The sequence below is a fragment of the Pongo pygmaeus genome, chromosome 15, assembly GCF_028885625.2.
Source record: "Pongo pygmaeus isolate AG05252 chromosome 15, NHGRI_mPonPyg2-v2.0_pri, whole genome shotgun sequence".
NCBI classification, from domain to species: Eukaryota; Metazoa; Chordata; class Mammalia; order Primates; family Hominidae; genus Pongo; species Pongo pygmaeus.
The window spans coordinates 33,407,453-33,676,931 of NC_072388.2; the positions used below are offsets into that span (position 1 = coordinate 33,407,453).

At 41.8% G+C, this 269,479-nt stretch overlaps 3 protein-coding genes and 2 pseudogenes across 23 annotated transcripts; 3 read left to right on the plus strand and 2 right to left on the minus strand.

The window, feature by feature from the left end:
- Nucleotides 1-1,827: 1,827 nt before the first annotated feature.
- PPP2R3C (protein phosphatase 2 regulatory subunit B''gamma) lies at nt 1,828-38,504 on the minus strand. 2 transcript variants are annotated; one of them, XM_054447932.2, is made up of 13 exons: nt 38,309-38,504; nt 33,004-33,131; nt 26,907-27,011; nt 26,199-26,311; nt 24,488-24,585; nt 23,633-23,703; nt 15,677-15,809; nt 13,130-13,185; nt 12,979-13,054; nt 11,461-11,597; nt 7,456-7,593; nt 4,329-4,388; nt 1,828-2,134 (listed from the first exon to the last, which is right to left on the minus strand). In XM_054447932.2, exons 1-13 carry the CDS (start codon nt 38,364-38,366, stop codon nt 1,946-1,948), a joined length of 1,362 nt encoding a protein of 453 aa, XP_054303907.1. In that variant the 5' UTR covers nt 38,367-38,504; the 3' UTR covers nt 1,828-1,945. The 2 variants fall into 2 exon arrangements, with proteins under 2 accessions (XP_054303907.1, XP_054303908.1); XM_054447933.2 differs by lacking the exon at nt 33,004-33,131 and having other exon boundaries at nt 38,309-38,442.
- On the plus strand, nt 38,201-180,171 carry PRORP (protein only RNase P catalytic subunit). 18 transcript variants are annotated; one of them, XM_054447927.2, is made up of 8 exons: nt 38,201-38,459; nt 39,357-40,634; nt 43,149-43,196; nt 43,901-44,033; nt 92,616-92,723; nt 172,850-172,998; nt 176,525-176,720; nt 179,539-180,171. In XM_054447927.2, the coding sequence occupies exons 2-8, from the start codon at nt 39,649-39,651 to the stop codon at nt 179,668-179,670; spliced, it is 1,752 nt and encodes a 583-aa protein (XP_054303902.1). In that variant the 5' UTR covers nt 38,201-38,459; nt 39,357-39,648; the 3' UTR covers nt 179,671-180,171. The 18 variants fall into 18 exon arrangements, with proteins under 18 accessions (XP_054303902.1, XP_063507615.1, XP_063507614.1 ...); XM_054447922.2 differs by lacking the exon at nt 38,201-38,459 and adding an exon at nt 38,678-38,897; XM_054447923.2 differs by lacking the exon at nt 38,201-38,459 and adding an exon at nt 38,698-38,907.
- On the minus strand, nt 72,463-73,666 carry LOC129012297 (septin-7-like; annotated as a pseudogene).
- On the plus strand, nt 168,573-169,171 carry LOC129013167 (large ribosomal subunit protein uL6-like; annotated as a pseudogene).
- Nucleotides 180,172-184,673: 4,502 nt separating the features above from the next.
- Nucleotides 184,674-223,853, plus strand: PSMA6 (proteasome 20S subunit alpha 6). 3 transcript variants are annotated; one of them, XM_054447935.2, is made up of 7 exons: nt 184,674-184,835; nt 214,222-214,316; nt 215,146-215,227; nt 217,108-217,263; nt 219,237-219,415; nt 220,737-220,831; nt 223,627-223,853. In XM_054447935.2, the coding sequence occupies exons 1-7, from the start codon at nt 184,817-184,819 to the stop codon at nt 223,682-223,684; spliced, it is 684 nt and encodes a 227-aa protein (XP_054303910.1). In that variant the 5' UTR covers nt 184,674-184,816; the 3' UTR covers nt 223,685-223,853. The 3 variants fall into 3 exon arrangements, with proteins under 3 accessions (XP_054303910.1, XP_054303909.1, XP_063507623.1); XM_054447934.2 differs by lacking the exon at nt 184,674-184,835 and adding an exon at nt 198,587-198,858; XM_063651553.1 differs by lacking the exon at nt 184,674-184,835 and adding an exon at nt 199,089-199,108.
- Nucleotides 223,854-269,479: the final 45,626 nt, after the last annotated feature.

The window sequence follows — 269,479 nt, forward strand, 5'->3', positions numbered from 1 at the left end:
TTGTCCAGGCTGGAGTGCAATAGTGCAATCATGGCTCACTCCAGCCTCGACCTCCTGGGCTTAAGCAGTCCTTCCCTGTCAGCCTCCTAAGGATCTGGGACTACAGGCTCACACCACCAGGCCCAGCTAATGTTTTTTATTTATTTTTTGTAGAGACTTGGTTTTGCCATGTTGTCCAGGCTTGGAATTAACTTTTGTAAAATGTAACTCTGGTATTGGTTAATAAAACTAGACAATTTTTTTTTTTTTTTTTTGAGATGGAGTCTCACTCTGTTGCCCGGCTGGAGTGCAGTGGCTCAATCTCGGCTCACTGCAAGCTCCGCCTCCCGGGTTCACGCCATCCTCCTGCCTCAGCCTCCCGAGTAGCTGGAACTACAGGCATCCTCCACCACGCCCAGCTAATTTTTTGTATTTTTAGTAGAGACGGAGTTTCACTGTGTTAGCCAGGATGGTGTCAATCTCATGAACTCATGATCCGCCCGCCTCAGCCTCCCAAAGTGCTGGGATTACAGGCGTAAGCCACCGCGCCCGGCCAACAAATTTTTTATACCAATGATTTTCATGAAAGTAAAATACTAGTTTGAATACATTTTATTAAAACATCCAATTAAAAGAAAGAACAAGGCTGGGCACAGTGGCTCACGTATCACTGTGAATCATGGTGGCTATAGTCCCAGCACTTTGGGAGGCCGAGGCAGGTGGATCACCTGAGGTCAGGAGTTCGAGACCAGCCTGGCCAACATGGCGAGACCCCATCTCTACTAAAAATACAAAAATTAGCCAGGCATGGTGGTGCACACCTGAAGTCCCAGCTACTCAGGAGGCTGAGGCAGGAGAATTGCTTGAAGCTGGGAGGTGGAGGCTGCAGTGAGCAGAGATCATGCCACTGCACTCCAGCGTGGGCAACAGACGGAAACTGTCTCAAGAGAAAAAAAAAAAACGAAAAACAAAAAGGCTGGGCGCGGTGCCTCACACCTGTAATCCCAGCACTTTGGGAGGCCGAGGCGGGCAGATCACTTGAGGTCAGGAGTTCGAGACCAGCCTGGCCAACATGGTGAAACCCTGTCTCTGCTAAAATACAAAAATTAGCCAGGTGTGTTGGCAGGCGCCTATAATCCCAGCTACTCAGGAGGCCGAGGCAGGAGAATCGCTTGACCCCCCTAAAAAAAAAATCCTAATCCTAACCCAGAAATAAAATGGCTCTACTCTAATGAATGGGAAAGTTTGTCATCTTTGAGATTTTATATAGACACACACACACACACACACGTGTGTATACATATATGCACTGTCACTCAAATATTCACATTCTAAATGACTGTCAGAAATATTCCATGGAGGCCGGGTGCGGTGGCTCACGCCTGTAATCCCAGCACTTTGGGAGGCCGAGGCAGGCGGATCACGAGGTCAGGAGATCGAGACCATCATGGCTAACACGGTGAAACCCCATCTCTACTAAAAATACAAAAAAAAATTAGCCAGGTGTAGTGGCGGGCACCTGTAGTCCCAGCTACTTGGGAGGCTGAGGCAGAAGAATGGCATGAACCCAGGAGGCGGAGCTTGCAGTGAGCCGAGATTGCACCACTGCACTCCAGCCTGGGCGACACAGCCAGACTCCGTCTCAAAAAAAAAAAAAAAAAATTCCATGGAAACTTCATCTCTGAAGATTATACAGATTTAAACTGAACATCATCTACCTACAGCAAATCACACTTCCCATCTTTGAACTAAAAGGAACCAGAACTTACCCCACCTCCTAACAAGCAATATTTGGTTCTATTGCTTCTAAACTATTGCAACCAAAATTCCAGTAACCAAAACATTTGCTGTGTTCTCTAGGCATATCAAGTGTTTTATTTAGACCATTTCTGAGGATTTTGCTTTAAAGGCTTTACATGCAGCATTCAAGTATCTCTTAATATAAGACAGTCTAGTCTTTCAGAGATCATGTATCATCAAGTTCTGCAGAGTTTTCACTGTCATTTGCAACAAGAGCTTCTCTGTTCTCATAAGTCCAGAAGCCATTCAAATCGATTAGAATGGTGGTTACTGTGTCTCCTTGATTACTGTTGATTAAATCCTGAAGAGAGATTTTCAAAGGATCCTTTGGTTTTACCATGTCAAAGATTTCATCCTGCAAGAGAAAAAAAAATAATACAATGAAATTTGATCCACTTAATTTCTGTCACACACAGTGATCCAAAATTCAGGGCTGTTTGCATCCACCGAAGTACAGAGGAATAAAATTGAGGGCTGCCACTTGGGCTTATGTTAATTTTTTGTTCTACTTTTTTTCTTTTCCATTTAACAGGCAGTTTCCTTTTCTCTACCTACAACCACAAAATTTTATTGGATAACTCCTTAGCTATGTGATAGCTATCCTTCGTTTTATAGATGAAGAAACCAAGGCTCAGTGCCTAATCCAGCTACATAGGTAATTAGTGTCAGAACTATCTAATGCAGTGTTCAGGGACTGCATGTTAACTAATTTCTTCCATATTTTTCTGTTGCCTTCTAATTGGTGAAACAAGGTTTTGTCTGTAGTTTTTGTTTTTCTTGTTTTGTTTTGTTTTTGAGATGGAGTCTCGCTCTGTCATCCAGGCTGGAGTGCAGTAGCGCGATCTTGGCTTACTGCAACCTTCGCCTCCTGGGTTCAAGCGATTCTTCTGCCTCAGCCTCCCGAGAAGCTGGGACCACAGGCGCACACCACCACACCCAGCTAATTTTTGTATTTTTAGTAGAGATGGGGGTTTCACCATATTGGCCAGGCTGGTCTCAAACTCCTGATGTTAAGTAAGCTGCCTGCTTTGGCCTCCCAAAGTGCTGGAATTATAGGCGTAAGCCACTGCGCCCAGCCTTGTTTTTTTTTTTTTTTTTTGAGACAGAGTTTCACCCTTGTTGCCCAGGCTGGAGTGCAATGGTGTCATCTCGGCTTATCGCAATCTCTGCCTCCTGGGTTCAAGCGATTCTCCTGCCTCAGCCTCCCAAGTAGCTGGGATTACAGGCATGCACCACCACATCTGGCCAATTTTTGTATTTTCAGTAGAGACGGGGTTTGTCCATATTGGTCAGGCTGGTCTTGGACTCCCGACCTCAGGTGATCCGCCTGCCTTGGCCTCCTCAGCCTGCCTTGGCCTCCCAAAGTGCTGGGATTACAGGCATGAGCCACCGTGCCCAGCCCCCCTTTTTTTTTTTGTGAGATGGAGTGTCCCTCTGTCACCCAGGCTGGAGTGCAGTAGTGCAATCTTGGCTCGCTGCAACCTTCGCCTCCCAGGTTCAAGGCATTCTCCTGCCTCGGCCTCCCAAATAGCTGGGATTACAGCCATGTACCACCACACCCGGCTAACAAGGGTTTGGTTTAATTTTTTTTTGCTAACAGTTCAGCTCAATTAAACATCTAAATGTTTCAGAGATAGTGACAAAGCTTCATTTCCAATATTGATGTCAACATTTTATTAGGATGGGAGAGGGGAGTTCTCTCTGGATATGCATTAGACATCCAAAAAGAAGCTAAATTCTGCTAAAACTTACTGGAACATATAGAAGACTTCCTTCTATATTATGAAGTGTACAACATAGATATTTACAGGGAATTTGTACATGTTTTCTAATCTTTTTGTAGTAAAATTACTACAAAATTTGTAGTAAAATAAAATTTGTAGTAAAATTACTGAAAGTGAACAGGCTCTTTGAGGTAGCATACTAAAACAGTTTCCAAGGTAAAAATTCCGTTTACAGTTGAACAGACTGCCATAGGATATAGACTGTACTGACTGTCTTAATTTTCTTTTTTTTTTTGAGACAGAGTTTCACTCTTGTTGCCCAGGCTGGAGTGCAGTGGCGCAATCTCAGCTCACTGCAACCTCCACCTCCTGGGCTCAAACGATTCTCCTGCCTCAGCCTCCCGAGTAGCCGGGATTACAGGCATGCGCCACCACGCCCAGCTAATTTTTGTATTTTTAGTAGAGACGGGGTTTCACCATGTTGACCAGGCTGGTCTCGAACTCCTGACCTCGGGTTATCTGCCTGCCTCAGCCTCCCAAAGTGCTGGGATTACAAGCGTGAGCCACTGCGCCCGGCCCCCTGACTGTCTTAATTAAAATGAATGAATGCTTCCAGTGAAAACATAATGATGACAGTACTAAAATTATAAACTACATAAATAGTCCAAATGTGGTCTCAGTTCATAATGATGTAAGTATCAGTTCAGAACAAAAAGCAAACACTTGATTCAAATAGTACTTCATTAGTTGCTTTCATTTAAAATTTCATGTAATACAAATGACTCATAATTATCTGGTAATATGTAAATTAAAGGAAAAGATAACCTTGACATCTTGAAATGAAACAGGATCTTGTCCATGGATTTTCATTAGTTCTTGTATGGCCTGTATTTAATAGAAATAAATCTGTAAGTAAAAAATGAAATACACAACATCCCTCTTTTGCCCTTTTGCCCTACAACCCCTTTCTACTTATACTTCCTTTCCTATCAGACTACAAACCTCATCATTCTCTCTCTTGCCAATCTTCTTAGCTTTCTTGACCTTATTCCACATCAGTGAGCAAAACCTAAATTCTCGATTAGTGTATTGACCTTTTTAGACCTATATCTTAACTATTGAGAACTTCAGGAAAAAAAATAAAAAGATTACGGATTGCTGCCTCTACATAGGAATGTTCTCCAACCTCAAACGGGCCCTCAACATGGCCTCACAATTATTCTGTTTGATCTGCTCCTCTCATTTTCCATGAATGTTATTCCTGCCTTCACTATTCTCTTAAGATCCCCAATCTACTGTCTCCCTTCCTACCCTACGCTTTGCTTTCTACGTAATATAAGAAATGGAGGTAGACCTCCCAAAACTCTTCCTTTTTATAAACTTTAACAAAAAAATGAAGAAACTGCTGTCATCCAGTAGGAATACAAAATACTTCAGGTGAGCATTATTCACTGGAAATGTGAAGTTTCAAATTCTTGGTGAATAGTCAACTTTGTTCCCAATGCCTACTCTGTTACCACTAATAATCAGAGTATCCATAAAGGAATCCCTTTGAAGTAGGTAAGAATCTGAGTACACGCTCTGTTAATATAGTAATAGATGGTATGATCGAGAGTGAATCATCCAGGCCCAGCTTTATCACTAGGATACTGATGTCCAAACGCTCTATGAACAGCCCAGGATTATAGGGCTCAGCATTGGACACTTTTTACCTTATCCCATATAACCAAGCCTAAATAAGCTTTGACAAAATGCCTATATGAAATATTTTTTAAATATTTTTAAAATAATTTAATATTCTAAGAGTAGAAAATACTGTAAAGAAATCTTGATGAAAAAGAGTTCAGTGTTTAATTTCAAATACATTTATTTTCTTAAGATTGGATTTTTACTTAATAGGTTTGTCTAAAGTAGGGGCATTCCTATGATGGGTTGGTATTTATTTTCTCAGATGAGCCGCTGATATAAGCCCATATAGCATTCAGTTTTTTTAATTTTTATTTTTAGAGATAGGGTCTTACTCTGTCATTCAGGCCGTAGTGCAGTGGCACAATCATGGCTCACTGCAGCGTTGACCTCCAGGACTCTAGTGATCTTCCCACCTCAGCCTCTCAAGTAGCTGGGACTGCAGGCATGTGCCACCACACCCAGCTAATTTTTAATTTTTTTGTAGAGATGGAGTCTCCCTATGTTGCCCAGGCTGGTTTCCCAACTCCTGGGCTCAAGCAACCCTCCTTCCCTGGCCTCCCAATGTGCTGGGATTAGAAGCATGAGCGACCACGCCTGGCCTAAAAATTATTTTCATGGTTTATTTATTTCAACATAGCAAATAAAAGTATCTACAACTGGCTGGGCACAGCCTCCCCAGTAACCGGGACCACAGGCATGTGACCACTACACCCAGCTAATTTTTTAAATTTTTTGTAGAAGTTGGGGTTTACCTGTGTTGCCCAGGCTGGTCTCAAACTCCTGTGCTCAAGTGAACCTCCTATCTCAGCTTCCCTAAGTACTGGGATTACAGGTGTGAGCTACCATGCCTGGGGTATGATTTTTTAATTTTTTTTTTTTCTTTTTGAGACTCAGTCTTGCTCTGTTACCCAGGCTGGAGTGCAGTGGCGCAATCTCGGCTCACTGCAAGCTCTGCCTCCTGGGTTCGTGCGATTCTCCTGCCTCAGACTCCCGAGTAGCTGGGACTATAGGCGCCCGCCACCATGCCCGGCTAATTTTTTTGTATTTTTAGTAGAGATGGGGTTTCACCATGTTAGTGAGGATGGTCTTGATCTCCTGACCTTGTGATCCGCCCACCCTGGCCTCCCAAAGTGCCGGGATTACAGGCGTGAGCCACCGCAACCCGGCTGATTTTTAAATTTAATAAAAGCATTTACATAACAGATTTCAGAAGGAAATCAAGTTTTTAGTTTTCTTTCCTACTTAAAAAAATATAACTGAGTGAAAGCTGATTTGACTAGATGTAAAATAAAAATGTGTAAATACATGTCAGGGGCTGTACTACCATTGGAAATACAAATATGTGATAAATTCTATACTTGTGATGAAAAGCTTGTAAGATGCTAAGCAGTTCAGAAAAGGTAGCTCCTTTCCACAGAAATTTTTATAGACTTTGGTAGTTGTATTTTTTTTTTTTTTTAAAGATAGAGTCTTGCTCTGCTGCCCAAGCTAGAATGCAGTGACGCGATTTCAGCTCACTGCAACCTCCGCCTCCTGGGTTCAAGTGATTCTCCTGCCTCAGCCTCCCAAGTAGCTGGGATTACAGGCATGTGGACCCACTTATTGGGGAGGCTGAGTGGGAAGACTGCCTGAGCCCAGGAGTTGGAGGTTGCAGTGAGCTATGATCGTGCCACTGCAGCCTGGGCGACACAGCCAGACCCTTTCTCAAAAAAAGAAAAAAATAAATAAAAATCACGAGTTGGGTAAAATGGTTACTAAATATTTAATTTAAACCAAATGATATATCTTTAATTTGCTCTTCTTTTTCTAATTTCCTAAAGTAGATGCTGATTTTAGATCTTTAACGTTCTCCAGTATATGCATTCAATACTATAAATTTCCCTCTAGCCACTGCTTTTGCTGCATCTCACAATTTTTTTTTTTTTTTTAGATGGAGTCTCGCTCTGTCGCCCAGGCTGGAGTGCAGTGGTGCAATCTCGGCTCACTGCAAACTCCGCCTCCCGGGTTCACGCCATTCTCCTGCCTCAGCTTCCCAAATAGCTGGTACTACAGGCACCCACCACCACACCTGGCTAATTTTTTGTATTTTTAGTAGAGACGGGGTTTCACCATGTTAGCAAGGATGGTCTCTATCTCCTGACCTCGTGATCCACCTGCCTCAGCCTCCCAAAGGGCTGGGATTACAGGCGTGAGCCACTGCACCGGCAGCAACCAAATGATATATCTTAAGGAACAATGACTCACTTACGCAAATGAGACTTACCCTAAAAAAATAATTAAGTGAAAAGACATTCAGATATCCTTTGTTCTCAATATCAAGCAGTTTGAAAATATATTGTAGAGCTGCAGGTTCCTTTCTGTTTTCTAATGCAAGGACAAAGTCCAAGTAGGTCTTATAGTCCTACAGAACAGAAAATAATGTTCATTAGAGGCCTTAGTTGAAATTAACTTTCAAGTGAATATCTTATGATTTGAAGCTATTTTGCAATCAAAGGTGGCAAATTTAATTTTTTCCCTAAGTTATGAAATGAGAAATCCATTTATATACTTAATATTGGTTTCTAAGGAATTTTTTTCTTTTTTCTTTGAGACGGAGTTTCACTCTCGTTGCCCAGGCTGGAGTGCAATGGCACAATCTTGGCTCACCACAACCTCCACCTCCCGGGTTCAAGCAATTCTCCTGCCTCAGCCTCCCGAGTAGCTGGGATTACAGGCATGCGCCACCAAGCCTGGCTAATTCTATATTTTTAGTAGAGATGGGGTTTCTCCATGTTGGTCAGGCTGGTCTCGAACTCCCAACCTCAGGTGATCCGCCCGCCTCAGCCTCCCAAAGTGCTGGGATTATAGGCTGAGCCACCGTGCCCAGCCATAGGAATTCTATATACAATCTACACAGGACAGTTTTGAGGACATAGTTCATTTTTATTTATTTTTTTTTTTGAGACGGAGTCTTGCTCTATCGCCCAGGCTGGAGTGCAGTGGCGCAATCTCAGCTCACTGAAACCTCTGCCTCCCAGGTTCAAGTGATTCTCCTGTCTCAGCCTCCCAAGTAGCTGGGAATACAGGTGCACAACACTATGCCCAGCTAATTTTTATATTTTTAGTAGTGACAGGATTTTCCATGTTACCCAAGCTGGTCTCAGACTCCTGACCTCAAGTGACCCGCCTGCCCCGGCCTCCCAAAGTGCTGGGATTATAGGCATGCACCACTGTGCCCAGCCCTAACTTCATTTTTTTATGAGAGACTTGCTGTGTTAAACTATAATTTTCTTTCATTATTCTTGTTTTTGAGACAGGGTCTCACTTTATCAACCAGGCTGGAGTGCAGTGGTACGATCATAGTTCACTGCAACCTTGATCTCCTAGGCTCAAGCAATCTTCCCACTACAGCCTCCGAGGTAGCTGAGGACTACAGGTGCATGCCATCACACTTGGCTAATTTTTTAAATTCTTTGTAGAGATGGGGTTTTCCTGTATTACCCATGCTAGTCTCAAACTCCTGGGCTCAAGCAATCATCTGGCCTCGGCCTCCCAAAGTGCTGGGACTAGAGGGATGAACTACTGCATCCTGCTTCAAACTTTTGAAACAGATAAGACAGTGACTAAGCTATAAACTTATAACTTCATTTCAGTGCAGTTATTTTGAAAAAAAAATTTTTTGTCTGGAATGAACAGAACAGTATACTTTTTTTTTTTTTTTTTTTTTTGAGATGGAGTTTCGCTCTTGTTGTCCAGGCTGGAGTGCAATGGCGCGATCTCGGCTCACCACAACCTCTGCCTCCCAGGTTCAAGTCATTCTCCTGCCGCAGCCTCCTGAGTATCTGGGATTACAGGCATGCACCACCACGCCCGGCTAATTTTGTATTTTTAGTAGAGAAGCGGTTTCTCCAAGTTGGTCAGGCTGGTCTCAAAACTCCCGACCTCAGGTGATCCACCCACCTCGGCCTCCCAAAATGCTGGGATTACAGGTGTGAGCCACCGTGCCCAGTCTCAGAATAGTATACTTAAATTGCTATTTTAAAATATTGTTTAAAATTTTTAATTCAGATTTCCAATAAGAAGCTGTCTTGAGATTGCCAGACATTTTACAGTGAGCTGACACTGTTCTCATCCATAAAAAGGCAAAATGGAAAGGCCAGAAAGACATGAAGGGAACAGAAAGCCTTCCCTATAAAAACAGGATACGCACTTTGGGAGGCTGAGGCGGGCAGATCAGAAGGTCAAGAGATCAAGACCATCCTGGCTAACACGGTGAAACCCCGTCTCTACTAAAAATACAAAAAGAAATTAGCCGGGTGTAGTGGCGGGCGCCTGTAGTCCCAGCTACTTGGGAGGCTGAGGCAGGAGAATGGTGTCAAGCCGGGAGGCAGAGCTTGCAGTGAGCCGAGATCGCGCCACTGCACTCCAGCCTGGGCGACAGAGCGAGACTCTGTCTAAAACAAAAACAACAAAACAAAACAAAAAAACAGGATACTCATAGATTTTTTTTTAATGGTAAAAAGTAGTGAAGTAATTGGGAGGTTCTCACTTAGATAAAAATTTTATATTCTTAGAAAAGTTCCTTTCTGCATAAATAGCACTAAAGAGTTAAAGAATGCAGATTGTGATCTGACTTCATCCATAGTTGTAGCCTCTGATTTTCTCTATTCATCAGGAATCATTATATTAATAATATAAGCTCCTCACTGTCTATTGTTTACAGCTGTGGGAGTTACAAAGTAAACTCTCTGTGCCTTTTCCCCTCTTTTGTTGTTACTAATGGTGTTGTTTAGCAAACTGCTATTGAAGCTAAATGATAAAATGTAAGACCCCCATTCTCATGACAATATGACTATTTTTTAAGTATAACTGGTTTGGGAAATTTATCAGATTCTTTTTTTTTTTTTGAGACGGAGTCTCACTCAGTTGCCCAGGCTGGAGTGCAGTGGTGCCATCTCGGCTTACTGCAAGCTCCGCCTCCCGGGTTCACACCATTACACCATTCTCCTGCCTCAGCCTCTGGAGTAGCTGGGACTACAGGTGCCCATCACCACGCCCAGCTAATTTTTTGTATTTTTAGTAGAGACGGGGTTTCACCGTGTTAGCCAGGATGGTCTCGATCTCCTGACCTCGTGATCCACCCGCCTCGGCCTCCCAAAGTTATCAGATTCTTAACCCATGTTTTTAGCAGCAAAAATGGTGATTTTAAAATGCTGTTTAGAATTTTCCTTCTCAAGTATTTTGCATTGTCATAATAAAAAGACAAGCACATGTTATCTTCAGCTGTTCATATAGCCACTTCTAGAGACTAATACAACCTGATTCTCAGAATTAAATCATGGCATATATGTTACTACATTTGACCTGGTAATTTAATGACAGAACTATCTAAATGAAAATAGCCAGAATAATTTACTAATGTTTCAGCTTTTAAGAGACATGGTCTCACTCCACTGCCCAGACTGGAGTGCAGTGGCCTCATCATAGCTCACTGCAGCCTCAAATTCCTCAGGTCAAGCAATCCTCCTGCCTCAGCCTCCCGAGTAGCTATACTACAGGCACATTCCACCCATGCCCAAGTAATTTTTTTATTTTTTGTAGAGACAGTCTCGCTATATTGCTCAGGATAGTTTTGAACGACTGGCCTTAAGTGGTTCTGTGGCCTTGGCCTCCCAAAGCGCTGGGATTATAACTGTAAGCTACCCAGCCTGGCCTCAGCTTTTTTTTTTTTTTAAACTATAATGCACTACTGTACAATAGGTGCACTGACAATGAAATGAACAAAATAAGCTTTTCTATTTGCTCTGAGGCCATAATGCAGATGTTTTAATTTACGTTAAGACCAAAGACTCTAAATCTCAAGTAATTTATCAGTTTACACATTTTAAAGACACTGTTACACAGTGATATAAATAATGCTGGGCCAAATGTGGTGGCTCACGCCTGTAATCCCAGCACTTTGGGAGGCAGATCACCTGAGGTCAGGAGTTCAAGACCAGCCTGGCCAACCTGGTGAAACCCCATCTCTACTAAAAACACAAAAATTAGCTGGATGCGGTGGCATGCACCCATAATCCCAGCTACTCTGGAGGCTGAGGCAGGAGAATCACTTGAACCTAGGAAGTGGAGGTTGCAGTGAGATGAGATCACACCACTGCACTCTAGCCTAGGCGACAGAGCAAGACTCTGTCTCAAAAAAAAAAGGGGGCTGTATTACATCAAGAAAAGGGTTTGTGGAAACTCTGGGAGCCTAAACTTTTAAAACTTAGCAGCAGATTTAAACTACTACCATTTCTCCATCATAAGTGAGACACTCCTGGAAAACACGGTCTAAGAAGACATTGGTCATGGTAGCTGTTCCATAGCGTGAGAGTTCTTCTTTACTGAGCATGCCATTGTGATCTTTATCAAGATTCAAGTACTGGCCTTGGGAAGAAAAATAATAAAGACACTTATGACCACAATAAAATTTTAATCAGAAGAATAGACTAACAAAAAGTTATTTGTCTTGGTTAATATTTTGATTTTCAAACTATTCATGTTATGATTAGGGTAGTGGCCTATGTGTAATACTATCAGCTACCTTTGCAATCTTGATCAGAAAAACTCTTGGGCTACAAACAGCCAAAGAAAACCCATCATGAAGGCCATAGTCTCTGGGCTGTTTCACTTACATCATTATTTGTTTTCAGTTTGCAGTCTTTTTAAACATTCCTAGGTTTCTAAATTAAATGGAGGTAGAGGCCAACAAAAAGCACTGAAATGCTAGCACTTGAAAGTAGAGATAAGAATGCCAAAAGGAGGCCGGGCACGGTGGCTCACGCTTGTAATCCCAGCACTTTGGGAGGCTGAGGAGGGCAGATCAGAGGTCAGGAGTTCCAGACCAGCCTGGCCAACATAGTAAAACACCGTCTCTACTAAAAAAAAAAAAAAAAAAAAAAAAAAATTAGCCGGGTGTGGTGGCGAGCGCCTGTAATCCCAGGTACTTGGGAGGCTGAGGCAAGGAGAATCGCTTGAACCTGGGAGGTGGAGGCTGCAGTGAGCCGAGATCGTGCCACTGGACTCCAGCCCAGGTAACAGTGCAAGACTCCATCTCCAAAAAAAAAAAAAAAAAAAAAAATGCCAAAGGAGTCGAAAGACCACCCAACAAGATAATGTAGAATAGCTCCATCAGTAGACCCTGGGAACAGCATTTTATCAACACAGCATGACAATAGCTAATGTTCATAATGATGCTCCTGAGTCAACAAGGATCAAATTACATTCTGTTCTATTGAAAAGAAAGTGTATAACTTAAAAAGGGTTCTGCTGTGTGCAGTGCCTCATGCCTATAATCCCAACACTTTGGGAGGTCAGGGCAGGTGGATTGCTTGAGCCCAGGAGTTTGAAACCAGCCTGGGCAACACAGTGAGATCCCATCTCTAAAAAAAAATAAAATAAATTAGCCAGGCATGGCGCCTGTAGTCCCAGTACTGGGATCGGTGGGGTGGAGTGGGGTAGGGGAACTGAGGTGGGAGGACTGAGCCGAGGACTTCAAGGCTGCACTGAGCCATGATCGTGCCACTGCACTCCAGCCAGGGTGACAGAGTGAGACCCTGTCTTCAAAAAGAAAAGGTTGGGGGGAGTCCAAAAAGTTAAAACATTGGTATTTAAACAAGTAAATTTTGGTAATGTAGAATACTAGAGCTTAAGGTAATTAAATACTTTGATCTTAAGGTATATCAGTGTTATGTATAAAACTGTCCTCTGAACACCAATTTCCTGAAGAATGGATAATTCAAATTTTAGCATTATGATAGGAACATACCATAAACTCTTAGGGCAGAAGGAGCAGAAAACCAATTTGTTTCTTGACTCTCCTTGGACAGTTCCTCATCCCTTAGCTAATGGATCACAAAGACATAATTAGAAGATAGCAACTGTCAAGTGATACAATTAAGTAGTTTAAAAACATTTACCTCCAATAAATCATCTAGGAAGCTGCATGCTAAAATATCTTGAATTTTTATCTTTCCTTTAAGAACATAAAGAAACACAATTAATTTCATTTTAAGAAAAGAGCAACTCAATTAATTTAAAAAAAATTTTTTTAACAAGAGTAATCACACGATTGATATTTTAAAGCTTCTAGCTCTTATGCTCCAAAGTCCTTATTAAATATTGCTACAAAAAGGGAAATCTCGGCTGGGCGCGGTGGCTCACTGCATAATTCCAGCACTTTGGGAAGCTGAGGCAGGTGGATCACCTGAGGTCAGGAGTTCCAGACCAGCCTGGCCAACATGGTGAAACCCCATCTCTACTAAAAACACAAAAAATTAGCTGGGTGTGGTGGAGGGCGCCTGTAATCCCAGCTACTGGAGGCTGAGGCAGGAGAATCGCTTGAACCTGGGAGGCAGAGGTTGCAGTGAGCTGAGATCGAGCCATTGTACCACAGCCTAGAGAACAAGAGCAAAACTCCATCCCCACCCTGCAAAAAAAAAAAAAGAGAAATCTACAGGCAACATTTAATAACATCTCTACTTGTATACCTCAACTATATAAATCTAAGTGGTAAATTCTAAAATTATACTGATGTCAGATTTTCAAAAAAGTTGTGATTATAGATATAGTACTGCTGGTACATGAACAGGGACACTGTCTCCATTTATTTTTGGCAGGTTCTGGACTAGAAAGCAATACACAGGTAAACAGGTGTGGTTTAAGAGCAGAGTTTGTTTTCTTTGTCTTGTTCTTTTTTTTTTTTTTTGAGACAGAGTTTCACTCTTGTTGCCCAGGCTGGAGTGCAATGGTGTGATTTCGGCTCACTGCAATCTCTGCCTCCCGGGTTCAAGCGATTCTCCTGCCTCAGCCTCCTAAGTGGCTGGGAATACAGGCACCTGCCACCACGCCTAGCTAATTTTTTCTATTTTTAGTAGAGATGGGGTTTCACTATGTTGGCCAGGCTGGTCTTGAACACCTGACCTCAGATGATTCACCCGTCTCAGCCTCCCAACGTGCTGGGATTACAGGCGTGAGCCACTGCGCCTGGCTGCTGCTGCTTTTTTGTACAGAAGAGGTCTATCTTGCCAGGGCTGGTCTTGAACTCCTAGGCACTAGTGATTTCTCACCTCAGCTTCCCAAAGTGCTGGGATTACAGGTGTGAGCCACCACACCCAGCCCAGATGGGAGTTTGAATGCCACTTTTAAATATGTAACCTAGCTAAGTCTCAGTTGCCTTACACATAAAATGTGGACAATAATGTACCTTCCTTATGGGGTTATGAGATGAAAATGAATGAATCCATGTAAAATGCTTAGCATACTATATAAGTCAAAACATGTGATATTATTTTGTAAAATTTGAAAGGGAAAAAGTATATATGTGTGTACTTATAGTAGAGGAGTTCAAAAAACACTGTCAGCTACCATATGCTGTGATTGGATTCATAACTAGATTTTTTTTTTTTTTTTGGACACAAGGTCTGGCTCTGTTGCCCAGACTGAAGTGCAGTGGCCCGATCTTGGCTCACTGCAACCTCTGCCTCCTGGTTTCAAGTGATCCACTTCAGCAGCTTCCCAAGTAGCTGGGACTACAGGCGCGCGCCACTATGCCTGGCTAGTTTTTTTTTTTTTTTTTTTTTTTTTGAGACGGAATTTCACTCTTGTTGCCCAGGCTGGAATGCAATAGCGCGATCTTGGCTCACCTCTGCCTCCCGGGTTCAAGCGATTCTCCTGCCTCAGCCTCTCGAGTAGCTGGGATTACAGGTGTGAGCCACCGTGTCCAGCCAATTTTTGTAATTTTTTTTTTTGTAGAGAAAAAGTTTCGCCATGTTGCCCAGGCTGATCTTGAACTCCTGAGCTCAAGTGGTCCACCCAACTCAGCCCCCCAGAGTGCTGAAATTACAGGCGTGAACCACTATGCCAGGCCCACAGCTGAATTTTCAAGGACAGAAGGACAATCAGGCACTTTGATTTGGACCTTCTCTGTCCTTTCCTCTGCTCCAGTTACATGTAGTTAAGTCTGGGCAGGTTTGAACAGTTAATTAAACATACTGTTAATGAGGCCATATTTACCAATCCAATCCTTATAGAGAATGAGAAAAATATGCATCACTGGCTAAATGGCTCTCATATTTCCAAATACATATTTTTCATCAAAAAGAGAACAATTCTGCAGTATGTCACACAGCAGAGACAGCAAATTATATGCGAATAACTGGCTTCCTAGAACTGGAAGGAGGTATTTATGACTGACTACCCAGTTCATACTTCTTCACTGTTAGATGACGTCCCCCTGTCTGTCACACAGCAGGTTATAGTCAGTGCAAGTAAATCATAAAATATCTTCAGATAAACATAACCAAAGTACTGCTACTGTTTTTTCTACCTTTTTATCTCCTTGAAATTCACCAAATTTTTAATGGCAGTGACAGGAAAATCAATGATATTTTTCAAGAGTTTAGTTATTGAGATTTAGATATAATAATATCCTCATAATATCTAAGTTAGATAAGATTTTCTTTTACCTGTTCTTAAAGGATCTAAAAAGAAGAAGAACTTCCTAACTGCTGTACAAACATAAAAGGAGTAGAAAGATTTTTCCAGACCATCTAATTGTGGCAACGTAGGGATAAGTTCCAATATGTAGTTTTCTAAATCCTGAAAATAAAACAAAATAAAGTGTTAAATGTCCAATTTTGATTCATTAGATATTAGAATATAATTTCATTACTAAAAATTATTCAGCATTAATACTATATTGATAAAGAAATTCATGACTATTTTAGTGGTAGAACTATTTTACATTAAATTTTGTTTCTACTAATTTAAGTTTTAACATTTTTGAAAAGTAGTAAATTCTACATAGTTCCAAATTCAAAGGGAACAAAGATATTGATTAAAAAGCCTCTCACCTATTTCTTCTCCCCAGAGGTTAAGTAACCTGTATTATCAACTTCTGATGCAGCTTCCCAAAGGTAACAGATGCAAATATGAACCAATACATACATATTTCTTTCCCTCTTTTTTTTTTTTTGAGAGGGAGTCTTGCTCTGTCACTCAGGCTGGAGTGCAGTGGTGTGATCTCAGCTCACTGCAACCTCCGCCTCCCAAGTTCAAGCGATTCTCCTGCCACAGCCTCCTGAGTAGCTGGGACTACAGGCGTGCACCACCATGCCCAGCTAATTTTTGTATTTTTAGTAGAAACGGGGTTTCACCATGTTGGCCAGGATGGTCTCGATCTTTTGACCTCATGATCCAGCCACCTCTACCTCCCAAAGTGCTGGGACTACAGGTGTGAGGCACCGCACCCGGCCTTTCCCTCTTTTTACACAAAGGATGTATCAACATACCATGAAAACTGCTTTTGTCATTCCGTAATATATTTTACAGTTATTCCATACTGACTCTCAAAGAGCTTCCACTCTTTGAGAATAAATAGCTATATGTTATATCATTGTATAGATGTGCCATATTTAATTAACTAGGCCTCTATTGGGACATTTAGTTTTTTCCTAATATTTTGCTACACAAAAAATAATACCATAAGGGCTAAGCTAATTATTCATTCATAGATATTATGGAAGAATATAGAATACAATTTCTGTAAGTGGACGTGCTGGGTTGTAGCATATGCACATGTAAAATTTTGATAGACACTGGGAAACTTCCATCTCCCCACAAACGCCATGTGAATTTTATACTCCCACCAACATTTGTCAGACACTGCATGACAGATATTGCTATAAGCTAGAACTACATGCTCAAGGTAGTTCACATTTTCAATACTGGATCTCAATGTATTCCTTCTTTTTGAGGCAGGGTCTCACTCTGTCACACAGGCTGCTGGAGTGCAGCAGCATGATCTCGGCTCACTGAAACCTCTACCTCCCAGGCTCAAGTGATCCTTCCACCTCAGCCTCCTGAATAGCTGGGACCACAGAGATGCACCACCACACCCAGTTAATTTTTTGTATTTTGGTAGAGATGGGGATTCACCATGTTGCCCAGGCTGGTCTCGAACTCTTGAGCTCAAGCTATCTGCCCACCTTGGCCTCCCAGTGTTGGAATTACAGGTGTGAGCCACTGTGCCTGGTTATTATTCCTTTTTTAAAAATTTTTTAAATCACCAAAATGTCATGAATATATTCCTTTTTTTTCGAGATGGACTCTTGCTCTGTCGCCCAGGCTGGAGTGCAGTGACGAAATCTCGGCTTACTGCAACCTCCGCCTCCCGGGTTCAAGCGATTCTCCTGCCTCAGCCTCTTGAGTAGCTGGGACTACAGTTGCGTGCCACCATGCCTGGCTAATTTTTTGTATTTTTAGTAGAGACAAGGTTTCACCGTGTTAGCCAGGATGGTCTCGATCTCCTGACCTCGCGATCTGCCCACCTTGGCCTCCCAAAGTGCTGGGATTACAGGCGTGAGCCACCACGCCCAGCCAAATATACTCCTTTTAATGACATAAATCTTTGCAAAGCTAGGTTTTGATGGTTCCTGTGGTAAAGTACCACACAAAAATTAGTCAACAGGAAATGACGAGGGCAAGTGTCCAGTCTAATTCCCAGGTTTAAGTAGTTGTACACATCCCATTAATAACTGTACTTAAGAATGAAATAAAAATATCTTCTTTCAGCTTAAGTGTATTATTTATTCAAATGGCTAATAAGCTTAATGAATACTCATTAAATTGTTTAGAATTAACTAGTTAATAAGTGAAACTTTTAGGGATTTCTTTTGGCTCAGAAGCACTGTGAAAAAATTACTCAAACACTAAAGGTGTCAATTCAAACTTTCTGATCTTTGCTAATTTGATAGGTGAAAAATGGCAACTTAGTGTAGATTTATCTGGCATTTCTCTTATGTGAAGTTAGTTGTTTCTTATGATTAAGCATTTGAATTTTACTTTTTATACATTAACTATATCTTTGTCCAGTTTTCTATTGGGTTAATGGCTTTCTTCTTGATTTCTGGGAGCTTTTTATATATTAGGGTAATTGGCCATTTCTGACTGTTTCAGATATTTCCCCCAGTTTGTTGTTTTCTTTTTACTTTAACATGGGCTTTGCCCTATAGATCTTTAACAATTTAGCTGAATTTATTGTTTTCTAGACTTCTGGGTTTTGTCATACTTAGAAAGGCTTTCCCTATTACAGGATTATAAATTTAAAAGCCTCCCATGGTTTCTTTCTCTTTTTTTTTTTTTTTTTTTTTGAGACAGAGTCACAGTCCAGTCCAGGCTGGAGTGCAGTGGCGCAATCTCAGCTCACTGAAACCTCCACCTCTTGGGTTCATGCGATTCTTGTGTCTCAGCCTGAGTAGCTGGGATTACAGGCACGTACCACCACGCCTGGCTAATTTTTGTATTTTTAGTCAGAGGGGGTTTCGCCATGTTGGCCAGGCTGGTCTCGAACTCCTGACCTCAAGTGATCCGCCTGCCTTGGCCTCCCAAAGTGCTGGAATTACAGGCGTGAGCCACTGTGCCCTCCCATGGTTTCTTATACTTATTTTAACAATGTTATTTTTGCTTTAACCATTTCAAATATCAAATTTCTGGTAGATCTGAGATACTTTTAAGTTTATAGGACAACTGGCATCTCAAACTTCAAGTGTCCAAAATGGGGCTCTCTTGTCATCTCCAACCTTGGTCCTCACCTGCTTTTCCTCTATTCCAACAGTTACTCAAAATAAAAATGTAAGACTTGTCTTTGGCTTCTCTTTTTCTTCATCAATGCCTTCAAACTCCTTACCCTGAACATCCAATCTAGCAGCAATTTGTGTTTTTTCTGGGAAGGAGGGGAGTCCAAAATATATATTGAATTAATCTATTTCTGGCTTTCTCTACAGCCACCAATTACCTTAGTCAGGGGCCCATCATCTCACCTGGACTATCACAGTAGGTGCCTAAATATTTTTATCTATTTAGAGACGGAGCCTTGCTCTGTCACCCAAGCTGGAGTGCAGTGGCTCAATCTTGGCTCACTGCAACCTCCATCCCCCGAGTTCAGGTGATTCTCCTGCCTCAGCCTCCAAGTAGCTGGGATTACAGGTGCCTACCCCCATACCCAGCTAATTTTTGTATTTTTAGTGGAGACGGGGTTTCATCATGTTGGCCAGGCTGGTCTTGAACTCCCAACCTCAAGCGATCCACCTGCCTCGGCCTCCCAAAGTTGCTGGGATTACAGGCATGAGCTACCGTGCCTGGCCGTACTTTGAGTTCCTTACATCCTCCATACAGCATCCAGAATGATCTTTTAAAATGTAAATCATATCCTGACAGACTCAGCTTAAAACTTCCAATGGTTTCCCATTAGCCTCAAAATAAATCCAAAGTCCTTACTGTGGCCCAAAAGGCCCTACATGTGGCCCCTGCCTACTTCTCCAACTTCATTTTCTGTTACTATAATCCTTGTTCTAGCCACACTGGCTTCCTTCTGTTCCTAGAACAGGTCCAGGCTTAATTTTGCCTTGGAGACACTGTATTTGCCATTTCCTCTATGCTACATCTTCATAAGGCTGGCTTCTTTCTCATACTTCATGGCTAAAACTCAATCACTATCTCAAAAAGATGCTCCTTCCAGCCTACCTAAAATCGTCTGTCAATCCCAGTCATATTCCTGCCTAGTTTACTGTTTTATTTTCTACATATAACTTGTCACTATTTGATATTATCTGCTTATAATTTAATGTCTGTCTTCCCACTCTGCTAGAAAAAATAGGTCTACAAGGGAACAAAAATTGTACTGTGTCCCTGGAAAGGTTTTAAAGTATAACATTTAGAATGAGCTAACAGATTCCATCTACAGAAATCTGGGCAAGAAAACAAAAAAAAAAGAAAAAAAAGAAATCTGGGCAAACAGATTGTCACAAAGTAAAACATGAGCCCTACAAGCTTAGAATAATACCTGCCCCCAAATAAATGTCTACTAAATGCTTAATAAGATTTAATAAGTGAATAAAACTTTGTATACTCTATTCAGATTATAAATGTTGGTCTGGAAGCCACTGCCTTTCAAATTAGTAAGACACAAAGTCTGGGTTTCAAAAGGCAATGGGCCAAGGATGGAATAAATACTTTGAGAGAAGTGTTTTCTTTCATTGAGAGAAGGGGAAAATTATTCCTTTTTAAAAACAACTATAGAAGTACACTGTTTCTTTTTTCTCCCTTTTGCTCATCTCTCTTTCAATCTTTGTTTCCATCCATGGAAAGAGGCAAGACAAGCAGTAACAGAGGACTGTTTTTATAAATCAATATTGCTGTTTTTATAAATCAAGTGAACTGCTAACAAGAATTCTCAGAGCTAGGGAAGTACTCCAGTTTTGGACCTGACCTCTAAACAAGTACCAGCAGGTGGCTAATTATGTCTTCCTTGCTAGAAAGAGATGGCCAGAAGCAAGAGCCTTTTATTGTCAAGTTGGTCTGAACCTTAAAGAGAATTGTAGTGTGCCCCTGGAAAGGTTTTACAGTATAAATGTTCAGAATGAGCTAACAGATTCTATCTACAGAAATCCAGACAAAACAGAATGCAACAAATTATAGCAGGAACCATACGAACTGTAACAAGAAATTTACATTTCTTTAACTCTTATATCTGAATAATTATTTGATTAATTAACCTAGTTTATATTCATGCCCAACTCCCTTCCCCTCTCCCCTACAACCTTAAAAAAAGCACTGTATATTTGGGGAAAAAGCCTGAGGTGAAAAGTAAGTCCATATAATTTAGATACCCATACTCAGAAGAAGCATAGCCATTTGGACCATGAAGTTATAATTCTCTGTTGATAACTTGGCCTAATTACAGCACTACCTAATAGGAAACAAGCAGCCTCTTGGTAACTGACCTAGCAACCTTAAACCCAGAGGTGGGAATACAGTCACATTCATTTTCTCTCTCATATTTTCTTTTTTCTTTTTCTTTTGAGACATAGTCTTGCTCTGTTGCCCAGGCTGGAGTGCAGTGGCGTGATCTCAGCTTACTGCAACTGCCTCTTGGGTTCAAGCGATTCTCCTGCCTCAGCCACTCTGGTAGCTGGGATTACAGGCATCTGCTACCATGCTCAGCTAATGTTTTTGTATTTTTAATAGAGACAGGGTTTCACCATGTTGGCCAGGCTGGTCTCGAAGTCCTGACATCAAGTGATCCACTCGCCCTGACCTCCCAAAGTGCTGGGATTATAAGCGTGAGCTACCATGTCTGGCTTCTCTTACATTTTCTTAAAAAAAAAAAGTGGGGGGGTGGAATTCTTGGTCCTTTAAAAAATAGTGACACATTTATATCATTCATGAATAATCAAACGTTTTTCAGTGATTTTTAAATGTTAAAATGCTACATTCTTTTTATTTTCCCCTTTAAAAGGCTTTTTTTTTTTTTTTTTTGAGACAGAGTCCGCTCTTGTCACCCAGGCTGGAGTGCAATGGCACGATCTGGGCTCACTGCAACCTCCGCCTCCTGGGTTCAAGCGATTCTCTTGTCTCAGCCTCCTGAGTAGCTGGGATTACAGGTGGCCACCACCATGCCTGGCTAATTTTTGTATTTTTAGTAAAGACGGGGTTTCTCCATGTTGGTCAGGCTCGTCTTGAACTCCTGACCTCATGATCTGCCCGCCTTGGCCTCCCAAAATGCTGGGATTATAGTCATGAGCCACCGCGCCCAGCCAAAAGGCCTTTTTTTTTTTTAAAGTTTGAAGAAAAAGAATCTAAAAAGGAATTTGTATAGTCAATATACATTAAACATTTGTTTAATAACACAGATCATTTGTTAAAAAAAATAAAAATAAAAAACCAAACCCCAAAATGGAAACATCCTGTGTCTCAACAAAAACTATATGGAATCAACACCACCGAGGTCTATGGAAAAAAAAAGAAAAACCTGTTCCCTTTGCTCTGCTGGAAGCTGGAAGGTGCTAGGCCCCTGTGTAGTAGTGCATAGAATTCTAGCTGCTTTCCTCTATTGAGCACAGAGTATACTATGTCTCTATGTGAATATGGACAGTTAGCATTTACCAACATCTCCTTGTTTACTGTCTCTTTTTTTTTTTTGAGACGGAGTCTCGCTCTTTCACCCAGGCTGGAGTGCAGTGGCATGATCTCGGCTCACTGCAAGCTCCGCCTCCTGGGTTCACGCCATTCTCCTGCCTCAGCCTCCCAAGTAGCTGGAACTACAGGTGCCCGCCACCATGCCTGGCTAATTTTTTTTTGTATTTTTAGTAGAGACGTGGTTTCACCGTGTTAGCCAGGATGGTCTCGATCTCCTGACCTCGTGATCTGCCCACCTCGGCCTCCCAAAGTGCTGGGATTACAGGCGTGAGCCACCACGCCCGGCGTCCTTGTCTACTGTCTCTTATTTAAAAAAAGAAAATAAATTTTACAAAATGGGGTTATAGAAGGTTAGCAAAGGGTAGGTTTGAAACGTTTTGATAGTTTAAAGTGAGCATTTTGACACCGTTGCTTTTCCTTTGGCATGTTTAATTGTGATTTTTAAGGGGCATCCTTGCAGTTTAAAATGACACCTTTAAAATAAATTCTCTCTCTCTTTTTTTTTGAGACAGGGTCTCCCTGTGTTGCCCAGGCTGGAGTGCAGTGGTGCAATCTCGGCTCACTGCAACCTCCGCCTCCCAGGTTCAAGCGATTCTCCCACCTCAGCCTCCTGAGTAGCTGGGATTACAGGCATGCACCACCACAGCCCAGCAAATTTTTCTATTTTTAGTAGAGATGGGATTTCATCATATTGGTCAGGCTGGTCTCAAACTCCTGACCTCAGGTGATCCGCCCACGTCAGCCTCCCAAAGTGCTGGGAGTACAGGCCTTGGGAATACAGGCGTGAGCCACTGCACCCAGCCAATACATTTTTTTTTTTTTTTTTGAGACGGAGTTTCACTCTTGTTGACTAGGCTGGAGTGCAATGGCGCTATCTCGGTTCACAGCAACCTCTGCCTCCTGGGTTCAAGCGATTCTCCTGCCTCAGCCTCCCAAGTAGCTGGGATTACAGGTATTTGCCACCAAGCCTGGCTAATTTTGTATTTTTAGTAGAGATGGGGTTTCTCCATGTTGGTCAGGCTGGTCTCGAACTCCCGACCTCAGGTGATCCGCCTGCCTCATCCTCCCAAAGTGCTGGGATTACAGGTGTGAGCTACCGCACCCAGCATAAATTCTCTCTTAATGATGACTTGAACGCTGCTACTCCATGGGGGAATCAGTAGAACCTGTAGGATCTTATTTGGAATTGACATTCTCTTTTGTAATTTTGTTTATTTTAAATTTGTTTTTTGTTTCACTGGAAAGATGATGTTCAATTTTAAAAGTTGAAAGTGTACAAGTTGCTTTGTTACGGTAAAACTAAATATGTACACACAAACACACACAGACAGAAATAAAACAAAGTATTATGAGAATAGCCTGTAATCCCAACACCCAGTGATAACTACAGTTTACATTTTAGTGTCTATAAGAGTTAATATAATATCTATAAGGTTAATACTTACAGATTCCCGAAGGTACCCCTGCCCAGCGACATCATATAAACTGAGTCCTATTCTTGTTTGATGAAGCCAAACTGACAATAAACAAGAAAATGAAAGTCATTCTTAAGATCTATCATTCAGATATGAAAAAGGAGATAAAGAGCCAGATTTGAGACAAGCTAATCTAGTAACTCTAAAAACATTTCTTCTCACCACAAAATTGCTTGAAACAAAAAACCACAGAATGGAAGAGTTCAACAATTCTACCACGACTAAAGCTATAACAACATTGACGCCTTGAAGATACTGTTCTTACCGATTAAACTTGGTACCGATTAAACTTGGTGTTCCACCGAACAGGGACAACTAGTATAAGGTTATGCCTTCAATGAAGCTGCTCTTATTTCTGAGGTTAATTACAGCAACCAATTATTAAAGACTGTATACAATAGGCTTTCACAGATTATTATGGCACTTGTAGGAATCATAAGTTCAAGCTGTTTAATTGATGCTCCTTGAAACTGATATTACAGCTGTGGGTTTTAAACTATCCTTTCAGTCAACTCAACTTGTAATATATTGGTAAAATAAAATTATCAGTAAATTAAAATTATTTCAAATTACCATACATTAAAACTCTTGGTTCAGCTCTTAATATTTCTAGTATACTATTATCTTTAAGACACATGAGGGTTTAAAAAATTTTTGTTTTTTTATGATAATCCAAGTTTATGTAACACATCTTGGTCAAAAGATAAGAAATTCTACTATTCAAACTTAGAGTGATTTCACATGGAAGAAATACTTATAAAAGCACAGACCAAAAACCTACTTGATTCCCAGATAAGGAGTTCAAGCACAGTAAAAATGAATCACCTTTTCTCATGACATAATTAAAGAACTGCATGATGGAAATTCTTCCATATGAATCTGTATGAAGGAGTTTAGCAAAGACTTTTGCTGTGAAAAATTGCCTAAGAAAAGAAAATAAAGATTTAAATGATCTGCCAACATAAAAGAAAATGACTTCTACATAAATTAGCAAACAATGGCATAAATTCATACAATTAAAAATGAAAGAACAATAGAGACTCCTTATAATTCAAAAACTTAAAATATTAAGTCAAACTTTTTTTTTTTTTTTAAAGAAATGGAGATTTGGCCAGGCGCATGGGCTCTTGCCTGTAATCCCAGCACTTTGGGAGGCCGAGGCAGGCACATCACAAGTCAAGAGATCGAGACCATTTTGGCCAACATGGTGAAACCCCGTCTCTAGTAAAAATACAAAAAGTATTTGTATTGGGTATTTATATTGTATTATATTGTATTTATATTGGCCCAGCCAATATTTGAGGCATTTAAAATGCTTAACATATTCTTTTGTTAATACAATAATACTTGGGAGGCTGAGGCAGGAGAATCACTTGAACCCCAGAGGTGGAGGTTGCAGTGAGCCGAGATTGCGCCACTCCACTGCAGCCTAGCAACAGAGCAAGACTCCATCTCAAAAAAAAAAATATATATATATATATATATACATATATATATATAGAAACGGAGATTTGCTCTGTTGCCCTGACTGATCTCGAACTCCTGGCCTCAAGTGATCCACCTGCCTTGGCCTCCCAAAGCACTGGAATTACAAACGTGAGGCACCATGCCTAGCCTAAGTCATAAATGTTTGCATTCTTTTTTTTTAATTAAAAGTTTTTTTTATTTTGCAGAGATGGGCACGTGAGCCACCGTGCCTGGCCTTGCATTCTTTTTTGTTTGCTTTTGTCTGTCTTAAGGCTGAAAGTGTCATAAACTATATTATTTCTTTTTTTTTTTCCTTTTTGAGATGGAGTCTTGCTCTTTCGCCAAGCTGGAGTGCAGTGGCATGATCTCGGCTCACTGCAACCTCTGCCTCCGGGGTTCAAGCGATTCTCCTGCTTCAGCCTCCCGAGTAGCTGGGATTACAGGCACACACCACCACGCCCAGCTAATTTTTCTATTTTTAGTAGAGACGGGGTTTCACCATGTTGGCCAGGATGGTCTTGTTCTCTTGACCTCGTGATCCACCCACCTCGGCCTCCCAAAGTGCTGGGATTACAGGCATGAGTCACCACACCAGGCTATATTATTTATTTTAATAACTTCAAACCAATTTGATTTTTTGACTGTAAATAATTTTATTAAATTTCATTAGTAACTTAAACGGACTCAAATGTCATTCCATTTACTTCATTTAATATTTGAGGATTTGTTTATTTTTTTTTAAAGGTAAGGCCTTGCTCTGTCGCCCAGGCTGGAGTGCAGTGGCTTAATCACAGCTCATCCTCCTGGGCTCAAGCAATTCTCCCACCTCAGCCTCCTGAGTAGCTACAGGTGTATGCCCCCACACCCAGATAATTTTTTTATTTTTAGTAGAGACAAGATCTCCCTAAGTTGCCCAGGCTGGCCTCAAACACCCCAGCTCAAGCAATCCTCTCATCTCAGCCTCCAAAACTGCTGGGATTACAGGTGTGAGCCACTGTGCCCAGCCAATATTTGAGGCATTTAAAATGCTTAACATAACACATTCTTTTGTTAATTATATTATTCTTACTTGCACTTTGCTCCAGCCTTTTCACCAACCTTCAAAAAGTTTTCGTAATTGATCATCGCTTCTTCTCCAATCATAGGTGGTGTCTGGTGTTTGTCCAGCAAAAACCATAAATTCTTAAGAGAATTGTGGAAGTGAAGATGTTGTAAGTTAAAAACAACAAGATTTTAAAATGTAGTTAAATGTGTGCTTTCCACTAAAATGACAGTTTGTTGGCAGAGTCAATATTAAGATGAATCTCATGCCCTATTATCCTTTTGATTACTAACAATAAAAATAACATTTATTGAGTGCCTACTAAGCTTTTGATATACACTGCCTCTTTAATCCACATATCTCTATGATATAGTTAGCTATCCCTACTTTAGAGATGATAATCGAAGCACAGAGATGTTAAGTCCATTGCCTAAAGTCATATAGCAGGGCTGGGATTTGAACCTCTGTAGTCTGACCCTACAGCAGTGGTTCTCAACCTTGGCTGCACATTAGAATCACCTAGGGCCTTAAACAAAAATAATAAACAACACTATGTTTGGGGTATATGACCCATGCAAACTCAGCGGCTGCTTCTGGTGGGAACTGCTGCTTCAGAGCCTATGTAGTACCACTCTGTAGTATGGACTCCATTAGGCAGCAAGAAATCCTGCATGATTTAAGTAGTACAAATGAGAAATGGTTAACATCTAAAGCAACTTTTTGCTTTGTTCTTACCTGTAATTCTTCATTATCTAACAGTTCTCTGCTTTTTCTTTGTAGAAAGACAGCTCTTGATTCCTCTCTTAATTTCTGTAGTAAGACTTCATCTTCAGCAGGCAGCTGAAAATACAATGTAAATTTCTACATGTAAATTTTAGACTACTGGATCCTATAAAATGTATGTGGCCTCATAAAATAACTGTATGCCACCACCTCAAATTATTTCTTGTATCTCACCTTAATTGTGCTTAACATTTGTTTAACAAAAACTGATCCACAGAGAATCGGTGATCAGAAAGGCTGGATCTCTGCCCTGAAAAAGCTATTCTAAAAGCTAGTCTAGTCCAAGTTTCATTTTATTTTCTTAAAGCACTGTGTTTCTATTGTCACCTTAGAATGATACAGAATTGGCTGGGCGTGCTGGCTTCCTTAGAATTATATAGAATTGGCTGGGGGCAGTGGCTCACACCTGTAATCCCAGCACTTTGGGTGGCCGAGGCAGGCAGATCACAAAGTCAAGAGATCAACCATCCTGGCCAACACTGTGAAACCCCGTCTCTACTAAAAATACAAAAATTAGCTGGGCATGGTGGCATGTGCCTGTAGTCCCAGCTACTCAGGAGGCTGAGGCAGGAGAATCGCTTAAACCCAGGAGGCGGAGGTTGCAGTGAGCTGAGATCGTGCCACTACACTCCAGCCTGGTGACAGAGTGAGACTCCATCTAAAAAAAAAAAAAAAAAAAGGATATAGAATTAAATGAGGATTAACTGGAGACTGACAGTTTCAAAACCACCTTTGCAAAATTATAACAGTGACAAAATGATGACAGTGAAAGAGATCTGACCTAACCAACTCCATCTTGTTTTTAACCTCCAATCTGCCCTTGGTCATTCCTGGGCATGGGCCAAGATATTAATAAATTTGGAAGAAATTTAGTTTATGACTTAAATGATAATAGTTCATCCCAAAACTAAACTGCCTTTGTAAAACTAATGAAAGGACACCAGGTCAGGAGGATGAGAAGGACCAGAATTCTGCTAAGATGCAGGCCAGTTAAATGATTAGCAGTTATTATTCTGGAGGTCACAAAAATTTGCAACATCCTCAATTACTCCTGTAAATAACATCACTATTGTAGTACACAGGACTGGCCTTTTGAGATGTCTTTTCAGGCTTTTGCACTTCTGACTACCCAATGGCCCCTCTCAGACCAGCCACTCCTCTGTGGCCCCAACCCAGAAGCAGACTCAGCACACAAGGACCAGGACTGTTTTTCTATATCCCTGTGATTCCATCCCCAACCAATCAGCAGCACCCATTCCCTAGCCCCCTGCCTACTAAACTATCCTTGAAAAACCCTAGCCTCCAACTTTTCAAGAAGGCTGATTTGAGTAATAATAAAACTCCTGTCTCCCATTTACTTGGCTCCATGTATATGAAATTATTTCTCTCTTGCAATTCCCACCTTGATAAACTGGCTCTATCTGGGTAGCAGGCAAGAAGAACCTGTTGGGTGGTTCTTACCTGTAATTCTTCCTGTCCAGCAAAAACCATTTATTCTTCTTGTCTAGCTTTAGGAAAGCATGCCTGTTGAGATTGGATCACCTTTCTTCTTGGAGGCAGTCAAGGCAGTGCCTATTATGTTGGCCTCCCAGGCAAGAGGGTTTGCCAACTGGGGTGATTTCCATGAGCAGAGCTTTAGAATGACTCACTCCAACCTGACTTAGAACAATTTGCTTTATTTCTTCTTTTTTAAATTAATAATACAGGCAGGGTCTTGCTATGTTGCCCAGGTTGGTCTTGAACTCCTGGGCTCAAGCAATCCTCCCACCTTGGCTTCCCAAAGTGCTGGGATTACAGGCATGAGCCACCACACCCAGCCAGAATAATTTACTTTAAAGAGTTCTTCTTTCTTTTCTACATCGTAGCCCCATTGAATTACCTTGGTAAACCTTACGTCAAAACTTGGGGTTATGGTTTTCATCTTTCATTTCCAGGAACTAAGATGCCGTCCCTCCCATCAGAAGGAACAGAGTTAAAGGAGTATAAACCAAAAATAAAATTCTAAGGCCCCCCAACCATCTGAATGGACTTCCTCCTCAGTCAGCGCCCTTAAAATTTAACCTGAGAGACTGTTTCAGGGCATGATGGGAAGTGGGGGTCAAACATGCCTCGTTATACCTCTCTGGCATTAACATCAACACAGACTTTAAGTCTAATAAGAAACATTTTGCAACCTATTCTCTCAAGCCTGCTAGCTAAAAGCTTCATCTGCATGATAAAACCTTGGTCGCTACAGCCTCTTATCTTAACCCAGACATTCCTTTCTGTTTGATCCCAGGTCTTTAGACAAACTCAGCCAAGTGTCAACCAGAAAACATTTGAATTTACCTGTAGCCTGGAAGCCCCGCTTCAAATTGTCCCACCTTTCTGGATCAAACCAATGTATTTCTCAAATGTATTTGATTGATGTCTCATGCCTCCCTAAAATGTATGAAACCAAGCTGCACCCAAACCACCTTTGGCACATGTTCTCAGGATCTCTTGAAGGCTGTGTCACAGGCCATGGTTACTTATATTTGGCTCAGAATAAATCTCTTCAAATATTTTACAGAGTTCGACTCTTCGTCAACAGAAGAAACATTAGGAGGTTGGGATGGGGCTGGAGTTGGGGCTGACTGACATTGTGTTCTAGTGGCTAGTTAACCAGCTAATCAGCCAAGGAGAGAAGTGGTGACTCAAGATAATAAGTGTTTTCTCTGAAGCAGTGGGACCATGGAGAGGAAGAAGAAGGGAAAGGACTTTTTTACAAATCCATAGCTGCAGACAGGAAACCATCTAAGATCTAGAGGTGGCCAAAGAGAGAAGTGACACGAAGAAAGGAAAAAAAGGAGATTCCCTCAGGAACCAGAAAAAGAAGGCAAAGGTTTGGTCCTGGAAGTACAAGAAAGTTCAGTCCTGGGCTCAGGAACAGGGTCACACCATTCCTATCCAAGAGCTGTTAGGAATGAGACAGAGTAGGAATGGGGGCTTGGGTCAGCTCACTCCCACTACGGCACTCTTTCATGCATTTCCACTGATCACAAAACCCACACCACTACCTCACTGACACCATAATGTCCGAACCATGCCTTTTACTCAAAAGAATTCCAGTAACTAGCCTTAAGAGATAACCAAAGTTGTGAAGTGAGTGTCCTATCTGGGGAAGGAATGCTGAACAACTGATTTACAGCCTTGTTGCCTCTAGCCAGACCAGGTGGCCCGCTGCTCAGGATAACCACAGCAACCAGATAATGCTGACCTGCATACCCTACCTGATCTGCTTTGCCCAGCCCAGCCTGCATACCCCACCCTAATATCAATTCCTGATTTTTTTTTAAAAAAGCCCTACCAGCTCTTTTCAGAGAGTCAGGTGCTCTCTCTCCCTTTTGCATTGAGAACCCAAGAACCTATGTTCGATAACAGTAAGATATTATTTAAGAATCCAGGTTAAATGAGATAAAGAATACAAAGGGCTCTGCAGTGCTTAGACACTCAATAAATGTCAATTCCCTTCTCTCTCCCCTCGGCTATCAAAAATATTCAGTTATTTAGCTGCCTCTGTTTAAGGAAAGTGTGAAATGCAAAAAGCAGTAAAGGTATGTATGATGTAATCCCATTTAAAAAAATACACAGATACCCACAGAAATATGTAGAAGGAGTCATACAAAATGTTCTGTTTACATTGTTGGGTGACGTTGTCACGGGAAGAGATCAACTTGTTTAGCCATATTTTTTCCTTTTCTACAATAAATATGGGCTAGGATTACAGGCATATGATTCTTAAAAGGTTGAGAAGTATACAGTATTATAGGAAGGTTTCCAATAAAAAATGTTCAGTTGAAAAAAATTTGCACTTGAAGAAATATTTCAGTATCTGGATAACTCACTTATAAAAATACCTTAATCTGTAAGAACACCAGCTAAATCAATGTTTACTATACTTGCAAATAACGTTGTAATTAATAGAGTTAGAAGGTAATAGGTTCAAGGGACATCCAGCTAAGATTCCAGTTAACTTGTATAGTGGTTACATTTTCCATAATACTGAATAGGTATTTTTTGGTATACTTCACTTTCAGGTATAAATAGCTTTTTATTTTTATTTTTTTTAAATAGACAAAATAGACCTTAAGAAAAAAAAAATAGACCTTTAAAAAAAAAGATGGGGTGGGCCAGCATGGTGGCTCACGCCTGTAATCCCAGCACTTTGGGAGGCCGAGGCGGGTAGATCACCTGAGCTCAGGAGTTTGAGATCAGCCTGGCCAACATGGTGAAACCCGGTCTCTACTAAAAATACAAAAACTAGCTGGGTGTGGTGGCGCACACCTATAATCCCAGCTACTTAGGAGGGCTGAGGCAGGAGAATCGCTTGAACCTGGGAGGCAGAGGTCGCAGTGAGCTGAGATCGTGCCATTGCACTCCAGCCTGGGCAACAGAGTGAGACTCCATCTCAAAAAAAACCAAAAAGATGGGATGTGGGGTGGTCTCACTATGTTGCCCACGCTGGTCTCAAACTCCTGAGCTTAAGAGATTCTCCCTCACGCTCTCAGAGTAGCTGGGACTATAGGCGAATTGCCCTACCATTGCCAGGTTGTAAACAGCTTTTTTTTTTTTCTCTTTTTTTTTTTTTGAGATAGACTCTCGCTCTGCCACCCAGGCTGGAATGCAGTGGCATGATCACAGCTCACTGCAGCCTCAAGCTCCTGAGCTCAAGCGATCCTTCCACCTCAGCCTCCTGAGTAGCGGGGACTACAGGTGCGCACCACCATGCCCGGCTAAGTTTTTTTGGAGAGACGAGATCTCACCAAGTTGCCCAGACTGGTTCTCAAGCTCCTGGCCTCAAGTGATCCTCCTGATCTGATGGCCTCCCAAAGTGATAGGATTATAGGTGTGAGTCACCGCGCCTGGCCAACTTTTTTTTTTTTTTTTTTTGAGACAGGGTCTTTGCCCTATCACCCAGGTGGACTGCAGTGACCCTACCACGAATAGCTTTTCTTGAGGTCTATTTTGTCTATACGTCCCTTCATAGCCATTTTCAGAGTTTTGGCACAAGGAAACAAATAGTCAAGTGAAATTCCTTTTTTGTTCGTTTGTTTGTTTGAGACAGAGTCTTCCTCTGTCACCCAGGCTGGAGTGCAGTGGTGTGATCTGGGCTCACTACAACCTCCACCTCCTGGGTTCAAGTGATTCTCCTGCCTCAGCCTCCCGAATAGCTGGGATTACAGGCACACGCCACCACGCCTGGCTAATTTTTGTATTTTGAGTAGAGACAGGGTTTCACCATGTTGGTCAGGCTGGTCTCGAACTCCTGACCTCATGATCCACCCACCTTGGCCTCCCAAAGTGTTGGGATTACAGGCATGAGCCACCATGCCTGGCCTCAAGTGAAATTCTTTAAGTTTTTCATAATCTATTTTTCGGTTTAGCCTTGAGCAAAATTTTAAAACTTTATAACAAAGTGTTGTATACCTGACAACATAATCCAATAGAATACTTACTACTAATATCTATAATAAAAATTAGAAAGAAAAAGCCCACAGTTTAACAACTTTGTGTTTACATACCCACTTAAATCTAAACTTGGGATTTTATTGGGCTCAAAATGTTTTATAATAGTGATAAGATCAATTACAATAAAATAATAAATATATAAAATTTAAAATATAATTCTCTATTTTTAAAACATAAAATTCTGGTCCTATTTTTAAAACTACTTTTTTCTGGGGGTGGGGGAACAGGGTCTAACTCTGTTGCCCAGGCTGGAGTGCAGTGACACAATCACGGCTCACTGCTGCCTCGACCTCTGGGCTCAAGTAATCCTCCTGCTTCAGCCTCCTGAGAAGCTAGGACTACAGGCATGCATCACCATGTGCAGCTATTTTTAAAAAAATTTTTTTTAGAGATGGGATCTTGCTATATTGCCCTGGCTGGTCTCAAATTCCTGGACTCAAGTGATCCTCCCGCCTCAGCCTCCCAAAGTGTTGGGATTACAGGTATGAGCCACCCTGCCTTGCCAAAAATTATATTTCATTTTTAAACTCTGCAGGACATTTGATTAGACACTACTTACCCTATAATAAAACCGGGGAATGGTCTTATAGAATTCATTTGTGTTTTTTCTACCTCCTTTCCATTCGGAGTAATATTTTGTAAATAAATCCATTTCTTCATCTTTTAATTCTTGTTCACTTTTTTTTTCTGGTAACAAAACAGATTAAGGGGAGCACTTTTAAAATCAAACAGTACTTTTACTCAGGTCATCCTATATATTATATTAATAGTTTAATTAAAATAGTTGCAGTGCCAAAAAGGCCTTCACAATTGTGCTTAGACACTGAGCATATTAACTTTTCTGAAATACCAAGAATCACTACCTTCTACTGAAATGAAGCAGCCTCCTCTACATCTTCAACCATTTCTCAGCATGCTCCCTCTACTGTTTATTACTAAAAGCTAGTCTCTTCCTCAAATCATTACCTCTCCTACAGAACTCTGTAGAGTGCTCCTAATTCATTCAATGAAAAGAATTTACTGAGCACCTATTATGTACAGAGAACGCTGTAGTAGACACAGAATGAGGGGTGAGCAAGACAGCCCCAGCCCCTGACCTCATGGAGTTTCAGCCTCATAATCACTGTTTCTCTACCTAATGTAGAGAAAACAAACAAAAAAACTCATCCTCTGTCTGAAGCTCAAAACTCAGGGCTCTATTACCCTGCAACTCGCCTGCTATTGGCATGTGGCTGTCTCATTCAGCCAATTCCTCCCCACTTATTTGTGGACTATGGTGACTGGTACACAGTGTTCTTCACAAGGTCCTGCAGTCATTTAGGATGAATAAACATTTATGTGGGTGACCATGGGTCCTGCAACTCTAAAGACTTTCACCTCTAGTTCATTCTGCCATTTGGTTCTACGGCAAGATCACAGATTTTACTTGATCCTTTTCTGAAATCTTAAGCTCAAATATACTCTCAGATCATCCTTTCTGGTAATTCAAAACCTCACTGCCATAACATTTCCACTTCAGCCTCACTGAGCTCTTGAATTCTGTGATCTATTTTCTCAAAAATTATTTTACTCTTTCTGGTCTCATTTCCTTCCCAACAAGCCTGTAATTGTTTCCTTGAATTCCTTTTATGACTGCATTTCTGCTGCATCTGTTAATTTCTTTTTTTTTTTCTTTTTGGAGACGGAGCTTCACTCTTGTTGCCCAGGCTGGAGCGCAATGGCACGATCTCAGCTCACGGCAACCTCCGCCTCCCAGGTTCAAGGGATTCTCCTGCCTCAGCCTCCTGAGTGGCTGGGATTACAGGCATGTGCCACCACGCCTGGCTAATTTTGTATTTTTAGTAGAGATGGGGCTTCTCCATGTTGGTCAGGCTGGTCTCGAACTCCTGACTTCAGGTGATCTGCCCACCTCAGCCTCCCAAAGTGCTGGGATTACAGGCATGAGCCACCATGCCTGGCCTATTATGTTAATTTTTAACCTTAGACCAAACCTATAAGTTAATTTCTTTACTATGGCTCAGTGCTGTTGTAGAAAACTGCAAAATTTTTCAAGTAAAGTCAAGACTGACAACTGACCACTGAAGTTAACAATATAGCGGTCACTGATGATTCTTGACAAGCAGGAATTCGAGACGAGTACAGATTTAACCAACAACTGTTTTAACAAATATTGCTATAAGGGGAACAGAAAAATGAGGAATGGCTAGAGGTGGAAATTAAGTCAAGAAAGTTTAAGATGGGAGAAATACCAGCATGTTTATATGCTGATGGGAATGATTAAAAAAAAACTGATGATGCAGGAGAAGGGACAACTGCAAGAGTACATCCTTCAGCAGGCAAAAATGGAATCTACTACAAAGGATAGGATCTAGTACACTGATGAAGGAACCAGACTTAAGCAGGTGCTCTACAACCTATATAATTTACTTATTTTATTATTTCTCTCCACACTAAAGTGTAAGTTCTACAAAGACAGAGATTTTTGTGTGTTCTGCTATAAGCTACAACAGTACTTGGCACAAAACAGGCATGCAATAAATACCTGCTAAAAGAATGCAGTGGGTTCAAGAGTTAAGGGGTCAAGAAAGCACATAAAGTACAAGTACAGGTACCTTCTTTTTTTTTTTTTTTTTTGAGACTGAGTCTCACTCTGTCACCCAGGCTGGAGGGCAAGTGGTGCAATCTTGGCTCACTGCAACCTTCACCTCCTGGGTTCAAGTGATTCTCCTGCCTCAGCCTCCTGAGTAGCTGGGATTACAGACACTTGCCACAATGCCTGGCTAAATTTTGTATTTTTAGTAGACAGAGCGTTTCACCATGTTGGCCAGGCTGGTCTCAATCTCCTGACCTCAGGTGATCCACCCACTTCAGCCTCCCAAAGTGCTGGGATTACAGGCATGAGCCACTGTGCCCAGCCAAGTACAGGTAACTTCTTTGAGAAGTTTTCCTATGAAGAGTGCAGAGAAATGCAGCAGAAGCTGGAGAGGGATGTGGGATCAAATGACTTTTTTTTAATTTTTTTTGAGATGTAGTCTCGTTCTGTCGCCCAGGCTGGAGCGCAGTGGCGTAATAGCTCACCGCAACCTCCGCCTCCTGGGTTCAAGCAATTCTCCTGCTTCAGCCTCCCAAGTAGCTGGGATTACAGGTGTGCACCACTGTGCCCAGCTACTTTTTGTATTTTTAGTAGAGACGGGGTTTCACCATGTTGGCCAGGCTGGTCTTGAACTCCTGACCTCAAGTGATCTGCCTACCTCGGCCTCCCGAAGTGTTGGGATTACAGGTGTGAGCCACAGCGCCCAGCCCAAATGACTTTTTTTTTTTAAGACAGGGTCTGGCGCTTGTCACCCAGGCTGCAGTATAGTGTCATGATCATAGCACACTGCAGCCCCAAACTCCTAGACTGAAACAACCCTCCCTGCTTCAGCCTCTCGTGTAGCTAGGACTACAGTGGTGCACAACCACCGGGGCTAATTTTTCACTTTCTATTTTTGTAGAAACGGTGTTTCACTATGTTGCCCAAGCTGGTCTCAAACTCCTGGCCTCAAGCGATCTTCCCATCTTGGCCTCCCAAAGTGCTGGGGTTACATGAATGAGCCACCGGGCCTCCCAACACCACTCCCCCCAACCACCCACCTTTTAAAAAGATGGGTGATATTAACAGCACATTTGTGCTGGTGAAAATGATCCAGTAGAAGGAAAATCTGATGATGTAGGAAAGAAAGGAAGGAAGTCAGTGAATACAGGGAAAAGAATGCAATCTAGTGGTGGAGTGGAGGGACTCTTAAATAGGAGCATGGACAGTCCTTTTTTTTTTTTTTTTTTTGATACGGAGTCTCCCTCTGTCCCCCAGGCTGGAGTGCAGTGGCGCAATCTCGGCTCACTGCAAGCTCCGCCTCCCGGGGTAACGCCATTCTCCTGCCTCAGCCTCCTGAGTAGCTGGGACTACAGGCACCCGCCACCGCACCCGGCTAATTTTTTGTATTTTTAGTAGAGACGGGGTTTCACCGTGGTCTCAGTCTCCTGACCTCGTGATCCGCCAGCCTCGGCCTCCCAAAGTGCTGGGATTACAGGCTTGAGCCACCGCGCCCGGCATCAGTTCATCATTTTAACAGTGAAGCCAGAGTATATGGGCAACTAACTGTGGGGTTGTGGGGCTGAAAGAAATGTTAAGGGGGACAGGTGAGGTTCTCCTCTGACTGCTTCTCCTTTTTTTTTTGAGACTGAGTGTCGCTCGGTCGCCCAGGCCGGAGTGCAGTGGCACAATCTCGGGCTCACTGCAAGCTCCGCCTCTCGGGTTGAAGGTATTCTCCTGCCTCAACCTCTGGAGTAGCTGGGACTATAGGCGCCCGCCACCACGACCGGCTAATTTTTTCGTATTTTTAGTAGAGACGGGGTTTCACCATGTTAGCCAGGATGGTCTTGATCTGCTGACCTCGTGATCCGCCCGCCTCGGCCTCCCAAAGTGCTGGGATTACAGGACTGAGCGACCGCGCCCGGCCGACTGCTTCTCCTTTCTTAATGAGATATATATTAAAATCCAAGTTCATCAGCTTAAAGAAGCGGGTAGGACAGACTACAGGTGTAGGAGATGAGAAGAATGGAGTGTAAGAGTGTTGCCTGGGTACGGTGGCTCACGTCTGTAATAGCAACACTTTGGGAGGTGGAAGTAGGAAGACTGCCTGAGGCCAGGAATTCGAGACCAGCCCAGGCAACATAGCAAGACCTCATCTCTACTAAAAATAAAAAATTAGCCAGATGTGGTGGCGTGTGCCTGTACTTGTAGCTGCTCAAGAGGCTGGGGTAGGAAGATCACTTGAGCCCAGGAAATCGAGGTTGCAGCGAGACGTCACTGTGCCGCTGCACTCCAGCCTGGGCAACACAGGGAGATACTGTATCAGAAAAAAAAAAAGTGTATTTAGGAAAACACAGATTGGCAGTTTGGGAGATGAAAATTGAATGTAGGAGAATGAACGTCCAGGAAAACACGGTAGACATGACCAAAATACCTTCTTTAGATTAATGGACTTGTATTAAAAGTGAGATAACTCGGCGGGGCGCGGTGGCTCACGTCTGTAATTCCAGCACTTTGGGAGGCCGAGGTGGGTGAATCACAAGGTCAGGAGTTTGAGACCAGCCTGGCCAATATGGTGAAACCCCGTCTGCACTAGAAATACAAAAATTAACCGGCCGTGGTTGCGCGCGCTTATAGTTCCAGCTACTCCAGAGGCTGAGGCAGAAGAACCGCTTGAACCCAGGAGGCAGAGGTTGCAGTGAGCCGAGATGCTGCCACTGCACTCCAGCCAGCCTGGGCGACAGAGCAAGAGACTCCGTCTCAAAAAAAAAAAAAAAAAAAAGGTGAGACAACTCACCAAGGTTCAGTTTTTCTCCAGCCACTTTCAACAGCCCTTAATGCGGGTGTGGAATAGGAAAGATAGATTTAACGAGGTTAGTTAATAAGGAATGTGAAGGAGAAAAATAAAAGGAAAAATGGATTATGAAATATAAAATGGATTAGGAGGGAAGCAAAAAGCGTGACAGTAAAAAGGCGGGAGGACAATTATAGCTCCTGGTGGGGTTGAGGCGTTGTTGGAGCCGGGGTTCTAAGTTATTCTTCACAAGTTTAGATTAAGACCATGGAAGTCAGTGACTAAGGCTAAGTTTTTCGTTCCCCTAGATTCTGCCCCAGGAAAGTACGGGTCAAACCTATCGGGATCCTTAAACCACATTCCACTCCGCCTCCTTTGTCGGGAGGTTTCACAGAAGCGGAAAGGGCGGCTCCCCCTTGCTCCTCCTCCCCACCTCCTCCCTACCTCTAGGAGTTTAGGGCCGGGCCATCCCAACGGGCGGCCCCTCCCAAAACTCACTGTTTGGACAGGTGTTGGGCGTCGCTAGGCGCCGACGAAGAACTTCTTTCCAGTCCATGGCCGACTCCCGCGCAGCAGCTTCTGCATTTGCTGTTTCCTACCTGTTCCACCCCTACCAGCTCAGGCGTCAGCACCGCAAGGCCCCGTAAAGGTTAGGAAGGCCGTCCAACCACCATCTTGAACAAGGGCGGAAGTCTTGGCTAAAGAGGCAAAAACAATTACTGTCACTCCCGCGGAGAATACCGCTACCACGCTGACTCGGGGAAAAACTATGAAAGAGATGGAAAATGATTCTCCTTCAGAGGCGACCCAAGCTCACCAAGCCGGATTTTAAAGGCCACGATAAGCCCGCGTTTTCCTTTATCGTGCGCCTTTGGCGCGTGCGCACCACGTGACCCAGGAGTTCATTGGTTCCGGCTTGAGGGAAGCTCTTTATTTCACAGTTTCTTTTAATTGTTCATTGCGGATATCTGGAAGCCTTCCAGGTCCCCTGAATGTAGTAGACGCTTCAGCAGCCGTCTCTTACCCCTTTTGCCACTAAATGCTTCAAAACTGCCTTTTTTCCTCGCCGCCGGGCCAGGCGGAACGCGTAAGTCCGGGTCAGTCTCGTCCGTCGGCCGGGGCTGGCGCGGTGCTTCGTGGGCACTGTAGTTTCCGCCGCGTTTATGGCCGCGTTAAGCCTGAGTGCCGCTTTGAGTTGTTGAATGAAGTGAACTTCATTTGTTAGCGATCGGTATGCAGTCTAGGCAGCGCCCTTCCTGGACCTCTCTTCCTTTCCTGAGTCTTGGCGCAGCTGACTCGCCACCTCCTCCCTCCCCGTCCCCCCATCGGAGGAGTTTTGCGGTCTGTAGAGAGCTATGCAGGGTGAGGGCCCCTAGACTTCGGCTTTCGCCGCTGTTGGTGGTAGGCTGGAGTTGGGGGCCCCTGGATACGGTTTTGGCTTTACACCCCCTTTCCAGCAAGCTTCCCGTGGGAATCTGTTCCTTTTCAGGACAGCTGTGATCCACGTGAGTAAAACTGGGCGTTCCGTCTTGTGCTTTTTCCTCAGGTTCATGAACTGGAATGTAAGAGGCACCAGAGGATTCCTGCTCTGTCCCCTAGGTTTGCGGCTTGCGACGTTGGACATCCCCGGATTGTTGTTTAATAGAGAAAACTCACCTGCCTTGCTATTAAGTAGCCCCAAAAGCAGAACCTTGATTTGTCTGTAAGGAAGAAACACAAACCTTTTAAAAAGTTGCACTTCGACTCTCCACCGCCGACCCCCAATCTCTTTAATTTTGCTATAGGAGAGGGGTTTTTTCAACATCTCTCTCACTATCTGGTGTTGATCTCACTGCATAATGACTTTCTATTTGTTTGGTATTCGAAGCTTTCCTAAGCTTTGGAAGAGCCCATACCTTGGGCTAGGCCCAGGGCACTCTTACGTCTCTCTCTTTCTGGCAGACAGCTGTGGCATCAGGAACCAACAGAGGTTGTTTTCTCTTAAAACAATGTCTCCACAGAATACCAAAGCAACGGATGTGATTGCCAAGGCCAGATATCTCAGGAAAGATGAGGGCAGTAATAAGCAAGTTTATTCTGTTCCTCATTTTTTTTCAGCTGGAGCAGCTAAGGAGAGATCACAGATAAATTCTCAAAGTGAAGATCATGCCTTGGCACCTGTGAGGAACACTATTCAACTCCCAACGCAACCTTTGAATTCAGAGGAGTGGGATAAACTTAAGGCAGATTTAAAAGAAAACACCAGAAAGACCAGTTTCGAAAGTTGGATCCTTTCACAGATGGCTGGCTATCATAGCTCTGTAGATGTGGCTAAATCTCTGCTGGCCTGGGTAGCAGCAAAAAATAATGGTATTGTAAGTTACGATTTACTGGTCAAGTATTTGTATCTCTGTGTCTTTCATATGCAGACATCTGAAGTTATTGATGTCTTTGAAATTATGAAAGCCAGATATAAGACTTTAGAACCTACAGGTTGCAGTCTTCTCATCCGGGGATTGATCCATTCAGACAGATGGAGAGAAGCATTGTTGCTGTTAGAGGACATCAAAAAAGTTATAACTCCTTCAAAAAAGAACTATAATGACTGTATCCAGGGAGCTCTCCTTCATCAAGATGTAAACACAGCTTGGAATTTGTATCAGGAATTGCTAGGTCATGATATTGTTCCTATGTTGGAAACTTTAAAAGCTTTCTTTGATTTTGGAAAAGACATAAAGGATGATAACTATTCAAATAAACTACTAGATATTCTTTCATATCTAAGAAATAATCAGCTGTATCCAGGGGAATCATTTGCGCACAGTATAAAAACATGGTTTGAGAGGTAATTTTGATTTTTTTATATGTATGTTTTTATTATTTTATTTTATTTTTTTTTTGAGGCAGGGTCTTGCTCTGTTGCCCAGACTGGAGTGCAGTGGTGTGTTCATAGCTCACTGTAACCTCAAACTCCTGGCCTCAAGTGATCCTCTCGCTTCAGTCTCCTGAGTAGCTAAAACCACAGGCATGTGCCACCATACCTGGCTAATTATTTTTAATTTAATAACTTTAAGCCTCAAAGTAGCCATTCTTTTTTGTTGTTAGTTGCTGAGAATCACTCTATTCTGATTATACTATTTTCCATCTCTTAGTAAGATTTATTTTCCCTTTAAGACAAAATTTTCTCTCTTTAAAAAAAGTAACAGCATACATAATTTGTGCTAATCTTTACCCATCACATAAAAGTGAAATTATATAGCACTTTTAATTTTTACATTTTTTTTTCCTTTTGGAAGGATCATTAATTTTGTTTTCTTAGGCATCTAGTATGATGTGAGTACTTAATACTACTTATGGCCAGTGTTCATAGCAAGAAAAGAATATAGCATTTGGCTAGAACTGTCTCTGGCCATATTAGTATTTTCAGAAGTTCCTCTGAAATCTAGCGACTGAGATAATGTGCTTTATTTATTCTGTCTACTCTCTCCCTGTTTTTTTTTTTTTTTTTTTTGAGACGGAGTTTCACTCTTGTTGCCAGGCTAGAGTGCAATGGCGCGATCTCGGCTCACTGCAACCTCTGCCTCCCGGGTTTTCTCCTGCCTCACACTCCCGAGTAGCTGGGATTACAGGCATGTGCCACCATGCCTGGCTAATTTTCTATTTTCTTTTTAGTAGAGACGGGGTTTCTCCACGTTGGTCAGGCAGCTCTCGAACTACCTCAGGTGATCCGCCTGCCTCGGCCTCCCAAAGTGCTGGGATTACAGGTGTGAACCACCGCGCCCGGCCTATTCTGTCTGCTGTCTATAGTTCATCAACTTGGATGATTAGAGTGGACGGGGGGATATTGATCAAGCCTTATACATAAGCATTACAATGGAAAATCTTAACCCTTCCAGGATGTTTTGGACCTTTCTGTCATTTGGCTGCTGTCTCTCTAAAGCTCTCTCCTTTGGTTTGCTTTTGCTTTATTTATGTTACTGGCTACATACCTGTTTATTGCTTTAGTCTTTTTTAAAATTTTTGAAAATTTTTACTTATTTTTTAAAATTAATATTCTTTTTTTAAGAGGTGGGGTCTTGCTGTGTTGACCAGGCTGGGCTCAAACTCCTGGCCTCAAGCGATCAGGTGTGAGCCACCATGCTTAGTCATTATTTCTTCATTAATTTGCTTCCTAAAAATTTGTTCCTTCCCTTTTTTTTTCTTGCCTTTTTTTTTCCTATGTCATGTTTACAGAGCTTTGAAGCAGTAATTATGCTTAATTATCTTAAACTTAACTGAATATCAAGGGAGGAGGAGCCCAGTTGTGAAAATCTTTGAATACCAAGGAGTTTGGATTTTATTCTGTTATCAAGAATGCTGGATTTGGTTGGGTGCTGTGGCTCACGCCTGTAATCTGAGCAGTTTTAGAGACTGAGGTGGGAGGATAGCTTGAGGCCAGGAGTTCGAGACCAGCCTGGGCATGGCGAAACCCTGTCTCTACAAATAATACAAAAATTAGCCTGGCATGGCGGTGTGTGCCGGTAGTCCTAGCTACTTGGGAGGCTGAAGCAAGAGGATCACTTGAATCTAGGGAGTCAATCAAGGCTGCAGGGAGCTGTGATCACGCCATGCACTCCAACCTGGGCGACAGAGCAAGACCTTGTCTCAAAAGAAAAAAATGATGCTGGAATGGAATTTTACAAAGGCAATTGCCAAGTGAGAACAGTAGATAGGAGAGGGATTAAGATGGAAAACAGGGAGATCTGCGTGAGTACAATTTTAGGTTTAGGTGAGAGATGATGAGAATTAAGAACTGAGGAAGGAGAGAAGGCAGTAGAATCATAAGAACTGATGGTAATATCTGGAAGGGGAGGGAGGAAAGGATACATTGATTGAACAAATACATCAATACGTAGTTTTTGAATGCTTCCAAATAGGCTAGGCATTGCGAGTGTTTTATAAAATCTATTATGACATTCTCAGTTTAATTGGGAATACATTACCACACAGTGAAATAACAGTGGTGTGTAAGAGGTAAATTACTCTCAGCAGGAGCAATTTCTGGCAGCTTTATGGAGAAGGTAAGAGTTGAGTTTGGTTTAGAGGTTATGCTACTAAGGTCAGCCGCTTTCGGTAGACTTGAAGATGAGAGTTATTTGTTGGGAGGAGAACCACAGGGAAGAAGGAGATCCAGAGCAGAGTACTAGCAGCTTCTTAACCCCATCCAGGATAGCAGCCACTTTTTAAATTAAACCATTCTGCAGAAGTATCTTGAACTTTTCAGACTTCTTGCTTATAAGAGTTTCCAAATACCACGAATATCTTTCATTTCAGTAGGAATCTAACCTTCTCATGATTTGGTTTTGCAATCTTTTCATAGTGTTCCTGGAAAACAATGGAAAGGACAATTCACCACAGTCCAAAAAAGGTGAAGACCAATGTTTATTTTTAACTTGTTTGATTTTGGTTTAGTAGGTTTTGTTGCTATTGATTGAGAAATATTTAAGAACACCTTAAGGATAGGATAATTACAAGTTTGTAATTAGAGTATCTGAGGAAAAAAACATACTTTGCATACAGAGACTTAGCAGTGCCCAAAATGTTTTTCCTGTGAGTACTGTGAGCCTATATGAAGTCTTAGAGATGTTTTTCCCTAGAGGTTCTGGACCCAGTTGTGTTTTAGGATTTATTTATTTATTGATTTATTTAATTCACCAATATGATATTCCACAGAATAGGAATTACTTTAAAAATGTCATCTGAGCTCGGCGCGGTGGCTCACGCCTGTAATCCCAGTACTTTGGGAGGCCGAGGCAGGCAGGTCACGAGGTCAGGAGATTCGAGACCATCCTGGCCAACATGTTGAAACCAAGTCTCCGCTAAAAATACAAGACCCTGTCTCAAAAAAAAAAATAGTCATCCAAATGGCCAGTCTACTTTTTTGGGTTTTCTGGCACACTAATTTGTGATATTATCAGATTTACAAAAAATTAGATGTATGCGATTATCACAAAGGCTTTAATGTTCTTTTTTATTACCTTTTAATTTCCTCATTGTTCATTTCACAAAATTTTTTCCCCAGAACATTATTTGACATATTTAAATATTATTATTTAACAATTATAATTACAGTGGCCGGTGTTCGGGCTGTGGAAAAACCATAGAGTCTATTCAGCTGAGTCCAGAAGAATATGAATGTCTTAAGGGAAAAATCATGAGGGATGTGATAGATGGAGGTGACCAGTACAGAAAGACAACACCTTGGGTGAGTCTAACAAGTTTTATTCCTTCTTGGATTGCTTGTCTAGAGCAGGGGTTAGCAATTTCTGTAAAATGCCAGATACTAAATAGTTTAGGCTTTGTAGGTCATTGGTCCCTGTTGCAACTTTTCAACTCTGCTGTTGTAGTTAAAACATCCATAGATAATACATAAATGAATAGACATGGCTGTGTTCCAGTAAACCTTTATTCATGAAAACAAGCAGTAGGCTGGATTTGGCCTGCTGACTACAATTGCCAACCTTTTGGAGAGATTGCTTTAGAATTTCATAGAATAATTGGGTTAGACCATCATCTGTTGAAGTCAATCCTATTATATTGGGGCATAATAAGTGCACTTAAACTAAAAAGATGCTTATTCTTTCTGTAAGTGCTTCCAGAAAACTATGTTCAAGTGGACTGCCATGAAAACATTGTAGTTTCTCACAACTTTTCTAGTCAAGAGAGTTTATAGAGTAACTTAAGATTATTTACAGGTTTTCTTAGTATCACATAAACTGATTTGTGTATGTTGAACTATCCTTACGTCTCAGGGATAAATCCCACTTGGTGATGATGAATGATCTTTTTAATGTATTGTTGAATTTGGTATGCTAGTATTTTGTTGAGGATTTTTGCATCAATATTCATCAGAGATATTGGCATGTAGTTTGTTTGTTTGTTTGTTTTGCTATGTCTTTGTCTGGTTTTGGTATCAGGGTAACATTAGCCTCATGGAATGAGTTTGGAAGTCTTCCCTCGTCTATTTTTTGGAATAGTTTGAATAGGATTGGTATTATTCTTTAAATGTTTGATAGAATTGAGCAGTGAAGCCATCAGGTCCTGGGCTTTTCTTTGCTGGGAGACTTTTTGTTATGGCTTCGATCTCGTTGCTTGTTATTGGTCTCTTCAGGTTTTTTATTTCTTCGTGGTTCAGTCTTAATAGATTGAATCTGTCTAGGAATTTGGCCACTTCCTGTAGGTTTTCCAATTTATTAGCATATGGTTGCTCATAGTAGCCACTAATGATCCTTTGAATTTCTGCAGTATTTGTTGTAATGTCTTCTTTTTCATCTCTGATTTTTATTTGGATCTTCTCTCCTTTTTTCTTAGTCTGGCTAAAGGTTTATCAATTTTGTTTAACTTTTCAAAAAACCAACTTTTTGTTTCATGATCTTTTGTATGGTTTTCTTAATTCCAATTTCATGTATTTCTACTCTGATCTTTATTATTTAGTCTCCCCATTTTGGGTTTGGTTTACTCTTGCTTTTCTAGTTCTAGGCCGGGCGCGATGGCTCACGCCTGTAATCCCAGCACTTTGGGAGACCGAGGCCAGTGGATCACCTGAGGTCAGGAGTTCAAGACCAGCCTGACTAACATGGTGAAACCCTGTTTCTACTAAAAACACACACGCACACAAAAATTAGCTGGGCATGGTGGTGCACGCTGGTAATCCTAGCTAACCATGAGGTTGAGGCAGGAGAATCGCTTGAACCCAGGAGGTGGAGGTTGCAGTGAGCCGAGATCACGCCATTGCACTCCAGCTTGGGCAACAAGAGCGAAACTCCGTCTCAAAAAAAAAAAAGATGCATATTTAGGTTGTTTAAGTTTTTCTTCTGTTTTGATATAGGCAGTTATAGCTGCTTTTGTTATATCCCACCATGCCTAGATACATTTAATGTTATTATTGATAAGTAAGGACTTAGTCCTGCCATTTTGTTCTCTGGTTGTTTTGTGGTCTTTTTTTTTCCTTCCTTTCTTCCCTTTAGTGAAGATGATTTTCTCTGGTGATATAATTTAGTTTCTTGCTTTTTATTTTTTGTGTATCTGTTGTATTTTTCTTTTTTTTTTTTTTTTGAGATGGAGTATTGCTCTGTCGCCCAGGCTAGAGTGCAGTGGTGCGATCTTGGCTCGCTGCATCCTCTGCCTTCTGGGTTCAAGAGATTCTCCTGCCTCAGCTTCTTGAGTAACTGGAATTACAGGCGCACACCACCATGCCCAGCAAATTTTTTTTTTTTTTTTGTATTTTTAGTACAGACAGGGTTTCACCATGTTGGACAGGCTGGCCTGGAACTCCTGACCTCATGATCCGCCCTCCTCAGCCTCCCAAAGTGCTGGGATTATAGGCGTAAGCCACCGCGCCAAGCCTTGTATGTTTTTTGATTGGAGGTTACCATGAGGCTCACTAACACTTTCATATAGCCTATTATTTTAAGCTGATAATAATTTAACACTGTATAAACAAACAAGCAAGAAGAAAACTAATAAAAACTCTACACCTTTACTTTGTCTCTCTGCTTTTTAACTTTTTATTGTTTCTATTTATATCTTATTGTACTATCAATGTCTTGAAAAGTTACAGTAGTTATTATTTTTGATTGGTTTATTGTTTAGTCTTTCTTTCTTTTTTTTTTTTTTTGACACGGAGTCTCGCTCTGTTGCCTAGGCTGGGGTGCAGTGGCACAATCTCAGCTCACTGCAACCTCTGCCCCCCGGGTTCAAGCGATTCTTCTGCCTCAGCCTCCCGAGTAGCTGGGACTACAGGTGCCCGCCACCATGCCCGGCTAATTTTTTTGTATTTTTTGGTTGAGACGGGGCTTCACCATGTTAGCCAGGATGGTCTTGATCTCCTGACCTCATGATTTGCCCGCCTCGGCCTCCCAAACTGCTGGGATTACAGGTGTGAGGCACTGCCTCACTAAACTCACTGTTTAGTCTTTCTAAAGATAAGAATAGTTTTAGTTTACACACCATAGTTACAGTGTTATAATATACTGTGTCTTTTTGTGTACTTACTATTAACAGTGAGTTATGTACCCTCAGATGATTTCTTATTGCTCATTAATGTCCTTTTCTTTTTTTTTCATTGAGATGGAGTCTCACTCTGTCACCCAGGTTGGAATGGAGTGGCACGATCTCAGCTCACTGCAACCTCCACCCCCCCCGGGTTCAAGCGATTCTTGAGTCTTACCCTCTCAAGTAGCTAGGATTACAGGCACCCTCCACCAGACCCGTCTAATTTTTGTATTTTTAGTAGAGACAGGGTTTCACCGTGTTGGCCAGGCTGGTTTCGAACTCCCAACCTCACTTTATCCACCTGCGTCAGCCTCCCAAAATGCTGGGATTACAGGTGTGAGCCACTGTACCCGGACTATGTCCTTTTCTTTCTGCCATTTTTTTTTTTTTTTTTTTTTTAATATAGAGACAGGGTCTTACCATGCTGCCCAGGCTGGTCTCAAACTCTTGGGCTCAAGTGATCTTCCCACCTTGGCCTCCCAAAGTGCTAGAATTATAGGCGTGAGTCACCAGAGTAACAGGTCCTTTTCTTCTTCTTCTTCTTTGTGTTTTTTTTTTTGAGGCAGAGTCTTACTCTGTCGCCCAGGCTGGAATGCAATGGCGCGATCCCAGCTTACTGCAACCTCCGCCTCCTGGGTTCAAGTGATTCTCCTGCCTCAGCCTCTGAATAGCTAGGATTATAGGCGTGCACCACCAGACCTGGCTAGTTTTTGTATTTTTAATAGAGACGGGGTTTCACCATGTTGACCAGGTTGGTCTTGAACTCCTGACCTCAGGTGATCCACCCACCTCAGCCTCCCAAAGTGCTGGAATTACAGGCATGAGCCACCACAGCTGGCCATCCTTTTCTTTCTAATTGAAGTACTCCTTAGCATTTCTTGTAGGATAGGTCTGGTGTTGATGAAATCTCTCAGCTTTTGTTTGTCTGGGAAAGTCTTTATTTCTCCTTCATGTCTGAAGGATATTTTCACTGCATATACTATTCTGGGGTAAAAGTGTTTTTCCTTCAGCACTTTAAATATGTCATGCCATTCTTTCCTGGCCTGTAAGGTTTCCACTGAAAAGTCTGCTGCCAGATGTATTTTAGCTCCATTGTATGTTATTTTTTTTTTCTCTAGTTGCTTTTCGGTTCCTTTTTTTTTTTTTTTATTTTTGAGACAGAGTCTTGCTCTGTCACCCAGGCTGGAGAGCAGTGGTGCTATTTCGGCTCACTGCAACCTCCACCTCCTGGGTTCAAGTGATTCTCCTTCTTCAGCCTTCCGAGTAGCTGGGATTACAGGCGTCTGACACCACGCCCAGCTAATTTTTGTATTTTTAGTAGAGACAGGGTTTCACTATGTTGGCCAGGCTGGTCTCGAACTCCTGACCTCAGGTGATTCGCCTGCCTCAGCCTCCCAAAGTGCTGGGATTATAGATAGGCATGAGCCACCACACCTAGCCAATCCTTTCTTTTTTTCTTTTTTTTTTTTTTTTTGAGAAGAAATCTCACTCTTGTCCCCCATGCTGGAGTGCAATGGTGTGATCTTGGCTCACTGCAACCTCCGCCTCCCAGGTTCAAGTGATTCTCCTGCCTCAGCCTCCCGAGTAGCTGGGATTAAAGGCACCTGCCACCACGCCTGGCTAATTTTTGTATTTTTAGTAGCGATGGGGTTTCACCATGTTGGCCAGGCTGGTCTCGAACTCCTGACCTCAGGGGATCCACCCACCTCGGCCTCCCAAAGTGCTGGGATTACAGGCATGAGCCACTGCACCCAGCCCCAATCCTTTCTTTATCTGTTGAAGGTTGGATTATTCAGCTGGGCGTGGTGGCTCACACTTGTAATCCCAGCGCTTTGGGAGGCTGAGGCAGATGGATCAGCTGGGGTCAGGAGTTCGAGACCAGCCTGGCCAACATGGTGAAACCCCGTCTCTACAAAATATATAAAAATTAGCCGGGCATGGTGGCGGGCCTCTGTAATTCCAGTTATGTGGGAGGCTGAGGCAGGAGAATCGTTTGAACCCGGGAAGCGGAGGTTGCGGTGAGCCAAGGCCACACTACTACACACCAGCCTGGGCAACAAGAGCAAATCTCCATCTCAAAAAAATAAAAAACAAGAAAAAAAAGAAAGTTGGATTATTCGTCCAGGCATGGTGGCTCACGCCTGTAATCCCAGCACTTTGGGAGGCCAAGGTGGGTGTGAATCACTTGAGTTTAGGAGTTCAAGACCAGCCTGGCCAACATGGTGAAACCCTGGCTTTACTAAAAATAAAAAAAAATTAGCCGGACATGGTGGTGCATGCCTGTAATCCTACCTACTCGGGAGGCTGAAGCAGGGGAATCATTTGAACCCGTGAAGCGGAGGTTGTAGTGAGCCAAGATTGCGCCACAGTACTCTAGCCTGGGCGACAGACTGAGACTCCAAAAAAAAAAAAAAAAAAAAAAAAGGAAAGAAGGAAAGGAAAGCAAGGCAAAGGAAAGGAAGAAGGAAGGAAAGTAAGTTTGATCATTCAATGCCTTGAGGTAGTGTTTTGTTTTGTTTTGTTTTTGAGATGGAGTCTTGTTCTGTTGCCCAGGCTGGAGTGCAATGCCATGATCTTGGCTCACTGCAACTTCTGCCTCCCAGGTTCAAGCGGTTATCCTGCCTCAGCCTCTTGAGTAGCTGGGATTACAGGTGCACATCACCACGCCTACCTAATTTTTGTGTTTTTAGTAGAGATGGGGTTTCACCATGTTGGCCAGGCTGGTCTCCAACTCCTGACCTCATGATCCGCCCACTTGGCCTCCCAAAGTGATGGGATTACAGGCGTGAGCTACCATGCCCAGCCCTCACTGTGCATTTTCAAATAGCCTGTCTTTGATCTCACTAATTCTTCTGTTTGATCCCTTCTGCTGTTAAAGTACTCTGATGCATTCTTCAGCATGCCAGTTACATTTTTCAGCTTCAGAATTTCTGCTCGATTCTTTTTAATTTTTTTTTCAATCTCTTTGTTAAATTTATCTGGTAGAATTCTGAATTCCTTCTTGGGTTATCTTGAATTTCTTTGAGTTTACTCAATAGAGCTATTTTGAATTCTCTGTCTGAAAGGTCACACATCTGTTTCTCCAGTATTGTTCCCTGCTGCCTTATTTAGTTCATTTTGTGATGTCCTATTTTCCTGGATGGTCTTGATACCATGTCTGGGCATTAAAGAGTTAGGTATTTATTGTAGTCTTTGCAGTCTGGGCTTGTTTGTACCTTTCCTTCCTGAGAAGGCTTTCCAGATACTTAAAAGGACTTGGGTGTTGTGATCTAAGTTGTATCTGCTTTACGGGGCACCCAAAGCCCAGTAATGCTGTGGTAAGAGGTACTGCCTTCATGGTCTTGAACAAGATCAGGGAGAATTCTCTGGATTACTAGGCAGAAGCTCTTGTTCTCTTCCCTTACTTTCTCCTAAACAAACAGAGTCTCTCCCTCTCATTCTGAGCCACCTGGAGCTGAGGATGTAGTCACACAAGTACCCTTGTGGCCACCACCACTAGGACGGTGCTGGGCCAGACCCGAAGCCAGCACAGCACTGGGTCTTGCCCAAGGCCTGCTTAACTACTCCCTGGCTACTGTCTGTGTTCACTCAAGGCCCTGGGGCACTACAATCAGCAGTTGGTAAAGCCAGCCAGGCCTGTGTTCTTCCCTTCAGGGCGACAAGTTCCCCCAGGCCTCAGCAGGTCCAGAAGTGCCATTTGGGAGCCAGGGAGTAGAGTCAAAAATCTTAGAGGTCTACCTGGTGTTCTGTTGTATTGTGCCTGAGCTGGCATTCAAATGATAAGACACAGTTCTTCCCACTCTTCCCTCCCGTTTCCAAAAGCAGAGGAGCCCCACCGTGTGGCCACCGCCACCACCAGCCCACAAGGAGTTCTGCCAGGCTCCCACTGATGTTCTCGTAAGGCCGAAAGGCTCTTCAGTCAACTTGTGGTGCGTGCTGCCTGGTGTGGGACTCACCCTTGGTGCTCTACCCACCTCTGGCTGAGTTGGTACCTGAAGCCAGCAATATCAGAGTCTCACTCAAGGCCTATGATGTACTACCTGGATATTGCTGCTGCTTATTCAGGGCCCAAGGGCTCTTCAGTTAGCAGGTGATGAATCTCCCATGACTGGGTTCTTCCCTTCAAGGCAATGAGTTCCCTTATGGCTCAGTGTGTGTCTAGAAATGTCCAGGAGCTAGGGCCTAGAAAAGGGGGTGTCTCATGACTCTGACCGGTACCCCATCCTGCTGTAGCTGAGCTGGTGTCCAAGATGCAAGACAAAGTCCTCCCCACTCTTCCATCTCCTCTCCTCAAGTAGAAGGAGTGGGTCTGTTTAGGAGACTGTGAGGTGTGCGACCTGGGCTTAGGGGAGGTATGGCACCGGTCCTCCCCTAGCTATCGTCTCAGTAGGTCACATGCCCCTACCAGTCCACTGGCTCTAAGCCCAGTTCACCACTAGGACTCACCTAGGAGTTACAATCCTTGTGGCTTAGACTGCCTTTCAAATTTATTTATGGGCCCGGAGCACTTTGGCCCATGGTGGTGAGGCTTATGGGAACTCCAGTTTCAACCACTGGGATGGGCAGTTTCCCTCTGGCTAGAACTAGTTTAAATGCCCCTTCTGTGGGTGGGTATCAGCTGAGTTTGTTCTATTTTTGCTTTCTGCTATAACAGGGCAGCACTGAGTTCAATGCAGCGTCTCACAATTGCTGCACTCTCCCTCTCCCAAACATTCAGATTCTTTCTCTGCACCACATTGCTGCTGCAGGGGGATGGGAGAGGAATGGCAGTGGTGATTCAAGACTGTTTTTCCTACCTCTTCAGTGCCTCTTTCAGTGATACAAAGTTAAAACCAGGTACTGTGAGTCCTCACCTGATTTTTGGTTCTTTTGAAGGTGCTTTTTTTACATGTGTAGATAGTTGTTAAATTGGTGTCCTTGCAAGGGGACGATCAGTGGAGCCTTTTATTCTGCCTTCTTGCTCCACCCCTTCTCCATTTATGGTACTTTTGTCCTGCAGAGTTGAGTAGATATAAAGGAGAACATGTGGCCTACAGAGCCTAAAATATTTATCATTTGGCCCTTAACAGAAAAAAATTGCTGATCCTTGGTATCAATGAATATCATAAACCTCGGTTGAGGTCAGGAGTGGAGAAGTAATGAGTGTGAAGGAGCAGTGGCATCCAGGAGAGGGCCTCTCTTTTCTCGTTGGTTGGTCCTATAGCATACTATAGGATAATGAGCAGCTATTATTAAGAAACATTGTCATAAGTTCTGGGGAGCCATTAAAGTGTTTTAAGCAGGCCAGGCATAGTGGCTTATGCCTGTAATCCCAGCATTTTGGGTGGCCAAGGCGGCCAGATCATGAAGTCAGGAGTTTGAGACCAGCCTGGGCAATATGGGGAAACCCCGTCTCTACTAAAAATACAAAAATTAGCTGGTCGTGGTGGCGTGCACCTGTAGTCCCAGCTACTAAGGAGGCTGAGGCAGAAGAATCGCTGGAACCTGGGAGGCGGAGGTTGCAGTAAGCTGAGATCATGCCACTGCACTCCAGCCTGGGCGACAGAGCAAGACTCTGTCTCAAAAAAAAAAAAAAAAAAAAGTGTTTTAAGCAAAAGTGTGATGTGTGTATTTTAGAGAGACCTCTCTGGCAGCTGGTTGGAAAAAGGAGTTGAAAAGGATAAGATTGAGGCACTGGAGTTGAGTCACATGGCTGAGTGGTCCAGGTGTGGGATGATGAGGGAAATGAAAGCCAGAATAAGGGTAGAGAAGGACCAGCTCAGCTTTGAGAACATTTTAGGAGATAAAAATTTCACCATTTGGTTTGGCTGCAGTGATGGGAGAAGACAGGATATGTTCAGGTTTTCGGCTTGGGTGATGGGATGAACAAACTCTCACTCCCTAATTCCTTTTCTTTTGTCACCCTGGAAAGATGCCATCTACCAGGAACAGGTATGAGGAGAAGATAATTGAATATCCGACAACGGGTTTTTTGTTTTTTTTGTTTTTTTTTTTTTGAAACAGAGTTTCGCTGTTGTTGCCCAGGCTGGAGTGCAATGGCGCAGTCTCTGCTCACTGCAACCTCCGCCTCTCGGGTTCAAGCAATTCTCCTGTCTCAGCCTCCTGAGTAGCTGGGATTACAGGCATACACCACCACACCCGGCTAATTTTGTATTTTTAGTAGAGACGGAGTTTCTCCATATTGGTGAGGCTGGTCTCGAACTCCCAGCCTCAGGTGATCCACGCACCTCGGCCTCCCAAAGTGCTGGGATTACGGGTGTGAGCCACTGCACCCGGCCCATATTGGGTTTTAATGTCAGCAGAAGATCCAGGACTTGGGTTCCAGCTTACAGGAGAGAGTAATGCTGGAGGTTTGGGGACCATCACATAATAGTAATAGGTTAAATGCGAAGAGTGCCTGAGCTCATCCAGGAAAACAGTGAGAACAGTAGTGGGCTCAATTCACAACTTGGTAGGGGTGGGATGGGGAGCACCAGCATAGGAAGGAAGGTCAGAGAAGAAGTTTCATATATTAGACAGAACAGTCAGAACAAGGCAGAAAGAATCTATTCAGTACAGTGTCACAAATATCAAAACAGAGTGCAATACACTAAAGATTTGTTAAGGTGAGGACTGAAGGGATACATTGGATTTGGCAACTAAGAAATCATTGATGACCTTGGGAAGAACAGTTTCAGTAGTTTAATGGGGGCCAAATTCAGCCAGGTTATAGCAGCTGAGTGAATACACATTGAGTGTAAACTCTAATTTTAAGAAGTTTACATGAAAATTAGAAAGATGATATAGTGGTGGCTAGAGGATGGTGGAGTCAAGGGAGGGTTTAGGGAGATAGGCTTGTGCCTCTTTGAAGGTTGGAGAAAAGGTACCAATAGAGATAAAAAATATTGAGTAAACAGGATATGTAGGAGAGAAAAAGGAATATTGCTGAGCAAAAGTAGCAGGGGTTGCCAAAAAGAGCACAAAGGGGGAGGTTGGAAATGAAGGAAATATCATTTGAGGCTGTAGAAAAGAAAGTGAAGATGGGTGTGGACGATATATTGGTAGAAAGAGGGAACATTGAGAGAAATGTTACCTGCTGTGTTAAGTGGTATACAAGATGAGAGAGATAAGAGTCAACTAGAGTACTAGAGAGAGTGGGGAAGGTTTGGAATGGTTCTTGAGGGGATGTCAAGATGCTAACTCAAGGCAGAAGGATTATGGCAGAGGGTGGGTGGTGAGGTTTGAATCTGTGAATCTGTAGACATTACTCTGAGTGATTGTGTGATATAATATATTTCCAACAGAGCTTGGGTCACCAAGAGCAGAGGTAGTAAGGACAAAGGGTAGCGTTGGTCCAGAGTTTGGGTTTTGTTGGTTAGATGTGGCACATGATAGAGAGCAAGAGAAGGTGCTTCTGACAGAGTAAGTAGTTAACATGGTCTGCATGGGGTCCAGGCCAGATAGGAAAGGGAGAAAGGCCAAAGAGCACTATATGAGAGGATTCAAGGGACTGGTTGTCTCTTCGTGCGTGCACATGTGTGTGTGTGGTTTTGTTTTGGTTGGTTGGTTGTTTTTTTTTTCTCACCATTTGTATTAATTTGCTAAAGCTGCTATTGCAAATACCACAGACCAGGTAGCTTTAACAGCAGAAATTCATTTTCTCACCATTCTGGATTCTAGAAGTCCAAGATCAAGGTGTTGTCAGCTTTGGTTTCTCTTGATCCCTGTCTCTTTGGCTTGCTGATGGCTACCTTCTTGTGGTCTCCTCACATGGCCTTCCTCTGGTGTATTCCTGGTATCATCTTTGTACGTACAAATTTCCTCTTATAAGGACACCAGTCAGATTTGATTAGGGCGCATCCTTATGACCTTATTTTACCTTAATTACCTCTTTAAAGGTCTATCTCCAAATACAGTCATATTCTGAAATACTATGGGTTGAGACTTCAACATATGAATTTGGTGAGTGGACACAAGTCAGTCCATAATACCGTTCATTGTAAATATGTGTTAATAAAACTATATTATATTCAGCATTTTAAATTATTTTGTGTTAGAAACATTAGAAACATCTAGTTGACAAATAGCTGGACCTGCCTTCAATGTTGCTTCTAAAGCTTGCTTATAATTTGAGATTATGAGGTATAAACCAAGGAATAATTATTAAATCCATGTTGAATACTTTTGTCTACTTAAAAAAATTTTGCCAACTGATCTCCATAAACACCTAAAATGAGCATTATAAAAGTTATTTTAGGCTTATATGTTTTCCCCAAATAGTACTATTGTTCAAAACAAAGTAAATTAGATGACAGCCTCTAATGTAGTGGCTTTCAACTGTGGCTGCTGGTTGGAATACTTGGGAAGTGTTTAAAACTGCTACCTGGACCTCAGCCACTGAAGATATTCATTTTTTTTTTTTAGATGGAGTCTCTGTCTGTCGCCCAGGCTGGAGTACAGTGGTGCCATCTGGGCTCACTGCACCCTCCGTCTCCTGGGTTCAAACGAGTCTCCTGCCTCAGCCTCCCGAGTGGCTGGGACTACAGGTGCATACCACCACGCCTGGCTAATTTTTGTATTTTTTGTAGAGACGGGGTTTCACCATGTTGGCTAGGCTGGTGTCGAACTCCTGACCACAAGTGATCTGCCCACCTCAGCCTCCCGAAGTGCTGGGATTACAGGCATGAGCCGCCGTGCCTGGCCAAAGATATTGATTTTTTTATACAAGTCCTTTTGGTTTTATTTTTAAAATTAGAGATAGGGTCTCACTGTGTTGCTCAGGCTGGTCTTGAGCTCCTGGGCTCAAGTGATTCTCCTGCCTTGGCCTCCTAAGGTGCTGAGATTACAGATGTGAGCCACTGTGCCCAGGAATATTTTGATTTTTCAACTATAGTTTTATTGCAGTATATTTGACATACATTAAACAGCATATACTTAAAGTGTACACTTTATGAGTTTTGACATATGTATACACCTGTGGAACTGTCACTGCAATCAAGAAAATGAACATATGGATCACCCCGAAAAGTTTCCTCAGGCCATTTTGTAATGACTCCCTTGCCCTACCATCCCCAGGCAACCGCTCTGGAATCATACAATATATACTTTTTTTTTTGGTCTGATTTGTTTTATTCAGCATAATCATTTTGAGATTTCATCCTTGTTTTGTGTCTCAATCATTCTTTCATTTTTATAATTGAGTAGTATTCCATTGTGTGACTATTTTACAATTTGTACATTTGTTGATGGATCTAGGTTATTTCCAGTTTGGTGCTATTATAAATAAAGCTGATTAGAACAGTCTTGGACAAGTCTTTGTGCTTTTCTTATTAGTTTCCTAGGGCTGCCCTAACAAATTACCACAAACTGGGTAGCTTCAAATGACAGACATTTACTCTCTCACAATTCTGGAGGCTAGAAATCTGAAATCAAGGTGTTGGCAGGGTCATGCTCCTTTTGAAGGATCCAGGGAAGAATCCTTCCTTCTCTTTCCTACCTTCAGAAGCCAGATCCTGGCAATTGATGGTGTTCCTTGGCTTTTAGCTGCATCACTCCATTCTCCGCCTCTGTCTTCACGTGGCCTTCTTTGCGTGTGTGTATCTCTGTGTGCCATCTCTTCTTCTTATAAGGCTACAAGTTATGGGATTTAGAGCCCACCCTAATCTAGCATGACCTTGTCTTATTTCATGTACAAAGACTCTCTTTCTACATTCACATTCTGTGTTTCCTGCTAGAGATAAATTTTGAGGTTACATTATTCAACCTACTACAGCTTTTTTTTTCTCTTGGATAACTCTCTTAGGACTGGAATGGTTTGGTCTTATGGTAGATGTCTTATGGTAGATATGTGTGTGTATGTCGCTTTTTCAGAAACTGCCCAACTGTTTTCCAGAGTGGTTGTACCATTTTACATTTCCACCAGCAGAGTATGAGGGCTATAGTAGCCCCACATCCTGGCCGATGCTTAGTATGGTTAAGGTTAGTCTCTTTACTCTTCTAATAGGTGTGAAGTGGTATCTCAGTGTGATTTTAATTTAGATTTTCCTAATGACTAATGTTGTTGAGCATCTTTTTATGTGCTTAATTGCCATCCATATATCTTTGGTATAATATTTGTTCAGATTTTTTGCCTATTTTAAAAATTGGATTGTTTTATTATTGAGTTGTAAGATCTGTTTCTATATTCTAGATACAAGTCCTAAGTCCAATATATTTTACAAATATTTTCTCTCAGTCTGTGGTTGACTTTCATTTCATAACATGGAGATTCTGATTTAATTGCTTTCGCTTGGTGGGGTCCAGGTATTAAGATTTTCAAAAGCTTCCAGGTGATTTTAAACTGCAGCCAGAATCAAGAACAATTGCTTCTAATGTGAGATTTTGAGGAAACTTAATGTATGGCAGCTTCTTTTCTGTTGAATAGTTTTGGGAGAAAAATCTCAGTTATTATATAAGGTAATTTTTTAGCTTTTCTGTTTTAAACATTTGTTTACTGTAATTAGACAACATAGCCAGCAGATGGCAATAATGTAACATATAAAAATTATTCTAGGTAGGACCAAGTCAATCAGGTTAAGGGATTTGTTGAACTTTTTAAAATGTTAAACTGAAAGATATCTGTCATTTCTGTGTAAGTCAGATTAGTGATAGTAGCTAGAGAAAAGAGTGGAATATGTGAATTTTAAGTGAACAAAGCAGAATTCCAAATAATTTGCATCTACTGATTTAACTACTGAAACTAATTGAGTGGGCATCAGTGAAGGTCAAAAAGTGAATTTGGAGCTATGCGCATAGTGTTACTTTAATGTTAATTAGGTTTTTTTCTTATTTTCCTTCCTTTTTTCTTTTTTTTTTTTTGTTTGTTTGTTTTGTTTTGTTTTTTGAGACAAGTTCTTACTATTCACCCAGGCTGGAATACAGTGGCATGATCATAACTCATTGCAGCCTTGAACTCCTGGGCTGAAGTAATCCTCCTGCCTCATCCTCCTGGCTAGCTAGGATTCAGGTGTGTACTATCACATCTGGCTAATTTTTTTATTTTAATTTTTTTTGTAGAGATGGGCTCTCACTATGTTGCCTAGGCTGGTCTTGAACTCCTGGCTTCTAGTGGTCCTCCCACCTTGGCCTCCCAAAGTGCTGAAATTTCAGCTACTATGTGAGCTACTATGCCTAGCCATGGTTCTTGATAATAACATTAAATTACAGTCAGATTTTTTTATATTCAACTACAAAGATAAGAATTCAATTCTTTAATATTTTCATTAGAGAAAATTTCAAACATAATCAAAAAGAGACTAATATAATGGACCCCCATCCTCCACGATTATTAACTCATGACCACTTTTTTTTTTTTTTGACAGGGTTTTGCTCTGTCACCTAAGCTGGAGTGCAGTGGCACAATCACGGCTCACTGCAGCTGAGACCTCCTGGGCTCAAGTGATCCTCCCACCTCAGCCTCCTGAGTAGCTGGGACTACAGGCATGTGCCACGACACCTGGGCAATTTTTTTTTTTTTAAGACGGAGTGTTGCTGTTGTTGCCCAGGCTGGAGTGCAATGGCACGATTTCGGCTCACTGCAACCTCTGCCTCCTGGGTTCAAACGATTCTGCTGCCTCAGCCTCCTGAGTAGCTGGGATTACAAGTACCTGCAACCACGCCCAGCTAATTTTTGTATTTATAGTGGAGACAGGGTTTCACCATGTTGGCCAGGCTGGTCTTGAACTCCTGACCTCAGGTGATCCACCTGCCTCGGCCTCCTAAAGTGCTGGGATTACAGGCGTGAGCCACTGCGCCCAGCCTTAATTTATTATCTTATGTAGAGGTGGAGTCTCACGATGTTGCCAAGGCTGGTCTCGAACTCCTGGGCTCAAGCATTTCCTCCCACCTCAGCCTCCCAAAGTGCTGAGATTATAAGTGTGAGCCACCACACCTGGAAGCTCATCCTGTAAATTATAAATTCATTGCTTTTTTTTTTTTTCAAGAGATGAGGCCTTGCTCTTTTGCCCTAGCTGGGGTGCAATGGTGTGATCATAGCTCACTGCAGCGATGAACTCCTGGGCTGGAGCAATCCTCTCACCTCAACTTCCCAAGTAGCTAGGACTTACAGGTGCATACCACCCTGCCCTGCTAATTTTTAAATTAAAAAAAAAATTTTTAGATAGGGTAGAGATGGGATTGGGCTTGGTGGCTCACACCTGTAATCCTAGCACTTTGGGAGGCCGAGGTGGGTGGATTGCCTGAGCTCAGAAGTTTGAGACTAGCCTGGACAATATGGCAAAACCTCTTGTCTAATAAAAATATAAAAAATTAGCTGGGCATAGTGGCGCATGCTTGTAGTCCCAGCTACTCGAGAGGCTGAGGCAGGAGAATTGCTTGAACCCGGAGAATTGCTTGAACCCGGGAAGCTGAGGTTGCAGTGAGCTGAGATTGCGCCACTGCATTCCAGCAGCCTGGGTGACAGAGTGAGACTCTTGTCTCAAAAAAAAAAAATTGTAAAGATGGGATCTCACTATGTTGTCCAGGCTGGTCTTGATCTCCTGAGCTCAAGTGATCCTCTTGCCTTGGCTTCCCGAAGTGCTGGGATTACAGATATAAGCCACCGTGCTTGGCCTAAATTCTCTCTTAAACAGCTTTCTTTGTTTTCTTGTTGTAAAAAGTACTTCTTTGTAAAGCTATATTTTTCGTGTACTTTAAGAAATACTTTAGAATTGCAGTTCTTAACCTTTTGGTCTCGGGACCCTTTTACATATTTAAAAATTATTGAACATTCTAGAGAGCTTTCGTTTTTTGTTTTTTAAGCGAGACAGTCTTGCTCTGTTGCTCAGGCTGGAGTGCAGTGGCGCGATCTCTGCTCACTGCAACCTCTGCCTCCCAGGTTCAAGCGATTCTCCTGCCTCAGCCTCCCCTGAGTAGCTGGGATTACAGGCATATGCCACCACACCTGGCTAATTTTTATATTTTTAGTAGAGACGGGGTTTCACCATGTTGGCCGGGATGGTCTCGAACTCCTGACCTCAAGTGATCCACCCGCCTCGGCTTCCCAAAGTGCTGGGATTATAGGCGTGAGCCGCTGTGCCCAGCCAGATATATATTAATGTATTGAAAATAATATAAAAACTATTATAAAACATAAATAACATTTTTATAGAAAATAATTCTATTGTCCAGAATAAAACCAATATTAGTGAGAAGAGTACATTGTATTACATTTTTGCAGGTCTTTTAAATAATATGGCTTAATAAAAGATAATTTTTTGTTTGTTTGTTTGTTTGTTTTTGAGACAGAGTTTTGCTCTTGTTGCCTAGGCTGGAGTGCAATGGCACGATCTAGGCTCACCACAACCTCCGCCTCCCAGGTTCAAGCGATTCTCCTGCCTCAGCCTTCCCAAGTAGCTGGGATTACAGGCATGCACTACCAAGCCCGGCTAATTTTATATTTTTAGTAGAGATGGGGTTTCTCCATTTTGGTCAGGCTGGTCTCAAACTCCCGACCTCAGGTGATCCACCCACCTCAGCCTCCCAAAGTGCTGGGATTACAGGCGTGAGCCACCGCGCCCGGCCAAAGACAGGTAGTTTTTTAAATAAATGGCAAAAAAAAAACCTTATATTTAGAATTAGCCATTCGGACTCAGTTTAGGTTATCCCAGTTTTACTGGCAACATCCAAAACATCATAGTTAGGAGCCAGTCAAACATAGGCTGCCTTCTCTCCATCAGTCCTGATTAGGGTGTTGATCGTGGTCATGTCAGTGTCACAGACCTTCTTTATATAGCCTGTTTGATCTGGTGCTTGTTAGCTTTGATAACCACAGTGAACACAGATGTGGTATTGTCTTCTTCATGGTCAGCTCAGTGGTCAAGGGGAACTTGATGGCATAATAGTCCAGCTTGTTTGTCCTGCAGGTTCTCTACTGAGGATGTTTGGGCTACCTTCAAAGCCAAAGTGTGTTGGGCTACTGGAACATAGGTGACCTGCAGATATTTTTGTGTGTGTGTGACTGGATGCCTTTCAACACTGCCTTGTTGGCCTTCAAAGCCTTAGCTTTGGATTTGGCTTTGGGAAGAGCAGGGATTTCCTTCTTTGCTTTCAGCATCATCATTTTGGTGAAAAGGGTTGACACCTGGATTTTTATATCTATTTCTATATTCAGTCTGTTGTGGTATGGTGTTTTGGTTGAAGCATATGAAGAAAATGGAAGCTCATGGAAATAGGTAGTTGGATAGCAAAGAGGATTTTGTTGGCTCTTGGAGATAATCATAATTGTTCTTCGATACTATGCCCAAACTCTACTGTACACTTGTGAGCAAATGAGAGTGAAAAAGGCATATAACGTCTTAGCATTATGAAAATAGTTTTAACTTTGCAGATCCCCTAAGAGGGTCTTCGGGATACCCAGCAGTCCTTGAACCACAGTTTTAGAAAATACTCTGGTTTAGATATGATTTTCTTTTTCTTTCCATTGTAAAAGTTCAAGTAAAGTTTATTTCCTACTATCTTATTATACAAGCATATTAACAAAGGAAGCTAAAATGAAGACAACAGTCTCAGTACTCAGTATATTTTCTATTAGTTTCTTATGTTCTTTTTTAGTCTTTTGTTTGTTTGTTTTAAGAGACCCTTGTCATCCAAACTAGAGTGCAGTGGCATGATCATAGCTCATTGCAGCCTTAACCTCCCAGGCTCAAGTGATCCTCTCACCTTAGCCTCTTGAGTAGCTAAGACTACAGGCACACACCACCACAACCAGCTAATTTTTTAATTTTTTGTAGAGATGGGGGTCTCACTTTGTTGCCTGGGCTTGTCGTGAACTCCTGGGCTCAAGTAATCCTCCAACCTTGGCCTTCCAAAGGGCTGGGATTACAGGCGTGAGCCACTGTACCTGGTGCTTTTTTAGTTCTTATTGAGACTTCTTAATCATTTTCTTTTACTTTTCCAAAATGGAAGTGGGTTTTATTCTGATTATAATATTTATTAATTATAAAAAATTTCATCAACACCTGTGAAAAGGGGAAAGGTTTTTTTGGTCAAAATAGCTATAAAGAAAGATAAAAGGCCGGACGCAGTGGCTCACGCCTATAATCTCAGCACTTTGGGAGGCCAAGGCAGGCAGATCATGAGGTCAAGAGATAAGACTATCCTGGCTAACATGGTGAAACCCCGTCTGTACTAAAAATACAAAAATTAGCTGGGCATGGTAGCGCGCGTCTGTAGTCCCAGCTACTCAGGAGGCTGAGACAGGAGAATTGCTTGGAGGCAGAGGTTGCAGTGAGCTGAGATCGCGCCACTGCACTCCAGCCTGGTGACAAAGCGAGACTCCATCTCAAAAAAAAAAGAAAGAAGGAAGGAAGGAAAGAAGGAAGAAAGGAAGAAAGGAGTGAAGAAAGGAAAAAACAGCCCACCATGATCCATTCATTTTGAACTTTAATTTTATTTTATTATTTATTTATTTATTTATTTTTTGAGACAGAGTTTTGTTCTTGTTGCCCAGGCTAGAGTGCAATGGCGCTGTCTCGGCTCACTGCAACCTCCGCCTCCCGGGTTCAAGCGATTCTCCTGCCTCAGCCTCCCAAGTAGCTGGGATTACAGGCGCCTGCCACCACACCCGGCTAATTTTTTAATATTTTTAGTAAAGAAGGGGTTTCACCATGTTGGCCAGGCTGGTCTCAAACTCCTGACCTCAGGTGATCCGCCCGCCTCGGCCTCCGAAAGTGCTGGGATTACAGGTATGAGCCGCCGCATTCGGTCCCATTTTGAACTTTTAATGAAACTTTAATCATAATCACAGTCCCCATAATTCTGTGATTTAGAAGTTTTTAAATAAAGCTTTAATAATTTAGGATTCTCCTTTCTGGAAAAGAAAAAAAGGCAGGCAAATTGCCCGTGGTACATTTAATTGAGTTTTTAGGGTTAAGTTTAAAGCAAACCATTTGTCCTGCTTGACAGTATCTCTTCAGTTTATTGACAAAGAGGGGGGCCTTCTGGTGTTTCTCTAAATACAAATTTAAGACAGGACATATGACCCAAATGAAATGTCAGTATAAGAACTTGTCTAATTTAGGTCTTTAGGGATTTTTTTTTCTTTATTTGGTTACAAACTGAAAGATGTGAACTGAGCTCTTTATCACAATCTCCAGAGCCTTCTCTTTTCTCTGGGTCTGAAGATCTTGTCATCTCTAAAATGAACTGTGGGATTTTTCCCCAGATTTAAATAAATGTTGTGTGGTAAATGGAAAACTTTGTGGGCTTAGTGATTTTTTAAAAATCTGAGAAAGAAATTTAATTATCTGCAAAATATAGTTTTAAACCATGTGTTTTAAAGTACAGGCATACCGTGAAGACATTGCAAGTTTGGTTCTAAGCTTTATTGTAAATATTGCAATAAAGTGAGTCACACAAATTTTTTGGTTACCCAGGTCGTATAAAAGTTATCTTTCCATGGCTGGATATGGTGGCTCACACTTGTAATCCCAGTGCTTTGGGGCCCAGGCAGGAACATTGCTTGAGGCAAGGAGTTCGACACCAGCCCGGGGAACATAGTGAGACCCCATCTCTACAAAAAAAAAATTTTTTTAATTAGCTGGGCTTGGTGGTGTGTACCTGTAATCCTAGCTACTTTGGAAGGCTGAGTTTGTAAGATCACTCAAGCCCAGGAGTTCAAGGTTACAATGAGTTGTGATTGTGCCACTGAACTCCAGCCTGGGAGACAGAGTGAGACTCTGCCTCTAAACAACAACGAAACTTATCTTTCCACTATGCTGTAGACTATTAAGTGTGCAATAGCATTATGTCTAAAAAAAAACGTATATAGATACCTTAATTTAAAAATACTTTATTGCTAAAAAATATGCCAGTGGTCATCTGAGCCTTCAGCAAGTTGTAATCTTTTTGCTGATGGCAAGTCTTGCCTTGATGTTGATGGCTGCTGACTGATCAAAGTGGTGGTGTTTGTTGAAGGCCGGGATAGCTATGACAATTTCTTTATTTTTTTGAGACAGGGTCTCACTCTGTCACCCAGGCTGGAGTGCACTGACAAGATCATGGCTTACTGTAGCCTCCACTTCTCAGGCTCACATGATCCTCCCACCTCAGCCTCCTGAGTAGCTGCAACTACAAGCTCACATCACCATGTCTAGCTAATTTTTTCTAATTTTTTGTCGAGATGGGGTTTTGCCACGTTGCGCAGGCTGGTCTCGAACTCCTGGGCTCAAACGATTCACCCACCTCAGCCTCCCAAAGTGCTGGGATTACAGGCATGAGCCACTGTGTGGCAATTTCTTAAAATAAGACAATAATGAAGTTTGCCACATAAATTGACTCTTCTTATCACAAAAGATTTTTCTGCAGCATGCAGTGCTTTTTGAAAGCATTTTACCGCGTTAGAACTTTTTTCAAAATTGGAGTCAGTCCTCTCAAATCCTGCTGCTGCTTTGTCAACTAAGTTTACATAATATTCTAAATTCTTTGTTATCATTTTAACAATATTTACAACGTGTCTACTAGGAGTGAGTTTTATTTCAAGAAACCACTTTCTTTGCTCATCCATAAGAAGAAATTCCTAATCCAAGTTTTATTTTGTGATTGAAGCAATTCAGTCACATCTTCAGGCTCCACTTCTAATTCTAGTTCTCTTGCTATTTCCACCATATCTGCAGTTCCTTCTTCCACTGAAATTTTGAATCCCTCCAAGTCATCCATGAGGGTTGGTGTCAACTTCTTCCAAACCTGTTACTGTTGGTATTTCGACCTCTTTCCATGAATCACAAATGTTCTTAGTGGCATGTAGAATGGTGAATCCTTTCCATAAAGTTTTCCATTGACTTTGCCCAAATCCTTCAGAGCAATCACTGTGTATGATAGCTATAGCCTTACAAAACATATTTTTCAAATAATAAGACTAGAAAGTCGAATTTACTCTTTTATCCATGAGCTTTAGAATGGATGTTGTGTTGGTAGACATGAAAACAACTTTCATCTCCTTATACATCTCCATAAGAGCTCTTGGGTGACTAAGTGCATTGTCACTGAGCAATAATATTTTGAAGAGTCTTTTTTTTGGAGCAGTAGGTCTCCACAGTGGGCTTGAAATATCTAGTAAACCATGCTGTAAACAGATGTGCTGTTAGCCAGGCTTTGTTCCTTTGATAGAGCGTAGGCAGAGGAGATTTAGCATAATTGTTAAGGACTCTAAGATTTTTGGAATGGTAAACGGGCATTGACTTCAGTTTAAAGTCACCAGCTGTACTAGCCCATAACAAGAGAGTCAGCCTGTCCCTTGAAGTTTTGAAGTCAGGCATTGACTTCTCTCTAGCTATGAAAGTTCTAGATGGCATCTTCTTCGAATAGAAGGCTGTTTTGTCTCCACGGAAAATCTGTTGTTTAGTGTAGCCACCGTCATCAGTGATCTTAGATCTTCTGGATAACTTGTTACAGCTTCTACATCAGTACTTGCTGCTTCACCTTGTACTTTTTTTGTTTTTTGTGTTGGTTCCACCAGTGTGTACCCATAACCTCCCAGCAGCCTACATGTTGCACTTTTTAATTTTTTTTTTTTAATACAATGTCTCATTCTGTCATCCAGGCTGGAGTGTGGTGCTGTGATCGTAGCCCACTGGGGCGTGGAACTCCTGTGCTCAAGCAATCCTCCCATCTAAGCCTCCCAAGTAGTTACGACTACAGGCATACCACCGTACCTGGATCATTTTTAAATTTTTTGTAGAGATAGGATCTCGCTATGTTGCCCAGGCTGGTCTCGAACACCTGACCTCAAGTGATCCTCTTGCTTCAGCCTCCCAAAGTACTGTGATTACAGGTGTGAGCCACCATGACTGGCACCTTGAGTTTTTATGTTATGGAGATTGCTTATTTTCTTAAACCTCTTGAGCCAAATTCTGCTAGCCTCCAACTTTTCTTCTACAGCTTCATCACCTCTCTCAGGCTTTGTGGAATTGAAGCATTCGGATCTCGCTCTGGATTAGGCTTTGGCTTAAGAGAATGTTGTGGCTGGTTTGATGTTTTATCCAGACCACCACAACTTTCTTCATATTAGCAATAAGGCTATTTTGCTTTCTTATCATTTATTTGTTCACTGAAGTAGCACTTCTGATTTCTTTCGAAAACTTTGCATTTGCAAAGTTTGGTACCTAGCTTTTGGCCTATCTTAGCATTTTTTTTTTTTTTTTTTTTTTTTTTTTTAGGCAGGGAGACAGAGTCTCACTCTGTCACCCAGGCTGGAGTGCAGTGGCATAATCTCGGTTCACTGCAACCTCTGCCTCCCAGGTTCAGTTGAGCAATCCTCATGCCTCAGCCTCCTGAGTAGCTGGGGATTACAGGCATGTGTCACCACACAGGCTAATTTTTAGTAGAGATGGGGTGTCGCCATGTTTCCCAGGCTGGTCTGGAACTTCTGGCCTCAAGTGATCCGCCTGCCTCGGCCTCCCAAAATGTTGGGATTACAGGTGTGAGCCACCATGCCCAGCCGTGTCTTAGCTTTTGACATGCCTTCCTCACTAAGCTCAATGATTTCTAGCTTTTGATTTAAAGTGTAAGACCTGAGACTCTTCCTTTCACTTGAACACCTAGAGGCCATTGTAGAATTATTAATTGGCCTAATTTCAATATTGTTGTGTCTCAGGTAATAGGAAGGCCTGAACAGAGGGAGAAAGATGGGGAAATGGCTGTTGGTGGAGCAATCAGAAGTCACACAACATTTATTGATTAAGTTTACTGTCTTACAGCAGCATGGTTTCTGGTGCCCTAAACACAATTCGGTGCAAGAATTCTGGCCAAAAATGTGAAGCTTCTAGAAAAATCAATGAATTCAGAATTTTAGGAAGGTTAAAAACTTAAAAGGTCAAGCAGGTCACTCCTAGCAGTGGCCTTCGCAATGTCAAATGTTTTCCTTATTTCTTCATTCTTTTTCTTTTGTGTAACACTTGACTGAAATTCTACCAGCTGGGATCCAGGCTTTTTTATGAGATTTAGCTTGAAGCAGTGTACTTTCCTCCTAAAGCCTAGCTGAGTTTGGCTTTACAAGGAAATGAGAATTATGTGTGGGTATGGGTGTTTGGCTGCTGCTGTTTTAGAGTTGGGTTGGTGATTTTTCATAGAGAACGTTTTGAGGGGCTGATCTGAGGGGGGTGCTCAAGTGGAAAGTTTTGTGTGGAGTAGTGTGCTAGAGACAGAGGGATAAAATCAACTTTAGGAGGTTTAAACAAGGTGGGAGTGTACAAAGGAGATACTTGACTTTTCTTGCGCTAAGGGCAAGAGAGTCTTGTCTTTCTTACAGCCTGTGATCTTTTCTCTCTCAGATTCAGGTTGGCATTATTACTGTTATACTATAACCCGTTGCATCATTTGGCTTGGAAACCAAGCCATTTTTAAATTAATTTTTATTTATGGGAAAAGTTTTGTGAGTTCTTTATAATCATCTTCTAAGTGAATTTTTAGAAACAGTATTTGGAAGTGAGGTACTTCCCAGAGTGATACACTTTTAGTGTTACTTTTCTTAAAAAATTCTGCCTCAGATTTTTGATTTAGTTTTCCTATAGCTATTGCCTAAATATATCGATTTTATTGCTTTTTCATTTGGTCTTCTTAGAGAATAGAATAATGTAAATAAGATACTAGATCAGAAGCAGTAATACTGGTGCTGCAGACTGACAGCCTACTTCTGAAGGAAGAGAAAACTACCAGTGTGAAAGAGCAGCAGCTGAGATGTTGAGAATGAGGCCTCTGATCTCCACTGAACCAAACTCCTGATCTTTATACACATGTATAGTCTTCCCTATCTCAGTAAATACAACTTTTTTCTTTTAGCTATTCAGGTCAAAAAGGTCAGAATCATCCTTGATTCCCCTCTTTCCTTCATATCCCCCCTCTAATCTGCCAGCACTCCCTATTTTCCATCTCTGCTTTATTTTTCTCCATAGCACTTATCTGACATGCTACACACACAAACACACAGAGCTTTTACTATATATCTTTTCTCTGTATAGAGTGAAAGCACCACAAGGGTAGAGATTTTTGCCTGTTTAGAACACTGTTGTGTCCTCATAACTCAGAATAGTGCTTTACATAAAGATGCTCAATTTGTTGAATAAATGAATAATAGTTACTATTTACTGAATTCTTAGTGTCAGGCTAAGATCTTTGTGCTAGGATCTTTGTATCAGTTATCTCTAATTTTTGTGACAATCCTACAAGGAAGGCAGCCTCCCCTTTTTTGCTAAACCTCAGAGAGTTTAAGTGACTTGCCAAGCAAGGTTTGTAAGTAACAGAATTAAGATTGGAATGCACATCTGTCTGATTCCCAAATATGAGTTCTATTCATTAAGCTTCCCTGTGTTCATAATGAAAGGGTCACTGAGAAATTTAATAAGATATTGTTCAGTGTTCTTCATTTGATGAAGGAAACTGTATACTATATTTCTGACAACAGTTTCCATCTTGGATTATCTTGACTTTAAAAGATTAAAACGAAATAAAATTGGGTGTTTAAAGGAGCATGCCTCAGTTATCTGGAACATTTTGGTATATGTAGAGTGCATTATTCCCCCAAACTGCAAAGTAGAAGGGAATATTATTTGTATTCTTAGAGAAATTTAAGAGGTCCTCGCTCAAGTACTAATTCTGTTTCTTAACTAATTTTAACTTGCTTTTTAAAAAGCAAATATTTATACAAGGGTTATTATAAGCTAGTCACTGTTATGAGTACTTTATAAATATTAACTAACTTAACATATATCTTTATAATAACCTTGGAAAAGTTACTTCAGCACTTTTGTTCTTTTTCCTGATGTTTAAACAGAGACAGTTGAACCAGATGATCTCCAAAGCCCACTCCAGCTCTGCAATGTTAAGGCTTTCTAACTAACACATAACACATAGTTAGTTATGTGTTAAGAAAAGTTAGATAAGGTCAGCTTTTCCTAGTGGGAACAGAGATGAGAGTGGAGCCCCAAAGACAGTGCAGAGTAGAACAGGAAGTTGTGATTTAGGTGAATTAAAAGTGCAGAGTCTGTATGTAGCACATTGTCAGTTTGGGAGGGAAGGAAGGCAGCATCAAATCATTGTTGAGGTTTTGATGATGTGAAGCTCTTTAGTCTACCTCTCTCCTTTCCTTAATATCTAAAGAGAGAAATTCCAAGTTGTTATGTCTTGAGCAGAGCACATGACACCTCCTTATTAACCAGCACTACTTTTTAGCTATAGGTTGAAATTTGGCTCGTGGTTCTTCAAGATTTTAAGAAATAGGAAATAGGAGAGTTAAGGATTTGGTACATGAAAATATCAAACCTGAATCTGATCAAGCATCTAGAGCTCACCACTAATTTACTGGAAATACAGGGGGCAGAGGAATATGTTAAATTACACCTCAAGGGTACAGTTACCAAATACCATCTGTGGGAAACTGCAAGACAACCCAGTTTCTTCCAATAAATCAATTGCCAAAAAAAAAAAAAGAGAGAGAGATGGAGCAATGACCTATTGATAAAAGCAATTTGAGATAAAGCAACCATTTGCAGTGTATGGATCATATTGGGCCCTTAATTCCTGATTTGAACAATCAGAGGAATCTGAACACCAGTTATTGGAGTTATTAAGAAATTTTTGTTGATTTTTATTTAGGGTTAATAATGCTAGTGAGTTAAAACTCTTTTTTTTTTTTTTGAGGCAGGGTCTCAATCTGTCACCCAGGCTGGAGTGCAGTGGCACAATCACAGCTCACCCACAGCCTCAACCTTCAGGGCTCAGGTGATCATCCCACCTTAGCCTCCTGAGTAGCTAGGACTACAAGTGCCTGCCACCACACCGGCTAAGTTTTGTACTTTTTGTAGAGAGGGGGTTTCACCATGTTGCCCAGGCTGGTCTCGAACTCCTGGGCTCAAGTGATTTCCCGTTTTGGCCTCCCAAAGTGCTGGGATTACAGGCGTGAGCCACCATGCCTGACCCAAACTCTTTAGATTCAGAGCTAAACACTGAAATATTTATGGATTAAATGATGTGATGTCTGAGATATGCTTCAAAAATAACTGGGAAATAGGGGATGGAATAGATGGAGTTATATATGAAACAAGATTGGTCATGAGATGATAAAGCTAGTTTATGGGTTCATGGGGATTTATTATACTACTCTGTCTACTTTTATATATGTTTAAGATTTTCATATCGAAAATCTTTTTTTATAAGCTAACAAAGGGCCAGCTGTGGCTCACAACTGTAATCCCAGCACTTTGGGAAGCTGAGGTGGGAGGATTGCTTTAGCCCAGGAGTTTAAGACAAGCCTGGGCAACATAGCGAGACCCGGTGTCTATTTAAAAAAAAAAAAAAAAAAAAAAAAAAAAGCTGACAAATACACATATGCTTTCAGGATAGAAGTTATGGAAAGGGAGATTATAAAACAATGCTTTCTTAGTGATTTTCATGCAGACGCAACATCTTCCTAATCTTCCTACAGTAAAGATTTTCTGAAGTAAACATATTATATATTCATTATAATATAAATAGTATATATTCATTAGAAGGATATAAACAGTTCAGAAATACCACTATAGAGAATGAAAGTCCTCTTCTTAAAGCAAATGATACTTTTTAAGTGCCGAAAATTGTCATGTCATTTGCACGTTTCTTTTTCCATTTTTGAAACGCACAAGATAAAATTTCCTAATAGAGTAGAACAACTAATTTAGATTCAGAGTCAATTCTATAAAGGTTTCCTACTGTACTGCATTGTTTTTGCTTTGCAAAGAGGTTATTATAATTTTTTTTCTGGGTTAGGGGAGGAGTTTGAAAAAATCCCGTACAAGTTAATCCGTTGTGTGGTAAAAGCTATAGCTGAAGAGGCAATGTGGAATGCTCCAGCATGCACAACCGCTGCTTTTATCATAGGTGGCAACTGCAGATTAATTCTGGTGTGGTTAGGAATTCCACAAAGGGAAATTTGAACCTGAGAGCCTGAGAGCCTGTGTCCCCAACAGTGCTAATTGGGAGATGTGGAGTGTGGGGATTTCCACTCTTTGTTAATAAGATCTCCGGCGCATTTCCTCTTTGCTTTTGCATTTTCCTTGGCTATGAAGCAGCTGCAGAGAAATAAAATGTGATTTCCTGCATTTAGGGGTGCTGGCTTTTCTTTCAGAGACTTATAATTGGAAGAGTGGAATGCATATGGATTGAGCTACCTACAGGGCTAATTTAAACATAGGTGTTTTATTTTTGTTTTCGTTTTTGTAATGAGTTCACTGCATTTGTGCCAGGAGTATTTTTGTTCAGATGTTTTGAATTAGCAGATAACTCAGGTTGTCTCAAAAGCAGGCTTCTCTCTAGGCTGATCACTGCTTTAACAGTGTGATTCTTTGCAGGCTGACTGAAAAACCAATAATGGCAAAAGTGCATTCTGTCATATCAATAAAAATACTGTAGTTCCTTTGCAGATTCATGCAGTATAAATGCTTATCTTGATTATTTAACCTGTAAAATTCTCCACAATGAGAAAAATAGGCGGAGGATGTTTTTCAAGAAAATATGATAAGGCCATATCAAGGTACAGTGTCCCCAGATACAATGTCAGTGGGAAGTGAAAATAACTTATTCACAGAGTAGATGCTCAGGAATCATTAGACTTAGGTGAAAGTTCTTATCATAAATTAATACCTTTTTTTGTAGTCATTGTCAATATTTCTTGCCCTAGTAACGGTAGTTCATTTTTTTCTTTTTTCTTTTCTTTTTTTTTTTTTTTGAGACGGCATCTTGCTCTGTCGCCCAGGCGGGAGTGCAGTGGCACAATCTCGGCTCACTGCAAGCTCCGCCTCCTGGGTTCACGCCATTCTCCTGCCTCAGCCTCCCAAATAGCTGGGACTACAGGCGCCTGCCACCACGCCCAGCTAATTTTTTTTATTTTTAGTAGAGACGGGGTTTCACCATGTTAGCCAGGATGGTCTCGATCTCCTGACCTCGTGATCCTCCCACCTCGGCCTCTCAAAGTGCTGGGATTACAGGCGTGAGCCACCGCGCCTGGACGTTTATTTTTTTCAAAATATACTTAGGAGCCTATCCTAAACATGGGCCAGACCTTTGGATATTTTTGGATGTGGTTTCTTCCCAAGTCATTCACCATTGTGTTGATGGTACAAGGCTTCTATACTTGCAATCAGAGAAACGTCAGATGACTATTAGTAAACAAGAACTGATTATTAAATACCAGAATAGCAGAGCTGTATGATCAGATCCAAACCACAGCATTCATTGTTCCTGTAAACTATGTGATCAGTGAAGCTAAACTTGTATTTAAAACCCAGGCGCCTGCTGCCACACCCAGCTAATTTTTGTATTTTTAGTAGAGAGAGGGTTTCAGCATGTTGGCCAGGCTGGTCTCGAACTCCTGATCTCAAGTGATCTGCCCACCTTGGCCTCCCAAAGTGCTGGGATTACAGGTGTGAGCCACAGTGCCTGGCCTGTTACTTTCTATTAATAAGTACACAACACCCTAAACAATTCAAGGCATCTTAATCTCCATTAAGAACAACAACAAAATAATTTTTGTCGTGCTGTTAAATCTATCACTATGGATAAAACTGGTGCAGATTGGTCAAATGGATCCAACAGACACTGATGTCCAAGTTGGGATATTCGTAACTATTAATAATACGTAACTATTGGTCAATAGTTTAAAAGATCTCTTTATTCTTTTTCTTTTTGAAGGTTCTCAAAGAGTTTTGTTCTGAAATATGTTGTTGTGCTTCCCAGTTTGCTTCCTCATCCTCAAACCGATGATGTTTCTTCTCTAATTCTTTGTGTTATGCTTCTTTTTCATTTGCTCATGGCACTGCCATTGGAGCTCAACTTCAGAGTCCTTCAGTTTTTGAACTTTTTTTTTTGACCTTCATTTCAAACACCTGCTCCATTTCCAGCTCCGTCTTCTTCATTTTAGCTACATGCTCCCTTCTTTCTTCTTCCATTTGTGCCAGAAGGCTCTTAGTAAGCCCTTATTTGTTATCAACTCCATTATAAGTCACAACTGCCAGTTTTCTCCTTTCATAGTGGGCATTTAGTAACATCTTTCAAATCATGCATATGTGTTATCAACATATTTCTTAGAATTGTAAAAACAATGTTCACCATTTTCAACTTTACCAACACCGCAAGGATACTGCCTTCCCCTAACCCTTTTACCATTAAGTTCAATGATATAGTATTACTACCTACCTAAGCAAGAGGTAAATGGTCCTCCATCTTTTTAATAAGCTTGTTGTCTTCTTCATCTGTTTCTGGAAATTTATATATTTTAAGTTCTTAGATTTCTTTCATTATCTGTTTTAAAGTTATTATCTGGTTTAATTCCATGTCCTGAAGGAGCAGTGAAGTATAAACCCGGCACCCTGTTATCAGGCATCTGAAATCTGTTCACTTGTGATTCTGCATTTAGGTAGTCCACAGATTTACTATCAATGTAGTCGATAATGAGCTGCCAGCAATTACTATTATCTACTGCATCTCCAAATCCTGGGGTATCAACTATTGTGAGCAGCAACTTAACACTACCTTCTTTGATTAAAACTTTGGATTGTTCCTCCTGTACAGTCTTTTTAGTAATAATTCTATGAGAAAGACTTGGATATTCTGGAGAATGCAAATCTATGAGGAATCATGAGTTGATTAATGTTGTCTTTCCTGGATTTCCCACCACCATAAGTGTGAATTCAAACCTTCTCCTCATTGATTCTCTGGATACTTGATTTGGGAGATTGGCAAATCCCACACATTTCCATCATTCCAGTCATCCAGATTCCAACAAGAAATCCACAGAAGAACCACGGTGCTGCTGTTGACGCTCCTCTCCTAATCAGCAGTGGATCTCGCACTCCAGGTCATTCTTTTCAAAACACTGATGTAATCCTATTACTCCCCTGCCTCAAAACCTTCAGCAGTTTCCCATTCCTGCCCTGAAAGTAATTCCTCCAGTTTGGTCGCAGCCTACTTTTCAGGCCTCATTGCTTGCCACTCTCCTCTACAGACACCTGCTTCAGCCAGTGCCAGCTAATTAGTGGCTCTAGACTGCTTTGTGTTTTCTTCCTCTTCTTTTTCCCCTCATCTAAAATATACTCCTACCTCCAAATCCTGTTTTTCCTTCATGACTATCTCAGTCCCTTTTCTGTCACACAAGCTTTTTTGACCTCTGTAGTCTGCATTTATCTTTTCTTCCTTTGACCTTGTAGCATTTATTAACCCTGGCACACATCTGGCTATTGATCCTATACTATGTGTTCTTGTTTTAGTGTTGTTTAGTTTTTCATATCAGTATCTATTGTTATTTCAACCAGATTAGAAACTCTGAGGGACAGGACACCCTTTTTCCTATTTTCCACAATGCTTGGCATCCAGTAAGTGTAATAAATACGGTTATTTATACATTAAATAATCCAGTGCTTACATTTGTTATGTCATAGCTACCATTTCAGTTAATCTTTACAATAACTTTGAGGGAATGAGTATTTTCTCTCCTTGACAAATGAGGAAACTGAGGCTCAGAAAAGTTCGGTAACTTGCCGAAACCACACAGGTTAAATGATGAAGTCAGGATTCAGACCCACATCTTTGGACTCAGTAACACTTGCTTTTAACCATACTGGTAATTCTGCCTCCTTATGAGACTGGTGTATGTTTTCTGAGGATGGAAAATTACCTAACACTTAGCTTACTATTATTTGCTTAATAATGGCAGAAGAAAAGGTGTGCAAACCTGGATTCGTAGTGATTCCTAGCAGGAAAAATGAAACAGATTCAAACTGTGCCAAAGTTCACAGGAAAATAGAATTTCCCTTAATCTCGTTGATTACTGGTGGAATGACTCATCTTCCAGTTGTACGTAGCTCTTGAGTTACTCAGATGTTTGTATAACTTAGACAGCAGAGGGAAAACCGCTGATGAGATGTACAAGACACGTCACTTGAGCTGATGAATGTTCCTGGGATATCCCCAAGATTTCTACCTGAGTATTCTTGCCTGTCCTATTTACTGTTTGACTCTTTCATCTTTTGGTTTTCTTTCAGAGTAAAATCGCTTCCCATTTCCTTTCTGCTTTCCACTTGGATAACTTTCACAGGCTACTCTGTTACTACTGCAGTGCACAAAGATTTACTGTCTACATATTTAACATTAGTCAGATTTACTGTTGAATTTATGCACTAGAAATTTCAGGAATTTAAATTTTTCCTTTTTCATTCTCTTCTCTGCTTCCGATTTTTTTTCACTAAAAGGGGACAAAAATAGCCCAAACTATTTTCTTTTTTTAAAAAATTAGCAATAGAATTGAGTATAGATGGTAGTAAATTCTGCTTCATTTCTGTGGGAACATTGAAAACTTGATGGCTTCTGCAAATGACTGATAAATTTTTTCTGCTCATTCAACTCAATGAAGTCATTAGTAAACTGGGAATTAGAAATAAAGATTCTGTATTTTTTTGTTGTCATTAATTTGGTCTTTCTGTCTGCATCTTAGTTTTCTCACAAGTTTGTTTTGAGGACAGATCAGAAGACATGCACATTGTAAAGCATAAAGTAATCCTTAAGGATGCACTATAGGCAATCCTCAGCCAAGAAACATGATTTATGAACCATGCATACATGCATACTACAAAGGGATGGATCTTACCTCAGTCTAGTGCCCTTTGAAGGCAACAAGCTAAATGGTCTTTTTGGCCCCTGAATCAGAATACCTGGGAACAACTGAAATGTAGACATATTTTTCTTATACATGTGGAAGCAGTTAGGTTATGGGTCCTTTCAGGGATTCATCTACTCTACTGCCATGTGAAGACCGGAGCCCATCTCTCAGTCAGGAACAGGAAGCAGGAAAAGTTACTTTCCTGGTATCCAGTGTTAAAACCCAAAGAGTTATAAATATTGACAAACTATTGGTAAAACTTGTGGTATTATTATTTACCTAAAGCACATACAGGGGCTTTTATAGTATAGACTTTTTACAGTCAAATCATTTAATTTTATTGAGTCCTTACAACAGCCCTTCGAAGTATGTGTTAATAGCCCCACTATATTCCTGAGGAACGTAAGGCCCAGAAAAGTGAAGCGATTTGATCAGTGAAGGGGCTTAAATTTTCTACACATTTCCTTCCAAGGACGAAGGGAAGTTAGGCACTGTGTTGGCACTTTAGAGCAGGTTCTGGGTTAGGTGTGAAGCAGAGGGGATTTCCAGGGTGTGTAAGCATGGACAAACTCCTTGAATGAAAGCAGAATTTTTTCTTTTTTTTAAGTAGTTAACAGCATTTTGGGGTTTGCAGGACTCAGGCTGTGTTACTGCCTTTTTTATTTTTTATTTTTTGGCCTGATTTGTTTCTTTCTAATTTAGGAGCAAGATTTTATAATTAAAAATATATTGCCTTTTGCCCTTTCTTTGAGCTATTCTCCATAAATCTGTCAGAATATGATATGAAAAGGAAGAAGAGTGGGATTAAAAATAATATAGCTGATTCTGTCTAGAAATTTAATTTCTAAACTATCTTTACCTGAGTTAGATCTGTTTCTCCAAAGATCAGACAAGATTTAAGAAATAACTTTAAACTTGTAAGTAAATTCTGTTCTATCTGGAATTTGCAGGATAATGTATTAATACTTGGAAATGATACCTAACTGCTAGGGAGCATGCATGTTTAGCTCATGATTCTAGATGACTGAGAATTTTTTAGGGAAACTTTTTCAGTCCTTCATGTAGTTGATGGTGGGCTATCATTTTATATTTCAAGATTAAAAAATAGATTATCTTCTTTCTCCTTCCTCTCTCTCCTCTTCCTCTTCTCTTTTTTCTTCTTTCTAGCTGTATGGAATGACCATAATTTAATTATTCATTGAGTCTTCTATTAATGAGTATTTAAGTTGTTTCAAATCTTTCACTATTACTAAAGTGTCACAGTGAATCACCTTACACATTTGTAATTTCTCACATATTCCAATATAGATGTAAGATAGATTCCCACAAATTGAATTGCTAGCACAATGGAGGCATATTAATTTTGATTGGCCTTCATGGAAATTTTAACAGTATATACTCTGATCAGCAAAATATGAGAATTCTTTCTCCACACCTTTAAGATTCAGTGTGTTATCAAACATTTCGATCTTTGCCTATATGAAGTAAAAAAATAAAATTGCAGTATAGAATTAATTTACAATTTTCTTGGAGTGTGGTGGAGCATATTTTCGTAGGTTTAAGGGCACTTATATTTATTTTCTGCAAACTGCTCCTGTCTTGTCCGTTTTTTGAGTTATTGACTGTTTTCATATTAATTTTAGGAGCTCTTTATTTGAAAAATCATCTGTGATTTAAATTACAATTTTTGAGGCTTATGTTTTTTTCTCTATGTACATTTTAAAATATTTGAATTTATCAGACTTTCCTTTTATGGCTCCTGGGTTTCATATTTAGAAAGATTTTTTCTGTTGCAAGGTTATTGAAAAGCCAACAAACACAAAAAACTTCCTTTTGCTCCCTACACTTTTGTTGTTTTTCTCTAAATTTTTCATCCATTTGGAATTTTTTTCTGATGTGAGGTATAGTTCCAACTTAATTTCCTCCCCAGCTAATTAGCCAATTGTGTCAACATCATTTGTTTAACAACCCATATTTTACCCCACTAGGGATAAAGCGGGATGTTACTTTTAGCATATACCAAATTCTTCGTATAAATATTTAGGTCTCTTTTTGGACTTTCTGTTCTGATTCACTAATCTGCATACCTAACAGTATGACACTATTTTGATTATTGTAGTTTTATGATATATCTAATATCTATTAGAGCTAATTTTTATAACTTGGGTTCTGGCTCTTTCTTTAATAAACTTACCAGAGGTAAATATTATAGGCCTCTGATAAAATGTGTTAGTAATGTTCCCTGGGGCAAAATCATGTTTTATATATGTGACAGAGTCCTGTTACCAGTGGCTTTTAAGTGGTTTTTAACACAACACAGATACAATATACATTTTATGTAATAACACATTTATAAATGAAAAAAATTTATACATAAAAAAATTATGTACTCTTGCTATATTTGTTGCACTCTATTTTAGTTCTGTTTATTTCTCCCTGAAATGCTGGTTGCAACTGTATTAAATTGATCTCATGACCTAATAAGGTGTTGTGACCTGCAGTTAAAAAAACACCTTATTATTTGATGTGTTAATCATAGCCATTCTAACTGGTTTGAGATGGCATCTCATTGTACTTTTAATTTGCATTTCTCTGATGATTAGTGATATTGAACATTTTTTCATATGTTTATTAGCCATTTGTATGCCTTCTTTTGAGAAGTGTCTGTTCATGTCTTTTGCCTGGTTTTTAATGGGGTTGTTTGTTTTTTGCTTGTTGAATTAAGTTCCTTATAGATTCTGGATATTAGACCATTGTTGGGTGCAGTTTGTAAATATTTTCTCGTATTTCGTAAGTTGTCTGTTTAATAGTTTCTTTTGCTATACAGAGGCTCTTTAGTTTAATTAGTTAATTAATTAGGTCCCACTTGTCAATTTTTGTTTTTGTTGCAGTTGCTCTTGGGGACTTAACCAAAAATTCTTTGCCAAGGCTGATGTCAAGAAGGGTATTTCTTAGGTTTTCTTCTAGGATTTTTATAGTTTGAGGGTTTACATTTAAATCTTTAATCCATCTTGAGTTAATTTTGATATGTGGTGAAATGTAAGGGTCCAGTTTCATTCTGCTACGTATAACTAGCCAGTTATCTGAGCACCATTTATTGAATAGGAATTCCTTTCCCTATTGCTTGTTTTTGTTGGCCTTGTCGAAAATCAGGTGTATGTGAGTGTGCAGCTTTATTTCTGAGTTTTCCATTCTGTTCCATTGGTCTATATGTCTGTTTTTGTACCAGTATGAGGCTGCAGAGAAAAGGGAATGCTTATACACTGTTGATGGGATGTAAATTAGTTCAGCCACTGTGGAAAGCAGCTTGGAGATTTCTCAAATAACTTAAAACAGAGCAACCATTTAACTCAGGAATCCACTGCTGGGTGTATACCCAAAGGGAAATGGATCGTTATACCAAAAAGACACATCCACTCATATGTGCATTGCTGCGCTACTCACAATAGCAAAGACGTGGAATCAACCTAGTGCCAATCAGTGGTGGACTGGATAAAGAAAATGTGGTACTATACACCATGGAATGCTATGCAACCATAAAAAAGAACAAAGTCATGTCCTTCGCAGCAACATGGATGGAGCTGGACGCCATAATCCTAAGCAAATTAATTCAGTAAGAGAAAAGCAGATACTGCAAGTTCTTACTTATAAATGGGAGCTAAACATTGAGCATACATGGACATAAACATGGGAACAACAGACACTGCAGACTGCTAGAAGGGGTGGCGTATGAGTTGAAAAGCTACCTACTGGGTACTATGTTCACTACCTGGGTACAGTATACCCATGTAACGAACCTCCACATGGATCCCCTGTATCTGAAATAAAAGTTGAAATACTAAAATCAATAAAAATAAGGAAAAAAGAAAAATCCTTCATTAGACATATCCAGGTGAAATTCCATTAGTCCTTATTAGTCTCTTTTGGGGAGGGAGTAGGGGAGTAGGAGTGATGTATCTCCTTAAATAAAATAGGGAGACCACATCAAAGAAAGTAGGATTTCCCAGCCAAAAAACTCGTGAAGGACGTTTGCAAAGTTTCTCTCCCATTGTTTGCAGGTACCTTGCAGGGAAGGGCAGCAGTCTTGATTGGCACGCCTTGCTTAAGAATACAGGCCACACTATTAAAATGTACTGTATAGGAAGAAGGAAATACTGTTACAGTGCATGTGCCAAGAGGTTTAGGCCCCATGTGTAAACTACTCCATGATCCTTAAACATAGTTGTTTTGATGTCTTCTGGCTTTTGGGATTTCTAGCTTGAATTTCTTTGTTTTGAGATGGGGTCTTACTATGTTGCCCAGACTGACCTGGAACTCCTGGGCTCCGGCAATCTTCCTACCTCAGCCTCCTGAGTAGCTGGGGTCCAGCTTGATTTTTGTTGCTCTGAGGGATAATACAAGAGAATGAACTTCTGGGTTTTGAACCCCAAGTTCACCATTTACTAGTTAGGTGATCTGCTTAACTTCTCTATGCTTTATTCTCCTAATCTGTTAAGTGGGGAAAATGATAATATCTACCTCATACCATTGTTACAGCAATAAGAAAGTTAGTAAATGTAAAGCGCTTAGAATTTTTGTTTCTTAATAGCATTGTGATCTACATGGCACATGGAAAGCGCTGTGTGAGTTTATGGTATTATCTATTTGACTTGGAAGTGTGTAGGATTTTTTTCTTTAACCTCACAATTAAACATTTTGTGAGGAGATGATTAGGTGATTTTTTTCATTGTTTCCTGGAATCTCATGTCATGTGTCCTTTAAAATGTAAGGTTTTTTTTGGAGACAGAGTCTTGCTCTGTTTCCCAGACTGGAGTGCAGTGGCATGATCTTGGTTCACTGCAACCTCTGCCTCCTGGGTTCAAGCAATTCTCCTCAGCCTCCTGAATAGTTGGGATTACAGGCACCTGCCACTACACCCAGCTAATTTTTGTATTTTTTGTAGAGACAAGATTTCACCATGTTGGCCAGGCTGGTCTTGAACTCCTGGCCTCAGTGGATCCACCCACCTCAGCCTCCCAAAGTGCTGGGATTACAGGCATGAGCCAGTGTACCCAGCCAAAAAGTAGGTATTTTTTAATCTTGGGGAAGTTTTATTTAAAAAAAAAAAAAAGATTCTTCTTCTTTTTGTTTTGGTTTATTCCTTGAGAGCACCCTTCTGAGGCTTAAAAGTTGGATCTGTGTTCTCTGTCCCTCATATCTATAATGTTCTTTCTCTTAACATTCTTTTTCTTCTTTTCTTCTGCACTGAAGTAGAATTTCTCAAAATTTGTGCTGCATTTCATGAAATACATGTTCTAGTATATTAGTTCTAATCTTTACTGCTTTCAAAGCATATTTAAATTCTGCTGTTGCATTTTTTTCATTTCTATTTCATTTTTGGATCTCTTTGCATCTCTTGCTATTCTCTCCTTAAAGCTTATTGCTCTTTCTTCATAGATGCAACCGAATTTGTCCTCTTCTTTGAGGGATCCAGGCAGAGGTCTTCTAAATTGTAGTTGAGTTTCAGAACATGCTTTTATCTGAATCTTTTTTTTTTTTTTTTTGAGATGGAGTCTCGCTCTGTCGCCAGGCTGGAGAGCAGTGGTGCAATCTCGGCTCACTGCAACCTCTGCCTCCTGGATTCAAGTGATTCTCCTGCCTCAGCCTCCCAAGTAGTTGGGACTACAGGCACGTGCCACCACGCCCAGCTAATTTTTTTGGTATTTTTGGTAGAGACAGGGTTTCACCATGTTGAGCAGGATGGTCTCGATCTCTTGACCTTGTGATCTGCCGGCCTCGGCCTCCCAAAGTGCTAGGATTATAGGTGTGAGCCACTGTGCCCGGCCTATCAGAATCTTTAAGGCAAAGCTCCTAACGTATCTTTCATTGGCCTGTGATGGACTTTTTCACCGTATTGAATTATCCTTGAGAAAAGAGATCCATTAATGCTCAGCATATGCCATTAGGTAGATGGGCAGAGTGTACTTACCCCTTCATTGTCCCTTCGGATGCTGGCAGTTTCCACCTTTTGGATCTAGACTCATCTGGATATTAATCCAGTTTATCTGGTAAGCTACATGAAGATGGGGCATTTTTCCACTGTGGCTTATCAAGTCAGATGCCATTTATAATTCTTCTCTGAACAGCTTATGAAAGATTATTCCTTGGTGTCATGTACTTGTCTTATCTTACTTTCAGTCCCGTTACCTGCTTATACCACTTCTCTTTAGATGATAAAGTGTCCAAAGATGCTGTATTCGCCTAACTCTCCTGCCTTGAAGGTTAATTATTTTATTAGGATAGAAGAAAACAGCTAATGGACCACCTGGATTGAGTGGTAAAGTAAACTTGCTTGAGAGATGTTTGACATGTGGTAAGGAGACCATCACTGTTTTTTCTGTTTAATGCAGCCCTTTTTCCTAAAATTGAGTTAAAGTATTTTTTCTGCTTTACTTTGAGTCACCTCTACTCTTTATTGTCTCTAGAGCTGGAGAAATGCGCTAAGATAGTTTGTCTCAATAAATTACCATTGATTACCATTGGTCATTTGGTTTGGAGAACTCTCCCAAACTTCTCTTCTCTTTAGTTTACAGTACTGTTGCCGGTTTAAAATTTCTCTAGCCTCCATGTTAGTTGTTAGGTTACAATGATACTTTTTAGCCATGTGGCTTCATTTTCCCCTAGCTACATTAAGGCAGTCATGTTAATGTTCTTATTTAGGATCTATTTGGCTTCCATGGTTTAAAGAATGCACAGGAAGTAATTAGATACAGAGATGGATTTTTTATTGTTGTTCCCATGTTAAGAGCACTGCTTCCAACCAAAAGAGCTGGTATTCCCCTGTTTTTCCACATCTGCTATGACTAAAGCCAGTTGCTTTAATACTGAATTCACAAAGACCTTTCTCACTTAATGTCCTACTCTAGCAAATAAGAAGAAATAAGTGGAAAACAATAATGCATACTCAGAACTTTGCATAACAAGTAGTGATCGTCACATGTTAACTGTATCCATGTGCTGCAGACACCAGATAATATTTTCTAAGGATTAGAAGAAAGGGAGTATTAAAGCAACTGGCTTTAACACATTTTTCCCCCATTCATTCATTAGTTAATAGACACTTGAATTGTTTTCAGTTTTTGGCAATTAGGAATGAAGCCACTGTTAACATTCACATATAAGTCTTTGCGTGGGTGTGTATTTTCTTATTTCTTCTGTGAATACTCATAAATGGGACTGCTCAGTTATATGATAAATATATGTTTAACTTTGTAAGAAACTGCTGAATTATTTTCCAAAGTGGTCGTACCATCCTGCATTCCCACCAGCAATGTTTGGAAATTCCAGTTGCTCCACATACTTGTTATGGGTCAGTCTTTTTAATTTCGCCCATTCTAGTGGGTATATAATGATATCTTGCTATGGTTTTAAATTTGCATTTTCCTAAAGACTAATGATGTTGAGTATTTTATAATAGTTATTGGACCAAAGGGAGTTCTTCATCTTTGTAACATTGATATAATAAGATTATCTAATCGCGAGTTGATACTCAGGTTTTGTCACTTGTCCCAATAATGTCCGTAACAAGCTTTTCCTTCCTCTAGATCCAAACTATGACCACACATTGGGTTTAGTTGTCATGTTTCTTTGGTTTCTTTTAATCTCAGTTTTCTTTGTCTTTCTTAGACCTCAGCTTAAAAATAATAATAATAAAAAAGCATAGGCCTATTATTTTGTAACATGTTCAATTTGGGTTTATCTGATATTTCCTTATGATAAGATTCAGGTTGGTATTTTTGGCAAGAATGTTACAAAAATTATCTTGTAACCTTTTCAAGGGTATTGTATCAAGGACCCCCGTATGTGACTATTAGTGATGACTTTATATGTTGCCCAAGAAATTTATGCCTATTCTGATGTTGCTGAGAATTTTCCTGTTTTCTTCTAGAATTTTCATAGTTTTGGCTTTTAGGTTTATGAACTATTTAGAAATATTTTGTGTGTGTGATGTGAAATAGGGATTGAGGTTCATTCATTTTTTTTTTCAACTTTTTGCCTTATTAGCTTTTCCTATTTCTTTGATTTCTGCTTATTATTATTCTACTTTCTTTGAAATTTAATTTGCTCTTCTTTTTCTACCTTTTTAGGTTGAAAACTTAGGTCAATGTTTTATGACCTTTCTTTTTTTTATATATATAAGTATTTAAAGCTATGTATTTCCTGCTAAGTACTAGTATACTGCATCCCATGAATTTTGATACGTAATTTTTATTATCACTTAGTTCAAAATATTTCCTAATTCCCTTTGTAATTTTTTTGACCTTGGGTTATTGAGAAGTGTATTTAGGAATACTTGGGGCTTTTATAGATATTTTACTGCTAGTGGTTTTTTGTTTAAGTGTGTGTGTGTGTGTATGTGTGTATCAGCAACTATACTCTTTAAGATCTCAGTATTTTGAAATGTATTGAAACTTATTTTATGGTTAGTCTATTCTCACACTGCTATAAAGAACTGCCTGAGCCTGGGTAAATTTACAAAGAAAAGTGGTTTAATTGACTCAAGGTTCTGCATGGCTGGGGAGGCCTTAGGAAACTTACAACGATGGCAGAAGGGGAAGCAGGCATGTCTTACACGGCAGCAGGCAAGAGAGTATGTGAGAGCACAGGAAAAACTACCGTTTATAAAACCTTCAGATCTCGTGAGAATTCACTCACTATCACGAGAACTGCATGGAAGAAACCACCCCCATAAACTAATCACTTTTTACTAGGTCTTCCCTTCAACACCTGGGGATTACAATTCAAGGTGAGATTTGGGTGGGGACACAAAGCCAAACCATATCAATGGCCTAGCTTGTGGTCTGTCTTGGTAGATGTTCCATGTGCACTTGAAAAGGAATACATAGTCTGCTATTGTTGGGCATAGTGTCCTACAGATATAGATTTGTCTTCTAAGTCCTTACTGATTTTTATCTACTTGTTCAATCAATTATGCAGAGAAGAGTGTTGAAATCTCCATCTGTAATTATAGATTTAACTATTCCTTCTTTGTTCCGTCAGCTTTTCCTTTATCCACATCTTGAAGCTCTATTCTTATTTATGATATGACTTTGATGTATTGATCCTGTCATCATTATGAAATGTCCCTTCTTTTTGTAGTATTCCTTTTCTTCAAGTCTATTTTGTCTAACATTAGTGTCACCATTCCAAGTTTCTTAAGCTTATTGATGCATGATACATCTTTTTCCCTACTTTTCACTTTCCCTTTATTCTGTATTAAAGATAAGTACATCTATTATAGATAGCATTTTTTATAAGGTTGGATTTAAACATTTTATTTTGCTATTTGTCTTCTATTTATCCCATCTGCTTTTTGTTCTTCTGTTTCTCCTTTTGGGTTAATCGAATTTCTTTTAATTTGTCATTTAATTCATCTATTGGCTTTTATCTCTACCTTTTTACTTTTTTTTAAACTTTTAAAAAATTTTATCAACTCTGGCCTACAGATCTACATTATTTTTTAAATGTATGGTTTGGACTTTACAATCTGAATCCTTAATTCAGTCTACTTAGAGTTTATATTGAACCATTTCACATGAAATATAAGAACATTATAGCAATAGAATTCCATATACCACTTCCTGGTCTTTGTGCTATTGTTTTATTGTAGCTTAAAACATATATTACATGTGTATATGTTTTAAGCCCCATAATGTAGTGCTATGATAATTTTTGCTTTAAGTAGTCATATGTCTTTTAAAGAAATTAAAAGAATAAAAAAGTATATTCTTTTTTATAAATACCCACATCTTTACCATTTTATTTTTGGTGTTTTTTCATTTCTTCCAAGTCTAGGTTTTCATCTGATATTATTTCCCTTCAGCCTGAAGAAATTGCTTTAGCATTTCTTTCTTTCTTTTCTTTTTCTTTTTTCTTTTTTTTTTTGTGGCAGAGTTTCACTCTTGTTGCCCAGGCTGGAGTGTAATGGCACAATCTTGGCAACCTCTGCCTCTCGGGTTCAAGCAATTCTCCTGCCTCAGACTCCCAAGTAGCTGGGATTACAGGCATGTGCCACCACACCCAGCTAATTTTGTATTTTTAGTAGAGACGGGGTTTCTCCATGTTGGTCAGGCTGGTCTTGAACTCCCGACCTCAGGTGATCCACCTACCTCGGCCTCCCAAAGTGCTGGGATTACAAGCATGAGCCACCGCACCCAGCCTTCTTTCTTTTTTGTAGAGACAGTATCTTGCTGTGTTGCCCAGGCTGGTCTTGAATTCCTGACCTCAAGTGATCCTCCTACCTGGGCCTCTCAAAATGCTGGGATTACAGGCATGAGCCATGGCACTGGCCAGCTTTAGCATTCCTTATGTTGCAGGCTTGCTGGTGATGAATTATCTGTTTTCATTTACCTGAATATATCTTTATTTCACCTTAATTTTTTTTGGCAATTTTTGAAGGATATTTTTACTAGATACAGAATTGTGGATTGAAAGCAGTTTTTTGTTGTTGTTATTTTATTTGTTGTCTGTCATCCTTCTAAAGATGTTCTCTGGCTCCATTGTGTCTGATGAGAACTAAACTGTCATTTGTATCATTATTCCTTTTTATGTTATGTATCCTTTTTTTCTGACTGCTTTTAAGATTTTTCTATTTTTGATTTTCATCAGTTTTACTATGATGTGCCTAGTTATAGTTTTACTTATGGTTTTCTTTGTGTTTATTCTGCTTTGAGTTTGCTCTGCTTCTTGGGTAACTTATGTATTTCACCAAATTTGGGGATGTTTTGGCTATTCAAATACTTTTTATTACTCTGTCCTTTCTATCCTCTCCTTCTAGACCGTAATTATACATGTTAATCTGTTTGATATTGTACCACAGGTTACTGATAACCCAATTCATCTTTTTGCTTTCATTAAATTGTGTAATTTTTTGTTGCCCTGTCTTTCATGTTAACTGACTCTTTCTTCTACCATCTCCAATCTGCTGTTAAATCCACCCTAGGAATATTTTATTTCACATTTGTGCTTTTTGGTTCTATAATGTTCATTTTGTTAATTTTTCTAGTTTACAGTCTCTGTGGAGATTTTCTTTCTTTGCATTAATTATGACTATATTTACTTCTTATTTATTTTTTTTTTTTTTTGAGATGGAGTATCACTCTGTTGCCCAGGCTGGAGTACAGTGGTATAATCTTGGCTCACTGCAACCTTTGCCTCCCAGGTTCAAGTGATTCTCCTGCCTCAGCCTCCCAAGTAGCTGGGATTACAGGTGCGCGCCATGCTGGTGCGCTGCACCCACCAACTTGTCATCTAGCATTAGGTATATCTCCCAATGCTATCCCTCCCCCCTCCCCCCACCCCACAACAGTCCCCAGAGTGTGATGTTCCCCTTCCTGTGTCCATGTGTTCTCATTGTTCAATTCCCACCTATGAGTGAGAATATGCGGTGTTTGGTTTTTTGTTCTTGCGATAGTTTACTGAGAATGATGATTTCCAATTTCATCCATGTCCCTACAAAGGACGTGAACTCATCATTTTTTATGGCTGCATAGTATTCCATGGTGTATATGTGCCACATTTTCTTAATCCAGTCTATCATTGTTGGACATTTGGGTTGGTTCCAAGTCTTTGCTATTGTGAATAATGCCGCAATAAACATACGTGTGCATGTGTCTTTATAGCAGCATGATTTATAGTCCTTTGGGTATATACCCAGTAACGGGATGGCTGGGTCAAATGGAATTTCTAGTTCTAGATCCCTGAGGAATCGCCACACTGATTTCCAGAAGGGTTGAACTAGTTTACAGTCCCATCAACAGTGTAAAAGTGTTCCTATTTCTCCACATCCTCTCCAGCACCTGTTGTTTCCTGACTTTTTAATGATTGCCATTCTAACTGGTGTGAGATGGCATCTCATTGTGGTTTTGATTTGCATTTCTCTGATGGCCAGTGATGGTGAGCATTTTTTCATGTGTTTTTTGGCTGCATAAATGTCTTCTTTTGAGAAGTGTCTGTTCATGTCCTTCGCCCACTTTTTGATGGGGTTGTTTGTTTTTTTCTTGTAAATTTGTTTGAGTTCATTGTAGATTCTGGATATTAGCCCTTTGTCAGATGAGTAGGTTGCGAAAATTTTCTCCCATTTTGTAGGTTGCCTGTTCACTCTGATGGTAATTTCTTTTGCTGTGCAGAAGCTCTTGAGTTTAATTAGATCCCATTTGTCAATTTTGGCTTTTGTTGCCATTGCTTTTGGTGTTTTAGACATGAAGTCCTTGCCCATGCCTATGTCCTGAATGGTAATGCCTAGGTTTTCTTCTAGGGTTTTTATGGTTTTAGGTCTAACATTTAAGTCTTTAATCCATCTTGAATTGATTTTTGTATAAGGTGTAAGGAAGGGATCCAGTTTCAGCTTTCTACATATGGCTAGCCAGTTTTCCCAGCACCATTTATTAAATAGGGAATCCTTTCCCCATTTCTTGTTTTTGTCAGGTTTGTCAAAGATCAGATACTTGTAGATATGTGGCATTATTTCTCACGGCTCTGTTCTGTTCCATTGATCTATATCTCTGTTTTGGTACCAGTACCATGCTGTTTTGGTTACTGTAGCCTTGTAGTATAGTTTGAAGTCAGGTAGCTTGATGCCTCCAGCTTTGTTCTTTTGGCTTAGGATTGACTTGGCGATGCGGGCTCTTTTTTGGTTCCATATGAACTTTAAAGTAGTTTTTTCCAATTCTGTGAAGAAAGTCATTGGTAGCTTGATGGGGATGGCATTGAATCTGTAAATTACCTTGGGAAGGATGGCCATTTTCATGATATTGATTCTTCCTACCCATGAGCATGGAATGTTCTTCCATTTGTTTGTATCCTCTTTTATTTCCTTGAGCAGTGGTTTGTAGTTCTCCTTGAAGAGGTCTTTCACATCCCTTGTAAGTTGGATTCCTAGGTATTTGATTCTCTTTGAAGCAATTGTGAATGGGAGTTCACTCATGATTTGGCTCTCTGTTTGTCTGTTATTGATGTATAAGAATGCTTGTGATTTTTGCACATTGATTTTGTATCCTGAGACTTTGCTGAAGTTGCTTATCAGCTTAAGGAGATTTTGGGCTGAGACAATGGGGTTTTCTAGATATACTATCATGTCATCTGCAAACAGGGACAATTTGACTTCTTCTTTTCCTAATTGAATACCCTTTATTTCTTTCTCCTGCCTAATTGCCCTGGCCAGAACTTCCAACACTATGTTGAATAGGAGTGGTGAGAGAGGTCATCCCTGTCTTGTGCCAGTTTTCAAAGGGAATGCTTCCAGTTTTTGCCCATTCAGTATGACATTGGCTGTGGGTTTGTCATAAATAGCTCTTATTATTTTGAGATACGTCCCATCAATACCGAATTTATTGAGAGTTTTTAGGATGAAGGGCTGTTGAATTTTGTCAAAGGCCTTTTCTGCATCTATTGAGATAATCATGTGGTTTTTGTCTTTGGTTCTGTTTATATGCTAGAATACATTTATTGATATGCGTATGTTGAACCAGCCTTGCATCCCAGGGATGAAGCCCACTTGATCGTGGTGGATAAGCTTTTTGATGTGCTGCTGGATTCAGTTTGCCAGTATTTTATTGAGGATTTTTCCATCGATGTTCATCAGGGATATTGGTCTAAAATTCTCTTTTTTTGTTGTGTCTCTGCCAGACTTTGGTATCAGGATGATGTTGGCCTCATAAAATGAGTTAGGGAGGATTCCCTCTTTTTCTATTGATTGGAATAGTTTCAGAAGGAATGGTACCAGCTCCTCCTTGTACCTCTGATAGAATTCGGCTGTGAATCCGTCTGGTTCTGGACTTTTTTTGATTTGTAGGCTATTAATTATTGCCTCAATTTCAGAGCCTGTTATTGGTCTATTCAGAGAGTCAACTTCTTCCTGGTTTAGTCTTGGGAGGGTGTATGTGTCCAGGAATTTATCCATTTCTTCTAGATTTTCTAGTTTATTTGCGTAGAGGTGTTTATAGTATTCTCTGATGGTAGTTTGTGTTTCTGTGGGATCGGTGGTGATATCCCCTGTATCATTTTTTATTGCATCTATTTGATTCTTCTCTCTTTTCTTCTTTATTAGTCTTTCTAGCAGTCTATCAATTTTGTTGATCTTTCAAAAAACCAGCTCCTAGATTCATTGATTTTTTTGAAGGGTTTTTTGTGTCTATCTCTTTCAGTTCTGTTCTGATCTTAGTTATTTCTTGCCTTCTGCTAGCTTTTGAATGTGTTTGCTCTTGCTTCTCTAGTTCTTTTAATTGTGATGTTAGGGTGTCAATTTTAGATCTTTCCTGCTTTCTCTTGTGGGCATTTAGTGCTATAAATTTCCCTCTACACACTGCTTTGAATGTGTCCCAGAGATTCTGGTATGTTGTGTCTTTGTTCTCATTGGTTTCAAGGAACATCTTTATTTCTGCCTTCATTTCGTTATGTACCCAGTAGTCATTCAGGAGCAGGTTGTTCAGTTTCCATGTAGTTGAGCAGTTTTGAGTGAGTTTCTTAATCCTGAGTTCTAGTTTGATTGCACTGTGGTCTGAGAGACAGTTTGTTATAATTTCTGTTCTTTTACATTTGCTGAGGAGTGCTTTACTTCCAACGATGTGGTCAATTTTGGAATAAGTGCGATGTGGTGCTGAGAAGAATGTAAATTCTGTTGATTTGGGGTGGAGAGTTCCGTAGATGTCTATTAGGTCCGCTTGGTGCAGAGCTGAGTTCAATTCCTGGATATCCTTGTTAACTTTCTGTCTCGTTGATCTGTCTAATGTTGACAGTGGGGTGTTAAAGTCTCCCATTATTATTGTTTGGGAGTCTAAGTCTCTTTGTAAGTCTCTAAGGACTTGCTTTATGAATCTGGGTGCTCCTGTATTGGGTGCATATATATTTAGGATAGTTAGCTCTTCTTGTTGAATTGATCCCTTTACTTACCATTATGTAATGGCCTTCTTTGTCTCTTTTGATCTTTGTTGGTTTAACATCTGTTTTATCAGAGGCTAGGATTGCAGCCTCTGCCTTTTTTTGTTTTCCATTTGCTTGGTAGATCTTCTTCCATCCCTTTATTTTGAGCCTATGTGTGTCTCTGCATGTGAGATGGGTCTCCTGAATACAGCAACACTGATGGGTCTTGACTCTTTATCCAGTTTGCCAGACTGTGTCTTTTAATTGGAGCATTTAGCCCATTTACATTTAAGGTTAATATTGTTATGTGTGAATTTGATCATGTCATTGTGATGTTAGCTGGTTATTTTGCTCATTAGTTGATGCAGTTTCTTCCTAGCATCGATGGTCTTTACGTTTTGGCATGTTTTTGCAGTGGCTGGTACCGGTTGTTCCTTGCCATGTTTAGTGCTTCCTTCAGAAGCTCTTTTAGGGCAGGCCTGGTGGTGACAAAATCTCTCAGCATTTGCTTGTCTGTAAAGGATTTTATTTCTCCTTCACTTATGAAGCTTAGTTTGGCTGGATAGGAAATTCTGGGTTGAGAATTCTTTTCTTTAAGAATGTTGAGTATTGGTCCCCACTCTCTTCTGGCTTGTAGAGTTTCTGCCAAGAGATCAGCTTTAGTCTGATGGGCTTCCCTTTGTGGGTAACCCAACCTTTCTCTCTAGCTGCCCTTAACATTTTTTCCTTCATTTCAACTTTAGTGAATCTGACAATTATGTGTCTTGGAGTTGCTCTTCTTGAGGAGTATCTTTGTGGCATTCTCTGTATTTTCTGAATTTGAATGGTGGCCTGCCTTGCTAGGTTGGGGAAGTTCTCCTGGATAATATCCTGCAGTGTTTTCCAACTTGGTTCCATTCTCCCCCTCACTTTCAGGTGCACCAATCAGACGTAGATTTGGTCTTTTCACATAGTCCCATATTTCTTGGAGGCTTTGTTCGTTTCTTTTTCCTCTTTTTTCTCTAAACTTCTCATCTCGCTTCATTTCATTCATTTCATCTTCCATCACTGATACTCTTTCTTCCAGTTGATTGAATCGGCTACTGAAGCTTGTGCATTCGTCACGTAGTTCTTGTGCCATGGTTTTCAGCTCCATCAGGTCATTTAAGGACTTCTCTACACTGGTTATTCTAGTTAGCCATTCGTCTAATCTTTTTTCAAGGTTTTTAGCTTCTTTGCAGTGGGTTCGAACTTCCTTCTTTAGCTTGGAGAAGTTTGATCGTCTGAAGCCTTCTTCTCTCAACTCGTCAAAGTCATCGTCAAAGCTTTGTTCCGTTGCTGGCAAGGAGCTGCATCCCTTGGATGGGGAGAGGTGCTCTGATTTTTAGAATTTTCAGCTTCTCTGCTCTGTTTTTTCCCCATCTTTGTGGTTTTATCTACCTTTGGTCTTTGATGATTTTGACATACAGATGAGGTTTTGGTGTGGATGTCCTTTCTGTTTGTTAATTTTCCTTCTAACAGTCAGGACCCTCAGCTGCAGGTCTGCTGGAGTTTGCTGGAGGTCCACTCCAGACCCTGTTTGCCTGGGTATCAGCAGCGGAGGCTGCAGAACAGCAAATATTGCTGAACAGCAAATGTTGCTGCCTGATCATTCCTCTGGAAGCTTCGTCTCAGAGGGGTACCCGGCCGTGTGAGGTGTCAGTCTGCCCCTACTGAGGGGTGCCTCCCAGTTAGGCTACTCGGGGGTAAGGGACCCACTTGAGGAGGCAGTCTGTCCATTCTCAGATCTCAAACTCCGTGCTGGGAGAACCACTACTCTCTTCAAAGCTCAGTTGGAACTGCAGAAATCACCCGTCTTCTGCATCGCTCACGCTGGGAGCTGTGGACTGGAGCTGTTCCTATTCGGCCATCTTGGAACCGCCAGTTCATTCTTATCATAACTATCATGTGGGTTAATTTAGAAGTCTAGATAGGCCAGCTGCAGATCAAATGAAATTACATATGAAAGTGCTTTGTGAAGTATAAAGCACTATGAGATTATAAAGTGTATTAGATAATTGTATGCAGTTGCATCCATTAGACTGGCTTTTTCAGATTTCATTTTTAGAGTATCTGTGTGTGTGTGTGTGTGTGTGTGTGTGTGTGTGCGTGCGTGCGTGTATATTTTTAAGGGATGAATATTTTGAATTGTCAAAACAATAATAAAGGTCACTGCAGTGTGTTTATAATAAAGTCCTTACTAAGTTCTTATTAATGTTTTGTCTGACATTTCTTTATTAGGAACTTAAGAGATTTAAGAACTTCATAAAATCTTGTCCTCCTTTTGATGTTGTCATTGATGGTCTCAATGTTGCCAAAATGTTTCCTAAAGTTCGTGAATCTCAATTTGTAAGTATAAGTTTTACTTTGTTATTCCACATCTCTAGAAATATTTATTGTACCCATTTATGACCTTCTTGGGGCTCTTAGCTCCTCAGTTTTTCTTCCTCTAAAACTAAGGTCTTCAGGGTGCCACAGTGACCAACTGCATGCTCCCCTAAGATTTACTATTTTCATCACTAACAAGTCGCTCTTCAAGGCTGGGAGAAAACGATTAAAAGTGAGGAATTAAAAGAAAGATTGCAATACAGGGCCAGATTTTCCCGTTTTGTGTAACCTTTAGCTAACCTTCTCCTGGGTCTCTGCTTTCTCTTTGGGGTCACTCTGTCATTTCCCTGTGGGTCATATCCTTATATTTGAAAATTATCAATATACAATATCAAGAGATATTAATCACTCATTACTCACATTTGTTTTTTCCAAACGTAGTATGTTCATAAATTAACCTAAGCAGTTTTTTTTTCTATATGGTAGCCATTTGTCAATTTATAAATGCCCTACTAGTTTCTAATAAGACTATCATTTCTCACAGCTGCAATTAGCAGTTACTTTAATCTCTATTTTGTAGATTAAAAAATTGAGGCTAATTTTGTATAGTAAATCTATAGAAAACAGTCATAACATCAAAATTAGATTGTAGAGAGCTCCTGGGTTTCAGACTTGTGGCTCTTATCATTGGCAATCTATAGCCATTCATCTGTAATTAAACTATGTCTTAAAAATTGTTGCCGCTGGCTGGGCACAGTGGCTCATGTCTGTAATCCCAGCACTTTGGGAGGCCAAGGTGGGTGGATCATCTGAGGTCAGGTGTTCAAGAGCAGCCTGGCTAACATGGTGAAACCCTGTCTCTACTAAAAATACAAAAATTAGTTGGGCGTGGTGGCATGTGCCTGTAATCCCAGCTACTCGAGAGGCTGAGGCAGGAGAATTGCTTGAACCTGGAAGGCGGAGGTTGCAGTGAGCCGAGATCGTGCCATTGCACTCCAGCCTGGGCAACAAGAGCAAAACTCTGTCTCAAAAAAAAAAAAAAAAAAAAGATAAAAAGAGTAGTAAAATACATATGTATTATTTTTATATTTGAAATTGAAGCATATATAAAATTGAGGAACCCTAATGGGAAGAATAGAAAAATTTGCTAGACAGTAAAAAACAAAACAAAACTAAACTAAAAAACATAAACACTGTTAAAAGACAACAAACTGCAAAATGTAGGCCAGGCATGGTGGGTCACGTCTGTAATCCCAGCACTTTGGGAGGCTGAGGCGGGCAGATTGCCTGAGGTCAGGAGTTCGAGACCAGCCTGGCTAACATGGTGAAACCCCATCTCTACTAAAAATACAAAAAAATTAGCCAGGCGTGATGGTGCACACCTGTAGTCCCAGCTACTTGGGAGGCTGAGGCGGGAGAATCACTTAAACCTGGAAGGCGGTGGTTTTAGTGAGCTGAGATCATGTCACTGCACTCCAGCCTGGGCAACAAAACAAGACTCCATCTCAAAAAATAAAAAGTAAATAAAATGTTTACAATATGTGACAAAGAGCAAATTTCCTCACTGTATCAGGACTCTTATAAGCCTATAAGAAAGAGATGAACTGACCGGGCACGGTGGCTCACGCCTGTAATCCCAGCACTTTGGGAGGCCAAGGCGGGTGGATCACCTGAGGTCAGGAGTTGAAGACCAGCCTGGCTAACACGGTGAAACCCCATCTCTACTAAAAATGCAAAAATTAGCCGGGTGTGGTGGCAGGTGCCTGTAATCCCAGCTACTTGGGAGGCTGAGTCAAGAGAATTGCTTGAACCCGGGAGGTGGAGGTTGCAGTGAGCTGAGATCTTGCCATTGCACTCCAGCCTGGGCGACAGAGTGAGACTCCGTCTCGAAAACAAAAAAGAAAAAGATGAACCATGCAGTGGAATAGTGGTTTAATTTTACTCATATTTATAGATACACAGATTAAAATATTTATCTTCCAGATTGGTAAATCTTTAAAAGTTGGTAATATTCAGTGTTTAGAATAGTTTGAAGAGGTAGGAAGGATGATATCAGTGTGATATTTTTGGTGGATGATTTGTCTGTAACTTTCATTATCTAAAATACTGAAATTCTGCTTTTAGGAACTGACATAGTAACACTAGTACATAAAGAAATGTATTCAAATGTGTTCATTATTGCATTATTGGTAAGCAGAAAAATCTAAACAACCTAAATATCTGTCAATCTAAAGCCCAATACATATTTAAATATTAATTTTTGTGAATAAGGTAAACCAATATGTGCTGCTGTAGAACAGTTGTCAGAATATAAGTGTAAGAAGCAAAATGAAAAACAACATGCTTAGAATTGCTCTACTTATATTAAAAACAAAGCAAAAAATTACCCATCTATAGATAAATGTTTGTTAGATAAGTTTGTATGTGTATGCCCAAAAAATTTCTAGAAGTTTAACACATACATACATACACACACACACACACACACACACATGCACACACACAATTTAACAGTGTAGTTACCTTTGGGAATTGGGGATAGAATACTGTATAAGAGAATTGAGAGGATTTCTGGTTTTTGTTTATTTTTTTGAATTTTCTTTTACCATGAGTATATATTACTTTAAAATTTTAAAAATATCAGGAAAGGAAAAAGGTTAAAAAGCATTCTTGGTAAATATTTTAAAATAATTTTATAACACTCTGTGTCTTGTGGATGTACAATAATTTTTAAATCATTTACCTGTTGTTAGACAAATGAGGCTTTCCATTTTTCACTACAATAAGTAATACTTGGAAGACAGCCTCTGTGCGTGTTTCATAGGATGTCTTTGGAATAGATTTTGAGAAACCGTACTCTAGTCAAAGGGTATATATATTTTTAAAGATCTCACTATATATTGCCAAATTGCTTTCCAAAATGATTGTAGTAATTTATACTACCACCAAAAGTGTATAATGGTGCCTAAATATAACACATTTCTTTAAGGTTACTTATTACATGATTGTTTCAGCCACTCACCTATGCCATGAGTCCGCTAAGTGAAAAGGCTGGATGGTTTCTTCCCCATTTTTTAGGTCAAACAGATTTTTTTAAATTGTGGGACAAACTTTAATGAAATAGTTCCAGAAAGGGAATATTCTTCATTGTCTTTTCTGTCTTCCTTATCTTTCTCTTAATGCAATTACCTATAAGTGTACATAAAGGAAAAATTAGGAATTCGAAGTTCTATAAGTTTTAAGTCTTTTCCATCTTTGAAGAGATTTCCAGATTTTTTGTCTGTGGAGTGATGTACATGTTATTTATGCTCTTCCTATGAACTCTCTGCATTATACATTACACATTTTTCTCAGTCCTTTTACATTAATGGTTGATTATATATCTAGTATTCTCTGTAAGTTCATTAATGAGAAAATAACTTTTTTACATTCATTGTTTATGGAGTAGCACCATTATCACATATCTTGATCTCAGAGCCTATAGCTTAAGGGTGATAGAGATTAAGGAACTAAAAAAAGAAAGTTCTAGTTGTAAATATATTTTATTTTCTCAATTTTCAGATGAATCTTTTTTATATTTTAATTTTTCTGAAGTCTGTGTTATAACTGATGTCAGTAGAAACTTGCCAGCCACCATGTAGAGATTTATTGGTGACTATCATTGCCTGGGTGTGTACAAAATTAGCTATACATTGCCACCTCAGTTTAATTAGTTATATTCGTAGCTCCACACACTGTTACACTGTTTAATTTTAACCTAAATCTTTTTTAAAAAACTTTTATTTTAAGCTTGGGGGTACATGGGAAGGTTTGTTACATACATAAACATTTGTCAAGGGGGTTTGTTATACATATTATTTCATCACGCAGGTATTAAGCCCAGTACTCAATAGTTAATCTTTTCTGCTCCTCTCCCTTCTCCCACACTCCCCCCTCAAGTAGACCCCAGTGTCTGTTGTTTCTTTATTTGTGTTCATAAGCTTTTATAATTTAGTTCCCACTTATAAGTGAGAACATGTAGTATTTGGATTTCTGTTTCTGCAATAGTTTGCTAAAGATAATAGCCTCCATCTCCATCCATGTTCCTACAAAAGACATGATCTCGTTCTTTTTTTGGCTGCATAGTACTCCATGTTGTATATGTGCCACATTTTCTTTATCCAATCTGTCATTGATGGGCATTTAGGTTGATTCCATGTCTTTGCTATTGTTAATAGTACTGCAGTGAACATTCATTTGCATGTGTTTTTATGGTAGAATGATTTCTACTTGTCTGGGTATATACTCAGTAATGGGATTGCTGGGTTGAATGGTAGTTCTGCTTTTAGCACTTTGAGAAATTTCCATACTGCTTTCCACAATGGTTAAACTCATTTACACTCCCACCAACAGTGTATAAGTGTTCCCTTTTCTCTGCAACCTCACCAGCATGTATTATTTTTTGACTTTTCAGTAATAGCCATTCTGACTGGTGTGAAATGGTATCTCATTGTGGTTTTGATTTGCGTTTCTCTAATGATCAGTGATATTGAGCTTTTTTTCATATGCTTTTTGTCCACATATTTGTCTTCTTTTGTGAAGTTTCTGTTCATGTCCTTTGCCCACTTTTTAATGGGGTTGTTTTTCTCTTGTAAATTTGTAGTTTTAACCTAAATCTTAACTTTAAATATTTGCCAAAGGTTTCCTGACAGTGTAATAAAAGACAGTGGAAGTTGCTTTTCTAAGACTAAGATACAGAATTTTAAAGCAATAAGAGGTTGTTATGACTGATTTTTGCATTTTGAAAAGTTGCCACTGAGCCTGCAAACTTCCACCTGCCAGTACCTTCCCATAGACATTCAAGCAAAGTTGACTAACTTCCAGAATGGCATAATTCAAAGAAAGAAAAAGCAATAATCAGATGTGAAATACAGGTAAACCCCAGTATTTTTCAACCTTAGTGTCATGCTGTTGGTCCTAAAAGTGTTATAAAAGTGAAGATGAATAGCACAGGCTCTAAGGAGAGTGGTGTGTAATATGTCACCATGAGGATGTACAGAACTGTTATGGCCAAAAGTGATTTAGAACAGAACAGCCTTCAACTCAGATATGAAAGTGTATACTTACATGTTAATTGTGATTCCAAAACAAGATTATGGTATGGAACTATATGGATTAATGTACGATTTTGTTGGTTACTGAAATAGTATACTTTTTTATTTGTTTTTTTGCTTAAAAGTTATTTATTCCTAAACCAGTGTTTCATCTTACAGTTTCTGGCATCTTAATAATGAGGAAGTATGATTACAAGATGTGCTAAGTGGAACTGGGGACTATAAAGTCCCTGGGCTCAAGACACCCCCCAACCTCAGCCTTCTGAGTAGCTGGGACTACAGACACATGCCACCAAGTCCAGCTAATTTTTTTTTTTTTTTTTTTTTTTTTTGTGTGTGGAGACGAGGTTTTGTCATGTTGCCCCGGCTGGTCTTGAACTCCTGGGCTTAAGTGATCTGCCTGCTGTGGCCTCCCAAAATGTTGGGATTACAGGTATAAACCACCATGCCGCCTAGATTTTGCTTTTGGCACAATTGGAGACTTGGCCAAGTCATGTCTCAATTCTTTAATGGTTATATATTTTTTCTTTTTTATTGAGAAATATAATATTTATATACCGTAATATTCACCCTTTTAAAGTGTACAATTCACTGGTTTTTACTGTATACACAAAGTTTTGCAATCATCACCACTATCCTATTCCAGGACATTTTCATTTTTCTTGAAGAAACCTCATACCCATTAGCACTAACTCCCAGTTTCTTCCTGCCGTTGGTCCCTGGCAACCACTAGTCTTCATTCTGTCTTTTCCTTTTTTCTTTCATTTTCTTTTTTTTTTTTTTTTGAGACAGGTACTTGTGTTGCCCAAGCTGGAGGGTAAGGATGCAGTCATATCTCACTGCAGGCTTGACCTCCTGGGCTCAAGTGGTCCTCTGCCTCAGCCTTCCAAGTAGCTAGAACTGCAGGCACATACCACCAGGCCCAGCTAATTTTATTATTATTATTATTATTTTTTCAATAGAAACAGGTTCTCACTGTGTTGCTCAGGCTGGTCTTGAACTCCTGGCCTCAGGCAGTCCTCCCAAAGTGCTGGGATTACAGGTGTGAGCCACCATGTCTGGCCTTCTTTCTATCTTTATGAATTTACCTATTCCAGACATTTCGTATTTTCACTTAGCATAGTGTTTCAAAGTTCATCCATTTTGTAGCAAGAATCAGTATTTCATTCCCTTTTATTGCCAAATCGTGTTCCATTGTATGGATATGCAACATTTTATTTATTTGTTCTGTAGTTGATGGACCTTTGGGTTGTTACCACTTCTTGGCTATTATGAGTAATGCTACTATGAACATTTGGGCACAAGTTTTTGTGTGGACATATGTTTTAATTTCTTTTGGCTATATACCTAAGAGTAGAATTGGTGAGTCATATGGTAACTCTGTGTTTAATCTTTTGAACTTCCCAACTGTTTTCTAAAGCAGCTGCACCATTTTGCATTCTCATCAGCTGTGTATAAAGGTTCCAATGTCTCCACATCCTCATGAATACTTGTTATTTGTCTTTTTGATTATAGTCATCCTAGCAGGTGTGAAGTGGTATCTTTTTTTGTTTGTTTTGGTCATGTAAGAAATGCAGGACGTGGTATCTTGTAGTTTCTTTGTTTTTTTTTTTTTTTTTTTAGGTGGAGTCTCACTGTCACCGAGGCTGGAGTGCAGTGGCATGATCTCAGCTCACTGCAACCTCTGCCTCCCGGGTTCAAGCAATTCTCGTGGCTCAGACTCCTGAGTAGCTGGGACTGCAGGTGCGCACCACCATGCCTTGCTAATTTTTTTTCTTTTTCGTATTTTTACTAGAGACGAGTTTTCGCCATGTTGGCCAGGCGGGTCTCAAACTCCTGACCTCAGGTGATCTGCCTGCCTTGGCCTCCCAAAGTGCTGAGATTACAGGCCTGAGCCACTGCACCTGGCCCAGTATCTTGTAGTTTTGATTTGCATTTGTTAATGATGCATGATGTTGAATATCCTTTAATATATTTATTGGCCATTTGTATATCTTCTTTGAAGAAATGTCTATTTCTTTTCTTTTCTTTTTTTTTTTATTTTTTGAGATGGAGTCTCGCTTTGTTGCCCAGGCTGGAGTGGTGCAGTGGCGTGATCTCAGTTCACTGCAACGTCCACCTCCCAGGTTCAAGCGATTCTCCTGCCTCAGCCTCCTGAGTAGCTGGGATTACAGGCACGTGCCACCACGCCCGGCTAACTTTTGTGTTTTTACTAGAGACAGGGTTTCACCATGTTGTTCAGGCTGGTCTTGAACGCCTGACCTCAGCCTCCCAAAGTGCCCATTTTTAATTATTTTTTATTATTATTGTTGAGTTGTTATTTTATTTATTTTTTTTTGAGACAGAGTCTCGCCCTGTTGCCCAGGCTGGAGTGCAGTGGCATGATCTTGGCTCACTGCAACCTCCACCTCCTGGGTTCAAGCGATTCTCCTGCCTCAGCCTCCTGAGTAGCTGGGATTACGGGCGTGCACCACCATGCCTGGCTCATTTTTGTATTTCTGGTAGAGACGGGGTTTCACCATATTAGTCAGGCTGGTCTCGAACTCCTGACCTCGTGATCTGCCCGCCTCGGCCTCCCAAAGTGCTGGGATTACAGGTGTGAGCCATCACACCCAGCTGAATTATAATTTTTAACTATATACCAAATACTAGATCTTTATCAGATCTAGTAAAGTGTAATCTGTAAGTATTTTCTCCCAGGCTTTGGATTCTCTTTTCAGTGTTTTGATGATATCCTTTGAGGCATGGAAGTTTTAGTTTTGATGAAGTCCAATTTATTTTTTCTTTTGTTGCCTGTGCTTTTGGTGTCTAATCTAAGAAATCATTGCCTAGGGGCCGGGTGTGGTGGCTCACGCCTATAATCCCAGAACTTTGGGAGGCCAAGGTGGGCAGATCACAAGGTCAAGAGATCGAGACCATCCTGGCCAACATGGTGAAACTCTGTCTCTACTAAAAATACAAAAATTAGCTGGGTGTGGTGGTGGGTGCCTGTCGTACCAGCTACTCGGGAGGCGGAGGTTGCAGTAAGCTGAGATCGTGCCACTGCACTCCAGCCTGGCGACAGAGCAAGACTCTGTCTCAAAAAAAAAAAGAAAGAAAGTATTGCCTAATCCAAGGTCATGAAGATTAATGCCTATGTTTCTTCTAAGAGTTTTATAGTTTTAGTTCTTGCAGTTACAGTGTTTGCATTGTTAGGGAAGCAGTTCAATCTTGAGTACATGATAAACCAACATAATTTAGAATATAGTGAGATTAAAGGGGACTAACCTTCACCCTGTTTATTTGTTTAACCTGTAAATCTAGGCAGACTAAATCTTGCTACTTTTCTTGTAGATGTTTTTCAACTGTAAATTGTATTTTGCTTAAAGTATTTCTGTTGTTGTTGTTTTTAGAGTTGGGGTCTTGCCATGTTGTCCAGGCTAGTCTCAAACCCCTGGGCTCAAGTGATCTGCCTGCTTCAGCCTCCCAAAGTGCTGGGATTATGGGTGTGAGCCACGGTGCCCAGCCTGCATAAAGTAATATATTTCCCTGGTTTCAAATTTTCAGAAAAAGAAAAATTCTGAGCTTTTTTTTTTTTTTTTTTTAAAGAAGAGGGAAGGATTCTGAGTGACTAGCAGATTGATTATATAGCCTGCATTTTAAGAACAGTTATAGAAACTTGGCAGGGAATTATTAGGTTGATTCAATTACTGTTTCTTGAGCACCTGTTCCAAGCCAGATACTGTTTTAAGCTGTGAGGATATGACCATAGATCAATAACAGGAATGCTAGCCACAAGGTTAGGCTAATGGTTGTGTTATCTAAACAAGAAATGCATATTGTGTATCCTGTTGTCTGTTAACAATGATTCTTGTGTTCGTGCATGACTCTTTTCCTTAAAGATTTACTTGAATTGTCAGAATAGAAAATAATATTTACCCAAAATACATGAGATAAGATTTTTTTTAAAAAAAATAAGCATTGCAGGCTGGGCACGGTGTCTTATGCCTGTAATTCCAGCACTTTGGGAGGCTTTGGCTGGTGGATCGAGAGGTGAGAAGTTCAAGACCAGCCTGGCCAAGATGCTGAAACCCTGTCTCTACTAAAAATACAAAAATTAGCTGGGTGTGGTGGCACTTGCCTGTAATCTCAGCTACTCGGGAGGCTGAGGCAGGAGAATCGCTTGAACCCGGCAGCAGAGGTTGCAGTGAGCTGAGATTGCGCCACTGCACTCCAGCCTGGGTGATAGAGTGAGACACCGTCTTAAAAAAAAAAAAAAAAAAAAAAAAAAAAAAAGGCCGGTTGCAGTGTCTCATGCCTGTAATCCCAGCACTTTGGGAGGCCGAGGTGAGTGGATCATCTGAGGTCAGGAGTTCAAGACCAGCCTGGCCAACATGGCGAAACCCCATCTCTATTAAAAATACAAAATTAGCTGGGCGTGGTGCATGCCTGTAATCCCAGCTACTCGGGAGGCTGAGGCAGGAGAATCGCTTGAACCCAGGAGGCAGAGGTTGCAGTGAGTCGAGATCGAGCCATTGCACTCCAGCCTGGGCAACAAGAGTGAAACTCTGTCTCAAAAAGAAAAAAAATATATATATATATTGCAAAATGGTTTAGTAACATTTAAATCTCTAGAATATGTTGTAATTTTGAAGAAACTATGACTAAATTTATTTTATTTATTTTTATTTATTTATTTTTTTTGAGATGGAGTCTTGCTCTGTCACCCAGGCTGGAGTGCAGTGGCATGATCTTGGCTTACTGCAACCTCCACCTCCGGAGTTCAAGCAATTCTCTTGCCTCAGCCTTCTGAGTAGCTGGGATTACAGGCACGTGCCACCACGTCCGGCTAATTTTTGTATTTTTAGTAGAGGCGGGATTTTACCATGTTGGCCAAGATGGTCTCGATCTCCTGACCTCCTGATCCACCCACTTGGCCTCCCTAAGTGCTGGGATTACAGGCGTGAGCCACCGCACCCAGCTGACTGTATTTAAAAGTATTAGTTATGGACCCTTACATACTACTTGAGTCAACTTTTATATAGCACTTGAACCAACATCTCTTCATCATAATCTGTTGCAAGATATTTTAGATTTTCTTGGATTGGATTTCTTTCTTTCTTTTTTAATTTAATAAACTTAATTTTCCCAGAACAGTTTTAGGTTCATGGATTTCTTTTTTATGAACAGCCATTTCCCAACATGTTATTTGGACTCTTACAAATACTTCTGAACAAAGCCAGGCATGGTAGCATGCACCTGTTATATGATTTGGCTATGTCCCCACCCAAATATCATCTTGAATTGTAGCTCCCATAATTCCCACATGTTGTAGGAGGAACTTGGTGGGAGATAATTGAATCATGGGGGCGGTTTCCCTCATACTGGTCTTGTGGTAGTGAATAAGTCTTAGGAGATCTGATGGTTTTATAAGAGGTTTCCCCTTTCGCTTCTCTCATTCTCTCTTGCCTACTGCCATGTAAGACGTGCCTTTTATCTTCTGCCATGATTGTGAGGCCTCCCAAGCCATGGGGAACTGTGAGTCCATTAAACCTCTTTTTCATTATAAATTACCCAGTTTTGGGTATGTCTTTATCAGCAGCATGAAAACAGACTAATACAACCTGTAATCCCAGCACTTTCAGAGGCTGAGGCGGGAGAATCACTTGATCCCAGGAGTACGAGACCAGCCTAGGCAACATAGTGAGACCCTATCTCTACAGAAGATCAGAAAAATTAGCTGGATGTGATGGCATGCACCTGTGGTTCCAGCTTCTCAGAAGGCTGAGGCAGGAGGATTGCTTGAGCCCAGGAATTCGAGGCTGCAGTGAGCTGTGATCATGCCACTGCACTCCAGCCTGGATAACAGTCTCAAAAACCAAAACCAAAACCAAAACCAAACCAAAACAAACAAACAAAAAAAAAACGAAGCAAAAACTGAGGTGGGTAATTGGCACTACTATCCACCAAATTGCTGAAGCCAAAAACCAAGGATTCCAGCCAGCAGCATTTACTCTTTCTCACTACCCCTATATCCAGTAGACTGACAAGTTTTCTTGGTTTTAACCCCCAGTAGACTGACAAGTTTTCTTGGTTTTAACCCCCCAAAATATCCCATAGTCTAGTCACTTCTTTCCATCTCCATTAACATCATCTCTCACCAAAACTCCTAAGTGGTCTCCTTGCTTTTTTCATACTTGCCTCAGTAACTTCCCTTTACACTTAGAATAAAATCCAAGTTCCTTGTCATGGATTATAATAACTCTCATTATCTGGTCTTTGCCTCTCTTTTCAACCTCATCTGGTTTTTTCTCGTTGTCTTTCACTGAATTATAGGTACACTAGGATTTTTCCTGCCCCTCAAACATGCTGAATTTGTTCCTGCCCCCAAATCTTCGTACTTGCTATTTCTTTAATATTCTTCCATCTTCAAATGGCTGGATTATTACCGGCACCTCAGAGGTCTTTCTTGATTCTTCCAAAGTAACCTCATTCTGCCTAGTGACTTCTGTCCGTATTTTCAGTTACATCAGGATTGCCAAGTCTAGCCCAGGAACTAAAGATGAGTTTCAACATGGCAATGCAAAACTGTCTTTGCCTGGATTCTCTTTTTCAGTATCAGGTTCCTTCATAGTAGTTTTATGTGAAAAGAGATCATACTTTTGTTGACCATTTATCCTAGAATGATCAGGGAGGGAATTTTAAAAGTCTCCATGACTCATACTTTACACATACCTTCGTAACTTTCATTTCAATAAATTAGGTTTTCTTTTCAGTTATTACTAATAATTGGTGCTGTGAGACCCCCTTGAGGAGGCAGGGACAACATAGTATAATAACTTTCCATTAAGAAAACAAAAGGAGGGGCTGGGCGCGGTGGCTCACACCTGTACTGTAATCCCAGCACTTTGGGAGACCAAGGAGGGTGGATCACCTGAGGTCAGGAGTTCAAGACCAGCCTGACCAACACGGCGAAACCCTGTCTCTACTAAAAATACAAAAATTAGCCAGGCATGGTGGCGCGTGCATGTAATCCCAGCTACTAGGGAGACTGAGGCAGGAGAATCGCTTGAACCTGGGAGCCAGAGGTTGAGTGAGCCGAGATTGTGCCACTGTAGTCCAGCCTGGGTGACAGAGTGGAAAAAAAAAAAAAAACAACAAAAGGATATGAAGTGGAAAGCTTCTAATGCTCCATTTTCTCTCTCATTCTTTTTTCCCCCACATACCTACCCATAATTCAGTCCTAATGCTTTTGTTCTTTGTTCCTTTTGCAGCTTGCATTTTGGATTTTCGGTGTTCATAAGCTCCTCTAATAGGATGTATAGGGGGGAAAAGCACATCATTTTAGTTAATCATGCTAGCTGTTCAAAATTCTGCTCCCTATTTCTGTGGATAACTGAGAATTGGTTAAAATGGCTTCAGCAGAATGAAAATTTATAATTAATTTAAAAGAATTATGGCTGACACCAGCACTGAATGCTTTCATTCTTATAGCATGCTTGGGGCATTGAATAGAAAGTAGTTTGGTGAAAAAACACTGTAGAATTTGTTTTGATTGCCATCTGTTAGTTGGTTTTACTACAGTGAGAGAAAAATGGAGGCACAAGTATTAGTCATTAAAGGTCATTTGGTAAAGTGTTTACTTGGCAGTAAGTTCTTATTTTTTCTGCCACTCAAGTTATTTTATTTCTTTCTGTTGATTTACATAACCTCTTGTAAAAGTTTCAGTACCATAAAGCACCTAAGATACAATAAACTATGCTCCAGTATTTTTGTGTGTATATAATCCCGGGCATTTTTTTTTTTTTTTTTTTTTTTTGCCCCAACTGTAGAAATGTTGAGTTTCTCGATCCCCATGTTTGAAATTATGTTTCAATAATGTTAAAGTGGGAAGGAAACTTAGAAATACCCTATTATGTTTACAATAGGAAATGTTAAATATTTAAGTAGAATTTTTATCATACCTCCTTGACTTTTAAATACTCTTTTCCATATAATTGTTTCTCCTGCTTAAAGACTCTCTCTTAACATCTGGCTTTAGAGGTAGAATGTCTTGTTCCTTCTGTCCCAAAACTTGGGTGTCTTATTCACACTTGGGTGTCCTTCTTTGAAGAACATACTGTCCTTCATACTGTTTGAGGAATTTTTTTTTTCTTTTTCAAATATATATATGAGGAGCAGCATATTAGAGTTTGTATGCATGGATTGAAAGTGGAGGGATGGGATTACTACTAGAGGCAGGTATGCTTACATTAGGGAGAAGAGAGAGACTGCTGTCCAGGTTGAAAGAGAAATGCTGCCATAAGAAGTCAAAAAGTCCTTCACATCCCTTGTAAGTTGTATTCCTAGGTATTTTACTCTCTTTGTAGCAATTACGCATGGGAGTTCACTCATGATTTGGCTCTCTGTTTGTCTGTTATTGGTGTATAGGAATGCAACCCAAATGCCCATCAGTGATAGACTGGATAAAGAAAATGTGGCATATATACACCATGGAATACTATGCAGTCATAAAAAAGGATGAGTTCATGTCCTTTGCAGGGACATGGAGAAAGCTGGAAACCATCATTCTCAGCAAACTAACACAGGAACAGAAAACCAAACACCTCATGTCCTCACTCATAAGTGGAAGTTGAACAATGAGAACACATGGACACAGGGAGGGGAGCATCACACACCGGGGCCTATAGGGGGATGAGGGGCTTAGGGGACGGATAGCATTAGGAGAAATACCTAATGTAGGTGACGGGTTGGTGGGTGCAGCAAACCACCATGGCACGTGTATACCTATGTAACAAACCTGCACGTTCGGCACATGTACCCCAGAACTTAAAGTATAATTTTAATTAATTAATTTTTTTTTAAAAAAAGTCAAAAAGTACAACCTTCTGGATCTAGCTTAGCCTTTCAGCAAACAGCTCAGTAGCCTCAACAGCCATTACTGTATTAAAGAAAGTAGCATCCAATATATAATCTTCAAAATTATAAAGAAAATCTTAAACTATGACTAGTATATCCTATTTCAGAAGATAGGCAAATTGTGATTTCTTTTTTGAAAATTTATAATTGTAAAGAAAATCCTAAATTGTAACTATTCTGCATAATTAAGAAGGCAAGAAAATCATAATGCTTTTCAGAAAGTTCCTCTCACACATGATTTTAGTTTTGTTTATCTTGAAATTCATTTATATGAAACATATTTGAACAGTGTTCAGATAAATGTGGTATTAGCATACGCAGTGTTTTATTATATAAAATATTTTAATTATAGATATTAGAAAACATTAACTAGGCATACTCTTTTATACCATACGTAGGAATGTTAGTTAATTCAGCTTTATGGAGTCAGTTTGGTACTGTATCTGTTCAAAATATACAGTGATGTATCAGTTCCACTTTCAGAAATCTGTTCTGCAGAAATATTTGCACAGGTACATAAAGATACATAATTTTCGTTGTATCTCTGTAATAGCAAAAAAATTGGAAATTATACAGAAGCCAACTGAGTACTGGAGGTGAGTTTACTGTCATAGAAAGGTACCCACGATACATGAAAAAGACAAGTTGAAAACAAAATGTACAGGATGATCCCACTTTTTGAAAATAAAAAAAAAAATTACTGTGCATGTGTTTATGTATATTCAGGGAAAAAAGCCTGGAAGTAGAAATTCTCCACTGACCGTCACTTCTTCCTTTATATAGTTATGTATTTTTACAAATACTTATTCTGGTTCTTTTTAGAAACTCACACATATTTTAAAGATAAGAAACAAATAAATCTTTAATGGTATAAACTTAAACACTCATGTTTCTGCTATTCTGCAGAATGTTAATTTTCAAACTTGAGTTTGAGAAACTCAAAAACAAGCAATTTTAGAAGTCAGATAGGTCTTTTAATGATTCTTAGGGTAGAAATCTATTTTTTTAACTATATATGTGAAACTTAGGAAACTGGAACTTAGTTCTAAGAGTGATATACTTCTTTCATTTTCAAAAAAGAAGTTTGTCATGTTTTCATAACCAACAGTTATGTTATCAAGGAGTTACTTTAGTATTATTATAGTTTAAATTACCTAGATTATGACTTTAAGAAACATATGTTTAGGAGTCCAAGGAGAATGTATAAATTGGGAAAAACCTCAGACTTAAAGTAATTATATGTAATATCAAAGCAACGTAATTGTTAAGTTTCTCCCTAGGGAATCTGAAATATCCCCCAACAAATATCATCCAAACAAGTCACTGTTAGTGTGTATTCATGGAAGAAGATTTAAAAATAAATAAATAAATAGAAATTATAAACTTGGGCTGTGAATCTTAACTAATCAGGTAGCAGCATTTAAATGCTATTTCAGGCCAGGCATGGTGGCTCATACCTGTAATCCCAACACTTTGGGAGGCCGAGGTGGGAGGACCACTTGAGCCCAGGAGTTAGAGACCGGCCTGGGCAACATAGTGAGACCCCCCTGCCCCCCGCCATCTCTACAAAAAATAAATTTTTAAAAATAAGCTGGGTATGGTAGCACACACCTGTAGTCCCACCAACTCAGGAGGCTGAGGCAGGGGGAGTATCACTTGAGCCCTGGAGATCTAGGCTGCAGTGAGCCATGATTGCACTGATGCACTCCATCCTGGGTAACAGAGTGAGACCCTGTCTCAAAAAATAAATATTTTCATCACATGGGGAAAAGTAAATCTAATCATGACTCCTTAGTTTTAAGGAGTTACTGCTGGGTAGTCAAGGGTGATATAAGTGACTTGAGGAAATAAATTTGCATTAGTGGATGCCAATCCAGAATTCAGTAAAGAACACAAAATAATGGTTCTTGGTTTTTTTCTTACTATTCATTTTTCGTGACATGGCAACTCAGGGAAGTCACATTGCCCTAGGTCAAACAGTGCCAGGCTGACTACTTCCTTTTGTCATGTATCACTTCACCCACTCCTGCCTTGACATGTGTTAAGAGTTATGTTTTGTCATGTGACTGCTGGGATAGTCTGCATCACTCAGAATTACTCTTACCAACTGCTAATGAAGTTAATGATCAACTGTCAGGTGGGTTTTTAGTGAAGTGATCAAGGGCATAACTAGCAAGATGAATGGAGCCAGGCAAAATTTCTATAGTGATTTGGCTTCATAGTCCTTTCTTTTCAAATGTCCCAGAAAGGAACATTCTGCATAGTGTTCGAAACAAGATTTCCCCAATTGTTGTAGAAGTCAAGTGATCCAGTGTCTTCGAACAGTGTTAAAAACACTGTGTTGCCAAGCTCCCATATCTGTTCTGTCTCTGGCAAAATCCTAATAGCAAGTTGATTTCCCATCACTGATGTGTCATTGATAATGTCTGTGTGATAACCATTTAGAGTGTGGTGAGATTGTCTCTGTGAGTCATTATTGTGTATATCTTGCTTCCATGACAGTGTTTTAAAACACTCTCCTTGGGAGTGTGGTAGGAAGAGGCCACTTATGAAAATATAATATCCATTTTAACAAAAAAAGTTTAAATATTTGTTGTCAGTAAGGTAAACAGCAATTGCAGAGTGAGTAGTAAATTTACCTAAACTGTTTATAAAGCTATATAAATTATTCTTACCTGGTTATTACAGTGGTAACACTTTAATCATAATTTTCTGGTAATGTTTATTTTAAAACAGCATTTTTTTCCTTTTAAAATTGTTTCTATTTCACAATTTTCACTAATATAAAGGCTGATTTTTATCCCGGTCAAATACAATTAAGATCAGTTGATTAAGATCAGTTCAGATCTTACATTTCTTTTGCAGTGATTTAGACATGGCTTTTTATCTAGATAGTATTAGGAAGGGTATATTGTTCCTCAGAGTATTCACTCTGCCATCTCAAGTGGATACTCCTTATTGGTATATTATTTCTACCCCATTTTGTCTTATGAAAGGTGTAAGATGGTTATAATGTATGCGATACAGAAAATAAAATAAATTTAAAATAAGTTAAAATAAAGTTAATGTAAAAAAGGTACAAAGGGAAAATAAGCTTAGGGAAATAAAAGGTTTAAGGTTGGTGCACAAAATGCATATGGTGAAGTGCTCTATTAATTTGGCTGTAAATTCTGTCAACAAACCTGAAGATGATAACATGATCACTTAAGAGCAGGGGCTCATGCTTTTATCTGCTTGCACATCATTTGTAAGTACCTCACATTCTCATCATAAACATTTCTGTTTCCTAAAGAGATTCTCAAAGGAGGTAGGCTAAGAGCAGTAGCAGAAGAGAGAAATCAGAGCTTTGGAGAATGGGGAAGTTTGAAGGAACACCCAATTCTGATATATCTTCCAAAGGAGCTATTTCCACTGTAAGACTCATTCATTTATAGGCTTCACATAATTCATCAGATTAAATAGAAACAAATTGTTCAGAGAATGTTCCATTATTCCTAATATTGAAACCAAAGGGATTTTTCCTGTGAACCCTCAGAGGGCAGGGCCATGTGGGCACTCTGAGTACTATTCACAACATTCTTGTTACGAACCGGTGAATGGATTGTGTAAGCAACAGCAGTAAAGGAGTCAGGAGAACAGTGGGTGAGCTTGAGGGAGGCTTCTGAAAGTACTAAACAGGCCTCAATACCTCAGCAATAACTAATGCTAGGAAGTTGGTCAGAAGACTAAATAGGAGGACTCCTGCCCTTTGACTCTTTTGGAAAATAAATTTTTAAGCTGATTTTTCACTTCAGATCCACGGTAATCCACAGCAGGGCTAGACCTTGTTTTAAAATTTTATAATTATAATTTCATTTCAGTTTTTTAAAAGTTTGGTTACAAAAAGAAGCATATGTCCCTAATAAGCTGTGTAGTAAGCACTCAGAAGAGGTACTTATGTAAGTTCTAGTATCAGAATTGCTTTCGATGTCTGTTAATTATAGTGAGGGCTGGGCACAGTGGCTCACACCTGTAATCCTAGCACTTTGGGAGGCTGAGCAGGCAGATCACGAGGTCAAGAGATTGAGACCATCCTGGCCAACATAGTGAAACCCCGTCTCTACTAAAAATACAAAAATTAGGCCAGGCGTGGTGGCTTACACCTGTAATCCCAGCGCTTTGGGAGGCCAAGGCAGGTGGATCACCTGACATCAGGAGTTCGAGACCAGCCTGACCAACATGGCGAAACCCCATTTCTACTAAAAATACAAAAAATTAGCCAGGCGTGGTGGCGGGCACCTGTAATCCCAGCTACTCCGGAGGCTGAGGCAGGAGAATTGCATGAACCCGGGAGGCGGAGGCTGCAGTGAGCCGAGATCGTGCCATTGCACTCCAGCCTGGGCAACAAGAGTGAAACTCCATTGAAAAAAAAAAAAAAACGAAAATTAGCTGGACATGGTGGTAAGTGCCTGTAGTCCCAGCTACTCGGGAGGCTGAGGCAGGAGAATCGCTTGAACCCAGAAGGCAGATGTTGCAGTAAGCCGAGATTGCACCACTGCACTCCAGCCTGGCGAGACAGTGAGACTCCATCTAAAAAAAAAAAAAAAAAAAAAATTATAGTGAGTACTTGCTATAGTTTGAATGTGTCCACTCCACATTCATGACGAAACTTAATTGTCAATTTCACAGTATTGAGAAGTGAGGCCTTTAGGAGGTGATTAGATTATGAGGGCTCTGCCCTCGTGGATGGGATTAGCACCCATATAAAAGGGCTTGAGGGAGTGAGTTCAGCTATTTTTGTCCTTCTGTTCCTTTTGCCTCACTGTATGAGGACACAGTGTTCAAGGTGCCATCTTGGAAGCAGAGACCCAAGGCCTTCACCAGATACAGAACCTGCTGGCACCTTGATCTTAGAATTCCTAGCCTCCAGAACTCTGAGGAAACAAATTTCTGTTCTTTATAAATTACCTAGTCTCAGGTGTTTTGTGTGAACGGACTGAGACCATAGTATTTCTTTAATGTGAAAAAAGAAGCTTGCAAAGTCAACCTGACATCATTTAGTTCAGTCAGTCTTACCTAGACTATAACTATCTAGAAATTGCTTATGCATGTAAAGTTACAGAATTAATTGAAATGGAAACTTTCCAATTATAATAGGTCTATCTTTCTCCATGTTATGTTATGAAAGCCTCTGTTATATCAGGAAAACCTCCTGAAAATTTTCTCATCTGTTGAGGAAAGAGATAACAGGTAATCTTATTGAGTTTAAGCTTGGAGGATAAATAGAAACAGCCATTCCTCTTCAAATGAACCAAAATAATCCTGCAAGATAAAAATACAGTATTTTAACAGTATTAATATTTTACCAAAAGAACTTGAAGGTGAAAATCCCAAAAGCCACAATTCCATGATTGTGAAAATATTAAGTATGCAAAATTTTTTGTTTGTTTGTTTTGTTTTTCTTTTGAGATAGAGTCTTACTCTGTTGCCCAGGCTAGAGTGCTGCGTTGCGATCTTGGCTCACTGCAACCTCCACCTCCCGGGTTCAAGCAGTTCTCTGCCTCAGCCTCCTGAGTAGCTGGGATTACGGGCACCCACCTCCACGCCCAGCTAATTTTTGTATTTTTAGTAGAGGCAGGGTTTTACTATCTTGGCCAGGCTGGTCTTGAACTCCTGACCTCGTGATCTGCCTACCTTGGCGTCCCACAGTGCTAGGATTACAGATGTGAGCCACCGCACCCGGCCGAAGTATGCAAAGTTCTTAATTACTCTCCAGTATTTTGTTTTAGCATCTCCATTTCTTATATCTCATTTAAACTATTTTAAAATTAGTGTTATATTATTTTTATTAATAAAATAATTCTTCAGGAATAATTGACTTTTATGATATTTACTCATCCCATCTGAGAAAATTATATATATGTTATATATATAGTAGATTTTAAAGTTTTTTTTACAATAAGACTTTTATTTTAGAAAAGTTTTAAATTTATAGAAAAGTTTCAAAGATTAGTAGAGTTCTCATATACCCCACACCCAGTTTTTTCTATCACTAAGATGTTAGTATGGTACCTTTGTCAAAATTAGTGAACCAATATTGATATATTACTATTAACTAAAGTCCATACTTTATTTAGATTTGCTTATTGTCCTTGTTCTCTTCTGGAATCCCATCCAGGATACCATATTACATTTAGTCATTTTGTTTTTTTAGGCTTCTTGTTCCTATGACAGTCACTCAGACTTTTCTTCAGTTTTGATGAAGAAATTGACAATTTTGAGAATAATGGTCAAATATTTTGTAGAATGTCCCCCTCAATTGGGATTTTAATGTTGTGTTTTTCATAATTAGACTGCAGTTGTGGGTTTTGGGTAGGAAGACCACAGAGGCAAAATGCCATTCTCATCATACCATATCAAAAGTAGATAGTATCAACATGACTTATCACTGTTGATGTTAACCTTGATCACCTGGCTAAGGAAGTTTTGTCAGCTTTCTCAACTGTAAAGTTACTCTTTTTTTCCCCTTGCCACACTGTACTCTTCAGGAGGAAGTCACTGTATGCAGCCCTCAGTTAAAGAGCTGGCAGGAGGAGTTATGTTTCACTTCCTTGAGGGCAGAGTATTTACGTAAATTATTTGGAATTCTCCCAATGAAATTGTCTGTTCTACCTTATTTACTTATTTATTTATGGTAGTATGGACTCATGGATATTTATTTTTAGTGCTTTGGATTATAATCTAATACTGCTTATTTTGTTGCTCACAGTGTTCTACCTTTGGCCATTGCAAGCTTTTTGTTGCCGTAGGTGTTTTTTGTTTATTTTTTTTTAGTACTTCCTTACTCTCTGGCACTACAAAATGCCTCATTGTATACAAAATTTTATTTATTTATTTATTTATTTATTTAGAGACTGAGTCTCACTCTTATCACCCAGGCTGGAGTGCAGTGGTGCGATCTTGGCTCACTGCAATCTCCGCCTCCCAGGTTAAGTGATTCTCATGCCTCAGCCTCCTGAATAGCTGGGATTACAGGTGTGCACCACCACATCTGGCTAATTTTTGTATTTTTAGTAGAGATGGGGTTTCACTGTGTTGGCTAGGCTGGTCTCGAACTCCTGACCTCAGGTGATCTGCCCACGTGGGCCTGCCAAGGTGCTGGGATTACAGGCGTGAGTCACCGTGCCCAGCCACAAAATTATTATTTTTTTTTTTAGACAGAGTCTCGATCTGTCACCCAGGCTGGAGTGCAGTGGCATGATCTCGGCTCACTGCAAGCTCCGCCTCCCAGGTTCACGCCATTCTCCTGCTTCAGCCTCCCGAGTAGCTGGGACTACAGGCGCCCACCACCACGCCCGGCTAATTTTTTGTATTTTTAGTAGAGATGGGGTTTCACCGTGGTCTCGATCTCCTGACCTCGTGATCCGCTCACCTCGGCCTCCCAAAGTGCTGGGATTACAGGTGTGAGCCACCGCGCCTGACCTCACAAAATTATTTTTTAAAAGCTATCTGTACCCTTCCTACTCCGCTGCTAAGGAAATACAAAAACAAAAATCAAAAATACATGCTAATCCTCCAAAAAGACAACCCACAAATAAGATTAACCCCTGAAAAAAAACCATAAGGTGACTGGGCAAAATTGTGACACCGAGTGGCAGAAACACATTTCCTTTAGTTGCCCTCAATAATAAAAAACAGGAACAGCATTTTTCTTTCAAAGATGATTGGAAGAACCTACCTAATTATCATGTTTTTTAGCTTTTAAAAACTAATTTTGTGAGGTCAGGCACGGTGGCTCACACCTGTAATCCCAGCACTTTGGGAGGCCGAGGCGAGCGGATCACGAGGTCAGGAGATCGAGACCACGGTGAAACCCCGTCTCTACTAAAAATACAAAAAATTAGCCGGGCGAGGTGGCGGGCGCCTGTAGTCCCAGCTACTCGGGAGGCTGAGGCAGGAGAATGGCGTGAACCCCAGGGGGCGGAGCCTGCAGTGAGCTGAGATCACGCCACTGCACTCCAGCCTGGGCAACAGCGAGACTCTGTCTCAAAAAAAAAAAAAAAAAAAAAGATATTCTTTTGATAGAACCAATCATTTTATTATTGCATTGAGGCAATAACAACAAAAATTCTCCTTTGAAGATAAAGCAAGGACATCCTAAGGTTATTTATTGGATTGGTTCATTCAATTCTGAACCACTAAGTATGTACATATTGTATAGTTATCTTGAGCTTTGTATTTCACATATGGTATCTGTTATCTCCTTTAATCTGGCAACCACAAAAAACTTCCTGTGGAGGAACACTTTGTATTCTTAGGTAATACTCTGCTTATTTACCTTTCTCCTTTAATTTTTTTCTTCTGCTTTAAACCGTTGTCAAAGGTGATACTCATGTCACATGGTCATGTTACTGGAAAGTAGTGTTGGGAAAAGATTTAAGAAAGAAATGAGAAAAAAAAATTTCTGCTTGAGAAAGAAAATAGGTCAATGAGACCACAAAACCTAACATTTAATTTTATGTGTCAAGACTCCTCTTGTCACAAAGTTGCCTCTCTAGTCACAAAGTTACCACTTAAGAATACTGTTCAGTTTCTTTAATGAATCACATTCTAGTTACTTTATGATTTTAATGTATACATTTTAAGATATTGCTATGCTACAAAGTTACCAAATTTATTTAGCCTGTCTTCAGTGACCACAACTACATTGATCTGAACATCCTAATCATTTTATTCATCAAATATTTTTTTGAGGGCCTCCTTGTTTTAAGGCCCTGTACTGGGTGTTTCAGAATTACAAAGGTGAAAGAAACGTAATCTTTATTCTTAAGAGTTTTATAGTCTCTTGGGGGAAATAAGAAAAAAAAAAGATAAATATCTGTAGCAGAAGACAATATCAGCAACATGTTCATTGTACCAGTAACTCTATGTACAAGAACTGCAAGTAACATTTCTTAGATTTCTCAGATTTTCTTGTAGTTCAAACTAGCCTTTCTGTCCAGTCGTTCAGAAATATTAAGCCTTTATGGTATTTCCGGTTGACTTACTCATAATGGCCCCAACATCTTTTGCTTTTTTTGTTTTTCACTAACATTTATTAAGAATTTCATGTGTACCAGCAACTGTTTTGAGTACTTTATACACATTATCTCATTTAATCCTCTCAACAGTCTAATAAGGTATTATTTTTCTTTTACAAATGTAAAAACAGGGTTAGAGAAGTCAAGATACTCGCCCATGATAAATTCAGAGCTAGTAAATGTCAGAATTGGGATTCAAACCCAGATTTTCTGTGCCAGAACCTGAGCTTAATGATACTATTATTTTCTCTCTTTATGAGCTTTGTCAACATTCTTCAACATCTGCTCTATTTTTTAAAAAAATACGCAGTTTTTGTTGTTGTTGTTTTAAGATGGAGTCTTGCTCTGTCGCCCAGGCTGGAGTGCAGTGGCACGATCTCGGCCCTCTGCAACCTCCACCTCCCTGGTTCAAGCAGTTCCCCTGCCTCAGCCTCCTTAGTAGCTGGGATTACAGGCGCATGCCACTATGCTTAGATAATTTTTTTGTATTTTATTTTTTAGTAGAGATGAGGTTTCACCATGTTGGCCAGACTGGTCTCGAACTCCTGACCTCAGGCAATCTGTCCACCTCGGCCTCCCAAAGTGCTTGGGATTACAGGCGTGAGGCACCATACCCAGTGACATCTGCTCTATTAACAGAGAAAAGCAGTTTCAGAAGTGAAAGGAAAGTTATTCATGGTTTTTGTTTGTTTTAATTAGGTGTTTATATGTTTTGAAGTAGAAAGTTTGTACTATCACCATGGTGGCTTCACACACACAGTTTTTTGTTCGTTTGTTTTTTCTCACACCTCTCAGGGATGAAAATGTGGCTAATTTCTTCTCACCCTTCAGGTCTCAACTTGGGGGGTCCTCTCCAGGAAGTCTTCCCTAATCTCCATGCTACCCCTGCCACCAAGTCCTCTTCAGTCTGTGCACTTGACCCCCTCCTGTGTTCTCTCTAAGAAGCTTATTATAATCTCTGTCATACCACCAGTCACACTACTGCAGTGATCTCAGCTCCTTGACAACAGGGTCTGTTACTTGTTTTAGAAATCACAACATCCAGCATGGTGTTTGGCATGTCATAGGTACAAAAAAAGAAAATGTTGAATGAATATTTGACTTGAAGTGCATTTTCAGACTTGCAGAATGTTTGGTGACTCCTTTTAGTCTGTGTTTTTGCACCAAACGTGACTTGTGATAGAGTGCTGCTTATGATGGACATTGTCCCTTTTGATCCTCTAGTCTTTCTGGTGAAGAAGGTGTGTTTTTCATATCCCTGAATCCTTGAGGTCATTAGCTGGGAGAGGAGTGAGGGAATGCTGTTAGGGAATTCCCTGAGTGAGGTAGAGGACACTGTTATTCTGCTTCCTTCTTGCCCTGGTGAGAATGTGGCCAGGCTTTAGAGTTTGGAGGAAGATAATCACGATAACATTAAGCCCCAGAAATTATCAGTAGTAGTTCACTGTTTACTGGTTGGGACTTCTGTTTTAAATACTGGCCAGGTCTACTCTGTTCAAACCCGTAGCTATTTCATACAGCTTTATATTCCTGCCAACCAGAGCCAGGTTTAAACTTTGTAACTCGAGATGATGGATCATTCCTAAGTGTTCACTTCTAACCTGAAATCATCTTCTTCTCTACCATAAGTCTATAGACCAGCAACATCATCATATATCAGAAGGCAGGAGAACTGCACACCATCCCACCACCACTGATTTATTGACTGGGTGACTATAGGTAAGATAGTGAGCCTCTCTGGGCCTTAATCATCTCCTTTCTAAGGTGGGAGTGCTAAGATTTAATGTTCCTGAGACCATGGGGCTAAACTGGATTTTTTGTCAAGGTCCATTCCATTTCCATATTAAGATGAATAATTTATGTGAAATATTCATCATGTTCTAATGCTCACTTAGAAGAACGATTAGAAGTTTTCTTCTCTGTAGGGACTATACATGTATCATTTCTTTGTAATTTAGCAGTGTTGAAATCTTAACAAATGAACTTATTACATTCAGGGTTGTGATTTTAACCCCTACATTTTCCTGCTTTTAAGATTATTAATATCACATGGAGGCCTCTCTTTTTAAATTTTTCTTCCCAAGGTGGCTGTGTTTCTTTTCTTTTCTTTTTTTTCTGTAAAGCTAACAGCCTAATATGCCAAACAAATGTATACTGTCAGGCCATTTACCTGGGGATGCCGGAGCCCTCTGGGCACATGCATATATTCATATCAGTACATGAGATACATGCTGAAATGTTATTGCCTACACGCTTTAACTCTTTACTCTCAAAATTCAGTTCTTGAATGTAAAATAAAAAGACCTTACAATTCTGCTTTATTAAAGGCTTACTTCCCAAAGGCAGAAATCAGACGAGGAAAGTTAAGAACTATTGTAGTCACAAAAAATTACCTTTTTCAATATTACTACAAATACATTGTTTGTTGTCCTATTCACCATCAATAAAGAAACTACAAAGTATACAACATTTTTAAAGAGGAGGGTGTCTGTAACAGGTCTTCTAACCCTCTCATTCATTCCTTTTTCTACTATTCCATGTTGCTACAGCCTTCCTGTTTCCCTTTTTATCAACATTTTATTTAAAAAATATTAAAAAATATAACAAAGTTTAAAGAATATGTTATAGTGAACGCTTAACACAGCCGCCTCCTTAGATTCCCCCATTAACATTTTATTGTACTTGCTTTCTTGGGTATCTGTCTATCCCTCAATTCATTCATTAATCCATGTGGGTTTTTAAATGCATTTCATAGCATATTGAAGATGTCTATATCTATACCTATTTCTCTTTTGATGAGTTTCATTTTTCTGCTAAAATTGACTGAGCTCAAGTATGCAGGCACAACTACCTCTTCCTACTGACTTATATAAGATGTAACTGGCCGGGCGCGGTGGCTCACGCCTGTAATCTCAGCACTTTGGGAGGCCGAGGCAGGCGGATCACGAGGTCAGGAGTTCGAGACCAGCCTGGCCAATATGGTGAAACCCCGTCTGTACTAAAAATACAAAAATTAGCTGGGCGTAGTGGTGTATGCCTATAGTCCCAGCTACTTGGGAGGCTGAGGCAGAAGAATCACTTGAACCTAGGAGGCAGAGGTTGCAGTGAGCTGAGATCGTGCCACTGCACTCCAGCCTGGGCAAAAGAGCGAGACTCCATCTCAAAAAAAAAAAAGAAGACTATAGTTAAAGATGTAACCCATATCACTGGTCTTATTAGTACTATGCTGTCAGCCTGTACAAAGTGGTTTTCATAGAGTTGACCAGCGACATTCTAGATTAGCACCAATAGAAATATAATGTGGTTTTAGCTGGGCATAGTGGTGAGCGCTTGTAGTCTCAGCTACTCCTGGGGCTGAAATGGGAGAATCCCTTGAGCCCAGGAGTTCAAGGCCTGACGGGATAGACTTATTTTAGTGAAGCCCCATCTCTAAAAATAATAATAATTTCTAAAAATTATAAAGATATATAATGTAATTTTAAGTATTCTAGTAGCCACATTTAAAAAGTTAAAATTAACAGGTCAAATAGTTTTAAATTTTACTTAACCCAGCACATCCAAAATGTTATCATTTCAACATGTAACTTAAAAAAATTATTAATGGCCGGGCATGGTGGCTCACACCTGTAATCCCTGCACTTTGGGAGGTGGAGACAGGCAGCTCACCTGAAGTCAGGAGTTCGAGACCAGCCTGGCCAACATGGTGAAAACCCATCTCTACTAAAAATACAAAAATTAGGCCGGGCATGGTGGCTGACACCTGTAATCCCAGCACTTTGGGAGGCCGAGGTGGGTGGATCACCTGAGGTCAGGAGTTCAAGACCAGCCTGGCCAACATGGTAAATGAAACCTGGTCTCTACTAAAATACAAAAATTAGCTGGGCCTGGTGGTACACGCCTATAATCCCAGCTACTCAGGAGTCTGAGGCAGGAGAATCACTTGAACTTGGGAGGCAGAGGTTGCAGTGAGCCGAGATTGCACGACTGCACTCCAGCCTGGGTGACAGAGTGAGACTTTGTCTCAAAAAATAAAAATAAAAATAAAAATACAAAAATTAGCCAGACGTGCTCACTTGAACCCAGGAGGCAGAGGTTGCAGTGAGCCGAGATCGTGCCACTGAATCCCAGCCTGGGTGACAGAGTGAGACTGCCTCAAAAAAAAAAAATTATTAATGAAATACTTTACCATCTTTTTTATAGTAACTTTTATACAAATCCAGTACACCTCAATTCTAATTAGCCACCATACTTCAAGAGCTCAATGATAGTAATATGTAGCTAGTGGCTTCCATGTTGGACAGCAGTTCTAGACCTTCAAACATAAGGAGTACCTTCCTCCTCATAAATTTCCATAGTCTGTCTATACTGACTTAGCAGACAAATTTCCTAATAAATGCAAAAGAAGTAGTGATGTTCATCACAGCAAACCCTAATTATACTGTTTCATGTTAAGGTCAGTTTTAATTTTAGTTGCCTTGTCAGAAACTTCTTAGGATTTTTTTTTTCTTTATTCATTTCTCTTGATTTCTTTTTGTTTTGTTTTGTTTTTTGAGACAGGGTCTCGCTCTGTTGCCCAGGCTGGAGTGCAGTGGCTGCAACCTCTGCCTCCCAGGTTCAAGCGATTCTCCTGCCTCAGCCTCCCGAGTAGCTGGGATTACAGGCCGTGCCACCACAACTGGCTAATTTTTGCATTTTGGGTAGAGATGGAGTTTCACCAGGTTGGCCAGGCTGGTCTTGAACTCCTGACCTCAGGTGATCCACCTCCTCGGCCTCCCAAAGTGCTGGGATTACAGGTGTGAGCCACCATGCCCAGCCTCTCTTGATTTCTTGACATACATGCTCAGTTGAGTTACATTCCCTCTAGCAATGTTAGGTTATTTTATTACTTGTCTTCTGTCCTCCTCTAGTTTCATACCCCACTAATATATCTTCTCTTATTTTCGCTAGAGCACTCTCTCTAAATGAGATAAGATCTTTAAGGTTCTCTTATAAAAATAAAAAACACATGCTAGTGTTAAAATATTAATCAGCACAGAATTGTAAAAATTAAAATTAACAGTAAAATTGTTCTGTATCCTAATTGTGGTTGTCATTAAAATCCATAAAACTGCACACATACTCACAAATGGAAAAAAAAAAACTTGGTTAAGTATTATGAATCGAAGTTTTTATTTTATTTGACTAGAATAAAGACCTTTGGCTGAGTTACTGGAAAAATATTCCTACCTATAAAGTGCAAACCCAGTCCCCAATAATTACTTGTCAAAAAACATCTATATTCTTCCTTTCTCCACTAACAAAATGGTTAATTTTGGATCATGAATATGTTTCATCTTATTCTCTGCTTTGAATTATATTTCATCCAGAAAATGAATGAGGTAAAAAGTCATATAAAATATATCTGACTTCAGATACATCTTGGTTGTTTTTGTTTTTAACTTTTAGTTTGTAGTTAGGAGTTTTATTCAGCCCATAGAAAAAGACTTACACAGGGAAGTCAGCAGGAGTGGCAAGAATAGCTAGTATTCTGACAGTGGCAGAATTTTGCAGGAAGAGGCTCACGTTGATAAGTATCAGTTATCTTGAAAACCAACACATGTGACTAGCTAGAAATACCTAAGTCACCTAATTTAGATACTAGATAAATAAATTAATTTAGATATCTGGAATACTAAGATATGCCTGCTGGGCTTCTGGAAAAGTTTTCTTTTTCTTCTTTTCTTTTGCCTTTTTTTTTTTTTTTTTTTAAGACAAAGTCCCCTTCTGTTTCCTAGGCTGGAGTGCAGTAGCATGAAATGGCTTGCTTCTGCCTTGATCTCCCAGACTCAAGCTGTCCTCCCACCTCAGCCTCCCAAGTAGCTGAGACTACAGGTGCATGCTACCACACCTGGCTAGTTTTTTAAAAATTATTTTTTTGGAGAGACACAGGGTCTTACTATGTTGCCCAGGCTGGTCTTGAACTGCTGGGCTCAAGTAATCCTTCCAGCTCAGCCTCCCAAAATGTTAAGATTATAGATGTGAGCCACCACGCCTAGTCAAAACAGTTTTCTTTAGTAAAGCAAATTACTACAGGCCTCATGCTCATATCATTACATCATAATGAACAGTGATATACATATATAGGATTGGCTCAGGTACCATAGTGGAACTGGTGAACATTTTTTAGTGGGTAACACTATAGAGATACTTTTAAAGTTTTTTCATATATTATCTGTTTTATTGTCTTCTCAGCACTTCTCAAACATTTATTTGTTTTTGTTTACTGACAGCTTCCCACCTCTAAAGCATGTAAGTTCCATGAGAACAGAGACTTGGCCTCTTTTATTTACTGCTATATTCCCAGCACCTAAAACCATGCCTTGTATATAATGGCTGCTCAGTAAATATTTGCAGAAGAATGAACGATTCTTGTTTTTACAGATTCATCAATAGACAGATAACTGTCAGCCAAGAAGAAGTATAAGTATACTGCAGAGATATTGCAAGTTTGGTTCCAAACCACTGCAATAAAAAGAGTCACACAAGTTTTTTGGTTTCCCAGTGCATATAAAAGTTACATTTATACTATACAGTAGTCTATTATGTATGCAATAACATTATGTCTAAAAATAATGCACATACCTAAATTTTAAAATACTTTATTGCTAAAAAATGCTAAAATCATCTGAGCCTTCAGGGCATCCTAATATTTTTTTCTTGGAGGGTCTTGGCCTCAGTGTTGATGGCTGCTGATCAGGGTGGTTGTTGCTGACAGTTGGGGTGGCTGTGGTGATTTCTTAAAGATAACAATGAAGTTTCCTGCATTGATTGACTCTTCCTTTCACAAAAGATTTCTCTGTAGCATGCAATGCTGTTTGATAGCATTTTACCCATAGTAGGACTTCTTTGAAAGTTAGAGTCAATCCTCTTAAACCCTGCCACTTGCTGTATCAACTAAACTTATGGAATATTCCATATCCTTTGTTATCATTTCAACAATGTTCACAGCATCTTCTTCAGGAGTAGATTTTGATTCTGTCTCAAGAAACCATTTTTTTTGTTTCTCCATAACAAGCAACTCCTCATAGGTTGAAGTTTTATTATGAGGTTACAGCAAGTCAGTCCCATCTTCAGGCTCCCCTTCTAATTCTAGTTCTCTTGCTGTTTCCACATCTGCAGCAACTTCCTCCACTGAATTTTTTAATCCCACCAAGCCATCCATGAGCATTGGAATCCACACCTTCCAAACTCCTGTTACTATTGGTATTTTGACCTCCTCCCATGAATCATGAATGTTCTTGCTGGCATGTAGAATGGTGACTCTTTTCTAGAAAGTTTTCGATTGATTTTGTTTAGATCCATCAGAGGAGTCACTATGGCAGCTATAGCCTTATGAAATGTATTTCTGAAATAATAAGATTCGAAAGTGTAAATTACTCCTTGAGCTATGGGCTTCAGAATGGATGTTGTGTTCACAGGCATGAAAACAGCATTCATCTCCTTGTATATCTCCATAAGAGCTCTTGGGTGACTAGGGGCATTGTGAATGGGCAGTAATATTTTGAAAGGAACCTCTTTCTGAGCTCGTTTTCTGGGCTTAAAGTACTCAGTAAATCATGTTGGAAACAGATGTGCCATCATCCAGGCTTTGTTGTTCCATTGATAAAGCACAGGCAGGGTAGATGTAGCATAATTCTTAAGGGCCCTAGGATTTTTGGAATGGTGAGTGAGCATTGGCTTCAACTTAAAGACAACAGCTACATTAGCCCTTACAAGAGTCAGCCTGTCCTTTGAAGCTTTGAAGCCAGGCATTGACTTCTCTTCTCTAGTTATGAAAGTCCTAGATGGCATCTTCTAATAGAAGGCTTTTTTGTCTCCATTGCCAATCTGTTGTTTAGCATAGCCACCTTTATCAATGATCTTAGCTAGGTCTTCGGAATAACTCATTGCAGCTTCTCCATCAGCACTTGCTACTTCATCTTACACTTTTATGTCATGGAGATGCCTACTTTCTTTAAACCTCATGAGCCAACCTCTGCCAACTTCCAGCTTTTCTTCTGCAGCTTTCTTGCCTCTCTCAAACTTCATAGAATTGAAGAGAGTTTAGGGCCTTACTCTAGATTACGTTTTGGTGTAAGGGCATGTTGTGGCTGGTTTTGTCTTCTACCCAGGCCACAAAAACTTCATCTCAGCAATAGGCTGTTTTGCTTTCTTTATCATTTGCGTGTTCACTGGCATAACACTTTAAATTTCCTTCAAGAACTTTTCCTGGTTGGGCACGGTGGCTCATTCCTGTAGTCCTGCTTGGAAAGCTGGTGGGAGGATCACTTCAGCCCAGGAGTTCAAAGCTGCAGTGAGCTATGATTGCACAACTGCACTCCAGTCTGCAGAGTGAGATCCTGTCTCCTTAAAAAAAAAAAAAAAAAAAAAAAAGGAAAAAAACCTTTTTCTTTGCATTCACAACTTGGGTAACTGGCACAAAAGGCCTAGCTTTTGACCTTTCTTGGCTTTCAACATGCCCTCCTCACTAATCATCTCTAGATTTTTATTTAAGGTAGGAAATGTGCAACTCTTCCTTTCCCTTTTGAACACTTAGTGGTCATCACAGGGTTAATTGGCCTAATTTTTATATTATTGTGTCTCGGGGAAAGGGAAGAGAGGGAGAGAGATGGAAGAACAGCTGATGGGTGGAGCAGTCAGAACACACACATTTATCAATTAGATTCTCCATCTTACGTGAGTGTGGTTCATGGCACCCCAAAACAATTACAGTAGTAACATCCAAGATCACAGATCACTATGACAGATATAATAATAATGAAAAATTGGAAATATTGTGAGAATTACCAAAATGTGACATAAAGACAAGAAGTGAGCACATGCTGTTGGAAAAATGGTACTAATAGACTTGCTAAACACAGGACTGCCACCAATCTTCAATTTGTAAAAAATGAATATCTGTAAAGTAATGTGCAATAAAATAATGTATGCCTGTATCATATTCCCTGTGCATCTGCTTAGTACACTTTAAAGACTGTTAATGGTGATGATGATAAAAGCCACACATTCTTTATTCATCACTTGTCAGAATGTTCATTTGTTTATTTTAGTGAGTCATCCTTCAAATAAGAGGAAAACAGCATGTTCTTTCAAAGAATACTGTCTGGGAAGCAAGGGTACTTCTCAGATCTAGGAGCAGGAGAATGAGAAAAGCTGAAATGACAAGCCCTGTATTATTTTTGAAGAAGAGTTGTGTAGTATTTTTTATGAATAGCCATTTGTAAACCAGCCTAAATAATGAAATTGTAGGAGTTTAGAATAATATCCCAGTACATTAGGTCTATTATATGGTCAGAAGCCCCAAACAAATATTGAGTGTATTCTCATTACGATTTTGTTTTCTGAAGTTAAATGGAATGATTTATATGCTTATCTTCTGTTGCATCTTAAAAAGATATATTATTAGTAGACAAATGCAGAGGTTGTGTGGTTATATAAGTTATTTGTTACTCTGACTTCTCAAGGAACAGGGCAAGAATGGACATGTTTTTCTAAAATAAGACTTTTCTCCATCTTACATGGGTGTGGTTCCTGGCACCCCAAAACAAAGCTGGGGCCGGGTGTGGTGGCTCATGCCTATAATCTCAACACTTTGTGAGGCTGAGGTGGGTGGATCATCTGAGGCCAGGAGTTCGAGACCAGCCTGGCCAACATGGTGAAACCGCATCTCTACTAAAAATACACAAATTATCTGGGTGTGGTGGTGCACACCTGTAATCCCAGCTACTTGGGTGGCTGAGGCAAGAGAATCGCTTGAACCCAGGAGGCAGAGGTTTCAGTGAGCCGAGATCGTGCCACTGCACTCCAGCCTGGGCTACAGAGCGAGACTCCCATCTCAAAACAAAACAAAGGTGGGTGTCTTGAGTGCCTTTTGAGTATAGGCCTTCAGACTTTCTGAGGATTGGGAAAGCATTTTTTTTAACCTTAAAATATTTCTTGAATAAAGAATGGCAAGATCAGAAAAATAAGCTCTGGTTAGGATTTGATGTGGGGCTTCATTCTCAGCTCTGTTGCTACCTCCTTTTATGATCTTCGGTGGTCTCTTTTCCTGTTCAAACCCCAGTTTCCTTATTTATAAGGAGATAATGAGGAGACCAGACTTAATATTCTCTAAAGATTCTTTCAGCTCTAAAAACTTAATGATTCAAGCAGGTTGCCTGTGAAGAACAATGCATTTCTTCCAAAAGAGGGTGCTGTGGTATTTCTCAGTACTTTAGCATCTTCTTGAAAGGAACTGAACGACGGTAGAATCGCAGCTTAATTTTGTGTCTTCAGACTCCCAACCTTTGAGAAATAGTGTCTAATTCCTTCCTTTATTTAGATGAGGTGATATAAACCAATTCCTGATGTTACTGACTCTTTAATTAAGTTTCAAAGAAAAAAACAATAAATACACATAATTTTACCAGGCAAATATAGACAGTTTTGTCAGATGTGGTGGCTCCCAGCACTGCAGGAGGATCACTTGAGGCTGGTAGTTTGAAACCAGCCTAAGCAACAAAGTGACCCTGACTCTAAAAAAAAAATTAAAAATTATCTAGGAATGGTGGCGTCTGCCTATAGTCCTAGCTGTTTTGTCGGCTTGGAGGCAGGAGGATTGCTTGAGCCCAGGAATTCCAGGTTTCAGCGAGCTATGATTGAGCAATTATTTCACCACTGCACTCCAGCCCGGGTGACAGAGTAAGACTCTATCTCTCTTTTTTTTTTTTTCTTGGGGGGACAGGGTCTCACCCTGTCGCCCAGACTAGAATGCACTGGCGTGATCTCGGCTCACCACAGCCTCCACCTCCTGGGTTCAAGCAATTCTCCTGCCTCAGCCTCCTGAGTAGTTTGGATTACAGGTGCCCACCACCACACCTGGCTAATTTTTGTATTTTTAGTAGAGACCGGGTTTCACCACTTTGGCCAGCCTGGTCTTGAACTCCTGACCTCAAATGATCCACCTGCCTCGGCCTCCCAAAGTGCTGGGATTATAGGCATGAGCCTGTAGGCCTCCCAAAGTGCTGGGATTATAGGCATGAGCCACCGCACGCAACCGTAAGACTCTAGCTCTAAATATAAATTATATATATGTATATATTTATATTTATATATAATATATAATATATTTATATAATACATTTATATTATATATATTATATATATGGAGAGAGAAGGAGAGGGAAAGAGAGATAGTTTTAACATTTTGATGTATTTTCACTCTTATTCAACTTCTTCCCATAAAATTGAGAAAATATATAAATTATGTGTGCGTGTGTGTCATTTTGTTTTTGTCTTTTTCTTTTCTGGGTTTTTTTTTTTTTTTTTTTTTCTGACAAGGTCTTGTTCTGTTGCCCAGGCTGGAATAGAGTGGCATGATCACAGCCCACTGCATTCTCAACCTCCTGGGCTCAAGCAGTCCTCCCGCCTCAGCCCCCAAGTAGCTGGGACCAGAGGCACGTGCCACCACACCTGGCTAATTTTTTTATTTTTAGTAGAGATGAGGTCTCACTAGGTTGTCCACACTGGTATATCACATTTTATTTATCCATTCATCAGTTGAGTTGTTCCTACTTTTTGGCTATAATGAATAATACTACTGTATGAACATTTTTGTGCCTGTTTTTGTGTTGACATGTGTTTTTATTTCTCTTTAGTATATATGTAGGAGTAGAATTGTCAGTTCATATAGTAACTCTTCTATTAGCTTTTTGAGAAACTGTCAGACTTTTTTCTCCAAAGGGCTGTACCATTCTACATTCTCACCAGCAGTATATAAAGGATCTAATTTCTCCATATTCTTGCTAGCACTGGTTGTTAACTGTCTTTTTTATTATAGTTGTACTAATAGGTGTGAAGTGGTATCGCAAGTGATTTTTGACTTGTATTTCTCTGATGGCTAATGATGTTGAGCATCTTTTAATATGCTTATTAGCCATTTGTGTATATTCTATGGAGAAATGTCCATTCAGATCCTTTGCCTATTTTTAAATTGGATTAATTTTCTTTTATTATTGAATTGTAAGAGTTCTTTATGCCTTTTGGATATTAGGTCCTTATCAGATATATATTTGCAAAATTTTCCTCCCACTCTGTTTTTGGCCTCACTTTCTTGAAGATGACTTTTAAAGCACAAAAGTTTTTAATTGTGATGATGTCCAATCTATTTTTTTTCTTTCATAACTTGTCCTTTTGGTTTTGTACCTTAAGAAACCATTGTCTAGGGTGGGCGCGGTGGCTCACACCTGTAATCCCAGCACTTTGGGAGGCCAAGGTGGGCAGATCACCTGAGGTCAGGAGTTCTAGACCAGCCTTGCCAACATGGTGAAACCCCATCTCTACTGAAAATACAAAAATTAACCTGGCGTGGTGGCAGGCACCTGTAATCCCAGCTATTTGGGAGGCTAAGGCAGGAGAATCACTTGAACCTGGGAGGCAAAGGTTGAAGTGAACCAAGATTGTGTCACTGCACTCCGGCCTGGGTGACAGAGCAAGACACTGTCTCAAAAAAAAAAAAGAGAGAAAAGAAACCATTGTCTAATCCAAAGTAACAATGATTTACATCTTTTTTTTCTAAGAGTTTTATAGTTTTACATTTAGGTTTTTTTCTCTTTGAGTTGATTTTTGTACATGGTATGAGTCCAACTTCACTTGTTAATATATGGATATCTAGTTGTCCTGGCACTATTTGTTGAAAAGACTATTTTTCCCCTACTTGAATTATCTTGGTACCCTTATTAAAAATGAATTCACCATAAATGTGAAGCTTTATTTCTGGACTCTCAATTTTATTCCATTGATCTGTTTGTCTGTCTTTATGCCAGTACCACACAGTCTTAATTAGTGTAGCTTTGTAGCAAGTTTTGAAGTCAGAAAGTGTGGGTCCTCCAATTTTGTTCCCTTTCTAAGTTGTTTTGGCTATTCTTAGTCCCTTGAATTTCCATGTGAATTTTAGAATCAGTTTGTCAATTTCTACAAAGAAGCCAGCAGAGATTTTGATAGAAGTTATATTAAATCTGGGGTATGTTGTTTTAATTTCTATTTAAAAAATAAAAAATGGGGCTAACTTTTTTCAAATGTTTGTTAACAGTTTTAGTTTCTTCTGCAAATTCATATCATTTCTGTAAGCCAGGAAATCCCGACACCCTCCTATCAAGCTAAAGAAACAAGAAACACAATAGAGCTGAGCATGGTGGCTCATGCATGTAATCTCAGTACTTTGGGAAGCTGAGGTGGGAGGATCACTTGAGCCTAGGAGTTCGAGACCAGCCTGGGCAACACAGTAAGACGCTGTCTCTACAAAAAAATTTAAAAATTGGCTGGGTGTGGTGGTGTGCACTTGTAGTCCCAGCTATTATGGATGCTGAGGTGGGAGGATCAGTTGAGCCCAGGAGGTCAAGGCTGCAGTAAGCTGTTCTTGTGCCACTGCATAGTAGCCTGGGCAACAGAGCAAGATCCTGTCTCAAAAAAAAAACCAACAACAAAACACAACAGAACACTGACTGTACTTTTTTTTTTTTTTTTTTTTTTGAGACAGAGTCTTGCTCTGTTGCCCAGGCTGGAATGCAGTGGCATGATCTCAGCTCACTGCAACTTCCGCCTCCTGAGTTTAAGCCATTCTCCTGCCTCAGCCTCCCGAGTAGTTTGGATTACAGGTGCCGCCACCACGCCCAGCTGATTTTTGTATGTTTAGTAGAGATGGGGTTTCACCATGTTGACCAGGCTGGTCTTGAACTCCTGACCTCAAGTGATCCCCCCACCTCAGCCTCCCAAAGTGCTGGGATTACAGGCATGAGCCACCACACCTGGCCGATTGTACTTTTAAGTACTAAGGAGTTTAGAGCCCCAGATATTCTATGTGGACATTATGATGCTCATGTTTGTTTGTTTTAATAAGACTCTGGTACAAAGGATCACATTTTCATAGAAGCCACACTTTTTCAGTTCCAAGAGCGAATAAAGACAGGCAGCCCTCTAATCTATAAAATTGAAAGTCGATGGCTCAGGGTTAGGGCCATTTCTTGGTAATGTTGAGATGGTTGGGCTGGTCTAGAGCAAATATATACAGGAGAACTTGGAAGTGGTGGCCACCTTCATGGCCTTGAAGACCTTAGCTCTGCACACCGTGCTGTGGCCTTACTCCTGTCCTGCGATCAGATAGGGCATGCCCAGCCAGTAAGGTTCTCCATACAGTCTGCGACCACTGGTGTTTCCCAGTCCACTGCCTGCCAGGAATGCGACTGCAGCAGAGGAAGGCAGTCAGGAACATGGTGCATGTGGCCGAACCCCTTAGGACTCTCTGCATGGCGGAAACGTGCCCACCTCAGGGTGGGGCCTTCTGCTGCCTTCCTACTCAGATTTTCTAAGCCCATTCTGTAAAATTAATAAGCTAAAGGTAGGTGAGATAGGCCTACGGAGACATTTTTTCTACAAAGGGACATGCAGCATTTATGAAAACTGTTGGCCCACATGTGACAGTGTTTAGGTCCTGAGTACTTGAAAAGTATTTGGTGGCCACTCAAAAAGCATACCTTGCCCCTTACCTGCATGATTTGGATTTGCTGTCATTCTCTAAGTCACCATGACATTTGGGGGTGCCTAATGGCACCCTACATGTTGGACACAGCTTCGTGCATTGGTTAGAGATAGGCTGGTACTGAGAAATTTATAACATTGCTAGTTAATTTATACTGGCAAATTCTCGTATGCCTACTTAATATTTGCTCGTATCAAAATACACCTCTCTGTTGCCTAGAGAGTAGAGGTGTCAGTTTCTGGAAACATTGCAGAAAAACTTTCCTGGCTTTCCATGTGGTAGCTTCCCACATGGAATCTATTTTTTGAATTGTTTGGTTTTTTTCCCCACAAGGCAGGAAATGGCTAGAAAAAAGTTTCTTAAATTTAGAAGGTCTTAAAGTCTACTTGTCTAAATTCCCTGCCGCCATCTTCACACAACTGCTTTCTCTGTGTGTTGTCTCTTTTTGTCTCAAAAGGTCATTGGATTTAATGCCCACATGGGTAGTCTAGGAGGATCTCATCTTGAGTGCTTAGCTTGATTGTATTTGAAAAGATCCTTTTCCCAAATAAGGTCACATTCACAAGTTCTGGGTGTTAGGACATAAACATATATTTTTGAAGTTCACCCTTCAACCCATTATACCACTATGTCCCCTGTCTCACTTTCCTTTCTACCAGATTCACTTTACAACACTCCAAACAAGGAGTTTCAGGTTTGTAGTTATGACACATTTGTCATTTTATGTCAACATATGCTGTTTGTGAACAACTCTAAAGGTTAAAAATTATTCCTTATATTGAGCTAATATTTGGCATAATATTTGAGAGCACATTCTACATCTCTCCTGCACAGTTAATAGGGGATAAGAAAGACTAGTCCCATGATTCTCAGGTTGAGGGAGAATAACACATTCACTGCTTCTCCACCATTCTGACACGGCATTATAGGAGGTGTAAGATCCCCTCTAACACCAGCCCCGGCAAAACCTCAGATTTAATGAATAATTCATGACATTGTGAGCCAGTTGTGATGGAAATGTAATGAATCCCCTCCAGGAGGGTTGGGAGCAAACCAAAAAGATTGAGGAACAGCAATTTCAGTCTTCCTCACGATAGCCATTCAGATGAAGACAACTACTCTATTGTCCTGAGTCTGTTCTTTTCCAAGATCAACACCTTTAATTTTAATTATTCCCCTATGACATGGCTTTTATTCTATTCATTCAGCAAATATCTATTGAGGGCCTAATATGTGCCAGGCAGTCTAGTAGGTATTAGAATGATACAGGGATGAGTATACTAGAATCCATGTCATCTAAGATTATAATCTGGGGGACGATGTAAACAAATAAATTGCAAGACACTGTGATAAGTATTTGGATAATGTTAAGTATAGGATCTAAGGGAGCACAAGCAGAGATTCCTAAGCCAGTGTTAAAGACCTGAAGATCAAGAAGAGAGGAGGGAGGCAGGACAGATTCACATTCCAGGCAGAGGGAGCAGCCAGTACAAATGCCCACAAGTTGTAGTAGATATTAGCTGGGTTTCTAGCAGCCCAGCATCCTCATCCATCCACTTCCTGTTTTAGAGCCTTGCCTCCCATAGGGGAGAATGCAAGGTGGTTCCAGGCAATTGTGCAGGACTGGGACCAGGGTGAAGAGAGTGAGCCACTTGACTCAGCCGTAACATTTAAGGGGATACCAAAAAACTTATAATTAAGATAAAGAATATTTTAATGCATTGTTTATTAAAATATAATTGATGCAGAAAAATCCATGATGAATAAAATATCAAAACTTTAAAGAAAGACATGATCAGTATAATTGGTTTTCCCTTTTGCCTCAAGCTCTAATATGGCTTGGTATGACACTGCTGTTGATTCTTTCTTTAAATTTTTCTATTGTATTTCAACATGGATTTTTTTTTGCATTAATTTTGATTTTTTGAAATATTGTTTGTCTTGACTGGGGAGTTTGTTGGTGCTCCTTTAAATTTTGTGCCAAAAACGAGTGCCTTAGTCACCTCACCCTGGCCCCAGCCCTACAACTAGGACATAAACACAAAATCTGTGCTTGGCCAGTTGTGCTGTCTCCTGGGGCTTTGACTCTGGAGCATAAATGTGGTTAGAGACATTTCACAGTGGCAGCAGCAGAGGTTAGTATCCAACTATGACCTGGCCTCCCATGGTCATGCTCCTTTTCTGAGCGGTTGTTCTGGTATTCAAGAATCATATTTTCTTCGTTTTTGAAAATCACAGTCATGTTTGTTTATCTTCAGACTTCTATTCTTCCCATTCTCCCTTCTTTACAGATAACCAGTAGTGGTTGTGTATTAATATATGCAAGCTTTCTTTTTGGTATCTGAGGATGAAATTTATCCAGGTATAGCAAAATGAATTCACCGGAAGTAACTATTTTTTCAGTCACTTCACTTGTCTTGTACTTCTTTTCCCATTTAATCTTTCTCCACCATTTCCACCTGAACATAACCTTGAAGATTTATTTTTAGTTGTCATTTCTTAATATTATATTCACCTCTCCAAACACAAAAATACTTTTTGTTTAGCTTAAGAAGAAGAAGAATAACAGTCACTGAACCTGAACACATGAACAACAGGGATTAAAGGATGCCAGATTCAGAGGTCCTCACTAAAAGCAAGCACCAGAGGCATCCATAAAGAAAACAATGTTCACCAAGAAACAACTGGAAGATTTAGAGATGTTATTCATTAAGAACCCATACCCAAACTCCAGTCTTTAGAAAGAATGGCCTCAAAAACTGGCATCTCTCCAACAGTACTACAAATTTAATTCAAGAACCTCAGAGCAAAACTCAAGAAATGAAAATACAACCATATTCAATAAAAACAACAGAAGACTCAACAATAACAATTACTTTAGGGAAGAATGGAGAGAAATATTGGCACACCACCTGGATCCACTACTGGTGTCAGCCCTGCCTCTCCAATTTCTATAAATCATCTGGCACCTTCAGTCCAAGTTAGCACGTCCCAGTTTTAAGGTCCACACAGATAACTCTGTTGGTCATAGAATACCCTATTATGGCTACTGCCAAGACCATAATATATACTACCCCTTCCCCATTTTGGACTCCCAAGTTCTTTGCCCAAGTTCTGATTCTTTGGTCTCTTCACCTAGATAGAACTTAACTGGCAGCTCTGACTTGCAAGAGAGAAAAACAATAGAGTAGACAAAAATTATTTACCTCATGCTGGGCATTACCTTGCCTGATAGTTTACTGAGTTTGTGCCACTCTTCACGTTTATCCTGTAATAAATGAATCTCTACCTGTTTTTGTTTTGTTGCTTCTCTCCATTTTTCCCCATCAGAGTCAGTTATATTATAATTTTGTTTTTGAAGGCTTACCTTCTGTCTCTCTGGGGTTACACTCCCTGTTACAGTTTCTGGCTTAGAATTACCTATCCTACCTCTGAATGCTTGGAATTTACTCTCTTAGGGTCAAGGTTCCAGGTTTCCTTTGCTATTACAACACCGAAGCTAACTTAGCATACTGTCTTCTTATAAAACACTTGTCATCCCACATCACTTACAGTTTCCTTCTTGTCAGTCATTATAGTCTTGGATAGCAGTTCTCTTTGTTGTTTTCTCCACTTTCTGAGAAATGAAATTGTCGATGTGGTATCACCTTATCAGGTGCTCTTTTTTTTTTTACCAGAATGAAACCTCTCCCCAATGCTGGGAGAGGTGACGTTTCCCGTTACTACTGTATATTGTGTCTATGTCTGTTTTGTAATCTGTATTAGGAAATCATCACTATATCAACCACAACAGTATCACTAGAATAGAACATACTTTACTAATGTTGTGAGCCATAGTGACACTTGCCTCCTTGTATTAACCTTCTAAGTATACTTTAGACTTTAACTTTCTTTTTTTTTTTTTTGAGATGGAGTCTCACTCTCTCGCCCAGGCTGGAGTGCAGTGGTGTGATCTTGGCTCACTGCAACCTCCGCCTCCTGGATTCAAGCAATTCCTCAGCCTCCCCAGTAGCTGGGATTACAGGTGTGTGCCACCACGCCTGGCTAATTTTTTGTATTTTTAGTAGAGACGGGGTTTCACTGTGTTAGCCAGGATGGTCTTGAACTCCTGACCTCGTGATCCGCCTGCCTCAGCCTCCCAAAGTGCTGGGATTACGGGCATGAGCCACTGCACCTGGCCTAGACTTTAACTTCTAAGTGTACACTGTTCAGATTCCAGAGATTGTTATTAGGAATGAGGCCAGTAGCTTATTTTCCATCTACTTGAGTTTTTGCTGATATATTATTGGGAGACTCTACTACTAAATAATAATTTTAGGTATCATACCAGCACCTCTAGTACCTCTGTATGGGAGTTCTCCTCAGTTTTAGATGATCTTATGAGATTTCAAACTCTATCGCATCACTGGCTTTAATGCTGTCATATATCTAATAAGGGAAGTGATACATTCCTTTCTTTCTCTCTCATTTCCTTAAAGACATGGCAGACCTGGAGGAGATGAACACTTAAGGAACCTGAGCAAGTGGCATACTGTTTATCTTTTAGCTAGCATTGTAAAGCCAGAGATATGAATCATAGGGGAAAGAAAGGACAGAAAAAGAGCAGTGCTTCTTCAAAAATAGAAAACTTTTTTTTTATTTCCACCTAGTGTCATCATAATACTATATATATCTAGAGATATTCTCTATCATAGGAGCCAAAATTTGTCTTAAATCAGATAAATATCTAAATTATCAAGGACAGATTTTATTTAGCAAATACTCATATAGAGCTTACTGTGGGATATATGTTCAAAGTGCTTTATGAACAGTAATTTATTGAATACTCATAGGAAGTGGAATCTCCTATTAGATAGGAACTACTACCAGTTCCCATTTTACTAATGGATGAGGAAAATGAGGCTTAGAGAGGCTAAGTAACATCCCTAAGGTCTCACAGCTAGTAAGGGGGGAGAGCTGGAATTTGAATTCAAGAAACCTGGCACCAGAGTGTGTGCCTTAAACACTACTTATGCAGCCTCTCCAATATATTTCCTTCCTAAAGTTCTAATAGAGAATAATGATACAACTCATACTAGAAAATACCTAATGAGCATAAAATACTGTTTTTGCTTAAAACAACTAATTAAGCACTTTGTCGGATGTGTAACACTTTAACCTTCTTAGTTATAACTTGGCCAAAAGCCGCTTAGTTAAAACAGTGTTCCTTCCACATTATTATTGTCTGCTTGGCCTCCCACCTGTTTCCTAAGATTCAAATCAGACGGTTGGTGTCTAGCTCTTGTTTGTGTATATTTGACAATGAACTCCTTTTTTTTTGGTCACATGTGTTCTGGGATTGTGGAAAGTTTATTGATTGTGTCCAGGGTTAGATGAATGATGTCCTTTAATCTAATTCTCTTTTACCTTAATTATAGTTCTGACCTGTTAATTATTTCTACCTATCCATGTTCATATCCAATCTTCTCTTCCTTGTAAGTGTTGCTAGTATCAGAAATTTTTTTTCCATGTTTGCATAGGTTTTATTTTATTCTTTCCTAAATGTATTAATCTTTATTGTTTCAAGAGAAACTTTATTATAGTTAATAAAATATGACTTCCACATACATGTATTTACTAGGACTTCTGAATACATTTACTGAGAACTTGAATACTTTGGTGTAGGAGATTTTTCTCCTGTAATGAAGGAAGCCCCGAGAAACTAAATCAGTAAACAAAAAGCTAAGGATTCTGTTTAATAACTGCTTTTCTACCCAACACTTGGTGTATTTTTTTTTTCTTTTTTTTGAGATGGAGTTTTGCCGTTGTCGCCCAGGGTGGAGTGCAATGGTACGAGCTCGGCTCACTACAACCTCTGCCTCCCAGGTTCAAGCGATTCTCCTGCCTCAGCCTCCTGAGTAGCTGGGATTACAGGTGTCCACCACCATGCTCAGCTAATTTTTGTATTTTTAGTAGAGATGGGGTTTCACCATGGTGACCAGGCTGGTCTCGAACTCCTGAGCGCAGGTGATCCACCCACCTTGGCCTCCCAAAGTGCTGGGATTACAGGCGTGAGCCACCGCACCCGGCCCACTTGGTGTATTTTAAAATGTGTTTATTCTTTCCTTTTTGGTAGCCATGACATCTCCCTGGCAACTGTACAACCTGTCTAATCTATAAATTATAGTGAAGAGTAGAAAACAGCTTAGGGCTGGGCACAGTGGCTCACACCTGTAAGCCCAGCACTTTGTGAGGCCAAGACAGGCAGATTGCTTGAGCTTTGGAGTTCAAGACCAGCCTGGGCAACATAACGAAACCCCATCTTTAAAAAATAAAATAAAATAAATAAACAAATGAGAAAAGAGCTTAAAAAGCATAGCTCCTAAATCACTTCCCTCTAGCCTAACCAAAGCTGTAACACTAAGTTTTCACTAGACTTCTGGTGACCTAATGATACCTGTTATTACTCTCATAAAACCACCAGCTTAAGTATGTATATTTTACTATAGTTGGTATAGATTCTAGCTTTCCTAGTCTGTGAAATATTTAACAAAGACCCTCTATTGTTAGTATTTGTGCCATGATGTTTCTCAAATTAACTGTTTGGTGTTAGCCATGTAAGCTTTCAAATACAAACATTCAATATTCATTAAATCTTTATTGACTCCTCATCATGTGCCAGACTCTGTGCTAGATACTATGACAGATGCAAAGATGAATAAAATGTAGTCCCTTCCTTTGTTTAGGGGTTTATAATCCCACAGATACCTAAATCATTAATATGTAGAATATTTACAAGGGCTGTAAGAAATGTTTAGGCAAAGAGCTAAAACATTCATAGGCTAAGGAAAACTACTTTTAGCTAAGGAGGGATCAAATAATTCTTTATGGGGAAATTGGCATTTAATCTGGATCTTGGCAGGTTAGACTTTGATAATCAGATTTGGGGAGTGGAAGAGGGGCTGATTCCACTGATCAGACAACAACGCTGTTCAGACAGCACCACATAATAAAGTAGTACTTTGGTGATAGGCAGTGATGGGTTGGGGGGAGTAATAAATATTGCCTAACTTTGTTCTATTACCAAACTTGTGGCAATTTTACTGTGACAAGAAAGATACAGTTGAATACCCAATTGAAAATAGATGGTTAAACAAACAAGCAAAAATTATTATTATAATAATTTTTTATTATTTGAGACAAGGTCTCTGTATCATCTAGGCTGGAGTGCAGTGGTGCAATCATGGCTCACTGCAGCCTCAAACTCCCAGGCTCAGGTGATCCTCCCACTTCATCCTCCCAAGTAGCTGGGCCTAGAGACATGCACTACCACACCTGGCTAATTTTTGTATATTTTGAAGAGACAGGGTTTCACTATGTTGCCCAGGCTAGTCTTGAACTCCTGAGCTCAAGCGATCCACCTGCCTCTGTCTCCCAAAGTTCTGGGATACAGGCGTGAGCCACCGTGCCTGGCCCCAACAAAAATTCTTACCGTCCTTGTGATATTGGTGGATTTTGGTTATCTCTAAAATCAGATTTCTTCCTTTTGATTATAAGAAACAGTTTTTAATGGATTCCGCTTATTTTCCTTAAAAGTTATGTTAGCCAGGCGCGGTGGCTCATGCCTGTAATCCCAGCACTTTGGGAGGCTGAGTGGGTGGATCACAAGGTCAGGAGATGAAGACCATCCTGGCCAACATGGTGAAACCCCGTCTCTACTAAAAATACAAAAAACTTAGTCGGTTATGGTGGCAGGCGCCTGTAGTCCCAGCTACTTGGGAGGCTGAGGCAGGAGAATGGCGAGAACCTGGGAGGCAGAGCTTGCAGTGAGACGAGATTGCACCACTGCACTCCAGCCTGGGTGACAGAGTGAGACTCTGTCTCAAAAAAAAAAAAAAGTTATGTTATGACAATACAACAAATTGGCATAATGTCCCCTTAGAAGCATGGAAATCATCTGTGCTTTCCTTCATTCAGGTTTCTCCAGCTTGCACCTATAAATCCGAACCAGTCCATTAGCTTTTAATGTTTTTCTTCCTCTTCCATCCTGGTCTATCCTTACATAAGAGAACTCCCACCAAAAATATCCCTCCTTCTCCCAGGGACTCTACTTCTCAGAGAGTCCCAGTTTGTATCTTATAGCAAAATGAAATAAATAGGAATTTGGGCATATTTTAAACTTTTTTTTAAATTTTAGTTTAAAATTGTAATTTTTTTCTTTATTGTTCGTAGTTAAGTAACAAGTAATTTTTTTTGCACAAGCCCGCGGAAATATGTAACAGGTAATTTAAAGACTTAAAATCAGCCGGGCGCAGTGGCTCATGCCTGTAATCCCAGCACTTTGGGAGGCCGAGGTCGGTGGATCACGAGGTCAGGAGTTTGAGACCAGCCTGGCCAATATGGTGAAATCCCATCTCTACTAAAAATACAAAAATTAGCCGGGCATGGTGGCACACAGCTGTAGTTCCAGCTACTTGGGAGGCTGAGGCAGAAGAATCGCTTGAACCCAGGAAGTGGAGGTTGCAGTGAGCCAAGATCGCGCCACTGCACTCTAGCCTGGGTGACAGAGCAAGACTCCGTCTCAAAATAAATAAATAAATGAAGACTTAAAATCATAAGTGCTAGCTTTACAATATTAATTTTTAAAAGATAATAACCAGCCATTGAGCATTATTGCCTTCCCTTGTGTGTGAAAAAGAGAAAACATAACATGTAACTCTGAATAAATATAGAGTTAAAAAAATAATTTCAACTTCTGTTTTAGATTCTGGGGCTACATGTACAGGTTCATTACATAGATATATTGCATGATGCTGAGGTTTGGATTAAGAATGATCCCCTCACCCAGGTAGTGAGCATAGTACCCAATAGTTAGTGTTTTCAACCCTTGCCTTCCTCCCTCCATCTCCCCGCTAGTAGTCCCAGTGTCCGTTGTTGCCATCTTTATATCCATGAGTACCCAATGTTTATCTCATACTTATAAGTGAGAACATGCAGTATTTAGCTTTCTGTTCCTGTGTTAATTTGCATAGGATAATCGCCTCCGGCTGCATCCATGTTGCTGCAAAGAACATGATTTTGTTCTTTTCTATGGCCACATAGCATTCCATGGTGCATATGTACCACATTTTCTTTATCCAGTCCACCACCGATGGGCATCTAGGTTGAGTCCATGTCTTTGCTATTGTGAATAGTGTTGCGATGAACATATGAGTGCATGTGTCTTTTTGGTAAAATGATTTTATTTTTAATATATACCCAGTAATGGGATTGCTGGGTTGAATGGTAGTTCTCTTTTAAGTTATTTGAAAAATCTCCAAACTTCTTTCCATGGTGACTGAACCAATCTATATTCCCACCAACAGTGTATGAGCCTTCCCTTTTCTCCACAGCCTTTCCAGCATTTGTTTTTTACTTTGTAATAATATCCATTCTGACTGGTATGAGATGAGATCTCATTATGGTTTTGATTTATAGTTCTCTGATGATTAGCGATATTGAGCATTTTTTCATGTTTGTTGTCCACTTGTATATCTTCTTTTGAGAAGTGTCTACTCATGTCTTTTGCCCACTTTGTAATGGGACTATTTGTTTTTTGCTTATTAAATTGCTTAAGCTCCTTATAGATTCCTGGATATTAGATTTTTGTTGGATGCGTAGTTTGCGATTATTTTCTCCTATTTGTAGGTTATCTGTTTCTTCTGTTAATAGTTTCTTTTGTTGTGCAGAAGCTCTTTAGTTTAATTAGGTTCCACTTGTTGATTTTTGTTTTTGTTGCAGTTGCTTTTGAGGACTTAGTCATAAATTCTTTCTGAAGGCCGATGTCCAGAATGGTGTTTACTAGGTTTTCTTTTAGGATTTCTATAGTTTGAGGTTTTATGTTTAAATCTTTAATCCATCTTGACTTAATTTTTGTATATGGTGAAAGGTAAAGGCCCAGTTTCATTCTTCTGCTATGACTGGCCAGCTATCCCAGCACCATTTATTGAATAGGGAGTCTTTTCCCCATTAATGCTGGTATTTTAAAAGGGCATGAAGATGTTAGCCTATAGTATGCCAGCCTTTTCATTTCAGTTACTCCCCGCCCCTCATAAAATACTTTGTTTACATTATGCCCTGTAGATGGCAGTACTTATATGAAAAATATAAGTTTAGAAAGAGCTTTGAGAATGATTAGCAGGTGGGGTCTTTAATGAGTAAGGTTTAATTGACATGTTCTTTGTCAGTTTTTTTCATTCACTGGATTTTTTTCAAACAATCACAAGCTTTCTTTATCACTCATGATGTTTCCATTGAGTTTTCTTTCACTATCGCCTGACCTCCCTAGACCCCACTTTTGTTTCAGAAATCACATGTTACACAATCATTTTCTCTTTAGAGGGCAGTGATTAGAAACTAGGTGTTACATATATGATAGGATCTTGTGTAAAGTTCTGGGTACATATTTTTTTCTCAAGAAGATTGAGTGCCAGCCAGATGTCATTACTGTAAATTCTTTTTTTTTTTTTTTTTTTTTTGAGACCAAGTATCACTCTGTGGCCCAGGCTGGAGTGCAGTGGTGCAATCTCTGCTCACTGCATCCTCTGCCTCCCAGGTTCAAGCAATTCTCCTGCCTCAGCCTCCCTAGTGGCTGGGATTACAGGTATGCGCCATAACTCCTGGCTCATTTTTGTATTTTTAGTAGAAACGGGTTTCTCCATGTTGCCCAGGCTGGTCTCTAACTCCTGGACTCAAGCAATCCACCCGCTTCGGCCTCCCAAAGTATTGGGATTACAGGTGTGAGCCACCACGCCCAACCCATTACTGTAAATTCTGATAGAGACGGGGAAAGCAGTATCACATAGCTTTCAAATATGATTTCATTACAAATCTACAGTTATAGGGTCAATCAAGTATATCTTTGAGCGGGAGAAAGTAACTCAATCAGGAATATGAAAAGCTGTCTTGTTCTCCCTAAACATTGGGGATTTTGATTGTGGGATTCATTTAGTAAGTATTCATCGAGTACTTATATGTTAGGCACTGTGCTGGGTAGGCATCCTGCATTACAATTATGAAAGGACATAGTCCGTACTCTCAGATATGCCTTTTCAAGTTAGTGAAATGTGGCGATTCTTGTAAAAGAGGTATGTGGAAGATACAGTAAAAGCACAGAATGGGAATAGATGGTTATGGCAGATGTTACCAATTAATTACAACACACTTTCCTTCCAAGTCTGCTGGTCTCAAACTCCTTCACAACACTTGAGAAGCTGGTATTGTTCAAGAAGACATGCAAGAAGCCTGTTGCCTAAACATGGCATGGTGGGAGTAGTGCCTAAGATACTACTGAGAAATGTTATGCAGCATGCCACCAACTGTGTAAAGACAGGAAAAGAGAACACACACACACACACACACACACACACACACACACACACACTTGTTTGTTGATGTCTAGTCTCTAGAAGGCTACCAAAGAAATGGATAATACTGGTTGCCTCTGGGGAGAACAGCTAGGTGGCTGGGGGATGGAGTGGGAGAGAAACTTTATTGAATATCATTTGGTTTCTTTTGGAGTTTGAGTCATGTGAATTTATTACCCATACAAAAATGAAGTTCAAGGTTTACTACCTTATATCACATTACCATGTCTGAGGAGAATATATACCAGTTGTCTTTTATTTGGTGGGTTTTTTAATCCACTGAACTCCTAATCATATACTAAATAGAATAAAAGTATTGCCAAGGATAATTTAAGTATCTTGTAACACTTTTTGTTTTGGTTATGGGAAATTACCAGCTTTTATTTTTCATGCCTCTCAACTAGTATATCCTGATAAGCCTTGAGTGGCTGTGAGTGGAAGTGGTTCCTCCCACAAAAGCCAACTATAGATTTTTTTTTTTATGTACAGCAAAGAGCTATATGTTTTTGTATTTGTTTGGCTTTGTTGTTTTAATGGAAATTATACATGAGGTATGCCAGATAATCCTGGCAGAAAACAGATTGTGAACAGAAAACAGATTGTGAACAGAAAACATATGGTTAGTAAGTCCATTTGCATTGCTCAGAATTTAGAGCAAATTAACATATTTCATTGTTGAGATGAATTGGAGTAGTCATAGTAGGACAGATAGAGGCGCCAACTCTCTTGAAATAAATTTTTATAGCTGAAATTTAAAAATACTGGGAATGTGAAAAGAAAGTCCTTAGAATCAGCCATACCCAGGGGTCCTTAGAAATTCGATATGTGTTTATGGATCACGTAAAGATGATGTTGAGGGTTGTAAAGTATAGGTTTATTCAGTCTGAGGAACTTTAGGTCTAGTTGAAACCTGATAAATAAGACAGAATGAAAGTCACGTATACACAAGGAATTGCATAAGTTATGAACTTTATATACATGCATACTTGCTAAAGCACAATATATAGTCAGTAGACATCAAATGGCTGGTTAATTTTTATGAACTCTGTTTCTGTTAATTGGATAATAAAAACAGCTAATACCATGGTAGCATATAACAGTTTACAGATCACTTCTGCAGTGTTTATCTCACTTAATCATAGGTTAAAGATTTTAGTAATATTTGGGGAGATGGTTTATATCATAATGAAAATCATATCTTTTATTCTGACTTCCATCTCCCTATTTGGTATGGCCATGCAGATTTTTTTTTTTTCGTTTTGGAGTTTTTTTGAGACAGGGTCTCACTTTGTCACCCAGGCTGGAGTGCAGTGACACAAACATGGCTTACTGCAGCCTCAGACTCCTGGCCTCAAGCTGTCCTCTCACCTCAGCCTCCCAAGTAGCTGGGATTATAGGCATGCGCCACCATGCCTAGCTAATGTAAAAAAAAAAAAAAAATTTGTAGAGATGGGGTCCTGTGTTGCCCAGGTTAGTTTCTAACTCCCGGCTTCAAGCAATTCTCCTGCCTCAACCCATGTAGAAGTTTTTGATAGAAAAACAGCAATTATGTAAACTTTTCTTGACATACTTAGCCTGCCAATTAAGAAGAAAATCTCCATCTCTGCTAACGTGGTGTTTCCACCCCTTTTTATTACTTAATTTTTGCTTGGCCCATAGTAAGTCCTTGCCAGAGCATGGTAAAATCTGGCAACGTCCCAAACTGTTTCTACCATTCCTTCTCCCTCCTCTTTTTCTTTTCTTTTTTTTTTTTTTTGAGACAGAATCTTTCTTCCTTGCCAGGCTGGAGTGCAGTGGCGTGATCTTGGCTCACTGCAACCTCCACCTCCCAGGTTCAAGCGATTCTCCTGCCTCAGCCTCCTGAGTAGCTGGGACTACAGATGCATGCCACCACAACTGGCTAATTTTTTTGTATTTTTAGTAGAGATGGGGTTTCACCATGTTAGCCAGGATGGTCTTGGTCTCCTGACCTCATGATCCGCCCGCCTCAGCCTACCAAAGTGCTGGGATTACAGGCATGAGCCACTGCGCCCAGCCCTCCTTCCTCTTTTATAACAGGTAGGAATTCAATTCCAAGGTTCTGGATTTTTGGACTCATTCTCTTAATCTTTTTCAGTTTTAAGAAATCCATCTGTCTTCTGTGCTCTCAAACTTCAGTTTCCCCTTTTCTTTTCATTCATCAACCCATTCGGCAAATACTTACTGATCATCTTAAGCATCAGGCCCTGTTTTTTATGCCAGGGATACACCAATGAATTAAGTAGAGAAAACTCCCTTCCGTCATGGAGCTAACATGTTTCTGTTCTGATAGATACTTACCATCGGCTACGGCATTGCATAACTCTAGAGTATTATTTTTCTACATCTCTCTTCCTAATAAATATATGAATTGTAACTTTGTCTCTAGAATTGTTGTAGAGACAATGAATATTGCCTCTAGAGTTGTTCAGTGCACAGCCAGCTTAGTTCTATACAGTAGTCTTATCTACTGTGCTTAATTAGGATGTCTGTCAAAACTAATTTCCTATAGGAAAATCAGTCAGCTTCCACATTCTAACAGTTTCCAACATGCAATCCATTCGTTTAAGAAAAGCATGCAGTCCTCTCCATGGGGTGGAAGAGGATTTTGTGGAGAAACCATCCTTTGTATTTCCTCAGATTACCTGTGTTAGGCCACCCTAAAATTTGCTTATTGCTTCTTTCTTTACCTTCAGCAGTATTGAAGGATTTTTTTCCTGTGTCTTTGAGTAGTTCTCTAATTTTTTTCATTTCCTTTTTTTTTTATTTTTTTTTTTTCTTGCACAGAAAAACTATGTTCACATTTCTTTTCCCTTACAATGATCACAGCATGTGTTTTTCCTGAGCTCTGCAGTGGTTCTTCCACCTTGATTTGTGTTCAGTAAATGTGCAATTGGTAAGAAGTCTGTGCTCTGCATTTTGAAGACAAAGTTACAATTCATATATTTATTAGGAAGAGAGTTGTAGAAAAATAATACCATTAGATTCCATTATAATATTTTCTTGCTTCGTGACTCTGCTCAGTCCTCTTAAGTTTATTAAAGCTCAGGCTTTCCTTGTGATCAAAATATGGATCTGAAAAACACTTATTAATACTACTTATTCTACTCCCTTATATAGAAAATAACTTTGAATTTGTCTAAGAAATCATGTCAAGACGCATCTTACAATGAAATGTGTGCTCGAAGAGAGTAATTCTTTGTGCATGTAGGGTTGGAAAAGTTGAGAAGTATGTTTACTTGCACGTCATTGTAGTTGAAATCAGATGGAAAGATTTAGAGATTGTGCAATTAGGGAATGTTTTCTACCCACAGATTCTGTAGCCGTGTGTTTCACATTCATTAACAATTAGGCCCAAGGATACTTGGATTCACATCTGCTTTGGAAACTATTTTTTCCAAATACTGTGTTTCCTAGATCTTTACTGAAATGATCAACATTAGGTATGAACTGCACCAGCTTTCCTCTTTAAGGTAGCTTTGTTTGTCCTTTGATATTTTCTGTCCATGTTCAGCCTCTTAAAACCATCTCTGCTGCAAATGTCATCTTATATGATGCAGTAAGGCACTCTTTCAAATAATTTTTGGATGTATGCTAATCATATATGAGACACAAAGGCTCCTACGCCCCTAGGCTTACTTTCCTCTTGGCACTTTTACTTACTTCATTTTTTTTTTTAGACTTCAAATATGATTAACTCTCTCAAATCCTTTCTTTCCTCTTGCAACTGTTGTTCCTTTTTTTTTTTTTTTTTTTTTTTTTTTAAGAGATGGAGTCTCGCTGTGTCACCCAGGTTGGAGTGCAGTGGTGTGATCATAGCTTACTGTAGCCTCTGAACTCCTGGGCTCAAGCAGTCCTCCCACCCAGCTCCCAGAGTAGCTGAGACTACAAGCACACACCACCATGCCCAACTAATTTTTTTTTAATGTTTTTGTAGAGACAGAATCTCACTTTGTTTCTCAGGCTGGTCTCAAACTCCTGGCTTCAAGTGATCCTCCCACCTTGGCCTCCCAAAGTGCTGGGATTACAGGCATGAGCCACCACACCTGTTCCCTATTTTTAATATCTTGTAACTGAATGCTTTAATCTTGCAACTTAGGATACATTTTCACTGCTTAATTGAAATGGCACTCTTTCAATGTTACCAGTAACCTCCAAGGGGAAATGGAAGCTAATATTTTTTGAAGGAAAATTTGTATTATTTTAATTATTTTTATGTACAGAAAACTCAACAGTGTACATTTAACCCAGTTTAGTGGAAAGTTCTTTAGCCTTTGCCTTTTCAAGCTTGGTGATGCGAGCCACAAACTTGGGACCCAGGACATTGCCTCCCTAGTGATGGCGGATCTCATCGTATCTGTCGTTGTAATTGGTCCTGATAGCTTCCACCAGCTTAGCCAAAGTGCCTTTGTCTTCCGAGTTAACCTGTGTAAAGTTGACAGTGGTGCAGGTCTTCCTGTGGACTAGATGTCCCAGTCTTGCCTTCCCCTTGATAATGCAGTAAGGGACCCCCATTTTATGACACAAGGCAAGCAGGAAGACAACCAGCTTGATGGGATCCGCTTCATGTGCAGTCACCACCAGCTGAACCTCCTTGTTCTCCTCCAAGGTCTGATGGTGTTAACTCCTGCTCGAAGGACAAGTGGTCTTTTAGTGGGGACGTCCCCTTTGCCAGCAGCTTTCTTCTCAGCCCGGGCAAACAGCCTCTACTTCTTCTCTTGGGAAGCTAATATTTTTTAGTACCTTCTGTAGACCAAGCAAAAGTTGCCAACGCTGGACACTTGTATATGGAGTACCTCATTTAATTCTTACAGCTGTTATTGGTATTACCTCCTTAAGAATGTGGAAACTAGCCAGGCGAGGTGGCTTATGCCTGTAATCCCCACATTTTGGGAGGCCAAGGTGGTGGATTGCTTGAGCTCAGGATTTTGAGACCAGCCTGGGCAAGGTGACAAAACCCATCTCTACCAAAAAAACACCACAAAAAACAGAAAACAAAAAATTAGTCAGGCAGGGTGATACACACATATAGTCCCAGCTACTGGGGAGGCTGAGATGGGAGGACATCTTGAGCCCAGGAGGCGGAGGTTGCAGTGAGCCGAGATTGTGCCACTGCACTCCAACCTGGGCAACACAGCAAGACCCCATCTCAAAAAAAAAAAAAGAATAAGGAAACTAAGACCCAGAAAATGTTAAGTAACTTGTCTCATAGCTAGTAAATGGCAAAGTAACAGGATTAGACATGTCTCATTCCAAATTCCTTGTTCTTTCCCCTGTAACACACTGTTCTTTATATTTTAACCTGCTGATCTGTTTATCAGTAGAACAGTGTGTTCTTTCCCTCATAACACACTGTTCTTTATATTTTAACCTACTGATCTATTTATCTGTTTTCTTGAAATACCATGGTAGACTCTTTGAGACATGCTTTTCTGATTCTCTTGGATCTCCATTGCTTTAATCACTAACTCATAAATAGCTAGCTTGCTCTAGTTTCTCTCCGCCTCATCTAAACTTCTCAAAAGACTGGTATGCAATTCTTTTCTTGCTACCCATTCGCTCCCTAACCCCTAAGCCCACTGAAGTCTGGCTTAGTTTCCATCACTGCATTGAAAATGCTCTCCCTCAGGACATCAGTAACTTCCTAATTGCCAATTTTGATGAACATATTTTAGTCTTTATCACTTTTTCTGCATTTAATACTTTATGTATTCCTTTCTTCTTGAAATTGTCTGTGTCTTTGAATTCTGTGACTTCACATTCTTACCTTTCTCATTATGCTCTCTAACCATTCCTTGTTCTCTCTTGTTTTTGAACTTCCCTTCCTTCTCTTACTCCTTAAATGTTGGTGTTCTCAGATGTTCTATGTCTACATCTTTACCTTAGACAGGTACTTCAAACTAAATACTGTATGTCCAAAACTGAACTTGCCATCTTCCTGCCAGACATCTACACCGATAGGTGGTACCAATTGTTCACCAAGTCTTGCCAATTTTACCTCCTAATTATTTCTCTCTCTCTCGTCTTCTTTCTTTCTCTCTTTCTTTCTTTTGCTTGCTTTCTTTCATTTTTCTTTTCTTTCCTTTCTTCCTCCCTCCCTCCTTCCCTCCTTCCCTCCTTCCTTCCCTCCTTCCCTTCCTTCCCTTCCTTCCTTCCTTCTCTCTCTCTCTCTCTCTCTCGACAGAGTCTTGCTCTGTCACCCAGGCTACAGTGCAGTGGCGCCATCACAGCTCACTGCAGCCTTGACCTCCTAGGCTGAAATGATCCTCCTGCCTCTGCATCCTGAGTAGCTGGGACCACAGGCATGCGCCACCACATCCAACTAATTTTTAAATTTTTCGTAGAGACAAAGTCTCCCTATGTTGCCCAGGCGGATCTCAAACTCCCAGACTCAAGCGATCCTCCCACCTAGACCTCCCAAAGTGCTGGGGTTACAGGCATGAACCACCGTGCCCAGCTCTGTTTCTCAAATCCATTCTTTTCTCTTCCTCTTTTACCATATCCTTCTCATCAGATCCTTATTAGTACCTGCTTAAATCCCTACCATAGCCTCCTAACTGGTTTTTCATCTTCAGTTTTGTTTCTTTCAAATCTATCCTCTTCCACAGGCAAAAATGACCATGTAACTTAAATCAATTTACAGTTAATGTTTTGACTAGGGAGATATCTGAATGTATTAAAATATTTATAGTTCCCCTTTCCAATTTTGCCTTTTTACCTTCTTAAACTTTTATTTTTTATTTTATTTTATATATATATATATTTTTTTGTTGGTGGGTTTTTTTGTTTGTTTGTTTTGTTTTTTTTGAGACAGAGTCTTGCTCTGTTGCCCAGGCTGGAGTACAGTGGTGCTATCTTGGCTCACTGCAACCTCTGCCTCCCGGGTACAAAAGATTCTCCTGCCTCAGCCTCTGCTGGGACTACAGGCACGTGCCACCACGCCCGGCTAATTTTTTTTGTATTTCTAGTAGAGACGGGATTTCACCATGTTAGCCAGGATGGTCTTGATCTCCTGACCTTGTGCTCCACCCACCTCGGCCTCCCAAAGTGCTGGAATTACAGGCATGAGCCACCGTGCCTGGCCTTAAACTTTTAAATTAGATATAATATTTGTTCATTAAGTCAAACAAACAAAACTCTAAATACGTGCACATAGCCATTCTAAGTTAACACATCTTTTTTTTTTCCTCTGCGTTTTATCTGAAGGGCCAGAAACCGAACGCTGTATTAAAGGTGGGCACTGTGCTTAAACAATCCTATGAAGTAATTAGATTCTCATTTTACAAATGAGAAAACTGAGGTGCAATTAAGTCACTTCCCTGAGTCGTTAATAAAAGTAACAGATTCAGAATTGAAATGCCAATCTGACCCCAAAGTCTGTGGTCTTTTACCGTGCCACACTACCATGCCCTGTGGTATGCGTTTGTAATTCCCAAACCCACATATCTAGACCGCCCCTCACCGGGTAGTTCTCTGGATTTGTTTACACCTGTAGGTTTGGACAGCCTACCAATGCCAGAAATTAGGATTTGGAGGATGAGTATGTATAGGAAAATGACACAAAGAAAGCCAGGTTGTAGGAAAGTTAACCTGGCAATGTCACAGGAGAAACAGCATTGAAAGACCAACCAAAAGTCCTAATGACATCTTGAACTAAAGTGATGACAGTGGAATCTAAAAAAGAGGAAAAGAATGTGCTTAAAGGAATTAAAGTCTAGGACTTTGGGAAAAATATGTCAACTCTGTTGTCATAAAACCTCTTAATTCTCTTAAAATCTTAACCTTTTTAAGATTAAGATTCATTAAGTGAGACAAACAAAACTCTTTAAATACAGTGCACATAGCCATTCTAAGTTAACACATCTTTTTTTCTCTGCATGTTATCTGAAGGGCCAGAAACCAAATACTCTTATTAAAGCTGGACACTGTGCTTAAGCAGTCCTATGAAGTAAGGCATATCAAAGCTTTTTTAAGGCATAACAAAGCTATATATAAATGTATCACATTGTGCTTTTACAGCCTAACAATAACAACAAGTAGTCTTTTACAGCTTACAGAGTCCTTTCATAAATATTAAGTGATTTGATCCTCACACATCCCTATGGACTAAGTGTTGTATTTTTCTTACTTTACATATAAGGAAACTGGCTTAAAAGGCTGTGACTTGCCCAGAGGTAACAGCTCTCAAAACACTACACTAGGCCAGGTGTGGTGGTGGCTCACGGCTATAATCCTAGCACTTTAGGAGGCGAGGCGGGCGGATCTCTTGAGGTCAGGAGTTCAAAACCAGCCTGGCCAACATGGTGAAACCCCGTCTCTGCTAAAAATACAAAAAAATTAGCCAGGTGTGGTGGCAGGTGCCTGTAATCCCAGCGACTTGGGAGGCTGAGGCAGGAAAATCCAGAGGCGGAGGTTGCAAGGAGCCAAGATCGTGCCACCGCACTCCAGCCTGGGTGACAGAGTAAGACTCCGTCTCAAGAAAAAAAACCACAAAACTACACTAAATCCACTTCCTATGCTTTCTCCAGAGATGTCTGCTTCCCTAAAAACAAACAATATTTTTTCAAAGTACATGATCAAGCTGGAGCCCCTTTTCTCCTCAGCATTTGAATACCAGCTTATAAATAAGAGTTTATTAGATTGGGCAATAAGCTGGTGAAGAACAAGAACAGACTACTGTATAGTGTTCATAAAATTAGATGGCTGGTCTAAATTTTAGAAACAAGATTCTTGTGACCTTTAACAGGTTACATGTACATGACACATTGTTCTTTGGCATTTCAGACGTTGCCTGCAAGCATTATGTGAATGAAGCCATACCAGTGTCATGCCAGATCATGAACTGTCCTGCCCTGTACAACTAAAGAAAACCAAGGATCTTCTGCTCTGGCCTCTATAGAATAAATTAGAAAAGTTGGCTGGGCACGGTGCCCCATGCTTGTAATCCCAGCACTTTGGGAGGCAGAGGCGGGCAGATCACCTGCGGTCAGGAGTTTGAGACCAGCCTGGCCAACATGGTGAAACCTCGTCTCTACTAAAAATACAAAAATTAGCCGGGCGTGGTGGCGTGCGCCTGTAGTCCCAGCTACTCGGGAGGCTGAGACAGGAAAATCGCTTGAACCCGGAAGGCGGAGGTTGCAGTGAGTGGAGATCATGCCACTGCTCTCCAGCCTGGGTGACGGAGTACGACTCCATCTCAAAAAAAAAAGAAGAAATTAGAAAAGATGTTGAAGAGCTTAGTAGGAATGTTGTACTGATTGGAATTAGAGTTGGTGGTTCATCAATCATTTCACTACCACCAAAGTTATGCCCAGTGTCCTTGCATTCTGCATATACACATTTTTATTTTAGCATTCTTTAAAAATACTGTGGTTCCTGCTTCCTGGGTAGTGGTCAACTTTTAAACCATCTTTTTTTTTTTTTTTTTGGTTTTAAAATTTACCCGGGTAGGTTTTCTTGATCTTTGTTTGTTTACCCCCATCCATAGCTACATGTGTATGCACACATGCAGGTAGTCACAGCCATTTCCAAGGCAACCAATTGTGTTTTGAGACAGCAAATAATTTCAGGGACAGCTGTGGTGCCTCCCACCTTCTTTTGCTGGTGTCACTTTTCCTATGCTGTATTAGCTATACAGGTGTTGGAAAAGAACCAACATTTAGTTCAAGTAAACATCCTTAGACTAGCATGTAGGATCACACTGGATCTCCTCATTTTTTTATTCTACAACATATCAGAAGTTCATAGCAGTTTTCTGGCTATTAGATTGTTCTTAAAATTTAATATCTTCACCTATTGAGTTACCCAAGCCAGCAATCACAGTGATTTCTACCTCCTTGTTCCTCCTCCTCCACATTGATTAAATCAACAAATTCTGCTGATATTGCCTCCTCAATTAGTCCCTCTGGTCCTGCATTATCCAATATGGTAGCTACTAGCCAGTGGGTCTGTTGAGCACTTGAAATGTGGCTGACCAAATTGAGATGTGCTGTGTGAAATAGCCCTCCATATTTGTGGGTTCCCCTCATCCGTGGATTCAACCAACCACAGATCAAAAATATTTGAAAAAAATTGTGTCTGTACTAAACATGTACAGACTTTTTTTCTTGTCATTATTCCGTAAATAATACAGTATAACAACTACTTACATAGCATTCACATTATATTAACTATTATAAGTAATCTAGAGATGATTTTAGATATATGGGAGGGAAGGCTGGGCACAGTGGCTCACGCCTGTAATCCCAGCACTTTGGGAGGCCAAGGTGGGAGCATCACTTGAGGTCAGGAGTTCGAGAGCAGCCTGGCCAACATAGTGAAACCCTGTCTCTACTAAAAATACAAAAATTAGTGGGGTATGGTGGCACATGCTTGTAATCCCAGCTCCTCAGGAGGCTGAGGTAGGAGAATCTCTTGAGCCCGGGAAGCAGAGGTTGCAGTGAGCTGAGACCATGCCACTGCACTCCAGCCTGGGTGACAGAGGGAGACTCCGTCTCAAAAAAAAAAAAAAGGATAGAGGATGGCAATTTTATATCAGAGACCTGAGCATCCGAATTTACAGTTAAACTTTTGGCTCTTATTTGTGGCTCCCATTATATTTCTCTTGGACAGTCTGCTCTGGATTATTTTGGTCTTAGACCCTTTTCATCTCTCACTGTTGCTGAAGTCTGATAATTGGCCTCAATACATTCCGAACCTCAGTGAGAATGTTCTTTCTGAAACGGACATCTGAAACTGTCACTTTCCTGCTACCACCACCCTTCAGAGGCTTCTCATCACAAAACCCAGGATCCTGTGTGCCTTATGCAAGAGTACTGCCCACCTCCTAGCCCCGACTCTCACCTCTCCTCAGCTTCTCCTCTTTCCCACCCTGCACTGTACACTCCACTGGCCCTACAATTCTTGTTATTCTCTCAACATACCGTAACATTTCACTCATTTGTGCCTTTGCATTTGCTGATTCTTTAATCTAGAAGATAAAAGAAGTTCTAAACTGGGGAGTTCCATTTTAGCTTTCAAAACTTTTCATAGGCTTCTCTTTTCTTCTACCCTGGTGATTCCACTGACACCTTTTATTTACTGCCACTGGGCTCTAAACTCACTGAGGGCAGGGACCGTGTCTTGTTTACCCTTATATCCACCTGTGCTTCAGGTAGTACCTGGAGCCGAAAAGGTACACACATTTGGTAAATTTGTGTATTATTTGTATTGCATTAGAATAATATACATTTTAGTGATTTATTTGTGTCTGTCTTCCTACTATGGAATGAATTATTTAAAGAAAACAACTGAATCTTATGATAGAAAGATCTAAATATCACTGCACCTCAAGTAGTACCTATCGTATGTGGACACCATATAAATATTTGTGTTGAATTTAATAAACTCAGGCTGAACCTGCTCTGCATATATTGTGATGACTTTCAGATTAACCTTTAGACACATTCACAGGGTTACTGTCTTGGAAGATCTCTAGGGATCCTCATTTATTTTTGGTCTTTGGGGTTACTGTATGTTCTGCTGTTGGTGTTTTTTACTCTTTGGGTATTGTTTTTCTTCCTTTACAAAGATAGTATACATGTTTATTGTTGGGGGGGAGTCAAATCATATCAAATGATAGAAAATGAAAGCCATCTCCCTAGTTCTATTCCCCAGAAGAGACCACTGATAACAGTGTTGTGTGTATCTTTTAAGACTATTTTCAGCACAAACATACATACGTATTTTGCACAAATATGGCATAATTAATATATTGTTCTAAAATTTACATTTTCATCTATCTATCTAGCTAGCTATATCTCACGTATTTCCAAGTGCAATATTTTGGAAGTTTTAAATAGTCAGATTAGGGCCATGTTTGGTATTGTGACTTTGTTCCTGACCTGGGTAGAGTGCTGTGCTTAGCTGACATATTTTACAATCCAGTGATTACTCCTGACATTATTTGCAGAGTGCTCTTACCAGCAGAGGAGAAAGAGCTACTGTCCCCAAAGATTGGAGCAAATAGTCCTGAGGGAAGTGGAAAATGTCTTTGGAGTGTTATTTCTTTTATCTTAAAATTTAGTGCAGATCTTGCATTCAAAGACATCATGGTATATCTGTGTTTGTTTCCTTTGTTTTCACAAGGAGTTTCTCTCAAAAAACTGAACCTGAAGTAATGGTCACTCCAGGAAGTTATGTCTTGTTTATCCTACGGCTTCAAGTACCTTCAGTGTATTGCCAAGTACTGCTCATGTACACTCCAGCTGAGAAATACAGTGTTATGTTTCCAACAAAAGTACCTAAGGATTTCCCACAGTTCACTTAAGAAGGATGCAAAAGATGTTACTGGAATAATCATAGTTGCAGTTAGCTGTAGAATAAAGGACAGGGCCCGGTATGGTGGCTCACGCCTATAATCCCCACACTTTGGGAGGCAGAGGCAGGCAGATCTCTTGAGCCCAGGAGTTTGACACCAGCCTATGAGCAACATAGTGAGACTCTCATCTCTACAAAAAATACAAAAATTAGCCAGGTGTGGTGGTGTGCCCCAGTGGTCCCAGCTACTTGGGAGGCTGAGGCAGGAGGATGACTTGAGCCCAGGAGGTTGAGGCTGCAGTGAGCCATGATCACAGCACTGCACTCCAGTCTGGGTGACAGAGTGAGACCATGTCTAAAAAAAAAAAAAAGAATAAGGGACAGGTTTAATAAGGGAACGTTTTAAAAAGAAAGGAGTTAAAATTGAGAGTTATATGCTACAAGAAGAGTGACTGATTAAGAATGTAGGTTTGTGGTTAGAATTGCCTAGGTTTGAAACCTAGTTCTGCTACTTAACTGGCCTGTAACTTTGAACTAGTTCCTTAACCTTGCTGTGGCTCAGTTTCCCCATAAGTAAAAGGGAAGTAAGAGTGGGTGGTAATAATGGTACCAAATTCATAAGGGTGTCTATGAGGATTAAATAGTGATGTGTATAAACACATTAATATTTAAAGTACTTTTGACACATCATAATTGCCTAGTAACTCATAGCTAAAGGTGAAAAAAATGGAAGACTCTTCTTTTTGGTTTAGGTCACTTTTTAATCTATATGCCTGAAGAAAAGAGGCTTAAAACAGCTCTTCTACCAAGAACGAACTCAGACCATCCATTTTTCTGCCTTGATTCAAGTATAGTGAATACGCTTGTCTCATTTTATATTCTAATTCCTCACATCAATCCCCGTTATTGCTTCCCACCATTTCCACTTTCTGTGTCCCATTTCTGCGAAGAAAAGCAGAAGTAAGGGAGATGTGAGGGCTTGGGGATTTCTAAAAACTTTTCATAAGTCCTCATTGTTATGTTATATTGAACTATAGTTATGTTAATGTAATATTTGCCAAATCTTCCCTCTGGGAAACACAAAGAATTTCCTCCATTAGAGACTAACATTTTAATTTTTTAGAGGACCGGTATTATGGTGTTACATACATAATATGAGAGTTACTCGATTATGAGAGTTTATTAAATATAATTTAAAGCAGAAACCCACTTTTTTAAATTCTTTTTTTCTCTTATGTTTACTTATCTTCTTGGATATTATCTTTTTTTTCTTTTTAACTTCATTTTGCACATGGGGAAACTTCGGCTCTTAATTTGCCTCAAAGGCACAAAGTACATTACTGAGCCTGAACGATTGGGTTTAAACATATGAGGTTGCTATTTTTATACCTCAAAAATGGTAGAATATTGGCAATTTTATGTGGTTCTCTAATAAATACAAAGCCTCTGTGTGTGTGCGCATAAAATATATCGTGTAAAGACTGTTTTAATGTAAATGTGTAGTTTAAAGAGTAATAATAAAACTAACACCTTTGTACCCACCAGCTGGGTTAAGAAGTTCCCTGTGTGTCCTGTTTAACCTCTTCTAACCTCGTCTCCTTTCCCCTACTAACTTCTTCCCCAGCTCTCCACCCCAGTCAAGTAACATAATCTTGACTTCTGTGTAAATAATTTTCTTGCTTTCCATTGTTTAGGATTGAAAAACTGAGGAGTAAGCTCAACTCTAGCTGCGTGAGGAAGGGGCAAGATTGTCACTGTCAGATGAAAACTCCCTTGAGAAGATAAGCTGAGCAAGATCTTTGGTTTATGATCTGGCTTTATTCTTTGGGAGCCCCTTCTGGGGAAGTCAGAGCTAGTCTTACAAAACAGAGGGTTTACCACATCAGGGCATCTGGCAAAGCTGTAGTTTGGACCAGGTACCCAAAAACATCCAACAGAAAATATGGTCAAACAGAACAAGCTGCTGTTTTTCTGCCTCTAAACTCACCATGGCTTTCCTCCAGCTTTCAGGAGTAGGTCAAAACAAAAATTTCTTACATTTTCAATAAAATGCAAGTCTTCACTGATTAAGGCACTATGGGATGTAAGGGAGTATGGAAACTCTGGACTACAGTTAAAACAAGCCAAATACAGGCTCAGTCAGGCATTCTGTGCTCCAGTTAAAAGGATGGTGGCCATGCACAGTGGCTCACGCCTCTAATACCAGCACTTTGGGAGGCCGAGGTGGGCAGATTGCTTGAGTCCAGGAGTTCAAGACCAACCTTGGCAACATGGTGAGACCCCCATCTCTACTAAAAATACAAAAAATTAGCTAGGTGTTGTGTTGCACACCTGTAATCCCAGCTACTTGGGGGGCTGAGGAAGGAGGATTGCTTGAGTCCAGGAGGTCTAGGTTGCAGTGAGCCCTGATTGTGCCACTTGTACTCCAGCCTAGGCAACAGAATGAGACCCTGTCTCAAAAAAATAATAAAGTGATGGCAGTGAGGATCTTGGTGATGACAGTATGCAATGTGGCTATCTCTTGAGTCACTTTTCAATCTGGATTAATTGCCCTCTGTATCTGATACACAGCAATCATCCTGGGATCTCCCTTCACCATCCTCTGGGGGATTCCCATTACTGCTCTCCTGTATTGGAACTCCAGTTTCCTGTCTTCCTCTTTCTTGGATTAGTCTCTTTAGTGAAAAGTTCTCCAGGAGCTTCTCAAAGAAGGGTACATAGGATGTAAAATTTTTATGAGTTTCCGTGTCTGAAAATGCCTTTATATTATTCTTACACATGATGGTATAGCTGAAAATAGATCTCAGGTTAGAAATAATACTATTTCAGAATTTTGAAGGCAGTGTTTTATGCTCCCAGTGTGACTCTTGAAGTCTGAAGACATTCTGGCTTCTTATCTTTTGTATATGATCTGCTTTATTCTCTCTGGAAGTTTTTGGAGTCTTCTTTTTGTCTCCATTGTTTTAAAATTTTACGGTGCTGTGACTTTGTATGGTCTGTTTTCATTCATTGAGTTGAACATGCAGACTATTTCATTCTAGAAACTGATATCTTCTTATCTGGGGAGATGTTCGTTGGTTATTTTGTTGATGATTCTTTCTTCTCTGTTTTCTGGTTCTCTCTCTCTAAACTCAAATAATGAATCTTCAGACTTCTATCTCCTACCCCAGCAAAAGCAATATGTAACTGAGGGGGCAAGGGTATGTGAGTCTAGGAAGCTAATCCTTCTTCAGCAGTTTTCCCCAGTTCTCCTTAGTTCAGCCACACACTTCCATTAAGTCTTAATCCTTTACTTCCAGTTCTGGAGTCTTTTGAAAATTGGGTTGGTTCTTAGCTTACCTCTCTTCAGATTTGACTTTGTTGGATCTGTAAAGTCAGTTACCACTTGTTTATCTGCTTTCCAGCTTCCAAAATTTTGTTGCTATTGTCTCTAAAGTCATTGTGGATTTGTGATTTTAGAAGGTCTATATTATAGTTTTAATGGAATTTCAAGTGGGGTTAAGATTAGATGCATGTGTTCAGTTTGCCTTAACCTGAAAGTTTATGTTCTACTCTTACCAAGTGTTGACAGAGATTATCACAAAAGCCACCCAAATCTGTGATAATGCCAGAAGAAACTCTTCTCTGTCTTTTGTTTTATTCTTTCCTCTCTCTTCTTTTCTTTTTTGCTCTTTCTTTGTTTTGGATGCGGGGAGAATATAGTAAGGATTGGGAGCTCTAAATTCCCTAATCCAGTCCCGATTGCGTAGTAATAGCTAACATTTATTGAGTATTTTCCCATGTGCTTTGTGTCTACATACATTATCTAAAGTAACCCTCATAATAACCCAATTATTATTTCTACTTTACCAATGATGAAACAGGCTCAGAGAGGAAATGTAACTTCCCCAAGGTCACACAGTTGGTACACAGTAGAATTAGAATCTGAACCCAGGCAGCCTGATGCCAAAGCTTGTGCTCTTAATTATGATTATTGAACTATTAAGTAATAGAAGTTGGAAAGGTCTCTATTATGTGTCTATCCAGTTTTATTTATGTATAAGTCCTTCCACCGCAGAGCTGCATAGATTGCTTAAAACATGAACTGGAGATGTCTAAGTTGTCCCTCCCTTCCTCCCTTCCTCCCTTCCTTTCTCTTACTATTTTTTCTGCATCCAGTCACCCATTATAAGGTGTCTTTTTATATAGCCAGGTATTTTATATATTTCGAACAGACAGTACTTTACCAGAAAACAGAATCCATAACCATAGTGTACAACTGTGTGGGGCTTTGTAGCAAGACAAAAGCTGTGTGAATTAGTGCAGCCATGGCCAGGCTACACAAGTTTTCAAGCTTCTGAGCTCCCCACTCATCTTACTCTTTCTCTTCTAGTCATGAAATGGAGCCCTTTGATCCTGACAGTATTCATATACTTTCCCAGAGTGAGCAAATTATTCCCTATATATGGACTGGACCTAGAACCCTAGGGGGAATTTTTAAAAAACCTTTTGAGAGTGGAAATTTAATCAAATTTTGACATTTCCATATCAAAAATAAGTTAATTTAATCTTCCTGAAATCAGTTTTCAGTATTCAGAATACCTATCTTTTCTTGCCTTACAGGATAGGGAGGAAACACAGATATCTTACAGAGAAAATAAAAAGACCAAATGCATATAAATGTTTGGAGAAAAGTCACACTATGAGTCAGGAGGCAAATCTGTCTTCTAGACAGCTTTGACTCTCAGCTAGCTAAGGAAATCCATCTAGGCCAACGATTTAATAGTTTTCTAAAAGGCTGGATGACTGTGTGGGTGCTAATGGCATCAGAGAAGATAGTGGTGAGCAGGAAACATCCCACACTTGACAGGATGTTCCCAAAGCAGGAAGGGATTTCTCTTCCTCCGTAGAATTGCTTCATTAACTTAGGACAAGATGAGATAATTGAAATCTCCCTAAAATACCAAAGACTGACGAAAGCAGGATATAGGACATGGTGGGTCTAATGTAAACCAGTGGGATCATTTATGACATTATAATGGAATAATAATATTTTGTATATATCCATATATCCATTTTTTTTCCAAAGAGATTCAAAGTGCTTTATATAGTGAGTCAGTCATTAAATACTTTTAGATCTGTGTACAAAGAGGTAGAAGTAGGACTCCTGCTCAGTCAGCCTCAGCCTCTCTCCTCTGGATACACCACCAGACTTACAAAGCTTGCAGCCTACATACCATCTGGTGAAAGTTTCCTTTTCTCATCTTCCATTTCTCTCATTTTCATCAAGTGCTAATCTGTCTGTTGTATGGTATATAGCGCTTAAGTAGTTCCAGCAAGACAATATGATCAAGCTTCCTTTAAATAAATCATGATCTCTTTCTCTCTCTGCAAGCAGCAACAGCTGTCAAAGGTAGAACTGAGGCCAAGGCAGCACCAATGGAGCAGGCTGCTAATGAAAATATGACAAGAATATTTGAAACTAGAAGCCTCAAGCCACAACTTTGTTAGGTTTCCTGCACTCTCCCCCTTGGTGGCATTTTCAGACGTACACAGAAAAATGTTGAATATAGCAGTCACTTGAGAAATACAGTGTCACTCTATGTCTGGGACAGGGATTCTCGTCCCAAAACTTAGCTCAAGAGAAAAACAAGAGGAACGAAGACAAAGAAGAGACTTAAACTGGATATTAGCTAACCTGCAGAGAGTAATAGCATCATAAAAAGAAGTAGAAAACTCCACTGGACTAGTGTAAGTTATGAGTTCCCTGTTTTTTTCCACTGTACGTTTTGTGGCGAGTACAATGCATCAATTACAGGCATTATGTTTGTGATATCCTGAGTTCTGGAACACTGCCTCAAGAGAGTTCATCAATCATTGTTTTGTCCCTAAAGTGGTCTTGCGTTCTCTCAGTCTGTGGGAAATAATTGTCAAAATTAATAAATGCACATGAAAGAATATTTACTTTTCTTGCTTTCTCCTGTCTGCTTTTGACTTAACCCCATTATATCCTCAAATCCAGCCAGACTCAAATAGGAAAATTCCCACCCAGGACAATTAATTCCAGTTCAAGCCCCAAATTACCATGAGGTTATCTTTAGTGAGGTAATCACATAAAAAGTGAAGATGGGCTGGGCATGGTGGCTTATACCTGTAATCTCAGCACTTTAGGAAGCAGAGGCAGGAGGATTGCTTGAACCCAGGAGTTCAAGACCAGCCTGGGCAACATCATGAGACCCTTCTCTACAAAAAATAAAAAAATAAAAAATTAGCCAGGTACGATAGCATGCACCTGCAGTCCCACCTACTCAGGAGGCTAAGGTGGGAGGATCACTTGAGCCTGGGAGATTGAGACCACAGTGAACCATGATCATGCCACTGCACTGCCACCTGGATAACAGAGCAGGACCAAAAAAAATGAAATTGAATTATTACCTGGCTTTTTTGTTGTTGTTGTTGTTCTTAAAGACCAGTGTGATAGTACATTTCCTGGCTTTAGTCTCCCAAACAATTGTAGAACTGGTATTAGAAATCCTTTATATCAGAACATTATGTGGGTTACCTGTGGTTATTTTAAGGACTTCCATATTTTATGGAATTTTAAATATCTCAGCTTATGAATAACTAAAGATACTGTCTTAAATATCATCATACATTTAAAATTAATTTGCTCTCCTTTCAAAGTTCAGGCTTTGAACTATAGCTATGTGAATGTGTAAAGAGAAGGCAGGTCAAAGACTAAATCACTTTACATCCTCCCTGGTGTGCACGCTCACATGGTTTTATCCGAGAAAAGGGGCTGGGCACAGTGGCTTATGCCTGTAATGCCAGCACTTTGAGAGGCCCAGGTGGGCAGATCACTTGAGGCCAGGAGTTCGAGACCATCCTGGGCAACATGGCGAAACCCTGTCTCTATAAAAAATACAAAAAATAGCCAGGCATGGTGGCACATGCCTGTGGTCCCCGCTACTCGGGAGGCTGAGGCAGGAGAATCACCTGAACCCAGTGAGCCAAGATCATGCCACTGCACACCAGCCTGGGTGACAGAGCGAGACTCGGTCTCAAAAAAAAAAAAAAGAAAAAAAAAGGTGTCTTACACCCCTCAAATGCATGGTGCCTTGCTCCTCAAACACCCTACCTACTCCCAGTTTGGACTTAGAACAGCTGCTGACCATTTTCAGGGAGAACAGTTTCTACTTTAATCAGACTCCCCTTCTACATCAGGTCCTTTAGAGAAAATTATTCCTGAGTTTAGGGATCTGTGAACTTCCTCCGGTTCCTGAAGAGCTATTTACATTGATTCATTTTACACATAGAATAATAAGATCAGAAGCTGCCAGGGAATGACACTGATGCATTTTCCAAGGAGTGCCAGACTAGCTGAATAGAATTGAGGTCTGCTCCTAACTAAGGCTTAGATAAAGTGGAGCTTCTCCTCACCATCCCCCGACTGATTCATTAAAGGGAGGGAAGTTGAACAGAAGGTAGAGAGGTAGATTGAGGAAGGAAATGTACTTCAGCACTGACACGTGGCCTCCCTGAACCACCTTATCAAATAGGCCCCTACTTGTTTCCTAAAGTCCTTAAAAGAGGGAGATATTGCCAGAGAGAACTTGCCTTGAGAGCCAGGTGGTTTTGAGATCCTGTATTTATTTTTTAGTCTTTTGGAGGTGGCCAATCTCCATTTTATTTTTTCTTCGTTTTTTAAAATTTTTTATTTCCATAGGTTATTGGGGAAAAGGTGGTGTTTGCTTCATGATTAAGTTCTTTAGTGGTGATTTGTGAGATTTTGGTGCACCCATCACCCGAGCAGTATACATTGCACACAATTTGTAGTCTTTTATCCCTCACTCCCTTCCCACTCTTTTCCCCTGAATCCCCAAAGTTCATTGTGTCATTCTTTTGCCTTTGCATCGTCATAGCTTAGCTCCCACTTATGAGTGAGAACATTCAATGATTGGTTTTCCATTCCTGAGTTACTTCACTTAGAATAATAGTTTCCAATTTCATCCAGGTCGCTGCAAATGCCATTAGTTCATTCCTTTTTATGGCTGAGTAGTATTCCATATATATATATATATATCACAGTTCTTTTATCCACTCGTTGATTGATGGGCATGGAAGTCATTATACAGAGAAGATACTTGCACACACAAGTTTATAGCAGCACAGTTTGCAATTGCAAAAACAAGATCCTTTTTTTATATTACCACGTAGGAACACCTAGACTAAGTCCCTAATTTCTCTTTCCTTTACCTTCTTTATCCTGTAAATGAGAAAACACTGCTGATTTCCCTCATAAATTGCTGTGAGAAATAATAGAAAATTATCAAAGATAATTTCATCTTTCCGTACAAAAAATTGTATGTAAATAATGTTGTTTATATTTTGGGGGTTTTTTTGTTTGTTTGTTTGTTTTGAGACGGAGTCTTGCTCTGTTGCCCAGGCTAGAGTGCAGCTACCTCGGCTCGCTGCAACCTCCGCCTCCTGGGTTCAAGCGATTCTCCTGCCTCAGCCTCCCAAGTAACTGGGATTACAGGCACCCACCACCGCGCCCAGCTAATTTTTGTATTTTTAGTAGAGACGGAGTTTTACCATCTTGGCCAGGCTGGTCTCGAACTCCTGACCTCGTGATCCATCCACCTCGGCCTCCCAAAGTGCTGGGATTACAGGCGTGAGCCACCGCGCTTGGCTGTTTAATATTTTTGTTAATGATGACTTGACAAATTTTAATAACACTGTAAGGATAGTGGAGGGGTAGGGGAGGCACAGGTGCAGGCGGGAGGGTACCTGAGGAATTCCTACCTTGGACCAGAATATAAAACCATGGATCCTATACTGATATAAATATAGATTTGGAATAGTATCTCCAATTGCTAATAGTAAATAAATAGGAAGAATGATATTAGATGACTGACATTTCAATTATGTTTCTACCAGAAAGTGCATTTTGGCCAAATATTAACATGAAACCAGAAGTCAATCATGACCAGGCATGGTATCTCACGCCTGTAATCCCAACACTTTGGGAGGCTGAGGAGGGAGGATTGCTTAAGCCCAGGAGTTCAAGTCTAGCTTGGGTAACGTGGTGAGACCCCATCTCTAAAAAAGAAAAAAATTAGCCAGGTGTGGGGGCACGTGCCTGTGGTCCCAGCTACTCGGGAGGCTGAAGCAGGAGGATGGCTTGAGCCCAGGATGTCAAGGCTGCAGTGAGCCATGTTTGTGCCACTGCTGCACTCCAGCCTGGATGGCAGAGTGAAACCCTGTCTCAAAAACAAAAAACAAACAAACAAAAAATTAAAAATAAGGTAGTCATTATCCTTTCTGGCTGTCTTCCAGTTGCCTTCTTTCATGGTGCAGGCAGGATGCTGAGCCCTGTAAATCTCCCCACTGGGCCAACTGCTGCTGCCTGTAGGTGTGGCTGGTCTCCAACCATGACTGGGCTTTACCCTGTCCAGCTCTCTCTACGTGTCTGCAGTCAGCTCCTGCTCCCAATCCCCACACCAGCTATATCTCATCTGCACTGTTGCCCTCAAGCCTCCTACTCCACCCCCTTCACCATCCCTCTGCCAATGACTTGCCTCCTGTTGCACACAGAAAACAGAAAATATCAGGATGAATGGCTTCACATCTCTACCTACATACCACATACACACACCTACACACAAACCACACAATCAGACTTTCCTATGTTTAGACCTACCCTTATCCTTCCATCTCAGTGGCAAGAGGTGTTGTCTCCACCTGTTCTGTAGATTCTATCCCCAGCTTTCTCAGGAACCTTGTTTTCCTTTCTGTGCCCATATCTTCAGCCTCTACCTTGCTACTTGCTTTTTCTGATCAGAATATGAATATTCTCAAGTCTCTTCCATCCTTAAAAAAATTGAGAAACTTTCTGCTGGTCGGGTGCAGTGGCTCATGCCTGTAATCCCAGTACTTTGGGAGGCCAAGGCAGGCAGATTGCTTGAGGTCAGGAGTTCCAGACCAGCCTGGGCAACATGGTGAAACCCCATCTCTACAAATAATACAAAAATTAGCCAGGTATGCTGGTGTGCACCTATAGTCCCAGCTACTCAGGAGGTGGAGGCGAATCACTTGAGCTCAGGAGGTTGAGGCTGCAGTGAGCTGTGATTCGTGCCACTGCAGTCCTCCAGCCTGGGTGACAGAATGAGACTGTTTCAAAAAAGAAAGAAAAGAGAAGAGAAGAAAACTGAATAAAGGAAAGAAAGAAAGAGAAAGAAGGAAAGAAAGCACACACACACCTTTCTTCCTTCGCAGTGAAGCTTCTGGGAGGTGGGATTTTGAAGAGGCCACAATACTCAGTATCTGAAATGAAGAGCAGAACTGATTGTTTGCTCAGACAAAATAGAGCTATACTTATAGGACAGAGTCTCTCTGTGCAAAGCAAACTGCATCCTTATATAAGATTTAGGGAACCAACTGAAATCTCACTCCTGCCCCCTCTGGCATCGTCAAAATGACTCCCCTTGGTTGCAGGCCACACTTTGGTTCTTATCTGACATGGTGTCCCCGTAGCACTGGTACATAGCTGCTCCCTCCTTCTTGAAATGCTCCTTATAGTCTCTTTCTGAGAGACCACTGTCTCCTGGGTTTTCATCTTTTTGGTCATGCTTCAGTCTCTGTTACAAGCTTTTCTTTGTACCCCATCCTTCAAATAATGGTATTCCTCAAGTGTCTTCCTCCACTATCTTCCCTCCAGAGTTTTTACCTGTCCTGTTACAGCTCATCTACTCTCTGATGGCATCTGCCATTGCATGTTCCCTGAATGACTCCCAAATCTTTATCTGCAGCCCAGATCCCTCTCCTAAGTGGTAGAGAGCCACATAACTGGCTGCCTACTAGATCTCTCCCACCTTGGGATATCAAAAGCTCCTCCTCTCATAGACTCTATCTTGGTACCATCATCTATCCAGCTGTCCAATCTGTCTTGCTTTGTCCCTCTCCTTATTTCCCACAACCAGTCAGTGACTATGTCTGCTCAGTTCTGCTTTACTAACTCCCAGAGAGCTCTGTTCTCTTCATCTTTACTGCCAGTTTTCTCATTATCTCTTGCCTGAATTGCTGCAAAAGCCTCCTAATTGATCTCCCTTTTGTAGCCCAGCCTTCATGCAGTACACAATTTTGATCTCTCTAAAATGGAAGTCATGTCACTCTCCTGTTTTGGTTTGTTTGCTCGTTTGTTTGTTTGTTTTGAGATGGAGTTTCACTCTTGTTGCCCAGGCTGGAGTGCAATGACGCAGTCTCAGCTCACCACAACGTCTGCCTCCCGAGTTCAAGCGATTCTCTTGCCTCAGCCTCCCGAGTAGCTGGGATTATAGGCATGCGCCACCACACCCAGCTAATTTTGTATTTTTAGTAGAGATGAGGTTTCTCCATGTTGATCAGGCAGGTCTTGAACTCCTGACCTCAGGTGCTCCGCCCGCTTTGGCCTCCCAAAGTGCTGGGATTACAGGCATGAGCCACCGCGCCCAGCCCACTCTCCTGTTTTAAATCCTTTGATTTTCCCCCATTGCTTTCAGGCAGGAAAAGACTTGATACAACTTATAAAGACCCCTGGGATCTAACCCTTGCATTCATTTCCAGTCTTATTTCTGGCACGTCCCATGTCATCCTCCTACACCTCTGCTTGAGTCACATTTGACACCTTGCAGTTCCTCAAATTCAGTGTGCTAATAAAGAGCCTCCACCTTCAACTTGCTGCTCCTGTTCTTGGAAATTCCCATTCCTTGCCGGGCTAGTTCATCTGAAAACTCAGCTTTGCTGTCACTTCCTCTGTGGTGATTTCCCTGACCACCCTCCTCACCCACAGTCTGATTGAAGTGCCCATCCTTTGTGTTCCATCTTAGTGCATACATTATATTATATTAATTTGACTGCAAAGACCTTGAGGTTAGAGATAACTGTGTTTGGTTGTTTTTTTGTTTTTTTGAGATGGAGTCTCACTTTGTCTCCCAGGCTGGAGTGCAGTGGTGCAATCTCGGCTCACTGCAACCTCTGTCTCCTGGGTTCGAGCAATTCTCCTGCCTCAGCCTCCCGAGTAGCTGGGACTACAAGCATGTGCCACCACGCCTGGCTAATTTTTTTTGTATTTTTAGTAGAGAGGGGGTTTCACCATGTTGGTCAGGCTGGTCTCGAACTCCTGACCTCAAATGATCCACCCGCCTTGGCCTCCCAAAGTGCTGGGATTACAGGCGTGAGCCACTACACCCGGCTGGAATAACTGTTTTTTTATATCTGTATTCCAAGTACCACATGCCTAGTGACTTACAGAGGAGGTTCTTCTTAATCTTTGATAAATGAACTGGCCTTTTCATCAGGACCATAATATTTTACTTTATCAATAGATAGGGTCTTGCTGTGTTGCCCAGGCTACGCTTGAACTGCTGGGCTCAAGCAGTCCTCCTACCTCAGCATCCCAAGTTGCTGGGACTACATGCATGTACCACCAAACGCAGCCTCTGGATTCAACTACCAGTTTGCAAGAAGCATAGAAGACTGGAGACTATGTTACATGATACCATAGGGATGCAGTCGGGAAAATCTAAATGGAGGAAATTCTCTGTGAACAGTCATATGCCTTAGACTATAAGGGAGAAAAGATAAATGGAGAAAGAGCTTATACAGAGTCTTAAGAGAGATTCCAGGCAATTTCAATGTATGGGAATTTTTTAGATCCTTATTCAAAAAACAATTGTGACTCAGAAATATGAGTCATTTATGTTACATTTATGTTACATAAATTTTATATTAAATATATTTTACAAAAAGAAAAGATTTTATCAGGCTGGGCGCAGTGGTTCACGCCTGTAATCCCAGCACTTTGGGAGGCCAAAGGGGGCGGATCATGAGGTCAGGAGTTTGAGACCAGCCTGGCCAACATGGTGAAACCCCATCTCTACTAAAAATACAAAAATTAGTTGGGTGTGGTGGCAGGCACCTGTAATCCCAGATGCTCGGGAGGCTGAGGCAGGAGAATTGCTTAAGCCCAGGAGGCGGAGGCTGCAGTGAGCTGAGATTGTACCACTGTACTCCAGCCTGGATGACAGAGCGAGACTCTGTCTCAAAAAAAAAAAAAAAAAGAAATTGTGCTCTACTTGTTTTATACATACACAGACACACACACATACACAGCATCATAGTCTACTGATGTTATTTTACCAAGTTTTCTGAGTAAGACTGCCTCTTTCCTGGTCTTTTGGCTAGAGAGAACAAGCCTTGGTTGGGTTTTTTTGTCTGCACTCATTGGCATTTCTAGGTTGACAGCTTCTTCAGCTCCAATTCTGGGATATATGTGACAAAAAGAAAACCCAGGGAACTCACCACCGTGTCAGTCCTTGTGTACTGAGGTCCCCAGCCAGTTTGCCATTTTTCCCTCTACCTTTCCAAGTCTTCTTATGTTTATTTTATATATAATGTCCAAGGTTTTTAGTTGCACTTAGTGGGAGACATAGGGAGAAGTACATCTACTCCATTTTCCCTCCTGGTTTTACTTTTGATCTAACATAGAATCTTAAGTTGAATTTTCTGTCTTTTTTAAAAAACTATTCCAAGTTGCCGGGCAAGGTGGCTCACGCCTGTAATCCCAGCACTTTGGGAGGCCAAGGTGGGCAGATCATGAGGTCAGGAGTTTGAGACCAGCCTGACCAACATGGTGAAACTCTGTCTCTACTGAAAATACAAAAATTAGCTGGGCGTTGTGGCGGGCACCTGTAATCACAGCTACTCAGGAGGTTGAGGCAGGAGAATCACTTGAACCCAGGAGGCAGAGGTTGCAGTGAGCCAAGATTGTGCCATTGCACTCCAGCCTGGGTAACAGAGCGAGACTCCATCTCAAAAAAAACAAAAACAAAAACAAACTATTCCAAGTATACCTATGACACTGACTCAGACCACTGGATCCAGCCTTCAAATTTACCCCAGAGGAAGTGGGTTCATGGCTGGACTGTCATGGAGTTTCAGGCCAGGGCTTTTATGCTGCACACTCATCTTTTTCCCTGTGTCTTTCATTTATTCTCCTTTGTTTTCATTGTTTTCAGAGAGCTGCTTCTAGTAGAGACTTCTCAGCCACAAGATGGTGCCCCAGAATAGTTCAAATAGGCTTTTCTGCTCTTCCTTGGGCCCTAGTCTTTAATGTACTATTAGTAAACTCAAGGCCATTTATCTGAACCAGGATATAGCTATGAAGACACAACTGTATTATCTTTAAGCCATGTTTTCCCAGTTGCCTGAAAACTTAAGCAATCAGTATCAGAAATAGTTTTTGTTTGAATTTTTTTATAATTGTATTATTATTATTATTATTATTATTATTATTATTTAGAGATGGGGTCTTGCTGTGTTGCCCAGGCTGGTCTCAAACTCCTGGCCTCAAGCAGTCCTCCTGCCTCAGCATCCTGAAGTGCCGGGATTACAGGCCTGAGCCACCAGACCCAGCCTATGTCTTTTGAGCTATTTGAATCCATGAATCAAAGTTTACTAGTATAGATGTTTGCCTTTTATTACTAGCCCAACTTTTAAAATAGCTTATAAGATTATGTTTAAAAATACATAGAATAGCTTTCTTTGCCATGTCTACTGAGAGAACGAAGACCATTCTCAGCAACCAGACTGTCAACATTCCAGAAAATGGTGACATTGCTCTGAAGGGACACACAGTTACTGTGAAAGGCCCCAGAGGAACCCTGCAGAGGGATTTCAATCACATCAGTGTAGATTCAGTCTTCTTGGAAAGAAAGAAAAGAGGCTCCAGGTTGACAAATGGTGAGGAAACTGAAAGGAACTGGCTGCCGTTCAGACTATTTGTAGTCATGTACAGAACATGATCAAGGGTGTTACACTGGGCTTCCATTACAAGATGAGGTCTATGTATGCTCACTTCCCCATCAATGTCGTTATCCAGGAGAATGGGTCTCTTGTTGAAATCTGAAATTTCTTGGGTGAAAAATACATCCTCAGGGTTTGGATGAGAACAGGTGTTGCTTGTTCAGTACCTCAAGCCCAGAAAGATGAATTAATCCTTGAAGGTAATGACATTGAGCTTGTTTCCAATTTAGAGGCTTTGATTCAGCAAGCCACGACAGTTAAAAACAAGGATATCAGGAAATTTTTGGATGGTATCTATGTCTCTGAAAAAGGAACTGTTCAGCCGGCTGATGAATAAGATCTAAGAGTTGTCCAGCTTCTGAAACAAGATGCCGGATGATTCCTAAGACCTATTTGTGATATTTAAATGATGCAAAAGACCTATTGATTTGGAAAGAAAAATAAAATAAAATAAAAATACACAGGACAGAAAGACTGGTAAATAGACATTAACAATCTTTGGGTAGTGAGCTGTGAGTCGTTTGTTCTTTCATTTTTCAAGTTTTCAAATATGAGCTACTTTATGATGGATGAAAATGGATGTTGGGCATATTCTTCAGCTAATCAGAAAATATTTATTAACGAAAAAATATATTTATGACCCATCCAATATGTGTAGAGCCAGCATATATGTTTTCTTAGTCTTGATAGTTACATAAGAAAATATTGGGGGCTAGGCACGGTGGCTCACGCCTGTAATCCCAGCACTTTGCTAGGCTGAGGTGGGTGGGTCACCTGAGGTCAGGAGTTTGAGACCAGCCTGGCCAACATGGTGAAACTCCGTCTCTACTAAAAATACAAAAATTAGCCAGGCATGGTGGCAGGTGCCTGTAATCCAACGTACTCAGGAGGCTAAGGTAGGAGAATCACTTGAACCCGGGAGGCGGAGGTTGCAGTGAACTGAAATTGTGCCACTGCACTCCAGCCTGGGTGACAGAGCAAGACTCTGTCTCAAAAAAAAAAAAAATAATAATATTGGGTACTCCGTTACTAAAGGCAGGGACTATGGCTTAAAATTCTGCAGCTGTGTTACCTACCATATGCCTTACACATAGAGAGGTCTAGGAAATAACTGCTTGAGCACAGAAACCATTATTCCTAGCTTTGAAGGAAAGAACTATATTTTACTAGTTGTAAATCTTTGAGTTGGGTGTCCTCAAGGTAATTACCTGCTTGAGTGTTAGCTCACATGAAGTGGACAAGTTGTGTCCATTCTTTTTTTTTTAAGAGATGGTGTCTCACTCTGTTTCCCAGGATTGCAGTGGTACAATTGTAGCTCACTGTAGCCTTGAACTCCTCAAGCAATCCTCCTGCCTCAGCCTCTCACGTAGCCAGGATCACAGGTGCATGCCACCATGCCTGGCTAATTTTTATTTTATTTATTCATTCATTCATTCATTCATTCATTCATTTTTTTTGAGATGGAATCTTGCTCTGTCACCCAGGCTGGAGTGCAGTGGTGCGATCTCAGCTCACGGCAACCTCCACCTCACGGGTTCAAGCAATTCTCCTGCCTCAGCCTCCCCAGTAGCTGGGATTACAGACATGCACCACCACGCCCAGCTAATTTTTGTATTTTTAGTAGAGGTGGGGCCATGTTGGCTATGCTAGTCTTAAACTCCTGACCTCAAGTGATCTGCCCACCTTGGCCTCCCAAAGTGCTGGGATTACAGGTGAGAGCTACCGTGCCTGGCCTAATTTTTTTTTTAATAGAGACGAGGTCTTGCTATGTTGTCCAGGCTGGTCTAAAACTTCTTGCCTCAAGCAGTCCTCCAGTCTCATCCTCCCACAGTGCCGAAGTTACAGATGTGAGCCACCATACCCGGCCCATTCTATGTCTTAATTATAGAACTAATAATTAGGGATAAAAAAGCCAACTACTCCTTACTGAAATAAGATTAGCAATGGAGTGGACAAAAATTCAATATCAGTCCAAAGCAATAAACAGTAATATTTTTAAAATTCAGCTGGCCAGGCACAGTGGCTCACGCCTGTAATCCCACTTTGGGAGCTGAGGCGGATTGACCACAAGGTCAGGAGTTCCAGACCAGCCTGGCCATTATGATGAAACCCCGTCTCTGCTAAAAATACAAAAATTAGCCAGGCATGATTGTGTGTGCCTGTAGTCCCAGCTACTCTGGAAGCTGTGGCAGAAGACTCGTTTGAACCCAGGAGGTGGAGGTTGCAGTGAACTGAGATCGCGCCACTGCATTCCAGCCTGGGCAACAGAGCAAGACTTCGTCTCAAAAATAAAAAATAAATAAATAAAAAATTCAGCCCTTGATAATTCATTATTAGATCGTCAGAGTCTACATGTATATTGGATATAACAGGTACTAATGTAATATTTGATAGCTGATTAAATAAATGAATTACTTTTATTGATGATAGGACTTTAAGTAATGTCCTGAAAATCTACAGAGGAGGAACTTATAAGTAAAGAGAAGCTAGACTAAAATAAATACGTTTTCCAACCAAGACCCAAGAAAATTAAGGATTTCTGCAAGACCTTTCAACTTGTGATTTTTGTGGGCCCACCAATTCTTATAAATTATAGATCTTTTATATTTCTGATACATGATTATATAATACAAGTTATAATTTTTTCAGCTTTTGTTTTACTTAGTAATATCCATTTATAGCTTAGTTTAATAGGTGGTACATAAAAGTAATTTGTGTACTTTTCCTTATGAAAAATTGAGTATAGGCAAGCTCACCAAAGTACTAGATTTCTAAAACCCAAGTCTAGACCTTTGAGGAGTTCATGTGCACACAATGAAGTGGAGGCCGGTGGGAAGTGGAGAGAATGGGGATAAAGTAACTGACTGGAAAGTAGGCTACAGGGTAGAAATCGACAGATCTTTAGTAGAAAAGGGGATTTCAATGAAAGGAGGCAGTATTAGCAATAAAGTCATAACATAGAAAAGTCACTGTCTAGTCTAATCATTTACAAACTTAAAAAGAAGTAGAAGCTTTTATTCAAATCAAAACTTATGTAGAATACCAATATGATAAATATATAAAGGTTGAGCTGTTTGGGTCGAAACAAGGTTTAACGTGTATAGGAAACAAAATCCCATCCCTCTTGAGCCTCTCTAACTCTATCCTAGTGGGCCCTAGGGAGCACAGTTTAAAACAGCTGAACTAGGCTGGGTGCAGTGGCTCACACCTGTAATCCAGGTGCTTTGGGAGGCCAAGGCAGGAGAATTTCTTGAGGCCAGAAGTTCAAGACCAGCCTGGGCAGCATCGTGAGATCCCATCTCTACCAAAAAAAAAAAAAATTAGGCCAGGCATGGTGGCTCACTCCTGTAATCCCAGCACTTTGGGAGGCTGAGGCGGGTGGGTCACCTGAGGTCAGGAGTTCAAGACCAGCCTGACCAACATGGTGAAACCCCGTCTCTACTAAAAATACAAAATTAGTTGGGTGCGGTGGCGCATGCCTGTAATCCTAGCTACTTGGGAGGCTGAGGCAGGAGAATCACTTGAACCCGGGAGGCAGAGGTTGCAGTGAGCTGAGATCTCGCCATTGTACTCCAGCCTGGGCAACAAGAGTGAAACTCTGTCTCAAAAAAAAAAAAAAAAAAAAAAAAATTAGCCAGACGTGGTGCACATCTGTGGTCCCAACTACTCAGGAGGCTGAAGTGGGAAGATTGCTTGAGCCCAGGAATTCAAGGCTGCAGTGAGCTATGATTGCACCTGTGCACTCCAGTCTGGACAACAGAGTGAGATCCTGTCCCACACACAAAAATAAAGAAAACCCCCCCTGCAATGTAGCCTGACCAGCAGGCAGATGTTAGACATTAATGTGTAATAGGGAAGCATTTTCCTCAGGCTTTCAAAGATGGGAAATTATTATGGATTGTTTTCTTACCCCCTACCGGAAAAGAGTGCTTCACCATTGAGGTGGCCTGCTGGAAAAATCACTCCACTAATTTGAGAGTCTTCCCTTGACCTTTTGTGGTTCTGGCTTTGTGTTTTTTAGCTCTTGAATGTCGTCTCTCAACTAGCCAAACAGAATCTGCGACTGCTGGTCCTAGGCCGGAAGCACATGCTAAGAAAGTGTTCCCAATGGAGTCAGGATGAGATGAAAGAGGTGCAAAAGCAAGCCAGCTGTTTTTTTGCTGATAACATGTAAGTGTTGGAGGTAATAGGTGAATTATACTGTGCTGCAGGCATCTATCTGCTTGTTAGTTACCTACTTTAAAACCTATCTTTTAAATGCATGTGTATATGTATACTCACCCTCATTAAAAAAAAAAAAAAAAGATTTGAGACAACTTACAAAACTACGGTTTCTTCTAAAAAAAAAAACACTACAGTTTCTATGGCAGGATAAACTTAAACAGATGAGGAAATCAGGATAAAGGAGAAGTGGAGGGAAGATAAGTCAGGAGTGAGATTAGTACACCGAATACATGCCATAAGATCCTAAGTAGATCATTTAGCAAATACTTGACAAACAGGAGCACCTTCAATGTTCTTGGAGAAAGAGCAGTGAAAAAGACAAAGTCCCTGCCCTCTTAGAATTTACAATAAACAAGTAAACAAACAGGTAATGTCATTCCAGGCAGTGATCAGTACTATGGGGACAATAAAGCAAGGTAGATAGAAAGAATTTAGGTAAGGGATAGGTCAGAGGGTTGTGAATGGGGTGGTCAAGAACAGCCTTTCTGAGGGGGCAGATTTGATGAGGAGTGAGTTATTTGAGAAATGGGGAGAGGTGGTGGGAAGAACATCCCAAATAATACGAAATATTTACAAAGCCCCGAGGCAGGCCGGGCTCACGCCTGTAATCCCAACACTTTGGGAGGCCGAGGCGGGTAGATCACGAGGTCAGGAGATCGAGACCATCCTGGCTAACGGTGAAACCCCATCTCTACTAAAAATACAAAAAATTAACCGGGCATGGTGGTGGGCGCCTGTAGTCCCAGATACTGAGGAGGCTGAAGCAGGAGAATGGCGTGAACCCGGGAGGCAGAGCTTGCAGTGAGCCGAGATCGCGCCACTGCACTCCAGCCTGGGCGACAGTGCGAGGCTCCATCTCAAAAAAAAAAAAAAGGATCCCAAAGGAGCCCTGAGGCAGGCATAAGCTTGGCGTGTGTTTGAGGAAAGCAAGACGGCCAGTTGGGCTATAATAGCAAGAGGGAAAGTAATAAGTTCCGAGATTAGAGAGAAGGCAGAAACCGCAATACAGAGGACCTTGCAGATCCTGGTACTCAAGCAAGAGGCCTAGATTTTATTCTAAATGTAAGGAGAAAATTGCTGTTGAGCTGCAGCTTCCCAGGAAGCCAAAGGAACCATGGTAAACATGGTCAGTAACAAAACCTACAGTAAGCCAGCCACGGTGGCTCATGTCTATAATCCCAGCACTTTGGGAAGCCAAGGCAGGCAGATCACTCAAGATCAGGAGTTTGAGACCAGCCTGGCCAACATAGCAAACCCCATCTCTACTAAAAATACAATTAGCCAGATGTGGTAGCACACGCTTTGTAGTCCCAGGTGCTCGGGAGGCTGAGGCAGCAGAATCACTTGAACCTGGAAAGCCGAGGTTGCAGTGAGCCGAGATCGTGCCACTGCACTCCAGCCTGGGTTACGGAGTGAGACTGTCTCAAAAAAAAAAAAACAAACCCACAAACCTACAATAGCCATAAAGTAAGAAGAAAATAGCTAATTAGGAGGAGTACAGATCCGCAACAGCACATATGAACTCAATGCACTGTTGTGCATTGAGGTTTTCATATTGTTTATGCTAACAAAAGTTTATTTCCAACTTTGCTTAATGAGTGTATATGCCTCAGCCCCAAATCTAGGTTTCATAGTCTGAATGTGATAACTTCAAGATTTGTCAGTATTCTCCAAATTATTTATTTTATTGAGACGGAGTCTCGCTGTGTCACCCAGGCTGGAGTACAGTGGCTCAATCTTTGCTCATGGCAACCTCCGCCTCCCGGATTCAAGCGATTCTCCTGCCTCAGCCTCCCAAGTAGCTGGGATTACAGGCACCCGCCACCATGCCCAACTAATTTTTGTATTTTTAGTAGAGATGGGGTTTCACCATGTTGGCCAGGCTGGTCTCGAACTGACCTCGTGACCCACCCGCCTCAGCCTTCCAAAGTGCTAGGATTACAGGCATGAGCCACCTCACCCAGCCCCCAAATCATTTATTATTTAAAAAGTACAATAGCTCTCAATGCATAAAGCAAGGGAGAAGCAAACCTCTCATCCAGTTCCAAAACCACATCCCTTCTTTTTTTAGCTGGAAGATGGTGCTTCCATTTCTCCAAGAGCAGAAGACCTAATGGCAACATTGGGTAGACAGTAAAATTGTAGGCTTGGGAATTAGTTTACCCAGGCTGAGATCATGGCCCTGCCACTCCCTGTCTGGGAAAGGTTTTTCCTTTCTCCCTGTCTTCCTTATCTCCTGTGTAACTTTTATGGGGTGGTTTTAAGGATTAAATAAGATAATACGTGTAAATAACTCATGTAAAACTCTTGGCATAGCACCAAGTACATAGAAAACATATATGTTAGTTGCTGTCATGATCATTATTATTTTCCTTATATGGAAAAATTAGATAAATTTGAAGTGTTATGACCAAGAAGCCTGTTGGAAAGTGGTCTCACTGCTTGGTTTGGGGTCTGTATTTATTGCATCAGCTGAAGTTCCAAACTCAGTTGTAACGACCAATTCACTGACCTTCTGTCGCTTTGGATTTGAATATTTAAGTGTTTAACACTAAATCTGTTTTCCACTAATGTGCCAAAGAAGCTTTTCAAACATACACTAGAGAGAATAATATAGTGAATAGTGAGTCCTCATGTAACTGTCACCCGGCTCCAACAATTACCATCGTTTTGCTAATTTTGTTCCATAAACCGCACACATTTTTTCTTTTTCTTTTTTTCCTGAAGAGTTATAAGGCAAATTTCATCATTTTATCATTTCACTTGAAATACTTCAGGATAAAGAAAACTTTCAATGGTCCTATTTAGGGTCATTTGAATCAAGGCATAGGGCATATCACAAGTTGCAGTCTGAATCTCCTAAAGCAAGGTCGTTACTGCCATTTTTACAGCACATTTGTTAAAATAATAAGTGCTAAGGTTGATGGTCTGTTGGAGGCTTTGAGTCACTGGCTCTTACCAAAGAAGATGTTTTGGGGTGCTGATCCAGGTGACTGTCTAGAAGCTGCTCTGAAATACCAGTTCAGCTTTAGGGGCAGCCAGTTATTTGATGGCTTGCAAGAAAGTCTCATCCTGCCCTAGTAGTATTTTGGGTGTTTCTTGAATTTGGGTGAAGAGAGAGGGAAAAGGTGTGCTCTGTGATAGATAAGGCAAATAGGAAAAATGCCCAAAGAGAAGTAACTTTTAAGTGTGAAGAGAGCATTGTTAGAATTCATCGTTCTAGTGGAAGAGTCCAGTGAGCTGTGAGAATCCCAGGCATTAGCATTCCGTTCCCCTCAGCTTTCCATCTGTGTTCTAGATAGTATTGCTTACCAGCTAAGGACTTTGAGGTGGTTCTTAAGTATTACTAGCATCATGTTGGTCAAGAAATCAGAGGCACCTCCAAGGAAAGTAAGTAAAAATTACGGTGAAAAACACTGTCCTCTGCCTCTTCAGCTGTGCTTGATTGTGTCCTTTCTTATGCCTGGTTCAGCTCGGAGGATGATCCATTCCTTTTGTATGCCACACTGCACTCCGGGAATCACTGCAGGTTTATCACAAGAGACCTGATGCGGGACCACAAGGCCTGTCTGCCTGATGCCAAGACCCAACGCCTATTTTTTAAGTGGCAGCAGGGACATCAGCTGGCAATTACAAATAGGTTTCCAGGATCAAAACTAACCTTTCAGGTAATGGTACCTGTTCTCTATGTAATATTAACAGAGTCAAGTATACAGTAAGAACGTGGCATAGAAAAAGAGTGTCACAACTAATTGAAGGTGGTAAATGCTTTATTTTTCTCAGTTTTAGGTTAGTATTTGGAACTAGCCAGGTCCTAGAAAGAGTCTGCTAAAGTTTTCATAGGCCAACCTCAAATTAATTAAAACACTTAGGGGCTGGGCGCGGTAGCTCACACCTGTAATCCCAGCACTTTGGGAGGCCGAGGTGGGCAAATCATGAGATCAGGAGATCGAGACCATCCTGGCTAACACGGTGAAACCCCGTCTCTACTAAAAATACAAAAAAAAAATTAGCCGGGTGTGGTGGCGGGTGCCTGTAATCCCAGCTACTTGGGAGGCTGAGGCAGGAGAATGTCATGAACCCTGGAGGCAGAGCTTGCAGTGAGCCAAGATCACGCCACTGCACTCCAGCCTGGGCGACAGAGCAAGACTCCGTCTCAAAAACAAAAAACAACATTTAGGATATCACCAGTTTTGACTTCGATTAATTATGTCATAGATTATGACTTCTTTTTTTTTTTTTTTTTTTTTTTTTTTGAGATGGAGTCTCACTCTGTCGCCCAGGCTGGAGTGCAGTGGTGCGATCTCAGCTCACTACAGCCTCCGCCTCCTGGGTTCAAGCGATACTCCTGCCTCAGCCTCCCGAGTAGCTGGGACTACGGGCACATGCCACCACGCCGAGCTAATTTTTGTATTTTTAGTAGAGATGGGGTTTCACCATGTTGGTCAGGCTGGTCTTGAACTCCTGAGCTCATAATCCACCCACCTCAGCCTCCCAAAGTGCTGAGATTACAGGCGTGAGCTACCGTTCCCGGCCATAAATTATAACTTCTTATATGTGTTTGTTATTTTTGTTTATTTGCAATAGCTCAAATTCTTTATTTCTTATAGTTTGTTATACTTCTGCTAAGTAATTTGTTTTCCCTGTTTAATTCATTTCTATGACAGTCTCAGTTGAATTCTCCTTTGATTCTAGTTAAGATATCTATAATATAAGGATACATCTTGTGTGAAAGCAAAGGGAGAGAATCCAAAGTGAGTTATTACAGAAAAGTACACTGGCCCGTGGTATAATAAATAAGGTTCAATGATCAAAAAATATTGGCCGGGCGTGATGGCTCATGCCTGTAATCTCAGCACTTTGGGAGGCCAAGGCGGGTGGATCACATGAGGTCAGGAGTTGGAAACCAGCCTAGCCAACATAGCAAAAACCTCATCTCTACTAAAAATACAAAAATTAGCCAGGCGTGGTGGTGTGTGCCTGTAATCCCAGCTACATGGGAGGCTGAGGTATGAGAATCACTTGAACCTGGGAGGCAAAGGTTTCGTTGAGCCAAGATTGTGCCACTGCTATCCAGCCTGGGTGACAGAGTGAGACTCCGTCTCAAAAACAAAAACAAAAACAAAAAAACGGAGATGTTGGTCAAAGGAGAAAAAAATTTCAGTTAGATAAGAGGAATAAGTTCCATGATGACTGTAGTTAATAATAACAGTGTATTGTATCATTGAAAATTGCTAAGAGTAGATTTTAAATGTTCTCACCACAAAAATTGTAAGTATATAAGGTAATGCTCATGTTAATTAGCTCAATTTAGCTATTCTACAATGTATGCATATTTCAAAAACATGCTATACATGATAAATATGTATAATTGTTATTCGTCAATTTAAAAATAAGTAAGAATGGCTGGGTGCAGTGGCTTACTTGTGTAATCCCAGCACTTTGGGAGGCCGAAGCAGGAGGATTGCCTGAGCCTAGGAATTTAAGACTAGCCTGGGCAACATGGTAAGACCATGTCTGTATAAAAGTAAGTAAATAAGAATATCCACAACAATAGATTTATAGTAAATGTGGTATTAAATGATACCATAGTGATTCAAGATATAAAGAACTATTAATTCTTAAGTATAATAAAGGTATAAAGGTATTGATCTTACATTTATAAAATAAGACCTTATTTCTTAGAGATACATACTGAAGTATTACAGAAGAAATTACATATCTGAGATGGGAGGGCAGTGTATGGATGAAATAAGACTAGAGATGAATTGATAATGGCCGAAGCTAGGTGATGAGTACATGGGAGTTCATTATAGCATTTCTTTATTTTTGTTTACATTTGTCCCTTGGTATCCACGAGGAATTGGTTTCAGGACCTCTCACAGATACTAAAATCCTCAAATGCTCAAGTCCCTTATATAAAATGGCATAGTATTTGCATATAACCTACACACATCCTCCTGTATACTTTGAATCATTCAGATTATTTATAATACCTAATACAATGTAAATGCTATATAAATAGTTGTTTCTGTATCTTTTAGGGAATAATGCCAAGAAGAAAAAAAGTTTGTACATGTTCAGAACACAGTTTTTTGTTGTTGTTGTTTTGTTTTCAAATATTTTCAATCCGTGGTTGTTTGCCAGGGATACAGAATGTGCAGTTATGGAAGGCTGACTGGATTTGAAATTTTTCACTCTCACACACAAAACTGATAGAGCCAACAAAAGAACATCTGTATTACATAAATGTAATGCTTCTACAGAGAGTCTTTAGACTTAAAAATGAGACCCCTCAAAAAAAGAAACTCCTAATATTAGGGCTCATCTTCACAGAGTTTGCTGCTCTTTGAAAATCCATTATTAAGTGAGATAATCCATTATCAATACTCTTCTGGAGCAAACTTGAGAAGTGTCAGAAAGAGAAATGGCCAGGTAGCCCTTTAGTGTTGTTCTCAATGTTTTGTTCTCTTTTTAATTCAACAGCCTATTCTCAGCTATGACACAGTGGTGCAAACAACTGGAGACTCGTGGCACATACCATATGATGAAGACCTGGTAGAAAGATATTCCTATGAAGTACCAACCAAATGGCTTTGCCTCCACCAAAAGACATAGAGATTCTTACTTCTATGCTAAGTTTGTGTTTGGGTACCCTCTAGGGTTGGCATGAGAGGCTCTTGAGTTGGTGTTTGTTTAGGGCGTTGCCTCTGTCCTGAAGATAAAAGGATTCTGTTAACAGTATTGACATTGATTTTTTAATGAAATGAGGTATATCTTTTCATAACCAGCTGCATTTTTTTTCCCCTAACATTTGTTTCTGGAGGCTTATCAAGAGTTGGAGAACTTAGTGTAGAGCAAAACCTGCATTTCTCCTACTGGGCCAGCTATTCCACTTAGCTTGGGTGACAAATAGTGCTTTTGGTATCCATTTTTTGCTACTTCTGACCTTGCCTTCCAGGCCTACCAATAGCAGAATCAATCCATCTGTCCCTGAGATACTCATGTTGTTTCAAATGCCTTCTCCCATTTCTGGCATAGTCTCATTCTCTGTATGTTATGCCCTGTCCATATGGAATCATTTATCGTCCTCTGTAATAAACTGGCCAAGATACTAAAGGCTTACTATTAATAGCAGTTTTTAATTACTTATCATCCAATTATTTGGATTGGAGAAGAGGGGGCATTCACTCCTCTTTTTCTTATTTTTTTTGGAAACAGAGTCTCAACTTACTCTGTTGCCAGGGCTGGAGTGCAGTGACGTGATCACAGTTCACTGCAGCCTCAAACTCCCAGGCCCAAGCAATCTTCCTACCTCGCCCTCCTGAGTAATTGGGACTACAGGCATGTATCACCAGGGTTGGCTAATTTTTTTTTTTTTGTAGAGATGGCTGTCTCACTCTGTTGACCAGACTGGTCTCCAACCCCTGGCCTCAGTCGATCCCCAGCAATTTGGGAGGTCGAGGCGAGAGAATCACTTGAGTCTAGGAGTTCAAGACCAGCCTAGGCAACATAGTAAGATCTCATTTCTACAAAAAATTTAAAAATTAGCCAGGCATGGTAGTTTGCACACATAGTCCCAGCTACTTTGGGGGCTGAGGTAGGAGGATTGCTTGAGCCTGGGGGGTCAAGGCTGCAATGAGCCAATGTTGCACCACTGTACTCTAGCCTGGGTGACAGAGCGAGACCTTGTCTCAAAACAAAACAAAGTGCTGGAATTACAGACTTGAGCCACAGTGCCCAGCCTCACTTCTCTTTAGACTATGATGGTTTTTTCTTCATTCTATAATCCCTTTTCCAAATGGGTTCAACATTTTGTGAACACTGTTAATTTCATCATTCAGTATATGTGGACTTTCTAAAATATGCCAATTTTTTTCCACTTAATCAAGTTTGACTTAATTTAACAAAGTGATTATATTTTAATAGTTACATTTCTGTTTTTTCCACTCACTAGCCAGCTTACAGTTTATTAGCCCTTGATTTCAGCTGAAAATATTCATGTCTGCACCCCTTCATGATAGTTCTTTCTTTACCTATACATACTGTATTCAGTATTCAAGAACAGGCAAAAACTACTCTATTGTGATAAAAATCAGAATAGTAATTGCCTGAGGAAAGGGATACGAGAGAACTTGAGAGAACTTTCTCGGGGTGATGGAAAGTTTCTTATATTGATTTGGGTAATAGTAACATAGCTATATGTATATATTAGTTAAAATTCCTCACACTAAACATTTTAAATTGATACATTTACATATATGACAATATACCTCAAAGTAAGTTAGGGTAAAAAAAGATAATTATTTACATGAAATAAACAATGACCTCATTTACATCAAACCATATACATGTGTATAATTAGGGTATGTATTATGCACAGAGAAACAATTCAGGAAAATCCAAGGAGGGGACATTTTATCTTCTTACCCATTTACTGAATGCAACATTACTGCACACCAAGACAAAAGAGCTCTCCAGGAAAACATTGGATATATTGAGAGCATTAAAAGATACTGAGAAAGCTCTAATAAATTCAGTCTGCTTATTTTCCAAATTTCATAAACTACATACTTAGAAGACTGTGCTTTCGGTGAGCTAAACTTCTTTTTTTAAGGAACTATCATAGTTTTAAGAAAAACATTTTAAGAAGACAAAAAGTATTTATTAAGTCCATCTAAAAGGCTAATGCAAATTTCCAAAAAAGGAGCACATAGAGATAGAGGAGGAGGCCGAAGTGGTGGCTCATACCTGTTAATTCCAGCACTTTGGGAGGCCAAGACAGGAGGATCACTTTAGGCCCAGAGTTGGAGACCAACCTGGGCAACATAGCAAGACCCTGTCTCTTAAAAAAAAAAAAAAAGACTGGAGAAGCTACAAGAAGAAACCTAGTACTTCAGAGCAAGAGTAAACCTTAGAGCATGTAAAGTCCATTTTGGAGATGAGGAACAGACCCAGGAAGATGACCTGGCTTCCCTGAATCCCACGGCTAGCTAGTGCAGACATTTCAGCCATAACCCACCTCTTCTGATTCCCAAATACTCTTTCTTCTACTGGCACATAGAGATGGGGGGAGGAGTCAGGGCATGGTGGCCCACACCTATAGTTCCAGCACTTTGGGAGGCCAAATGGGAGAATTGCTTGAAGCCAGGAGTTGGAGACCAGCCTAGGCAACACAGGGAGACCTGTGTCGACAAAAAATTTAAAAATTAGCTGGGCATGGTAGCACATGCCTGTGGTCCCAGCTACTCAGAAGGCTGAGGTGGGAGGATCACTTGAGCCCCAGAGGTCAAGGCTACAGTGAGCTATGATCATGCTACTACACTCCAGCCTAGGTGACAGAGCGAGACCCTGTCTCAAAGGGAGGGAGGTAAGAATGAGAAGAAGGAACAGGGGAGTGCCTCTTTTAAGGGCCCAAGTATCCTGAATGGCTCACCAATATAGAACATTGTGGTAGAGAAATTACATTTTAAAATAACTCTAATACCATTTAGAAACAAAACCCTAACTTCTGCTTGAGATAAACTGAAGTGCATCTGTCCCTTGTCCAGGAGTGGGGAACGATTGTAGGGTTGCTCAGCGTAAGTCATGCTGCCACAGTGACCTTGAGAAGTGCAGGGATTCCCTGAAGGAAGCAGCTGGTACCAGACACTTAGGCTGCCCATTTGTGTTCTGATCATTTGAGTGAAAAAAAGGTATCTGTCAAGCAAGCTCCTGGACACCACAAGAAGGAATTATTTTAAAAGCTGTACTCTTAAATTGTTAGTATCTTTAAAATCAGTTGTGAACAATGAAGGATTTGAAAGAGCATTGACTTTGCCACTTAAAAGTATTTCTAAAATACTTTGTGCTTCCCCCTTGCATTCTGAATTTATACACTTTTCCTCCTGCTGTTCTCAGACCCAGTGAAAAGAAAATCTCAAGGAAGAAGGCTGAGTTTATTCTCTCAGGGCTCTGTTGGGACTATCTCATCTGAGGTGGCTTATTCTTCATAGGAAATTAATTTTTCTCCTCAAGTCTGCACTTAAATATAATTACTGCTTCCTTGGTCTTCTAGCAAATTTCTCACTTTTATTTATTTCTTTTTTGAGACAGAGTCTTGATCTTTCATCTAGGCTGGAGTACAATGGTTTGATCTCAGTTCACTGCAACCTTTGCCTCCCGGGTTCAAGCAATTCTCATGCCTCTGCCTCTCGGGCAGCGGGAATTACAGGCATGCGCCATGACGCCCAGCTAATTTTCGCATTTTTAATAGAGACGGGGTTTCACCATGTTGCCCTGGTTGCTCTCAAACTCATGACCTCAGGTGATCCACCTACCTCAGCCTCCCAAAGTGCTGGGATTACAGGTGTGAGTCACCCAGCACAGCCTGAAATGAGGCATCTCTATAGTCCAGCAGCCCTACAGGAGGCAGGAGGGGAGCAAGAATAAGAAAGGAAATTTGTAAAAGGCACTTAGGAGTGAGCAGAAAGGAAATAGGACCAGCTTTTACCTGCCCAGTCCTGGCCAGTGACAAGCAGTCTGCTTGAGTCTATGCTAAATAAACAAAGGAAGTTCCATTTAGAGCTCTGCATAGAGGAAGCCATAGAAAATAACAGGATGAAAATACAAGAGACAGGAACACAGATGAATAAATGTAATAAAATTTGAGAAATAATCTTTAATTTTCTTTCATCATCTCCATTTATGCTTTTTCATGATTTCCTGACGTTCTCTCTCCCCAAGTTTAGTTTTTTGTTTTTTGTGGGGTTTTTTTTTTTGGCATTATTTGATCTGACGAGTGCTTCCAGAGACTCTACTACATGCACAACTTGCTTTTACCTGGTAAATGAAATAAACAGGAAGACAATTATCTAGTCACTGATGGCAGCTAAAAATAGTTTGTTTTGCTACCAGAGTGCCCTCAGAAGTATACTCTTATCTAGTGGATTGAGTTATTATGATAACCGTGGTAATTTGTTATTATAAATAGCAGTAACATGGGAAGGTTTTTGGTAACTTCTGACAAGAAATTTGATGTAGAGAGTTAATTTCGAGCACATTAAAATGACTATCCCACTCATCTTTTCAGTGCTATTTAAAAGCCAGCCCAAGAAGCAAATACTTGAGAAATCATTAGTAGGGGCTTTAATTTTGAATATGATAGACATTAATTCATTTTAATGAGACCAGGTCAGATTGCCTCATCACTCTCAGATGGACTAGAACATTATATAGATACCAAGTTCAGTTCACATCTAAATATTTAAAGTCTACTATTAAAAGAGGTTTCCTGGCCGGGTGCAGTGACTCATGTCTGTGATCCCAGCACTTTGGGAGGCCAAGGCGGGAGGATCACCTGAGGTCAAGAGATTGAGACCACCCTGGCCAACATGGTGAAACCCCGTCTCTACTAAAAATACAAAAATTAGCTAGGCATGGTGGTGTGCACCTGTAGTCCCAGCTACTCGGGAGGTTGAGGCAGGAGAATTGCTTGAACCCGGGAGGTGGAGGTTGCAGTGAGCTGAGATTGCACCACTGTACTCCAGCCTGATGACAGAGCGAGATTCCATCTCAAAAATAAATAAATAAATAAATAAATAAATAAGGTTTCTTGTGCTTTCTGTGACTGCATCAGAACAGAGAATGTCAGTATCCAATAGGATGCCAGTGGAATTCCCTGACAGTTGCATCCATGCGACTCTGCTGGAGCAGGGTAGTATCCTAGGCTGGGAGAATGGGATGGAGCCTCCACCTCGTGAAGTAGCTTCCTTTGGAGGTGGCTATGGCAGGTCTTCGGAGAGGTAAGTCCCTCACTCAGACTTGTTGCTTGAGATGTACTATATTATGATTCTTCGAAAATAAATCATTCTTATATTTTATTCCTCTTTTCAATGACCTTGCTCTAGAATCCAAAGTTGCTTTTTTTTCTATCCTGTGTTCCATGGTTGAGCAGTCTATTGCTATTAAGTTGTTGTACGTATATATTTTTCTATACATATATACTCATTTTTTGTTTTTCTATACATATATACTTATTCTCTATGAACTCTTTTGTAACATGTTTTTTTCACCTGACAGAAAATGAAAAATTTTCCCTGTTCTTACAGTCACTTCTTCCTCATGTATTCTTTTGTGTGTGTGTGTGTGAGATGGAGTGTTGCTCTTCTCGCCCAGGCTGGAGTGCCATGGCGCGATCTCGGCTCACTGCAACCTCCGCCTCTCTGGTTAAAGCAATTCTCCTGCTTCAGCCTCCTGAGTAGCTGGGATTACAGGCATGCACCGCTATGCCTGGCTAATTTTGTATTTTTAGTAGAGACAGGGTTTCTCCATGTTCAGCCTAGTCTCGAACTCCAGACCTCAGGTGATCCTCCCACCTCGACCTCCCAAAGTGCTGGGATTACAGGAGTGAGCCACCGCACTCGGCCTCATGTATTCTAATAATTAATAATGTAAATTCATAAAAAGGGGCAGCCAGCTTAAACTAGAGCATTGCTGGACACCATAAAATACTACTTGCATAACTGTATACTCACAAACTTCTACTCAAGGCTTGCTTTGTTCAGAAGGAAATCTGTGTTCACAGAAGCTGAACCCTGATAATCGCTGTTGGCTCAAATTAAGGGTCACGTCCTTTGGCACTCAGCGCTATTCTGGCAGGAGTGGTCAAATCCTTGATGTAATGGGTCTTTTCTAAGTCAGGCCCTCTGATCTCCAACTCCTAAAGAAATAAACTCTGGTCAGACCATGTTTTTGAAGAGAACGTCTAAGGAACAATTGCTACTTCACACAGATAAAGAGCTTTTTATTGTTTAAAGCAAATCATGTAACTCTTTGTTCATCAACACACCAAGGGAATTTTCTGTGAGGAAATCAGTATTGAATAGTTTGTACTTTATACATGTTATAAGAATGTACTTTTCGGGCTGGGCGTGGTGGCTCACGCCTGTAATCCCAGCACTTTGGGAGGCCGAGGGGGGCGGATCACGAGGTCAGGAGATGGAGACCATCCTGGCTAACACGGTGAAACCCCGTCTCTACTAAAAATACAAAAAATTAGCTGGGCGTGGTGGCGGGTGCCTGTAATCCCAGCTACTCGGGAGGCTGAGGCAGGAGAATGGCGTGAACCCGGGAGGCGGAGCTTGCAGTGAGCCGAGATCGCGCCACTACACTCCAGCTCCAGCCTGGGCAACAGAGCGAGACTCCGTCTCAAAAAAAAAAAAAAAAGAAAAAGAAAAAGAATGTACCGTCCTGGCGCGATGGCTCACGCCTGTAATCCCAGCACTTTGGGAGGCCGAGGCAGGTAGATCACCTGAGGTCAGGAGTTCGAGACCAGGCTGGCCAACATGGCGAAACCCCGTCTCTACTAAAAATACAAAAAAAAAAAAAAAAAGTACTCTTCTTCCACTCCCATTGCCAGTATCACCAGAAATTCCAACTCCATCCAAATTTTGTTCTCATTGTTTCTCTTTTTTTTTTTTTTTTCTTGAGATGGAGTCTCACTCCATCACCCAGGCTGGAGCTCAGTGGCGTGAATTTGGCTCACTGCAACCTCCACCTCCTAGATTCAAGCGATTCTCATGCCTCAGCTTCCCAAGTAGCTGGGATTACAGGCACGTGCCACCATGCCCACCTAATTTTTGTATGTTTAGTAGAGACAGGGTTTCGTCATGTTGGCCAAGCTGGTCTTGAACTCCTGACCTCAAGTGATCAGCCCACCTTGGCCTTCCAAAGTGCTAGGATTACAGGCATGAGCCACCACACCCAGCCTGGTCTCATTGCTTCTTAACTCTGGTCTCATGATTTGTCGTTGTTGTTTGTTCTAGAAATGGGGTCTCACTATGTTGCCCAGGCTGGAGTGCAGTAGCTATTCACAGTGGTCATAGCTCACTGCAGCCTCAAACTGCGGGGCTCAAGCGATCCTCCTGCCTCAGCCTCCCAAGTAGCCGGGATTACAGGCACACACCACCACGCTTACCTGATTTTGTGACTTCTGGCTCCCTATGAGATGGCCAACCTTTTTGATTAGTTTCAGGATTTTGAACTTTCAAGTTCCTCATTTTGTCCAGAACCTCCTTACCTGCCCCACTCCTTTAACCTAACCACCACTGGGTTAAACCACCATTGACCTGTTCTTAGACCTATCCCTTCCTCACCCAGGAAGCCTCTATTGCCCTTTCCCATCTGACTTTGCTTGCCTTTCTCCCTACCCTGTCTCTCAAAATATTCATGGGAGGGATGGCTTCAATAGCAGTGCAAATTCTTTCATACTTTTTACCTCCTTTGGTCTCCATCTTTTCAATTCTAAACCTTATTTTGAGTAGCCACAGACCATTCCACTTTCTCCACTCCTGTATACCATAGTATTGCTAGAAAAGTCATGAAATTCCCATTAATTTCCTGAAGGAGCTCTCCCAACCTTTGCAGTCTTAACTCTGCAAAGGTAAGTTGCAAGCAGCTAATCTCCTGGAGCCTTCATTTCCTTTTCTGTTAAGTGGGGAAGATGGGCCATCACAGTGCTTCTCAAACTTAATAGGCATAGAATCACCTGGGGATCCCACTCAAAATGCCAGTTCTGATTCAGGTCTGACATACCCCGTGATGCCAATGCTGCAGACTGTAATTTGAGAAGTAAGGGCTTCAGTGAGCGCCACAATTATATAAAAAATAGTAATAAAACAACGCCTGTGAGTCCAAGTCCTGAGTCAGTCTCATCATTCTCACACTCAGCAGACTTAACCAGAAACTAAAAGCCATCTGTTATGAACCTCTTCATCAATGTTTGCCTCTTCCAATAATTTTCCTCTCCTGAATCTTTTCTCCCTTTTCTTCCCTAGGTTACTTTAAAAAAAAATTTTTTTTTTTTAAATTATAAAATAGAGACAGGATCAGGTTGGTCTTGAACTCTTGGCCTCTATCAGTCCTTCTGCCTTGGCCTCTCAAGGTGCTAGGATTACAGGCATCAGCCACTACTCCCAGCCCTAGGTTACTTTTTCTACCTACTTCCATGCTGTTCCTTCTTGCTGAATTGGGATCTTGTTATCAGTTAATCCCTTTCCTCCAGCTCTGTCCCATTTACTTACAAATACCTCTAGGCTCTGACTGGACAAAACTGTTGCTTTCCCAGGGACAGTTTCATAGCAACATTCTCAAAAGAAGGCACCATCTCTGCCATCGGTTTCTTTCCAATTCCACATTTGCAGCTGACCAACTTCACCTGAGACACTCAAACTGAACCACTTTGAAAACAGCTTATTCATAATAGTGTAATTGACAATAATGAAATTGGAAGTAACTATTCAAAATAAGGGAAGAAGTAAATAACTGTAATTTAATTTTTTATTTTTTGAGACAGGGTCCTGCTGTCACCCAGGCTGGAGTGCAGCAGTGTGATCATGACTCATTGCAGCTTTGACCTCCTGGGCTCAAGCAATCTGCCTGCCTCAGCCTCCTGAGTAGCTGGTACTACTGGCGTGCTCTACCAGCCCCAGATAATTTTCTAACTTATTTGTAAATTTAAGAAAAAGTTTTTTTTACAGACACGGTCTCTATGTTTCCCAGGCTGGTCTTGAACTCCTGGCCTCAAGCAATACACTTATCTCGGCCTTCCAAAGCGCAGGGATTACAGGAATGAGCCATTGCACCTAACCTAAACATAACTTTTAACGTTACAATGATTAAAATGATACTTTGCACTTTGGGAGGTCAAGGCAGGAGGATTTCTTGCGTCCAGGAGTTCAAGACCAGCCTGGGAAGCATAGTGAGATTCCCCCCATCTCTACAAAAAAGACAAAAATTAGCTGGGCACGGTGGCATGTGCCTGTCGTCTCAGCTACTCAGGAGGCTGAAGTAGGAGGATTGCTTGAGCCTGGGAGGCAGAGGTTGCAGTGAGCCAAGATCGAGCCACTGCACTCCAGCCTGGGCAACAGAGTGAGACCTACACAGCCTGGGCAACAGAGTGAGACCCACACAGCCTGGGCAACAGAGTGAGACCCCACAGGGTCAGGCTGGAGTGCAAAGGAAAGAGCTCACTGCAACCTCTGCCTCCTGGGCTCAAGCAGTTCTCCTGCCTCAGCCTCCCAAGTAGCTGGGACTACAGGCGTGCACCACCACACCCAGCTAATTTTTTGTATTTTTTAGTGGAGTCAGGGTTTCACCATGTTGGCCAGGCTGGTCTCAAACTCCTGACCTCAGGTGTTCACTCACCTTGGCCTCCCAAAGTGCTGGGATTACAGGCGTGAGCCACCGTGCCCCACTGATACTTTGTACATTGGCATAGAATCAGTGAAAAAGCGGCTCCAAAATGGTATGTCTAGTAAGATCCCATTTTTAAAATGAAGGAAAGAAAATACTTGGCGGGTCAGGTGTGGTGGCTCACACCTGTAATCCTAACACTTTGGGAGGCTGAGGTGGGAGAATCTTTTGAGCCCAGGAGTACAAGACCAGCCTGGGCAACACAGGGAGACCCTATCTCTACCAAAAAAAAAAGAAAGAGAAAAAATAATTGGAGGAAAATGTCTGGAAGGAATAACATTTCATTGATTCCACAATGTTAATAGGTATCTCTGGATGTTAGGTTGTGGACGATTTTTACTTCATCTTCTGCACAGTCTAAAATTTTTACAATAGGTGTAATAGGATGTTAGACTAGAACTCTTTTTTTTTTTTTTTTTTTTTCTGTTGCCCAGGCTGGAATGCCGTGGTGCAATCATAGCTCACTGCAGCCTCGACCTCCTGGGCTCAAGCAATTATCCTGCCTCAGCCTCCCAAGTAACTGGGACCATTGGCACACACCCTATAAGGTGGACACCACCACACATGGTTAATTTATTTTTTGTAGATAAAGGATTTTGCCATGTTGCCCAAGCTGGTCTCAAAACTCCTGGGCTCTAGCAATCCTCCCAACTCGGCCTCCCAAAGTGCTAGGATTATAGATAGGCATGAGCCACCATGTCCAGCCTTTACAAATTTTTTGCAGATAATCTCTTCTTTCCATTCCTATTGCTACTTACCCCAGTTCAGGCCTTCAAAAACTTTCACTTGGTCTATTATCAATAGCCTCCTGGCTGATGTCCCCAGTGACAGTTTCTCATAAATATAGCTACAAGGTTTATCTTCCCAAAACATAATTCTAGTCTTGCCACTCTTCTTGCTCAAAAACATTAAATGTCTCCCCATAGCCTTCCAACTAGATAGAGCATAAATTCCTTAGCTTAGTATCCAAGGCCGGCTCCTTTCATTTGTACCCTAATCCAAAACATTTTTTGTGTCATACTTAAGTTAGGCTATTGCCTAGCTTGCCCTAAACACAGGATCTTTTTTCTTCCTCTGCTTATTTATGCCACTCCCATTCCATGTTGCATTGTGGTGCCTCCCACATTGCTCCTAACATTGCTCTTAACAAACCTGTTAAGAGTCCTCCCTGTCCTAAGCTGAGCTTGGACATGCATCTTCCAACAGGTAGTCTTACGTTCCCTCTGGCCCATGAGCATATAAGGTCATTTTCTCATCTGTGCTGCTCTGTTACACATTCCTTATGTATTACAGACTACCTCATGTTAGCTTTGCTTTCATTCATGTTTCATCTTCTCCATGGAACTCTGGTAGGGACGCCGTCGGGTTCATCTGTGTGTCTCCCAGAGCAGCTAGCCCAGCTTCTTGCCCAAAGAGGGAGCTCAGTAAATGTTGAATTCCTTTGGAGAATTTGTTTGAAAATATCTTCCTGATTTTTACCTCTAATGCCTACTTCTCCTTTAAGTGAATTCCCCTCTTGCTCCTTGGTATTTTGTGTGTGAGCTGGCTAAGTGGGAACTTAATCTGTGGTGTCTGATGCCTCACTGATCCTCAAAAAAATAATAACTTCTCAGTGCCATCCTCTATAATCATATGATATCTTCAGTGAATTAAAGGTTTATTCATTAGACATCTACTCTGTACATGGTACTGTGGTAACTGCAATAAAACTTGCTATGTACTTGTAAGACATCATCCCAGAATTTTTAATCTTTGGAATGTTCCAGTGCCTAAATCTGCTGTCTGTGGTTGATTTTGGGAACTTGCCTTTGTTTCACCATTATGGATGAAATACATTTAGAGTGAAGTTTGAGGATCTCAGCTGAGGTTCATCAAGTCGTTCAAAAGCAAGTAGAAAATAAAACTGGAGTCAGGTGCGATGACTGTAATCCCAGCACTTTGGGAGGCCAAGGCAAGAGGATCACTTAAGCCCAGGAGTTCAAGACCAGCCTGGGCAATATAGTGAGACATTATCTCTACAAAAAACTTAAAAATCAGCCAAGCATGGTGGTGCATGCCTGTAGTCCCAGCTACTTGGGAGGATCGCCTGGGAGGCAGAGGTTGCAGAGATTGTGCCACTGCACTCTAGCCAGGGTGACAGAGCAAAACTCTATCTCAAAAAAAAAAAAAAAACAAAACTGTAGCACACTCTTGCTTTTCTATCAGTAACTGGACTCTCAAGAACTATTTTCTAAATTAGTGACTGAAAATATTGGTCAAAATGATCAGAAACCTCATTCATTTGCATTTTCTCTCTCCCTCTCTCCAATTACCCTCAAGAGAATTTGGTTCATTCTGAGCATCACAGATGACTTAATTTTGTGGTAAGAAAATAGGAATTAGAGTAAGCCAATTAGGAAACCTCAAGGAAGAGGAAGTGTCTCTAGGCTAAAGGGAAGGCTGTTGAGTCTTATTTCCTCTCTGTTCTTGACTCACTTTCTTAGTGACTGGCCAATCTCTGCACCTCCCTTTCCCCACCTTCAGGGAGTTGGGGGTGGGGGTGGGGAATAGAGTGAATAAAGTCTAAATAAAGTTCATAAAGATCCCAAGATGTAGGGAGGCACCATGAAATAACTGATCTTGCAGTTCCATCCCCCATCAACATTCATGGGTGAGGCTGCATGTGTGTGAGACACGATAGGTAAGAATTAGCTGCTTTCCAAATTAAGACAGAGTGAGTTTCACTTCTGAATAATAGCAGTGTGCAGTGCAGGCCCATGCAGTACCTATTTGGTTTCATTCTTTACTAGGAATAGAGCAAAGCGAAATAGCCAACAATTCAGGCCTTATTCATCAGTGCGCCCCCTCCTTTCACAAAGAAGCTGAGTTCCAGTCAAATAGTAGGTGGCTTAATTTCACCATAGTGGACTCTATGCCTTTTAAAGTGGGTACAGCATACTCACCTGTTTGAGAGAAGAAGAAACTGAGATTATGGTCACCAAGTAATCTGTGGCAAGGCTCAGATTCTAACCCGGTGCTGCTGACACTCAGAGCAGAACCTGGCCATTTTCAAAGTTCACAATATGACCGTTCCCTTCTCCCACCCTTCCCCATCTTATTTTTCACTGGAACATCTTCTGTTCTCTCAAGCTGTGAAGGGCTTCCTGTGTTAACATGCCTAAGGGGAAGCTGTATGTTAAAAACCACCAACGGTTAAGCCCAAGCCAGCTGGGGTCTTCCGTTGTTTCTTCCAGTATTGTGGGGAGACCCATGAGAATTCTCAGTGTTTTTCAAAGTCCTTGGCTTCCAGAAACAAGAAGCTGAGCATCGGGTTTTCATTTAAGACAAAGCTTGGAAAAACAAGAAACATCAAACGCCGTAAGAGGATAATACTGAAGTTATTATAGCTAAAAAACAAGGGTGAACTGAAAAGCTAAAGGTTTTGGCTCTATAGAGGGGTTCATGTGTAGTTATATTTAAATGTCCTTTGAGTTGAAGTGATACAAGTTTATTCCCTCTCAAACCAAAGGACAGCATTTATTTTGGGGAATGGCTGAGATAATCCAGGCACAGAGCCACATTGACTGGTTAGTAAGGGGATGGCACAGAAGGGAAATAATGATAGTTGTGTGACTGCTCTGTTACTAAACACTGTATTGTGTCCGCCATTGGTCCCAGAGGGTAGAAGAACCACACTAGATGTTGCAGACAAGGGGGCAGAGGAGGGTTGCTTTATTGGAATCTGGGGTTTGAAAGGCTTTGAAGGGTTTTAAGGGGTTTGAAAGGCTTATGAGAAGCATAACCTCATGTAAGTTGCCTCATGTAAGTCACAGAAGTCACACCCCAAACCACATTTGGTGCTCCATTTGTCCCTTTCCTTTACCCATAAATTATAGAACTAGAGTAGAGAAAGTACCCTTTTCTCCTCCTCCAACACTCATCCAGAATGACTGAAGTCCTAGGTAGCCAACCATAGCTACTGGGGTGCAAGAACTGAAGTATCTGAGAAAGATAAAAAAGGGAAAGATACAAAGCCAGGTTCTTGTCCTCAGGGAGGAAGCTCTGAATTAGTGAAAATCTGGCCAGAGAGCTGGGCAGAGTCCTACGTCCCTTTCTTTTTTTTCTTTTATTTATTTATTTATTTATTATTATTATTATACTTTAGGTTTTATGGTACATGTGCGCAATGTGCAGGTTAGTTACATAGTATACATGTGCCATGCTGGTGCGCTGCACCCATTAACTCGTCATCTAGCATTAGGTATATCTCCCAATGCTATCCCTCCCCCCTCCCCCCACCCCTACGTCCCTTTCTTTACCCAGAACTGCTACATCCCTAGCTCTGTCCTTGTTACAGCTGTCCTTTGGGGCCCCTTAACATCAGGATACTCCCCTAAGATACTGTATTGCAAGTGGCCAACTCACAGGGCACTGTGTTTCAACCCCTGCTAATATCATATGGAAACACAAATAGGCTTCTTTTTTTATTCCCTGGCTCACTGAAACTGCCGGCAGAGCACCTTAAGCTAAGGGCTGCATTCTTATCTTGCCTTTAAACACCATGTGATTCAGCATGTCTGCAGTCTCTGGGAATCTACACTGCCACTTTCTACCTTTGCCTTGTGGGTAACCCTTACCTTCCACCTACCTCCACCCCCGGGGGAGAATGTGGGCCTTGCCAAACGGAGGCCCCCAGGAGATTTTCCAAGACTCACGAGATGTCAAGTCATCTCTAAATTTTTTCAAAAAACCAGAAAGTCATTTCAAAAAGTCTAACTTGATGGCCCCACAGAGAGGAAGATCAAACTTTCCATATAGACACAGCAAGTCTGCCACCCAGGCTTGTGTTAGAGCTGCAGTATTGGTACCCAGACATTTCTGAAAGCTCCCTGACCCAGGGGAAAGTCCACCTGAGTGAGTAGTTTAGCTGCTGCCCGGAGCCCCATGGCACATATTCATGAAGTCGGCTTCCAGGGGATTTCCCTTTGCAATGGAATTGGCAAACGTTTTGTCTTTCTGAAAGATTTCCCAGAGGAATTCATTTAGCTATGTGAAAAAAATCTCAAATTCTAATATAAAATCTCTGACCTTTTAGGGTTTTGAAATTTGGATCTCTCATTTACTGACAAATCTTTTTTAATAAAGAAAAACAATTAACATAATAGAAAACCTAAACAGTGAGAATGCATATTCAACAAATGATTGGAGTGCTTACCTCAGGGTAGGCACTGTTTGGTATTGAGGATACACTGGTGAACAAAACAGATGTGGCTAGTTGGGCATGGTGGCTCATGCCTGTAATCCCAGCATTTTGGGAGGCCGAGGTAGGTGGATCACTTGAGGCCAGGAGTTTGAGACCAAACTGGCCAACATGGCAAAACCTGTCTCTACTAAAAATACAAAAATTAGCCAGGTGTGGTGGTGCACGCCTGTAATTCCAGCTCCTTGGGAGGCTGAGGCACAAGAATCACTTGAACCCAGGAGACGGAAGTTTCAATGAGCTGAGATCGTGCCACTGCACTCCAGCCTAGGCGACAGAGCGAGACTCCATCTCAAAAAATAAGCCAAAAACAACAACAACAACAAAAACAGATGTGGCCATCACCCTCAAGGAGCCTGATTTTTAATCCTAGCTTTCAGTTTATGTTAGTGTTGAAAATGAAGTTGATTCCTTCCAGGAAGTATCCTTTAGAGTATTAAAATATATACACCATCCAAAATCCTATGCCCAGCTTAAATACCACAAGAGGGGATGAAGATTTGTTTGAATGTGTGAAATAATTCTCATAGACTGCAGGGCGCGTGATATGTGTGATTTGAAATATCCCATCATAGGCCAGGCATGCTGGCTCACATCTGTAATCTCAGCACTTTGGGAGGGCAAGGCAGGAGGATTGCTTAAGCCAAGCTTGTCCAACCCATGAACTGCGGGCTGCATGTGGCCCAGGATGGCTTTCAGTGTGGCCCAACACAAATTTGTAAACATTCTTAAAACATTATGAGATTTTTTTGCAATTTTTTTTTTAGCCTATCAGTTATCATTAGTGTTAGTGTAGTTTATGTGTGGCTCAAGACAATTCTTCTTCCAGTGTGGCCCAGGGAAGCCAAAAGATTGGACACTCCTGGCTTGAGCCTAGGAGTTTGATACCAACTAGTAACTGTCACAAATGAATTTAAATTCAGGTTTAAATAAAAAAGGATGAACTCCTAACTCTCACACCATTAGGGATTCATTCATTCAACTAATATTTATTGAGCACTTAATATATGCTGGTTATTGTTCAAGTTGTCTGAGCTGTATCAGTGAACAAAACAAAAATCCTTGCCATCACAGAGGTTAAATTGGGGGTGGGAATGAGGGACAATAAACAGTGAACAAATTTATGATTTTTTTTTTTTGAGACAAGGTCTCACTCTATTGCCCAGACTGGAGTGCAGTAGCATGATCTCAGCTCACTGCAACCCCCACCTCCCGGGCTCAAGCGATTCTCCTGCCTCAACCTCTCCCGAGTAGCTGGGATTACAGGTGCACGCCATTACTGCATGGCTTTTTTTTTTTTTTGTATTTTAATAGAGATGGAGTTTCACCATGTTTGCCAGGGTGGTCTTTAACTCCTGACCTCAAATGATCCACCCACCTCAGCCTCCCAAAGTGCTGGGATTACAGGTGTTGCACCACGCCCAGCCTAAATTTATGAATTATATAACAGAAAGAAAAAAGATACTCAGGAGGCTAAGGCCAAAGGATCCCTTGAGGCCAGGAGTTTGAGGCTGGCCTGGGCAATACAGTGAAACCTAGTCTCTAAAAAAAATTTTTCTTAAACTAGCCAGGACTGTTGGTGTGCAGCTGCAGTCCCAGCTACTTGGGAGTTGGGAGGCTGAGGCCAGAGGATCACTTGAGTGCAGGAGTTCAAGGCTGCAGTGATCATGCCACTGCACTCCAGTCTGGGTGACAGAGCAATACCCCATTTCAAAAAAAAAAAAAAAAAAGGCAGAATAGCAGAGCAGGAACAAATGAAGGCAGAGGGGGAGAAGTATTAAGAAATTAAGACTGCTGCAAAGTTTTGGCTCTGAAGACTTGGAAAATGTGGTACAAGGGGCAGGAATTGGCTTGAGAGGGAATAGATGAGATAAGGAGTTCTCTTTTAAACGTGGGGTTTTGAGGTGCCATATGTCTCAATGTGAAAAATATCCCATTGGCAATTAGAGAAGATCCAGTTCCAGAGAAGGGTCCAGCTAGATACCTAAATTCAGGAGACATCAGTATAGAGCCAGCTGTTGAGGCTGTGGGACTAAGTTCATCCTCCTAGCAGCCTTACCGAGAACTCTGACTATGCAGGCAAACAGTAGGAATTACAGTATACCAGGCTCTTTCAGAGTCTGAGAAGACAAAAGTCTTCAAAAGGTCAAGAGGAGTTGGTCCTGAGAGTAGGGACCTGAACCAGAAGCAAGGGAAAACTTTTATCAGTCCACTTGGGAACTAGCCAGTGCTGGAAAGTACCCTTTGTGCCAGAGATGCTGTATGCATTTACCGTTTTCTTAACCATGTTTCAGTTTGGGATTTTTTAGATTAATAAAATAGAAATTAATTTTTAAAAAACACTCGAGAAATTGGAATTCCCTTATGAAGGTCTTAGAACATTTTTTCTTTAAAATAGAAAGTTAGTTTAGGAAATACATTAAAGGAGTAAGAATCCCTACTTCAGTATTACAGCAGGCATTACAGTGCCACAAACATTAGTGTATCTTGCCTTCCTTGTACACAAACCATCTTCATCTGGGGAGAAAAACAACTATCCTAACATTATGTTTTGCATTTTATATTCATTAAATGGGAGTGTGCCTCAGGGAAAGTCAAAATAGGCAGAAATTTGCAATTTGAAAAGCCACCTGCAGTTCTCCCGGAGCTACCTCGCCAGCTTGGAATTACTCTCATTAATCCATGCAACACTAGCTGCTATAAGCCCCATCCCCTCAGCTCTAGTTCATTATTAATCAAGGGTGCTTAACCTCATTCCCCATTACTCGTATTTCAACCTCAGTTCCACATTTTTTTTTTTTTTTTTTTAGATAGATCTTCCTCTGTCGCCCAGGCTGGAGTGCAGTGGCGTGATGATAGCTCACTGCAACCTAGATCTCCTGGGCTCAAGCCATCCTGCCACCTTAGCCCCCCAAGTAGCTGGGACTACTGGCGCGCGCCACCACGCCCAGCTAATTTTATTTTTTGTAGAGACGGGGCCTTCTCCTATGTTGGCCAGGCTGGAGTTACGCTTTTTTTTTTTTTTTTTTTTTGAGACAGAGTCTCTCTCTGTCGCCCAGGCTGGAGTGCAGTGGCGTGATCTCGGCTCACTGCAAGCTCTGCCTCCCCGGTTCACGCCATTCTCCTGCCTCAGCCTCCCAAGTAGCTGGGACTACAGGCGCCCGCCACCACGCCTGGCTAATTTTTTTTGTATTTTATTAGTAGAGACGGGGTTTCACCGTGTTAGCCAGGATAGTCTTGATCTCCTGACCTCGTGATCCGCCCGCCTCGGCCTCCCAAAGTGCTGGGATTACAGGCGTGAGCCACCGCGCCCGGCCTCCGCTTTCAAGACTAAAAATTGGCCGGGCGCGGTGGCTCACGCCTGTAATCCCAGCACTTTGGGAGGCCGAGGCAAGTGGATCACTTGGGCTCAGCCTGACCAACATGGCGAAACCCCGCCTCTACTAAAAATACAAAATTAGCCGGGCCTGGTGGCACACGCCTATAATCCCAGCTACTTGCGAGGATGAGACAGGAGAATCGCTTGAACTCAGGAGGGGGAGGTTGCAGTCAGCCGAGATCGCGCCATTGCACTCCAGCCTGGGCAACAAGGGCGAAACTCTGTCTCAAAAAAAAAAAAAAAAAAAGACTAAAAATTGTCGGGGCTGCTGGCCAAAGGAAGATCTTGCCTGGCTGTCAGAAAATAATGTTCTTTCCAGCGGCTGCTTGAACCTGCTTCCTTCAGTGCCTAAATTTAACGGCTGCAGCTGTAGCTGCAACCTGTTTCCCCCGTAATAGGAATGAAAGTGGAGGATAAAAGAGGTTAGGAAGAAGGCAAGCCAGCAGTCTGACCAGACACAGGATGCATGTAAGAGACTTGTTAATTACACGTTCTATTTAGGTCACACTGATAGGCAAATCGCTATTCTGGGCCCCCAGGAAGCCTTTTCGTCCTTGTTATAGTCAATTCATTCTCCAGATGAAAGCCTGAAACCGCCACGACCCAAGTTTCACCTCTTTTATCCACTCAAAAGGCCGGCTTGGCGCAGGCGCACACCTTCGAAGTCCTCCCGCCCTCACTTCACCACCCCCATAGGGGGCGGGGCCTCAAGGCTCAGCGCTCGAACTGGCTCCAGAGCCATGAGTTGGGAGTGCAAGAGCGGAAGAAACGCGGCTGGTACCCCGGAAGCAGTCGCTGCAACTTCCGGGAGGTGCTTGTGTGCCTTGTGCGGGAGCTACGGGGCCCAGGGATTGTGTTTGAAGTAGTGCTTCTACTAACATGTCCCGTGGTTCCAGCGCCGGTTTTGACCGCCACATTACCATTTTTTCACCCGAGGGTCGGCTCTACCAAGTAGGTGAGTGAACCAGGTTCGCCTGTGGTCCACCTGAATTGCCCTGTCATGGTACGGCCTGGAGCGAGCGGACGCGGCCCGAGTTTAGTCTGGGGCCGAAGCTGGGCTGGAGCTGGGAAGGGACAACGGCTGAGGCTGGATTGAGCTCTGTGGTGTTTGCATCCCCGTCTGGACGCAGGGATCGGGGGCCTGAAGGACTGTCTCTGCAGGGCGAGCGGCCACACTGCGTAGACCTAATGGAGAGTTAAGGAAGGTAGGGCTGTAATGCCTGACTCCGGCTTCCTGAGGCCCCTTCAGTTATTGCATTCTGTCCTGGCCAGGCACAAGATCTGTTTCGAAAGGGTAATTGATTCCTTAACGTCTCAACTAAAATGCCTCCTCTCCGTTTTCCTTTGTTTGCAGCATGGACTTCCTGTGGTTAATTCCACACAGGCACTCGGAGCCTGCTATATACCAGACACTGCTAGTCCTAGGAGATACAAATATGAATGTTACACCCTCTTCTATACTGAAACTCACAGCTTAGAGTGACAGATACGTTAAACAAACGGATAAAAAAATTAAAAGTGCCAATTTACAAATATCTACAGAGTTCAAGACATCTTTGGGAATCTGATAGAATGAGTGACTCAGTTCTAGAGCTGCTCTTGAAATTGGCATCCCCTTTTTACCCACATCTGTTTGAATGCTCCTGTAATTTAAATGCCGGTTGTGAGTTGTAGATGAGGTACTGTGTACTAGTTTACTGAAGAACACCTGTAGTGGAAAGAAACTATCAGTTACTCGGAATAGTAATGTATTGCGTTGAAACGGTGTCAAGGTTTAGGTTATGATTATAAGCCAGACCCTTGACCTCTTGCCGTAGAGAATTTAGTGTCAGGAGGGCTTGATTTACATCTGGTCCGTGATAGTTTTATTTTTGAATGAGTTTAGTGGCTCCGTGTCTTGCACAGTAATATAATCATCTGTGCTTGGAATCATAAGGAGAGAGTTGGTCTGTAAATGAGGTTCTCTTCACCTTAAATTTTAGAAATAAAGATAACTTGGAATGAAACTGCTCAGTGTATTACTGCGTAGTGTATATAATGTAGCAAGAAACATCATCTTGTTGGATAATTCAATAGCCCTTTTAATTTATCCCCAATTGAAAAACATGATTAAAGATAGAACAAAGAGATAACTATATCCTCAAAGAATTTTCATTTATTGTATTAAATTCCTGAGTTTTAAATAATTTTCGTATATTAGACTACTGCTTTCAGTGTTCTATTCGTGATTTTTAATATGTGAACAGGAAAAGTCACTCTGAGACCTGTACTTTGTTTCTATATACTGTATTGTGAAATCCAGCCATAAAGCATAATCGTTAATGCTTCCCAGATTTGGTGAGTAGAAAGGCTGAACACAGGGTCATTGTGATAGTTTTAAAAGATTTGGAAGAGAACATCTATCTGAAAACAAGTTCATTATCTAGACAGAATGATTTTTTATTTTTTTAAATTTTTTTGAGACAGAGCTTCACTCTTGTTGCCTAGGCTGGAGTGCAATGGCGCGATCTTGGCTCCCCGCAACCTCCGCCTCCCGGGTTCAAGCAATTCTCCTGCCTCAGCTTCCCAAGTACTGGGATTACAGGCATGCGCCACCACGCCTGGCTAATTTTGTATTTTTAGTAGAGACGAGGTTTCTCCATGTTGATCTCGAACTCCCAACCTCAGGTGATCCACCCACCTCGGCCTCCCAAAGTGCTGGGATTACAGGCGTGAGCACCGGGCCTAGCACGGGCCTAGACAGAATGATTTTAATCTCTGTGAATAACACACTCCCTCTGCTATTCAGGGCATTAATTAGACATTGTTAGGAAAATGAAAGTGAAAGGGTAGTGTGAGCAAGCAGTATAGTGAAGAGTTCAGGCCCTGGTGTCATACCTGGATTCAAATCTCTGCCCTGCTCCATACTACCTGATCTGGGCACTTGCCAGGTATGTAACCTTAGCCTTAGTTTCTCTTTCCAAAGTTGGGCTCATAATAATTCTTCCTTAAATGGTGGTTTTGAGAATTAAATAAGGCAATGTATGTAGAGTGCTTAACGTGTGCCTGCCACATAGTAAATGCTCAATGAATGTTAGATGCTTGTTTGATTCTTTGGCCCCCCCTTTTTTTTTGGTCTATTAGATTAGTAGCTCTGTATGGAATATTTCCCTTTTTATGGGTCCTTCCATGCTTAGTTCTCCAGTAAAATATATACATAATCATAATATTCTAAATACTGTCTGTTTGTAAACTTTAGAATCCTCCAAAGACAAAGCATGGAAGGATTATAGGATGCAAGTTGTTAACATTGACAGTAGGAAAATAATATTTTAAAAATGGGATGATGATGAGGGGAGATTAATGGAAGGTAAGTATGCTCTTTATCTTCCATACTTGGGACTCAAAAGATAAATGTCGTCTAAGGTTGATATATCAAAAAGTAGAGGTATACATTTAAAGTTATAACGCTTGGCCAAGTGCAGTGCCTCACACCTGTAATGCCAGCACTTTGGGAGCGCGAGGTGGGCAGATTACCTGAGGTCAGGAGTTGAAGACCAGCCTGACCATCATGGTGAAACTCTGTCTCTACTAAAAATACAAAAAATTAGCTGCTCGTGCTGGCGTGCCTGTAGTCCTAACTCCTCAGGAAGCTGAGGCACAAGAATCGCTTGAACCTAGGAGGCGGAGGTTGCAGTGAGCCAAGACCATGCCACTGCACCTCTAGGCTGGGTGACAGAACTAGACTCCATCTAAAAAAAAAAAAAAGTTGTAATGCCAATCATAATTATAAACATAATTTATAATTATTAATAACATATTATTGACAGTGTTTGCTCCCAGGGAGTAGAGAGAAAGACTTTTTCTTTTTTTTTTTTTTCCCCCTTTGAGACAGAGTTGCGCTCTTGTTGCCCAGGCTGGAGTGCAATGGCGTGATCTCAGCTCACTGAAACCTCCACCTCCCAGGTTCAAGCGATTCTCCTGCCTCAGCCTCCCAAGTAGCTGGGATTACTGACATGTGCCACCACTCCTGGCTAATTTTGCAGTTTTAATAGAGATGGGGTTTCACCATGTTGGTCTGGCTGGTCTTGAACTCCTGACTTCAGGTGATCCACCCACCTTGGCCTCCCAAAGTGCTGGGATTACAGGCATGAGCCATTGCAGCCGGCCTGAAATATTTCTCTTAATGTACATATGCAGGTTGTATGTGTGTGCATGTATTCATGTGTTAAAAATTGTAGAACACCTAGCTTTGTAATCTATTTTCAGGAATTGCCCAAGTTACTAGAGGGAGGAGGTGTGTTGTGTGGGGAATGGGACTGAGGCCCTAGTTGGCCAAATTCAGCCTAGCTACTTTTAGGCCCTTCTCTTCTGTTAGCTGATCCTTTGCTGGATATGTCTGGCAAAGGAGAAGAGGAGTAGTCATTTGGATTTGCTTGACAGGTGTATGTGAGCACTGCCTGGTTGCTACAAAGAAGGGAGCATGCTGATAGGGAACTAGAAAGAAATGGACTGGTGGAGACATACTGAAAATAAAATGTAGAAGTGTCATTGTGTATTGAAGACAGAATTCCTGAGTTCAAGTCCTTACTGCATACCAACTCTAAGAACTTTTTATCTGTAAAATAAAGATAATAACCACCTACCTTATAGGGCTTTAAGGGTTTAATTAGTTAATAAATGTAAAGCATTTAAAACATTGCCCGGTATATATAGTAAGCACTCAATGTTTTCTGGGTGTTTTTTTTGTTTTTTTTGTTTGTTTGTTTGTTTTTGAGACAGTCTCGCTCGGTCACCCAGGCTAGAGTGCGATGACGTGATCTCAGCTCACTGCAACCTCCGCCTTCCGGGTTCAAGTGATTCTCCTGCCTCAGCCTCCTGTGTAGCTGGGATTACAGGCGCCTGCCACCATACCTGGCTAATTTTTGTATTTTTTGTAGAAACAGCGTTTCACCATGTTGGCCAGGTTGGTCTCGAACTCCTGACCTCATGATCTGCCCACCTTGGCCTCCCAAAGTTCTGGGATTACAAGCGTGAGCCACCATGCCCCGCCTTCAATTAGTATTTTCTGTAGGGGATACTGTCAAGAAGAAACAAATGGCTAATGTAAATGGAGTCAGAAATTTCACAAATGACTGAGAAGTACCTACCATTTGCTTCTTTTGCAATTTAAAAAATATTCTTATTTCAAAGCAATATTTCTCAACCCAGGCTTCTCATGCCCTCCTTGAATCTGATTTGAAATTCACTGCATGTGTGTGCATGCATACACATACATACATACATGTGCATATATACATAAATATATAACTACACAAAAAAAGTGATGGGATCAAATACTGCTGTATTTTCAAACCTCATATTCTCCCTCTCTCTCCCCTCCCCCAGTGCCAAGATTTCTAATGACCCCATCCCCTTGAGGAATCACTGTTCTAAAGAGTAAAAGGTTAGGAGGCACTTTATAGTGAACCACACATCTCAATTATGTAGCCTACAAGTTTAGGGAAAAGCAAATAAGCAGCTTCAAAAAAATCTTAACAAAGTTTTTTTTTTTTTGCCGCACAGCGTTGAAATTGAATATGAATATACTTTCTTTGCCCCAGTAGAACATCTCTTGTTTTATTTTTATTTTTATTTTTTTCGGGGGGATTGAGTCTCACTCTGTCACCCAGGCTGGAGTGCAGTGTTGCAATCTCTGCTCACTGCAAACTCCGCCTCCTGGGTTCACGCCATTCTCCTGCCTCAGCCTCCCCAGTAGCTGGGACTGCAGGCGCCTGCCTCCAAGCCCGGCTAATTTTTTATATTTTTAGTAGAGACGGGGTTTCACCGTGTTAGCCAGGATGGTCTCAGTCTCCTGACCTCGTGATCCACCCGCCTTGGCCTCCCAAAGTGCTGGGATTACAGGCGTGAGCCACCGTGAGGCCTGTTTTTTAATAATTCATAGAATATGTATCTCTCAATTCATTTTTATTTTTCAAGCCCACGTTTATATGGGAGAAAAGCATATTTACATCCCGAAACTCTACAGCATTCTAAACAAAATTATAGGTGGAAAAAGTCTTGAGTTACATTTCTAATAATTGGTAGGACCTCAGAATCACCTGTAAATGCTTTGCAACGCCTGATGAGTGACATAAAGGGAATATACATCTCTGCTGTTGTTCTCACAGCCTGAGCTGTGCACACTGTGAGCCATTGTCTTGCATCGTGTGCCTGTCCTGAACATTTTGCCACTGTGCCTTTTATGTTTAGCCCCTGTATTTTTCTAGTATACAAATGAATCCCAGAGAAATTGATGAAGTGTTGGGGAAAATGGTAGGGAAGGAAACAAAGCAAATAAGATATTACTATGGAAATGACATTTCTACATACAAAATAACTGTTGATACCATTTTGTTTGAGCAAGGAAGCAATTTACTTCCTAACCTAATGGTTTGTTGTTGGGTTGAACCATGAAACTGCTGGTCTTTGACTAATTTTTAACCTATAAAAATGGCAGTTTCGTGTGGTTCAATCTAATACTTAGGTATTTTACTGTGTATTTAAGATTTAGAAAATTGGGGGCTTGGAGTCGAGTTTAATGCATTATAATTTTTCCCATTTAAAAACTTGAAAATGGGGCCGGACACAGTGGCTCACACCTATAATCCCAGTACTTGGGGAGGCCGAGGCAGGTGGATAACCTAAGTTCAGGTGTTCAAGACCAGCCTGGCCCACATGGTGAAACCCTATCTCTACTAAAAATACAAAAATTAGCTGGATGTGGTGGTGTGCCCCTGTAGACCCAGCTACTAGGGAGGCTGAGACAGGAGAATTGCCTGAGCCCGGGAGGTGGAGGTTGTAGTGAGCTGAGATTGCACCACTGCACTGTAGCCGGGGCAACAAAGCGAGACTCCATCTCAAAAAAAGAAAGAAAAAAAAAGGGAAAGTGAACTGTGACTTATTATTTTCTTGCATAATCTTGGACATTCAAGAATAGTTTACTCAGTTTTAGAGTTTTGTAAGTTTCCAAAATTTTAGCCCAAACCAAAATCTTTGGTCATATAAATAGTGTTTAAGTACTGTTGCCAACATTTGAATCCTGACTTTAAAAAATAAATATCCTTTTAAAATGCTGCCCATAAACTATTATTTTTATCTGTATTTCTCTATTTTTATTATTATTTTGGAGACAGAGTTTCACTCAGTTGCCCAGGCTGGAGTACAGTGGCGCAATCTCAGATCACTGTAACTTCCGCCTCCCAGGTTAACTCGATTATCCTGCCTCAGTCTCCTGAGTAGCTGGGATTACAGGCACGCACCACCATGCCTGGCTAATTTTTGTATTTTTAGTACAGACAGAGTTTCACCATGTTGGCCAGGCTGGTCTCAAACTCCTGACCTCAAGTGATCCACCTGCCTCGGCCTCCCAAAGCACTGGGATTATAGGCGTGAGTCACTGCGTCCAGCTATTTATTTTTTGAGACAGGGTCTCACTCTGTCGCCCAGGCTGGAGTGCAGTGGTGTGATCATAGCTCACTGTAGCCTCAAACTCTTGCACTCAAGAAATTCTTCTGCCTCAGCTTCTCAAGTAGCTGGGAGTACAGGTGTATACCATCATGCTCAGATAACTTTTTATTTTTAGTAGAGATGACATCTTGGTGTTTCCCAGGCTGGTCTTGAACTCTTGGGTTCAACTGATCTTCCTGCCTCCACTTCCCAAAGTGCTGGCATTATAGGTGTGAGCCGCCGCAGTGCCCAGCCTCTTTTTTTTTTTTTTTTTGAGACGGAGTCTCACTCTGTCGCCCAGACTGGAGTGTAGTGATGCAATCTCAGCTTGCTGCAACCTCTGTTTCCTGGGTTCAAGCGATTCTGCCTCAGCACCCCCAATAGCTGGGATTACAGGCGCCTGCCACCACACCTGGCTAATTTTTGTATTTTTAATAGAGGCAGGGTTTCACTATGTTGGTTAGGCTGGTCTTGAACTCCTGACCTCAAGTGATCCACCCGCCTCGGCCTCCCAAAGTGCTGGGATTACAGGCGTGAGCCACCGCGCCGGGCCTCTTTTTTCTTAATTGACCTTCATATACAATAGGTTGTCCATATCTGCTCTAAACTGTGATATTACTGTTTACGCTGCCAGTGTTTCTTTAAAAGATACTCTTTAGGCGTTGAGTTGTCTAGATTTTTTGCTCTGGCAGTTTCCATTTTTCTGGAAATCATTATAAAACATTTCATGGTGGTAGTGTTAAAATGGGGATTCATTTATACAGACCTTTACTGAAATTACAGTGCAGCTTGATGAGTAATAAATAGTACAAAAAAGGTATTATAGGAAGTGACTAACTGCCTAGGAGAGCCGGGAAAGGCTTCTCAGAGATGAATTGGCCCAGATGAAGATTAAATAAGGAAATTTGGGGGACCAGTGCATAGATCAGTCAGTGTGAATGGAGTATAGACAGTAACAACTGAAAGAGTAAATTATAGCAATATTTTGAAGGGGCTTGAGTACCATGCTAGAGTTTGGACTTTGTTCCATGTGTTTTGGACAGAGCTAGCAGGGGTCTTTAAGAATGGCAAGGTAATTAAGTAAAATAATAGGAGAGTTGAGTGTAGAAATGGGATTAGAAAGGGACTGATGGTTCACACCTGGAATCCCAACACTTTGGGAGGCTAAGGCAGGAGGATTGCTTGAGGCCAGGAGTTCGAGACTAGCTTGGACAAAATAACAAGACCTTGTCTCTGCAGAATATATAAAATGAAATTAGCCAGGTGTGGTAGTACACACCTGTTGTCCCACATACTCTGGAGGCTGAGGTAGGAGGATCGCTTGAGCCGAAAGTTTCAGGTTGCAGTGAGCTACACTCACACCACTGCACTTCAGCCTGGACAACAGAGTGAGACCTTGTCTCAGAAAAGAAAATAAAAAGGGGACTGGTGGCAGGAAGAACAATTAGAAGAGGTTTGCTCAGTATCAGTAATTCATATAAGCCCTAATGAGTGAATTAAGGTAATAAGAGAGAAAGGATGGAGGGGTCTCTTGAGCTTATTTTTCAAATTTTTATTATAGAATACTTTAGACAAATGTAGATAGACTAGTACAGTGACCTTCGTGTACTCATCACTCAGCTTCATCTGATGTCAATATTTTGTCAGTCTTGTTTTCTCCCTTTCCCACGCACTTTCCCCTCTCTTCTAGAGTATGTTAAAGCAAATCCTAGGTATAAGAATGGGCATTTCTTGGGAAAGGGCAGGAGGTTAGAGTCAAGAGTGATAACCCAGGTTTGTAGCTTGAAAAACTGAGTGGTTAGTAATACAATTATGAAATAAGGACTGTAAGAAAAGCAGGTTTATAAAGAGGAAGAGTTTATTTTTAGACATGTCTGTGGCTAATAGGCATAGGTATTTAAAGAAATAGACATTTGTAATTATAAGTCCAGAGCTAGAGATGACAGATAGTAGTGATTATCTAGGTTATAGCTAAATCTGTGGTATAGGGTAAAATCATCCGGGGATGGAGAAAATAATAGAATTCTGGGAAATACCAGTATTTCAGGAGCTGGCTGAAGAGATGAAAGCAGTGAAGAAGATTGAGAAGGGAAGTTCAGAGAAGTAGGAGAGGAAGAGTAGGAATGATATTCTTAACAAAGAACTTTAAATTTGGCTGAGCGCAGTGGTTCACACCTATAATCCCAGCACTTTGGGAGGCCGAGGTGGGTGGAACACTTGAGGTCAGGAGTTTGAGACCAGCCTGGCCAACATGGTAAAACCCCGTCTCTACTAAAAATACAGAAAAACTAGCTGGGTGTGGTGGTGTGTGCCTGTAATCCCAGCTACTCAGGAGGCTGAGGCAGGAGAATCGCTTGAACCTGGGAGGCAGAGGTTGCGGCGAGCCGAGATTGCTCCACTGCACACCAGCCTGGGTGACAGAGTGAGACTCCATCTCAAAAAAAAAAAAACAAAAAAAACACTTTAAAATCCAGTTGCTCAGTTACACTAGCCACATTTTATGTGCTCAATAGCCACATATGACTAATGACTATCATATTGGACATTGCAAATATAGAACATTGCCAGCATCACAGAAATTTCTGTTGGGCAGCACTGGTCTATATAAAGAACGAGGGCCTCCTTAATGAATCCTGGCAAATTCACAGGTGCATTCTCTGTTGAGAAGCATTTTTTTTATATGTAAAATGTTTTTTATTTTGTGGGACAAAAGTTTATATGGTAGGGAAGATACTCTTGTGGCTTTTACCTTTTGCATTATTTAAGCAATAAGCATGTATTCATTTATTTAGTTCGGGGATGACGGACACAAATGCTTACACAGACCAGATAAGTAATGCCAGTGAGTAAAACAGGCTGGGTGAAAGATAACAGGAAATGGTGGGACCTGTGGAAAACTGCAAAACACCTGCTCAGCTTAGGTGATTTTTTTCTTTGTGGCCAGTCGCTCTGTGGGATTGAAGATCAAGTGTTACTAGAATTTTTTTTTCCTAGGAAAAAATCACATCTCTAAAGACCCTCTGCCTGCTTTTGCCATATAAGGTAACATTCACAGGTTCCAGGGACTAGGACATAGATATCTTTTGGGGATGCATTTACCAACCTACCAGAGGGTTAATGATTTTATTGGCTCAAAGAACCAGTTTTTGACTTAGCTGGTTTTTCTCTTGTTGTCTGTTACCATTTCTTGATTTCTGGCCATGTTGTCCAGGCTGGTCTCAAACTTCTGGGCTCAAGCGATCCTCCCCATTCAGCCTCCCAAAGTGGTGGGATTACAAGCATAAGCCATCACACACAGCCAGAATCACTACAAATTTAGTGGTGTTTAAACAACACACATTTATTATGTCATAGTTTCTTTATGTTTTTAGTTTGTTTTTCTCTGCTTTCAAAATTTTTTCTGTTTTTGGTTTTCAGACATTGGACCATAATGAATCTATATGTGATTATCTGTTTTCATTCTGCTTGGAGTTTTCTGAGGTTCTTTAATCTGAAGTTTTTTTGTCTTTTGCCATATTTTTAACATTTTTAGCCATTATTTCTTCAGATTTTGTTTCTCCATTCTTTGCTCTCCCTATAGGACTCCAGTTATACATATCTTACACATTTTGATGTAGACCCACAGATTCATTGTTTTTTTCAACTAATTTTTCTGCCTTTTTAAGATTGGATCATTTGATACATTTTCATATTCACTCACTCTTTCCTTTCTCACCTCCATTCTACAGTTAGGTCCATTTGGTGAATTTTTAAATTTTACGTATTATATTTTTCAGTTCTACAATTTCCTTTTGCTTCTTTCATTTTTTCTTTGCTGAGATTTCCTATCATTTTTCATTTTGAGAACATTTTCCATCATGTCATTGAGCATAGTTATAATGGTTGTTTTTAAATCTTTGCTAATACAGCAACATCTGGGTCATCTCAGGATTGTTCTTTTTGAGAATTAAACACAATATTCCTGGTTTTTGTTGTTTGGTTTTGGTTTTGGTTTTTTAGTTTGACTTGATTTGTTTTTTGGTATATTGAGAGTTCTGGATTGTATCCTGGACATTTATGAATGTTATTTTATGAAGACTGTGGATTCTGTTATATTTCTCCAAAGAGTATTGACTTGTTTTGTTCTAATAGGCAGTTACTTTGGTTATTCTCAAGCTACAAAGTCTGTCTCTTGGGTGGCATCTTAAATCTCACTCGGTTTCTTTTATCCTTAACTAGGCCACTTGGAGTCTGCCTTGTGTGTGTTGTTATGGATTGGGCAGTGTTTATACATAGAAGTTGGGACTCTCACTCTCTAGTGCTCTTGTTTCTCTCCCTTGTTTTCTGGCAGCTATTGTTACCCCAAATCGTTCTCTAGTTCTTCAGGCCAAAAAGACTGAGTTTTCTGTGGGAGTTCAGCCTTTACTGCTCTCAGATTATGAGCCACAAAAATGGGAAACTCAACTCATGCCATTCCTTTCTCCCAACTGTTGACTTCCCCTCTAGAATCTGACTTTGTGGTGTCTTTAGGTGGTTGTTGTTTTGTTTAGAGTTAGTACTTTTTATTTGTGGAGGGCTGATCTGATAGAAGCTTTATTAGCCATATCAGGATCAGAATCAAGAAGCAGTTTGAAAGTTGTACAGCTAGCCCTCCATATTTATGGGTTCGTCATCCATGGATTCAACCAGCTGCAGATCATAAATATTCAGGGAAAAAATTGCTCCTGTAGTGAACATGTACAGATATTTTTCTTGTCATTATTCGCTAAACAATGTAGTATAACAACTATTTAGCATTTACATTCTATTAGCTAGTGTTGTGTAAGCTAGAGATAATTTCTTTCTTGTTTTTTTAGACGGAGTCTCGCTCTGTCGCCCAGGCTGGAGTGTAGTGGTGCAATCTCAGCTCACTGCAAGCTCCGCCTCCCAGGTTCCAGCGATTTTCCTGCCTCAGCCTCCTGAGTAGCTGGGATTACAGGCACCTGCCACCATGCCCGGCTAATTTTTGTATTTTTAATAGAGATGGGGTTTCACCATGTCAGCCAGGATGGTCTTGAACTCCTGACTTCAGGTGATCTGCCTGTCTCTGCTTCCCACAGTGCTGGGATTACAGGTGTCAGCCACCACGCCTGGCCAAGCTAGGGATAATTTCAAGTATACAGGAGGATATACATAGGCGATGTGCAAATACGGTGCCATTTTATATCAGAGACTTGAGTTTCTGTGGATTTTGGAATCCATGGGAGGTCCTAGAACCAATCCCCACAAATAGCGAGGCACCAGCTATATTTTAGAAGTTATTTGTAGTGTAGGCTGAGCACGGTCGCTCACACCTGTAATCCCAGCATCTGGGAGGCTGAGGTGGGTGTATTACCTGAGGTCAGGAGTTCAAGACCAGCCTGGCCAACATGGTGAAACCCCATCTCTACTAAAAATACAAAAATTAGCTGGGCGTGGTTGTGCACACCTGTAATCCCAGCTACTGGGGAGGCTGAGGCAAGAGAATTGCTCCAACCCAGGAGGCAGAGGTTGCAGTAAGCCAAGATCGCACCACTACACTCCAGCCTGGGCGACAGAGTGAGACTCCATCTCAAAAAAAAAAAAAAAAAAAAAAAGTTATTTGTAGTGTAATGGGATGGTAAAATTTTGCTGTTATAATTAACCAATTAAATTGGGGGTTATGGCTCATACCTGCTGTAATCCCAGCTACTGCAGAAGCCGAGGCAAGAGGATCATTTGAGGCCAAGAGTTTGAGACCAGCCTGGGCAATGTAGTGAGACCCCATCTCTAAAAAATTCTTTTAAATTAGGCATGGTGATACCCACCTGTAGTCTCAGCTGCTCAGGAGACTGAAGTGGGAGGGTCTGAATCAGAAGTTTGAGGCTGTGGTGAGCTATGATTGTGCCACTGCACTCAGCCTGGGTCATAGAGCAAGATGCTGTCTCTTGCTCAGTAATGATAATCATGATAAAACCAGTTAAATCCAAGCCATATTTGATGATTTCTTTTCTTTTGTTTCTTTTCTTTTTTTTTTTTTTGAAACGGAGTCTTGCTCTGTTGCCCAGGCTGGAGTACAGTGGTGTGAGCATGGCTCACTGCAGCCTCGACCTCCTGGGCTCAAGTGATCCTCCTGCCTCAGCCCCACAAGGAACTGGGACCATAGGTGCACCACCATGCCCGGCTAACATTTTTTTGTAGAGACAGGGTCTTGCCATGTTGCCCAGGCTGGCCTCGGACTCCTGGGCTCAAGCAGTCCTCCCACCTTGGCTTCCCAAATTGCTAGGATTACAGGTGTGAGCCAGTGCACCCAGCTGAGGATTTCCTTTAAGGCGATTTTTCTAGAATCATTTTTGCTCTGTTCTTTTGTTCTCTCTTAAATATTTAGCCATTTAGAAATATTTGATGATTTATTACAGTTTCTATTAAAAGAGATTCTTTAGCCTGATAGGCACTAGCTTTCTCAGCTGGTCCTCATCACCTGTGGCTTTTTGAACAGATGAGGCCCTGGCTCAGACTCAGTGCCCAGAATAACGCTCGAAGACAGAATTTTGAAATAATCTGTTACATGTCAAAATGTAAATAATGATTGGGATTATGAATAATTATTTAAAAGTTATCTTCTGTGTTTTCATATTTTCTACCATGAGCATGTATTGATTTTTGTTGCTTTTCCCCTGATTACAAAATATGTGCCCAGGCCAGGTACAGTGGTTCGTGCCTGTAATCCTAAGGTGGGAGGATCACTTGAGCCAGAGTTTGAGACCAGCCTGGGCGACATAGCAAGACCCCATATCTATTTTTAACTAAAAATAAAATAAACAGGCCAGGCATGGTGGCTCATCCCTGTAATCCCATCACTTTGGGAGTCTGAGGTGGGAGGATCGCTTGAGTCCAGGAGTTTGAGACCAGCCTAGGAAACATGGGAAGACTCCATCTCTACAGAAAAAAAATTGAAAATTAGCTGGGTGTGGTGGTATACACCTGTGGTCCCAGCTACTCAGGAGGCTGAGGCTGGAGGATCACTTGGGCCCAGGAGGTCAAGGCTGCACAGTGAGCTATGATCATGCCCTGGTGCTCCAGCCTAGGCAACGGAGCAAGACCCTATCTCAAAACCCACCAAAATATGTGTCTATTATTAAATTTAAATATTGCAGAGGCTGGCCTGGTGGCTCACACCTGTAATCTCAGCACTTTGGAATGCTGATATGGGAGGATCGCTTGAGCTCATAAGTTCAAGAACAGCCTGGGCAAGATAGTGAGACCTCATCTCTACTAAAAATTTAAAAAAAAAAACAAAAATTTGGGCCGGGTGCAGTGGCTCACACCTGTAATCCCAGCACTTCAGGAGGCTGAGGCAGGCGTATCACCTGAGGTCAGGAGTTCAAGACCAGCCTAGCCAACATGGTGAAACCCTGTCTTTACTGAAAATACAAAAACTAGCTGGGTGTTGTGGCAGGCACCTGTAATCCCAGCTACTCAGGACGAGGCTGAGGCAGGAGAATCGCTTGAGCCCGGGAGGCAGAGGTTGTAGTGAGCCAAGATCATGCCACTGCACTCCAGCCTGGGTGACAGAGCAAGATCTGTCATCTTACTGTCCAAAGACAACCATTATCAATTATACTACATGGTGCCAAAGTAGTGATTTTGTAAACTACTATTTTGATCCTAGTGTTTTAACCAATAGAATGGATTGATAGCAGCTAGAAGTGCATAAGCTGAGGTTTGTTATAGATAGAGTCATATGTTGGCCTGGTGTGGTGGCTCACGCCTGTAATCCTAAAGCTTTGGGAGCCGAGGTGGGCGGATCACTTGAGGTCAGGAGTTCGGCACCAGCCTTGCCAACGTGGTGAAACCCCATCTTTACTAAAAATACAAAAACTTAGCTGGGCATGGTGGTGTGCACCTGTAATCCCAGCTACTCAGGAGGCTGAGGCAGGAGAATCTCTTGAACCTGGGAAGCAGAGGTTGTAGTAAGCCAAAATCGTGTCACCTCACACCAGCCTGGGTGACAGAGCGAGACTCCATCTCAAAAAAAAAAGAGTCATATGTTGTAGGTAACACAAAAATTGCAAAAGTCATGATCCAGAAATATTCAACTTGGTAGACAGAAATCAATGCAAAATAATCAAACAGCAATTAAAACTGTATGTGGTCAAATTAGTTACTGAGCAAAAGTTAACAAAAGTATTAAGTCTAGAAAAAATTTAAAGCAGCTAAATTTGACCTGGGAAAACCAGACTTAGAAATAGTGACCACAAAAAAACTTTTAAAATGACAAAACATCATCGATAAAGATGCAGTATGATAAAAATTAAACCATTATTGGGGCGGGGAGTGGTGGCTCACACCTGTAATCCCTGCACTTTGGGATGCCAAGGCAGGTGGATCACCTGAGGTCAGTTCAAGACTAGCCTGGCCAACACAGGGAAACCCCGTCTCTACTAAAAATACAAATATTAGCCAGATGTGGTGGCACGCGCCTATAATCCCAGCTACTTAGGAGGCTGAGGCAGGAGACTAGCGTTAACCTGGCAGGCAGAGGTTGCAGTGAGCCAAGATCGTACCACTGCACTCCAGCCTGGGTGACAGAGTGAGACTCTGTTTCAAAAAAAAAAAAAAAAAAAACTTTATTGGGAATTGGGTGCATCAGCCTAAGGAAAATAATTTCAGTAAAATGAAAATGGAAGAAATGGAGTTGGTTTAACTGTGACTTGTGGTCATTGTTATTATTTTGACTTTGCACATCTTGGAATGCTATATGAGCATTCTGTGTTCATGTAGCTCTTTCTCATTCTTTTTAATGACTATTATTTCATTGCAGGAATCTACAATAATTTATTCCAACTTAAAAAAAAACTGTTCTGTTTTCCAGAATATGCTTTTAAGGCTATTAACCAGGGTGGCCTTACATCAGTAGCTGTCAGAGGGAAAGACTGTGCAGTAATTGTCACACAGAAGAAAGTACCTGTAAGTAATACTGCCCAAATAGTTAATAATTGCAGAATATAAGAATTTTTCGGCCAGGTGCAGTGGCTCACACCTGTAATCCCAGCACTTTGGGAGGCTGAGGTGGGCAGATCACCTTAGGTCGGGAGTTCTAGACCAGCCTGACCAACATGGAGAAACCCTGTCTCTACTAAAAATACAAAATTAGCCAGGCGTGGTGGCACATGCCTGTAATCCCAGCTACTCAGGAGGCTGAGGCAGGAGAATCACTTGAACCTGGGAGGTGGAGATTACGGTGAGCCGAGATCACGCCATTGCACTCCAGCCTGGGCAACAACAGTGCAACTCCGTCTCAAAAAAAAAAAAAAAAAAAAAGAATTTTTCATGGGTTTGTAGAAAAGTGTATTTTTATATACAAATATTAACATAATCTTGCTTTGACCCTGCTTTCGTGTCATCCAAGAAGTGTCTGTTGAACGTCTATATACAGTTCAGCTGTGTGGACAGAATTAACTTATTAAACTTCATGGTGTGATTATAAGCATAACGGTGTTTCTAAGTCTTTTGTCTTTGGGGACCTTGAGACAAATTTTTATTAAGCTATTGCTTGTCCACAGGAAAAGTATCATCTAGAAAAGGTAAATAGAGCCCCTCGAAACCCTTTTTTAAAAATTGATTTAACTATAAAATGATCAGAAGACATTTATTATACAGTTTATTTTTATGGTTCCATAGTATTGTTTTCTCCAAGAAGCAGGGCAAATTAAAAATAAAAACATAATTTTTTTTATAACTACACAGAAACCTGTACATTTTTTAAAAAATTATCTTTGTTTATTTTGTTTATTAGGACAAATTATTGGATTCCAGCACAGTGACTCACTTATTCAAGATAACTGAAAACATTGGTTGTGTGATGACCGGAATGACAGGTAATTAGCTAGACATCTGTAGATATGCAAGCCTTTTGTTATTTTCTTCAAATTATTTTGAGTTTTGTATTAATTTTAAACGTATTGCCTGATTTTCAGGTGCCATGAGTGGATTTGCAGTCTTCTAAGACTAGTATCAATATTTTAAGAGTATTGTGAGCTTTTTTGAAATTATACCTATAATAGAATTAGATGCTTATGCTACTATCAGAGAAACTGGGCTGAGGGCCCTTTCACAGATGATTTTATCTTATTTCAGCTATAGTTAGTAGTTTAAGGGGACCTAACTCAGTATATCTCAAACCTGGTAATAATGGCATTGGTTAGAAGTGAGTGAGAATTATTATGAAAATTATTTTAGGTTGGGCACAGTGGCTCACAGTTGTAATCCCAGCACTTTGGGAGGCCAAGGTGAGAGGATTGTTTAAGACCAGGAGTTCAAAACCAGCCTGGGCAACATGTTGAGACTCCATCTCTATAACAAATTTGGAAATTAGCTGGGGGCTAGGCACGGTGGCTCACACCTGTAATCCCAGCACTTTGGGAGGCCGAGGCAGGCGGATCACTTGAGGTCAGGAATTCGAGATCAGTCTGGCCAACGTGGTGAAACTCCGTCTCTACTAAAAATACAGAAAAAGGCTGGGCACAGTGGCTCACACCTGTAATCCCAGCACTTTGGGAGGCCGAGGCAGGCGGATCATTTGAGGTCAGGAGTTTGAGACCAGCCTGGCCAACATGGTGAAACCCCATCTCTACCAAAAATACAAAAATTAGCGGGGCATGGTGGCATATGCACACCTGTAATCCCAGCTATTCAGGAAGGTGAGGCAGGAGAATTGCTTGAACTCGGGAGGCAGAGGTTGCAGTGAGCTGAGACTGTACCGCTGCACTCCAGCCTGGGCAACAGAGTGAGACTGTGTCAAAAAATAAAAACAAAAATACCAAAAAACTTAACCAGCTATGGTGGCAGGTGCCTGTAATCCCAACTACTCGGGAGGCTGAGGTAGGAGAATCGCTTGAACCCGGGAGGTAGAGGTTGCAGTGAGCCAAGATCATGACACTGTACTGCAGCCTGGGCAACGGAGCAAGACTCCATCTGAAGAAGAAAAAAAAAAATGAGCTGGTATGGTGGCACACACCTGTAGTCCTAGCTACTCAGGAGGCTGAGGCAGGAGGATCACTTGAGCCAAGGAATTCAAGGCTACAGTGAGCTATGATGGCTCACTGGGCGCCAGTCCAAGACCCCATCTCTGAAAAATAAATGAAAAACTAATTTAAGCCTAAAAACAAAGATTAAGAAAGATTATTCTCTCTCAAGGCTTTTTTTTTTTTTTTTTTTTTTTTTTTTGGAGACAGTCTCACTTTGTCGCCCAGGCTGCTCCGTCTCCTGGGTTCAAGCAATTCTCGTGCCTCAACCTCCCAGGTAGCTGGGACTACAGGCATGCATCACCACGCCCAGCTAATTTTTATATTTTTAGTAGAGACAGGATTTAGCCATGTTGGCCAGGCTGGTCTCAAACTCCTGGCCTCAAGTGATCCGCCTGTCTTGGCCTCCCAAAGTGTTGAGCCATCATGCCCTGCCTCCTTAATGCTTTTTCTTTTGGGAGTTACTGGATACTTGTGGAAACTATTTTGACTGCTGATGAAAGGCTCAGTATAAAAGGGGAGTACTGTGTAGAGAGCTTCATGTTTTTAAATTTTTTTCATATACTTGTTGATGAGTTATTTAGTATTGATTGGGGGAGAAAAAGCCATAGCGGACCCTTTCTCTTTAACTCATGTATGTCTATATGGTGGGAAAATTGCCTGGCTAAATTGCCTGGCTTTCAGGTTTGTTCTTTCCTTCTAACCAGGTAAATCTTTGTTTTTTATGCTATAAGCTGACAGCAGATCCCAGGTACAGAGGGCACGCTATGAGGCAGCTAACTGGAAATACAAGTATGGCTATGAGATTCCTGTGGACATGCTGTGTAAAAGAATTGCCGATATTTCTCAGGTCTACACACAGAATGCTGAAATGAGGCCTCTTGGTTGTTGTAAGTATGCTAAGAGGTCTCCCAAATAATTGATGAATTGAAACTTTTTACAGAACATGTATACAGAATTATTTAAATAACACTTGAGTTCTGAACATGTGGTTTGGAAAATACATAAAGTGGGAAAATCTTTATAATAAATCAGAACTAAAGGATAGGTTTCACAACAGTATGTCGGGCATTATCTTTAAGCTTTAGATGCTGTTAGAGTTTTTATCAAAATATTTCCATTTGGAGTATGTGATTTGAAAGATGCAAGTCCTCATTATTAGGATGTTGTGATGAGGTTCTACTGCAATTCCAGATTACTAATTCCATAGAAATACCTACATCAGGCATCTTAATAATGTAGCTATTTGTTTTGACCACCCTAAAGAATTAGGGTCACACACAGGTGTGTGATTCACATTTTTAGAATAAATTTCTATTTTTGAAAACAAGTAAAATTGTATTGGGAGAGGGATGAGATTTACTGATTTTTAGATGTGATGTAATAAATTAGCCTGAAAAATTCAGTGCATGTTTGTTTCTGACGTTGTGTCATTCATTTATGAGCATTAAAGCAGTCAGTGTAATGATTTCTGTTTAGCATCTGACCCTCTTGACTTCTCACTTAAAAATTACTTAAATCATATTCATCTTGCGAGACCTTGAAGGAAAGAAGTATTTGTTGTTTCCCCAAGCAGTAAGTGGGTACCTTTTTGTGTTGCCCTTATATTTTGTATATATCAAATATAAGAAAGCAGTTAAACCATTAAGTACTTTGTTACCTGTTCTACTGAGTAGAAAGAAATTTAATGATGGTGTTTATTTTAATTGTATTCCTATAATATGGTAACATTAGAATTGTAGTAACAAAGTTACATGTATAGAATTTAGAGCTTGGTTTCTGTGACTTACTAGAGGAGTATATACCAACAGTAATGAAGATGGGCAGTGTAAAGGTGAGCAGGTAGCCTGTAAGTGTATTTCAGTTTGTGCCAGCATTCCCAAAGTGTGTCCCATACACTGTTCCCTGGAACCTTAATAGGTATTTCTATTAAAAAAAAAAAGTATTTCTTGGTCAAACAAACCGAAGAACTACTGAGTTAAAGTTAAATAGGTCAATCTACAACAGAATATTTCACAGCATTTAATATGCTATTATTTATTATCTGTTTCCAGAAAAGGTATATGAAAGTGTTTTTGGGCCAGGCACAGTGGTGCACACTTGTAATCCCAGCACTTTGGAAGGCCGAGGCAGGAGGATCACTTGAACCCAGGAGTTCAAGACCACCCTGGGCAACAGCGAGACCTCATCTCTTAAAAAAAAAAAAAAAAAAAAGGTTGGCCAGGTGCAGTGGCTCACGCCTGTAATCCCAGCACTTTGGGAGGATGAGGCCGGTGGATCATAAGGTCAGGAGATCAAGACCAATGCTGGCTAACACGGTGAAATGCTGTCTCTACTAAAAATACAAAAAATTAGCTGGGCGTGGTGGCGGGCGCCTGTAGTCCCAGCTACTCAGGAGGCTGAGGCAGGAGAATGGCGTGAACCCAGGAGGCGGAGCTTGCAGTGAGCCGAGAGCGTGCCACTGCACTCCAGCCTGGGCAACAGAGCAAGACTGTCTCAAAAAAAAAAAAAAAAAGTGTTTTTGAAGTTTATTTGACCAGGCAACATCTTGAAGGATTAGGGTTCAAATAAACATGCTTGGATAACAGCAAGGATTGGAAACACTATTTTTAAATTGTATTTGTAATTATTCAAACTATTTTTTTTAATCTGTGACAAATCCTTTTGTGAAATGGGAATTTATCTGTTACCTAATTTACCTGTGGTGATAACCTGTATTTTATCAGTTTTCTTAAAGGAAAATACATATCCTAAAATTGATGGCCAAAGTAATGATTAGCAGCAGCTATATGACACCACCAAGAAAGGGGATGTCATTGTATAAAGCTAAAACATACTTAATTAGGGTCTCTTCTCTTTTTAGGTATGATTTTAATTGGTATAGATGAAGAGCAAGGCCCTCAGGTATATAAGTGTGATCCTGCAGGTTACTACTGTGGGTTTAAAGCCACTGCAGCAGGAGTTAAACAAACTGAGTCAACCAGCTTCCTTGAAAAAAAAGTGAAGAAGAAATTTGATTGGACATTTGAACAGACAGTGGAAGTAAGTCAATCAAAAGGAGCTGACTTTTTTTATGCTGTATAGAACAGTGAGGATCTTTGTATAATTTCTATACAAAGTTATTCCTGAATTACATCCCAGGATTCAAGTTTGTCAACTTAATAATGAAATTGATATCATACAGCTGACATAGGAAAATTTGGGTTGCTTTTATTCACTTAATTCCTTATTTCATAATGTATTTGAGGTGACTTTCAACAAAACACATATAATAGGAAAATATAAATAAAAATAGGAACCAGCTGGGCATGGTGGCACACACCTGTAGTCCCAGCTACTTGGGAGGCTGAAGCTGGAGGACTGCTTGAGTCCAGGTGTTCGAGGCCAGTCCTATTTACTGCCAAGAAATTAAAAACAAAAATTTTAGTAGATTTTGGGTGTAAGTCTGGAATTAAAGCCATTCTGAAGATGCTAACAACGTGCTTCTGATAAATGACCAAAAAAAAATTACCATCTAATGCTTTTATGTTTGGTTTGGAAGTATGCTTAAAGGAGATAAAAAGCTAGTTCATGTTCAGGAAGTACTGGGCCCTGTCTAAATATTTCTTAAAGGTTTATTTTATTGCGATTCATAATTAATTACATAAATAACCACATCCGGTATAAAAACACTTAAGGCCGGGCATGGTGGCTCACACCTGTAATCCTAGCACTTGGGAGGCAGACAGATCACCTGAGGTCAGAAGTTTGAGACCATCCTGGCCAACATGGTGAAACCCTGTCTCTACAAAAAATAGAAAAATTAGCCAGGCATGGTGGCAGGCACCTGTAATTCCAGCTACTCAGGAGACTGAGGCAGGAGACTCGCTTCAATCCACGAGCCTGAGGTTGTAGTGAGCCAAGCTGGCGCCACTGCACTCCAGACTGGGCGACAGAGTGAGACTCTGTCTCAAAAAACAAAAACAAAAACAAAACAAACAAACAAAAAAAACACTTAAAACATTCTTAAATCGTTTTTACTGTAAATTCCTTGAAGATGCAGAGAGTATCATTCATCTTTATCCTTTTCCCATTTCACCCCAAGTGCTAAGTAAGTGTAGTGCCTGGGTCATGAAGCCAATAAACCTTTTTGTATAAATCATCCTATTTTAATTAATGGACCCCTTTATTATTTGACTTGGTAGAAAAAAATTACTCATCATTGGGAGGCAATACATTAGAGTTAAGCAGTCTGTTAGTAACATTGAACTACTTCATTGAAACATGGAGCTCCTGATTGACTCATGATTTGAATAAGCTAGGAATGAGAAACCTTGGAATCTCTAAAACATACTATATTTTAACATTAAATACTTTTTTTCAGACTGCAATTACATGCCTGTCTACTGTTCTATCAATTGATTTCAAACCTTCAGAAATAGAAGTTGGAGTAGTGACAGTTGAAAATCCTAAATTCAGGTGAGTGATATTGTGGGCCACATGCAGACTAGAAAGGTGGAGGCATGTGAGTCCATGTGTCCTATAACTTGTGGGGGAACTCTTTTTTCTTTAACTGTCATTATAGTTTTTGTTTGTGTGTTTGTTTTTTTCCCCAGCACCTGAAATCTGTTTTTAAAACTTTGGACTCTATTTAAGAGTCAGATATGAAAGCTTTTCTCCTTATTTCAGAGTGGTTTTATATCTAACACCAGAGATGACATAAAGTTACCTTCCTTATGTAAGGAAAAAAGTTAGCATAAGTGTTTTCTTTTTTTTAGTTTAAGGCCAATACAAATTCAATTCCCAAAGTAGTAGTTTGCAAGTTTTTCAGATAGAACTTTGGTTATTTAGTGGTTATTTAAGTAGAACTTTGAGGAGCAATATGAGCTACTGATATATGTCAGACCCTTATCTAGAGATCTTTGGAAAGCCCAAATTTTGAATACAGCTAATTGACTTGCAGTTGCTGGATGTGTGTGTGTGTGTATTCTTACTCACTAAGTAACTAACTCCCACACATCAGCCTTATAGCTTCCATGATTCAAATCCATACTGAGTGCTTCATATAATCAGCTCATTTAATCCTCCCAGGAGCCCTGTGAGGCAGTTGATATACCATGGACCAGGATGCTCTTATATTTAATGAAAATACTGCAGTTAAATCCACAGATACAAGGAACTACTGGGAGGCATTTTAACTATTATGTGTATCTATTCTTAGATCACAACCATAAAGACACATGGTCTTGGTTGTGGTGTGGGGTACGAGAGTGGTAAACTAAGCTTAACTAGACCTTGAAGAGGTTTTACGTTTGTTTTTTCCTAATTTGTTCTTTTGGTTGCCCACAGATAAGTCATATAAATATGACAGATTTAGAAAAATTCATAGGACTTTGAAAAAAAAAAAAAAAAAACAGGAGCTGGGTGCTGTGGCATGCATCTGTAGTCTCAGCTCCTCAGGAGGCTGAGGCAAGAGGATGGCTTGAGCCTTGGAGTTGAAAGCTGTAGTGCACAATGATAGTGCCTGTGAATAGCCACTGCACTCTAGCCTGGGTAACATAGTGAGACCCCATCTGTTAAAAAAAACAGCTGACAACACCAGAACTGAATCTATCCTAGCTTTTTTTCCCATAGGAAGAAGTCTTGTAACTTAGGTTGGGGTAGGGGTGAGGGGTTGGGGTGGTGATCAAGTTGCTTTTGAAAAAGGTGCCTTTTTTTTTTTTTTTTTTTTTTTTTTTGCAGTAAAAATTTCAGCAAGAATAATTTTAAAATCTCTGTAAGGAACCTACAATTAGTTCTTGTTTTCTTTTCTGTTTGGAGACCTTCCTGCCACCTTTAAAATTGTATTTGTATCTGTTATTTTTAAAATTGGTAAGGAACCAAAAATCTTACCTTCAAAAAACTTTGTATCATTTATAAATTCTGTGATAGTAAATATATGTAAATAATTACAATACATAGCATAAGCATCAACAACTATTTAAACTGCTTGATATTGCCTTCAGTTGCACTAAAAAACATCCTTTTGACAAATTTCACTTTTTAGAAGTCTAGTAGTAATAGGTCACATTAACAAGGTTGCCAAACAATGGCTTCCTTTCGAGGCAAACATCATTTAGAAAATACATGTTCAGGGCCGCACATGGTGGCTCACACCTGCAATCCCAGCACTTTGGGAGGCCGAGGTGGGCAGATCACTTGAGGTCAGGAGTTTGAGACCAGCCTGGCCAACATGGTGAAACCCTGTCTCTACTAAAAATACAAAAATTAGCCAGGTGTGATAGTGGACGCCTGTAATCCCAGCTACTTGGGAGGCCGAGGCAGGAGAATTGCTTGAGCCCGGGAGGCAGAGGTTGCAGTGAGCCAAGATTGTGCCACTGCACTCCAGCCTGGGCGACAGGGTCAGACTCCATCTCAAAAAAAGAAAGGAAATATATGTTCAACATGGAGCACTCTCTGGCTGGTAGACTATTCATAGAATTATAACTTTATTTTCATGAACTTCTGAATCTGAACACTTTAATATGCTTAAAATTTCTTCATGAATTTTTATCTTTGAGCTGACATAAATTTGAGTTATACTACATATAAATGTATTTTGACGGCTGGGCAAGGTGGCTCACGCCTGTAATCCCAGCACTTTGGGAGGCCGAGGCAGGCGGGTCACGAGGTCAGGAGTTCCAGACCAGCCTGGCCAATATGGTAAAACCCCATCTCTACTAAAAATACAAAAATTAACTGGGCATAGTGGCACATGCCTGTAGTCCCAGCTACTCAGGAGGCTGAGGCAGAAGAATCGCTTGAACCTGGGAGGCAGAGCTTGCAGTGAGCCGAGATCATGCCACTGCACTCCAGCCTGGGTGACAGAGCGAGACTCCGTCTCAAAAAAAAATAAATAAATAAAATAAATGCATTTTGACATAGAAGCTAAATAGAATACTTTATAGTTTAGCTTTATTATGTTATTCAATTGAAATATTTTCTATCTTAGCTGCAACTAAAGAATTTTATTTTCAAGATACAATTCTAAATCTGATGTCAAAGAAGTAAACATTTTTGTGTATAGGTGAAGGTGATATAATATCTGGGAATTCCTTCAAAATAATCTGAGGGAAGATAAGTGTGTGTATAGATTTTTTAAAGATTGGTTTATAAATTGATAATTGTTGAAGTAGGTTGATAGGTATATGGGAGTTTATTATACTATCCCACTTTTATGTGTGTTTGAAAGATTTTTTTTAAATAGTTGTTTTTTTCCCCCTTTTGCCTTCTAGGATTCTTACAGAAGCAGAGATTGATGCTCACCTTGTTGCTCTAGCAGAGAGAGACTAAAACATTGTTGTTAGTTTACCAGATCCGTGATGCCACTTACCTGTGTGTTTCGTAACAACAAACCAACATTATGGAGGTCCCTGGATTGAAAAAGGAGCCTCTCCCACTCCTCCTACCACCGAAGTGGTTAGGACTCTATATAAATAAAAATAAGGCTTTTGGAAAATAATTGCATCCTGTTTTCACCTCCTATTTTAAAATTTATTTTTGACACCTAATGTACATATTTATGGGGTGCAATGTGATGTTTCGATACATGTATACATTATGATGATCAAATTAGGGTGATTAGCGTATCCATCACCTGAAACACTCTTTGTGGTGAGAACATTTAAAATCCTCTCCTCTAGCTATTTTGAGGTACACAATACCTTATTCGTTTTTTGTTTTTTAAAACAAGATCTTGCTCTATTGCCCAAGCTACAGTGCAGTGCCGTGATCATGGCTCACTGCAGCCTTGAACTCCCTCGTTAAGTAATCCTCTCTCCTCAGCCTCCTTAGTAGCTGGTACTACAGGTGTACACCATTGTACCCAGCTAATTTTATTATTTTTTTGTAGAGTCAGGGTCTTACTATGTTGCGTGGGCTGGTCTCAGACTCCTGGCTAGCATTAAACGATCCTTCTGCCTCAGTCTCCCAACATGCTGGGGTTACAGGCATGAGCCACAGTGCCTGGGTCCACAGTACCTTACTGTTGACTGTAGTCACTCTGCTGTGCAATAGGGTACCAAATCTTACTCCTTTTTTCTTTTTTTTGAGACAGGTACTTGATCTCACCCAGGCTGGAGTGCAGTGGCAGGCGTGCTCATAGCTCACTGCAACCTCAAATACCTGGGGTTAAGCAGTCCTCCCACCTTAGCCTCCCAAGTAGCTAGGACTACAGACATGCATCACCAGGCCTGGCTAATTTTTGTCTTTTAAAAAATTGACGCAGGGGTCTCCCTATGTCACCCAGGCTGGTCTTAAACTCCTGGCCTCGAACAATCCTGTCTCAGGCTCCCAAAGTGCTGGGATTACAGGTATAAGTCACTGCACTGGGCCCCTCCTGTCTAATTGTAACTTTTTAGCTGTTCACCACCTTCTCCCCATCCCTCCCACTACCGCCTCCAGTCCCTGGTAACCACTGTTCTATTCACTACTTATAGATCAATGTTTTTAGATTTGGCATATAAGTGAAAATGTGGCATTTGTCTTTCTGTATCTGGCTTATTTTCACTTAATGTATTGTCCTCTAGGTTCATTCGTGTTATAAATAACAGGATTTCATTCTTTTTAATAGCTGAATAGTATTCCTTTGTGTATATATATCACATTTTCTTTATCCATTCATTCACTTTGAATGCTAAAGTCAGTTATATCTTGGCTATTATGTATAGTCCTGCAATAAACATGGGATGCAGATCTCTCTTCAACATACGGATTTCACTTCCTTTGAATACATACCAAGGAGTGCAGTTGTTGGGTCATAGAGTAATTCTGTTTAATTTTTTGAGGAACATTCATACTGTTTTCCATAATGGCTGTACTCATGTACATTTCCCTTAATTGTAAGGGTTCCCTTTTCTCTGCATCCTCAACACTGGTTATGTTTTGTCTTTTTGATAATAGTCATTCTAATGAGTGAGGTGGTATCTCAATTGTGGTTTACCTTCAGTTTTAAGTATTAAGCCTTTGGTATATGCAGACAGATATTCACCATCTTCACATTGTAGCTTTAGTCATTTTGTTGACACTGGTACAAGTTTACCTGGCTTAAGACATTTCATAGCCAGCACCAGGCGTGCTGGCTCACACCTGTAACCCCAACACTTTGGGAGGCCTAGCCGGGCAGATCACTTGAGCTCAGTAGTTCAAGACCAGCCTGGGCAACATGGTGAAACCCTGTCTCTACAAAAAATATAAAAACTTAGCATGCACATCTGTGGTCCCAGCTACTTAGGACACTGAGGAGGGAGAATTGCTTGAGCTCAGGGGATAGAGGTTGCAGTAAGCAGAGATTGTACCACTGCATTCCAGCCTGGGGGACAGAGAGAAATGCCATCTAAAAAAAAAAAAAAAAAAAGCCAGAAATGTAAACTGTAGCTATATGGTATAATTAAATAATGAACTACAACTTTGGTTTTGAAACCCACTCTGGCTGGGCGCTGTGGCTCACACCTATAATCCCAGCACTTTGGGAGGCTGAAGTGGGAGGATTGCTTGAGGCCAGGAGTTTGTGATGAGCCTGGACAACATAGCAAGACCTCGTCTCTACAAAAAATTTTTAATTAGCTGGGCATGGTAGCCTGCACCTGTAGTCCCAGCTACTCAGGAGGCTAAGGCAAGAGGATCACTTGTGTCCAGGAGTTTGATGCTGCAGTGAGTTATGATTGTGCCACTGCACTTAAGCTTGGGTGACAGAGTAAGACCCGGTCTCCAAAAAGAAATCCGCCCTAACCGTAAGTTGGCATGTGAGGAAAGGCCTTTATTTTACAATTTCTCATTCAAACAAGATATTACTGAATGTGGACTCCAAGTCCCATTGAATGTTTTAACTATAATAAAAGGATTAGTATGATCTTTCATAGTTTTGAGAAAAGCATTTATACTCAGAACCAGTATTTTCAAGGGTAGAAATTTTAGTTACCTTCAGGAAACAGGGCTAGAAAAGTCATAGAATGTGTGTAGTTTCTGTGCCTCCTTAATAATAAGTATTTGAAGATAACATTAAGGAATTGGTTTATATTAAAGTTTAGAGACCCAGCATCACAATGTTCAGGAAGAAAGAACAAACTGTATATTCATGGTAACTTTTTTTTTTTTTTTTTTTTTTGAGACAGAGTCTTGTTCTATCGCCCAGGCTAGAGTGCAGTGGCGTGATCTCGGCTCACTGCAACTTCCACCTCCCGGGATCAAGCGACTCTACTGCCTTAGCCTCCTGAGCAGCTGGGATTACAGGCACCTGGCACCATGCCTGGCTAATTATTATTATTATTATTATTATTATTTTGTATTTTTAGTAGAGACGGGGTTTCACCATGTTGGCCAGGCTGGTCTCGAACTCCTGACCTCATAATCCACCTGCCTCGGCCTTCCAAAGTGCTGGGATTACAGCTATAAGCCACCGCACCCAGCTGTAGCCTATTTTTTTTTAATGTACAGGATTTTTTAAAGTCCCCAGACTGGTGACCTGAACCACTAATTAGAGATGATTAAAAAATCTTGGAAAGTCTAAGGGTAATACATTTTGTGTCCTTTTTTGCACAGAGCAAGTCTGGTGCTGTTGACCTCATGCAGGTGAGTGTGGCTGCTGGTGTCATGCCAATCCCTGAAGTCAGAGTTGCCCCTGTTTCTGCAGCCACCAGGCCCACACAAGGGGAGGCCACATAAACATATGACCAGTAGAAGCAGGAAACTTCGCCAACCACATCCTCTTCAGAGCTGTCAGGAATAGTAAAGTTTCCTAACAAGGAAGCAGGGTTCTTCCTTGTTCTTCCAGGTTATTGTTCTAGGATTACCCATCCTAATCCACTAGGCTCTATGAAAGTGCTGCCATCGTTTCAAAAGTGGGGTCTATGTAAAAGGGCTAATCCTCTAAAGACAAGCTGAATTTCCACACCCTTAGAGCCTTGACTGATTTCACCCTCCTAGAATCACTGGATGAGAGACTAGCAACTAATTCAGTTTTACTGTTAGAGGCTCCTTTTCAGAGATGAAAAACTAAAATTCTGTAATTTGCTAGAAAGTAAGTTTTTACATTATAAGGCAAAATCTAGATGAATTAGGATTAAATATAGAATAGTTTTAAATATTGGTTGTTTATGCTTAATTAAAAGAATGAGAAGAAATGGAAAAGATCATTTTAAATAGGTGAACATTAGGCTGGGTACAGTAGCTCATGCCTATAGTCCCCAGTACACTGGGAGCCCAAGACCAGCGTGGCAAGATTTTGTCTCTACAGAAAAATTTAAAATTAGGTCAAGTGTGGTGGTGCACACACACCTGGAGTCCTACCTACTTGGGAGGCTTAAGTGGGAGGGTCACTTGAGCCCAGGAATTCAAGGCTGTAGTAAACTATGATCACAACACTGTACTCCAGGCTGGGTGGCAAAGCAAGACCCTTTCTCTAATAATGAAAATAAAAGGGTGGACATTAAATACTCTTAATTCTGGCTGGGCGTGGTGGCTCATGCCTGTAATCCCAGCACTTTGGGAGGCTGAGGCAGGCAGATCACCTGAGATCAGGAGTTCAAGAACAGCCTGACCAACATGGAGAAACCCTGTCTATACTAAAAATTAAAAAAATTAGCCAGGCATGGTGGCACATGCCTGTAATCCCAGCTACTCAGGAGGCTGAGGCAGGAGAATCGCTTGAACCCGGGAGGTGGAGGTTGCAGTGAGCCAAGATCATGCCATTGCACTCCAGCCTGGGCAACAAGAGTGAAACTCCGTCTCAATCAATCTGTTTCTTGTTTTGTTTTCTAAACAAACTACCTGGAATGGATAACAAAGGGTTAATGCAGAAATGTTATACAAAATGCCAAGAAAATGCCTGAAATCTTTAAATATCTTTACCCAAAGAACATTTTGATTAGTAAGAAATATACATACCAGGCACAGTGGCTCACGCCTGTAATCCCAGCACTTTGGGAGGCCCAGGCAGGCGGATCAATTCAGGTCAGGAGTTCAAGACCAGCCTGGCCAACATGGCGAAACCCAGTATCTACAAAAATACAAAAATTAGCCAGATGTGGTGGCACGTACCTGTAATTCCAGCTACTCAGGAGGTTGCGGCAGGAGAATGACTTGAACCCGGGAGGCCAAGGTTGCAGTGAGCTGAGATCACACCACTGCACTCCAGCCTGGGCAAGAGAGTGAGACTCCATCTAAAAATCAATCAATAAATACAAGAATACAGATATGAGGCCAAGCACGGTGGCTTATGCCTGTAATCCTGGCACTGGGACGCCAAGGGGGGTGGATCACTTGAGGTCAGAAGCTCAAGACCAGCCTGGCCAACTTGGTAAAACCCCGTCTCTACTAAAAAATACAAAAATCAGCTGGGCGTGGGGGCGCACACCTGTAGTCCCAGCTACTTAGGAGGCTGAGGCAGGAGAATCGCTTGAACCCGGGAGGCAGAGGTTGCAGTGAGCCGAGATCTCGCCACTGCACTTCAGCCTGGGCAACAGAGCTAGACTGTCTCAAAAAAATACGATTTTTTAAATATGAGAAATATAATAATTCTGACACTCAGAGGATATGTCCAGACATTCATGAACGTGAAGCTATTTGGGTAGACATGAGGCTTTCCTTCTCTTGATACCTCATTTTTCATAAGCAGTTACTGTACCATTTAGGTTACGAGTCAGCAACAAACCAGGTACTTAGCTCCCTCACTAGCCTCCAAATCCAAGATCCAGATTTGTGACACAACCAAATTATTACATTAAGGATCTTCACGTAGGGGCACACACCCGTAGTCTAGCTACTCAGGAGGCTGAGGTGAGAGGATCATTTGAGCCCAAGAGGTCAAGGCTATAGTAAGCTGTGGTCACGCCACTGCACTCCAGTCTGGGGGACAGAATGAGACATCTGTCTCAAAAAAACAAACAAAAATCTAAAATGATAGCTAAGCTAATTAACATCATAATGGTGAATTAGTTTAAATTTTTTAATTTTTATTTATTTTTATTTTTTGAGACAGAGTCTCCTTCTGTCACCCAGGTTGGAGTGGAGTGGCACGATCTCAGCTCACTGCAACCTCTGCTCCCAGGTTCAAGTGATTCTCTTGCCTCAGCCTCCTGAGTAGCTGAGATTACAGGTGCGTGCCACCACGCCCAGCTAATTTTTGTATTTTTAATAGAGACGAGGTTTCACCATGTTGGTCAGGCTGGTCTGCAACTCCTGACCTCGTGATCCACCTGCCTCGGCCTCCCAAAGTTCTGGGATTACAGGCGTGAGCCACCATGCCAAGCCTGTTTTATTTTTGTAGAGGCAGAGTCTCGCCATGTTGCCCAGACTGGTCTCCAACTCCTGGGCTCAAGCCATACTCCTGTCTCAGCTTCCCAAAATGTTGGAATTACAGGCGGGATTACAGCCACCATACCTGGCTCCAAGATGGCTTCTAACTCCATTTATTTTACATTCTGGAAAATCCAGCTGATACAATAAAAAATGAAATTAAGAGGTATTGGAATGGAGATAGAATTATAATCTACTATTTAGATTATTTACCTAAAAAAATAAGAAAATGACCTAATAAAGTATTAGTCTTTATTGGGACAGGCCCTGTTTTAAATACAATATCCTTTAAACTGGTTTAAGTTGAACATTTATAATTTGCTTGTCTACAGTTACAAAATTCAGGAAGTTCTTAAAACTCAACTGGCTTTTTATATCTCACTTTATTTCTGCAGAAATATGAATGTGCTTAATTATAGGGTGCTGCCCCACACTCCAGTGGTAGAGTTATGGAATATATGGTTTAGACATCTACCACTCTAAAATCCAAAATACATTATATTCTGAATGCATCTGTGCCAGGCGTGGTGGCTCACGCTTATAATCCTCGCTGGGGAGGCCGAGGTGGGCAGATTGCCTGAGCTTAGGAGTTCGAGACCAGCTTGGGTAACATAGCAAAACCCCGTCTCTATTAAAAATACAAAAAAAAATTAGGCATGGTGGTGCACGCCTGTAGTCCCAGGTACTCGGGAGGCTGAGGCACAAGAATCGCTTGAACCTGGGAGGCAGAGGTTGCAGTGAGCCAAGATTGCACCACTGCACTCCAGCCTGGGCCACAGAGTGAGATTCTGTTTAAAAAAAAAAAAAAAAGAAAGAAAGAAAAGAACCTGGCCCCATGCCTTTTGGATAAAGAATAATAGACCTATACTATTATTATTCCACTGTTGCGGGTAAAAACAAACAAAAACAAAAACTGAGTCCAAGTTAAGTAATTTGGCCAGGATCACACAACTACGATGTGTCAATGACAGGACTAGAACACACAATAGTCTGACTTCAAGATGCATCTTTGTCAGGACGTTAGATGAAATCTACAATCACTTTTTCTCAGCTTGTCCCTTTCCCAACCATCCCAAAAATGTCTAAAAAGTAAATACCTTTCCTATATACCAGGAATAAATGTTTAGAAAATTATGTAAGTATGGCACAATAGCAACAAAAATATAAATAGGAATCGTTCTAACTGGAAATATTGACCCATGTGAAGGAAAGTAAAAAACTTGACTGCGAGACCTCCTGCTGCTCGATGGAAGTGCTGACTATGTAAAGTCAGTTCTTTTCCAAACTAATGTGTAGACTTAAAGTCATTCTAGTCAAAAAGACTGAAAAAAAAATGTGTTTTTAAAACTTAGAATTGCCAAGCAACAGACCTTAGCATATATAAGAATTTAATATATGATAAAATTAGCACCACGTATCAATGGGAAAATAATTCTAGGGAGAAAATAACTACGTAGGAAAAAATATTCCTCGTCTTACATCTTACATCAAAATAAAATCTAAGAGGCTTCACAAGGTAATTAAAAATATATATATTTAAAAAGAGAGAGCTAGAAGAAGGAAAAAGATGGAAAATAAAATAGTTTAGTTGAAAAACAGATCTCCACATGGTGATCCACTTTCTAAAGAACAACAATGCACTTTGGGAGGCCGAGGTGGGCAGATCAGCTGAGAACAGGAGTTTGAGACCAGCCTTGAAACCCCGTCTCCACTAAAAATACAAAAAATTAACCAGGCCTTATGGTGGACACCTGTAATCCCAGCTACTCAAAAGGCTGAGGGAGGAGAATCGCTTGAATCTGGAAGGAAGAGGTTGCAGTGAGCCAAGATCGCACCATTGCACTCCAGTCTGGGTGACAACAGTGAAACTCTGTCTCAAAAAATAAATAAATAAATAAATAAATGATAAAAAATAAAATAACAATGGATAAAAATCATGAAGGGAAAACATCTGTATATTTCACTACTTAAAAATGTAAAATTTTGTTAACAATAAGACCCCATAAACAAAGTTCAAATAGGAGAAAATATTAACACATAAATAGAAAAATATACCAACAACAGACAAGTCATGAAAATTTTCTAGTCTAAACCTAAAAAAAACTCAATAATTTTAAAATGAAAATTACAAGATAACATATTTTCTATCAAATTACTAAAACTTTTACATTAATAGCACATAATATACTTGGCATATTGCAAGTGTTTCATAAGTATTTGTTGTATGAAGGAGTGATGAAGTACATTAAAAGTTAGCTACTCCAGGCCATGCTCGGTGGCTCATGCTTATAATCCCAGCACTTTGGGAGGTCAAGGCGAGCAGATCACGAGATCAGGAGTTCAAGACCAGCCTGGCCAATATGGTGAAATCCCCATCTCTACTAAAAAATACAAAATAGCTGGGTGTGGTGGCATGTGCCTGTAGTCCCAGCTACTCAGGAGGCTGAGGCAGGAGAATTACTTGAACCCGGGAGGCGGAGTTTGCAGTGAGCTGAGATTGCACTATTGCACTCCAGCCTGTGCCAGAGCAAGACTCCACCTCAAAAAAAAAAAAATAAAGTTAGCTACTCCTTTTGCTGGTGGAAGAACAAACATCTTTCTGGAGGGCAATGTGGAAATATGCATCAAGAACCAAAAAAAAAAAAAAGAAAGAAAGAAAAGTTACCCATTTGTAAGAATGTGTCTAAGAGAAGTAATTAGAGGTGAGGAATTGTGTCAGAGTAATTTTTATATACAACAACATAATTTTATATACAATGATAAATTCCATTGCATTCAATACTGTGGAATATTATGCAGCCACTAAAACCTCTGTTTTGAAGAATATTTAATGATATGGAAAACATTTACAATGTAATATTATGTTAAAAAAAAAAATGGGCTAAAATATGCAGTGTGATCCCTGCAGCAGACATTTTGGTACTCTGCCTTCCTCATTTCTGCCATACCATGGTGGATAGTCCTGACTCCTGCCAACGGCATCCCACCCAGAAAGTACTTTGTGCAGTTCTCTGCTTCCCTGCCTCAAGGCTTTCTCTGAAATCAGGAAAACCTGCTTAGGCTGTGCAAGCCTAATACAGCCTGAAACAAGGCAGGGGGGAAAAGCTCCTGGAACTACTAAGCATTTATAGGAAGGTTGCAAGATATAAAGGTAATATATAAAAGTTAATTGCTTTCCTATATAACAGCAATGAATAATTTGAATTTGAAACTAAAAACACGACACCATTTACATTAGCACTAACAAAATAAAAGACTTAGGCATATATCAAAATATACACAGGATCTTTATGAGAAAAACTACAAAATTCTGATGAAAGAAATCAAAGATCTAAATAAATGCAGAGATACTCCATATTCATAGACAGGAAAACTCAATATTGTCAAGTTGTTATTTCTTCCCAACTTGATCTATAGATTCAACAAATTCCAGTCAAAACTCAGCAAGTTATTTTGTGGATATTGACAAACTGATTCTAAAGTTTATCTAGAAATGCCAAAAACCCAGAATAACCAACATGATACTGAAAACACTCAATAAGAACAAAGTCCCCCCGGAAGACTGACACTATCTGACTATCAATACTTAATATAAAGTAACAGTAATCAAGACAACATGGTATTGATGAAAGAATAGACAAATAGATTAATAAAACAGAATAAAGATCCCAGAAATAGACCCACAAACATATAATCAACTGAACTCTGACAAAGGAGCAATGGTAATTCAATGGAGAAAGAATCGTATTTTTGATAAATAGTGCTGTAACAATTGGACAGCCACATGGAAAAACATGAATCTAGACACAGGCCATACACTTTTCACAAAAATTAACTCAAAGTGGATTATAGACTTAATGTAAAACATCACATTATGAAACTTCCAGATAATAATACGAGAGGAAATGTAGGTGACTTGGGTTTGGCAATGAGTTTTCAGATACAGCATCAGCAGCAAAATCCATGAAAGAAAAAATAAATGAATTGGACTTTAGTAAATTAAAAACTTGTGCTCTATGAAAAAAACATTAAGAGAATAAAAAGACAAGCTATAGATTGGGATAAAATATTTGCAAAACACATATAAGATAACTGGTATCCAAAATACACGAAGGATTCCTAAAATTCAACAATGAGAAAACAACCCAATTTAAAAACTGGCAAAGGATCTAAACAGACACCTCACCAAAGAAGATAAGCAGATGGAAATTAAGTATATGAAAAGATGCTCGTTGGTTGGGTGTGGTGGCTCATGCCTGTATCCCAGCACTTCTGGAGGCTGAGGCAGGCAGATCACGAGGTCAAGAGATTGAGACCATCCTGGCCAACATGGTGAAACCCTGTCTCTACTAAAAATACAAAAATTAGCTGGGCGTGGTGGCATGTGCCTATAATCCCCGCTACTCGGGAGGCTGAGGCACTAGAATCACTTGAACCTGGGAGGTGGAGTTTGCAGTGAGCCGAGATCGAGCCACTGCACTCCAGCCTGGCAACAGAGCCAGACTCCGTCTCAAAAACAAAAGAAAAAATGCTAAACATCATAGGCCATCAGGAATTGCAAATTAAAACAACACTGAGATGCCACTACATATCTATTGGAATGGCCAATTTTTTTTTTTTTTTTTTTTTTTTTTTTGAGATGAAGTCTTGCTCTGTTTCCCAGGCTGGAGTGCAGTGGCGGGATCTCAGCTCACCACAACCTCCGCCTCCCAGGTTCAAGCAATTCTCCTGCCTCAGCCTCCTGAGTAGCTGGGATTACAGGTGTGAGCCACTGCACCCAGCTAATTTTTTGTATTTTTAGTAGAGACAGAGTTTCACTATGTTGGCTAGGCTGGTCTTGAACTCCTGACCTCAGGTAATCTACCTGCCTAGGCCTCCCAAAGTGCTAGGATTAAAGGCATAAGCCACCTCACCAGTCCAAAAAAGAAAAAAAGTTTTTAAATAACAGTACCAAATACTACTAGCAAGAGTGCAGAGCAGCAGTAACTGATGGGAATGCAAAATGGTACAGCCACCTGGAAGACAGCTGAGCAGTTCTTAAAGCTAAACACAGTATTAGTGTAAAATCCAGCTTATAGCCACACAAAAACCTCACAAACAAATGTTTATAAAGCAGCTTTCTTCATAATTGCAAAAAAACAGGCTGGGCAAGGTGGCTCATGCCTGTAATCCCAGCTCTTTGGGAGGCCGAAGCAGGTGGATCACTTCTGGCCAGGAGTTCGAGACTAGCCTGGCCAACATAGTGAAACCCCATCTCCACTAAAAATACAAAAATTTTTCGGGCATGGTGGTGCATGCCTATAATCCCAGCCACTCAGGAGGCTGAGGCAGGAGAATCGCTTGAACCCGGGAGGTGGAAGTTGCAGTGAGCTGAGATCACATCACTGCACTCCAGCCTGGGTGACAGAGTGAGATCTTGTCTCAAAACAAAACAAAACAGAATAATAGTAACAACTGCCAAAAACCAGAAGCAAGCAAGATGTTCTTCAATAGGTGAGTGGAAAACAAACTGTTGTACATCTATACCATGGAATATTATTTGGCACTAAAATAAAATGAGCTATCAAGCCACAAAAAGACATGGAAAAATCTTAAGTGCATATTGCAGGTGAAAGAAGCCAATCTGAAAAGGTTACTTACTGTATGAATCCAACTATATGACTTTCTGGAAAAGTAAAAACTATAGAGACAGTAAAAAGAGAATGGTTGGCCAGGCACGGTGGCTCACACCTGTAATCCCAGCACTTTGGGAGGCCGAGGTGAGCGGATCACCTGAGGTTGGGAGTTTGAGACCAGCCTTACCAACATGGAGAAACCCCATCTCTACTAAAAATACAAAATTAGCTGGACATAGTGGCGCATGCCTGTAATCCCAGCTACTCAGGAGGCTGAGGCAGGAGAATTGCTTGAACCCGGGAGGCGGAGGATGCAGTGAGCCGAGATTGCACCATTGCACTCCAGCCTGGGCAACAAGAGCAAAACTCCATCTCAAGAAAAAATAAAAGAGATACCGGTTGCTGGGAGTTCAGAGTGGGGTGGGAAGAAATGGGAAGTGGAGAGGGATGAATAGGTGAAGCACCAGTTTAGGGCAGTGAAACTTGGGTTTGGTACGGTAATCGTGGATGCATGACATTTGCCTTTATCAAACCCCATAGAAATGTACAATACAAAAAGTAAGCCTTAATATAAAATATGGACTTTAATAATAATGTATCAGTATTAGTTCATGAATTGTAACAAATGTGCCACACCAATGCAAGATACTGATATAGGGAAAGTTGATGTGGGGTGGTGAACTCTCCACATAATCTGCTCAATTTGGATGGGCGCGGTGGCTCATGCCTGTAATCCCAGCACTTTGGGAGGCCGAGGTGGGAGGATCATTTGAGCCCAGGAGCTCGAGACTAGCCTGGGCAACACAGGGAGACCCTGTTTCTACAAAAAATTAAAATATTGGCCAGGCAAGGTGTTTCATGCCTGTAATCCCAGCACTTTGGGAGGCCGAGGTGGGCAGATCACGAGGTCAGGAGTTCAAGACCGGCCTGCCCAACATAATGAAACCCCGTCTCTACTAAAAATACAAAAAATGGACAGACGCAGTGGCTCATGCCTGTAATCCCAGCACTTTGGAAGGCCAAGGAGGACGATCACGAGGTCAGGAGATCAAGACCAGCCTGGCCAACATGGTAAAACCCCGTCTCTACTAAAATACAAAAAATTAGCCAGGCATGGTGGCATGCACCTGTAATCCCAGCTACTTGGGAGGCTGAGGCAGGAGAATCACTTAAACCCAGGAGGCAAAGGTTGCAGTGAACTGAGACAGCGTCACTGCACTCCAACCTGGTGACAGAGCAAGACTCTGTCTCAAAAAAAAAAAAAAAAAAATTAGCCAGGCATGGTGGTGTACGCCTGTAGTCTCAGCTACTTGGGAGACTGAGGCAGGAGAATTGCTTGAATCTGGGAGACGGAGGTTGCGGTGAGCCGAGATCATGCCACTGCCCTCCAGCCTGGGCAACAGAGTGAGACTCCGTCTCAAAAAAAAAAAAATTGAAATATTAGCTGGGCCCGGTGGCACATGCCTGTAACCCCAGCTAATTGGGAGGCTGAGGTGGGAGAATTGCTTAAGCCCAGAAGTTCCAGGCTATAAAGTTCCAGGCCCTCAGCCCTGGTCTATCAAGTCCAAGTCTCCCAGGACACTGCTGTGGGCATGAGTCTTTTGAGAGTGTGCCCCAGTCAGGCCTGGCATTTGCCACTGCTTGGGAAGCACTGTGTGCAGCAGCTGCAGGTGACAAGATCACAGTCAAGTGTATTTGGGGCTCATCCACCTGTGCTGCTCTCTTGGTCAGTGGGCAGCTTACTGGTGTGCTAAGGTGTCCAATGCATTTTCAGAAGGTGACCTCGTGCCTCAGGCTTATGTCATCTGTGCCTTTGCTGATGTCATCCTCTACTCCAACAGCCAGACCGGGGATAACAAATGCAAATGTCTAACAGTAATTAACTCTTAGCAGCAACCTCAGCCTGGGGCTCCCCTTTCCAGGGCTTGTGGCAGCTCCACCAGGCCCTGCTGCAGCCCCTTGTCATTGAGAGGCCTCTCCTACATCCAGAGATATGAGGGGAACGTAGGGAAATGTGCATTTAGACTGTCCCAAATGGCAAGTGGAGTGGCATAAACTTTGGTGAAGCTGTTGACATTCCTCTCGAGCAGTTACCACAAAAAGATCGTTTGGATTAGGGGCGTGCTGTCCACAAAAATGAGGCTCTGGCCTTACTGCAGGGGGGTGACCTGTAAACCTCAGAATTAACACAGGGGTTTAGGTTTCACCGAGTGCACTACAGTGATTAAGTCTCCACTGAGGACTGGAATGAGGAAGAAAAGGAGAAGCAGAAGAAGAACAGGAAAGACCTGTTCCCTGGGCAGAGGAGGGATGATCTGGGGAGAGCCCCAGCGAACAGCCCCAGAGTGCCGGGCCTAGCTGGGGTTTTCCAGGGATAGAGGCCGTGAGCAGCAGCGCGGATGTTGGCCGCGTCTAGCCGTCTGCTTGATAACTACCTCAGAGACCTGTTTGCCCCGCTCGGTAAAACTGGGGCCACGCTGCTTGGGCAGCCTCCAGGCGCCTAGCTGCCACTTTTTCTAGGAACTCATACAAGTCCTCATCAAGAGGGAGGGCAAAAAATTGTCGGTGAAGATGGCTGTGCTGGCATTTTGTAAGTGACAGTGGTCAAGCTCTAAGTTGTAGATGGACACGGCAGGGGGCAAAATCACCTCCTCTAAAAAACGGCCTAGCGATCCTAATGGATTGGCTGTAGAGACCCATCGTTGCAGGGAGACCTGGGAAGGCCGCCTGCTTCTCCGTACCTCTGTGTCCCCAGCCACCTGAGAAAATGTACTTCAAGAGGGAACCCAGGGAAGAAGGCTGTACAGGGTCCATGTTATTGCACCATCTCCTGTCAATTTAGGAGACATTTTCTTAATACTTCTTATTGATCAACGAATATTTTTGAGCCTCTCCTGTAAGTCAGACCCTGCTCTGGGGCACAGGGTGATGACAAAGATGGACTAAGTCTCCCCAGGGGCTAAGAATTTAGGCCCTTGCAGAGTATCTCCTCCAAGTTATTGAGCTGCCACTGAGATATCTGTGGCCACTTTGCATCCTGTCTGCATCCAGCAGGGTGGCAGCCCAGGCCTTTACAGAAGCAGACTGGGCATGAAGACGTTTCTTGTGAAAAACCAGCTTCCAGGCCTCCTTCCTGGGAGGGACTCTGTGAGGGCCACCCTCAGGGCCCTGCAGCAGGTCATGTGCAGATGCCTCTAATGATTCAAAGCTACCAACAATACCGTAAGAGGCCCCTTTCCTGCCGAAGACTACGTGGAGATCCCTTCTGGGTTTTTCTTTTTCTTTTTCTTTTTTCTTTCTCTGTGAAGTGTACTTAAAAAAACAAAAGGTCATTGTAAAACAGGGTATTATGCTGTTTCTTCTAAAGCAGGAGGGGCTGTAGGTGCTCACAGCTGATTTCTCATTTCTGAAAAACCCTAGTTCCAGGCCTACCTTGAAGGGAGGGGCTTCCCGAGAGGGAGATAAATAGTCATATGAGGCCCTGTCCAGACACTGACACACCAGACAATCCAGCAACACTGCGAGTCGGGAGGACCCTGCTGAACAGGTCACAGCCAACAGCTCCAGGTGGCTGCATCTTAGCACCAAAGCCCCAGCCCTGCACTTGCTCGTTTCAAGTCTGGCTTCAGGAAGACTCAGGAGACAAGAGCCCTGACTACAGAGGTGCAGAAAGGGGCACCCGCAGCCCCAGGCTTCCAGCCACCAGAATCAAGTGCTGGGACTTCCAGCTTCCCCACAGTCAGAGCCTGACTGAATTTTCAGTCCACAGCTGAGTAATTTACAGCCTCAGTTTTTCTCTTCTGAAAAAAAGAGTATAAACCACAGGATCCATCTCAAAGAAGTGCTATGAGGAAAAAATGACACAATGCATTTAAAGTGCTGAGAAGACACCAGCTACGCTGTGGCAGCGGAGTATGGCAGAGCCCTTCCAGAACGGCTCTTTAGTGCTATCAAGTTTCCCCAGCATCCTGACCAGTCACTACCAAAATGTGATTTCCTGCGAACATTGTCACCCAAGCAGTGTGGTCAGGCAGGCAGAAGCCAGCCTGAAGTTTAAAAATGTCTCTCTTCAGCCAGGGCAGAGCAGGTGAGGCCCTGCAACACCTGCACAAGGCTTGTGGTTCAGCCAGGGAGACAACGTCCTACTTCTTTCTGAGTGACCACGTTCTTCCTGGACGCTCATTTCCTCGTGACACCCATAGGCGGCAGCTTTTCCCTATGGGGGTCCCTGGCCTTCAGCGCAAGTCCTGCCCTGTCTAGAGCCTTCTCCTCCTGGAGGAGCACACACGATGGCACCAAGCTGCTCTGACCCTGCCAGGAGCCAAAACGGTCTCTGGAGCTCTGAGGGGAGCCCCAGGCTCAGGGTCATCTCCCACACCTTCCCTTCCCATCCCGAGGCCTGCAGAGTCCTCAAGAACTCAGTGGCGCTGGCTCAGCTGGACACCAGCACAGACAGGGAGACCTCTGACCTGCACCCAGAGCCTGCCTCCCAGGGCTTCCTCATCCCAGTGTCCTAGGAGGGGGTGGCACAGATGGAGAGAGGCCAGAGGCTGCCACTCAGAAGTGTGTGAGTCAAGACTTGCTCAGGAGTTAGGGGCAGAGGTGGAGGTGCCCAGGGGGCCAGGAGAAAGGGGAGGAGAGACTGGGAAATGAAGCCCTTCCGGGGCTGCCAGCTCCCCTCTGCAGCTTTGGGCCATGCCAGGGGGCCCTGAAGTGAGTCAGCCCCTACAGAAAGCCCAGGCTCTTCTACCTTCTTTTCACATTCTTTTAAAACAAAATTTTGTAGGTGTATATATTTATGGGGTATATGAGATATTCTGATACAGACATACGATGTACAATAGCCACATCAGGGTAAATGGGGTATCCATCACCTCACACATTCATCATTTCTTTGTGTTACAAACCCTCCAATTATACTATTCCTGTTTTGTTTTGTTTTGTTTTGTTTTGTTTTGTTTTAAATGTGAGATGGAGTTTCGCTCTTTTTTTTTTTTTTTTCTTTTTGAGACAGAGTCTTGCTCTGTCACCCAGGCTGGAGTGCAGTGGCACGATCTCAGCTCACTGCAAGCTCCGCCTCCCGGGTTCACACCATTCTCCTGCCTCAGCCTCCCGAGTAACTGGGACTACAGGCACCTACCACCACGCCCGGCTAATTTTTTTGTATTTTTAGTAGAGACGGGGTTTCACCATGTTAGCCAGGATGGCCTCGATCTCCTGACCTCGTTATCCACCTGCCTTGGCCTCCCAAAGTGCTGGGATTACAGGCGTGAGCCACCATGCCTGGCCGGAGTTTTGCTCTTGTTGCCCAGACTGGCCAGGCTGGCATGCAGTGGCGCCATCTCGGCTCACTGCAACCTCTGCCTCCCGGGTTCAAGCAATTCTCCTGCCTCGGCCTCCTGAGTAGCTGGGACTACAGGCGCGTGCCACCACGCCCAGCTAAGTTTTGTATTTTTTTTAGTAGAGATGGGGTTTCACCATGTTGGCCAGGATGGTCTCAATCTCTTGACCTCGTGATCTGCCCGCCTCAGCCTCCCAAAGTGCTGGGATTACAAGCATGAGCCACCCAGCCCACTATTCCAGTTATTTTAAGATGTACATAAATTATTATGTTATCATACACTAGATTTTATTGAATCTACCATTTCACATTCTTATTGAGAGAGTGTAGCCTCTTGAAGCCTACTGGTGCAGGAGGGATTTTGCAACCTTCCTGTGGCTTTTGTCACCTATGGAAAACTACAAACCAGCTTGCCTATCCGGTGATTGGAACCAGGAGGATTGCTGGCCTTGGGTCTGGAAATCCTATCCCGTGTGTCTTCCTTCCTCCCTCCCTCCCTTCCTTCGTTCCTTCCTTCCCCTGGCTAGGCCCCAGAGGGGTGGGGAGGCCTTCCTGGGCCTGGCTTCAGGGCTCCTGGGCTCCCAGCCAAGTGTCCAGAGGACACTCCTCCTGGCATCTGGATCCTTCTTATCTTCCTGAGACATAGGAGGCTCCTGCTCTGGAGATGACTGAAGGGAAAACACCTGTATTTCCAGGGCCTTGGAAATAGCCTGCTCCAGCCGGCCTTCCCGGGAGAAACTGAGAAAGGATATTGGTCCGAAGCATTTCTTTCGGTTTGTGCTGCGCTGAGCCTGTCCTCCTGTGATGCGGCCCTCACCAACCAAGGACTGAACGAGAGAGACTCCATGCGAACCTGCCCAGCATACAGCAGGCGCCTCGTGGATGTTCTTCCCTAAGGCTCCAGGCCAGCCACGCACTGCATTAACCAGGTTCGGATGAACTTTAGAATGTACGCATCTGAGCTGTCATAGTTTTTTGTTTTCTTGTTTTTTTGAGATGGAGTTTTGCTCTTTCACCCAGGCTGGAGTGAAATGCCGCGATCTCAGCTCACTGCAACCTCTGCCTCCTGGATTCAAGCCATTCTCCTGCCTCAGCTTCCCAAGTATCTGTGATTACAGGCTCCTGCCACCATGTCCAGCTAATTTTTTGTATTTTTAGTAGAGACAGGGTTTCACCATGTTGGCCAGGCTGGTCTTGAATTCCTGACCTCAGGTGATCCACCCACCTCGGCCTCCCAAAGTGCTGGGATTGCAGGCATGAGCCACTGTACCCGACCCATAGTTCTTAAATTTAAAATCTTGATATGCTGGTGGATATGCAGCTTGATTTCTTTAAGCCAACATGGCCTGACTTTTTCAGATTCTCAGCCTGTGTTGGAGGGCTGTTGAATGTTCTTTCTATGCAGAAAGTAGGCCTGCCTTCCTCTGTTTTGTAATCGCCACCCCATCCCTGCCCAACACACACACCCACACAGCCACAGTTACGCCCAGGACCCAAGTGGAAGGTCAAGGGCTGGAGCTCCGTTTCCCTCCCCTTGAAGCCGTTTGGTTTGCTCTTGTCCCAGCCCCTGACTGAGCCGCCAGCCCAGAACGGGGGCAGCCCTCCCCCATGCAGTCAGGGCCAGAGGAGCATAATATTCCCGCCCCGGGTGCAGCCTTAGGTGCAGGAGCGTCGGGAATTTTCCATCTTGCTCTGCAGCCTGGCTTCTTAGGTCATCGTCCTGCTGCTGACATAGGCCTGGGTTGGGCGAGTTTCCTGCAGGTCAGCGAGGGCGCGGAGGCAGCGCCTGAGCCTGCTCAGGGCCTGGCTTCCTGCCTGCTGTGAGGAAGGGTGGAGGAGGGGTTCGAGGCCTCAGCCATCCCTCGGCCCAGAGCCTCAGGCCAAGCAGCCTCCGCCTCTGCCCAGGCCTGTCTCCTCCCGGCCTCCTGCTCTCTTGTTTCCTAAAGCTTTCCTGCTGGGTGGCTCCCAGTTCTTCCAGAAATCCCCTCCAGGAAATTTGCTTGTTGCCACAAAATAATGCAATTCTGTTCCTGGGGCCGCCCAGGCAACCTGCAGTCTCTGTCTCCCCAAGACCTGAGGAGGGAGGGCGAGGCAGGCCCTGTGCCTGTCAGGGTCCCTTTTCCAGCCACGAGGAGAAAGGATAAGCCTCACCTTCATCACCCTCTCATAAGCTGCAAGAGACAGGTCCAGGTTTTGCCTCTAAGGGAACCAGCTCCACCCAGGGAAAGGCCACACAGAACCCTCAAAGGCACCAAGGTCTTTTTTCTATTTAATATCTAAAACAGTCTGAATATATTAAAGTTTATGCTCATGTTTGGCATTTGTTTATCTGTTTCTTGAACTTCAACTCCCTGCCGTGTCTGGAGCAGAAAGTGAAGGCCCATGGATAACACTTCTGCGTGCCATAGTCCTAGCTGGTGACCAATGCAGGGATGCACAGGTGCCGTGTGGCCTTCTGCAGGCCAGGCCCCACGGAGACCCACAGTCAAGGTGGCCTGAGACCCTTGAACAAGTAGCTTGTGGCCAGAGAAAGGCTAAATGCAGCATCCCCACCCCTGTGGCCGGTGCCAGGGTCCCACCTGAATGCTCTGCAGTTGGGTCCCCCAGGCCATCTCCAGAGGAGAATGCAGGTGGGCTAGGGAGGGAACAGACCAGCCTGATGCAAAACCCTCTCAGCCCAGCGCAGCCCTCGTGTCCCTGGGCTGAGGGTCTGGGGAGAACATCACTTGCTCTTGCCTCTCTTCCTTTCTTGCTGCTGCTGCCTCCCGAGGTCAGGCTGTGACTATTCAGGAGAGGAATGGAATTCCAGGGCTCCCGCTCCTAATGAAGGAGAGGTGGGAGGGGCACACACCGAGCCGCTACCAGGTACCAGGCCCTCAGAGGTGCTTGAACACTACCTCCTCGACTCTCAATAGCAATCCTATGAGGTGGATGTTTTCTTGCCCAACAGATGGGATTCTGAGGCTCAGAGATACTGGTGACTTGCCCGAGGTCACACCAATTGTAGGCGGTGATTGAAAACCAGGTCTGTGTGCAGTTCAATGACCATGGAGTCTTGCCCTGTTGCACAGGGCTTCTTGTGTCATACACAGCCTTCACTTTGTGAAATCCAGCACAGTTGACCTACATTCTCACCGAAATCCAAACTCCAAGTTTCAGAGCTTCTTTGCACCCATAAAAGGGGGCTCAGAAGCCCCCTTGAGGCCTCAGAAAGGACATAGACCAAACAAAGGTTATGGCCTAATAAGAAGCAAATCAAAGTAACATTGCCTTATGATTTAAAAGTAGTATGTGGGCCGGGTGCAGTGGCTCCTACCTGTAATTCCAGCACTTTGGGAGTCTGAGGCAGGTGGATCACCTGAGATCAGGAGTTCGAGACCAGCCTGGCCAATATGGTGAAATCTTGTCTCTACTAAAAATACAAAAATTAGCCAGGCGTGGTGGCTTGCACCTGTAATCCCAGCTACTCGGTAGGCTGAGGCAGGAGAATGGCATGAACCCGGGAGGCAGAGGTTGCAGTGAGCCGAGATCACGCCACTGTACTCCAGCCTGGGTGACAGAGTGAGACTGTCTCAAAAAATAAAAAATTTAAAAAACAAATAAATAAATAAATAAAAGTAGTATTTGCCTCCTGGTGGATGGCATTATCCAGCTAATTTATTCACTGTGGTTGGCTATGTGTCTTACAGGGAGGGGTTTAGGGCTCTGGGGCTGGGCCTGTGGACCTGTCTCCCACCAGGCAGCGCAGCCCCTTCTAACCTTGTCACATGGCAACTTTCGTGGGATGCAAGGCCACAGGCCAGAGCTAGGATTGGGCTGGGCGGGGCAGGGGAGAGGATTATCAAGGGTAAACCTCTGCCTCCCACAAAGGATACTGAGCTACAGCGCAGGTGCAGTTCGGCAAGTCCCAACAGGCCTCATTGTGACCAGCTCCTCAACGAGGGCCTTGGGACGGCCCCACAGATAGGGCACCTCCACCCCATCCCCGGGCTGCAGTTCAGGACCTAGGAGACAGAAGGCTGCGGGTGACTAAGACCCTTAATTGAGCCCTGCAAGCTTGTGCGATGAGCCTGTCTAGCCGCTAACAAGCACCCTGTGCCTCTGCTCCGTCGGCCTCTGACCCTGGAGAGGGTGGCTGGTTGAGGGCAACATCCTTGACCTGCCTGAGCTCCTCCTTGGGCCTGCATTTCATGCTGCCCTTCCTCAGTAACCAGGTGTGCACCCCTTCCTTGGCATCTGCAGCCTAATATTAATAGTTGTGGGATGGGCAAAGAACGTGTGACTTACTGCCTCCAGGTTCTTAGCAGCTATAAGCTCTCTCTGTTGCCTGGTTGGTTTTAAGGGTTTCTTCTGGAATATTCATCTTTGTCCACTGACTGCATCGCCATAAGCTGTAACTGCTAAGAGGCCAAGGACTTAGGCACAGGTAAAATGCATTTCAGCCTTGGAGACCCAGACCGACCCAAAGCGATCCTCATGTCTGCTCTGTTTAGGGTATTTTCCTGGTGGAAAGAATGTGATTGCTGATTTGGGGGAGAGGGCCCTGAAGCCACTAGCACTGTCTTTGCTTCAGCTGTGGGAGCACAGGGAGAGCAGGTGGGATACAGGGGAAGACCCCTTTTGAGGTTTTGTGGTGGGGAAGGAGGAGGCCGATACTCACCAGAGGAACAGATCTGGGGTCTCTGGAGCTGCCATGCCCCACAGTGGGCCACCAGCTCCCAGCCTTCCCAGTGGTTCTGCACCAGCTTCCAGGGCTGTCAGCCCGCCAGGCACCTGCATCACAGCATCGCCTGGGTCATAGCCTGAGTTTGAGAACCATCGCCCAGCATGGCCTGACCAGCCCAGGCTAGCGGCAGCTCTGTGCAACGTGTCTACTTCCTCTTCCCTAAACAGCTCCTTCCCCACCGCATTTCTGTGTTTATGGCTAGAAATTCCGCAGCAGCTGCATTTCTCAGTATCCGGTGGATCTCTGCAGAAGAACAAACCTCTAGGTCTGAGGAGCAGCAGCCTCCTTCCAGGGCTCCCTCTCAGAGCCTGCCCCCCCTCCCCAAAACCTCAGCAGGACCCTGCTCTGTGGGACTTTGTCCAGGTTGACAGCGTAGGAAAACCCTGAGGAAGCCACAGAAGCAGCCGCAGAGGCAGTGGCGAGGAGGAGGTGCCACAGAAGGCTGGCATTTGCCCCTTGTGCTGTCCGGCTGCCTCCCACCACCACCCGGGGAGAGGCCCTGGGTCTACTCCTCGGCACAGACTCAGGCCTCTCCCCTAGGGTGCCCGCTGTACCTCATCCCGGTCACCCACTTCCTTCTGGTTCCCAGATCGGCCCCTCCTCCGCACCTCTGTGCCAGGTGGGCCTCCCCAGCCTGCAAATTTGGATTTATCTTCAAAACCAGCCTCAGCTCCTTCACATTTCCAGGAATCCTTCCTGCCACCCCAACAGAGAATTTTTTTTTTTTTTTTTTGAAATGGAGTCTGGTTCTGTTGCCCAGGCTGGAGTGCCTTGGGCGATCTCAGCTCATTGCAACCTCCACCTCCCGGGTTCAAGCAATTCTCCTGCCTCAGCCTCCTGAGTAGCTGGGATTACAGGCGCCCACCACCACGCCCGGCTAATTTTTGCATTTTTAGTAGAGACGAGATTTCACCATGTTGGCCAGGATGGTCTCGAACTCCTGACCTCAAGCGATTCACCTGCCTCGGCCTCCCCAAGTGCTGGGAATACAGGCGTGAGCCACCGCAGCAGCCATGAAAAGAGCTTTGAGGTTCCTTTCTGGAAATCTAAAATCCTTGTGAATTATGTTAGGGCAGGTATGAAATTCAATAATTGGTCCTGCCCCAATGTACTCATTTGACAGGTCATTTGCCCTCATGGTCTATATTTTTTCAGGTCAAATGCAGGTGCCACACTGACTTATGGCCTTGACTTCTGCAGCCTCATTCCACTCAGGATGAAACGTGATTGGTTCCTGAGGTGACCCTGCCTCAGTGATAGAAGTGAGTCCTCAGGCAGGGAAGGGGGTGGAGGCAAACAGCCTGGGGAGGGAAGGAGGCCTGGGCTTTCCCAGCCAGTGGCTCAGGACACCCTGCAGACCTGCTGGTCCCCTCCAGGGTGAGCCTTCATCCCCGTGACCCCTCCTCTGAGAAATGGCACCCCAGGCTCAAAGCCTCCCCAGTGCACAGGGCTGGTTTCTGATGAGCTGCCCCCTGAGGCTGGCCTGGCAAAACCAGGTACTGACCTGCACAGGGCCTTGGTGTGATTTGGAAAAAGGCAACTCATCGTCCAGATGGACACAGCCCGACCCCCACGCCTCAGCCCGCACCTGCATGCTGTACACAGCAGCCCTGACCCCAGGAAAGTCCCTAAGACTTGTAGGAAAAAGGAAAGACACACAGTACACGCTCCACCAGGCCCCTTCTCCAGGGCCTCCCCAGCGCATCCCATCTCTTCCTGGCGCCATCAGAACCCAGCTGGGTGAACCTTGGGCCCCTCATTCCCCTTGGTGAGACCCTGAATCCTGGAGGGGGCTGGACTTGTCCTTCATCCTGGGATTCTAGGTCAAGTTCTTAGCTCCTGGCTCCTCTTCAAGGCCCGGCTGGGTCTCCTCCTCCCACTCCGCCCCTCTGTCCCCTCCCACAGAGTCCACCACACAGGAGGCAAGGCCAACGGGCTGGGAAGTACCAGTGGTGGCTGGCAGCTTAGAGTAATCAGCCCCGCCTGCTCCCACAGAGGCAAGGCTGCCTGCCAAGGCCCTGCCTTCTACTGCTGTTGGCAGCTTCTAGGGCAACAACAGAACCTCCCAGCCTCCCTTCACTGGGGGAGAAGCATGAGCTGAAAACAAAAGAAGAAGGGATTAGAGCCCAGATGGAGCGGCCTGAGCTTGGGGAGGGGTCCCCAGGGGCACGCCCCTCGTCCTCAGCCCTTCAGCTCCTTGCCCTCGGCGGTCTCTGGGCGTCTCCAGCCAGCAGCTGCCTTGCTAGCCAGCGGTTTCTGTTGCAGGAGCCTCTTGTGCTCAGGGGCTGGCCACAGGGCCTCAGCTGTCCCGCATAATGTGTTTCAAGTGATTTTGCTTTTGAGGAACCTGCCCGCCCAGGACTTCAAGGGCCTCTGCTGACCCATGCGCGTCCCAAGGCCTCCGCCGCAGCCCTATTCGCCACACGGCCCCTGGCTGCTGCCCACTTATGGCTGGTCCTGGGCTCCCGTGGCCAAGGAGAGTTGGGCAGACGTTGGCAGATGTGTCTCCTTTGTCCCTGGAGTGATTCCAGGCTCAGCTGAAACTCTGAAAGGCGAACCCAGCCAGGGGTGTCTCAGAGGCCCAAGTGTCCAGCCTGTCACTCCCCAGCAGTGATTCCACAGGCCTCCAGTGCACACCATCTCCTCATATGTCCCCTAAGGACCCTGGCCTACCGAGGGAACACTGGCTCATAGCTTGTGACTTCAGCACTGTATGGAAGAGAACAGGAGCAGACCCGTCTCACTGTTGGGGCAGCTGTGGACAGTCACGGGTCTATCTTGGTTGCAGCCAGGCTCTCAGCTTGCACAGCCAGAGCACCAGGAACTGCCCGGGCCAGATTTTCAAACCCCTGAAGCAGGAGGAGCCAGCACCATCCTGTTTCTCCTCTGGGCCTCACAACCTCCCCTTGCTTCCAGCCTGAGAGTTCTGGTCCACTGGGGAATGTGACCTTTGAAAGTCTTGGCCCTGTGAGCATCTTAACCTCAGCAGCACGTTGTTTTGTTTTGTTCACATCATTTTCCCCCACCCAGCACAGGGCACGGCACATAGTAGGTGCTCAATAAACATTTGTTGGGGCAGGTATGGTAGCTCATGCCTGTAATTCCATCACTGTAGGGGGCTAAGGCAGGAGGATCTCTTGAGCCCAGAAGTTCAAGACCAGCCTGGCCAACATGCCAAAACCCTGTCTCTACTAAAAATACAAAACATTAGCTGGGCATGGTGGCGGGCGCCTATAATCTCAGCTACTCAGGAGGCTGAGGCAGAAGAATTGCTTGAACCCAGAAGGCGGCGGAGGTTGCAGTGAGCCAAGATCATGCCACTGCACTCCAGCCTGGGTGACAGAGCGAGACTCTGCCTCAAAAGAATAAAATAAAATAAAGTAAAAAATAAATAAATAAACGTTTGCTGAATAAATTAAGTGCCAATGCGTTTTTGAGCCCATGGCCCAGTCCTATCCCATCAGCCAGGAGCAGGCTTGGATCACTTGGTCCTCAGGAGATTCATTTGAAAATAGCCACTTGATTCTAGAGAGGGTCTTCTTACCACTGAGGCTGCTGTAGGCCAGGGACTTGCCCTCCATTTTTCTTAGAGGTGTGACTTTAGCAAGGAGCAGTATGGGGCTCCCAGGTGTTGTATGTCATCTGCGGGACACTGGAAGGGGCTGCTGACCACTCAGCCTGCCTTCCTGCTGAGAAATACCCCATCTGCACAGCACTAGTCTTGAGGTCAAGAATCAAGCTTCCCATTGGCAGCCCCTCTCCTCTTTCCCAGCCTTTCTGTGTGCATGAATGGGAAGGGCAGCCACTTCCTTTATGGTTTGTCTGACTTCTCCCTGAGGTCCAGTTCAACTTGAACTTTGGCATTCAAGGCAAGACTGGAGAGAGCAAGGGAGTGCTGATCTAGAATGTTCTGTTCTAGGGCTGGTCTCAGGTGGTGAGAAGTTATCCACCGGGCATCCTGAAAATACACTAAGGGTTACAAACACATGTCTGAAGAATGTTCTGGCCAGGGTCTGCCTGTGTGCAAGAAGTCTCAGGGACTGGAAGGAAGGACCTAATTCTTCCCGTTCTGGGGTACAGAATCTCCCCTGGAAACAGAACCAGAGGAGGCGGCATGCTGAGCTCTTGGTGCTGCCCTCTGTTCTGGTTCTGGGGTGACGCCCAGCCTGAGACACGGGTCCTGACCTTACAATGGACTCAACTCACCACCTCCACCCCCTCGGGAGGCAGGTGGCATCATCAAAATGCAGAAAGAAAACATTTCCTATCGTGAACTTCCTCCCTGGGGCCAGACTTTCCTGTCACTGCCAAAGGGACTGGTTAACCCCCAACCAACCCGGGTTCCCACAAGATCCTGCCAGTTTTCTCCTCGCCCCTCCATGAGATAAATCTTCCTTAGAACTCAAATTGTGTCACATCATTCTCTTGTTCAAAACCCCAATGCCCCAGTGGGTACAGTTCTGCCTTGTATGTAAAACCTCAACTCTTCAGTCTTACGTCAAAGCCTCTCCTTAGCTGGGCACGTTGGCTCACGCCTGTAATCCCAGCAGTTTGGGAGGCTGAGGCAGGAGGATCACTTGAGCCCAGGAGTTCAAGACCAGCCTGGCCAACATGGTGAAACCTCGTCTCTACTAAAAACACAAAAATTAGCCAGGCACGGTGGCATGCACCTGTAGTCCCAGGTACTCTGGAGACTGAAGTGGGAGGATCACTTGAGCCTTGGGAGTTCCAGGCTGCAGTGAGCTGTGATTGTGCCACTGCCATCCAGCCTGGGTGACAAAGACAGACGACCCTGTCTAAAAAAAAAGAAAAGAAAAAAGAAAAGCCTTTCCTGTGTAGCCCAAACCAAACCGTCTTTCCAATCTTGTCACCAGCTCCCCTGTACATTGGCCAATTTGTCCTTCAATGTTTTGTTTGTCCATCCACTCATTCATCTATATTTATCACAAATTGAGGCTGATAGGGATGAAAATCATCTTTCCTTTTGTGAAGCTACAGGGACAAGGAACAAGGAGGTGACCCACATACCCCTTGATAGATGCTAACACAGGCGGTGGCCTTGGACTTAGAACATTTGTAAGTATTTATTTTCTAAGATATTAGTTTTATTATATTGATGAACTTATAAAATAACATAGTTAAAAACTATTTTCAAAAATAAAATGATTTAAAATAATTATATGTGCATTAGAACAAATAAAATGTATTTATATTTTTATCTCAATATTTAAAAAGAAAAAAGAAAAACACTATTCTTGGTACATATATTCCTGTGCTTGAATCATTTTTGTTTGTTTTTGAGATGGAGTCTTGCTCTTGTTGCCCAGGCTGGAGTGCAGTGGCGCAATCTTGTCTCACTGCAACCTCCTCCTCCCGGGTTCAAGCAATTCTCTTGCCTCAGCCTCCCCAGTAGCTAGGATTACAGAAGCCCGCCACCACACTCAGCTAATTTTTGTATTTTTAGCAGAGACAGGGTTTCGCAATGTTGGCCAGGCTGGTCTCGAACTCCTGACCTCAGGTAATCCACCTGCCTTGGCCTCCCAAAGTGCTGGGATTACAGGCGTGAGCCACCACACCCAGCCTACTTGAATCACTTTCTTTCTTTTTTTTTTTTTTTTGAGATGAAGTTTTGCTCTTGTTACCCAGGCTGGAGTGCAATAGCATGATCTCGGCTCACTGCAACCTCTGCCCCCCGAGTTCAAGCAATTCTCCTGCCTCAGCCTCCCTAGTAGCTGGGATTACAGGCGCCGGCCACCATGCCCAGCTAATTTTTTGTATTTTTAGTAGAGATGGAGTTTCACCATGTTGGCCAGGCTGGTCTTGAACTCCAAACCTCAGGTGATTCACCCGCCTCGGCCTCCCAAAGTGCTGGGATTACAGGCGTGAGCCACCGCGCCCGGCCTAATCACTTTCTTAACCATATCTGACTCTAAATACCATGGCACTGATATTTTTCTGAAAAATTCATTACTTTTAAACATAGATTTATTATTTTTAATTTTTTATAAAATTGCCTGCAATCCTCTTTAAAGTTGCATTTTAAAGTTAATAGATTTGACGTTTTTGACACTTAAAGACTCTTCCCCATAGAACATAATCTGAAATGAGAATTTACCCTCTATGTAAGTGCTAAGATATCTGGTAAGAAGCTTGGAGAAAATTCTGCTAAATAGAGGATAGTCTGAATTCTAATTTTTAAATTAAATTTAATTTTTATTTTTTGAGACAGAGTCTTGCTCTGTCGCTCAGGCTGGAGTGCAGTGGCTTAATTCGGCTCACTGCAACCTCCACCTCCTGGGTTCAAGAGATTCTCATGCCTCAGCCTCTGGAGTAGCTGGGATTACAGGCACGTGCCACCATGCCTGGCTAATTTTTGTATTTTTGTAGAGATGTGGCTTCACCATGTTGGCCAGGCTGGTCTCGAACTCCTGACCTTAAGTGATCTGCTCGCCTTGGCTTCCCAAAGTGCTGGTATTACAGGAGTGAGCCACCATGCCCAGCCTCAATTCTAATTTTTTATATTGCAACTTATAAATCTTTCATGGGCTCTGAGTTTCTTGTTTTTATTTTATTTTTGTAGACACAGGGTTTCACTATGTTGCCCAGGCTGGTCTCAAACTCCCAGCTTCAAGCAATCCTACCACTTCAGCCTCCCAAAGCGCTGGGGTTCCAGGCATGAGCCACCTCGCCCAACATGCTCTGAGTTTCTAAAAGAACATTTAGCCGGGCACAGTGGCTCATGCCTGTAATCCCAGCACTTTGGGAGGCTGAGGCCGGCGGATCACGAGGTCAGAAGTTTGAGACCAGCCTGACCAACATGGTGAAACCCCGTCTCTACTAAAAATGCAAAAATTATCTGGGCATGGAGACACGCGCCTGTAATCCCAGCTACTCGGGAGGCTGGGGCAGGAGAATCGCTTGAACCCAGGAGGCGGAGGTTGCAGTGAGCGAGATCGCACCACTGCACTCCAGCCTGGGCAACAGGGCAAGACTCCGTCTCAAAAAAAAAAAAGAACATTTAGCAGCTGGGAGGGGTGCAGCAGTGAGAGTGCGGGGCTTGGAGTCCACCTTTGTTGGCTGTATGGCCTTGGTCAGGGAGCTTCACCCCTCTGAGCTTTAGTCCCCTCCTGTTAGGGTCGACTGCCCCCAGTCTGCTTGCATGGTGAGGGTTTAAGGACAATTGACACAGCAAATCCCACATAGTCTTGATACTTACAGATTCTCAATGCCTCGGTGTTACTGTTGTTCCCACGTGCCAGCCTGAACTTAGCACCCACTGCTGGCTTCCTCCTCCCCTCTCTCGGAATGGACCCAATGGGCCCTGCCTCCGCAGAAGCCATAGAAAGCTTTTAGGTTTCACACAGCCAGTCACAATTCACGTGTCTGGGGTTTATCATGTGCAGGGCGCTGTCCTAAACACTTTACATGGATTAACAAATTTCATTCTCATAACAGGCTCTAGGATCAATATGATTATTGCTGAGTGTTCCAGATCTTGATGCCTAAGGATACCCAGGTAGTCAATGGTAGAGCTGGGCTGTGCACCCAGGCAGGCTGGCCCCTCAGCCCACAGGCCTGACCAGAGGTCATCCCTCCCTCTTCCAGCTTTGTGCCCTGGAGGAGCTGCTGTGTGCACTGCATGGACGCCACCCTTGCCCTCTGGCCGCCTTTTCGTCATGGCCAGTGAAGAGCCCAGTGGGAGATCAAAGGGAGGGAAGGGGTGGGGAGTCTGTATTCATTCCCCCGCAGTCCTCCCTGCAGGGTCGCCCAGGCTGGGCTGGACCTAAAAGCAAGGTCACGGCCCCTCTCAGGCAGCCTCTGTCCCACAGGGTTCTGGTGCAGGGTTCTGGTGCGTAGTGTTCCTCTTGCTCCCATCTGCCCCGCGTTGCTGCACAATCCCCCTCGTGGCTTTGTAAATAGTGTCTTTGTAAATGAGCCAGCCACTCCCCCAGGCTGCCTCTCAGCTACAGGCTGAGCAAGGCTTAGCTTGTCCTTGAGCCTTACCTGCTTACTGTGTAATGCCCAACCTCATTTTTACTAACCCTGTTTTTAGACTCTTCCCTTTCCTTTAATCACCCAGCCTTGTTTCCACCTGAATTGACTCTCCCTTAGCTAAGAGAGCCAGACAGACTCCATCTTGGCTCTTTCACTGGCAGCCCCTTCCTCAAGGACTTAACTTGTGCAAGCTGACTCCCAGCACATCCAAGAATGCAATTAACTGATAAGATACTGTGGTGAGCAATATCCACAATTCCCAGGAATTCGTCTGATTGATAACGCCCAAAGCCCCGAGTCTATCACCTTGTAATAGTCTTAAAGCCCCTGCACCTGGAACTGTTTACTTTCCTGTAACCATTTATCCTTTTAACTTTTTGCCTACTTTATTTCTGTAAAATTGTTTTAACTAGACCCCCCCCCCTCCCCTTTCTAAACCAAAATATAAAAGAAAATCTAGCCCCTTCTTCAGGGCCGAGAGAATTTTGAGCGTTAGCCATCTCTTGGCTGCCAGCTAAATAAACGGACTTTTAATTCGTCTCAAAGTGTGGCATTTTATCTAACTCGCTCAGGTACAACAACTGCTTCTTGTATGTTTAATTTCATTTACTTATTTTTTGAAAAGATTTCAATGTGTACAAAAGGATTTGCAGTGAAAAGCCTCTTTCCCTCTCTCGACCATCCAGTTCTCCCCACAGGCAACTGTCAAAATAGTTTTTGGTGGGTTTTTAAAAACTGTGGTTAAATGTATATAGCATAAAATTTACCATTTTAGCCATTTTTCTTTTTTTTTAGACGGAGTTTCGCTCTTGATGCCCAGGCCGGAGTGCCATGGCGCAATCTCGCCTCACTGCATCCTCCGCCTTCTGAGTTCAAGCGATTCTCCTGCCTCAGCCTCCCAAGTAGCTGGGATTACAGGCATGTGCCACCATGCCTGGCTAATTTTGTAATCTTTTTTTAGTAGAGATGGCCTTTCTCCATGTTGGTCAGGCTGGTCTCAAACTCCTTGACCTCAGGTGATCTGCTTGCCTTGGCCTCCCAGAGTTCTGGGACTACAGGCGTGAGTCACTGCACCTGGCTTTTTTTTTTTTTGGAGATGGAGTCTCGCTTTGTTGTCCAGGCTGGGGTGCAGTGGCGTGATCTCGGCTCACTGCAACTTCCGCCTCCCAGGTTCAAGCAATTCTTCTGTCTCAGCCTCCCGAGTAGGGAGGCAGGCACCTGCCACCATGCCCGGCTAATTTTTTGTATTTTTAGTAGAGAGGGGGGTTTCACCTTGTTGGTCAGACTGGTCTCGAAATCCTGACCTCAGGTGATCCACCCTCCTCGGCCTCCCAAAGTACTGGGATTACAGGCGTGAGCCACCGCACCCAGCCCATTTTAGCCATTTTTAAGTGTACAGTCCAGGGGCATTAAGTCTATTCGCATTGTGTGCTACCATCGCCAACATCCATGTCCAGAACTTTCTCATCTTCCCCAATTGAGTCTACCCATTAAATAAACACTCTCTGAAATGGGTTTTTGTGAATCCTTCCAAAGACATTTTATGCACATTCAAGCAAATATGTAAATATTCTTCCTTTAAAAAACATTCAAATTATCATTTTAAAAAATATTGGAGGGGTTGGGGCCAAGCCTGGTGCCTGCTGCCTGTAATCCCAGCACTTTGGGAGGCTGAGGCAGGAGGATCACTTGAGCCCAGGAGTTCAAGACCTGCCTGGGCAACATAAGGAGAGCTCGTCTCTACAAAAAATTTAAAAATTAGCCAGGTGTAGTTCCAGCTACTTGGGAGGCTAAGGTGGGAGGATAGCTTGAGCCCAGGAGTTCAAGGCTGCAGTGAGCCATGAACACGCCACTGCACTGCAGCTTGGGTGACAAAGGGAGACCTTGTCTCAAAAAAAAAAAAAAAGAAAATTCGAAGCAACCCTACCAACAAGATAATTATTTTATTCAACTTGGATATCGTTTCACATCAATACATAATACAAATTCTCATCTTTCCGTTCAGCCTCCTCATCGTGTGGATACTCGTATGTATTTAGCCTTTCCCACGTTGATGGAAAGTGAGGGCATTTGCAATGTTTTGCTATGCTGATAGCCCCACTATCAATGTGGTTTACTTCTAACCTCCTGCTTCCTCTCCAGGCTCATGGCCCCGCCTCTCCTTGTGTTTCCTCCACTCAGCCTCCCTGCAAGGTAGACCCCCAGCCCATGACTTCAGGGCCTTGGGCCCTCAGGCTTTCCTAACCCTCTGCTGCCGGACTTGCTGTCCCCTCTCAGGAGACTCCGTGTCCCTTCATTTCTGGCTCTGCAGGCGGCCCAGCACGTGTCTCCTTGGGGCCCTGCCTCCTGGGCTATTGGCCTGTTTTCCAGATGTGACAAACCAGAGCAACACAGACAAGTGAAGAGGGCACCAATTGCCCGTGTATCCTTGGGTGCAGTCAGAGGCTCCTGGGAGTGCCCACAGGGTATCTACAGGGGCGGGGCTTGTCTCTTGTCCATAGAGACGAGGAGTCCAGCACTAGGTTTCCAAGCTTTATTCCTTCAGAGCTGAATTTGCTGGCACCTACCCTGGGAGTCGAGGTTGCTGATAGCCTATTTATCTTTCCTTCCACACCCTATTCTGTTTTCCTCTCCAACACTGCAACCATCATCCTCACCTTCTAATTAAAAAAAGAATTACATTCCTTCTGGTAAGAGACGGAAAAAAAAGAATTACATTAAAAAGAGAGAGAAAATGGGCTGGGTGTGGTGGCTCATGCCTGTAATCCTAGCACTTTGGGAGGCCGAGTCAGGCAGATCATGAGATCAGGAGTTCAAGACCAGCCTGGCCAACATGGTGAAACCCCGTCTCTACTAAAAATACAAAAAAAAAAAAAAAAGAAAGAAAAAAATTAGCCGGGCATGGTGGTGGGTGCCTATAATCTCATCTACTCAGGAGGCTGAGGCAGGAGAATTGCTTCAACCCGGGAGACGGAGGTTGCAGTGAGCTGAGATCAAGCCACTGCACTCCAGCCTAGGCGACAGAGCAAGACTTTGTCTCAGAAAAAAATTAAAATAAAAATAAATAAATAAAGGGAGAAAATTGTAGAGAAAACTCCCATCCCGTCAAGAAATATTAGACTCAAGATTTATGCTACATGAGGCAGGATCAATGACAATGAATAATGCTTTTCATGTAATACTAACAATAATTGATAGCCCATATGCTTTATTTTTTATTTTTATTTTTATTTTTTTTTGAGACGGAGTTTCACTCTTGTTGCCCAGGCTGGAGTGCAATGGCACGATCTCAGCTCACTGCAACCTCCAACTCCCGGGTTCAAGAGATTCTCCTGCCTCAGCCTGCCGAGTAGCTGGGATTACAGACATGCGCCACCATGCCCGGCTAATTTTGTAATTTTAGTAGAGATGAGGTTTCTCCATGTTGGTCAGGCTGGTCTCAAACTCCCGACCTCAGGTGATCCGCCCGCCCGCCTCGGCCTCCCAAAGTGCTGGGATTACAGGCGTGAACCATCGCGCCTGGGCACACATATGCTTTTTTTTTTTTTAGAGAGTGAGAAAAATCTTGCTCTATCATCCAGGCTGGAGTTCAGTGGTGCGATCATATCTCACTGCAGACTCAAACTCTGAGGCTCAAGCAATCCTCCTGCCTCAGTCTCTCAAGTAGCTAGGACTACAAGTATGTGCCACCACATCCAGATAATTTTATTATTGTTTTTATTTTTTATAGGCGTGAGGGTCTCACTTTGTTGTCCAGACTAATCTCAAACTCCTGGGCTCAAGTGATCCTCCTGCCTCAGCCTCCCACAGTGTTGGGATTACAGGCTCGTGCCACTGTGCCTGGCCAGCACATATAAATATGATCACAATGCCCATGGAGCTCGCCACCCTACAAAGTTGATACTGTTTCTTCGTCATTTTACTGATGAAGAAAGAGGCTCAGAGAAGCCAAGGGACCAGCCAGTCAGTGCCAGAAATGGGACTGGGTCTGCCTCCTGACCCCAAAGCTTCACGAATGCATATACTTCAGAGATGTGTTTGGCCAGAGGCCCCTAAGACAAGCCTCCTGGTGGAGCTCCGAGATGCCACCAAGAAGAGAAGGTTAACTGAATAGTTAGAGGAAGAACTAAGAACTGAAAAGTTCTTAAAGGAGTAAGGACTGAAGGCAGCAAGGTCCTGGGAGTAATCAGCACAGAGGCAAGGATGGGGCCAACACAGTAGGTCAGGCTGCAGAGTGAGCTCGTGGGGGATACACACATGCACTCATACACACACATACATGCACTCTCACAGATATGCTCACACATACATGTGCTCACACACACACACACGCACTCACATACAGACACACAGACACGCACACGTACATGTGCTTGCTCTTCTTGCCATTCCCTGCCTTAGAGAAGAGATATGAGAGTAGACAGAAGAGAAAAGGATAGAAAGAAACAAAGTCTTCTGGAACTCTGGGTTTCTGAATCCTGACTCCTTAGACGGGTGTAAAAGGTGCAAAAACAGATTTGGGAAGCTGCTTGATGAGAAATTGTGAGGTTTCCCAGAGAAAACTCTAGCGTTTTCTCTGCAACTAGAGAGTGGCCCTGGGCTTGGGAGGAGGGCAGAGCAGGGGTGTCATGAGAATGGGGCCCTGTATGACTTTCCTGGGAAGAGCCTGGTGAGTGGCAAAAGTCTAGGTGAGAAATGGCCGTGTGGTGTGTCCAGGCAGACGGAGCTCTGTATCATTGCAGGCTGCAGAGAGAGTCCTGTATCTTCAGAAGTGAACACACATGGACCACGTCTGTGGTCCCAGCAACTCCGGAGGCCGAGGCAGGAAGATTGCCTGAGCCCAGGAATTTGAGAACAGCCTGGCCAGCATAGCGAGACCCTGTCTCTGAAAAAATAAAAATACAAATAATTTCTTAACACTTGATACACATTTCTCAACCATAATTTAGAAATGCAAATTAAAACCACAGTGAGATACCATTTTTCACTGATCATAGAGGCAAAGGCTTACCATTTAATCAAGTCTGATGCTGGTGAGAGGGCAGGGAAGCAGCTTCTGTTGATGGCTGTTGACGGGAGGATGAGTTGGCACAGCCTCTCTGGAGAGCCATTTGGCAATATCTTTCCAAATTAAAGTACACATTTCCTTTGACCCTGCCATTCCAGTTCTACCCTGAAGGTACATCCCACGTGTCCACAAGGATGTTTGCTCAAGTAATGGCAAAAAAAGAGAAACAACTCAAATGTCCATTAATAGGGGACTGGATAATAAGTAAGTACAGTCATCCCTCTATTCTTGGGGGACTGGTTCCTGGAAATCCCTGACCCCTAGCCCTGTAGACACCAACATCCACGATGCTCAAGTCTCTGATATAAAATGGTGTAATATTTGCATATAACCTATGCACAACCTCCCCCACACTTTAAATCACCTTTAGATTACTTATAATACTTAATAAGATGTAAATGCTATGTAGATACTTGTTTATTGTATTATTGTTTTAATTTGTATTATTTGTTGTTGTATTATTATTTTTTAGTGTGTGTGGTGTGTCTGTGTGTGTGTTTTGAGACAGGGTCTTGCTGTGTTGCCTAGGCTGGTCTCAAAAGAATTTGAGTTTTGTTTTGTTTTATTTGAGTCGGAGTCTCGCTCTGTCACCGAGGCTGGAGTGCAGTGGTATGATCTCGGCTCACTGCAAGCTCTGCCTCCTGGATCAAGTGATTCTTCTGCCTCAGCCTCCCGAGTAGCTGGGACTACAGGCACTCACCACCATGCCAGGCTAGTTTTTTTGTATTTTCAGTAGAGACAGGATTTCACCATGTTGGCCAGGCTGGTCTCAAACCCCTGACCTCAGGTGATTAGCCCACCTCTGCCTCCCAAAGTGCTGGGATTACAGGCGTGAGCCACTGTACCTGGCCTAAAGAATATTTTCTATCCTGCAGTTGATTGAATCCTTGGATGCAGAACCAGCAGGTACAGAGGGCCAACTGTAATGACACATTAGTAGAATACATGTGGCCATTTCAAATGAAATAGATCACATAGGCTGAAATGGACAGATCTCTGAGAAACATTACTATTTTTTTAAAGTGAGGTGTAGAATACTATGTATAGTTGTTTTCCATTTGCATTTTTAAAAAAGAATCTGTATATAAATACATACATGTTTATGCACAAACTTTTTGTTTGTTTGTTTGTTTTTGTTTTAGACAGAGTCTGTCTCTGTTGCCCAGGCTGGAGTGCAGTGGCACAATCTTGGCCCACTGCAACCTCTGCCTCCCAGGTTCAAGCAATTTTCCTGCCTCAGCCTCCCGAGTAGTTGGGATTATAGGCGCATGCCACCACGCCTGGCTAAGTTTTTATGTTTTTGGTAGAGATGGGTTTCACCATTTTGGCCAGGCTAGTCTCGAACTCCTGACTTCAAGTGATCCACCTGCCTTGGCCTCCTAAAGTACTGGGATTGCAGACGTGAGCCACTGCGCCCGGCATACACAAACATTTCTAAAAGATCTCAGAGGTTAAAAAATCTATACCTAGGCTGGGTGTGGTGGCTCATGACTGTAATCTGAAGCATTCTGGGAGGCTAAGTCAGGAGGAGTGCTTGAGCCTAGGAGTTCCAGACTAGCCTGGCAACAGAATGAGATCCTGTCTCTAAAAAAAATAACAGACTGGGCGCGGTGGCTCGCGCCTGTAATCTCAGCACTTTGGGAAGCCGAGATGGGCGAATCACTTGAGGTCAGGAGTTTGAGACCAGCCTGGCCAACATGGCGAAACCTCGTCTGCAAAAAATACAAAAATAACCCGGGTGTGGTGTGCGCGCCTGTAGTCCCAGCTACTCGGGAGACTGAGACACAAGAATCGCTTGAACCTGGGAGGCAGAGGTTGCAGTGAGCTGAGATTGTGCCACTGCACTCCAGCCTGGGCGACAAAGCGAGACCCTGTCTCAAAAAAACAAAAAAACGGCCCAGCATGGTGGTACATGCCTGTAGTCTTAGCTACTTGAGAGGCTGAGGTGGGAGGATCATTTGAGCACAGGAGCTGGAGGCTGCAAGGACCCAAGATCACACCACTGGCACTCCAGCCTGGGTGACAGAGCAAGACCCAGTCTCTAAAATCTGTATCTCTCTATTCTCATGGAGTGATGTGGTGCTATTTGAATGGGTTAGCATCTGTTGCTGTTCTATCTTTCTGATGGCACAAAAGGGACAGGAATAAGCAGTAGCAGACACACAGTGGGAGGAACGCACAGCAAGCCCTTCTGCAGGTCCAGAGCTAGGGCTGCGGGCAGGTTTGTGAGGGGAATTGACACTTTCCATGTGGACGGCCTCAGATATCAGGGGCTGAGTCATAGCCACCCTAGAGGCTGTGACAAAAGTCCACAAGTTTCCAAAGACTGACGTGTTCTAGAGCAGTTTATCCTTAAGGAAGAAGCACTTGGGAGGCTCCAGGTGGGGCTGGGAGGGACCAAGGAGGAGGTGTCTGTAGGGAGAGGCAGAGAATCAGCCCTCTTGTCACTGGCTGTGTTGTTGTCACCCTGCCAGGTACCACAGGGATCATGACAACAACTCCAGATAGACCCACACTGCTCCAGAAATGGAAACTCCTATTTCTCAACAAAATCCACCTAAGCTCAAAGGTGAAATCAACAAAGATTTTTAAAGATCATTTTAGATTATTATGAAGAAAGATGCAAATGATAGCACAAGACTGAAAAAGAAATTCAAAGCCCGGTAACATATGAGTAATGAGGAAACTAAAATCACAAATTCAAAAAGAACCAATTCATGTTCAGACAAGGAGATCCCATTTTCCACTTATCACATTAGCAAAAATGTTAAGAATTGCTACTATTCAGTGTTAGTGAGGGTGTGGGAAAACAGGCATTCTCAAGCTCCCCACGTGTCATAGAGGAGTGAAAATCAGCCCAAACTTTTTGGAGAACAATTACTCAGTAATAACATGTCAAATGTGGGTTCACTCTGATTCAAAAATTCTATTTCTGGGAATCCACCCTCTGACATTGTCACACAAGGCATATGCAAGGATGTTCGCCAAGGTGTTGATTATCTAGTGAAATGCTGGAAACAACTTAGCTATCGATTAGAGACTGGATAAATAACTTACAGTGTATCCACACTGTGGAACCCTTAAGAGACTGAGGTAGATTTATATACAGTGACATGGAAGATCTCTAAGACACATTGACAAGTGAAATTAACAAGTCAAAATATGACACATTAGTATAATTATATATATATATATAATATGTATTTAAAGTCTCTCCCAAATGCTAAGTCTATATCATTCATAGAAACAGGTCTGGAGTCTGGGTGCGGTGGCTCATGCTTGTAATTCCCACATTTTGGGAGGCTGAGGTGGGAGGATCGCTTGAGCCCAGGAGTTCTAGACCAGGTAGGGCAATATAGAAAGACCCCATCTCTCTATTTCTAAAAAAATAAATCCATGAAACAATGTAAGAAGAAAAACAGGTCTGGAAGGAAATACACACACAATGAAGAGTAGTCACCTCGAAGGGGAAAGGAGAATTGGAAGGAGGTGATAAAGGGGGATTATAAATTTTACTCCATATATTTCTGTGTTGGATTTTTAATTTTATCTTATTTATTTATTTTTCATTTCTTTGAGACCAGATCTGAGCTCTGTCACCCAGGCTGGAGTGTAGTGGCATGATCATGGCTCACTGCAGCCTCAACCTCCTGGGCTCAAGTGATCCTCCCACCTCAGCCCCCGAGTAGCTGGAACTACAGGCGCATACCACTATGCCTGGCTATTTTTATTTTTTGTAGAGATGAAGTCTCACTACATTGCCCAGGCTGGTCTCGAACTCCTAGGCTCAAGGGATCCACCTGCCTCAGTCTCCCAAAGTGTTGGGATTACAGGCGTGAGCCTCTGAGCCCGGTCTATCTTTGTTTTTAAACAATGAACGTGCATTCATGCATTACTTAGTGGCAGTATGCACGGTCATGGTGTTCCGTGTAGACCCTAGTTACTAGGTGTGTAAGAAGTAAAGAAAAAAAAAAAAACTTCAATGTGCCTTACTCTTTTTCTACAAAAATAGAGCTAATATAGGCTTGTTGGGAAGATTAAATAAATTGATAGAAGCAAAATGTTTGAAATAAGTGTTCCAATTATTATGACTTGTGTAATTAAACATAAGCTGTCACAAATAGGCTGTGTCGGCTTGGATGAAGAATCCCACACTGGTAAGGCCAATGCTTACATGAGCACGAGCCTGAGAAGAGAGGGAAATGCTCGTTGTCCATGTCAGCATCGGGAGGAAATGCACATCCTCCTGGAGGGTAGGAAGCCAGGCTGGGAAGACACAGAGGAACCACTCTCCAGCCAGTACTGGGCTCTTCTGTGGGACATCATCACACTGATGTGAATTCACGTTGAGCTTTGCTGATGCTGTCGGCATCAGCAAATGAGGTGGCCGGCATCAATGACCACAGCAGGTGGAGCCCATCATCTCCAAGACACAGTTCTAGGAAGAAACTGAGGTGCATGTGACTTTGGAGGGTGGACAAATGTGTTCAGGCCCCTCCTGTAGGTTCTGGTCCAGAGCCTCTACCACCCAGCACCAGGAAAGAGATGTTGGGAGCAAAGTCAGCCAGGCTGTGGACCAAAAGCACATAACTCGTGTGCTTTAGTGACCCATATAGACTGCTGTGTTCCATTAATAACAGATTCCAATGACAACCTTAAGGACATTTCTAGTTGTTTGTAAAATTTGATGACATTTCCTCTTTCCATTGATAGAAATTAAGCACAATGTTTTTTTTTCTTCATCACAAACAAAATACTTCTGGAAAGAAAGTTCTTCAATAGGGGTGTAGCCCTCCCTGGAATAAGGATTTAGAAATACATGCAGAGTTGGAGTAAGAAAGATAAGCAACAGAAGGAGGCTAGAAGGGTCCGTGTGATAATGAATTAGACTTGGAGGCATTGGTAAGAACTCATATTTAGCTTAATATAGACAAAAATGAGGCTGGGCAAGGTGGCTGTCACCTGAAATCCCAGCACTTTGGGAGGCCGAGGTGGGCAGATTGCTTGAGCCCAGGAGTCCGAGACCAGCTTAGGCAACATAGTGAAACCCTGTCTCTACTGAAAATATAAAAATTAGCCAGGTTTGGTGGCGCTGGACCCAGCTACTCCGGGGGCTGAGGTGGGAGGATCGCTTGACTCCGATAGGTTGAGGCTGCAGTGAGCAAAGATTGTGCCACTGCACTCCAGTCTGGGTGACAGAGTGAGACCCTGTCTAAAAATATACATGTATATGGGCAAAAAATGGCTACATATAGAAATATGTATAGTTATGTGTATATACATGTTAGTAAATGCATATGTATTTCTTTACTCCATCACCCAAGAGGCTGATAAATGGCACCCTAGTAGCAACGAGCACATCTAGCACCCAGATCTTGGGTTAGCAATACCATTCTCCAAAGGTACCAGTCTCCTTTGAGAACCGGCTGATTCAAGGACCGGAGCAGGAAATACGCAAGATGAGCCTGGGGTATCTTGTAGTGCCAGAAGGTAAGAAAAATTGCTCAACAAATAAAGACATTGATGCGGTATGTCAAAGGGGCAGAGCAATAGAGTAAAAGAGACATATCTTCTGTGCAGAACAATTTATAAACAGAAATGCATGCAAAGTTCAGAAATGCTCATTTTCAGAATATATATGTATATAGATATATATAATATTACATTAAATAAAATACAGTTTTATATATTATATATAATTTTATATTATATTTAATATAATATACTGAGTAATATATTTTAACCTATTAAATACATAAATATATGTGTGGTCTGGTTTGGCTGTGTCTCGCCTCCCAAATCTCATGTTGAGTCGTGATCCCCACGTGTCACAGAGGAACCTGGTGGGAGGTGATTCGATCAAGGGGGTGGATTTCCCCCTTGCTGTTCTCGTGGTAGTGAGTTCTATCTGACATCGGATGGTTTGAAAGTGTGTGGCGCTTCCCCTTTCTCTCTCTGTCTTTCTCCTGCCACGATGTGAACAAGGTGCTTGATTCCGCTTCACCTTCCACCATGATTGTAAGTTTCCCGAGGCCTCCCAGTCATGCTTCTTGTTAAGCCTGAGAGTTCATTAAACCTCTTTTCTTCATAAATTACCCAGTCTCAGGTAGTTCTTCTTCTTCTTTTTTTTAGACGGAGTCGCATTCACTCTGTTGCCCAGGCTGGAGTGCTGTGGTGCGATCTTGGCTCACGGCAACCTCCACCTCCCAGGTTCAAGTGACTCTCCTGCCTCAGCCTCCCGAGTAGCTGGGATGACAGGCATCTGCCACCAAGTCTGGCTAACTTTTGTATTTTTAGTAGAGACGGGTTTCAGCGTGTTGGCCAGGCTGGTCTCGAACTCCTGTCCTCAGGTGATCTGCTCGCCTCGGCCTCCCAAAGTGCTGGGATTATAGGTGTGAGCCACCATGCCCAGCCTCAGGTAGTTCTTTATAGCAATGTGGGAATGGACTAATACAATGTGTTTGTGTGTGAATACACACACACACACACACACACACACACAGAGGTCTGTGATGCTAAACACCTGATGGAAAAAATGTTCTTAGTTCCAGCTACTCAGGAGGCTGACGTGTGAGGGTCGCTTGAGCCTTGGGGGCAGAAGTTGCCGTGAGCTGAGATCACCTCACTGCATTCCAACCTGGGCAACTGAGCGAGACCCTGTCTCAAAGAAAAAGAAAAACTGTTCTGTGACTGTTGCTGTGATGTTCTGTAGCACCACCACTTTAAAAAGTCTCCTAAGGACCAGTGAACCTGGATTCAAACTTGAACAGCGTCTATCCAGGACTCAGTCTCCATTGATGCCTAACGAAAACCCTCCCACAACTCATACATCCTATTCAAAGTTTCCCTTTCTATCACATAGCCACCCATATGACTATCTCAAGTGAGTGCAAGAAAGCCCCTTTGTACCTTTATATGAAGTGCAGGATTTTAAAAGGTCAAGCAGCACTCAGAAAATAGCTGCTTAAAAAGCAAAACAGGGCCGGGCATGATTGCTCACACCTGTAATCCCAGCACTTTGAGAGGCTGAGCCAGGTGAATCCCTTGAGGCCAGGAATTTAAGACCAGCCTGGGCAACATAGGGAGACCTCATCTCTATTTTTTTAAAAAAAAACAAAAAGGTTTTTCAGGGAGATGCTTGGATTTTATCTGGAGAGCCCAAAAATCTAGATACCCACACACCTGGGCTAGTTTACTTCCAGCCCCGTTCCGGAAAAGGGGGCTGAGCAAGAGAACTTCATGATTTGGTGGGAAGTTGAAGTGGGGCTGGGACCAGGGCTGTCATCCCAAAGTTACCACCTGAGGCGGCCCTGCCTTGTAAATAGGGGGCAGGCGCAGATGGAGCTGGCAGCGTTCTAGTGGCCACATTTTAAAAATAGGTGAAACAGGCCAGGCGCAGTGGCTCACGCCTATAATCCCAGCACTTTGGGAGTCTGAGATGGGTGGATCACCTGAGGTCAGGAGTTCGAGACCAGCCTGACCAACATGGTAAAACCCTGTCTCTACTAAAGTACAAAAATTAGCCAGGTGCGGTGGCAGGCGCCTGTAATCTCAGCTACTGGGGAGGCTGAGGCAGGAGAATCTCCTGAACCCAGGAGGCAGAGGTTGCAGTGAGCCAAGATCATGCTACTGCACTCCAGCCTGGGTGACAGAGTGAGACTCCCTCTCAAAAAATGAAAAAAAAAAACAGGTGAAATGAATTCTAATCTATTTTGTTTAATAAAAAATAATTAGAAGATTATTTCAACATGTAATTGATGACAATGACTGTTACTTATTTTACAGTCCCTTTTCCTCACTGAGCCTTTGAAACCCAGTGTCTATTTTATATTTACGGTGAATCCCATTTCAGACCATCCACATTTTGGTGCCCACTAGCATTATGTGGGCAGTGAACAGCACAGATCTAGAACTTTTATATCTCCTTTTCTTTTATTTTTTCTTTCTTTTCTTTTTTTTTTTTTTTTTTTTTTGAGACGGAGTTTTGCTCTTGTCACCCAGGCTGGAGTGCAATGGTGCAATCTTGGCTCACCGCAACCTCTGCCTCCCAGGTTCAAGCGATTCTCCTGCCTCAGCCTCCCGAGTAGCTGGGATTACAGGCACATGCCACAACAGCCAGCTAATTTTTTTTGTATTTTTAGTAGAGATGGGGTTTCACCATGTTGGTCAGGCTGGTCTCGAATTCCTGACCTCAGGTGATCTGCCCACCTCAGCCTCCCAAAGTTCTAGGATTACAGGCGTGAACCACTGCGCCCGGGCTTCTTTTATTTTTTCTTTACTTTTCCCTTTTTTCCCCTTCCTTCCTTCTTCCCTCCTTCCCTTCTTTCTCCTTTTTTAGAAAATCAGATCATTCTTTAGAAATTGAGACAGATGTCTACCTGCCAACAACATTCACCCAGGCAGATGATGCTGGGAAACCTTATTTTCCAGAATTCTCTGCTTTCCTGTCACTGCTCCCTCCTGGCTAACTGCAGGCACTTTTTGGGCTTCTGGCAGGCCACTGGTTAGCAGGGCACAAAGATCTCCCCTGGCGCATTCAGCTTCCCACAGGCTCATCCTGCATGGTTGTGGGGGTCCAAGGTGAACCTCTGTCTCCATGGAATGGTGAGGGCAGGCTCACGTGGGGCCTTCCTTCTTTTCCAGCAGTGGCTTCATTATTTGCCAAGACTCCCCATGTCTTTTTCATGCCTGGAGTTTCACTTAGCATGGGTGGTTGGTAGCCAGAAGGCCCTTCTACCTTGGAGAGTCCCTGCATCCATCTCTGGGCTTGAGGACAACTTTGAGCCCCAAAATCGGGCTCTCCTAGAAATAATTCCATTGTCACATGTCCTGCAGCAATCCTGGAACACCGCTCTGGGAAATAAGCTCCTGGAAAAAAAATTGGGGAGGAATTTTGAGGAGGTGTGTGGGCTAGAAAGATTTGGAATGAAGTAATTTTTTAGGCATAAATTTACCAGAAGCCAGTACTTCTTTATTTGCATTTCCTTTCATTATCAAGCAAAGTAACACACACACACACACGCACAGGCACACACGCATGCACACACGCGCGCACACGGACACACGTACACACATGCACACGCATATGACACATGCAGACATGCACGCACACACGTGCACGCACACACACGTGCACGCACGCACACACACACTTGCACACGCACGCACACACACACTTGCACACGCACACACACACCCTGCTTGCAGTTATGCAGTGGTTTGTGCAGTTGCAGTGAGCCCAGAAGCACTTGTCTGAGTGTGCACATCCGTGGCTTCCTGCACTGAGGGCAATGGGAGGCAGTGGGAATTTCTCAAATATTCACAAGAATGTCGAGAGGGCGTTCTGAGTAATCAAAACTCCTTGAACTTGTGGGAAAATGCAGTCCCAATTTCCTTTTCGAGACAATGGTCTTTGAAAGCTGTATGCCACGAGAGTTTTCATTTGTTTATGGTTAGAGAATATGGTAAAATGCATGTCTGTGGAAGGCCCCAGGAGTGAGAAATCCTGCCGCATGGATGGTGCGGCCCTAAGTGCAGGGCAAACTTGGATTCTCCAGCTGGCACTAATGCCTGCTGCATCACTGACCCACTCAGCTTCAGTGCTTTGGCCCTTAGTGTGATCAGCCTAACAAAACTGTTATGTCATTCTTGTTACCCTTTTCTCTCTTAAGAAGCCAACCCTCAGTGTCTTCCTCTGCTTCTGTTCTCTCATGCCCCTTGGTGGAGGCTCCCAGATGGATGCTCAGACAGGGAAGGTCCAGGGAGACGTGTGGATCTGCCGCCATGTGGGTGGACCAAGCTGTTGCCACCATTGGAAGCCTCTGTCCGGTGCCAAATCCTCCCTGGGTTCCAGTCCCCACCTGCCAGGTTGATAATTAGGCAATTTGATTTACTAAGGAGAAGGCAAAGAAATAAAAGGAGAAATATTTCAAGAAAAAAAAAAGACTGTGAAAAAGAAAAAGTGAAAAAATAGGGAATATAGAAAACAAAAACCCCAATCAGGAGAGAGAAACAAAGAATTCCAGGATGATGAGTCTGGATGGAGAAAGCCTCCGTTTCCCCACTCCAGAAGTCTGAGCCAAGTGAACTCCTTAGCATTAAGAGAGGCGTCTCTACAGAGGACTAAATATGTCTTGTGAGAGATGGGGCAGGTGGGAAGGCGGGTGGGGTGGAGTGCTATCCCAGTTAAGCCTTTAGGTACTAGGTACCCAGGAGGTCTCATTAATTCTGGAATCGTTTTGGAATTTTAGATACGCTCAAAGATGAGCTGTGTACTGTTTATCCTGCTGTACTATGTGGTCCAGATTCCAGATTCCAGAGCCCTTAGGCAAGCCCAGAACTATCCCCACAATCTCTGGGTGACAGCTGCCCCAACCATGGCTGTCCAACCTACAGGAGCAACTAAACATGGGATTCCCAGGCAGGGAGGAGATGCTGTAGGGTGGCGGAACCTGCAGCATGGATAGCCACCTACTCTGTCCACTCTGTCAGGACAGCCTGACCGAGGCCCACAAGTGGCTGCTCACTCCTCCTGGCCTGACTGCACCAGTCTAGACTGGGCTCTTAGCATCTGTCACCTGGCCTTTGTTGTTTTAAGGAGCACAATAATAATAACAATAATTAAAAAAAAAAAAAAAACTATTTTGGCCATGTGTAGGGGCTCACACCTGTTATCCCAGCACTTTGGGAGGCCGAGGTGGGCAGATCACTTGAGGCCAGGAGTTTGAGACCAGCCTGGCCAACATGGTGAAACCCTATCTCTACCAAAAATACAAAAATTAGCTGGGTGTGGAGACAGACGCCTAAAATCCCAGCTACAGATTCTGTCTCAAAAAAAAAAAAAAAAAGACAGGTGTGATGGCGCACGACCATAGTTCCAGCTACTCAGAAGGCTGAGGCACAAGAATCGTTTGAACTTGGGAGGCAGAGGTTGCAATGAGCCAAGATCACGCCACTGCTCTCCAGCCTGGATGACAGAGCAAGACTCTGTCTCAAAAAATAAATGAATAAAGATTAAAAATAAATAAAAAACTATTTTGAGCCAGGCATA

Excerpts from the sequence above, each read along its gene's own strand:
- PPP2R3C (XM_054447932.2), bottom strand. The coding sequence starts at position 38,366 with ATGGACTGGAAAGAAGTTCTTCGTCGGCGCCTAGCGACGCCCAACACC. Across the intron at positions 13,055-13,129 it reads TCCTAGATGATTTATTGGAG|CTAAGGGATGAGGAACTGTC; the intron begins GTAAATGTTTTT and ends GTGATCCATTAG. Across the intron at positions 4,389-7,455 it reads CACTTAATTATTTTTTTAGG|GCCATACAAGAACTAATGAA; the intron begins GTAAGTCTCATT and ends TATTAAATACAG.
- PRORP (XM_054447927.2), top strand. The coding sequence starts at position 39,649 with ATGACTTTCTATTTGTTTGGTATTCGAAGCTTTCCTAAGCTTTGGAAG. Across the intron at positions 44,034-92,615 it reads ACAGAAAGACAACACCTTGG|GAACTTAAGAGATTTAAGAA; the intron begins GTGAGTCTAACA and ends TTTCTTTATTAG. Across the intron at positions 172,999-176,524 it reads TGTTTTTTTGCTGATAACAT|CTCGGAGGATGATCCATTCC; the intron begins GTAAGTGTTGGA and ends TGCCTGGTTCAG.
- PSMA6 (XM_054447934.2), top strand. The coding sequence starts at position 198,783 with ATGTCCCGTGGTTCCAGCGCCGGTTTTGACCGCCACATTACCATTTTT. Across the intron at positions 214,317-215,145 it reads TCACACAGAAGAAAGTACCT|GACAAATTATTGGATTCCAG; the intron begins GTAAGTAATACT and ends TTTGTTTATTAG. Across the intron at positions 219,416-220,736 it reads CATTTGAACAGACAGTGGAA|ACTGCAATTACATGCCTGTC; the intron begins GTAAGTCAATCA and ends ACTTTTTTTCAG.